The sequence below is a fragment of the Lithobates pipiens genome, unplaced genomic scaffold (genome assembly GCF_037356315.1).
Source record: "Lithobates pipiens isolate NorthernLeopardFrog02 unplaced genomic scaffold, aLitPip1_a1.2 Scaffold_10, whole genome shotgun sequence".
NCBI lineage: Eukaryota > Metazoa > Chordata > Amphibia > Anura > Ranidae > Lithobates > Lithobates pipiens.
The window spans coordinates 36,020,527-36,308,884 of record NW_027507686.1 but is presented as its reverse complement, the minus strand read 5'-3'; the positions used below and the strand labels follow the sequence as shown (position 1 = coordinate 36,308,884).

At 44.0% G+C, this 288,358-nt stretch overlaps 3 protein-coding genes and 2 long non-coding RNA genes across 11 annotated transcripts in view; 4 read left to right on the top strand and 1 right to left on the bottom strand.

Annotated features, from left to right (window-relative positions):
* Positions 1-86,979: 86,979 nt before the first annotated feature.
* On the top strand, positions 86,980-190,420 carry CDH5 (cadherin 5). 2 transcript variants are annotated; one of them, XM_077454321.1, is made up of 12 exons: positions 86,980-87,125; positions 153,416-153,619; positions 155,840-156,122; positions 159,043-159,162; positions 163,685-163,852; positions 167,743-167,930; positions 169,542-169,795; positions 174,724-174,848; positions 175,890-176,014; positions 177,886-177,994; positions 180,843-181,091; positions 183,692-190,420. In XM_077454321.1, exons 2-12 carry the CDS (start codon positions 153,434-153,436, stop codon positions 184,180-184,182), a joined length of 2,298 nt encoding a protein of 765 aa, XP_077310447.1. In that variant the 5' UTR covers positions 86,980-87,125; positions 153,416-153,433; the 3' UTR covers positions 184,183-190,420. The 2 variants fall into 2 exon arrangements, with proteins under 2 accessions (XP_077310447.1, XP_077310436.1); XM_077454310.1 differs by having other exon boundaries at positions 183,689-190,420.
* Positions 190,421-207,970: 17,550 nt separating this feature from the next.
* On the bottom strand, positions 207,971-208,806 carry LOC143941661 (uncharacterized). Its single transcript, XR_013264348.1, has 3 exons — positions 208,660-208,806; positions 208,216-208,349; positions 207,971-208,073 (listed from the first exon to the last, which is right to left on the bottom strand). It is a non-coding gene; the product is annotated as an uncharacterized LOC143941661 (long non-coding RNA).
* Positions 208,807-213,247: 4,441 nt separating this feature from the next.
* LOC143941650 (uncharacterized) lies at positions 213,248-214,033 on the top strand. The gene is made up of 3 exons (XR_013264337.1): positions 213,248-213,343; positions 213,655-213,788; positions 213,931-214,033. It is a non-coding gene; the product is annotated as an uncharacterized LOC143941650 (long non-coding RNA).
* An 11,780-nt stretch (positions 214,034-225,813) lies between these two features.
* BEAN1 (brain expressed associated with NEDD4 1) lies at positions 225,814-275,491 on the top strand. 6 transcript variants are annotated; one of them, XM_077454274.1, is made up of 5 exons: positions 225,814-225,945; positions 226,167-226,365; positions 256,053-256,259; positions 257,758-257,881; positions 269,245-275,491. In XM_077454274.1, the coding sequence occupies exons 2-5, from the start codon at positions 226,287-226,289 to the stop codon at positions 269,546-269,548; spliced, it is 714 nt and encodes a 237-aa protein (XP_077310400.1). In that variant the 5' UTR covers positions 225,814-225,945; positions 226,167-226,286; the 3' UTR covers positions 269,549-275,491. The 6 variants fall into 6 exon arrangements, 5 of the variants coding, with proteins under 5 accessions (XP_077310400.1, XP_077310391.1, XP_077310381.1 ...); XM_077454265.1 differs by having other exon boundaries at positions 225,879-225,971; XR_013262732.1 differs by lacking the exon at positions 225,814-225,945 and having other exon boundaries at positions 225,980-226,365; positions 269,245-271,693; positions 271,726-275,491.
* A 3,465-nt stretch (positions 275,492-278,956) lies between these two features.
* The window catches only part of LOC143930191 (uncharacterized), a 12,142-nt gene continuing 2,740 nt past the window's right edge, over positions 278,957-288,358 (top strand). The window contains exon 1 of the mRNA XM_077454244.1: positions 278,957-279,286. Coding sequence (XP_077310370.1) covers positions 278,984-279,286 — 303 coding nt within the window. The 5' untranslated portion in view covers positions 278,957-278,983. The remainder of the gene's footprint in view (positions 279,287-288,358) is intronic.

Here is a 288,358-nt window from a genome sequence, read left to right as displayed (position 1 = left end):
ATGCTCTATTAATTACCATCAGATGAGAAATCTTATGGGGGGGTGAAACCGAGACCTTTGGGCATGCCTCTAGGATCTTTTTCCACTGTACCTGTGTTATATTACCTATGTCTAACTCCCATTTCCCCTTCTCAACCCTCCCTTTCCTCTCACGGTTAGTCCGTTCACCCAACTGGGTATAGAGTTTAGATATTAATCCTTTAGTGGGTCCTGCTTGTGCCACTAGATGTAACAAGGGCAGTTCTTCCCATATTAATGATACATTTCCAAACTGGGTCTTTAAAGCATGCCTAACTTGTATATAAGCAAAGAATGAGTTTTGTGGTATCTTGAATTCTTTTTGTAGTTCCACAAAGGATTTGATACCCCTGCATCCATATAGATGATTCAATCTGTAAATACCACATTTTTCCCATTCTAAGATTTTTCCAACCCGCCATATTTCTAGTAGCTTCCTATTGTTCCAGAGAGGCGTATACTTTGTTATTTCCCTATATCCCATTTTTTTTTTAACTATATCCCATAGCTTCAACATCATTTTTACTGTAGGACATCTCCACTGAAATGAGTCTGCTTCTAAGGTCTCGATCAGCGTTCTATGTGGGGAGCCTGTTAAAACTAATCTCCCATTTGGGGTTCCTCCACTCACCTCTTCAATCCCCCCTAGCTGTTGTAGTTGGGACGACCAAAAATAGCACTCCGGATAGGGGACTGCAAAGCCTCCTTCCTCTACTGGTAGCTGGAGCATCCGCAGTCTCAGTCTGGCCTGTCCTCCCTTCCATATTAATTCCCTAAACAACATCTCGATCTTATTAAACCAACTTCTATTAATCCATATTGGGGTGTTATGCAATATATATAAAAGTTGGGGCATCCAGATCATTTTTATCAAATTACATCTACCCGCCACCGAGAGAGGCATTCGCTTCCAAATAGCAATTTTTTGTTTAACCACTACAATACAGGGCACTTTCACCCCCTTCCTTCCCAGCCCAATTTTCAGCTTTCAGCGCTCTAGCGCTTTCAGTGACAATTGCGCGGTCATGCTACACTGTACCCAAATGAAATTGTTATCATTTTGTTCGCACAAATAGAGCTTTATTTTGGTGTTATTTATTCACGACTCCGTTTTTTATTTTTTGCGATATAAGCGCAAAAATAGCGGAAATTTGGAAAAAAAACAATATTTTCTTTTTTCTATTTGAAAAGAAATCCAATAAAATCAAATTTTGTCATAAATTTAAGCCAAAATGTATTCTGCTACATGTTTTTGGTAAAAAAAATTCCGTTAAGTGTATAATAATTGGTTTGTGTGATCACGGACATATGTACGCAAATGATCATGTACATATGTGTGCAGGTGATCACGTACATATGTGTGCAGATAATCATTGGGACATGTGATTTTAGTGGAACATATGTGGGGGACATGTTTTTATTATTAGGGACATGTGTTTTTATTATTTGGGGACATGTGTGTTTTGGGGACATATGTGGGGACTGTGTTTGTACTGTGTGGTGTGTTGTGTGTTTACACTACACTGATGATCAGTGAGTAAAAAGCTGTAAAAAGCAGCCCATACTCACTGATCATCAGCCGGCTGCAGCGTTCTGCTCTCCTCTCCTCAGCGGTGACTTCCGTGTGAGGAGAGGAGAGCCGATTGCCTAGCAACCGGCTGTTTGTTTACATCACATGACGGCCGTGATTGGACACGGCCGTCATGTGATCAGGAGGGCCAATCACAGAGCCCTCCTGCCAATCTGAGATGTGCCGTGTCCGGGTGACACGAGCACATCGGGATCGCGCCCCTGCGCGGGTGCGCGCGCGATCCCGCTACTCCTGAATGACGTTCCTGAACGTCCTATCAGGAGTAGACGGCTCCCACCCGGCCGTATATATGCATTGGCCGGGTGGGAAGTGGTTAAACTTAACTAATAATGGAACTAAATTATAGTTTATAAATTGCTTAGGGTCCTTTGTCAGAGTTACTCCCAGATATTTCAACTTATCCACTATTGACATTTGGGGGACTCCCAGGGCCGTTTGCTGACCAGTTGGGTCCATGGGGAGACATTCCGACTTTTCCCAATTAATCTCCAGCCCTGTGAAACCTCCAAACTCCTGCACCAGTCCTATTGCTTTTGACAATGAGTGTCTCATATCCCCCAGGAATAACAGGATATCATCTGCATAGAGTGAGATTTTTTCCTCCCCAGTTTTTCTCAAAAAACCAACTATCTCCCGACTTGCTCTAATTGCACAGGCTAAGGGCTCTATAGCCAGCGCGAAGAGCAGGGGCGACAATGGGCACCCCTGCCTCGTCCCTCTCCCCAACTCTATTTTATCGGAGAGCACGTTATTAATTTTTAATCTCGCACTGGGTTTATCATATAACATCCTGATCCAACCAATAAAGGAAGGACCCATGCCAAATTTCTCCAATACTTTCCATATATATCCCCATTCTACGCTATCGAATGCTTTCATTACATCTAATGCCACGACTGCTCCCGGGGTGTCATTTTCCGTTGGAATCTGTAAATTCAGAAAGGCTCTTCTGATATTTATACTAGTTGACCTATTGGCTATGAACCCTGTTTGGTCCGTGTGCACTAATCTTGCTATAACTCGATTAAGCCTAATCGCTAATACCTTGGCCAGTATCTTTGTATCAGTACACAGGAGAGAGATTGGTCTATATGCTGCTACATCTAATGCATCCTTTCCATCTTTATACAACAGGATTATAACTGCCTCCATCATAGATGGTGGCAATTTACCCTCCCCCTTTGCTCCTCTTAACGTCTCCAGAAGCCCAGGAAGCAGTATCTCGCCAAAATTTTTATATACTTCAATCGGTAGCCCGTCTGGCCCAGGCGATTTCTGATTTGGCATGCTCGCAACTGCTTCCTGAAGTTCCTTCAAGGTTATTGGGGCTTCCAATTCTTCTCTTTCTTCTTGTTTCAAACAAGGTACCTCTAGATGACCTAAAAAAGTTTCCATCTGCTCATCCATCCCCACTTTCTGTGCAGTGTATAGTTTTTTATAGTATCCTCCAAATACTTGACATATACTCCCAGTTTCTGTTGTAACCTCTCCCTCAGTTGTCCTAATCGCCGGGATTGAAGAAGGGCCCAAGTTATTCTTCACCAGTTGTGCCAACATTTTTCCCATACTTTCCCCTTCCGCAAAAGAGGCTTGCCGTTGGAACATATGTTGTAACTCCGCTTTCTTTAGGGTTATTAGTCTGAGTTCTTCTTGTTTATCTAGCCAGATTTTTTCTTTTCCCTGAATAGGGTCACTAATATAATCTCTTTCAGCCTCTAACACTTCTCTCCCTATTCTTACCTCCTGCTCACTTGACTTTCTATTTATTTTTGCTATTGATTGAATCAGGAGTCCCCTCAGAAATGCTTTCAGAGTGTCCCATAGAATCCCTGGTGATACTGTACCCCGGTTATTTTTTAAGAATTCTTTTAGTTCCCACTGGATTCTCTCAGGGCATTCTTCTGTCTCTTTTTTTATTAGTTCCAGCCAGAGCGGGTTCAATTTCCACACCCTCTGTACCCTGCGTTCTCTCATTTTTAATGCTACTGTCACTGGAGAATGATCTGAAATCCCCCTGGGCTGATATTCAATTTTTTCCACCATTTGTAAGGCCAGGTCATTCCCCAGTATCATATCTATCCTGGATAACGTGGAATGCGAGGCCGAATGGCAGCTATACTGCCGGGCTCCCGGATTCCCCGTTCTCCATAATTCCAGTAATCCTACTTCTTCCAGGTACTGACCCATCCTCCCCTGCCCAGCTGGTTCCACCTGTATCTTTTCTGGAAATCTATCAAGTTTAATATCTAAAACCGTATTGAAATCCCCTGCTATTATAATGGGAATTCCATCTACCCCCACTACAAATTCATGTAATTTAAAGAGCACCTCCATTTTGAATGGTGGTGGAATATAAATATTTGCCAGCATACATTCTCTATTTTCAATTAGGCAATGTAAGAAAATGTATCTACCCTTTTCATCTAGGCTAACCCGCTTACATACAAAATTCACCCCCGTTCTTACCAAGACACTTACCCCTCTACTATATGACGAGTATACAGAGTGGTATTGAAATTGATATTTTCTACTCTGCAGCCGATATATTGTATCTCTATTTAAATGGGTCTCCTGCAGGCATAACAACCCTACTCCATATCCCTCCATTATAGATAACACCGCTTTGTGTTTCACCTGCGTCCCTAGGCCCCTCACATTCCAAGAGCCTATCTTAATTTTCCCATCCTGCATTAATATAAACAGATGAGGAAGAGAAATGGAGCGGGGGAGAGAGAAAACATAGCGAGCAGTTCAAAAAATACTGGAATCCATTTATCCCTCAGTACCCTCCAGCTCCCCCCTACCTTCTTTATTAATTTATACAAAACTCCCCTAGTATTAATCCCCAGTATAATAACAAATTTACTAACCATCCCCATTATTTCATATATTATGTATCTCCTCATGTGAGTTGTGCTATATACTTGTTTATTACAATTTTTCCCCGTGTAACCAAAAAGTTTTCCTTGTTTTTTACCACCCCAGTTTTTGAATCCTTTCTTTATTTGAATTACCTCCTGAGCCTCATTCATTAGTGCAAACATATTTTTTTTCCCCCTTAACCTCCCCCATATTTTTCCCTCCCACCCCATCCTACCTCCCTCCCACTCCTCCCCCACCTTCCCAGGTGTTGCCCTGGGGGCTTATTAGTGACCTTATACCACTCTTCTCACAGCCTATATACCACACACACCTTCTACACTCGCCGTGTCTTACCTCCCTCCCCCCCCCCCCCCCACACAAAAAAAAAAGAAATTGAACCATACATACATCATCCCCCAGCCCTAATGCATTAATCCATAACTTTGCGGGATATAAAAGAGCATACGACACCCTAAGCTTCTGTAGCCTACGTTTCACCTGAAAAAACTCTGCCCTTTTTCTCTGGAGTTCTGGGGAAAAATCAGAATATAATGAGATTCTAACACCCTTATACAAAATATTCCCCATTTCCCTTGCCTTCCGTAACAACACCACTTTATCTTTATAGTTGAGTAATTTCATCAGTAACGGCCTGGGACGACCCCCCTCAAGTGGGGCTCTAAAGGGTACCCTATGCGCCCTCTCTATGGAAAATGTTGTTGAAAAAGCATCCCTTCCGAACAGGTCCACCAATAGATGTTCCATAAATTCAGCAGGATTTACACCCTCGCTTTTTTCAGGAAGGCCCACTATACGCACATTGTCCCTCCGGAGCCTATTTTCCATTTCGTCCATTCTTATTCTATATCCACTAAACTGCTCCTTCAAACTTTCTACTTCTTTAATTAGGAAGGTTGTATCGTCTTCTAATCTGCTAGTCCTTATCTCGAGTTCTGTCGTCCTTTCCACCACTTTCTGTAAGTCTTGCCTTACCACCAGTAGGTCCTCCTTCACTCCTTTCATTTGGCTACAGAGTTCCTTCAGTGAAGAATTACATGCGTTTACGGCCAATAACACGTCCTTTATAGTTGGCTCTTTTTCTATCGGAGGGGAGTCACCCGTTGTGGACTCTATATTCTGTTCCCCTGCATCAGCATTTTTATTAACTGTGGATTTTGCCACTGCTCCAGCCTGTGTGTTAATATTAATATTTGACTGTCCCATGCTTTTCCTTTCTGTCATTACTCCTTGCTGCCCCTTTGACTGTCCTTTTTTAGGAGGGGTCTGAGATGACTGTACCGGGTTATGAGCAAATTGTTCTAGCTTAGCTGCTGTGATGGACTGTTGCGAACTTTTTTCCCCTCTTTCTTTCGCAGAACGCAGGTGCTGCATCTTACTTTCCTTTTTCTCGCCCCTTACTTCAGGACAACTCTGGATATATCGTATTTTAAAAAGTTTTTAACTTTTTAGCCCAACCATCCGACACACAAAAATCACTTAATGCAATATTAGCCGTATTCCAGTGTTCAGTTCTGATGTCACAAAAACTTCCTATTTCTTGGTTCCACAACGCAACAAACATTTATTTTGCGCACATTAGCTCAGGTACCGTTCAGCCTGTTGTTTTTTAACACTGACACTTATCCCCCAGTTGATCAGTTAGTGCAATACTAAGCTAGACTTATAACCAGTCCATAGGCTTTCAAAGTCAGAAATTCCTGAATTGCTGCTTACAAATGTTCGTTTTTTTTTTTTTTTTTTTTAACAAGGGGTATTTCTTTGCATATGTTGCCCAAGTTAACAGTCTCTCATCTTGAAACACACAAACGAAGCAATGCACTCCAGGAATCCAAAGTGAAAACAAATGACAAGGAGATTTAAGTCCTTCTTACCCCATCCAGCGCCCTCCTGATTAAATATTATCGGTTCTGGGGGACCACCATGTCCCGGCTTGCTCTGCCAGACCTCCACGAGAAAGCCCCACAAACTGCCAGCTTCTTCCTCCCTGCAGTCCTGCCGCTTACCTCCTTCCTCATATCGCGCCATACTGGAGAGCGGGGGAGCCTTCGGTGTCTGCTGTATGTGGCGTTCCTCCACCGGAGAGATTCGGAGAGATTCGGCGTTGGTCGTGGGTGCTCGTATCTCTTTTCGGCCGTACACGCCGGGATTCGAAACCCGGAAGTCAGCGGAGATCCCCGAGGGCTCGGCGTAGTGGTATAGTGTAGCGCCGTCACTCCTCCTCCCTTCCAACTGCGCTACTCGGCTCCGGCCTTCCTCACGCTGCACCCGGCTATGGCACTAAACGCTCCACGCTCTCATCATGGGGGCCTGGGAGGGAGTCATACACGGCGTCCTCCCATCGCTCACTCACTCCACCCTGCACATCCGGTCACACCCCCCCCCTATTTCTGTGCTTGTATTGTAATGTATTTATAGATGCAATGAGTGTAAGTGCCTGAATTATTCTAATATCAGCCTCTTGTAATCCCCATCTTGGCAGCACTATCTAGGAGAGAGAAGGGCAGTACTAGAAGCCAACCAAGCTATGCAGCATGCCCAGGGAGCTTGCTGACAGAAGGTGTGGATGACACAATTGTCTGCACAAGATTGCAAATCACCAATTTCATAAAACAGCTCACATACACAGTTATGTTTTTTAAAGTGTTACTAAACGCACAACAGTAAAATCAGTCTATGCAGTAAAGAATGCTTGTTACACTGTGGAACCTAAGGGGTTAATCTTCTGCCTGGTGATAAAAGGCTGCTTGATCTTGTATGCACAGATCCTCCTCTCCCTGCACTGGCCCCCTGGACAAGTCCAGATAAGATAGAGCCTTTGGAGTCAGGCTGCACATGCTCAGTTGGGTGTGTATTGCTAGAGAGATTTTTTTTGTTTCTTGGGAGAGTGTTTGGACAGTGTTGATTGGTCCTGTGCTGATCACACGCAGAGGGTCAGGAGCCCTGCAGCTTCATAGGACAGTTTGGCGCAGTATGAAAACTCCTACAAGTTTCACTAGGAACTAATAGAAGTCACAAGACTGCTATATACTGCTGATGAGAAAAGAAAGGTATTTAGCAGTTTATATTTATTAAAATAATTGCATTTTCATGTTCTGTGTACTGTGGGAGACCAGATATAGTGAATGTAGCCTCCTGAGTTTAGTAACTGTGTATTTATTATCTGGAGTTCAGTTATTTTTCCAGCAGTGGAGAAAACAGAGATCACCAACCTGGTTATGCTGTCTGGTACTATTATCTTTATCTCTACACTAGGGATCTCCAAACTACGGTCCTCCAGCTGTTGTGGAACTACATGTCCCATGAGGCATTGTAAAACTCAGACATTCACAGACATGACTAGGCATGATGGGAATTGTAGTTCCTGAACAACTGGAGGGCCGTAATTTGGAGACCCCTGCTCTAGACTGGCCACCATAGATGTGTTGTAGCTGTTTGCCTGGAGTTCAGCTTTACGTTACAGTTTATTTTACATTTTTCTCAAACACTACAATCATTTAAATAAATGAGGTTATTCAGAAGCATAAAATGAATTACAGTCCGAGGACGTGTTTATTATTGTTAGCAGCAGCCTCTGGTCCATACTGGGTTGCCATTTTGCTGTCTGTCGTCCGCCTTTTATATCAGTAATGGCATTATTCCATAAACAAAGAAAAAGAGGAAACGAAATGTGGAAACTGCAGCGACAACCCACGGGGACGCGTCACTTTTTTTTTTCTACTCTTTCAATCAGTGAAACATGAAGTCTGATTGATTAATACGGGTTTCTGACTATTCTATTTGGTTCTCTGAATGTTCTAAAGCTAAAAACATTACTAAGGCCCAAGATGATAATTTAGTTGCTGTTGTGTTCAATCATCTTCTGCCTCTCTGACAGCTCATAAATGACCCTTTATATTTTTCTTTCTTTTTTTTGTGTGCAAAATCTTGATTTAACAAATAAATATTTTTTATGGAGCACAGCCATGACTTTCTGGTGTTTGTTGGGTTTTCTAATAAGAAAGTGTAATGCTATCTACATGCTTGTTGGCGGCCTTTGTGCAACTGACTAATTAATATGCTTCAGTATCTTCTTGTAAAAAGTCTGGGGTAATGGGGTGTACAGCTATTGTTTTTTTTTTGCATAACAGCTACAATAAGAACCTGTAGTTATTCTGTGGGCATAGCCCTGTTGCTGACAAATGATAAATATAAAATACTTACCTTTTACAATAAAATAAAAAGTAGAAATATAATTTTAGTGGTACTGAATTGAGTTAAAGTATATGTAGCCCCAACATTTCATACTCCTGATATGTGGCTGCTACACCATGAACTTGTATGAAAAAGTATCCTGTTCTCTTTGTATTGCTTCCTTTGTGTGAAATCCCTGGTTTTCCTGCAAGTCCCTCAGCTTTCCTATTAAACACTGATCACACTCGGCATTAAAGCACAGCATGGTCAGCTTTCTGACTGTGCTAGGGGCTAATCCAATGATCAGGCTTGTGCTGACACTCCCCCCCCCCGAACAGCCACTGGCTGGCGAGATCAGTGTCCTGCTGTTTCTCCTCCCCCAGCTCTTATGCAGCTGAGTACAGAGGATATGTGTAACAAAGTCTTTAACCTCTTCCAGTCTAATGAGAACCTTTGAGGCCACAGACCGCTGACATCCTTCAATAAGTAGTAGGTTGTGAGGCATAGTGGGTACAAAGATGGTAAAAGTAATCGGGCGCCAGTTCAACAGTTCTCTTAGCTTCACTACAATGTCCACTTGTAGCTCTTCAGCCCCTTGAGCTCCTAGTCTCTCACTGGACTCTCTGACTCACTGACTGAATCCCGTGAGCTCATCAAGGCTTTTGCGGTGGTATCTCCCTCAAGCGTCACCCACACTTCCCTGCTGGGTCTCTAGCTTGGCACTCAAGATACCTTTCAAGCTTCACCCCTGCTGACTGGCTTGACACTGGCTTGATCTCAAGGCTGCTCTGCAAGCGTCACCTCCGCTGGCTGGGTCCCTGACTTCATCCCCGCCTGAAGTTTCCTGATTCTCCACAGTGCCCGTTCTCCGGTACTTTATTTTGTTACTCTCTGTGGTCCCTGGTAATAAGGTGGTTGGTCCCTTTGTGGCAACAGCTTCCCTTCTATCTCCGACCATAACAGGTTCTCCTGCGAGCAGAACCGTCTCTTTTGGTTGGACTGCGAGCCATAGTCCCAACCCTGCGCTGCCCTCTTCTGGCTAGGCCCTCACACAGCCTGGCAGCCAGATGCCCCCGAGATAGGCCCCATCTCCAGCCCAACAGCCCAGGGCAGACAACACACGTCCACCTAGATGGTAGCCTAGGTGGCACAGACTTAGATCACCTGACTCCACCCGAATATATAGGTTCTCCCAGCAGGCTAAAGGATTCAAGAAAAACCCTGCCCATTGGCTGAGATATCCCATATACCCATAGCTTGAAATGTCCTTCTCACATCTACATAGTTGCCAACTGTCCCGAATTTCCCAGGACATTCCCGGGATTAGGACCCTTGTCCCGATTTAATTTTGTCCCGGGAAATGTCCCAAGAAATTCGGTTTGTCCCGGTTAATTTTGGTGCCGGCCGCCATTTTAAAGAAGACCATAAGCTGGTCTAAAATAGAGATGCTGTGGCACCACCCCCGCTGCCAGTGTCTATGGAAGGTGGGTAGCGCCGCAGTTCAAACTCTTTCCGTGCGGCAACGCCGTTTGGAGGATCTGTTGGGGGCCAGTCAGAGTCAGTCTGGAGGATGTGGGGGCCAGTCAGAGTCTGGAGGATTTGGGGGCCAGTCAGAGTCAGTCTGGAGGATGTGGGGGCCAGTCAGAGTCTGGAGGATGTGGGGGCCAGTCAGAGTCTGGAGGATGTGGGGGCCAGTCAGAGTCTGGAGGATGTAGAGGCCAGTCAGAGTGTGGAGGGTGTGGGGGCCAGTCAGTATCTGGAGGATGTCGGGGGGCAGTCTGGATGTCAGAGGGGCACCAGATGTTAGGAGGACTGATGAGGACACCAGATGTAAGGAGGGGCTCCGCTGATGGAGACACAGATGTGAGGAAGGCTGCTCTGATGGGGCACATGATGTAAGGAGGGACTCTGCTGGGGGCACCTGATGGCATCTGGTGGCAGGCAACGTGGCTAGTGATGCGCTCATGGCTCCCACTGGTTCTGCATTATGGTGAGTTGAATGATTTCATTTTATATTACAATGTAATAATATAAATAATGCGCTTCAATCATCCTGACACCATAACAATCATGGCGCCGGGATGATTGAAGCGCTAACACCAGGTATTTGGAGTATCTTTATCTGCTGATTGTCAAACTCTGGAAAACACATATTGCTATTGTGGTGTAGGATCGGGGGCTGCTGTCCCTCCATCCCTCCCCCCCCTTTCGCTCTCCATCCCTCCCCCCCTTTCCCTCTCCATCCCGCATTCATCTCAGACTCTAACCACACCCCTTCGAGCCATGCCCATGTAAGCCACGCCCACTATTTTACAGAAACCACGCCCATATTTTGGGATAGGTTATTTTACAAGGTGAGGGTTAACATATACTTTAACATATAGCTAAAACTAGTGATGCACCAAAATTTTAGCCGCTGAAAATTATTGCCTGAAAATAGGGTTTTTCAACATTGAGCCGATAATAGCTGCTGAAAACGCCTGCGATTTTTACATCGATTTTGACTGTATTTTACCCCGCTTGCTTATGGTGTTTTCACAGGTCATGTGACTCAACGCATCAAAAATGCACCCCTGTTGCATTTTTAATGCATGTTTTGTTTCAATGCATTTTAAAGGGGAGGTGCTTTTTTGGTGCAGTTTGCCAAATATATACCAAAAATGCAGCAAGCAGGATTTTTAACATCACGTGAAAAGATGCCTATAATGGCTGACAATAAATTCATATTAATTTAAATTCATGCTAATATATTTTAAGTTTAATAAATTACAATTATTTAAATAAAAAAACGTATTTTTTTTTTAAACCACCAATTTCGATCTCAGCCAAGTGTGTCCTGAATTTTTGGTTTCGGCACTGAAAATTTTCATTTTGGTACACCACTAGCTAAAACCAAAGCAAAATAATTATTTTGTTTGCAGCTTACCAGTGATGACATCTTAGATATGGTAGATTTGTCTTTTTTTTTTTTTCTTCAGGCTAAGTACATTTTTTAAGTACAGAAAAATACTCATTGATCCTGCCAGAAATCCAGTGTTCTTGTATCTTCCTGTCACCCTAGGAAAGGATATGTGTTACTAGTAGGATCACCAGTTGAAAATTATAACCTGAAAAATAAAAAATGAGTGCAGCCACCACAGGTCTAAGGACTGGTAAACGGCAATATAATAGTGTTTTTTTTTTTTTCTTGGGTAGACTTCAATGAAAAAATAAAAATAATTTATCTTTTAGATTGTAAGCTCTAACGAGCAGGGCCCTCTAATTGTTCCTGTATTGAATTGTATTGTAACTATACTGTCTGCCCTCATGTTGTGAAGCACTGCGCAAACTGTTGGTGCTATAAAAATCCTGTATAATAATAATAATAATAATAATAATAGTAATTAAAAAATTATTAATTAATAAATTAAACTTGCAAAAATAACCTAACCAGATGGGACTTTACTGGTACCAGAAAGGAACAATTACACAATGTATATGTAAAAAATATATATATTTTATTACAAACATTTATGAAAGAATAGATAAAAACAGAGTTTACAGTGTCTGTTTTTGTCTATCCTTTTATAAATGTTTGTAATAAAAATAAAGTCACATCTCGTTCTTTTCTTTTTGCACAAATTACAAGGGATGTGGTACCGCGTAAAACAGCCATAAAACCCGTTTTTTTGTACAAAAGATAAAACATATACCTTTTTTTTAACATCTCCTGCATGTATACTTATCTGTCAAATTTCTCTCCTCTGTCTGCTATGAGACCCGAAAAACTGCAGATTTTGCGGGTGGGTCTGTTTTCCAGGGCTCGGTGGGTGGAGTCGTGATGTCAGTAGACTCCCCGCCCACCTCTACACTCCCCTTATCAACATGCATTTTCTCCTGTGTATTTCTTACACTGAACTTCTGCTATGATCACTAACATACAGTCAAAACCCAGAAATGTCCCCACATGAATTCAGCATGCCAAATAATGCTGAGGTGTGGAACATCCAATCCTTGCAGAGCTGCTGAAGAAAGGAGTGGGGTTGGGGATTAAAAAATAATGCATGTCTTAGGCTAGTGCACGAGATATGTAAATCACCTGTCAATCAGCAAGGGGGAAGAACGGACAAAGATTTCACAGTTTGTCCGTTTTATTTCACTGAAAAAAATATGAGGATTGCTCAGAGCTGGATGAACTCTTTGTGGCAAGACTGGGCACAGCTGATCTGAAATCCCATACTCTATATTGTGGCATACAAAAAAAGAAAATTTTCGGGTTTACATCCATCTCTTTACTCGCAATAATTAAAGTTATTTATTTATTTTTATTGCAGGTTACCAAATGGAAGGTGACACCCATTCATAACTGCCAACCAAATCCTAGCTTTTGTTTTTCTAACCCATGTAAGAAAGTCAAAGCTTGCAAAGCTTTCTTTGGTAGACTTGAAAATATAAAAAAATTATTAATCTTTTAGATTGTAAGCTCTAACGAGCAGGGCCTTCTGATTCTTCCTGGTATTGAATTGTAACTGTACTGTATGCCCTAAAATTGTAAAGTGTTATGCAAACTGTTGGCGCTATATAAATCCTGTATCTTAATAATAAATAAAAATAATTAATTAAAAAATAAAAAATATACATTTACTTTAACATCTCTTTACTCGCAATAATTAATGTTATTTATTTCGTTTTTATTGCAGGTTGCCAAATAGAAGATGACATCCATTCATAACAGCCAATAAAATCCCAGCTGCTATTTTTTCCATGTAAGAAAGTCAAAGCTTGCAAAGCTTTCTTGGGTAGACTTTAATTAAAATATAATAAATAATTAATCTTTTAGATTGTAAGCTCTAACGAGCAGGGCCCTCTGATTCTTCCTGGTATTGAATTGTAACTGTACTTTATGCTCTAACGTTGTAAAGTGTTGTGCAAACTGTTGCCGCTATATAAATCCTGTGTATTAACAATAAATAAAAAAGAATGAATTCAAAAATAAAATATATACATTTTCTTTAACATCTCTTTACTCTCAATAATTAATGTTATTTATTTCTTTTTATTGCAGGTTACCAAATGGAAGGTAACACCCATTCATAACAGCCAACCAAAACCTAGCTGCTCTTTTTCTAACCCATGTAAGAAAGTCAAAGCTTGCAAAGCTTTCTTGGGTAGACTTTAATTAAAATATAATAAATAATTCATCTTTTAGATTGTAAGCTCTAACGAGCAGGGCCCTCTGATTCTTCCTGGTATTGAATTATAACTGTACTGTATGCCCTAACGTTGTAAAGTGTTGTGCAAACTGTTGGTGCTATATAAATCCTGTGTATTAATAATAAATAAAAAATAATGAATTAAAAAATAAAACATATACCTTTTCTTTAACATCTCTTTACTCTCAATAATTAATGGTATTTATTTATTTTTTATTGCAGGTTATTAAATGGAAGATGACACCCATTCAAAGCGGCCAATCAAATCCCAGCTGCTCTTTTTCTAGCCCACATAGTGTAATGCCGTGTACACACGACCGGACTTTTCGACGGACTAGGTTCCCACGGAACGAATTCGATCGTGTGTGGGCTTCATTGGACCTTTGCTATCTAAAAATCAGAAGGACTTTAGATTTAAAACATGTTTCAAAGCTTTCCGACGGACTCGAAAAATCAGTTTGTCTGTATGCTAGTCCGATGGACGAAAACCAACGCTAGGGCAGCTATTGGCTATGAACTTCCTTATTCTAGTCCGTCATCACGTTCAAATCCGTCGGACTTTGGTGTGCTTGTGTGTGGCCAAGTCCGTTAGTTCGGAAAGTCCGTCGGAACTCCGCCGAAAGTCAGTCGGGAAGACCGTTGGACCTTGTCCATCGAAAAGTCCGGACGTGAGTACGCGGCATAAGAAATCCAGCGCCTGCAATGGAGTGTCCCTACTGACCATGTAGCAGTCACCTGCACGATGTAGGTTAAAAGATGAATGCAAACAGTTCATTTTCATAGCTGCCAATAAGACTGCAGCTTTCATTTTTCTGCAGCAGGTTATAAAAACAGGATACGTAATTGGCCGCAACAGACAGCCATAATATTCTTCCTTTTTTCACTTTTTTAAGATAAATGTCTTCCATTTTATTTTACGATGTCTAGAAAGGATTGCACTGTGCAGGAGCAGACTATTAAGCTGCAGCAGACATAAAAAAAAATACACATAAAAAAAGCAATAAATCAAAAGACAGCAGATTCCGATCTGTAACTGCACACGAGTACCCTTTCCTGACACCATATAACTGCTAATCGGTGGAAAATGTTCTATGTGTAAAGGTCCGCCGACTTCCTTCCTATACTAAATGCCGGTCCAGCAGCTTGCCGGGGATTGCTGACATATATAGATGCATCCGGAGCTGTATGCTAGCCTATAATAAATGTGACGCATAGAATCTCTACATGCTTACATTATCCCCTATATTACCTGTAATGCTCTTTATCTCTAACCTTAATGAGCCTGGGAGAGTACTATGATTTTATAAATGACCAATGCAGGACATACGGAGAGCGAGATGTAATGTTGCACTACCCTCTATTGTAGCACTTGGGTAACAGCAACGCTCTGTATATTCAACTGTTCTTTTTTTTTTTTTTTATCATCACCAAAAAAGTACAGGCTGAGCTTTTCTCTTTTTTTATTTATTTATTTATTTCTTGGTGTTTTTTTTGTTTGTTTTTTAATAATATTTAATTGAGACAGTTAGACTTTAAAGGGACCACCGTATATATTTCCAATAAAAATAATGAAAATAATTATTGCCCACAAATAATAGTCGACATCATGCAATTTCAATGTAAAAGGTTCTTTTTAATCAATGTATCCACCTATTTCTTACCTAAACACTCTTCGTACAGCGGAACTTCACTCTCAAAATCAATAATTGATTATTTTTAATCTGCATGCTGCTAGCATTAGTAAATTGATAGGAAAGTGTTTTGTATTTAATTGTTTAACTTTTTTTTTGTTATATTTCTTCAATTACTTCCTGGCTTCTTGCCTAGGAAAATGATGTCATAAATCCCAGAATTCTACAGGAGGGGTTTTCTCAACTAAGCACACTCTCCGACATGCATGCTTGAGCTAAGGGCAGATGGATACCAGGAAGGAAATGCTACATAATGAATATTGGGTGGGGGAACTTGTTAAAAAAAAAAAAAAGTGAAAAGTAAAATCAAAATTCAGAAAAGGGAGTATTTCCCATACCTCTCAAAATAGGGAGAGTACGAAAGATGGGGATTTTTAAGTGCCCAAAATAATTCATCAATATAGAAATGTATAAAATCAATATTTTATTTATACAAAACATTTAAAAGCAGAAGGCGTGTGAGCTCCATAAAGAGTAATGTATTCTATACATAGACATATAGTACACCCATCTGTGCTGGAATGAATCACAAAAGGTATATGGATTGTCACGTTTTGCCCAAAATAAGGGCTTCTTCAGGATCCACTTTTCAATAATATTAGAACTTATAGCTCATACAGAGGCCAAGAGCCATCAAATGTGTGCATATGTGCTTAAATACCGGTAACATATTATGGACAAAGATAGGGTATTTGGTCTGTGATGTGTGAGTAAATAAGGAGACAAAGTCACCATCATAAGTAAGCCATCATGTAGGCAGGATGCTAAGGTGAGAAGGTATATGAGACCTTAATACCATTCAATAGGAATTCCAGATAGATGATAAAATGTATATCCATACTCCAACAGCACTCAAATGAGAGGGTGGTCTATGTGATTAGAAGAGAGCCATAGAGTCAGCATGTTAATCTTGCCATGTGGAAAGACTGAAATTAAAGTAGAGTTCCACCCGTTTTTTAGTTTAATAAAAGTCAGCAGCTGCAAAAAGTGTAGCTGCTGACTTTTACTAAACTGACACTCACCTGTCCCATGGTACAGTGATGCGGCTGCCTGGAGCCTCGCTTCTCTCCCCCTCCTCTCCACTGCGCCGTCATAGCAACTGTGGGCACCCTGCCGTGACAGCTTACAGCACCATAGCCAGGGGCGCACGGTGCATGCGCACTCTGCTATTGGCCAGGCAATCTTCTGGGACTTGTGACGTGTCCCAGAAGATTGCAGGGAGGGAGGGGCCGCCTAGCGGGAGAGGGAGAGTCGCCTTGGCAGCCAAGAAGTAAAGAAGTAAAGGAGGAAGTAGGACAAGACGTCCCTATGAAAAAAAAGGTCCCCCCCCCAAAAAAAAATAAAAATAAATGTGGCATGTAAGGGGGCGAGGAGTGCTTGAAGCGGAATTTCCACTTTTGGGTGGAGCTCCGCTTTAAGCTTAAAGAAATAAAGCAATACAATTTAGTATACTGTACGTTTTTACATTGTTGAGGCTATCAAGAATGGTAAAGGCATACAGTAGTATCAAAATTAAGGGATACCAGTATAGTCCCATATCTTAATCTGGTACTACTCGCAACTGTTGAGCTATCCAGGAACATTCAGCAGTGTCAATAACCACCAGCTTTGACTCAAAAAGAAGAATGTATATAGAAAAAGAAAGGGGGGGGGGGGAACAAACGCATAAACTACAATGAAGACTGTCTGAGGCTCTATGCAGAGGAGGAAGGATGGCTTGCACCAGTCCTTCCACTGCAAGTCTGAGCCCTTGTACACACGGTCGGAGATTCAGACGAAATGTGTCCGATTGGGCTGTATTGTCGGATAATCCGACTGTGTGTGGTCTCCATCGGACTGTTTCCGTCGGAACATCCGACGGACCAAGTTTTCCAACTTGTCTATAAAATTTTCTGACAAAATGCTCCGATCGGACATACTCCGATCATGTGTAGCCTACTCCGACGGACAAAGTGCCACGCATGCTCAGATCAAATTCCTAGACCAAAGCTATTGGCTACTAGCCTGAACGTAGTCCCGTCGTAAAGAAATAACGTTATCACGTTATGTACAATCGGATTTTCCGACAACTTTGTCCGACCGTGTGAATGCAACAGTTTTGGACAAAATCCAACGGATTTGGTTGTCAGAATGTCCGACCGTGTGTACAAGGGCTAACCCTTTTCCAGGAGTTGACCAGAAGGAAGGGACTAACTCAGGGGTACAAATTTGGAGTGATTCCATCAAAATTATTATTAACAATGTAAATTTGAAGATATAACAGGTTCCATACTGTGATAAACATCCAATAGGACCAGAAGTTGGGAATATATTATCCATCATTATTATCGAGAACAATTTAGGAAAAAAGGCTCAAAAAAGTAAAAGCAGGAAAAATAAAGAAGAGAAGGGGAAGAAGGGGAACAAGAAGAAGTCCCTCCAAGGATCCAGGAGCCCAACATCATCTCGCAAAGGAGATCACCTCTAGGTATCCGGTACCTGTAAATAAGAGAGCCAGGGGTTCTATATTTTATCAAATTGCGGATGTTTATCCCTTAAGACACTCAACATCTTTTCGTGAAGCATAATCCAGGTCAGCTTAGGCCGCGTACACACGGGCGGACTGTTCGCCCAACTTTGTCCGCTGAACAGTGTTTGGGCGGACAGTCCGCTCGTGTGTGGGCTTTCAGCGGACAGTTTCAGCGGACAGTTGGACGGACAAGGTTTTTCGGAATTTCCGAAAAACTGTCCGCTGAAACCTTGTTTGAGCGAACAGTCCGCCCGTGTGTAGGCTTGTTCGTCAAACAAAGTTGCGCGCATGCTCAGAAAGGATTTTCACGCCGAAAGCTATAATGCAGTGTATAGGACGTCGTATTTTTCGTCCCGTCGTACGTGCCGTTCACGTCATCGCGCACGGTTTCAGCAAACTGTTCGTCCGTCGTGTGTGGCCATGTCCGTCCATGCTAAGTTTGAGCGGACTGTTTGTCCGTCCAACAGTTTCGGCAAAGTTGGGCGAACAGTCCGCCCGTGTGTACGCGGCCTTACACTTCAGCAAGATGAGGCCCTGATTGCCCAAACTTTCTTGTGGTCGTCAACTGCAATAGTTAGAATACTCCGGTCTACCACTATTGTGCTAGACTTAATTACTCCGGTCTACCACTATTGTGCTAGACTTAATTGTTCATGGTCTTCAGCTGTGAACCTAGTGACTGTGCTGCTGCTATAGAGAGAAGTGTCCTCAGCTTAAACTGGCACTCAAGTTCCCCATTGTTCTCCTTTTGTTCAAGTTCTACAGCAATAAACATCAAAAAGACATCCCCTAGACCAGGGATAGGCAACCTTTCAGTCAAAATTAGAAGTGGCGCCCCCCCACAGCTGTGGAATGCTGGCCGCCCGCATACCGGAAGCAGTGCGGCTGCTTTATGGGGACGCTAGACTAATTTGTCCCTCAGCCCAGTCTGCCCCATAAGACTGACGCTACACCAGGGGTCTTCAAACTATGGCCCTCCAGTTGTTCAGAAACTACAATTCCATCATGCCTACTTGTCATGTCTGTGACTGTCAGAGTTTTACAATGCCTCATGGGATGCGTAGTTCCGCAACAGCTGGAGGGCCGCAGTTTGAGGATCCCTGCGCTACACTAACAATGGGGGACTCTTTGCGTGCTGCCCCCCTGCAAAGTGCTTCCCTAGGCCCAGGCCTTGTGGGCCTAGGCCAGGATACAGCATTGGCTCAAGCCTCTCACCTTGTGACTTGCTGTAACAGCCCAAGATTACCTAAATAGTATTCAGGTCTGCAGCATTTCTATACACAAATAAAATAAAAGCGCTCCCTAAAGCAGATAATCATCATTTTAAGTCTTGTCACACTGTCAGTGCAAACCGTTTTTTTTTTTTCCTCGACAGCTAATTAGTTTTAGCTTTTGGAATTGAAATATTTGACACATCGCAATCTGCCAGAACATGTGTACATTTAACTCCTATAAAAAATATATAATTTTCTCCACCCTAGGGAAAACGCTGATCGCTTCCAACCTGTCTCCGCGGTTACAAATGACTTTGCAAGTACAGCGATCTTTCTAAATCACTGACATATCTGCATTCGGCGGGGCGCGGGGAACCCGTAAGCACCTCTGCCAATTATTCACCGGCTTTAAAATTGATCATTATTTTCCAATACATTTTTCCAATACATTAGAGAAGAAGCGTCCGTAATAGCCCGGGAACGCAGTTTGCTGACTCTGTGGCTCAATATCTGTTTGCTAAAGTTTGCACGGGTTCATTAGTATTTCATTAGATGTAGCTAACAAATGGGGAGCAGAGCACCGTAAGGTAAAGTACATAACAGGAAAAAAAAAATAAACATGCTCATTGCTTAGACAGACAAGCATTGATCTTCCCTGTGAGGGATTGCATTTTAAAGAGCTTGGTGTTAGCTGGCTGGAATTCATCAGGCCTGACAGTATAGTATGCCATCTTTATAAAAAAAAAAGGTATTTTATATTATTGCTAGAATTGCTAATTTATGGATGGTGGGTGGAGCCATGCAAATCATTTGGTTATGCCCCTGTGGCCAACACACCATGGATTATTGCTCTGTAGAATCAATAGCCATAGCTGCCAACTGTCCCTCGTGTGCAGGGACTGTCTCTAAAAGTGTTACACTAAACATTTCCTGTGACTTTTAAATCAGCCTTTCTCAAACTATTTACCCCAGGGGAACTCTTAAAAAATTTTTTTTAGGTTTCAGGGAACCCCTGTTAAAATAAACTCATTGTGGGGCAGTGGAAAGGATGCATCTCCTTACAGTGGTGGTCAGAATGCTAAATTTCCAGCTAAAAAGATCATTGGTGTTATTCCGCTGGCTCTGCCAAGTGGCACTGGACCAAAAACTATGTAGGTACCATTGGGTGGGAGGTCAAGTAGCCACAGTTCAAGGAATCCCTGGCAAACTCTAGAGGAACCCTAGGGCTCCAAGGAACCCAGGTTGAAAATGAGCTGCTACAAATTTATGGTGCCTAGATAGTCCCCTTAAGTTGCAATGTGGCAGGGGTGTGTCCTTTGCCTTCATACTCCAAAAAATTGGGCGGTAAGGATATGGCTCTGTAGAGCAGTGCCCATTTACTCAATGTGCTCCAATGCCAAACCAGGCTTATTTAACTCCTTTTCCCATGAATACCAGGATTCCTGAACATGCCAATGGAGTATAAAATCCTTAGCTTCCAGTGGCAGAGGTGTGTCTTTTGTCTACATACTCAAAAAGTTGGGAGGTAAGGATATGACCCTGTAGCATAGTGCCCATTTACTCAATGTGTTCCAATGCCAAACCAGGCTTCTTTACCTTCCTTTCCCACAACTTCCAGAATTCCTGAAAATGCCAATGGAGTATAAAATCCTCAGCTTCCAGGGGCAGAGGTATGTCCTTTGCCTACATACTCAAAAAGTTGGAAGGTAAGGATAGGGCCCTGTAGCATAGGGCTGATTTACTCAATGTGTTTCAATGCCAAACCAGGCTTCTTTAACACCCTTTCCCACATCTACCAGGATTCCTCAACATGCCAATGTGCCAATGGAGTATAAATTCCTCAGCTTCCCTGCCTCAGCAGCTCAGGGATGATGCGCCTGAAGAGGTTGAGGTAGCTGGGCAAGTGATCTGCAGCCAGGTGAGAGGCTCCTCACTGTCAAAACCAGCATGCAGGCAACCAGTCAGTAAGGCCCTGCTACTTTTGGGGAGCACCTCCCAATTGTTACCAGAGAACTACAGTTTCAGAGGGGGGTCCTCTGCCCTTGGGTCTTGGATCCCTCTGTGTTTTCAGAGCTACCCTAGGCCACTGTGACTGGCTGTGTATACTGAACCTGTTAATTTATAGCACAGAAAATTTCTAAAATAAACTGTTCTATACAGTGGTGGTTCGTGATACAAGTTTTAACAATTTCCCAATTTCCCTTTGGGATTAATAAAGTATTCTGTATCTGTATCTGTAGCCACAGGGAAATGAAGACATTTCCAGGGCTCCATTGACTATTTCAAACATAGACCTCCTTCATGTAGTATATAAATTTTTGTTAACCGGTGGTGCTCTGGGTACCCTTTGTCATACATTACATATTTAGTAAAAAAGCAAAAATAAACGAACTGTTTAAAAATGCATAACCTTAAAAACAATTTGAAAATGAAATCGGTATAAGACTCTCTAAAGCCCCCTACCCACGATCGGACTTTCCGCAAACAAAACTGTGGAATTATGTAAAAAAGGCGTTGGCTCCAACTTGTCTTGCATACACACGGTCACACAAATGTTGGCCAACAATTACGAACATAGTAACGTACTAGATGTACTACGTGGTTTTTCAGCTCTTTAGCACCACCCTTTGGGCTCCTGCTAATTTCGTGTTAGTAGAAGTTTGGTGAGCATTGATTCACGCTTTTCTTTTCGCAATTTTAATTTAGCGCTTTTCAGTTTGCGCTTTTCATTTTGTGCTTTTCAGTTCATTTGTGAACGGCCGTTTGTCAACCAGACATGTTGCGGAATCAGGGGGAGATAACAGGTTATTTATTATTGGCCTTGGAGTTATTGCTTTGACATTATTTTTTTGGTTGAATAATGATTTGATTTGGTATATTTTCTATATTTTTGGATGCATAGAATCCACTTTTTGGTTAAGTTCTATTGGCAGAAAACGTCTAATTTTACTTTTTGAATTTTTTTAATGCACAATAAAAAAAATTGTGGAGAATAATACTTGGCTATGTGTTTTACTTCAAATGACAGTTTGGGAGTAGACAGTTACATTTTAAAAAATACAATGTAAAATTAACAAGCGACACCAACATAGTTGTATCTCTGATCTTAAAAACTATGGGATAATGGTGTTGTGGTAACTTGCACAAACAATTAAAGAAAAAGCATAATAATATTATTCTTGATATCACTAGAAAAAAAAAAGCCTTTGAAAATTTGTTTGCAATAACTCCATCAGTATCTCCAGCAAAGCAGCTTCATTATTATCCCATTAAAGAAGTAGTGCATTTGGAGATTTCATAATTTGCCACATCACGAATGTTAATTATCCATTACAAACGCTAGTTTACAAGACCGACCACTTCTGCTTCCGAGCATGTGTGGCTGTACTTTGGACTTTTGTCCGATGGACTTGTGTAGCACACATTTGTTGGCGGAAAATTTGAAAACATTTTAGCCAACATTTGTTGGCGGAAAGTCCGACAACAATTGTCTGATGGATCGTACACACGGTCAAATTGTCCGCCAACAGCCTGACATCCAACATTTCCCGTCGGAAAGGCCGATCGTATGTATGGGCCTTAAGTCTCTATTGAGAACTGTGACAAAAGTGTCTGAGGGGGTGAAAAAGAAATACAGAGGTATAAAAAAAAATACGTTTTACGTAAATGTTCATTAAAATAATCCCAACGATGTTATGCACTGGCGGACTGACAACTCATGGGGCCCCCGGGTAATAGGAGATTATGGGACCCCCAGGCAATCAGAGATTATGAGGCCACACAGTATACACACACACACACACACACAGTATACAATCACACAGTATACACATACATGTACACAGTATACACAGACATGTTTCTATTGGCTGAGAAGGTACTGGAGAGGTGGGTGGGGCAGCTATGATCTCAGGATTTTTAGACCAAAGGGATGTCGGTAAGGGACATTTCAGAGATAGATGTAAAAAAACACAGATTTTTACATACTGTCCCTGGTTTTACTGAGGCTGGCAACCCTGATGGGGCCCCCTAGTGGCCCAGGGCCATCGGCAGTGCCCAAGTGGCCGAATGGTGAGTCTGCCCCTGATGTTATGTTTATTTCTGTGCATTGAACATATTGATCCAATTTTTTAATAGAATAAATAAGGCTTGTAAAAATAAACCATTTAGCTTTGTAAACTGTCACCACAATTTAATAAATAGATTCTAATCTCCTACCAAACTGTTGGCATGTATATTATTACGCTATGCGGTGTGTTACACAAGCATCTATTCCTATGATCAGACAGTGTACAGTCATAACAGAACAGTGTACATCCCTGTGACTGTGTATATCTGTCATTTTGAGCTATCCTCTGTATACGTGTCTGCAATAAAAGGTGAAAACACAACATCTGGTTGTCAACACTCTGTAATAAAAGAGCAATGCTCTCTTCCACGTGGGATGCAGAATAGTAAAGTTCAATTAATCACAAGCAGCTCTGCAACGCTCTCCAAGATAAATATTTGAATTTGGGTTCTGCTGAGACAAAGGAATACATACATTTTCACCTACAGAAATAGATTTTGGCTAGCGCCGGAGGAGACGTCTAAAGCGGCGGCGTGTTTATGATTCTAACGCAGACCTGAATTGTAGCGCTTCTATTTTCACTACATCAGCCCACCATTTTTTTTTACTTGCTGTCCACTCCATATGTTTCATTTTCATAATACACTATAGTATTATTACTTTATTTTATAAGACTTTATTATATTACGCTACACTTTATTGTACAAGTGTGAATTGCATTATAGAGGAACCTATGTTTTACAGTCCTCTGATTTGTATTTTTTACAGTTTGATTCGTTTTTTTATTGGTGCAGTTTTGGTTCCACTCATTTCCTATTTCCTGCCATTTACACTTTCCTGCTGTTTACAACATTTTACATTATCGCTCGTAAATGATACATAAAACACTGTACTGCTTATTATTAAATTATATTATAAACTGTGCATATTGCAGCTATTGGGTTTTGGATCCATTTCTACCTGGGTCATTGTCATCCTTTAGGCCCCGTTGACACTGGGGCGACGTGTGCCTTAAAGTGGAAGTAAACCCATAGATTTAAACAGTTAAAAAAAAAAAGGCATGCCGGGAATGCTAACTGCACATTGGCTGTGCTCTCAGCCAAACTATCAAACCATCCAATGGCTGGTGTCATAACGAATCACATGTGCAGCACCATAGCAGTTGAAGATTAAACAGAGGCAAAGATGGCAGCTTCCTTGGCTGAAAACGATAGGGGAGTTTACTTCCACTTTAACTTTGAGAGCACATGTCCAATGAGATGCTGCGGCCCATTTAGTGCAATGGAACCATTCTAATAGGATCTTCAGCACGACTTAGAAAAAGGTGCCTGGACTACTTTCAGTCCAACTTCGGCACCACTTGCATCGACTTCTGTTGAAATCGTGCCAAAGTCATGCTGGGATATCGACTTTTGCCCCACTTTGAAGTCGCGGCAGTGTGAACCGAGCCTTAGTCACCCAGCTTCCTACAACTCTTAAAGCTCAACTCCAGGTAAAAAAAATAAAAGATTTGCCATGCAGCGGGGCTGTGCCCGCACTGCACAGGTTAGCTGTTTATTTTTTCCAGGGTAGAGCAGAAAGCTGTATACTGAGTTGAGTTGAGTTGAGTTGAGAAGTATCTTAATATAGCGCGGTCTTACCCCGAAGGGTCCCAACACGCATGGCAGAGTTCCTGGGAAGAGAGGGACCAGGGACCAGAAGCAGCACAGAGTGGCAGAAAGGTAGAAGAGAGAGACTACACAGAAATGCCTGCGTGAAAAGCCAAGTCTTCAGTAGCCTGCAGAAGACTGGAATAGTGGGGGCCTCCTGGAGCTCGACAGGGAGGCTATTCCATAGCACCCTGGTGGGAGAAGGCCCGGCCAACACACCGGATCTTCTTGGGCACCAAGATGTAGAGGAGATCTCTACCGGTAGATCTGAGTCATCTGACAAGAGCTCATTTATGAAAACGAGAGCAGAGATAGCTTGGCCAGGCCTCTCATAATCTTAAACATAATACAACCTACCTTAAATAAGATGCGCTAGTGGACCGGCAGCCAATGCATGGCGCAGAGGATAGGGGTGATATGATCCCTCAACGGGACATCCATTAGTAACCTAGCCGCAGCATACTCACCTGATTCTCCCCTCCACCTGCAAATGGCGCTCCCTTAAGATCCAGCTGTGGACTGTTCCTGACGTCCTCATCCCCACAGTAGATCTTCAGGCATGAAGAAATCAGAGACAACGTACAAGACTGCTAGACTGGGGGGGGGGGGGGGCAGGAGCCACAGGGACCAATCTTGTGTGGCGAGGATTGGAGGATTAGGTAAATATATCTCTGTTCTCCAATCCCCTAGACCAGGGGTCTCCAAACAGCTGCTTTGGGGTCGAATGTGGCCATTTGCTTGCCCTTATCTGGCCTTTGGGCACTATTCCTTCCACTGATATGAGCGCTATTCCTCCTACCGACACCAAAGACTGGGCACTATTCCTCCCTCTGACACCAGGGATGGGGAACTAACTTTCCCACTGACACCAATGATGCAATTTTTTTTACTCCAACTAACCACCAAGGGAAGGAGCTGTGGTATTGCACTTGTTACTTCCGGTCGCGGCCGAGACCGGAAGTTCGGATTGTTACTACATCTATTCGCTGTTATCTACTGAACTGTAAGTTACTATTGTTTGTTATTAAAATCGTTTTATCTGGATACTACACATGAGAGCCCCCTTGTCCTTCTGTTCTTTACTTATGTGAGAGGTGGAGAACCTGGGAAAGAAAAAGTCAGCTGGATACTAGCCACTGGATGATTGTGGAGGAAATAGCTCTGGCTTTTAAATTGTGCTTCTTTATCAAGTATTGGAGGTGAGAGGCTGGGGGAAACAGGTGGTGCACTGGCTTGGCACTGAATTGAATCACTGGATCAGTACACACTGTGGAAGTCACTTTTATGCATGGACTTTGTTTATAGCTCACAAAGCATCTGCATGAACGGGAATTTATGAACATTTATGATTTACATATCTACTGTGTCTTTTAAAATTGTTTTTTGCACATTTTTTATGTCCTCGGATTTTGCATTTTTCTTTTTGGGCATATATATATTATATGAGCACATTTATTATCGCAGCAATTACCTGAATTGCATTTATTTAATTGCACTATTTGCACTTTGTGAGGTGATTCACACTCATTGCACTTTCTATATATATTTTTTAGTTTATTATTGATTAGATATTCTTTTATGGTGAGCGCCGCAATTTATTTATTATTTATTGCAAGCCTATGACATTGTTTACTCTCACCAATACCAGGGCATTTTCTATGCCCCCCTAAAGTTTGAATGGCAGTAAACTGGCCCTTTGTTTCAAAAGTTTGGAGACCCCTGCCCTAGACAAAAACGAGCAGTTGACCTGTGCAGTGCAGGCACAACCCCACTGTATGGGAAAAAAATAATTTTGCCCAGAGTTGGGGTTTAAAGCAAAACTCCAGCCAACAAGGACAAAATAATAATGAATAGCTCATTAAAGGTTAAATATAGAAACAGATTTTGCTGCAATATTCACCTGCTCTCTCGTACAGTGGATGTTTCCACCACTAGAGGTCCTTAGTCTGATGGCCAGCCAGCATCATTCAACCCATTTTAGCCTGTGACTGAACAATAAAAACAATAAAAAGAAATGTCATTTTGCTGCGGTACTGTTCTAAACACGAGAAAACATGCGCTATTTTACAGGCATACTATAGACACCCCCCAGGCACGACATTTAACCACTTGCAGACCGGACCATTTTGCTGGTCAAAGACCAGACCACTTTTTACGATTCGGCACTGCGTCGCTTTAACTGACAATTGCGCGGTTGTGCGACGTGGCTCCCAAACAAAATTGACGTCCTTTTTTTCCCACAAATAGAGCTTTCTTTTGGTGGTATTTGATCACCCCTGCGGTTTTTATTTTTTGCGCTATAAACAAAAATAGAGCGACAATTTTGAAAAAAACGCATTATTTTTTACTTTTTGTTATAATAAATATCCCCCAAAAATATATATAAAACATTTTTTTTCCACAGTTTAGGCCGATACGTATTCTTCTACATATTTTTGGTAAAAAAAAAATCGCAAAAAGCGATTATTGATTGGTTTGCGCAAAAGTTATAGCGTTTACAAAATAGGGATAGTTTTATAGCATTTTTATTAATAATTTTTTATTATTTTTTTTTTTACTAGTAATGGCGGCGATCTGCGATTTTTATTGTGACTGCGACATTGTGGGGGACACATCAGACATTTTTGACACATTTTTGGGACCATTGTCATTTATACAGTAATCACTGCTATATAAATGCAGTGATTCCTGTGTAAATGACACTGGCAGTGAAAGGGTTAACCAGTGGGTGGCAGTGTAGGGGTTAAGTGTTCCTAGGGGTGTGTTACTAACTGTGGGGGGTTGGGCTTTCATTTAGTGAACACTGATCTCTGCTCCAATCACATGGAGCAGAGATCAGCGTCACTAGTTGCTAGGCAGAATGGAGAAATGTTGTTTACACAGCATTTCCTCCATTCGGCCGCTCCGTGAGACGATCGCGGGGATGCCCGCGGCGATCGAGTCCGCAGGTCCCTCGACCCGACCAGCGCGGGAGTGCGCTGCTGGCGGCGCACTCCCGATGGCAGGGCGGCATCCAATATTGGACGTACCTGTACGCCAATATGCCTGCCCGTGCCATTCTGTCGACGTACATCGTCGTGCGCTGGTCGGGAAGTGGTTAAAGGAATATTTTATTTTTATTGTTTCACTTTAAACATTAATAAAATCACTGCTCCTAAAAAAACTGAAGTTTTTAAAACTTTTTTTGCATTGATACATGTCCCTTGGGGCAGGACCCAGGTCCCCAAACACTTTTTATGACAATAACTTGCATATAACCCTTTAAAATTAGCACTTTTGGTTTTTCATGTAAGTGTCCTATAGACTTTAACAAGGTTCCGCGGCTTTCGAATTTTCCACGAACACCACATATTGTTTGTTGTTCGCCAAAAGTCCGAACAACCAAAGTTCGGCCCGAACTTATGCTCGGGCCGAACCGTTCACCCATCCCTAGTGGTGACCTATCTATGAACATTGTGATTGTCAGCCATTACCATTGGAATATTTTCTCTTTTATATTAGGACTTCTCTGCAACACTACTTTGGACTTTCTAAATATTTTTTTATTCAATGATTATAGTTTATATCATTGTTATGAATATATGATGGCATTGTGTTTATATAACACTTTGGATTGTTTGCACTTTAATTGCACATGACACTTTATTATATGTAAACCCTCGGTTATTATTTTATTTTTTTATTTATTTTTTTACATTTAAATTACCATCCTATTTTTGCTCTTGCAAGGAGATTTACTTTGTCACACCAGTTTGTGATATTTGAGGATCCCTATCAGTGGGGGTCCCCATATGTGATTCTTGTCGCTTTATTAGCACTGCACATTTACGATACAATTTTTAACACAATTTATTTCTCCTTTTGTGGTGCTAGTAGCTTTTTAGTTTTACTTTGAGACTATTAGCGCAGTAATATTCTATATATACAACTGTGGCTGACCCTGGCTCCTTTCAGCCTGCCATTGAGTTGTACAGGCTGAGCGGCCACCACTGAGTGGAACACCTACTGTACAAACCCAGCCATAGGTATCTGCAGCATACCTTTTGCATCATGGCTATGTTAGGACATGCAAATAAAGTCTAGCTTTATATATGTGTAGCACTTACCCCGATAAGGACCGCTGGTTTGCCTCAGGTTCTTTTCCAAAATTTGTGCAACAGTGACTCTTCTGGCTCAGTAAACAGTCTAGGGGTTGCATTTTTCAAATTTATTGCTGAATAATTTCAGTAGGGTGCAGGGAGCCATGGGGTATTCCAGGAACACTAAATAGCAATCACAAGTCACTCTCCTCTTTATCACTACCTCTTAGAACAGTCCATCTAGCAAAGGCCCAGCAATAATAGACAGCACTTGGGACACCATCAAAAATGTCCCAGGCAAAGCAAGCATGGGATAACAGCTGCTATAGTCACCAGGATCCTACACTGAGGTCTTTACTTACAATGTCTCTGGACACTTTCCAATATCAGTCAGATATTTCTCCCATGAGCTCTCCAGACCGGATCATCGGTGAAATCCCAGTTGAGATGCAAAGATTCGCAGCAAGCAGGGCCCCCTAGCTTAGCAAAAGCTGGGACCTTGATAAGCACAAGTAGAACTTCAGCTGGTCTGCTTAGAAGGGCAGCAGCCCTTCAGGCTGGGAACTTCTCTTGACCAAGAACAGGGCTGCCTCAGACCCCAGGCTATTGCACACTACCCCAGCCACCTGCTGGGTATCTTCACCTAGGGATTGGCTAAGACAACATAAACATTCAAGGAGATGATTTGCTACCTCCCAACCCACTATATTCTGGAAATCCTCCAGAAGACAGGGGGAAACAATCAAAACCTCAGCCTGCAGAGCCCAGAGCAGCATAAAGAAATCACAAACTGCTCTACTGATTACAGTGAAGCCAAAAAGAAATCACTTTACCTAACTTTGCTAGCAATCTATCTAGGAGGGTGAAACATATGGCTGCTGTAGGGGGGTAGATGAAAGCCACATCGTTGCTGGCATCTATTCTTCTTTTTGAGATTTGGGGAAATTCTCCTAATCATTCCAAACTGGTGCTTGTTCCAGGGCATCAAGCTCCTTCGAAGCATCCTGCACACTTTTCCTGGGAGAATCTCCATTTCTTGAAGTTGGGAAAAGGCAGACTCCATGGGATTGGGATCCTGGATAATGACTGATAACTGCCGTTCTAAACAGCTGCCTTTAAAGCCTATAATATGCAATATTTAGTAAATTCTATACCTCCAGCACATATAAGACATTTTATTTATTTATTCGCCAGCGGCTGTGAGCACAGATCACTTCCCTCCTATTATATAGGCTGGGATTGCAGCTGGCGCTCTGCCGGAGCTCTGTAATAAATGGGTGCTGCAGTACATTCACATGAATATTTTAATTTTTCTCTGCGTTGTGTGTGTAGAGTGGGGATAAGCCAGTGTGACTCATTTCGAAGAGATTGCTGCTCGCTTTTCATACTTCCCCGCTCGCTTTAGAAGTTAATTATTGTGACAAAGATTCCCTAAATACCACAACTTTTCTGCTGCCATTGAGCATTCAAGTGGGGAGGCTTTGTATAAGGTTACAACAATGGTAAATGAGTCTTATAATAGAGGATGAATGGCACAGCTGAGGCTGACAGCCTGCAGGAGAGGCTGCTGTTGCCCGACTCGCAGAAGTGGTGCTGGTTCCAGAGCAAACATGTCTCTAGATGGAATTCTCAGCTCTGTAGGGTGTCCATTTGAAGAAATAAAACGCCATCCTTTGCATTGAAAGCTAGCTTTCTTGCTGTCTCCTTGAACGCTAGGTGCATGGGCTGAAACTGAACTGTCCATGCTCCAAACACACTGCAGAAAAGAGGGAAAAACCAACGTGAACAATGTTCCATAGTTACATAATAGGTGAGGTTGAGAAAAGACACCACGTCCATCAAGTCCAACCCGTGTGTGTGATTATATGTCAGTATTACATTATATATCCCTGTAGGTTGCGGTCGTTCAGGTGCTTATCTAATAGCTTCTTGAAACTATCGATGCCCCCCGCTGAGACCACCGCCTGTTGAAGGGAATTCTACATCCTTGCCGCTCTTACAGTAAAGAACCCTCTACATAGTTTAAGGTTAAACCTCTTTTCTTATAATTTTAATGAGTGGCCACGGGTCTTGTTAAGCCCCATACACACCAGATTATCTGCTGAGTTTTTCCTTCAGATTTACCAAAACCATGTAGTAGAAGGGCCTGCCTGATTGCATACACATTGAAACTCCTAAGGTTTGTCCTCAGATTTTCTGCTGAGTTTTTTCCTTCAGATTTACCAAAACCATATAATATGATACTGTGTATGGGGCTTAAAACTTCCTTCTGCGAAAAAGTTTTTTCCCTATTGTGGGGTCACCAGTACGGTATTTGTATATTGAAATCATATCCCTTCTCAAGCATCTCTTCTCCAGAGAGAATAAGTTCAGTGCTCGCAACCTTTCCTCATAACTAATATCCTCCAGACCCTTTATTAGCTTTGTTGACCTTCTTTGTACTCGCTCCATTTCCAGTACATCCTTCCTGAGGACTGGTGACCAGAACTGGACAGCATATTCTAGGTGTGGCTGGACCAGAGTCTTGTAGAGTGGTAGAATTATCGTTTTATCTCTGGAGTTGATCCTCTTTTTAATACATGCCAATATTCTGTTTGCTTTGTTAGCAGCAGCTTGGCATTGCATGCCATTGCTGAGCCTATCATCTACACCCCCAGGTCCTTTTCCATTCTAGATTCCCCCAAAGGTTCTCCCCCAGTGTATAGCTTGCATTCATATTTTTTCCACCCAAATGCATTATTTTATTTTTTTCTACATTTAACCTCATTTGCTATGTAGTTGCCCACCCCATTAATTTGTTCAGATCTTTTTGCAAGGTTTCCACATCCTGCAGAGAAGTTATTGCCCTGCTTACCAGCTTATTCCTCAAACAACCACTACATCAATGCCCACCCAGAGACCACCTCCTCTGATGCATTTCAACCAAAATGGCTTAGTCGTTATTGTGTCATAGCCGTTTCTTGGCACATAGATGAGCTGGGTTTTGGGTGGGGACTACTATTGTGCTTGTCTTTGGAATAAACTGGCAAACATCGTAATGTCATCCTTGGATCTGATTGTTGCTCTATGATGTGGCATTGTGGTCTCCAGATTGTGATATCCATTAACTGTCTAATTTGGTGCCTTTCCAGTCCCCTTCTGTGGCTTTTGCTCAGTGACTGATTCCCTATGAATTTTGTTTGGGTCTACAGTCAATTTATAACTGGGTATTATCCTCTCTTCCTCCCCCTCCATTTTTGTTTTTTTGAATACGGGTTTTCGGGGTGTGCACCGCTATACCTGCCCCTCCCAGAAACAAATCTGTGGCACCTTTTGTCTGCTGATTGTTGGCTATTGTGCCTTGAACCCCCTCTTGTCTACCGGGCTGCTTAAGAGAGTCCTGAGGTGGCTTGTTCTTGGGTCGGTCTCCACCACCATCATCATCAATTTACCTATCACACTTATTGCATTTGTTACCCCAACATTTTACATTCCTGATATGAGCCTGCTGTACCATAAAAGTATCCTGTTCTTTTGTATTACTTCCTTTGTGTGAAATCCCTGGTGTTTCTGCCAGTCCCCTTGCTTTCTTATTAAAAAACAACCACACTAAGCAGGAGAGCACACTGTGGTCAGTTCTCTAGCTATGCTGGGAACTCAGTGTGCTCTCCTCTAATGATCAGACATGTCCTTAAACACCCCTGCTGTATAGCCATTCATTGGGAATCTCAGTGTACTGCTGCTTCTTCTCCCCCCAGCTTGAATGCAGCTGAGAACCGAGGGAATGTGATCACTTATATGTAAAAAAAAATATATAAATACTTTTTTTCTATTTTTATATCTATAAAAAAACGGTTTGCAAAGGCTTTCATTTCAATTTTAAACTGAATGGCTTGTTTTACAAGGTGATTGTTTACAATCACTGTAACTCCCTGAAGAAAACTAAGCAGGTTGAAACAAGTTGGGTTCACTCTTCCATTTATGATTTGTAATGAATGGGTATTCTCAGGATAATTGATGTGACCACCATACCTATGCATTGTTTTTAATAATTTCCTGTTAAAATACACTTTGCATTTTATTCAGAATTTTTGTCTCATGGTGCCTCTAAAGTTCCATCCATAGAAAATAGTTTGTCTGTGTTACCTCATTCAGGGATATGGCACCATTCATTGGGCATTTTTAACCTACCTGACATGATGTAATTGTGACGTCATCAGTGTGTAGCTGTCCTCATCTCCTCTGCAGGATGCCAGCCATGTTGGCAGGGTCCCTTTGAATAAGCCAGAAACTTATATTTAGTAAAAATGGCAAACCCCAACCCCCCCCCCATACCTTTGAGTTCCCTCTTCTCATAGAGCACCAATTCTAAAAAAAAAGGGCCCATTGGGAGGGCGGCACCAGTGCCCCAGCTACCAACCCAGGTATATATCAGTCCACAATGTTAAAATATAAGAGGTGTGATTAAAGGAACTCTAATACCCATTAATTACTAGAGTTGGCAGAACGGTTCTCCCCATTCAGGGAACATCCAAATTTGGGAGTCTGTCCCAGCGAACGCTCCCCTGTAATGCACTGTGCGCTGCATCCCGATTGGTCAAAGCTCTGCCCAATTCTTTTTTAATAGCCGGGTGCCAGCATTTGCATCCGCGAGTCAATTTAAATGTGATTTAAAATGTAACTTTTGCTGCAGCATGTTCTATGCGTGCCATGGGGACCCCCTAGGCACTCTATTTAAAGGTTTTTTTTTTATTGTTGCACTTTAGGCATTAATAAAGTCACTGCTCCTGAAAAAAAAGTTTGCTTTTAAAAAAAAAATAGCATTGATACATGTCACCCAGGGCAGTACCCAGACCCCCATACACCTTTTAAGACCAATTAGTTGCATATAAGCCTTCAAAATGAGGACTTTTAATTTTTACCTGTTCGGCTCCCATAGACTTCAGTGGGGTTCGTTGCTCCCCTATTCGGGAGTTCTGCTGCAAATCGAACAGGGGGTATTCGGGGGTATTCAACCCATGTCTATTAGACCCTTTTCACGCTAAGACAATTTTCAGGCGTTTTAGCGCTAGAAATAGCACCTGAAAATTGCCTTACAGGCTGCCACAATGTGAAAGCCTGGGTGCTTTCACACTCGGGCGGTGAGCTTGCGGGACCACAACTGTAGGAGAGGTGCGTGTGCGCTTTGGGAGTGGTCTTGGCTGGTTGTAACTGTAAGACTGGATGTCCAGAGAACCCCAACCCACCTTACATAAGATGCCAAGAACCCCCCACCATCAGAAGTCAAACGTCCTCCGCCATCTCTTACATCACAGTGCACCCCCTTACCTTGTGCTGCTGTCAGGAAGAAACTGGTAGCAGAGCTGGGAAGCAGAAAGTGCAAGGTCTGGAGGATGACCAGAGGAGGGCTGTGCATAGCTGGACGGAGAAGCGCAGGATCTGGTGGAGGAGTTCTGTCCTCCTCTCGGCTGCTGACTGCTGAGGCAAGGTGGGGGCGGAGACAAGGGGCGTGCCACAACTGTAGGAGAGGTGCGTGGGCCACATGAAATGGACTGGAGGGCCTTGTGTTTTTGGTGTGTTCTAGAGTGAAAAGCAGATAAGGCATTTGCAGAGGGGAGTAATATACAGTGGAACCTCAAATTACGTGGTTAACGAGCGTTTCGCAATGCAAGCAATTTTTTTTTTTTTCTTAAATCCTTACTCGGTTTGCGAGTGTTGTCTCGCAAAACAAACAGGATTCAAGTCTCTACAGTGTGCAGTACTGCATTTGGCCAGTGGTGGGGGGGCGCTGGTCACACTTGGAACAGTTTGGAGACGTCCGGAAATACTCAGAAACACTCGGAAATACGTTGTTCCCGAGTGTTTCCGATCCTTTCTGAGGGTTTCCAAGTGCAGCCGAGCTGTCTCCGAGTATTTCCGAGTCTCTCCAGCGCCCCCCCCACCTCTGGCCACATGCGGTATTGCATGCAATAGAAGTTAATTCAAAACAAATTATCTTTGTTTCCATTGACTTCTATGGGGAAACTCGCTTTGATATGTGAGTGCTTTGGATTACAAGCATTCTCCTGGAATGGATTATGCTCCTAAACCAAGGTTCCACTTGGAACCTAAAAATGGTATACTTACAAATAACTTAATTTAAAAAAATCAAAAAATCACAGCCTTTACAAATAATATGTTTATTTCTTATGATTATCAGCTCTATGTAGTGGCTTGAACCACTTCAATACCGGGCATTTTCACCCCCTTTCTGCCCAGACTAATTTTAAGCTTTCAGCGCTGTCACGCTTTGAATTACAATTACGCAGTCATGTAACACTGTACCCATATGAAAAAAAATGCCAGGACAGTACAAATATCCCCCAAATTACCCCTTTTTGTAACGTAGACAGTCCAAGGTATTTAGTAGGAAGCATGCCGGGTTTTTTGATGTTGTAATTTTTTGTCACTTTTTGTTTTTTTTCACAATTTTTTTTCTTTTTACATGCTGTCACCTGTATAACTAGTGAGGCAGTGATCATGGACAATGACTGGTGGGGGGAGGGCTGCATTTTTTTCTTTTTTACAATTTTTTTTTAACACTGTGACCAGAGCAATACCTTGTTACCATAGTAACACTGTACTACTCTGGGGAATTAATCAGGATTTATTTTATTTTTTTACACATTGACTACCAGTGAATTTCATTGATACAAGCAACCATTTTTACTGAATGAAGCTGATTCTTATAGTGGGTATAGTTGTGATTAGCTGTGAGTGGCCACAGCTATTCACATGGTACAGATGGGCTGTGATTGGCCCTGTTTGTACCACGTGAGCACTGTGACCAATCACAGCTAGCATCACAATTGTACACAATGGATGGCATGAAAGGAAGCCTTTTATTGTTTACAATTGTCATATTATCTGCTGTGATTGGTTACAGTGATCACATGGTACCGGCAGCAAGCCAGTACACTGATCAGTCATTGGCTGTATTGACACAGCCGGTCAGAGCATGTTCTGGGAGGATGTCACATGACGTCCACCCGAAATGATGAATGTCCAGCCATCAACTGACAATGGGCTGGGTGGGAAGTGGTTAAAGTGGTATTTTCCTGACTGAGTTCATTCAGGAATATACCGCTTTATGGCCACTAGATGGTGCTGACGATCATAAGAAAAAAAAACATATTTGATACATTCCTGGGATTATTTGTAACTGCTGTGCTAAATTCTGATCAGATTTATCATAAATAGACCCCCTATAGTGCCTGCACTGACTAAACATATGAAAATGTGTCAGATGTTAAGTCTACTTTAAGTCAGACTTAAGAAAGACCTATATTTTTTTTTCTTTATGGCAAGAAAGACCTCTTTTTTTTTTTTTTTTTCTTTATGGCAAGAAAGGCCTCTTTTTTTTTTCTTTGCTCAAAATAATAATGTGATTTGCTACCGTTGACTTGTGCCCTTCTGATTTCTGTAAATGGTGGATTTTATTGATAGGTTTACTTTAACGTAATTTATTTTTATGAAACATCAGCTAACACTTCGACTCGAGTTAAATCAAGCAGGAAGTAAGTGGTAAATTGGCGGTTCAGAGTGACCTTGGCTTGTTAAGTCATGTTGACAGTCATGTTCTCTGTCATTCGTTCCCCATCCAGCCTTTCATTCGATGTTCTATTATGGTATATGAACAATTTATGAATGTTATATTTAACAGTATACCACTTTTTCTTTTCCTTTTTTCTGCCAAGGTACATAATTGAATAAAACATGTTTTTGCCTTGTTTAATAAAAAATGACAGTGCAGGTTTTTGATCTGTTCCCTCTTATTCATGTGTTGCCATAGGGACCCGCCATTCATTTCCCAGAATTACTCTGGAGTGATTGGGAACACAAGATCCTAGCATGGTCTGTCTCCTCGGCACGGCGTGGGATCGTTTACGTGCTGTAGGCGTTCAGTTACTTTCTTTCCTGTTCCTGCAAATAATACTAGAGACAAGGATGTCAGCCTTTCACTTTATAAATAAATAGAGCCGCTCACAAATGATAATTCGCCAATAAACTGAGCTCTGAGGCAGTGTCACTTATCCGCATTTGTTTTTTAATCCCAACTGTAATTTCAGTTTCCATCAGCTAAAGTATTCCAGGTCCATTGAATCAAAAGGTCACTGGTTAAAGTGTTACTAAACCCAGGACCCTGCATTCACTATATTTGGTCTCCCCGGGACCCTGCATTCACCATATCTAGTCTCCCCGGGACCCTGCATTCACCATATCTAGTCTCCCCGGGACCCTGCATTCACTATATCTGGTCTCCCCAGGATCCTGCATTCACTATATCTGGTCTCCCCAGGACCCTGCATTCACTATATCTGGTCTCCCCAGGATCCTGCATTCACTATATCTGGTCTCCCCAGGACCCTGCATTCACTATATCTGGTCTCCCCAGGACCCTGCATTCACTATATCTGGTCTCCCCAGGACCCTGCATTCACTATATCTGGTCTCCCCAGGACCCTGCATTCACTATATCTGGTCTCTAGAGGGCCCTGCATTCACTATATCTGGTCTCCCCGGGACCCTGCATTCACTATATCTGGTCTGCCCGGGACCCTGCATTCACTATATCTGGTCTCTCCAGGACCCTGCATTCACTATATCTGGTCTCTCCAGGACCGTGCATTCACTATATCTGGTCTCCCACACTACACAGAACATAGAAATGCAATTATTTTAGTCAATATAAACTGATATATATACCTTTTCTTGTCAGCAGTTACAGCAGTCTTCTGACTTCTATCAGTGTCTAGCCGAGCAATGGTTAAAGTTTGTAGGAGGAGTTTTCATTCTCCTCTGACTATCCTATGAGGCGGCCTGACTCCTGACTCTCTGTCAGGACAGTGCTGATTAGCCCTGTGCTGATCACATGCACTCTCTCAAAAAACAACTCTCTAGCAATACACACCAAACTGAGCATGTGCAACGTGACTCCAAGGCTCTGTTCTATCAGGAGATGGATTGTGGACTGTGAAAGAAGGGGTGAAGCAGAGAAGACAGGGTCAAACAGCCTTTTTACACAATGCAGAGGCAGTGGCGTCGGGAGGGGGGGCTGAGCGGGAGTTGGAGCCCCGAATGGATCCCTGAAAAGCCCCGGGTCTCAGGGATGCATAACTGTATTAGTAGCCCCGAGTGCCACCGAGCAGGAACCGATCTGATAGTGTGCAGCCGAGTCACATAGCGGGTCCCATCTCCTGGAATCTGCAGTGCCTATGATGGACTTCCCACTGATCCAATGGCGGGACCGTGGGTCGCATGACATCCATTATAGGCGCTGCAGGCTCCAGAAGGTGGGAATTACAATGTGGCCGCCACACCACTGAGAGATCCCTGCTTGGCTCTCCTCTCTCCGCTCCTCCTCTGGATGCCTGCTGTGATGATGGGCGCGCACCGCATATCGCACATGAAAGCTGAGCTGCTGCTGCAGGACACATGAAGTCTCCTGGTTAGGTGGAACAGTGTGTGTTACTACCGTCAGTGTATGTATGTCAGGTAGGTCACTGCGTGGAAGGTAGGTAGGTCCGTGTTTGTCAGGTAGGTAGGTGTCAGGGCTGGCTTAGCCCTTCCTCCTCTAGGCTGGCCGCTCAGCTGTCAGCTAATTGCCAGCTCTCTTCTCTTTCCACAGTTACCAGCTGTTCCCGATGATGCTCGTCTGACCTGCCTATTTAAAGCCTTCCTTCTCACTTTTCCATTTGCCTTCGCGTTGATCACATCACAAGGAACCATCTCCTGCTGTGTGTTTCAAGACTGGCTTGCTGACATCCCTCCTGGCTTCTTATCCTGCTTGCAGTTGCTCTACTTGGATCCCTGACTTCTGGCCTGGCTGATTACCCGATCTGGTTAATGAACTTTGGACTTGCTGACTACCCGATCTGGCTACTGGACTCTGGCTGCGCTTGACTACGTTTTTTTCTATTTACCTTTTATTTTTATTAATAAACAAGTGTGATTTGATTGTACTTCTGTCTCTGTCTGTTTCATGGTTCCTGACAGTAGGTCAGTATTTGTCAGGTAGGTCAGTCAGTGCGTGTCAGGTAGGTAGGTCAGTGTGTCAGGCAGGTGAGTTTAGTGGTCAGCATTGATGGGCACCGGTAAGCCAGGCAGCAACCAGCAAGTGAACTTACCCCTGCCACACAACCACACAACTCCAGCACCCAGCCAAAAAACCCTGCACCACTACCGCTGACACCGCACAAATTTTCAATGATAATGGTAAACAAGACAAATAGAGAGGGTGGATCTCCCTAACGGAGGTACAGACAGCAATAAAAAAAAAAAGTCTTAAGCCCCATACACACGATCAGAAATTCGGCCAGTAAAAGTCCAATGAGAGCTTTTGGTCAGAAACTCCGATCGTGTGTATGCTCCATCAGACTTTTGCTGGCAAAAGATTGGGAGCAGGTTCTACATTTTTCAGTTAGAAAAAGTTACGATTAGAAATTCCGATCGTCTGTACAAATTCCGAGGCGCAAAATTCCTACGCATGCTTGGAGGCATTGAACTTCATTTTCCCGGCTCGTCTTAGTGTTGTACATCACCGCGTTCAGAGAACTTTTGTGTGACCGTGTGTATATAAGCCAAGCTTGAGCGGAATTCCGTTGGAAAAACCATCCAAGTTTTTTCAGACGGAAAATCTGCTCGTGTGTACGAGGCATTACAGTGTTTTCCTTTGAAAGAAGCTACACCCTGAGTAGAAAAGGCCAACATTCTGTAGAGGAAAACCCCTGCATAGAATCAGCTGTCTCTACTCATACGTCTGACAGGCCCCCTGGTGAGTAAGGCCGCGTACACACGGGCGGATTGTCTGCCCAACTTAGTCCGCTGAACCGTGTTTCAGCGGACAATCCGCTCGTGTGTGGGCTTCAGCGGACTTTTTCAGCGGACAGTCTGACGGACTTAGTCTTTCGGAATTTCCGTAATTTTGTCCGTCCAAACTTGGTTTTGTCCGTCCAAACTTGGTTTCAGCGGACAGTCCGCTCGTGTGTAGGCAAGTTGAACGGACTAAATATGGCGCATGCTCAGAAAGGATTTACACGGCCGAAGGTTGCATTGCAGTGTATTGGATGTCGTATTTCTAGTCCCGTCGTACGTGCTGTACACGTCATCGCGCAAGTTTTCAGCGGACTGTCTGTTCATCGTGTGTGGTCAAGTCCGTTCATTCAAAAGTTGAACGGACTGTCTGTCGGATTGTCTGACGAACTTAGTTGGGCAGACAATCCGCCCGTGTGTACGCGGCCTAAGACTTTAGCTCTGCAACCAGTCAAAGCGGATCTTCAAAAGTGAAAGCTCATCCTCTTCCTACCCTCCACCATTAACAAATTAGCAAAAAAAATGTTTTCCTTGGAGAGTGGGTCTCTTTTTGTGACCGGTACCTGCTCCCACTTTCTCAGTTTCAACCTAGGCAGGAGTTCCATCAGTGTGTCCCCATCCTCAGCCTCCAGGGATACGTCACTCATCCCAGGAGACTATGGGACCATTCTAATAGGACCATTGTGCCTTGCACATGTGCGGTGGGGAGCCAGCTGTGAAACTTTGGGAAGTCTCAGCCAGCTCCCATCAGCAAGGAGATCACTGCTTCCACACACTGATTGATGACCCTTGTTGTCAGGGGACAGGCTTTTACATAGTTGGTAAAGTTGAATAAGGACATCAGTCCATCCAGTTCAACCTGTGGGGGTGTATTATGTTGTTAACTACTTCCCATACCCCTGTATATTATGTTCAATAAGATGCCCATCTAAAAAGAAATTTAAATTACCGAAATTACCAGCTGAAACCACCGATTGGGAAAGGGAGGTCCACATCCTCATCTCTCTAACAGTTAAAAAAAAAAAAAAACCCTACGCAGTTTAACCACTTCACCTCCGGAAGGAGTTATCCACTTCCTGACCAGGCCATTTTTGGCGATACGGCACTGTGTCGCTTTAACCACTTCAGCCCCGGAAGATTTGGCTGCTGAATGACTGGGCCGTTTTTTTGCGATTCAGCACTACAGTACGTCGCTTTAACTGACAATTGCGGGGTTGTGCGACGCTGCACCCAAACAAAATTTTCGTCCTTTTTTTCCCACATATAGAGCTTTCTTTTGGTGGTATTTGATCTCCTCTGCGGTTTTTACTTTTTGCGCTATAAACAAAAAAAGAAAAAAAAAGATTTTTTTTTTCAGTTTAGGCCGATATGTATTCTTCTACATATGTTTGGTAAAAAAAAATTGCAATAAGCGTATATTGATTGGTTTGCACAAAAGTTATAGTGTCTACAAAATAGGGGATAGATTTATAGCATTTTTATTATTATTTTTTTCTTTTACTAGTAATGGCGGCGATCTGTGATTTTTATCAGGACTGTGACATTATGGCGGACACATCAGACACTTTTGACACATTTTTGGGACCAGTGGCATTTATACAGCGATCGGTGCTAAAAAAAAATGACCGATTTACTGTAAAAATGTCACTGGCAGGGAAGGGGTTAACACTAGGGGGCGATCAAGGGGTTAACTTTGTTCCCTGTGTGTTTCTAACTGAAGGGTGAGGGGCAGGGTTGGACTGACAACTCATGGGGCCCTCGGGCAATAGGAGATTATGGGGCCCCCAGGAAATCAGAGATTATGGGGCCACACAGTATACACATACATGTATACACAGTATACACAGACATATTTCTATTGACTGAGAAGGTACTGGAGAGGTGGGGCAGCTATAATCTCAGGATTTTTAGACCAAAAGGATGTCGGTAAGGGATATTTCAGAGACAGATGTAAATAAAAAAAACACAGATTTTTACATACTGTCCCATGTTTTACTGAGGCTGGCAACCCTGATGGTGCCCACAGGATCGCTCGTGGCTGGCGGTCATCGCGACCGTCGGGCACAAGCATCAGCACCCCCACAGTGCAGTGGGCCTGCTATCCCGTGCTGACCTGCCGCAGTATAATCATTGGTCGGCAAGCGGTTAACTGCCATTTGCTCGGTTGTGCCAGGCTGTTCCCAAACAAAATTGACGTCTTTTTTTTTCCCCACAAATAGAGCTTTCTTTTGGTGGTATTGGATAACATCTGTGTTTTATTTTTTTATTTTTATTTTTTTGCACTATAAACAAAAAATGAGTGACCATTTTGAAAAAATAAATAAAAAAAACCTTTCTGCTATAATACATATCCAAAAATATATATTTTTTTAAAACAAATTTATACATCAGTTTAGGCCGAAATATATTCTTCTACATATTTTTGGTAGAAAAAAAAAATCGCAATAGGCGTATATTGATTGGTTTTGGTTCTTTTTTGCACTATAAACAATAAATGAGTGACCATTTTGAAAAAAAAACAAAAAAACCTTTCTGCTATAATACATATCCAAAAATATATATTTAAAAAACAAATTTATTCATCAGTTTAGGCCGAAATATATTCTTCTACATATTTTTGGTAGAAAAAAAAAATCGCAATAGGCGTATATTGATTGGTTTTGGTTCTTTTTTGCACTATAAACAATAAATGAGTGACCATTTTGAAAAAAAAAACAAAAAAACCTTTCTGCTATAATACATATGCAAAAATATATATTTAAAAAACAAATGTATTCATCGGTTTAGGCCGAAATATATTCTTCTACATATATTTGGTAGAAAAAAAAAATCGCAATAGGCGTATATTGATTGGTTTGGTTCTTTTTTGCACTATAAACAAAAAATGAGTGACCATTTTGAAAAAAAAACAAAAAAACCTTTCTGCTATAATACATATCCCAAAAAAATATTTAAAAAACGAATTTATTCATCAGTTTAAGCCGAAATATATTCTTCTACATATTTTTGGTAGAAAAAAAAAATCGCAATAGGCGTATATTGATTGGTTTTGGTTTTTTTTGCGCTATAAACAATAAATGAGTGACCATTTTGAAAAAAAAACTAAAAAAACCTTTCTGCTATAATACATATGCAAAAATATATATTTAAAAAACAAATTTATTCATCAGTTTAGGCCGAAATATATTCTTCTACATATTTTTGGTAGAAAAAAAAAAATCGCAATAGGCGTATATTGATTGCTTTGCACAAAAGATATCGCGTCTACAATAGATAGATTTTTTTACATTTTTTTATTATTAATAAATTTGCAAGGATTTCAAACAAATTTCTTTCACCTTGTCATCATGGGGGATTGTTTGTAGAATTCTTAGGAAAATAATGAATTTAATCCTTTTTGGAATAAGGCTGTAACATAAAAAAAAAATGTGGAGAAAGTGAAGAGCTGTAAATACTTTCTGAATGCACCGTATATACAGTATAGCAAATTGTATATTTTATTTCTCAACATAAAAAATAAATAAAACACTTTACATCCCCCGTTATGATGTAGAATCTTATGTTTGAGGCTGTGGATCTCTGGAATTCACATTCCTACACATCCTCTCTTTTATGCTGTAAATCTGAACTAAAAAAAAGGAAACCAATCAATTTAACAAGCTACAAGACAGTAATATGATGAAAGTATTTAAAATTGAGTTTGCAATCCCAAATACTTATGTCAATTGATCTTTTAAACCGCAGCGTTTTTACAGGGTTGATAACCCTAATTAAATATACAGGATCTTAAGAAAGTAAGAGCCGGGGAGACTGAGAAATAATGACTTGTATAGAATGTTTCACTGTTGTCCTGCAACGTTTGGAGAGGACTTGATCAGCGCTACTTGTAAGTGCAGGTAACGCTCACCGCCACAAAGCAACCTCATCATTATTTTCCTTCCCTGCCACTGGGAAATCGCCTGCTAAATTGCTGCTTCTACATTATTCAGGAAATGCCGCTTTAGTGGAAAATTAAAATATCAATTCTACATTACTTGAAAAAAAAATACAACTTTGATTGAAGGGGTCACTTATTCAGTATTTTTTAAATGTGCATATACTGCGGTTAAACCGGAATACAAACATTTATAATATTGCAGCTTACCAATTCTTACAGGTGGTAGCTGCATTATTTTGTTAGACTTTTTTTTTGCCTTTAACCACTTAAAGAGGGATTTCACAGAAAAAAAAAAAAAAAATATTAAAAGCCAGCAGCACCGTTTTCATATGCGGCGCTACTCATGTATGTGTTCGCTTCTGCACACGAGCTTGGCGGAATGGGGTGCGTTTAAAAATAGTTTTTTATTTTTCTTATTTATTTTACCTTTTATTTTTTTATTTTTACACTGTTCTTTAACCACTACAATACTGGGCACTTTCGCCCCCTTCCTTCCCAGCCCAATTTTCAGCTTTCATCGCTCTAGCGCTTTCAGTGACAATTGCGCGGTCATGCTACACTGCACCCAAATTAAATTTTTATCATTTTGTTCGCACAAATAGAGCTTTATTTTGGTGGTATTTATTCACGACTCAGTTTTTTATTTTTTGCGATATAAGCGCAAAAAAAGTGGAAATTTGGAAAAAAAAACAATATTTTCTTTTTTCTATTTTAAAAGAAATCCAATAAAATCAAATTTTGTCATAAATTTAAGCCAAAATGTATTCTGCTACATGTTTTTGGTAAAAAAAATTCCGTTAAGTGTATAATAATTGGTTTGTGTGATCACGGACATATGTACGCAAATAATCATGTACATATGTGTGCAGGTGATCAAGTATATACGTGTGCAGATAATCATTGGAACATGTGATTTTAGTGGGACATATGTGGGGGATATGTTTTTATTATTAGGGACATGTGTTTTTATTATTTGGGGACATGTATGTTTTGGGGACATGTGTGTTTTGGGGACATATGTGGGGACTGTGTTTACACTGTGTGGTGTGTGTTGTGTATTACACTAGACTGGTGATCAGTGAGTAAAAAGCTGTAAAAAACAGCTCATACTCACTGATCATCAGCCGGCTGCAGCGATCTGCTCTCCTCAGCGATGACTTCTGTGTGAGGAGAGGAGGAGCCGATTGCCTAGCAACCGGCTGTTTGTTTACATCACATGACGGCCGTGATTGGACACGGCCGTCATGTGATCAGGAGGGCCAATCAGAGAGCCCTCCTGCCGATCTGAGATGCGCCGTGTCCGGGTGACACGGGCGCATCGGGATCGCGCCGCGCGCGATCCTGCTCCTTCTGATGTACGTTCCTGAACGTCCTATCAGAAGTAGACGGCTCCCACCTGGCCGTATATGTGCATTGGCCGGGTGGGAAGTGGTTAAGAGAAAAAAAAATTGTGTCACCTTTATTCCTATTACAAGAAATGTAAACACCTAGGGCCTCTTAAATATGAGCTCTGAGGTCAAAAAGAAAAAATGCCAAAATGATATAATGATAAAAAAGATAGTATAAAACAAGAAAGAAAGAGGGGGAACATGAAAGATCCCTATATATATATATATATATATATATATATATATATATATATATATATATATATATAATATATATATATATCCCAATCTCCTAATGAAACAGTTACAAATAGTAACGATTTTCATTGGAATCAGTTAAAATTAGTTTTGTTTATTCGTTTTCTAACGAGTTCCAACTTTTCAGAACAATTAGAATTCAGATTGGTCAAAAAACGATCAACTGATTCAAATTTTGTATAAAGAACAGCTTGTTGTTATGCAGCAGGCCGGGAAGTCGGCCACCCATGTCCTTAACAACCATCTGTCAGCGGGCTTCCCCACTGACAGATAAATGTAAAGAAAAGAATGCTGGCAGATGTTTAAAAAAAATGCTGCGGGTTCCCCCCCACAGTCCATACCTGACCGTAGGTGATGTAGACAGGTGGCCCCGCCCCTTAACAATATAAGAACTGTTAAACGGAGGAGCCTGCATTAGGTGGGTGTCCTCCGTGATGGTGAGAGCATCTTTTTTTCCGGGTGCGGCAGGCGGTGTGATTGACGATGGATCTACATCGGAGGACACTGTTTATAATTTTTATTTTTTAATAAAATATTTGTCAAAAACTGTCTGAATGGGTAGGGATACTATGTACCGATAACCCGATACTCATTCACATAGGGAAGGTGGTGGAATCTGGGGGCCCCTCCCTTGAAGGGAGCTTCCAGATTCTGATAAGTCCCCTGCCCGCAGACCCCCACAACCATCCGCCACGGTTGTGGGGATGAGGTCCTTGACCCCAATAAACATGGGGACCATGTGCTTTGGGTGGGGGGGCAGAGCTCCCCCCCGACCCAGAGCACCCACCCCCCATGTTGAGGGCATATGGTTTGGTATGGTTCAGGAAGGGAGGGGCGCTCACTTGTCCTCTCCTTTCCTGACCTGCCAGGCTGCATGCTCGGATCTTGGAGGGGACCCCACGCCGTTTTTTTTTTTTAAATGTTGGCATTGGGTTCCCCTTAAAATCCATATCAGACCCGAAGGGCCTGGTATGGACTGGGGGGGGACCCCATGCCATTTTTTTAAAACTTTTTTTATTGCCAACATTCTTTATCTTTACATTCATCTGTCAGTGGGGAAGCCAGTGGACAGATTATGAGTCATGGTTGTTAAGGATGCGGGCGGCCGGTTTCCCGGCTCGCTGCTTAACCACTTTCAGACCGGACCATTTTGCTGGTAAATGACCAGAGGTCTTTTTACACTTTGGCACTGCGCTGCTTTAACTGGTAATTGCGCGGTCATGCAATGTTGTACCCAAACAAAATTTGCGTCCTTTTCTTCCCACAAATAGAGCTTTCTTTTGATGGTATTTGATTGCCTCTGCGATTTTTATTTTTTGCGATATAAACGTAAAAAGACCGCAAATTTTGAAAAAAAATGATATTTTCTACTTTTTGTTATTAGAAAAATCCAATAAACTCAATTTTAGTCATACATTTAGGCCAAAATGTATTCAGCCACATGTCTTTGGTAAAAAAAAAGTCAATAATTGTATATTTATTGGTTTGCGCAAAAGTTGTCACATCTACAAACTAAGGTACGTTTTCTGGAATTTACGCAGCTTTTAGTTTACGACTGCCTATCTCATTTCTTGAGGTGCTAAAATGGCAGGGCAGTACAAAACCCCCCCAAATGACCCCATTTTGGAAAGTAGACCCCCTAAGGAAATTGATAAGAGGCATGTTGAGCCCATTGAATATTTTATTTTTTTGCCTCAAGCGATTGAATAATGACAAAAAAAAAAATTTTTTTTTTTTTTACACAAAGTTGTCACTAAATGATATATTGCTCACACATGCTATGGGCGTATGTGAAATGACACCCCAAAATAAATTCTGCTGCTTCTCCTGAGTATGGGGATACCACATATGTGGGACTTTTTGGGAGCCTAGCCGCGTACGGGGCCCCGAAAACCAAGCACCGCCTTCAGGCTTTCTAAGGGCGTAAATTTTTGAGTTCACTTCTCACTACCTATTACAGTTTTGAAGGCCATAAAATGCCAAGATGGCACAAAACCCCCACAAATGACCCCATTTTAGAAAGTAGACACCCCAAGCTATTTGCTGAGAGGCATGTTGAGTTCATGGAATATTTTATATTTTGCCACAAGTTGCGGGAAAATTACAAACTTTTTTTTTTTTTTTTTTTTTTTAACAAAGTTGTCACTAAATGATATATTGCTCATGCATGCCATGGGCATATGTGAAATGACACCCCAAAATAAATTCTGCTGCTTCTCCTGAGTACGGGGATACCACATATGTGGGACTTTTTGGGAGCCTAGCCGCGTACGGGGCCCCGAAAACCAAGCACCGCCTTCAGGCTTTCTAAGGGCGTAATTTTTTGATTTCACTCCTCACTACCTATTACAGTTTTGAAGGCCATAAAATGCCAAGATGGCACAAAACCCCCACAAATGACCCCATTTTAGAAAGTAGACACCCCAAGCTATTTGCTGAGAGGCATGTTGAGTCCATGGAATATTTTATATTTTGCCACAAGTTGCGGGAAAATTACAAACTTTTTTTTTTTTTTTTTTTTTTTCACAAAGTTGTCACTAAATGATATATTGCTCACGCATGCCATGGGCATATGTGAAATGACACCCCAAAATAAATTCTGCTGCTTCTCCTGAGTATGGGGATACCACATATGTGGGACTTTTTGGGAGCCTAGCCGCGTACGGGGCCCCGAAAACCAAGCACCGCCTTCAGGCTTTCTAAGGGCGTTACAGTTTTGAAGGCCATAAAATGCCAAGATGGCACAAACCCCCCCCCAAATGACCCCATTTTGGAAAGTAGACACCCCTAAATTTAGGGGTACACTAGTGAGACTAGGTAATAAATGGCGGGTGCCCTGAAACTATAAAAAAATAACTAACCAACCAGCGTCACCTGTAACAGTTATATGGTGATCACTGGTGAAAGGGTTAACTAGGGGGCAATTAGGGGGCTTTATGCGGTAGTATATGGGGGTCCCTGGCGCTATAAAAAGCTGCAGCGAACCTAAATACCTACCTGCCTAACTAGCGTCACCTGTGACACTAATACAGCGATCAGAAAAACGATCGCTTATTAGGCTGGGTTCACACTGGAGTGATGCGGGAACGCCACGAATGCGCGGCGGGTTCCCGCATCGCATGCCTCCCGGCGGCAGTTCACACTGCCCTATGCGAACTGCTGGGAGTGTCAGTGAAATGTTACTGACACCCCCAGATCAGTTCGCATATCGCAGTGCGATCTGCAAACTCGGATCGCATGGTGTGAACACCCATGCGATCCGATTCTGCTGCGGGCCAAAAAAAGGGTCCCGTGCGAATTTGCGGCGGGTGCGGCGGGTGCAGCGAATGGCTGAACTCGAATCGCACAGAGATCGGATGTGATTTGCACTGCAGTGCGGTGCGAATCACATCCGTTCTCATAAACCGCTGCAATGTGAACCCAGCCTTAGTGACACTGGCGACGGGGGGTGATCACGGGGTTAAACCTTTATTGGGGGGGTTAGGGGGGTACCTTAGAACTAAAGGGGGCTAACCCTAACTGCCCTAACAGTTATTAGTCACAAATGACACCCGCCGGGTGATCAGGGGGTTAAACCTTTATTAGGTAATAAATGGCGGGTGCCCTGAAACTATAAAAAAATAACTAACCAACCAGCGTCACCTGTAACAGTTATATGGTGATCACTGGTGAAAGGGTTAACTAGGGGGCAATCAGGGGGCTTTATGCGGTAGTATATGGGGGTCCCTGGCGCTATAAAAAGCTGCGGCGAACCTAAATACCTACCTGCCTAACTAGCGTCACCTGTGACACTAATACGGCGATCAGAAAAATGATCGCTTATTAGGCTGGGTTCACACTGGAGCGATGCGGAAACGCCGCGAATCCGCGGCGGGTTCCCGCATCGCATGCCTCCCGGCGGCAGTTCACACTGCCCTATGCGAACTGCTGGGAGTGTCAGTGAAATGTTACTGACACCCCCAGATCAGTTCGCATATCGCAGTGCGATCTGCAAACTCGGATCGCATGGTGTGAACACCCATGCGATCCGATTCTGCTGCGGGCCAAAAAAAGGGTCCCGTGCGAATTTGCGGCGGGTGCGGCGGGTGTGGCGGGTGCGGCGAATGGCTGAACTCGAATCGCACAGAGATCGGATGTGATTTGCACTGCAGTGCGGTGCGAATCACATTCGTTCTCATAAACCGCTGCAATGTGAACCCAGCCTTAGTGACACTGGCGACGGGGGGTGATCACGGGGTTAAACCTTTATTGGGGGGGTTAGGGGGGTACATTAGAACTAAAGGGGGCTAACTCTAACTGCCCTAACAGTTATTACAGTCACAAATGACACCAATGCAAAAAAAAAAAAAAAAAAATGACATTGGTGTCACTGTGACTGGGGGGCAGGGGTAATTGGGGGGGTGATCGGGGGGTAAAGGGGGGGTGTGAGTGTGCCTGGCATGTTCTACTGTGTGTGTGAGTGTTGGTGCAACTTACTGATCCGCTCTCCTCCGTGTCGGAACGAAAAATACCGACACGGAGGAGAGAATACATCACTTCCTCTCCTGTGTTTACATTACAGGAGAGGAAGTGATGTCACCGGGGATTTCTATTCGTCGGGAGCGATCGCGAGGGGGTGGCCATGAATGAATGGCCGTCCCCTCGTCCGGGATCGCTCCCGTACGAATACCGACCGCCGCAGGCACCGGGCGGGGGCCCGATCGGGCCCCCGACCCGCGGGAGGCAAGGGACGTACATGTATGTCCTTATGCCTGCCCGTGCCATTGTACCGACGTACATCGGCGTGCGGCGGTCGGCAACTGGTTAACAACCAGCTATTCTTTACGCAGAATTGGTATCAGCCAATCATTTTTCAACCAATCCAAATTCTAATTGTTCTGAAAAGTTAGAAAATTAATAAACAAAACAAATTTTTATGAAAACGAACCTAAATGTAACGAAAAATACACTAAACTAAACAAATTCCGAAACTAAACTAATTCCATAATGAAACAAAATTAGTAACATAAGGAATCTATCCAAAACAAAACACATTTTCCTGTTCTGCACATGTCTAATTTGCCTATACAGCGGCTGGTAGACAGCTTATATTAAAAAGTAAGTAAAGCTAAACAACTTGGGGTAGTAAGCATGGGCATCCGCAGGTAGGGGCAAGGGGGGTCAAGTGCCCCCCCTGGAATCAGGGATCAGATCAAATTCAATTTAAATTCAGCACAGTTGCATCGCTATCAGTGTGCGGGCAGCACGCACCCGGGTACCAATCACCAGTGGGGTGACACCATCAAGCTGCTATCAAGCCCCCCATCATTGTAGTGTTATTTTGGCTCTTTTCCCTGCTCAGTCCAGCAGAGAACTCAGCAGTGCTATGATGGGAGAAAGGCGAGCTGCAGGCTGTCAGAGATTTCCCCTGCTCGCCTCCCCTTCTCCTGTCAGGGAAAAGAGACGGCAGCTCTCACCAGGTCCCCGCCCAGCTTCCTGCCCACTTCATTCATTGCCTATTGACCATAACTGGATCAGTCAAAGGATACTAGGAGAGGATATAATCATGGGACATGTAGTCCCAAAGATTGGTGGCTCCAATTTCCACAGTGAGGAGGCTACGGCTCGATCAAGAGAGAGATTGAGAGACTGCAGCCTGGAAAAAAGCTGAGGGAGAGAGTGCTACAGGACAAAGAACAAGGAGTGTGCTGGGCGGAAGCCAGAGAGAGAGCCATGCTGCCCAGTGCCACCAGAGAGAGAGCCACGCTGCTCTGCGCCACCAGAGAGAGCCACACTGCCCAGCGCCACCAGAGAGAGAAAGACTGAGCCACTACCAGGGTACAGAAATGCTATACTACTGACCAGAGTCGATCCCAGGGAACCCAGAGTGAGCAATTGTCCAGCCAGAGGGATCACTGCTGTAGTTTCTCTGGGTCTGGTAAGAGGTCCTGTTGGCCATTATCCATTACTTATCCTAGGGACTGTACTACGTCTGCAGTCTCTGACCATGATAATATGATAATGACATTGTCAAAAAGGGGCAGTGCATGGGTGACCCTAAAATGATGCCCCTCCCTGAAAAAAGTTCTGCGGACGCCCATGGTAGTAAGCTTTCCAAATTTTAATAATGTGTCAAATATATACTGTATATAGTATATTAATGTCTTGATATTCAGATAGCTGCATAAACTCTGTGACTGGTTTTCTTTAAAGCCAAGGCAGTATGGTACATCAAAGTAATAAACAAAACAGCCTCTCTAACCGGCCTCCTCTTTTACAAGTTCTCATACTGTTGGAAGATATAAGAAATTCATTTTTTCCAAGTTTTATTATTTCGAATTTCGAGGCACTTTACACATCCTTTGAAACCACAATTAATTTTGTAGCATAAGGCTGTACTTGCTGGCTGTAAATTAGTCACTATATCTGTTAGGCAACTTGTAAATAATCTACCCATAATTCCCAGACAAACAGCATATTTTATTACAAATCTAAAGAGCTGCAGAAATGTAATAACACAAAGAGGCATAGAAATTTCACACCTCTTGATGGCTTCATTTGTTATGTATTTATTGTTTATTTTTTCATTGCCTAATGGAGAATTTTGTATAAAACGCAAAATAAAATAACATGTGGGAGAAAACTCCATAATCCAAACCGGGGGGTCAGAAAGTTAGAAAGCAGGGGTCAGAAACCAAGGATGGAGGAGACAGAGAGCTAATCAAGAGCTGGCATTGTACTGTTGTAGGCTAAAATTATCCAACAAATTTATATCTTAAATTTCTAAAATGTCAACATGGTATACAGTGCTTTATAGCAGTGGTCTCCAAACTACGGCTCGGGGGCCAGATGCGGCTCTTTGCTTGCCTTTATCTGTCCCTTGGGGTACGTTTTCCCCCACTGATACCAATGATGGGGCTCCATTTCTCCCACTGACACCAATGATGGGGCACTATTCCTCCCACTGACACCAACAACAGGACACTATTGCTTCCACTGACACCAATGCTGGGGCACTATTCCTCCCACTGACACCAATGATGGGGCACTATTCCTCCCACTGATACCAATGCTGGGGCACTATTCCTCCCACTGACACCAATGATGGGGCACTATTCCTCCCACTGACACCAATGATGGGGCACTATTCCTCCCACTGACACCAATGATGGGGCTCCATTTCTCCCACTGACACCAATGATGGGGCTCCATTTCTCCCACTGACACCAATGATGGGGCACTATTCCTCCCACTGACACCAACAACAGGACACTATTGCTTCCACTGACACCAATGATGGAAAAATGGAGAAACCCTCTAGATGTGGGACTTTATAGGTACTATCATATTCACATACGTAGGAAAATATGTAAAAAAAAAATTATACAAATAAATACATAGTTACCATATCACAGAAACATATAAATAATCAAGGATGCATAACAATACACAAAAAATCATGGATAGGTGTAATGGAGTAACCCAAACCCAACGACGTGTCAGAGATGAGTCGCATTCTCCTTCATCAGGGGGTTTTTCAGGTAACACCATATATCCTAATCATTAGATAGGTACATTATAGCATCCAATACAATTTTAAAATAAATGCAGAAGAGACATCCTGACACAGGGGCCAATCCGAATCCCGTCCAACCAGATATTCTTTAAAGAGTATATAGATGGTAAAAAAAGGGGGAAATTAGAGAAGGCAAGGGAATAATATTGCATTCCCCCACTTAATCACCTATCCTATCAGCCACACTGCAGTCCAAAATATCGGACCAACAGGGGGACTACATGTGCACTGGGGCCCACAAAAAGCTGGAGAATCTTAGTCCAACAGTGATGTCGCTTACAGGCCACTAATGAACAGGAGAGGGACGCATCAGGGGCCCCGGGGTCCCAAGAAGTTGTACCCACTGCACAGACTGGCTTCAAGTCATGGCCCCACCAAGTATGGGGCACTATTCCTCCCACTCACACCAACAATGGAACACTATTCCTCCCACTCACACCAATGATGTGGCACTAATCCTCTCGCTGTCACCAACAATGGGATACTATTTCTATCACTGGCACCACCAATGGGACACTACTCCTCCCACTGACACCATTGTACTGTTGTGAGCTAAAATTATCCAATAAATGTATATCTTGAATTTCTAAAATGTCAACATGGTATACAGTGTTTTACAACAGTGGACTCCAAACTATGGCCCCAGGGTCGGATGCGGCCCTTTGCTTGCTTTTATCTTTTCCTCCCACTGATATTAGGCACTGACACCAATGATAGGGCACTATTCCTCCCACTGATATCAATATTGGGGCAATATTCCTCCCATTCATATCAATATTGGGGCAATCTTCCTCCCACTGATACCAATGATGGGGCACTATTCCTCCCACTCATATCAATATTGGGGCAATCTTCCTCCCACTGACACTAATGATGGGGCGCTATTTCTTCCACTGACACCAATGACGGGACATTGTTTACTCCCATTAATGCTAGGGCATGCTCACACTGGCCACAATCCAGTCCCACTAAAGCCCGAAAAACAGTAAACTGGCTCTTTGTTTAGAAAGTTTGGAGACCTCTAACCTACTCTCACAGTACTGCCGGGTCGGCTTAAAGGTTCTGGTACTGTGACGCTGTTCTACAATTCAGTCAAGGTAATACATTCCTGGCTGCTAAGTTTGTGAGAGAGACTTATTCAGGTATCTGCTGGCTGCTAAGTCCTGTGAGAGAGGCTTATCCAGACATCGTACTGTTAGGTCGGTGGCAGAGGCCTACTCAGCTATACAAGATACAAGAGAAAGCTGTTTTGGTCTTTATCCTGAAGAATCTGTAAGTGATCTGCTACAAAAAAGGTATCTGCAATGCTCCCTCAACCTGTCTGCTCCCAGTATACCCAGGGGGGGCGCTACATATAAAAAAATAGATACTACTCTGTGCACCTTTCAGTCATTTCCTGTGAATGATGGTAGAGGAGACAGACAGTAAAGGAGTGATGGTCAGTCCAGCCAATCACATGAGGAAGAGAGAAGGTAGACAAGCTGGTCTGGTGCTGCTGGTAAGGAGATGCTCTATATCTGAACCTCACAGTGGATATTGCAAAATGTATTCAAAAGAAGGAAACATGGACTTTAGAGGCACATCTGTAGCACTGAAGTACAAAATAAACTTTTATGTATCTTTAAAATTCATATTATTGACATAACATGTTAAAAACAAAACATGGTGTTTGGTCTAAACTACGCTCACACCACCTAACACAACCAACTATTACCACAGTGAAACAGATTGATCAATAATGATTCAAATGAGGTGATGTCAAATAGAAGGAGCAGCTGGTTGGTGGTAAAGACGTAGTGAAGAAAACTCTACATGTTACGCTCGCTTAAGCGCTTCTTCAGGAGCTTGCAGTGGTGCATAAAATATGAAAGAGTATACGCAGGAAAATCTGGCGGGATCATCCACCAATCAGCAGTTTCTCGTGCCTTAAGCAATATAAAGCTTGAAATATCCTTATAAATTGTATGGGACGGGGGTAATAACCATATACTCAATAGTCAAACTAAGGAACTTTAAAGCAGGCACTAGTACCATACACATGGAAAGGAGAAGGCCAATATGGTTATACCTATGTAAAGTACACTTTAAGTGTAGGGGGGCCAGTAGAGCTCCAACAGTGTTGAGGCCGAAGTTGGTTAATGTAATGAAGACCCACAGTCAGTATCTCTCCAAACAGAGTGAATGTGTCTCTGGTGAAAGGCTGTAACAAGAAGAAAGTACAGCAACCAGTCGATGACATGGTACCTGAATAGGTGAAAGGTTCTCCGGCAGTTAGGGGATTCGGTGTTCAGCTCCCTCCCTAGCTGTCTGTCTCCGTCAGTCACCAGGAGCAGATTAGCATTACGGAGATCTAATACCTGGTCACTTGGTACGGAACCAGAAGGGTTAAGTGGAACACGCATGACATCTGTGCTATGTGCTCGTGGGACCCCATTTTGCTACTGGGAGTGAAGTACAGAAGTACATTGACTGGTAAAGTGGGCATAGACTCTGCATGTCCCTCCTATTAGCATTAAAGGCTGGGGTGTTTTCCTTTTAAAATAACAAACATGTTATACTTACCTGCTCTGTGCAGGGGTTTTGCACAGAGTGGCCCCGACCTTCCTCTTCTCGTGTCCCCCGGTGGAACTCCTGGCCCCTCCTTTTTGCTGAGTACCCCAACAGCATGCAGCTTGCTATGGGGGCACCTGAGCCTCTACTCTGTCTCTCCATTCAGACACAGAGCGCAGCTTGGCCCTGCAGTCACTCTCTTCTTATTGGCTCACTGGCTGTGATTGACAGTAGTGGGAGCCAATATGGAGGCAGAGACCCTGGAGAGCTGCTACTCTTGTGCACATAACTGGATCGAGATGGCGCTTGGGTAAGTATTGGGGGTGGGGGGGGGGGGGTGAGCTGCACACAGAAGGATTTTAATTTTAGGGTAAAAACCTACAACCACTTTGAGGACAGGTTCACATTATAACCCGCTGTGGATCACACAGGAGCAATGGGCGTCCCTGTTTCCTGTTTCAGGGACGAATCAGGGCCGATTCTATGCCTGAAACAGAGCCAAAGGCGCACAGCGTTTTTGTGCAGTGCGCTCCGCAGCCACAATGGAGATATGTGAACCGGCTCCATAGGGAGCCAGTCATATTCTCCTGCTATGCGAATTGGATGCAGAGAATCCCGCATCCAGGGCCGTCTTTAAGGCAGGGCAAAAGGGGCAGCTGCCCAGGGCCCTGTCATTGTTGTGGGGGCCAAAGCAGCTGCCTCATACTTGCCAACTATCCCAGTTTACATTCCCTTGTCCCTTGAAGTTTTAGTCCTGTGCTGCTACTAATGCTGCCCAGCTCTGCCCTATTGTTGTGTACAGATGAATCACCTGCAGACCTGTGTTTACATGTAAATACTGGCATTCATATGTAAATAGCAGTCACATGCATATGTAAATAGCTGAGGCCAATGGCATTAATATGTAAATAAAGGCAGCATTAATAGGTTACAGCACATCTTCTCCTCACTGCAGGGGGGCATGATATACTTATCGCAACCAGTGAGCAGTATTTCTGTACAGTAATCTCTAGCAGCCAATCAACAAGCAGAAATGTGCTGTAACCTCTAGCAACTAATCAGTGAGCCTTAAGGAGTGCTGTAACCTCTAGCAACCAGTCAGTAAGCAGTAATGATATGCTGTAACCTCTGGCAACCAAACGCATTTGCTGCCTGATCTGATACAGTAAACTGATTTTAAGTCTAGCTGCTATTTATATTATGTCTCAGAGAAGGTGGAGAGCGAAATTGCATGGGGGGGGGCCCTAAGAAAATTTTTGCCCAGGGTCCAATCAATATTAAAGACGGCCCTGCCCGCATCTAATTTGGATAGGGGTGAACGGGGCCTAAAAACGTTCCCTTACAGTGGGGCTGCACCTTTTGTCTAGGGGAGAAGAGAAATAGTTTTACCTGATCCTCCCTGTCAGTTGACGCTCCCCTATGCTCTGGTGGTGGACTATCCCTCAAGGTCATCATGCCCAATGCATGCAGGTCTATAGATCCTACGTTGGTCTTGATGACATCAGGACCTTGACTGCTGGTGCGGGAGCAGTGGAGGGGAGGGTTGGGCAGAAGCTGGGGGGACTTATCCAACTGCCGGGAGGAGTAAAGGATCAGGTAGGTAAATCTTTTTCTTTTTTTTTTGTTTCCCCAGACACAAACGAGTAATTAGTCCTTGCGGTGCAGACAGAGCCCCACTGCAAGGGATCATTTTTTAGTTGCCTGAAGTTTGACTTTAAGGCTGGGTTCACACTGCTGCGGTGTACGAGATCGGATGTGATTCGCACCACACTGCAAATCACATGCGATCTCTGCGCGATGCGATTTCAGCCATACAGATATTATGGCTGAATTTGCATCGCATCCGGACCAAACTGGTACAGGACCCTTTTTTTGGTCTGCAGCAGAATCAGATCGCATGGGTGTTCACACCATGCGATCCGATTCCTGTCCGAGTTTGCAGATCGCACTGCGATGTGCGAACTGATTTGGAGGTGTCATTAACTTTTCACTGACACTCCCAGCAGTTCGCATAGGGCAGTGTGAACTGCCGCCGGGAGGCATGCGATGCGGGAACCCGCAGCAGATTCGCAGCGTTCCCGCATCGCTGCAGTGTGAACCCAGCCTAAGGAATGTCATATATTTAGGAATAAAATGTTACTAAGCGACTAGTATTTACTCGAATCGCATTTTTCTGACACCCCAGGAGCTTCGTTCCAGCCCTTGCAAGCAAACTCCTGTGCCTCAAATGTAAAGAAATTCTTCTGCTAAATAACTTCTTTTTTAAATCAAAACAATACAAAATCAATGTAGACTTCCTTCCGCGGGCCCAACACTGCTCTACAACAGAAAGGAAATCCTCCCAACCAAACACTTGGAGCTTGACTTAGGTGACCTAACTGCAGACAAAGGAAGCCCACTAAGCTATTATACATGTGTACAAAACCACATGGGAACACAACAAGGGCTGTGGTGAACGTAAAAAAAACAAAAATAAAAAAAACATAATTAAAAATTTAGGCTGCCTTAATTGCATATCTCAGAAAATAAAAAAAGGTGTTTCCCACATGTTTATACATTTTTTATCTAGATGTTTATCTTATTTTATGATTACCACTAACTAGAGATGAGCAAATCTTGGTACCCCTATGCATAACTCCCAACTGATTTGGAACAAAGTCCCTCTTTCCCCCTCATTTGTCCCTCATTTTGGTCTGATTTATATAGTTGTATAGAAAACACACCTTTTATCTTTCAGAAAGTGTTTCCCAGTGCTAAACCTTTCATCTGATTTCTAAATTTCTGCATTTGTAAGTTTCAAATATAAAGGAATAGTCCTGGTAAAAAAAAAAAAGCACTAACTAACTAACTAACTATTTAGAGTATAACTATTTAACTTTTTTTTTTGTAAAATTTGGCTCCAACCGCTTGCCGACCCGCGCACGACGATGTACGTGGGCACAATGGAACGGCTGCGCAAATAGGCGCACCTGGACGTCCCCTTTTATGCCGCGTACACACGATCGGAATTCTTGTCGGAAAAAGCTCTGTTGGTTTTCCCGTCGGAATTCCGCTCAAACTGTCTTGCGTACACACGGTTACACCAAATTCCAACTGCCAAGAACGCGTGACGAACTTCCTTTTTCTAGTCCCGTCGTACGTGTTGTACAATACCCAGTAGCCAATAGCTTCCGTCTCGTAGTTGAATCTGAGCATGCGTGAGTTTTTGCGCGTCGGAATTGCATACACACGATTGGAATTTCCGATAGAAAGTTTTTCCATCGGGAACATTGAGAACCTGCTATCAAATTTATGCTGGCCGGAATCCGGCCAACTAAATTCCGATGGAGCATACACACGTTCGCATTTTCCGGTGAAAAGCTCTCATCGGTCTTTTGCTGGTTGAAATTGCGATTGTGTGTACGTGACACGGAGCAGCAGAATGGGGAGATGCCTAGGTAAACAAAGCATTTCCCTGTTCTGCCTAGCAACATGACAGGGAGCTACTGCTCCCTGTCATTGGGAGTAGTGATCTCTGCCATGTTGTAGTGAGCCCATCCCCCCTACAGTTAGAATCAATCCCTAGGACACACTTAACCCCTTGATCGCCCCCTAGTGTTTAACCCCTTCCCTGCCATTGTCATTTACACAGTAATCAGTGCATTTTTATAGCACTTATTGCTGTATAAATGACAATGGTCCTAAAATAGTATCAAAAGCGTCCGATGTGTCGCTGTCATGTGACTTGAAGCTCACCCCCCCACAGTTAGAATCACTCCCTAGGACACACTTAACCCTTTCACTGCCCCCTAGTGGTTAACGCCTTCACTGCCAGTGTAATTTACACAGTAATCAGTACATCTTTATAGCACTTATCGTTGTATAAATGATAATGGTACCAAAATAGTATCAAAAGCATTCTGATGTGTCTGCCATAATGTCAGTCACAATAAAAAATCGCAGATCGCCGCCATTACTAATAAAAAAAATTTAAAATGCCATAAAACTATACCCTATTTTGTAGACGCTATAACCTTTGCGTAAACCAATCAATATACGCTTTACTGTGATTTTTTACCAAAAATATGTAGAAGAATACGTATCGGCCTAAACTGAGAAAGAAATTAGTTTTTTTATATATTTTTGGGGGATATTTATTATAGCAAAAAGTAAAAAATATTGCTTTTTTTTTTTTTAAAGTGTTTTGTTTATAGTGCAAAAAATAAAAACCGTAGAGGTGATCAAATACCACCAAAAGAAAGCTCTATTTGTGGGGGAAAAAAGGACGTCAATTTTGTTTGGGTGTAACTTCGCACGACCGCGCAATTGTCAGTTAAAGTGACGCAGTACCGAATAGCAAAAAGTGCGGTGGGGCTGAAGTGGTTAAAGGGGCGTCACAGGGGGTGTCCTATGCCTACATACTTTTGCTAATAGTTGCCCCTCTTTCCCATCTCTGAAAGTTAGGAGGTATGCCCATCCATATGTCCTAAGAAATTATCTTATCTGCCACACTATTGGGACGGCTTTATTCACACTTAAACTTTAATGGCATCCCGGTCTTAGTCCGTAGGGTTCAATATTGAGTTTGCCGCTATAACAGCTTTAACTCTTCTGGAAAGGCTGTCCACAAGGTTTAGGAGTGTGTCTATGGGAATTTTTGACCATTCTTCCAGAAGCACATTTGTGAGATCAGGCACTGATGTTGGATGAGAAGGCCTGGCTAGCAGTCTCCGCTCTAATTCATCCCAAAGGTGTTTCTATCGGTTTCAGGTCAGGATTCTGTGCAGGCCAGTCAAGTTCCTCCACCCCAAACTCGTTCATCAAGGTCTTTATGGACCTTGCTTTGTGCACTGGTGCGGAGCCATGTTGGAACAGGAAGGGGCCATGCCCAAACTGTTCCCACAAAGTTGAGAGCGTGAAATTACAAAATGTCTTGGTATGCTGACACCTTAATGCCCCGTACACACGAGCAGACTTTTCAACATCCAAAGTCCGAAGGACCGAGTCCGTCAGACTATCCGATCGTGTGTGGGCTGCAACGGACTTTTGATTCGCCAAAGTCTGACGGACTTTAGAAATGAAGCATGCTTCAAATTTTCCCGAAGGAACTCCGCCGGACCCGGTCCCCTTCGAAAACTCCGCTCGTGTGTGTGCTACTCCGACGGACTAAAACCGACGCTAGGGCAGCTATTGGCTACTGGCTATGAACTTCCTTATTCGAGTCGGGTCGTACGTCATCACGTTCGAATCCGTCGGAGTTTAGTGTGATTGTGTGTGGCCAAGTCCGTTCGGCCGAAAAGTCTGTCAGAACTCCGTCGGAACTCCTTTGGAAGTCTGTCGGACATAAGTCCTCTCGTGTGTACGGGGCATAAGAGTTCCCTTCATTGGCACTAAGGGGCCAAGCTCATCCCTGAAAAACAACCCCACACTATAATCCCCCCTCCACCAAATGATTTGGACCAGTGCACAAAGCAAGGTCCATAAAGACATGGATGAGCAAGTTTGGGGTGGAAGAACTTGACTGGCCTGCACAGAATCCTGACTTCAACCCGATAGAACACCTTTGGGATGAATTAGAGTGGAGACTGCTAGCCAGGCCTTCTTGTCCAACATCAGTGCCTGACCTCACAAATGCGCTTCTGGCAGAATGGTCAAACATTCCCATAGACACACTTCTAAACCTTGTGGAAAGGCTTCCCAGAAGAGTTGAAGCTGTTATAGCTGCAAAGGGTGAGCCAACTCAATATTGAACCCTACAGACTAAGACTGGGATGTCATTAAAATTCATGTGTGTGTAAAGGCAGGCGTCCCAATACTTTTGGCAATATAGTATATAGATAGACAGGTTATTTCACATGACCAGTCCAATGTCTACATGAGATTTATCATATTAAACCAAGTCTGTGATAAAACGATTGCCTGGCTCAAAAAAAACCAAAGTTACTAACCATGGCACATACAGTAAACAGTTTCAACATCCTCCCTTTCTTACCACTTCCTCCCAATAAACAGCATTAATTTTGCCTTTTCTCTAGACAATATGTCTCTATAAATATTTTTGCCGTATATTCTCGGTATATAGTTCCTGATTATATTATGCTGTGTCAGCAATTTAATGGCTTGTTCACTGGTTTCTTAAAGCAGCATGGCCCCAGGGAAAGAATGTAATATACATCTGAAACCCTGATTACCAGAAGAGCTTCTGACCCCAATGACAAGACGTGTCTCATAGACCTTGTGTATTCCCATATATCAGCACATAATCACTTTCCCACTGCCGATCTTTGCCCTTATTGAATGGATTGCATGCTCTTTCTGCATAATGATTACACATTCTGGAGAAGTTACCTGTGCCTATATTCAGATTTCTCATCTGGTATGAGGTTGGTAGCTCTGGGCGGATTCTGCTCTTAGTTGAGTTGGTTAGTTAATAGTGCAGTTGAGGTTAGAGTAGTGGTGTATTGGTACCATGGAGTGGCAGGAACTACAAGAGAGCAGGTTTATCAGCCAATAGATTTTTATTTCTATTTATCCCATACTGAGATTTACAAAGCTCTACCACACATCACAGCCCTGTCTAGCAGGGGGTGGAACTTAGTATTTTTTCTGCTACAGTTTCACTTTCACTTACAGGTCACCTCCAGTCCCCATCCCTCATTACACACTTGTAGGTGGGGCATGTGTGGGGGCAATAATTCACACAGACAGGTGCAAGGCAGAACTTGTATTGAAGTAATCCAGCAACAGTTACACCAACCCCAGGGGGCAGGTTACCTAACTAGGTGTACTCCCGGATTCCACTGATGTGGAAGGAGTAGATTCCAGCCAGAATGACAGCGTATGTCAGAATGTGACCCCGACTGGAAGGTGCCCAGAAAAGCTGTGTCCCTACACTTTCCCTTCTCGTCAGGAACCTTTCTCTAACACTGTTCCTAACAGGCAGTGTACCTGACCCTACTCTACCAACTCGAAAATTGCACACCAAACCTAGGAGCCAAGGCCTTAAATATTATTATTATTATTCAGGATTTATATAGCGCCAACAGTTTGTGCAGCGCTTTACAATATGAGGGCAGAGAGTACACTTACAATACAAATCAATACAGGAGGGATCAGAGGGCCCTGCTCGTTAGAGCTTACAATCTAGAAATAGGCTCTGCCTGACCAAAGATGGCCTCTAGAGTCATTGGGATGGCAGTGTCCAATAGAAAAGCCTAACTCAGTGACCCAGGAAACCATAGAGGAACCCTGTTCCTCTTGACTTCCTCTCCAACAACAGTGCCACTGCGGAAGACCGCCACCTGCAGTGGAGAAAGTAGACTGCACCAGCCTACACACTATATCACCCACATAAGTTTATTTTCATTGAATGACAAGACCAGACCTTTGCGGAATAAACAAAGCGGGTTTACTGGTGTTCTCCTCACGATGCTGGCACATTGGTCTCACACAATTCAGTATTTAACATCACCAGGCACAGACGTAACAGTTACGGTACAACCAGACATGTACTGGCCATCGGGACTACCGGGAGTTTCCCGGTGGGCCGATGGCTCAGTGGGCCACTCTGATGTAAGGGGGCTGGTGATGGGACACTCTGATGTAAGGGGTGCTGATGGGACACTCTGATGTAAGGGGGCTGCTGGTGGGACACTCTGATGTAAGGGGCTGCTGATGGGATACTCTGATGTAAGGGGGCTGCTGATGGGACACTCTGATGTAAGGGGCTGCTGATGGGATACTCTGATGTAAGGGGGCTGCTGGTGGGACACTCTGATGTAAGGGAGTGCTGATGGGACACTCAAAATGTAAGTGTGTCTGTCTGGATGAAGTCCGGAGCCAAATTTCTGTCCCAGTCCAGCCCTGGGTACAACTCCATGGGAAACACATTTATCATGGGTACAGTCTCTTGGGACAGCTTTGAGGCACAATAATGGATTAGCTGGTGCAACGTTTAGACTATTATAACATTTAGACTGGTGTTGCAGCTTAGACCAGTGTTTCTCAACTCCAGTCCTCAAGGCGCCCCAACAGGTCATGTTTTCAGGATTTCCCTCAGAAGAAACGGCTGTGGTAATTTCTAAGGCAGTGAAACTGATCAAATGACCTGTGCAAAATAATGGAAAGTCTGAAAACACGACCTGTTGGGGCGCCTTGAGGACTGGAGTTGAGAAACACTGGCTTAGACTAGTGGAATGGTGGGCATACTTTAGCTTGATCCACCTCCATATAAATAGATTTCAGTCTCTCACTTTTCCCTGACACCTGGCCCCATCTTGGATAAACTACACCCAATGTTTCTCTACACCGTAACATCTGTGGAGGTTCATTACTTCTCATGAATTCCCAGGACTCCAAACAATACAGTTGGCACCTCCCAATACACTGCCCCTCCTACAACTATACCCCCAAGTGCCTGCCTAGTCAGTGAAGACAGACGCAAACTCCAAGTGTGTCTGTGCCCCTGCCACTCCCTGGCAGCACAGTGGTCTCCCTGCGAGGGTAGAACCCTGAACTCTACTCAGCTCCCATACCATAAGGCTATACCTCCCAACATTTTGAGATGGGAATGAGGGGCACTAGCAAACATATGTAGGCATAGGACACGGCCCCTGCCACACCTCCTTAAAGGAGAATTAACCAAAAAAAAAGGTTAATTAAATCCACAAGAGCTTTTTTTTACCCCTACTATTCCTTTATATTGGCTTTAAAAAAACTGCAAATGCAGCAATTTAGAATTTAGATTAAAGCTTTAGCACTGGGAAACACTTCTTGAAAGATAAAAAATGCATTTTATATACAGCTATAGGACAAATGAGGAGGGAAGAGGGACAGAGGGACATTGTTCCAAATCAGGGACAGTCCCCCGAAATCAGGGACAGCTGTAAGACCTGTACACACCTGCACAATCAATAGGTGCGGGTCACCATCAAAATCTGGACCCGGGGTTAGAGGCGTCATCCCACCTAAGAGTCTACAAAGTCTCTATGCTCCAGGACCCATAAATATATATTTTTATTCCCAGAGACACCTGAAAGGCCAGTTTTCTCCTAATAAGACAGACTTCCTAGAGCCCTTCAACCTGCATGAGTGAGAACACTGGCTGTCACCAAAGCCATATAATCCCGCAGCCCTGTCAAAATGCAAAGATATTCATATTTACGTAAAATAATAAAAAATAAATCTAATAGATATTCAGAGAAAATGAAATGGAAGCTCAACAATCATAGATCTAAGCTCAGCCGGGCACAAGACAATGCTTATCAAACTTGTGACTGATTGTCAAACAAAACATAGCTCTGTAATTGTAGTCATTTTATAATAGTAAGAGATACAAAATGACTCCTTCCAGGTACAAAATGCAAATTTTAACACCCTGGTGGGTGTTACTTCCTCTTTGTTTCCCTGCAAAGGTAAAGCATAATGGACTACTATGCATCGCATAGTAGCCCATTATGTGACACTTACCTGCAGGAGAAGCCTGCGATGTCCCAGTCTTCCTCGCTAGTAGTGAGCGTCCATTCTTCACCCCTCTTCCTTCCGGGGCCACAAACTCTGGCTCTGTGACTGGCTGGAGCCGCGTGATGTCACTCCCCTTTAATGGCATGACCCGAGCTAGAAGCGGCACAGTGTGCCCTTTCTAACTGGCGTATGCGCAGAAGAAATCGCTGTATTGCGATTTGCAAATATCTCCTAGACTGTGCAGGTCTGGGAGATATTTCAAGCACCTACAGGTAAGCCTTAATCTAAAGCAACCCTGCTGCAAGGCAAATAAATCTGGGATACAAGCACCCCATAAAAGAAGATGATTAACATAACAGTCCACTACTGTATATAGATCAGACCAAAATGAAGGACAAATGAGGAGGAAATAAGCACAGAGGGACTTTGTTTACAATCAGGGACAGTTGGGAGCTATAGACTCTGGGCAGACCTAATCCGTCTGCTGCTTCTCTTTCATTATCCAGTCTGTAGGCTGGGGATGGAGAGGGCACACCATTGAATTCCTTGACTGTAAGCCCCCATTCACCCCATTTTGGTATGCTTCCCAAAACGTGAAGATTTCCATTATATTCAATGGTGCCCATGCACGCCTGAGCATTGTACTGTAACTTGTCACATGAAAAAGTACCGTAGAGGGACCTTTCGCCCAAAGTTTAGCTTTACTATTTAAAATGATTCCTTATCCCGCGTACATGCGATCGGAATTTCAGCCAGCAAAAGACCGATGAGAGCTTTTCATCGGAAAATGCGACCGTGTGTATGCTCCATCGGAATTTAGCTGGCCAAATTCCCGTCTGTAAACATTTGATAGCAGGTTCTCAATTTTCCCGATGGGAAAACTATCCTATCGGAAATTTTGATCGCGTGTATGCAATTTCGACACGCAAAAACTCACGCATGCTCAGATACAACTACGAGACGGAAGCTTGGCTACTAGGTATTGAACTTCCTTTTTCTAGTCCCGTCGTACGTGTTGTACGTCACCACGTTCTTGGTGGTCGGAATTTGGTGTGACCGTGTGTAGGCAAGACAGCTTGAGCGGAATTCCCTCGGAATTCCGATGGGAAAACCATCAGAGCTTTTTCTGACGAGAATTCCAATCGTGTGTACACGGCATAAAAAAAAAAATCAACCTTACTTCTTTCAAACAGCTTGAAATTAAAATTTCTGAGTCGCAAACATTGATGGCCTTTTTTTTACTGTTTAGAATGTGCCATTGAGATAAGAGGAGGAAATTAAACACAATAAACTTTAATAAGGCCAGCATTTCATTTACAAGCAGTGTTCACGTTACAAAGAAAACAGTAAACTGCTGAATGTGGACACAGATGACAGGACGTTGGGCCTATTCAGCCACATTGAAAAGTCTGGGACAGATAGGCATCGTCATTCCGTATCCTCACAGTCAAACGGATTACAGAGCGCTGATGATGCATTGTGACAAACATTGAAATATCTTCCTGTGCGATTCTCTGGTATTATCTGCTGCACAAAGACAGCAATGCACCCACGATTCACTGCCAATCTGCCAAAATGGAGGAAACAGACTCCAAGAGGAAATGTCTAATGACAAGACGCATGCTGATTAAACACCACTCCATGTAAACATCCCCTTTAATCTTTATATTTAGCCAAGTGATGTCTCATTTTTAAATGACATGCAGGGTACGTCACGGGCCATGGTGTAGCTGTTAGGGACACTTGTGTCCAAAAATGGATAGATAGACTTGTGCATGTTTACAAAAGTAAGTAGAAGAAAGGGAAAAATCAGAAATGACATACACTCACTTGCTACTTTATTAGGTACACCTTGCTAGTCCCAGGTTGGACCCCCTTTTGCCTTCAGAACCACCTTAATTCTTCGTGGCATAGTGTTGGAAACATTCCTCAGAGATTTTGGTCCATAGTGACATGATAGCATCACGCAGTTGCTGCAGATTTGTCAGCTGCACATCCATGATGTGAATCTCCCTTTCCACTACATCCCAAAGGTCCTATTAGATTGAGATCTGGTGAGTGTGGAGGGCATTGGAGTACAGTGACCTCATTGTCATGGTCAAGAAACCAGTGGTGAAATGATTTGAGCTTTGTGACATGGTGCATTATCCTGCTGGAAGGAGCCATCAGAAGATGGGGACACTGTAGTCATAAAGGGATGGACATGGTCAGCATCGGGTAGGCCGTGGCATTTAAACAATGCTCAATTGGTACAAAGAGGCCCAAAGTGTGCCAAGAAAATATCCTCCATTACACCACCACCACCAGCCTGAACCAATTGATACAAGGCAGGATGGATCCATGCTTCCATGTTGTTTACACCAAATTCTGACCCGACCATCTGAATGTTGCAGCTAGAATCGAGACTCAACAGATCAGGCAACATTTTTTCCAATGTTTTATTGTTCAATTTTGGTGAGCCTGTGCGAATTGTAGCCTCAGTTTCCAGTTCTTAGTTGACAGGAATGGCACCCAGTGTGGTTATCTGGTGATGTAGCCCATCTGCTTCAAGGTTCGATGTGTTGTGCTTTTAGAGATGGTATTCTGCATACCTTGGTTGTAACGAGTGGTGTTTTGAGTAAGCCCCCGTACACACGGTCGGAAATTCCGACGGAAAATGTCCGATCAGACCGTGTTGTCGGATAATCCAACCATGTGTGGGCTCCATCTGACTTTTTCCGTCGGAATGTCCGACCAACAAAGTTTGAGAGCTGGATATAAAATTTTCCGACAACATGATCCGATTGGACTTTGTCCGATCGTTTGTAGAGAATTCTGATTGGACAAAGTGCCACGCATGCTCAGATCAAATTACGAGACCAAAGCTATTGGTTACTAGCCTGAGCATAGTCCCGTCGTAACGAACGAACATCATCACGTTCCGAACGATCGGATTTTCCGACAACTTTGTCCGACCGTGTGTATGCAACACCAGTTTCGGACAAGATCCGTTGGAAAAAATCTGACGGATTTTGTGGTCGGTATGTCCAACCGTGTGTACAAGGGCTTACTGTTGCCTTTCTATCATTTGGAACCAGTCTGCCCATTCTCCTCTGACCTCTGACACCAGCAAGGCTGATTTCATCCCTGATCATATGTGCAACACCATGGCAACCGCTGATCAATGATGGCACCTTCCTCGGCTGTAAAGGATTGGAAGGTCTAGCTCCATTTTAAGTAAGTTTAAGTAGAAAAAAAAGTGTGGCCACTCTCCAAAATATTCATGGGTTAAATAATGTAATTATAATAATTATGTAATTATGCAATATTTGGTGAAAAAAAAAAAAAAAGTTTTATGGCATCATCTGTCAATACTGAAAACCAAGTACATGTTCAGGGATATGCATTCTCAGGGATACATCTTCTTATAAAATTGGCTTCTTATTCCTGCAATTCACAGACAATTATACTGTATCAGCCATTTTATTCTAAAGTGGGCTTCCCAGGGGCTACTCTTAGACTGGAAGCCAAGCCGATATCAGAAAATACCTTTCTACTGATCCTAAACAATTAACATTTTTTTAACCTTACTTACAACCTCGAACATTTACAGATCTATCGGTATATTATCCTATATTTACTCCTTTACATAATTTGTAAATCATCGTAATTCAGATATGCTGACCTATCCAACCGAAACAGATGACTTGGTCAGTAAAAATGCTAGCAGTCAGTAAACAGTTATACATTTAGGTGAAAGTAGGATAGTTTTGCATGCAAGCTGCAGCTGAAGCCTCATTAGAGGCTTAGAATCGACCTCTATAATAATGACTACAAACCAGCAGCTATTTTTACCTTTAACCTATAAAATGCTTTAAAAATGGCCATCGTCCTGGCTTCCTGAAGGGATCTAGCCATGTTTAATATAACGGCATTGTAATCATTCTCCCAGGAGATGCTTTGAATACGGTTCATTCGCTCTTTGCTCAGCCTCACTGAATATTTAAAAAGGCAATTCTACTAAAATGCTGTGGGCCAAGTGTAGAATTATGATCTGATCGTTGACATGACCTGGGTGCGGTTTAACATGTCATTATTAATTAATTGAAGGCAAATTTTTGATAAGAATGAGATTAAAGGGAAACTATTGTAAGAAAAAATGCCATTCCATTCCCTTATAAAAACGTAGCTACCAAGGGCCAAAACCAGGTTTTAATGCACAACTAACCAATGGGCTAATCCACATGGAGAGGTCTGTATTCATTATAGTCATATTTTCATTGCAAAATGCTAGACATGCCCCCCTCCCTTTCAGAAAACATGCAGAAAAATATATATTAAATCATCATCCAAAAATAAAAACCACATTTGCCGAAACCTCCTACCAAGGGCTCCAAGCCTTGGCTAGGCTACACACAGTGGAATTTCATTCATGTGTGCATTGTGTGGGGTGCACACTGGCCCTGAGGGGGGGTGGGGCCTACTAGCACACAGTTCACACATAATGCCGCCTCCACTCATAAGGGTCCCCCTTTACTGATACACCCCTACAGCACCAATCCCTTGTGGCTCCCCTGCAGCTGCTGGCTTCTCCTCCTCTCCCTTTTGCTGGTTTTGGGTGCTTTAGCAGATTTAACTGTTCAAATGGATTTCCCCCCGCTGCTCTAACCCCCCCGGGCTTGAAACCCCCCCCCCCCCTCACTGACCCCATGATCTCCCATTCCTGCAGCACTGCTGGCTGGCTTGCCGTCTTCAGCCACTGCAGGGGAGCCCCAAGGAAATCAAGCTCACCATATATCATATATCCCCCCTATTGTGCTCTGCTACCTCTGTACTGATCCCCCCCCCCCAGCATCAATTCCCCTGTTCCCTTCTCCCCCTCCCGCCAGTAGTGCAGCTGCTGTTGGGGCAGAATATCGGTGTTATGATAAAGAGGGGGGATGGGAGGAGACTGGTAGACTTGTAATGTTTACCAGCCCCTCCCTAAATGAACACAATGATAGCTCCTGTGTTCATTTATTATCACTGAAGCATTAGTAAACTGTATTGGTAGTACTGGTACTCTTACTCATGGCACAGTCAAGTACATTTTATCACTACTTCTTTATGGCAAGTTTCCCTTCTCCCCCGCCCTCCTGCTTCAGTCACTGCCTCAGGGAAATCCAGCTCTCCATAGACAGTACATTCCTCTATGCCGCTCTGCTTCCTCTGTACTGCACCCCCCCCCCCCCACAGCGCAATCTCCCGTTTCTCCCCCCTGAAGTACTGCTGGTCATCTTCCCCTCCTCCTCCTCCTGATGGCTATGCAGCTGCTGTTCATGCAGAAAATCAGTGTTAGAATAGAGAGCGGGGGGGGGGGGGTTGGGGGCTGCTAAACATTCTTTACCAGCCCTTTCCTGAATGAACACAGTGATAGCTCCTGTGTTCATTCATCACTGAAGCATAGTAAAGTATGTTGGTAGTACTGGTACTCTTACTCATAGCACAGCAATCTAAGCATATTTTATCAGTGCAACAAGGCTTTTGTTTTATTTAACTACATCCCTTAAGTCCCACCAACCATTAACACAATTACTGCTCGCCACGGCACACTAGGCACGCCGCATTACTCTTTAATTGGTTAGTCCAGGGATGTCCAAACTTTTTTCAAAGAGGGCCAGATTTGATGAACTGAACATGCCTGAGGGCCGACCATTTTGCCTGACATTCTTTGAACCATTAAAATTCGGTCTAAGTGTGTCCATCCGAGCACTAATACACTTCCCCACAAGAATTCTCTTGATTTGTGGCTGTGTGTGGTGAATAGATGAGCTCAAGTGTATTATTTGGATACACCATATTTATTGACGTATAACACGCACCTTCACTTTAAGAAAACTTCAGGAAAAAAAAACTTAAAATTTTAAATAAAGAACTGTGAAGCAAAACAAGGATCAGTGTCTATCTGCAGACCCACAATTGCTAGGAATGCAGCGCTCACCATTGCTAGGAATGCAGTGGCCACCATTGCCAGGGATGCACCCACCATTGCCAGGGAATTCACCCACCATTGCCGGGAATTCACCCACCATTGCCGGGAATTCACTCACCATTGCCGGGAATTCACTCACCATTGCTGGGAATTCACTCACCATTGCAGGGAATGCTGCCACCATTGCCAGGAATGCAGCCACCATTGCCAGGGATTCACCCGCCATTGCCAGGGATTCACTCACCATTGCCGGGAATGCAGCCACCATTGCCGGGAATGCAGCCACCATTGCCGGGAATGCAGCCACCATTGCCAGGAATGCAGCCACCATTGCCAGGAATGCAGCCACCATTGCCAGAGAATTCACTCACCATTGCCGGGAATGCAGCCACCATTGCCGGGAATGCAGCCACCATTGCCGGGAATGCAGCCACCATTGCCAGGGATTCACCTGCCATTGCCAGGGATTCATTCACCATTGCCAGGAATGCAGCCACCATTGCCGGGAATGCAGCCACCATTGCCGGGAATGCAGCCACCATTGCCAGGAATGCAGCCACCATTGCCGGGAATGCAGCCACCATTGCCAGGAATGCACCCACCATTGCCCGGAATGCACCCACCATTGCCAGGGATTCACCCGCCATTGCCAGGGATTCACTCACCATTGCCGGGAATGCAGCCACCATTGCCAGGAATGCAGGCACCATTGCCAGGAATGCACCCACCATTGATAGGAATGCACCCACCATTGCCAGGGATTCACCCGCCAATGCCAGGAATTCACTCACCATTGCCGGGAATGCTGCCACCATTGCCGGGAATGCTGCCACCATTGCCGGGAATGCTGCCACCATTGCCAGGAATGCAGCCACCAATGCCAGAAATGCAGCCACCATTGCTAGGAATGCAGCCACCATTGCCAGGAATTTCACCCACCATTGCCAGGAATGCAGCCACCATTGCTAGTAATTCACTCACCATTGCCAGGAATGCAGCTCCACAATTGCAATTGCCAGGAATATAGCCACCATTACCATCAGTGCAGCCATGGAGGGCAGGACGAGCGCCAAAGACATCTTACAGGAGAATCTCCTGTTTACACAACGGCCTCTTTAAGAGAAAGTCCCGCCTCCTTTGATGGACAGCACAGTCGTCCAATGGCAGAGACGGGACTTCCTATTACAGCTGCCGTGTAAACAGGAAGTTCTCCTCCTGTGTGCACGGCACTCGTCCCGCCTCCTCCCTCCGAGGCAGCTGGACTATACATCTTTTGTGGCCCCGGCGCTGGGAGATCGCCGGGGGCCACAAAAGATATATATGTTTAAACAACCAGGCAGGCCGTTCAAAACAGGACCGCGGGCCGGACTTTGGACATGCCTGGGTTAGTCTAATGGTGCCCCAGGTCTTTACCAATCCTAGCAAGGCCCCGGCACAAAAAAAAAATACCCACTCTTCACTGTGGCACACTAAGCACATCGCTTTTTTTATTATCAAGCAATGGGGCCTAACTTATGATTTCGTAAACAGGCCCACTGATTTCATAAAATTTCCCTGGCTGTGTATGATACTGGAACAAAAGACACAATCCACAGAGAGGAATGCCTCTTATGATTAAGCAAAGAGTAACTCCACTACTTGATAAAAAAAACCTCTAGGTGATCACTGTAGATGTAGCACCCTGGTGTTTAGGCAGGGTTGCTAGTATATTTACCTGCCAGGTATAGCTGCCTTGGCCAATTGATAGGAGATTGATTCCACCCTAATTCTGGAATTGCTGCACTTCTCTCTTCTGTCACTAGATGGCCAGGTATCTGGTGGCATTAGATAAGACAAGGGCATTGCAAGGACAGATTAGGAATAGATGGGGCAGGGATCTTCTTGGGTCCCTTGGCCTGCTGGAAGAGCCTATGTATTTGGGTGAGGTCAGGTGATCAGGGTTCTGTGCCACCTGGACGGCTGTCTGGGTGGACGTGTGTTGTGCTGACCCAGGCTGCTAGGCCAGAGTCTGGGGCCTATTCCAGGAACATCTGTCTGCTAGGCTGTCTGAGGCCCTATCCAGAAGCAAGAGCAGCTTAGGGTTGGGATTGTGGCTTGCAATCCAACCACAAGTGACGGTTCTGCCAGCCAGAGAACCTATTTTGGTCGGAGGTAGAGGGGAAGCTGTTGCCACTAAGGGCCCAACCACCTTATTACCAGGGACCACAGTGAGTAGCTGAAGCAAGTACCGTAGCAGTGTTATCACCAACCGGGGACGGTGAAGAGTTGGGAAACTTCAGCAGGTGTCAAGCCAGGGACCCAGCAGGCAGAGGTGACGCTTGCAGAGCAGCCTTGTGTGTCAAGCCAGGGACCCAGCAGGCCAGAGGGGTGATGCTTAAGGAGTATCTTTGAGTGCCAAGCTAGGGACCCAGCTGGGAAGCGGGGGTGACGCTTGAGGAAGATACTCAGTGAGAAGATTGGAAGAGCTCAGGAGATTCAGTGGCAGTGGATCAGCAAGTCTAATGAGAGAGACTGGGAGCTCACTGGAGAGAATTTCTACAAGAAGTGATTGCAGAGGAAGTACAGAAGTTCGATACAACTTGTGTTAGAAACTTACAAGACTTGTAAAAATCCATTACAAGTAATGACGGACCTGGACTGGAAATGATCAATTTATCTTCTTATGACCTTACTAATACAAACAATTGCTCTCGAAAAGTCTTAGTTTCCGCCCTCATGTCAGCATTGATCACTTCGAAGTCATCAAGGATAATAACAACTTATTGTTGAAACTAATGTATTCTAAACAAAATTCTAATGATAACATTGTTTCATCTGTAGACAATTATAGTAAAACTGACTTTCGAATGTTGAAAATGCTGAATGAATTGCTGGCAAAATGAACCACCTGACCTGATTGATACCATTGATTAAGGAGAGATCTTAGTTTTGGTGGAAAAATATACTTTTGATCCCAAAACCCATCATTCACATTTTCATATAGCTATTCACCTTATTTATTTTATCATTCCCAGCCCCCCCCCCACACACACACACTTTATTGTAATACTCAGTAGCTTATTCCCATGTAGGGTGGAATTTTTTGGGCCTATGTATATGCCCTCTTGCACAAGTTATATTGTATATTGCTTATACTTCATACACTCCCCTTTCTATCTCAATATCCTTCACAGACCACTGATATATATGGTTGTTCCATGCACTCCTTTCTTTCTTTTTACTTTTGGCACTTTGTTTTCACAATGCTTTGGCATGATTTACATGATACTGAAGGTTTGAGGTTTTATGTTTTTAGGTGTCCCTTCCTTTTTGGTTGTAAATATGTTTTTTTTTTAGTTTTTAGTGCCTGTGCTGACCTTCCATTGTGTCTTCAGGAGTTTGCACTTTAGTATGGGGTCTTCCTCTCCTTCACAACTCCCCTTTAGAACTTGTGAACCAGTGGGTGATCCTGCCCAGCTGATGTATTGATCCATATATAGAAAAACTTTACCTTCATATCTTATTCAATGATTTTACATGTGTAAAGTTTCTCAAATTGACAAGTACGTTTGGATTTTATATATATATATTGGTGCTGTGTTGGGCATTCCCCCTGCCCATTCCCTTCATCTCCTCCTCCACTCTTTTCCTCTATCCCCTCTCCCCACCACCTTGCTTTATCTCCCCCTTCCCTTTTGCCTCCCTTTCCCCAACCTCCCACCAACTCCCCCTTCCCTAAATCTCTCCCTCCTCTTTTAGTTTATTGTTCTGCTACAATCTTAATACCGTTCTTACTATTCTAGCTTTAAATGATTACTTCACACTATAGTTTTAAAACTACCATATTTACTGTACCCTTCTCCTGCTGCTTTCTAGTCAAATAGGGTACCCCATTTAGATCAACCACGGTCTCCATATTTTCTCGAATTCTCTAATGCCGCGTACACACGACCGGACTTTTCGACATCAAAAGGTCCAACGGAACGACTTTTGATTTGCAAAAATCCGACAGACTTTAGAAATGGAACATGTTTCAAATTTTTCCGCCGGACCCAGTTCCTACCAAGAAATCCGCTCATGTGTATGCTAGTCCGACGGACAAAAACCGACGCGAGGGCAGCTATTGGCTACTGGCTATGAACTTCCTTATTCTAGTCCGGTCGTCCATTATCACGTTCGAATCCGTCGGCCTTTGGTGTGATTGTGTGTGGCCAAGTCCATTAATTCGGAAAGTCCGTCAGAACTCTGTCAGAACTCCGCCGAAAGTTCGTCGGACCTAGTCCCTTAAAAAGTCCAGTCGTGTGTATGCGGCATAAGACTTCCCCTTTGTATATATACTGTCTTCTCCTTCCATATTAATTCACTAACAACTTGGGTCCATTCATTTACTAATGGGGCTTTCTTTGCCTGCCATTTCTGCGCAATAAGTTTTCGTGCTTGAAATAGGCAGCGTATAACTGCTATTGTGGTGCTTTTCTGTTCTCCTAATACCTTCCTATATCCCAGCACACAGAGTATAGGGTCCCTTTCCAACATCGTCCCAAAGATTTTATTTATAGTTTCAATAACTCCACCCCAATAACGAAACAGCTTTGGGCATCTCCATACCATGTGTACCAAGTCTCCATACCCTTGGCATCTGGGGCAATTGGCATAATTTTTGTGACAAATTAAACAGGATTGGTCCCAGCACAGAACCCCGGGGGACCCCACTACCCACCCCTGACCATTCCGAGTACTCCCCATTTATCACCACCCTCTGAAGTCACCCTTGTAGCCAGTTTTCAATCCATGTACTCAGTCACCCTATGGTCCATGCCAAGGGACCTTATTTTGTACAGTAAACGTTTATGGGGAACTGTGTCAAAGGCTTTTGCAAAATCCAGATACTTAGATTTTCGAGTATTGTGTGGAGTTCTTCATTAATTATTAAACAGCAGAATAGACATGACACAAGCCTGGGCCATTCCAGCTTCATAATGGCATGTTCAAAAAATCAGTGGATCCAGGGTTATAGGCAGCTGAAAAGCATGACTTTTCCTGTAAAAGTCAAGGTTTTGGCATGTAATTTCACGCTAAGGGTAACCTCAGATTATGCACTTTTTCCAGCATAGCTTAGCTTGAATACCCAGGTTTTTGATAGGTTAAAGCCGAAACTTCGGTTAGCTAATAAAAAAAATCTTGTTTTAATTGGCCCATTCACCCTATAAGGGCATGAAAAAGACAGAATTAGTAACCCTTTGTCCCACAGGCTTCTTCCCTGCCAGATAACCAATCCCCCAAAGCCTTTCATCTTCATCGGTCCTCCACTTTTCCTCCACTGTGTGTGGAGGGGTTTGATGGGCTCAAAGACGGGGCAGGACCACAACCTTGGAACACATAGACCTGCATTCTGCATTACCAGCTTCTTGGTTGCTAGCGTTGATGACTTGGCAGTTGAAGCACATATCCTGGGGGTAGGGGGCTTGTTGGATTTGGTCATTCCTTAGCTTCTCAATGCTAAGAAGTCATCTTCTCATATGGGTTATCTTTACAACTAGCAACTACTACTACATGTTTCATTGTTGATGGTACTCTGGTACTCTGTGAAACAAATTCTGGACTTCCTCCAGTTAGGTCTGGATCAGCATTTAGCCTGGAGCAAACTCAAGGACCAAATATCAGCCTTTGCTATCCTTTTCCAATGACCATTGGCCTTTCCTATAGTTCCCTCTAGATGCTCCCGGTGACACCGTGGGATCTCAACCTGGTTATATTGGCCCTTCAGGAGTCGCTCTCTGAACCCACACTATATTACCAAAATTATTAGGACGCCTGCCTTTACACGCATATAAACTTTAATGAAATTCCAGTCTTAGTCCGTAGGGTTCAATATTAAGTTTCTCCACCCTTTGCAGATATAACAGCTTAAACTCTTCTGGGAAGTCTGTCCACAAGGTTTAGGCGTGTGTCTATGATAATGGTTGACCATTCTTCCAGAAGCCAGGCACTGATGTGGACGAGAAAGCCTGGCACACAGTCTCTAATTCATCCCAAAGGTGTTCTATGGGGTGGAGGTCAGGACTCTGTGCAGGCCAGACAAGTTCCTCCACCCAAAACTCACTCATCCTTGTCTTTATGGACCTTGTTTGTGCACTGGTGCGCAGTGATGTTGGAACAGGAAGGGGCCATCCCCAAACTGTTCCCACAAAGTTGGGAGCATGAAATTGTCCAAAATGTCTTGATATGCTGAAGCCTTAAGAGATTCCTTCACTGGAACTAAGGGGCCAAGCCCAACCCCTGAAAACCAACTCCACACCATAATCTCCTCTCCACCAAATGATTTGGACCAGTGCACAAAGCAAGGTGTTTTAGTGTTTTCACAGGGATAAAGCTGTTCGGAGACCTCCTTTTTCCTTAGCTGTTCTCTTTGTTCCATCTTATCCAGGACACTGTCTTCCTGCTCTTTTATCCGGCTCCTTATGTGCCACTGTTTGAATGTAGTCTGTACTGTGAAGTTTTACCAAGCTTACCAAGTCTAGCTGTAGGGCCATTTAAAAGACGAGAATATTGCCAACTATAGCAGTATATGAATACTGGAGGAAAATTTTGAGACTTTCGTCAAGTTACTCATATCTCCTGTAGGTAATTCAAAGAAGATGCAAGCCTAATTATTCAAATCCTAAAAACTTTAATCTGTTGTCCATCATTTCAAATGTAATTTTTATTGTTTTCAAATTGACAGCTTTCTTCAAAATAACACCTAGTGAGCCTACCATGAAGGTCCTTGTTCAGGAACTTTTGCTAGAGGGTGACAACCCTCCCCTAGGTATGCTCCTATGTCCTTGGGTTTTTGAGACTACATGTGGCTTTTTTAGCACACAATATGCAGGCATAATCTCTTGTAGTCACCATTAGGAAACCTGTCCTGAGAAATACCATGCAGCCATCGCTAGTGGGCAAGAAAATAGGAAATTATTGCAAAGGGGCTGCAGGAGATCAATAATCCAGGTAATGTTGAGGTGCTAGACCCATATTTTCATAGGTTTTTAACACGGACAAAGTCATTACCTGAGCCTAATAGCTTGGGTTAGACAGCTCACCATAGAACAGGGATCCTATAGGAGAGGGGGTTCAAATGTCCCCATGCCCCCCCCCCCCCCCAGAACGTGTTGGATTTACTTTGTTGTTCTTGATGTCACAGTTAAAGACTTTATACTCTCAAGCTTTTCATTTATTGACCTATTACTGCAGGGAATCAGTAGTACTTAGATGCACCAAAGGATGAACAAAACGTGAAAAGTATTTTATTTAAAAAGGCAATTGTTCATGATTTATACTGCTCTAACATCTTAAATGTAATTTACATTTACTTTAAATGTGACATTTTTGTATTAGGCTGGAGTGTACCTGTTCTTTAAAAGTAATGATGCAGTGATATTACTAAAACTCTTGAAGTGAACATGGCTTGGGTGAAGCTGGCTCACCGCCAGTCAATGATTTTATACAGTTTTCCGAGCACTATAAAACATTGATGCGTTGACTACAAAATGCATTTTAAGGATAATGAATGAAGAATTTGGATAGAGAGCCGCATGGGGCACAGTCTGGAGGATTTCTGAGGCTATAATCAATTACTTTCAGATTTAAATTCTCAGGTCACCCTGCTGTAATTCAATGTACAAAGCCAACACAGAGACAATGACTTCACTGATCTGGGTCACGTCCTATGGTGAGGGTAGTCAGTGGGATACAGACATATAAGTGATTAAGATGTATCTAGGACAACATGTACTAAACAAGGCCAAGGCAGAATCTTACAAGCAATAACTCAGCACCAGACACAGATTTCGTAATACTGCTACTAACAGCCAATCAGGAGTTAAGATACTTCTGAACAACTAGTCCAGCCATTCTCAACCAGGGTTCTGTGGAACTCTGGGGTTCCTCCAGAAGTTGCTAGGGGTTCCTTGAGCTGTGGGTGATTGTCATCAAAGGGTTCCTGCATAGCTGCATGTCCATGTCACTTGGCAGAGCCAGTTGCATGACACCAGTGGGCTGTCAGTAAGGATGGCATGGTGACCACCACTATAAGGGGTCATACAGTACTTCCTATTGACCACCAATGCAAGGGGCAGCATTGTTACTGTTCCTTGTTGCATTGATTTTGGTAGGGGTTCCCATAGGCTTAAACATTATTTCAAGGAGTCCTTTGGGGTACAAAGGTTGAGGGAGGCTGAACAAGTCAATGCTGCAACTTGTATCTACCTGTGATTTGTATAGCAAGTGATATTATAGGGTCACTAGTACTAGTTATAGTACAGTGGAAGTTGCCACTAGATTGCTTCTTAAAGCGGAGGTCCACCCTAAAGGGGACCTTCCGCTCATTGGAACCCTCCCCCCCTCCGGCGCCACAATTGGCACCTTTCAGGGGGGAGGGGGTGCAGGTACCTGTACAGTACAGGTATCTGCACCCACTTACGGCGTAGATTCTGCAGAATCTACGCCCCTTTCCAAAGGTCCCCTTGCTGCCTGCTGGGAAACACACAGATCCCAGAGACAGCAGGGTCCTTCCTTATTGTGCAGCGTGACTCACGCATGCGCAGTAGGGAACTGGGAAATAAAGCCAAAAGGCTCCACTTCCTTATTCCCATACCCAAGATGGCGGCATCAGCACCCGAGAGACGATCGAGAGATCGGCTTCGGGTGCCGACATCGCGGGCGCGCTGGGCGGGTAAGTGTCATTATTTTAAAAGTCAGCAGCTGCAGTATTTGTAGCTGCTGGCTTTTTAAAAAAAAACGGCAGACTCCCGCTTTAATAGACATATGCAGAACAGAAAAATGTGTTTTATTTTTCATTTCGGATAGATTCGTTATGGTACTATTTTCATTTTATGGAATTCATTAAGTTTGGTTTCAGAATTTGTTTTGTTTTAATTAAATTTCCATTTAGTTTTTGTTCAAATTAGTTTCATTAGTTTCATTTAAAGCGTTTGTTAACCCCCCAAAAACAAAAATTAAAGATCCCGTTCCCTTAAAGCATGTTATACAGCACACTGCTTGTGCTGTGTCATTTGGACCCCTGTATCACCTGAAATACCTGGTTGATCCTGTCTAGCTATGCCCTCCCCTCTGCAAACAGACCACAATAATCATGGCTGCTGAGCCCCTGACATCATGGTCTGTGATTCCGTAAGCCGCAGCCTGCTATCTGTCTCCTGTGTCTCTGTCTGTCTCTGCTCCACCAGTGCCCGAACTGCAGGATTTTACCTGTATGAGCACCGCTCTCGTCGCTCAGCTGATTGTCTCTGTATCTCCACTCTCCCCCTCCTCCCCAGCTGACGTCAGAGGGAGGGCTGTGAGTAGGAGAGACAAGGCAGGAGAGAAATCAGCTGAGTGCCAGGAGCAGAGATTATACAGGTACAATCCTACATTTTTTTTATACAGAACACAGGCACAGGGACAATTAGTATAATGTTGCAGAGAGGATGGCAGCGTGTAACAAAAGTGGGTTAACAACCACTTTAATAATGTTCTAACATATTCCAACTTTTCAGGGCGATTAGAATTTAGATCAGTCGAAAAACATTCGACCGATCCAAATTGTGTGTGAAGAAATAGCTGGTTGTTAAGCAGCGGGCCGGGAAGCCGGCCGCCCCGTCCTTAACAACCACGAGTCATCATCTATCAGCAAGCTTCCCTACTGACAAATAAATGTAAAGATAAAGAATGTCGGCATTTCCCAGCAAAAGAAAAATGTTTAAATAAATGGCGTAGGTTTGGACACATCTCAGGAGGGATTTTTGTCCACTCTTCTTTACAGATCTTCTCTAAATCCTTAAGGTTCCTTGGCTGTCTCTTGGCAACTCGAAGTTTCAGCTCCTTCCATACATTTTCTATAGGATTATGGTCTGGAGACTGACTAGGCCACTCCAAGACCTTAATGTGCTTCTTTTTGAGCCACTTCTTTGTTGCCTTGGTGTAGGGTTTGGACATTGTCATGCTGAAAGACCTATCCATGACTCATCTTCATTGTTTTGGCTGAGGGAAGAGGGTTCTCATCCAAGATTTTACAATACATGGCCCCATCTATTGGCCCCTCAATGCTGCCTGTACCTTTTGCAGAGACACTGCCCCAAAGCATAATGTTTCCACCTCAGTGCTTTACTGTGGGGATGGTGTTCTTAGGGTCATAGTCAGCAATTTTCTTCCTCCAAACACTGTGATTCCCCCTCCTCAAGAAGGCAAATATACAATCATGTCAATGAACATCTAAATGGTTCAAAGAAGGATTGGGAGAGACCAAAATTGAGCTCTTTGGAATTAACTCAACTAACCGTGTTTGGAGGAAGAAAAATAATGACACTGACCCTAAGAACACCATCCCTACAGTCAAGCACAGTGGTGGAAACAATATGCTTTGGGGCTGTTTCTCTGCTAAAGGTACAGGCCGACTTTACTGCATTGAGGGGCCAATGGACAGGGCCCTGTATTGTAAAATCTTAGATGAGAACCTTCTTCCCTCAGCCAGAACACTGAAGATGGGTCATGGATGGGTCTTTCAGCATGACAATGTCCCAAATCATACTCCAAGGTAACAAAGGAGTATCTCAAGAAGAAACACATTAAGGTCATGAAGTGGCCTAATCAGTCTCCAGACCTTAATCCTATAGAAAATGTATGGAAGGAGCCGAAACTTTGAGTTGCCAAGAGACAGCCAAGGAACCTTAAGGATTTAGAGAAGATCTGTGTACCAATATTCCTCCTGAAATATGGGCAGCAAGACAGTAATAAATATGTAACTGCATAAACTGTATAAATTGTGGACAAAAGTCTCATTTAATGGTCATGTAATTACACATTAATTTAAACAAAAATATACAAAAAATAAAAATAAAATATGATGGGTCACACACTATCACACACAAACTAGATTAAGGTTTCTGGTTCCATTATTAAAATTCACTAGTCCGAGAAGAGGATATTGATATTGTGTCTTCATTTCCATAGGGCATTCGTGCACAATATGCATGTAGTATGTCTGGGCGCTGGTTGTCAGACGTAATTACGGAAAGGACAATTATGTGATCTATCAGCCTTTGTAAAAAATGAAGCCCTCTGTCAGGTTGTTTATCAATGTCAACACAGCATGCCATATTAACGTGGAATTTTTTAACAAGGCATTTTGGACAGGCTGAAACACTCAATAAGAAGCTGTTTGAGTTGATATTTACAGGGTTTTTTTTTTTTTTTTTTTTTTTTTTGGGTTGTGTTTGGTTTAATGTGATTTTGTTTGAATAACCTGTTTGTATTGTTTTAATGTTGTTTGCATTTAAAAATAAAAATAAAGATCTGATTTAAAAAAAAAAAAAACATAGTGTTGCGTTTTAAAGTCCTGTGGTGGGAAAGACGCCCTTTTAAAAAAAAGCAGCAAAAATAAAGAAAAACAATAAAAATACAGCAACTACAATTAACGCCTACTTTTATATAAAAAAAAAAATGTGTTTTCAAAATCTACAAAAGAGACCATACTCACATTCAACACGAAGTGTCCCATGGACAAGGCTGGATAAAGGGTGGGCATAGTCAGCACTCTTGACGAGTCCAGTGACAGGTCCAGCCGATCATATTTACCCCCAAAGCACCAGAAAAATAGGGCCGCAGGGGTTAATTCGATAGGCTGGACCTGTCATAGGCACTCAACAAAAATTCTGACCATGTCCACCCTTTCCACATCCCTCTTCCATTGATAAAAACTGTACTAAAGTTTCCATCAATGAAAAGCAATCTATGAATGAAAAGGTGGGCCTTTCATCATCCACCCGTCCTCTATCACTTTTCATTAAAGAGGAACTGCAGCCTCCTCACATAATTTGTAATAAAAACATCTTTGCCATTTTGAAGCTTCCCTCCAACCACTTTGCATATTATTTTATATATACTGTGATTCTGTACTGACCAAATATGCTGCAGAAATCTCCCTCCACTAAGTCTGGCTGCATCCATTTTAACTGTGAGCAGCTGAAGCTGCTGCTTGTTCACTTCCTGGATTTACACAGGCACACCTCCAACTCTGCAGCTCTCATTAGCCCTCTTATGACTCACCCCTCCTCCCTTCCTGGCAAACTCACCAGAGTGAGAGAGAGAGCTGTGTATGATGTCATAAGCCTAGGCTTTTTACCAGACAAGAAACAGGAAGTGGGCTGTAGAAGGTATTTACTGGCAGAAAAAGAATGTTTTACTATCCAAAGTTAAAACAACAAGGGCAAACGATTTAATAGATGGGAAAGTTGAAAAAAATGACTGAAGGTCCTCTTTATGGAAGCTATAGTACAGCTCCTATAAATGGAGGAGGTAACGGAATGGGTGGGCATAGCTAATCGTCTACAATCATCAACAGATTGTAGAACTGGCTGCCGCCAACCACCTTTAAAGGGTTTGTAAAGTCAAAATTTTTTTTTTTAAATAACAAACATGTTATACACACCTCTTATGTGCGGTGTATTTTCACAGAGAAGCCCAGATCCTCCTCTTCTCTGGTCCATCTTCGCTGCTTCGGGCCCCTCCCTCCTGTCAAATGAGCCGAGCTGTAGCTCTGTGTGTCAATATAGACACAGAGCTCCCGTTTGGCCCTGCCCCCTCTATCTACTGATTGGCCAACTGACTTTGTTTAACAGCCGTGGGAGCCAATTCCGCCACTGCTGTGTCTCAGCCAATCAGGAGGAGAGTCCCGGATGGCCAAGGGAATTTTGGACATCACTGGATAGAAAGGGGGCTCAGGTAAGCATTAGGGGGTGCTGGGGAGGCTGCTACGCACAGACAGCTTTTTATCTCAATGCATAGAAAAAACCTTCTGCATTTACAACTCCTTTAAGACGATCACCAGAACATCACTCTACAGCTGAATGCTGGCCATACACACTAAGGCTGGTCATACTATATCATTTTCTTGTACAATGTTTCCTTTAGATTTACCAAAATCACATAATATGAGGTTAAACCTAAACACTTTCAATTTGGAAGGCCCTTGCATTACATAGTTGAAGGTAAATCTAAAGGAAATGTAATCAGAAAATTGTATAATGCATGGTCAGCTTTAGGAGTGTGGTAGGCTAACATTTTCATATCATGGTCTGGTTCTTGGTGTATAGTGGTGTGAAATATAAAATGGATGCCAGTCACTTTAATATTTTTAACTTTCGTTACTCAATTCTAGGAGAGAGGACAGGTAGGACAGGTATTTTTAGACAGTGTTTGGTCCTTTAGGAACAGATAGATAAGATACAGTAGATAATTGCTGGTGCTGTGAGAGCTCCCACTGAGGGAACACAACATTTCAGGGAATCCCTGTGAGACGTCCGGTACGCAGGTATGCGCATGCCTATGCCATGGTAGTTCCTACAGAACGGTTACTAGGAGCACACATGCACGCAAGAATTTGCATGCACAAACATGCACAATTCCTTCTGGCGCCGGACGGGTTATTTAAAGATTTCTCATGCCCATGTTCTATGCTGACTGATCTTCAGCTGTTCCCAGTATCCTGCGTTTATCTTGTATGATTCCCTAATTGCTGACCCAGCTTTCTCCTTTCTTAGATTCTGCTTCTGATGTGTCGTTTATTCCTCACCTGGCTCTGTTCCTGACTTTGGCTTTGCTCATGATTTGATACCTTGCCGCCCACCTGTTGATGAACCTGGGTATTCCTGTGACCACGCTTCTGTCTCTGATCCTGGCTTCCTGACCTGTTCAAGTGCCGGTTTGGCTGTCTGCTGTACCAGCTCTTTGCACTGCTGAGTGTTTCTGTCTAAAGTCTGCTGAGAGCTCTGACAAGCCCTATGTCTTGAACCAACAGCATAAGCAGAGTGCCCCTTTAACCTGGGCTAGACTTCTAAACATTACTTCTGTTTCTGATCCATTGGTTTGCCAGCCTCCTTTGGACCGCATCTCCTGCTGCAAGTTCTCCCATCAACATTTGCAGACACTCGTGTTCCTCCTTTCCATCGGTAACCTCTTTTCCACCTTCAGTGGGGCCCAGGCTGGAGATACAAGAGAGGCCAACATCGTCATTTTAGTCTCCTATCAGGTACATGACACAACAGCTCCGTGGGAGGGATTCCCCCATCAACACAGTCAGTTTGATGGGAGCTGAACTCTTCTCACAATGTCCAGTAGAGGCCTCTAACCAACTTCTCTGCAACACTCTTCAGCTAAAAGGTTCTTTGCAAGCCCAACTACCTCCAGTAGGTAGCTTAACTTCTAGGCTTTAGTATATGCCCTCAGACTGAGGCAAGGACCAATAGGACAAACTCTAAACATACATTCTCTCCAGACAGAAGCCCAAGAGGAAGAGAACACTCTGGAAATATGCCACAAATATTTATCATCTCCCAAACCTTACCTCTGAACAAAGACCTCAGGAATTGGTTGCGTCAGATACATAGGTATTACTCAGTGATTATCATAATGGTCTCTATTCCCATTAGAGAGAATTTTTATCACTTCCTGTCCAGCTGATCCCATCTTTGTTTTATGTTGCTGACTTTTTTCCAATTAAGAAGATTTCCCTCTGATTCTTTTCCCAGAGGCTCTAATGAAAAAAATATTGTCTAGACTAATACCGCGTACACACGATCAGAATTCCGGCCAGAAAATACAGATGAGAGCTTTTCATTGGAAAATGTGACCGTGTGTATGCACCATCGGAATTTAGCTGTCTGAATTTCCATCTAGCCAAAAATTGATAGCATGTTCTCAATTTTCCCGGCGGAAAAACTTTCTATCGGTAATTCCGACACTCCAAAAATCACGCATGCTCAGATTCAACTACGAGACAGAAGCTATTGGCTACTGGCTATTGAACTTCCTTTTTCTAGTCAAGTCGTACGTGTTGTACGTCACCGCGTTAGAAATGATCGGAATTTGATGTGACCGTTTGTAGGCAAGACAGCTTGAGCCGAATTCCGTCGGGAAAACCATCAGAGCTTTTTCCGACGAGAATTCCGATCGTGTGTACGCGGCTTTAGGCTAAGGCCGCGTACACACGGGCGGACTGTCTGTCCAACTTAGTCCGCTGAAACGTGTTTCAGCGGACAGTCCGCTCGTGTGTGGGCTTCAGCGGACTTTTTCAGCGGACAGTCTGGCGGACTAAGTCTTTCGGAATTTCCATAATACAGTCCATCCAACTTTGGTTTCAGCGGACAGTCCGCTCGTGAGTAGGCAAGTTGGACGGACTAAGTATGGCGCATGCTCAGAAAGGATTTACACGGCCGAAGGTTGCATTGCAGTGTATTGGACGTCGTATTTCTAGTCCCGACGTACGTGCTGTACACGTCATCGCGCAAGCTTTCAGCGGACTGTCTGTTCATCGTGTGTGGTCAAGTCCGTTCATTCAAAAGTAGGACGGACTGTCTGTCGGATTGTCTGAGGGACTTAGTTGGCCAGACAGTCCGCCCGTGTGTACGCGGCCTAACTCAGTGATTGTCCTAATTGTCTCTATTCCCATAGGAGAGATTTTGTATCACTTCCTGTCCAACCAACCCCTGTTTTTGGGACAAGAATTGAAGGGAAATCTCCTTAATGGGGAAAGAGTCAGAAACATGAAATAGAGGCTCAAATGAAAAAAGTATTGGCTAGATTTAGGTTTTAATAGGGTTATGACCCTTCAACTTGAAAATGAAGGGCCAAGAAGACGTGATTTTGATATGGGGTCCAGTTATGTATTTTTACATCCAAGACAGAAACATTGTTGTCCTGTCAAAACAAACATTACATCCAAGACAACGAAACATTGGCTCTATGTGGCTTTTTTAGGCAGAACCTATTCAGCCCTGTAGCCCGTTTCGCCCCTACTAAAATTACTAGCTAAAGACAGCACAAACCTACAGTCATTTACTTCTGCTTTCATTATAAGCTTGTGTTTCTAGAAATAAAAAGCACACAGAAAAAAATCTGAACCGAGTTTATCTAGTTTCCTCCATGAAGTGAGCTGGTTTGAAGCCTCCATAACGGGAAGAACAATCGCAGGAAGGAAGTCTGCTGGGTGGGAGTCCAGCTCATTCCCAAACTGGAGAACAGTGGACATTCTGGAAAGCCATTACTCCTCTTCTCCGTTCTTTGCTGAGACGGCGGCTGGTGGATTATTGACTTCTTCTTTAGTTGGTGTTGGAACATTTTGTGCTTCTTTAACACAGGTAAGTGGTTACTCTATGCTGTACCCTTGTTTGGAGTGCCGTTTTGACCTCCGTAGAACAACTGGTAGTTGCACGTATCAGAAGCCTAGCGTGAGCACACTTTTTAGGCTCATTGGAACAGACAACAACAGTAATATCATTCCTCCCAGGGTTTTATTAGGCTAAACTAGTGTACATTGTTCCAATTATTTTGAAAGTGTTCTTTCCTGTCTGTGGCTGGAATGGGAATTTAACATTTTACTAAATGATTTACATTTTAATTGGGAGTGATTACCATATTCAGTTACAACAAACTTATTTGTATTTGTTTTATTTAACATGCTTTACTGTTTGAAATGCATTTTAGACAACCCTAAAACAATATTTAAAATATTTTTTTTAATTTTGTATAGAGGATTACAATTTATCCAATTTTGTATTTTTTACCTGTGTTCCCATACGGATGACTTCCCTTGACTTCTTGTCCTAGAGCAGTGATGGAGAACCTTGGCACCCCAGATGTTTTGGAACTACATTTCCCATGATGCTCAACTACACTGCAGAGTTCATGAGCATCATGGGAAAGGTAGTTCCAAAACATTTGGGGTGCCAAGGTTCCCCATCACTGTCCTAGAGACACAAGAGAATGTGAGTGGAAATATCCCCATAGGGATGGGAAAATCTCACCTTTGCCAACTGCCATAGTACCAAGTGTCCCCATTGGAAGATATGTCCTCTCTACTGGTGACAACACTCTATTTTCAATCTTCACCTCATTGAAAATGGTCACCATGACAAATAGTGAGGGTAAATCTTTGCAATATGGACCCAGACAGCAATAAAATCTTCCCCATTCTAATTCAAATCTAGGTATAAATATTTTACTGTAGTTCTTTTTAACTAGGTATTAAAAAATATATATAGTCTGGTGCCCCCCCCCCCCCCTCCGGTTTTCATTCTTTTATACTTCTTTCTCTGTTTTTCTTTACATTCTCTTTTATTAGATGTATAATGCATGTGGAGAACATTATCGCTACCCAAACCAGAAACTGTCCTTCAAATCATTATGCCTTGATAATACCTTTGTTATTTTAGAGCTGTTTGTATTTTGGCAACTATCATTGATAAAGCTACAGTTCATTTCTGCTATCAACATATAGCATCAATTTGGGTTTCCTTTTCATTTTTTTTAATATATCTAAATCAAAATTGTTTTTATTTTTTTGTTGTTTTATTTTTCAACCTGGATTGAGTAAGGTAGTTGTTAGAACCTCAGGTTCCCACACAACGCACTTCAGCACACCACAACACATACACTGTAGGGTTGATTTACTAAAATTAGAGATTAAATCTGGTGGGGCTGTGCATGGTAAACAATCAGCTTCTGCCTTAAAGTGGAGGGCCACCCTGAAAAACAAAAATACATAAAAATTTAGCAAAAAATCAGAAGAACAAAAACTGAAAAAAATTTTTTTTAAACTTATCAGAAATGCCTGTTGCTAGGCATATCGTCCTAATCTGCCTCTTCCTCCTCCGCGGTGATCTTCGGTCTTCTCTCCTCCGTGCGGCGTCTTCTGGGTAATGGGGCGCTGTGTGTTCTGGGAACTGTGTGTCCCAGAACACAGCGCGCCCCATTCACAAAGCCCTGCGTGACTTGCGCATGCGCAGTAGGAAACGGGCAGTGAAGCCGCAAGGCTCCACTGCCTGTTTCCCTTAGTTAGAATGGCGGTGCCAGGGCCCGAGAGCCGAGGGACGGGTCAGCCTCGGGCGGCCGACATCGCGGGTGCCCTGGACAGGTAAGTCTGCTTATTAAAAGTCAGCAGCTGCAGTGTTTGCAGCTGCTGACTTTAAAAAAAAATTTTTTTAAAGCTGGCTCTCCTCTTTAAAATAAACTGGAAGCCGATTGGTTTCTATGCAGAGCTACACCAGAATTTGCACTCTCCAGTTTTAGTAAATCAACTCCTATGTGTTGTGGTGTACAATGTTGTTAAAAAAATGGGTCATGCTCGGTTTTTCATCTGTTATGGTGCGTTGGTAGCCAATTCATAATGAATAGACTGCCTTAAAACAACATGTATTAAAGCATGTACATTACCACTTGAGTGGTAATTGGCTCTCTCTGTGACCCTTGTCTTTGGTATGAAAAAATAAAATTGAAAACTTTGAATTGTTGTTGCCTCAGTATTGAAATACAGGAGAAATCTTTTAATGGAGACACTTGTTCCGGTTACAGCTGTCTAAAGCCTCGTACACACGGTATGATTGTTGGCCAACCGAGAGTCTGATTTTTGTCAAAAGGGCGTGTGCCAGGAACTTGTCTTGCATACTAACGGTACACAATTGTCGTGCAACAAACACGAACGTAGTCACGTACTACGAGGAATTTCAGCGCTTGAGCACCACCCTTTAGGCCCCTTCTTCCCTTATTTGGTGAGCATTGATTGCGAGCATGCGTGTTTGTACTTTTGGCATTTGTGTACTAACCATACAAAAATCTGATGTCAAACCGTTGTCCGCCGAAAAATTTACTAGCCTGTCATCCAATATTTGTTGGTGGAAAATTGGACAACAATTGTCAAAAGAAGCATACTAACAGTAAGATTTTAGGACAACAGTCTGTCAACAGACAATCCCCTGCCAACAATTTTACCTATGGTTGCCACCTCATCCCTTTAAACCTGAACACATATTAATTACATAGGTTCTGTGGTTGATTAAGGTGGCAATTAAACTCACTTGGTGCCTTATCTGCATTTAATTAGCCTCTGAACCTGTGTAATTCAAAAGTGTTTCGGGTTTAAAGGGACGAGATGGCAACTCTAATTGTACCGTGTGTATGAGGCTTAAGAGAGTATTTCCCCCTTACTTTGGAGAAATCTTATTTTCCATTGTACCCAAAGATAGGACATGAAAGAGGAAATCTCGTACACATGATCGGATTGTTGGCCAACAGAACGTCAGACTTTTGTCTGAAGAGTGCATGCCAGGAACTTGTCCTGCATACTAACGGCACACAATTGTCGTAGTGATGCACTACGTGGAATTTCAGCTCTTGAGCGCCACTCTTTGGGCACCTTCTGCTAATGTCGTGTTTGGTGAGCATTGATTCCAAGCATGCATGTTTGTACTTTGGACATTTGTGTGATGGACTTGTGTACAGACGATACAAAAATATGACAACAGACCGTTGTCCACCATAAATGTACTAGCCTGCCATCCAACATTTGTTGGCAGAAAGTTGGACAACAATTGTCTGAAGGAGCATAAAAATGGTCGGATTAAGGCCAACAGTCTGTCATCACACAATCCCCTACCAACAATCGGATCGTGTGTACGAGGCTTAACAGAGCATAGACAAAGGAAAATTTGCCATGGATTTAATCATTCCCTACTCTATCCAAAACTAAAAGCAAAAAAGTTTTGTCTTTATATATAACTTTATTAATAGCATAGAAATAATGTGATTTGTTACTACAAGCAACACACGTGTATTCTTTTTCTGTCACTTTTAAAAGTGAGGCTTGATATGGTAGTAAAAAATCATTATAGAAACCTCCTATATACAGTGTGTGTGTGTGTGTGTGTGTGTGTGTGTGTGTGTATATATATATATATATATATATATATATATATATATAGTGTGTGTATATATAGATATATATATATATATATATATATATACGTACACTGCATCTTTTCATTTTTAAACTAAGCATAGAGATGGCCTTGCGGTTCACGGCAAACTTTGCTCATTCACTATTCGCCAAACCAGCGGATATATGGCGCTGTCCGTGGCCGCCATATTCTTTTACATTGTGAAGAACTTTGACCCATGACACATCCATCATGTGGTACAGGACAGCCAATTGAGACATTTCAGCACATGGACATACCCCCTACCTTATAAATAGACCTTATCTGGCTGCCATTTTACACTTTGTCTTTTGTCAGTGTAGGGAGAGGTTGCTGTGTGGAGCAGGGGCAGTCTGTAATCACTAGCTATTAGGTCCCCAAAAGTCCTTTTAAGGACTGGTATAGGTGTACTATTGTTTGGTGTGCAGTATATAGGGGTGTAATACACTTATAATATACTTTCAACTATAGAAAGCATATTATAGTGCATTTCTACTGTGCAGCATTGTGACTGCTGAGCGGTTCTGCAGCTCTTTTGTCAGTGTAGAGAGAGGTTGTTGTGTGTCGCAGGGACAGACTGTAGCGACACAAAATCGCTAACGAATATAGGTCCACAAAAGTCCTTTGAAGGACTGGGCTCCCTGAGTTTCTGGCTTTGTAGACCCAGTTAAAGATACTGGGCCTACCTGGAACTCCGTAGCCTCGGGCTGAAGGTGCCTGAGACCCCACAGTCAATGCTCGTATACCCCCTCGAGGGGATACACTCCTCCGGGTACAGGTCCCCGGGTATTTGCGCCCAGAACAATGGCGCCTGCCCCTTTTGTACCCTCTTCCGGCATGCACAGTGGGTAGACCACTCCCCCTGCACGGCTGCCGAGAGAGGACCCCCAATAGCCACTCCATCACCTGTGGTTCAACCCTGGGTACAAGCGTCGGCACCACCTATACACCTAAGGGAAACTGCACTCCAGGTGAAACAGCAGCAAGGCAGAGTCCACACAATTAGAAGACCCGAGCCAACTATTGCTCAGGTCACCCCTAAATTTGGGATACCTGCTACAATAACTTATAAAAAAATAAAATAAAATTATGGCAACTTTTCCAATAGCAGGATCATCTCCTGCACCCCCTTCATAGCTTGGCCTAACCTTGCCTATCCTCCATGGCCTTCATGCACTCCTGAATTGAGGAAATTTCACAGATAAAAAAAAAATGCTTGTCGTTGTCGATCGCAGATTTGCTTAATACTTCTGGTATGTCAGTGTAGGGACTGTGTGTGCATAGCTAGTAAGTATTTTGTGGCTGCAAATATGACCTGGAGGTTTTTAATGTTCACCTGCCATTAAAATGCATGGGACCCTCCGCAAACCTGCGATTCACAAACATTTGTGCGCGTTCGCGAACCGTTCCATTAGATGTTTGTCCATCACTAACAAAGGATTCAATATATCAATATTTTGCTAATTCAGCATGTACAATGGCCCTTTTTCTTATAAACATCTCTCATAACAACTGCAAGTAACACCCCACTGGGAAATATGAGCTGTAAAACGAGTGCATGAATTGCAAAATGTGGTGCAGCTGTGCATGGTAGCCAATCAGCTTCCAACTTCAGGTTGTTCAATTAAGCTTTGACAAAAAAAAAAAAAAAAAAAACTGAAAGCTGATTGGTTTCTATACACAGCTGCACCAGATTTTGCACTCGCCAACTTTTGTAAATCAACCCCACTGGGCTCAGTAGTCAATTGCTATATTGAACCTCTTCAATTTTGTGTTGCTGGCTGCTAACTTCTGAAAAAATAAAAAATAAAAAATCACCTAACATTACCCCTACCCATAAATTACAAATTGGTTTAGGTGCAGTAGTTTTAATGGAAAATATGTAAAAATATCTAAAAGCTCCAGGAAATTATCTAAATGGATATTTTTAAATAAAGGTGGAAACCATGGAGTGATATTTTCCAACACATTCCTGACTTCCTGTCCTAAGACTCTGTTGCCTTACAATGGCACTTAATACATATATCTCCGTTTTCGGGGAGATGGTGAATGGTATTAGAAACTCTTATAAAAACTAACTTTTTTGTTTTAGGTCTTTTGGCTCTTTTATTTTGAGTATTAACATACGTAAACACCTAAAGAAAAGGGAATTTGGAAACTGCCATGATTTATAAGAGGTTAGCCAAGTCCTGGATCACATCCTGCTTTTGTTTAAAAAGAAAAGGAAATGAAGTATTCAGTATAAAGGAATAAGGTCAGACCTTATTGTGCATGATCACAGTTTATTCAACTTTAAAAAAAAAACTGTGGAATTTACCGTACTTTGTTCAACCCATTGTATTTTTAACTGTTTTTTTTTTTTTTTATTTTATATGGGCATAAATTATGGAAAGTGTCTGTTTTGCCTATAGAAACCAAAATATGATGGGCTCATTGCACAATTTAAACCTCTATACATAGAACAATGCAGCACAGTGGCTTGTTGGTTAGCACCTCTGCCTTGTAGCATTAGGGACCTCAGTTCAATTCCCAGACAGGATACTATATGCATGGAGTTTGCATGTTCTCCCTGCACTTTTGTTGGCTTCCTCCTGTGTGCCAAAGACATGCCAGTAGGCTAATTGGCTGCTGTCTAAATTTGCCCTAGTATATGCATGTGAGATAGGGACCTTCGATTACAAGCAGCTCGAGGGCAGGGGCTGATGTGAATGTTCAATATGTAAAGTGTTGTGTAAGTTATCTATATTATACAAAGGCCTGTATTAACCACTTAAGCCCTGGAAGATTTGGCTACTGAATGACCCAGGCCATTTTTTGCGATTTGGCACTGCATCGCTTTAACTGACAATTGCGCGGTCGAGCGACGTTACACCCAAACAAAATTGACATTCTCTTTTTCCCACAAATAGAGATTTATTTTGGTGGTATTTGATCACCTCTGCGGTTTTTATTTTTTGCGCTATAAACAAAAAAAGAGCGACAATTTTGAAAAAATACAACATTTTGTACTTTTTGCTATAAAAAAAGCAATTTTTTCCCGATTGTAGGCCGATATGTATTCTTCTACATATGTTTGGTAAAAAAAAAAAAAAAAAAAATCGCAATAAGTTGATCGGCTTGCGCAAAACTTATAGCTTCTACAAAATAGGGGCTAGATTTATGGCATTTTTATTATATTTTTTTTATTTTTACTTGCAATGGCGGCGATTTTTATTGGGACTGCAATATTGCGGCGGACACATCGGACACTTTTTACAAATTTTTGGGACCATTGACATTTATACAGCGATCAGTGCTATAAAAATGCACTGATTGCTGTAAAAATGTCACTGGCAGGGAAGGGGTTAACACTAGGGGGCGATCAAGGGGTTAACTGTGTCCCATGTGTGTGTTCTAACTGTAGGTGGAGGGGACTGACCTAGAGGAAATGACAGATCATGGTTCCTAGCTATTAGGAACTCATGATCTGTATCTCCTCACAGGACAGGGATTGTGTGTTTACATACACATGTTCCTGCTCTGCCTCTCGTGCTCGGCGGTCATTGCGACCGTCAGCCATGAGCATCAGCACCCCCTGAGTGCAGCAGGTGCGCGCGCTTAAAGGAGCCGACGTACAGCTACGACAGCTCACGGAATCGTGCCGACCTGCCACAGTATAATGACAGTGGCTGGTCGGCAAGAGGTTAATTAAATGATAAATGCAACTTTAAGTTACTTATTGATGGAAAGTCCTTAGAAATCACTCAGCTTAAGTGTGCCCCCTTTGTTATAGCCCCATACCAACCAATCAGATGGCAGCAATAAAAAGAAATGGTAACAGAGGTGACATTTTGTACAGTGCTGGTCCACAAAGCGGTGGGGATTCAGCTGACGGAAGTGGAGATGAATGTTGATAACCTCCAAAAACTGCTCCCAAGCTCAGCCAGTGACTCCAGCAGCGGGTACAATCTTGGGGCTCCATCTCCACCCGTAAGAGCATACACAATCCAAAAAGGGGTTGTACGCTGCAATGTCTGCAACACAAACTTTATTGTTCCAAATAAGCATAGAGGACACGCCCAGATTTCTCTGATGCATTTCGCCCCTCCTATGGGATCTTAGGAGTCCACAGAGCACTGGAGAGGAGGTGGGAATGGTAGCAAGAGGTGCAACTTTTATTTTTAACTATTTAACTAAAGCATTTTTTAACTATTCAGCTGAATTAAAGTATAACTGTATTAGGTTTTTATTGCTGTCTGTATCCCTGCTAGTGGAATTCACCCTCTCTATTTGTCCTGTGAAAGTGAAAGGAAAGGAAAATCTAAATTTTTTAGTTGTCTTCAAAAAAGTAATACAGTGGAACCTCAGATTGCGAGCAGCATGGTTTACAAGCGTTTCGCAATACAAGCTATTTTTTTTTTGCAAATTAAAAATGGCTCATTTTGTAAGCGTTGCCTCACAAGACAAGCAGGATTCAAGCAGCTGGGGTGTGCAGTACCGCATTTGGCCAGAGGTGCGGGGCAGCGGTGACGCTCGGAGACACTTGATGACACTACGTTCCCGAGTGTCTCCGAGTGGTCTCCGGGTGTCTCCGGTGCCCCCCGCACCTCTGGCCACATGCGGTACTGCATAGACCAGCAGTGGCTGTGGAATGGATTATCCGAGTTTACATTATTTCCTATGGGGAAACTCGCTTTGATATATGAGTGCTTTGGATTACAAGCATACTTCTGGAACAAATTATGCTCGTAATCTAAGGTATTACTGTATAGGAAAAATCTTCCAATAGGGACACTAGTTCTGGTGACCTGGGGGGCCACAAGGGGTTCCTTTAATTAACCACTTCCCACCCGCCGGCCGTCAAATGACGGCTGGGAGGCGCAGGTCTCATTCTGGGTGGATGTCATATGACGCCCCTGCAGAAAGACCACTCTTGCGCACACCACTACACCAATCTCCGTAAAGAGCCTCTGATGGAGGCTCTTTACCACATGATCAGCCGTGTCCAATCACGGCTGATCATGATGTAAACAGGGAGAGCCGTTGATCGGCTTTTTCTCACGCGCGTCTGACAGACACGAGTAGAGGAGAGCCGATAGGCTGCTCTCCTGACGGGGAGCCCCCCCTCGGATGCCCACCCAGGGCCACCGGGATGCTGCCAGGACCACCAGGGATTGCCACCACACTGGACCACCAAGTATGCCACCCTAGACCACCAGGGAATTGCCAATTAGTGTCCAGGCAGCTGCCAATCAGTGCCCATTCCCAATGCCTGCCAGTGCCATCAATAATGCCTATCAATGCCATCTATAAGTGCCACATATCAGTGCCACCCAAAAGTACCCATCAGTGCCCAGTGTCGCCTATCAGTGCCCACCAGTGTCACCCATGAGTGCCCATCAGTGCCGCCTATCAGTGCGCATCAGTGCCACCGCATCGGTGCCGCCTTATCAGTGCCCATCATTAAAGGAGAAAACTTGCTTATTAATCCAAAATTTTATAACAAACAAAAGAAAACCTATTTGTGGGAACAAAATGATAACAATTCTGTTTGGGTACAGTGTAGCACGACCGCGCAATTGTCATTTAAATAGCGACAGCGCTGAAAGCTGAGAATTGGCTTGTCCAGGAAGGGGGTGTAAGTGCCCGGTATTGAAGTAGTTAACAGGGGTTTCCTCTAACTTCCTCCTTACCAATTTTTTTATTTTTTTTTACGTTTTTGCCTATAGTTCCACTTTAATTGTGATAAGCTGCATTTCGGAATGAGCGAACTGGGTTATAAAATTGAAAATCGGGCATTCCAATTTTGTACACATCGGCCACAAAATATGACCACGTGTGTTAAAAACCATGAATATTTTAAGGGTAAAAAAAAAATGTACCTCTTCAGAAACGGATGCATAGCTATATATGAACAGGCCAGACTGTTATGTATGGGGCTGACCAAATCGTCCATGAATTAGATTTCTCACACTTTAATGCCGCATACACACGATCAAACAATCCGGTGGAAAAGTCCGGCAAACTCAAGTCCGCCAAACAATCCCCTCGTGTGTAGCCTCCGGCATACTTTTTTGACCCGAAAGTACGGCGCACTTAGAATGCCGTGTTGCACACCAATCTTCCCGCCGGACTCGCATTTCGGCGGACAATCCGGCCGTGTGTGTGCCAGTCCGCCGTACTTTTGAAATGAGCGGACTTTTCCCGCCCGGAGAAAAGTCCGCTCATTACGAGCGGGTCTCCAGGTAGGCGGGGCCCACGAAGGAGACGTCGCTGGCCCCGCCGCCTGGTATGAACTTAAAGGGGAACCCCAACGCCCAAAAAAATCGGCGTGGAGGTCCCCCCAAGTCCACAACAGACCCTTGTCCGAGCACGCTGCCCGGCCGGCCAGGAAAGGGGGGGCGAGCTAGCGCCCCCCCCTGAGCCGTACCAGGCCGCGTGCCCTCAACATGGGGGGTGCCTTGGGGAAGGGACCAACCCATGTGACACCGCCCCTTGTCCCTATATAAGTGGCAGCGCAGCGCGTCCCTGGCATTGCGGCCAGAGAGATCGTCGAGTCAACATCTCCTGGAGGAGAAGAAGAAGAATGGAAGGCGGTGGTGGCGGCGACAGAAGACCGGGCCACCGCCTGTAAAAGAGCTATAAGAAGGCGCGGTGGCCCGGCAGAAGAACCGAAGAGGGGGACAAGACCCCCGAAGTCGGAAGAAGAGGCTGGCGGCGAGGAAGAAAGCCGGGCTCCTCCACTAGCAAAAGAGCTACAAGAAGATAGCGGAGGAGTCCGGCGAGAAGACCCCCGAAGACGGAAGACCCCCGGAGCTGTGCAATAAAGTATTTTATCTCGTGTGTTGTGTTTCTTTTGTACTTTTATTTTACAGGTGAATGGGTAGGGGTACATTGTACCACATACTCATTCACATAGGGTGGGGGGGCCGGTATCCGGGGGCCCCCTTATTAAAGGGGGCTCCCGGATTCCGATAAGCCCCCCGCCCGCAGACCCCGACATCCAACGGCCAGGGTTGTCGGGAAGAGGCCCTTGTCCTCATCAACATGGGGACAAGGTGCTTTGGGGTGGGGGGGCCGCGCGCCCCCCCCCCCTTCCCCAAGGCACCCCCATGTTCAGGGCACGCGGCCTGGTACGGCTCAGGAGGGGGGCGCTCGCTCGCCCCCCCCCTTTCCTGGCCGGCCGGGTAGCGTGCTCGGACAAGGGTTTGTTGTGGACTTGGGGGGGACCCCCACGCCGATTTCTTTCGGCGTTGGGGTTCCCCTTTAAGTCCATACCAGGCGGCGGGGCCAGCGACGTCTCCTTCGCGGGCCCCGCCTACCTGGAGACGCGCTTGAAATGAGCGGACTTTCCTCCGCGTGTGTGGACGAGTCCGTTCATTTCAAAAGTAGGGCGGATAGTACGGCGGACTTAGTACGCCGTATTAGTCCGCTCAAAAAGTGCCGTGTGTGGGCAAGTAGCCCGTTCGGAAAGTCAGACGGACAGTCTGGCGGGAAGTCTGCCAGACTAAGTACGTCGGACATACCGCTACGTGTGTACGCGGCTTAATCCAACCACAAGATGCTGCAATTCACATCCACAGACATGCCAAGTCCTCCAAGGTCATAAATGTTTCCTGTCTGTTGGTGGTAAGCAGTAACATGAACACACTATGATAGCACCAATCAGCTTATCAGATAGAACTATTACGGGCAGATACTGGCGTTGCATGCCTGCGGTAGTGAAGGAAAGGAAGAAATCTCTCTTGTGGTTTGGACTGTTTCTAAGCTGTAAAAACCAAACATATGCAATCAGTGCAATACATGCACATTCCACCATGTTTTATCACAAAAATCTGCAAGTACAGAAAATACCCGCTGATCTACCAGAATTGCAATCCACTCCTGAAAACCACTCCTGAATCTAGACATCTGCAATTCCTTTCGTTCCAAATTAGTTTTTCACAAGATTCGACATATTCATTAATGAAAACCCATTTAACAAATTTTTCCCCCAAACATTTCGGAAATTCGAAAATTCAAAAATCCAAAAATAAGAACGAAAATCCAAAAATGAGAACGAAAATCCGATAATCCAAAATAATAACTAACCAACTGACAATAATAACTATTACTAACTATTAAATTATAGGTATTGGAATTTCCTCTCAAATTTGATTGTTAGTGAACATGACGAATACTAATTTATCAGAAGTAACAAATTATCCAAAATAACGAATGCCGCATCTAAACAAATGGAATGTAACAAATTAATAACAATAATAACTTTTTTATTATTATTCATTGTTATTAACGTTATGTTCTATTTGTTTAGATGCGGCATTAATCATTTTGGATAATTCGTAACATCGGATATATCCGTATTTGTTACATTCACAGACAAATTTGAAAGGAAATTCCAATACCTATAATTTAATAGTCAGTTATTATTAGTTAGTTAATTATTTGTTTTTTTTATAAATTCTTTATTTTTTCATAGATTTCACAGTACAATTCATCACAGTCTTATACCGCGTACACACGATCGGAATTTCGGCCAGCAAAAGATCGATGAGAGCTTTTCATCGGAAAATACGACCGTGTGTATGCTCCATCAGAATTTAGCTGGCCGAATTCCCGCCAGCAAAAATTTGATAGCATGTTCTCAATTTTCCGGATGGAAAAACTTCCGATCGTGTGTATGCAATTCCGACGCGCAAAAACTCACGCATGCTCAGATTCAACTACAAGATGGAAGCTATTGGCTACTGGCTATTGAACTTCCTTTTTCTAGTCCCGTCGTACGTGTTGTACGTCACCGAGTTCTTGGCAGATGGAAATTGGTGTGACCGTGTGTAGGCAAGACAGTTTGAGCGGAATTCCGACGGGAAAACCATTACAGCTTTTTCCGACGAGAATCCTGATTGTGCGTACACGGCATTACAGCGTCTTTTTATAACATCCTAAATACTTCCATCCAACTGTGTATCTTGTATTACCATTAATGAGTTTTTTAACTGTGTGAATTCTCTTTTTCTCCCTTTAACCCCACCCCCGGTCTAATTATTATCCACCCTCCAACAAAAAACAAAAAAAGCAAGCAAAAGTAAAAGACTTATAACTCCTTTTCCCTACAACTCCCTCTCCCTCTTCCTCTCCTCAGAATACTCTACTCTTCTGTTCTCAGACATGGGCCACTTAGCAAATTTTACATGTCATTTGTTGGATTTCTACAATTATAGCAAACCACTGTGCTCTAGTTAGTTAATTATTTGGGATTTTCGTATTTATTTTTGGATTTTCTCATTTCCGAATTTCGGATTTTTTAATTTTGAATTATCGAATTTCCAAACTTTCAAATCTCCAGATTTTAGAATTTCCGAATTTCTGAATTTCAAAATTTCTGAATTTCCGAATTTTTGAATTTTGATCATAATGAATGACCCGAAAAAACAAAAACGAATGAAACTAAAACTAACAATTTTTTCAGCAGTAAACACATCTACCTGAATCCCTTTTGGGGGTAACGACACACATCATTTATGTTGACTGAGTGGTGTCAGCCCTACCCAGTATATTTTTACTAAACTATTCATCTACTCCCATTCTTAGATCTCTAAATAAAAGCTAACAATTGTGAAGTCCGAGATAACAACTAGGAGGGCTTAATACAATAATGCAGTAATGCCGGCCTAACACTGGTAGAATTTTGATCAAAGATTTTAGTTATCTTTGATTTTCATATAAAATCTGATGGATGCCACGGCTGGAGGGTGGTCGGCAGGATGGATAGAAAGGCAACCTGTGTGAAGTCACCTTTCCCCTTCATCTCCGGCACAGTAGTGACGTCACAGAAGGCGCGCTGAGAATATCAACCCTGCTCGGCTTGGTTGCTCCCTCTGGGGCCATTTACATCACACAGGTTGCCTTTCTATTTATCCTGCTGACCACCATCCAGCCATGGCATCCAACTGGAGCTGGCAGGTTTTGCCAGCAGCCAGTACGCTCCCCCTCTAGGAACTGAATTTTCTCCCCTCCATTTCCTTGGATGGTGATTGATGTTCAAACCATCTCCCGGCAAGCCTCCCGGATGATTGCTTCCCTGTTATCCACTCTGAGGTCAATGGTAAACGTTCACTACCATTTATTTTAAAGTTTGACTGTTCAACCATTTTTTAACTTTATGGAATAAATAGCATTGTTTATGCATACAGTACTAAGTTGAAATTAATTTGATTATTCCTTCAGAGCGCTGCATTTTGTGTTTTTTCTTTACTTGTGTAGGCAAGGCCTAGACCAAAGTTACCCAATCAGGGAGAAACCATACACACAGTTCTTGTTGTTGTAATTTGAATACAGATTAGCGGTAATGAATAAGGACAGTTTTAGTAGGCACTGATATAAGGCAAATAGCAGTTGTTATGTACACAATGTCACCAGGCTTGGGCTAGTATTACTAGAGGATGGCTTCCCCTGGAGGGGTGGCAGTTTGCAGTGTAATGAGACAGCACCTTAATGCTGCTGGGAGGAGCCCCATGTTACTGTTTTGGATACCGGGATGTTTCCTCAAGACAGGTATGGTCCCTGAACTGACCCTACTCGCCAGGAACCTCTCCCTATGCACTTTTCCTAGCCAGCAGAGTCTCTATCCCTGACCTACAACACGCTCCAGATGCGCCCAAATGATGCAGGAGACCCCATATATAACGTTCTTGACTAAGCCCTTGTACACATGGTTGGACATTTCGCGAACCAAATCCGTCGGATTTTGTCCGTCCGATTCTGCCTGTCGGATCTTGTCCGAAACTGTTGCATACACACGGTCGGACAAAGTTGTCGAAAAATCCGATCTTTCAGAACGTGATGACGTAATTTCGTTACGATGGGACTACGTTCAGGCTAGTAGCCAATAGCTTTGATGTAGGAATTTGATCTGAGCATGCATGGCACTTTGTCCGATCGAAATTCTCTACACATGATCGGAGTATGTCCTATCGGACCAGTTGGTCGGAAAATATTTCCAACATGTTGTAAAATTTGGTCCGTCGGATATTCCGACAGAAACAGTCCGATGCATACCACACACAGTCGGATTATCCGACAACACGGTCCGATAGGACACATTCCGACGGATTCTCCGACCGTGTGTACAAGGGCTAAGATGGACGCATGAGGTCTCCAGCGGTTGCAGCATACAATTGGACAGTTGGCTTTTCTGAGACCCCGACAAAGTCCACAATGGGGCAATTCCCCTAACAAACTCCTATTCATCTGCAATAAAGGCACAGTGCCACCTATAGGATGGAGGGGGCCCTGCACCTGCCTACAAAAGTTTGGATTTCTTATCACTTTCTATCCCAATGACAGTGTCACCAGGACCAATAGAAAGGGTAAAGCTACTCAGTGGGGACACAGACATCAAAAAGGTTCATTAAAAACTAAAAGTACAATTTTGGCTATACAGAATTCTGAGACCTCTGAAGCAGGATAAACTTTTAATTTCAAAAACAGCAAACACTGCCCACATTGCCATTTAAATTAAGTGGTTTAATTAGTTGTTACCCTCTGGAAATGAAAATACATAACATGACACATATTGTTAAAAGAAAACCTTTCTTTTCCAGAACACGGATTTTATTTCGTTTCTGTCTGCAGACTCTATTTACAACGTCACTGTTTATGCATCTCATTTCGGTGCCTGTCACGGTGATGGGTGTCATAGTATAGCTCATTGCTCATTGCATTGACTCAATCTGCGGGGATAATAATTAGCAGATCTGCTTTGTAAACAGACAGATGAGATTACAACTAGATATGTATCAAGCTGTAATTAATATTTTATAATACTGTCATATGATCATTCATAACGGCATGGGGTAGAAGTTTTATAGTCCTGACATCCAGGAAGATGTGGATCTGTGTGGAATATATATTACTTCTGTCCTTCGTTACCAAATGCCAACTTTAAGCTCGGGTGTTGGAGGATTTTTGGAAGCCCACTTTACTGATGGGCAGAGCTGTTTTTGAAAGGTTTGCCACCCTTAATCTGGGCATACGCTGGTAGATTTTCAAACATTTCTGAAAATTTTTTTTGCTTTTGACATTCGATTTGTGGAAAGAAAAGGACTTTCCTGAACAAGAACCACACACACTGTTAGAAATTAATTTGTTCAAGACTAGTGATGGACGAACTTCCGACGGGACGTTTCGCGAACGCGAAATGCGAACGGACCCAAACGTTCGCGAAACCGAACGTTCGCCGCGGGCCCCATTGACTTCAATGGGAGGCGAACTTTGCAAACCTTCATGTCGAATTTGCGGCCACGTGGTAATTATTAGGGGGTAAAACGTAGTCCCACCATCTGGACAATGACATAATACATGTATGAGGTGAATTTGGGATCGATAACTACAAGCATTTTTATTTTATTTGGGAAATTGTTCTAACAATTCAGGACTATGGAGCTAATGAAGGCAATGGAGGAGAGGGAAGGTCAGGGACCAGGGTAGGCAAAGAAGAGGGTGCAGGAGATGATCACCAGCAGCGTGACATACCGGAATGACACATGCACCGTGATAGAGGCATCTGACAGCAGCACCGTAATACAGAGCACTGACAGCAGCACCGTGACATACAGCGCTGACAGCAGCACCGTGACATACAGCGCTGACAGCAGCACCGTGACATACAGCGCTGACAGCAGCACCGTGACATACAGCGCTGACAGCAGCACCGTGACATACAGCGCTGACAGCAGCACCGTGACATACAGCGCTGACAGCAGCACCGTGACATACAGCGCTGACAGCAGCACCGTGACATACAGCGCTGACAGCAGCACCGTGACATACAGCGCTGACAGCAGCACCGTGACATACAGCACTGACAGCAGCACCGTGACATACAGCGCTGACAGCAGCACCGTGACATACAGCGCTGACAGCAGCACCGTGACATACAGCACTGACAGCAGCACCGTAAGCAGCCCCAGGAGGAAGTCAGCACAGCACAGGGATGGTGTGATCCCCTCATAATAAGAACCCCCAGGAGGAAGTCAGCACAGCACAGGGATAGTGTGATCCCTTCATAATAAGAACCCCCAGGAGGAAGTCAGCACAGCACAGGGATATCATAAGCAGCCCCAGTAGAAATATGACACCGCTCAACCTCTTCAAAGAGGAGGGTAGGGGCATATAGTACGGTGTGCTTTTTTGGGTCAAGGAAGTGAGCCAAATGAATTAAGAAGGTCTGTGTGCTTGATTAAAAAAATAGTTTATAGACATATACATGGTCTACTGGTCACATGTGTTGAATTCCTCCGAGATCCATGCCTCATTCATTTTTAGAAATGTGAGGTAGTTAACACTGTGGTGAGCTAGGCGAGTACGCTTATCGGTCACAATCCCCCCTGCTGCGCTGAACGTCCTTTCGGACAGGACACTGGATGAGGGGCAAGCCAACAGTTCGATTGCAAATTGGGCAAGCTCTGGCCAGAGGTCAAGCCTGCCCACCCAGTAGTCTAGGGGTTCATCACTCCTCAGAGCGTCCACATCGGCCGTTAACCCAATGTAGTCGGACACCTGACGGTCTAGGCGTTCCCTGATGCTGGATCCGGATGACACCTGTCGATGGGTCGGCTGAAAGAATGACCTCATATCCGAAGTCACCAACACATCTTCAAACCGGCCTCTTCTTGCAGGCGCTGTTGGATTGGTACCCGCAAATCCTTCTCTGGGAGTGGGAATTGCTCCTCTGCCAGCGCACGCAAAAGCAGAATGCAGCATTTCTCGAAGCAAGGCCTGGAAGTGCTGCATTCTGACAGCCCTCTGCGACGGCGGTAACATTTCCGCCATTTTGTGTTTGTACCGGGGGTCTAAGTACGTTGCCACCCAGTACTGGTCCTTGACCCTCATGCTTTTTATACGGGGGTCCCTATTAAAACACTGGAGCATGAAGGCCCCCATTTGCACTAAAGTGGAAGCGGTGTGGTGGCCTGGCTCCTGCTCATCATCCAGGATAATGTCGTCCTCTTCATTCTCCTCTCCCCATCCTCGCACAACAGGGATCCCAGAAAGGTTTAAAGCATGCTCTTCTTGCTCCTGCTCATCCGCCCCGGCACCATCCTCCTCTGACTCCTCATCAGACTCCTGTTGTTGACTTGTCTCAGATAGAGTAGCCCCCCCTGGGAATTCATCCAGCATTGCGACTTCCTCATCTTCCCGCTCCTGCTCCTCCACAGCCTGATCAATGACACGACGCAATGCACGCTCCAGAAAGAAGGCATAAGGTACCATGTCACTGATGGCGCCATGGCTGCGACTGACCAGTTTGGTGATCTCCTCAAATGGCCGCAGAAGTCTGCATGTGTCGCGCATGAGCAGCCACTGGCGCGGTGAAAAAAAACCCAGCTCCCCAGAACCGTTTCTTTCGCAGAGTTCATACAGGTAGACGTTAACTGCACGTTTCTGCTGGAGCAGCCTATCAAGCATATAGAAGGTTGAGTTCCATCGCGTCGGGCAATCGCAAATAAGACGTCTGACCGGCAGATGGTGTCGCCGCTGAATGTCAGCAAGGCGAGCCATGGCCGTGTAAGATCTTCTGAAATGGGCCGAGATTTTCCTTGCCTGCCGCAAGATGTCCTGGACCCCAGGGTATTTGACAAGGAATCGCTGCACGACCAAGTTTAAGACGTGTGCCATGCACGGCACGTGCGTGATTTTGCCCTGTTTCAATGCGCTAAGCAGATTGGCACCGTTGTCACACACCACTTTACCAACTGTCAAATTGAGCGGTGTTAGCCACTCATCTGCCTGTGAACGCAAAGCTGAAAGGAGTGCCGGGCCAGTGTGGCTCTTTGCTTCCAGGCACAACAGACGCAGCACGGCATGGCAACGTCTCACCTGGCATGTGGAATAGGTTCTGGGGAGCTTGGGCGGTGCAGTGGAAGAGACGCTAGCAGCGGAAAAGGAGGAGGCAGCTGAGGAGGAGAGGGAGGAGGATGGAGTAGGAGGAGGAGAAGAAGAGTCAGGCCTGCATGCAATCCGTGGCGGTAAAACCAAATCTACACGGGTGCCACGGGTTACATGCTTGACGGCCGTCAGAAGGTTCACCCAGTGGGCAGTAAAACTGATATACCTTCCCTGCCCGTGTTTGCTAGACCACGTGTCTGTGGTCAGATGTATCTTGGCACCGACACTGTGTGCCAGAGATACATTCACTTGCCGCTGAACATGGCCATATAGCTCTGGGATGCCCTTCTCTGAGAAATACTTCCTTCCTGGGACCTTCCATTGTGGTGTTCCAATGGCCACAAATTTGCGAAAGGCCTCCGAGTCCACCAGTTTATATGGCAGTAGTTGGCGGGCTATGAGTTCTGACAAGCCAGCCGCCAACCGTTGGGCAAGAGGGTTATCCGGCGTCATCATTTTTTTACGCTCAAACATTAGGCCCACGGAAGCCTGCCTTTTTGCAGAAAAATGTGAGCTTGGCGTGATGGAAGGTGGAGTGGAGGACAATTGTGAGGAGAGAGGAGAAGGAGAAGTAGAAGACGAGGCTGGACGGTGAGAGCCTGCAGTGTGGCTTTGTGTGTTCCGTTGCTCCCACTGGGCTCGGTGATGGCTGCTCATGTGCCTTCTTAAGGCGGTCGTCCCTAGGTGAGTATTGGGCTTACCGCGACTAACGCGTTGACTGCAAAGATTGCAGATGGCAACGCTATTGTCAGCAGCGGACACGTTAAAAAAAGCCCACACTGCGGAGCCATGTGCCGGTGTCCTGGGAGCGCCAGATGTGACCGTACATGGTCGATGACTCGCTCCTGATACATTTGCAGTCTGCTTTGTCCCTGCTGTGCAATGTAAGTCATTGCTGCTTCTCCTCCCTATCTGCTGGTCCATATCTCCCTCTGAACTCCCCTCCTCTTCCTCTCTTGTGGGCACCCACGTGACATCACTAGACACGTCATCATCAACGTCACCTTCCCCACCGCTATAAGTAGAGATCTCGGAGTAGGCAGCAACACCGGGGACCAACCTCCTCCTTGGGCTGATCTGGGTACTGGCGTCAGACTGCTGAGTAGCGCTTGTTGCTACCTCCTCTTCCTGATCCAATACCAAGAGTGGCTGCGCATCAGAAATGTCCTCTTGATATGGATCGGAAAATAATTCCAGTGACTCAAGCGGAAGGTATGTGGTGGTGGTGGTGGTGGTCGTGTTGTTGGTGGTAGTGTCTTTGGGGGTGCACATAGCAGAGAGTGAAGAAGAGGGTGCAGATCGAGAGGATGAGGAGGGTGCAGAAGAGTAAGGCTGAGCGAGCCACTCAACCAAGTCTGGTGCATCCTTTAAAGTAATTGAACGCACCTTCTGCAACTTCCCACTTTGGCTCAAGCCTGTTGCTCCTGCCCTACCCCTACCACCCCTGCGGAAGGGCCTGCCTCTTCCTCTGCCTGTCATTTTTTAAATGACCCTGTGACAAAACTCTTAGTCCCTATACCGCTGAAGGACTGCTGCAGTATAGGGCAGCGGTCAGCAGTGGTGCACGTCAACCCTATCTATTGTGGACCGATAGCGGTCCTTACAGAACAGCAGACTGTACCGCACTCAAGCCTATGTACCGTAGCACCCTATACCAAGTTACCAGTCCTTATAAGAACTTTTGTGGACCAAGCAGGTTGTGTATTAGTGTTTAGCAGACTGTACGTCAGTCCCTATACCGCTGAAGGACTGCTGCAGTATAGGGCAGCGGTCAGCAGTGGTGCACGTCAACCCTATCTATTGTGGACCGATAGCGGTCCTTACAGAACAGCAGACTGTACCGCACTCAAGCCTATGTACCGTAGCACCCTATACCAAGTTACCAGTCCTTATAAGAACTTTTGTGGACCAAGCAGGTTGTGTATTAGTGTTTAGCAGACTGTACGTCAGTCCCTATACCGCTGAAGGACTGCTGCAGTATAGGGCAGCGGTCAGCAGTGGTGCACGTCAACCCTATCTATTGTGGACCGATAGCGGTCCTTACAGAACAGCAGACTGTACCGCACTCAAGCCTATGTACCGTAGCACCCTATACCAAGTTACCAGTCCTTATAAGAACTTTTGTGGAACAAGCAGGTTGTGTGTTAGTGATTAGCAGACTGTACGTCAGTCCCTATACCGCTGAAGGACTGCTGCAGTATAGGTGAGCGGTCAGCAGTGGTGCACGTCAACCCTATCTATTGTGGACCGATAGCGGTCCTTACAGAACAGCAGACTGTACCGCACTCAAGCCTATGTACCGTAGCACCCTATACCAAGTTACCAGTCCTTATAAGAACTTTTGTGGACCAAGCAGGTTGTGTATTAGTGTTTAGCAGACTGTACGTCAGTCCCTATACCGCTGAAGGACTGCTGCAGTATAGGGCAGCGGTCAGCAGTGGTGCACGTCAACCCTATCTATTGTGGACCGATAGCGGTCCTTACAGAACAGCAGACTGTACCGCACTCAAGCCTATGTACCGTAGCACCCTATACCAAGTTACCAGTCCTTATAAGAACTTTTGTGGACCAAGCAGGTTGTGTATTAGTGTTTAGCAGACTGTACGTCAGTCCCTATACCGCTGAAGGACTGCTGCAGTATAGGGCAGCGGTCAGCAGTGGTGCACGTCAACCCTATCTATTGTGGACCGATAGCGGTCCTTACAGAACAGCAGACTGTACCGCACTCAAGCCTATGTACCGTAGCACCCTATACCAAGTTACCAGTCCTTATAAGAACTTTTGTGGACCAAGCAGGTTGTGTATTAGTGTTTAGCAGACTGTACGTCAGTCCCTATACCGCTGAAGGACTGCTGCAGTATAGGGCAGCGGTCAGCAGTGGTGCACGTCAACCCTATCTATTGTGGACCGATAGCGGTCCTTACAGAACAGCAGACTGTACCGCACTCAAGCCTATGTACCGTAGCACCCTATACCAAGTTACCAGTCCTTATAAGAACTTTTGTGGAACAAGCAGGTTGTGTGTTAGTGATTAGCAGACTGTACGTCAGTCCCTATACCGCTGAAGGACTGCTGCAGTATAGGTGAGCGGTCAGCAGTGGTGCACGTCAACCCTATCTATTGTGGACCGATAGCGGTCCTTACAGAACAGCAGACTGTACCGCACTCAAGCCTATGTACCGTAGCACCCTATACCAAGTTACCAGTCCTTATAAGAACTTTTGTGGACCAAGCAGGTTGTGTATTAGTGTTTAGCAGACTGTACGTCAGTCCCTATACCGCTGAAGGACTGCTGCAGTATAGGGCAGCGGTCAGCAGTGGTGCACGTCAACCCTATCTATTGTGGACCGATAGCGGTCCTTACAGAACAGCAGACTGTACCGCACTCAAGCCTATGTACCGTAGCACCCTATACCAAGTTACCAGTCCTTATAAGAACTTTTGTGGAACAAGCAGGTTGTGTGTTAGTGATTAGCAGACTGTACGTCAGTCCCTATACCGCTGAAGGACTGCTGCAGTATAGGGCAGCGGTCAGCAGTGGTGCACGTCAACCCTATCTATTGTGGACCGATAGCGGTCCTTACAGAACAGCAGACTGTACCGCACTCAAGCCTATGTACCGTAGCACCCTATACCAAGTTACCAGTCCTTATAAGAACTTTTGTGGAACAAGCAGGTTGTGTGTTAGTGATTAGCAGACTGTACGTCAGTCCCTATACCGCTGAAGGACTGCTGCAGTATAGGGCAGCGGTCAGCAGTGGTGCACGTCAACCCTATCTATTGTGGACCGATAGCGGTCCTTACAGAACAGCAGACTGTACCGCACTCAAGCCTATGTACCGTAGCACCCTATACCAAGTTACCAGTCCTTATAAGAACTTTTGTGGACCAAGCAGGTTGTGTATTAGTGTTTAGCAGACTGTACGTCAGTCCCTATACCGCTGAAGGACTGCTGCAGTATAGGGCAGCGGTCAGCAGTGGTGCACGTCAACCCTATCTATTGTGGACCGATAGCGGTCCTTACAGAACAGCAGACTGTACCGCACTCAAGCCTATGTACCGTAGCACCCTATACCAAGTTACCAGTCCTTATAAGAACTTTTGTGGAACAAGCAGGTTGTGTGTTAGTGATTAGCAGACTGTACGTCAGTCCCTATACCGCTGAAGGACTGCTGCAGTATAGGGCAGCGGTCAGCAGTGGTGCACGTCAACCCTATCTATTGTGGACCGATAGCGGTCCTTACAGAACAGCAGACTGTACCGCACTCAAGCCTATGTACCGTAGCACCCTATACCAAGTTACCAGTCCTTATAAGAACTTTTGTGGAACAAGTGAGTTGTGAATGTTTAGCAGACTGCAGCAGAAGGGCAGCAGTCAAGTATAATATCCTTTCTATATTTGGAAGAAAGAATATTATACATGTACAAGCCTATTACTGTACCACTGATACCAGTCCTGAAAAGAACCTTTGTGGAACTAATAATAACAGCAAGTCTTTAAAATTACCCTCACTGCCTGACAACACTGCTTCCTTCCTGTCCCTATACAAATTGGCAAAAAAAGAGAACGATTAGTGGTTACTGGAACAGCTCTTTTGTGGACCTTGATAGTAACAGCTAATGATGATGATGATGATGATGATGATGAAAGACTAATCTGGCTGTCCCTGTAGCATACACCGTCCTTTCCCTTTCTCTAAACTAACAAAAAACACTCAGGCTGCTGCAAGAATCAGCAGCACAGCAAACCTATCAACACCTAACACCTATACCAGTCCTGAAAAGAACTTTTGTGTACCAAATAGCTAGTGGTTTATCTCTCCCTACTCCACACAGGAACCTGTCCCTATCGTAACAGAAGAAAGAATGTAAAATGGCCACCGGATCGGGTGTATTTATAGGTTAGGGGGAATGTACAAGTGTCCATGTGCTGTCATGTCTCAAGTGGCTGTCCTGTATCACATGATAAACGTGTCACCAAAGGTTAAAGTTCTTGTATACATTAAACACGTAAGTCCGCCGCGGCGAACGACGGAAAAAGGCGTTCGAACGTGCGGACCGCGAATGTCGGAAATTCGCCGCGAAACGACCGCCGGGCGAAACGTTCGTCCATCACTATTCAAGACAAAATTTCTACCCTGCTCCTTCGAATTTTCTTGTCATTGCGGTCTAAGGCTGGATTCCCTATGCATTTTTAGTGTATTTTGCAGATTTGCACTACAGCCCATTTAACATGGTTTCCTATGGAACGCGTTCTGTAGTGCAAATCTGCAAAATGCAAAAGGCACTAAAAATGCATAGGTGTGAATCCAGCCTTAAAGTTGACTAGACCCGACCAACAATTAGAACGATAAAACAAATGTTCTTCAAATTAAATATTTCAAACAGAATTTTAATTCTATATATAGCCAATGATGCGAACAAACCTACACTGCGTGCACTGTAATGGCTTGTTGGGGGGGGTTTCATGCCTAAATCACTGGTCATCTTGTTTGTATTAAGCTACTGAGAACCTTTTAAGGTATCTGTCTCTTGAATCTGCTTGATATTTTCCAATAAAATGAGGCAAACCCAGATAAACCTGCCTGTTTTGTATCAAAGGGCGTTAAACACAATAGTAGCTGGGTGGGATCCCTGTCCAAACAGCCAATCGGCGAGGGGGGAGGGGGGTAGAGCAGAGGGGTCCTTAGCCAGTCATTATAACATAGGCTGTGGCTCTTCTTCTTCACAGGCTGTGGATCGACAAAATAGTGGTGCATGCCGGGAGAATGGCACTAGTTTTTTTTGTTGGCGCATAGTAGGATTTTAGCAACTCTCCTCGTAATCCTTACAATTGTTCTCACACAGCCCCTGTGTAACCCCCATAATAATTATCTCTGTAATCCTTAAACTAACCTTGCCTGTAACCCTAAGGCCGCGTACACACGGGCGGATTGTCTGCCCAACTTAGTCCGCTGAACCGTGTTTCAGCGGACAATCCGCTCGTGTGTGGGCTTCAGCGGACTATTTCAGCGGACAGTCTGACGGACTTTGTCTTTCGGAATTTCCGTAATTTTGTCCGTCCAAACTTGGTTTTGTCCGTCCAAACTTGGTTTCAGCGGACAGTCCGCTCGTGTGTAGGCAAGTTGGACGGACTAAGTATGGCGCATGCTCAGAAAGGATTTACACGGCCGAAGGTTGCATTGCAGTGTATTGGACGTCGTTTTTCTAGTCCCGTCGTACGTGCTGTACACGTCATTGCGCAAGTTTTCAGCGGACTGTTTGTTCATCGTGTGTGGTCAAGTCCGTTCATTCAAAAGTTGAACGGACTGTCTGTCGGATTGTCTGACGAACTTAGTTGGGCAGACAATCCGCCCGTGTGTACGCGGCCTAACACTGACCTTTACACTAACTCTATCTGTAACCCTCATACTAGCCCTTCTTGTAACCCACACATTACCCCTCCCTATAACCCCAATTCCCACACTAATACTCCCTGCAGCCCTTATGCTAACCCTCCCTGTAACCCTAACCTTTACACTATCCTTCCCTCTAACCATAAAACTAACCCTTATTGTAACCTTAACACTAACCCTCCTTGGCTCCTACACCAACCATTTCTGTAACCTTAATCCTCAAACAAGCTTTCCCTGTAATGCTAACACTAATACTTCTTGTAACCCTAAAGCTAAACCTTCCTGCAACCCCTAACACTAACCCTTCCTGTAGCTCCTACACTAGCCTTCCCTGTAAATAACACTAACCCTTCTTGTAACATTTGCATTTGCTGTGTAGCCCTAACACTAATGCCACCTACACACGACCGAACTTTGACAGACTTGGTCCGGTGGACTGGAATCCGTCAGAAAAATTTGATTGTGTGTGGGCTCCAGCGGACTTTTTCTTCCCAAAAGTCCGGCGGACCTAGAAATAAAACTTGCTTCAAATCTTTCTGATGGACTTGAGTCCGGTCGAAAAATCCGGCCGTCTGTGTGCTAGTCCGATGGACTAAAACCGACGCTAGGGAAGCTATTGGCTACTGGCTATGAACGTCCTTATTCTACGTCATCACTTTCGAATCCATCGGACTTTCGGAGTGATCAAGTCCGTCCGTTTGAAAGTCCGGCGGACCTCAGCTGCAAAGTCCGTTGTGTGTACGCGGCATAACCCGGCATAACCCTCCCTGTAATCGCAAGGCTACTTTCACACTGAGGCAGGTTTCAGGAGTTTTAGCGCTACAAATAGCGACTGTAAAGCCCCTCAAAACTGCCTCTCATGCCTCCCCAGTGTAAAAGCCAGAGTGTTTTCACACTAGGGCGGTGCGCTTGCGGGACAGGAAAAAATTCCTGTAAATAGCATCTTTGGGGGGCGGTGTAGGAGCACTCCACTGGAATGAATGAATGGGCAGGCGCCATTAACCCTTTCTTCTGCTACTAGGGGGTTAAAAGCACCCGCTAGTGTCCAAAAAGCGCTGCTAAAACAATGGTAAATCATTGCAGAACTTTACAGCTACACCAGCCTTTCCTGTAACCCTAATCCTCAAACTAGTTTTCCCTGTAATGCTAACACTAATCCTTCTTGTAACCCTAACACTAACCCTTCATGTAACTCCTACACTAACCTTCCCTGTAACCCCAATCCTCACACTAACCTTCCTTGTATTTGTAACACTAATGCCCTGTACACACAGTCAGACATTCTGACCGCAAAATCCGTCGGATTTTTTCAGACGGATTTTGACCGAAACTTGTGTTGCATACACACAGTCGCACAAAGTTGTCGGAAAATCCGATCGTTCTGAATGAGGTGATGTCCACCACGTACGTTGGGACTATAAATGGGCCAGGAGCCAATAGCTTTCATCTCTTATTTTATTCTGAGCATGTGTGGCACTTTGCCCACCGGAATTGTCTACATGTGATTGTAATTTATTGATTTTGTTGTCGGAAAAGTTTAGATCCTGCTCTTAAACTTTGTGCATCGGAAAATCCGATGGAAAAAGTCAGATGGAGCCCACACACGGTCGGATTTTCGCACAACATGATCTAATCGCACATTTTCAGTTGGAAAGTCTGACTGTGTGTACAGGGCATAACCCTTCTCGTAACACTTGCACTTGCTGTGTAAGCCTAACACTAACCCTTTTTTTAACCTTAACACTAACCCTCCCTGTAACTAGCTTTTCCTGTAAAGCAAAAAAATAACCCTTCCTGCAATCCCTACACTAACCCTCCCTGTAACTCTTAGCCCTTGTAGATGTCAGATATTTTCCAACGGATTTTGTCCGAAACTGGTGTTGCATACACACGGTCGGACAAAGTTGTCGGAAAATCCGATCGTTCAGAATGTGATGACGTTCGTTCGTTATGACGGGACTACGTTGCGGCTAGTAGCCAATAGCTTTGGTCTCGTAATTTGATCTCAGCATGCATGGCACTTTGTCCAATCGGAAATTCTCTACAAATGATTGGACAAAGTCCGATCGGATCATGTTGTCGGAAAATTTTATATCCAGCTCTCAAAATGTGTTGGTCAGACATTCCGACGGAAAAAGTCAGATGGAGGCCAGACACGGTTGGATTGTCCGACCACATGGTCTGATCGGACCTTTTCCGTCAGAATTTCCGACCGTGTGTACAGGGGCTTACACTAGCCTTCCCTGTAACCCTAACCTTCATACTAGCCTTCCCTGTTACCTAAAGCTAACCTTTCTTGTAACCTTAACACTAACATTTCCTAAAATCTTACACCAAGTCTCTCTGTAATACTCTCCCTAACCTTCACTGAAACCTTTACACCCTCTGTATATTGTAACTCTAACACAGGGGTGGGCTCTTTTGGATGGTCATGAAATTTTAGGGTCCGCTTACAGCAGCCTGTCTTTAAGAAGCACAATGCATTTTTGTTTAAAAAAAAAAAAAAAAACACTCTGGTGACAGGTTCTCTTTAAGGCAAATGAGCCAGGTTGGATCCTGAAAAGCTTCTTCGGAAACAGGCGTGAATGACTGACAGAAGTACAGACAATGTACGTTTATTGAAGCTAGAGACTGCCACTATATTTTTCCAAGTATGAGAGGTAAGTATTATACATTTGTTGACAGCAATCGCTGGCATTATGCTTTACAGACACTGAAAACTGATATTATCCCAGCAACCCAAAATGCAAAAAACATCGCTCTGATCTGATATTCTACTTATGGATGATAGGCTGTACCACCCATTGATTTCTTAAATCCGTCAGAGGCTCCAGTGGAACATTCTCCCTGCAATACTTTCTGTGGTGTCTCACTCATCTTGCTGAAGCTGGAGGAATCTTGTTTTTCTCCAGGTCACCTATATGCATGGTAAGGGAGCTTAGCAAAACTCATTGCAGAGTCTTATCTGCTACTGATACTGAAAGAGGCCCATACCTTCCACCTGTCCCTGATTTCGAGGGACTGTCCCTGATTTCGAGGGACTGTCCCTGATTTGGAGTAATGTCCCTCATTCCTCCTCATTTGTCCCTCATTTTGGTCTTATCTATATAGTTGTTTATAAAATGTACTTTTTATCTTTCAAAAAGTGTCTCCCAGTGCTGAACCTTTCATCCAATTTCTAAATTGCTGCATTTGTACATTTTAAAAGCCAATATAAAGGAATAGTAGTGGTAAAAAAAAGCACTTGTGGATTTCTTCTTTAAGGGGCTGTGGCAGGGGGCATGTCCTATGCCTACATACATTTGCTAGTAGGTGTCCCTCATTCACATCTCAAAATGTTTGGGGGTACGGAGGCCCTGCAAAGAGGATCTGTACCCCTAGATGTGTAACGCACTCCTTGTGAAGCCCTCACAAACATTTGCCGAACTAATCCTAGGTAGGGATGAGCTCAGGCAGATTCAGATTCTAGTCCAAAACCTACCTGAGCTATCCTGCCAGGAAACTGTCACTGCGATCATAAGCAGTCAAAGCAATCCCAGCCTGGCAGCCGCACATATTCAAGGGGTGTGTGAACATGTGGCTGTTGACCAGGTAATGCCTCGATCGCTTATGATTGGCCATCTGCATCAGGCAGGACTAGGATCTGAACACATCTGAGCTGATCCCTGAACATTGATGAGGATTAAGGAATTTGACCTTACAACCCAACTCCAGGCTGCTGTTGAATATACCCATGCGGTGGAGTCTCCCCACAACACTACATATGGGTTAAATGCTCACTTAGCTAGGGGAAGAATGAATAAGTACAAATACCTTATTTCTCACTTCCCTGGTAGCTTGCACTCTACTCTGCTGTCTGGCGCTCTGTTCTCCTTTACAGTGAAGGACTGCTGGTCCACCATTGTACGTGGTGACGTCAGAGACGTCTACGACTGGAAGGGCAAAGAAGTGATGTGGCTTTAGATGACATCACATGGAGAGGAGAAAGCCTGCTGGAGTGAGGAATAATGTAAACATTTGACCTTCCTCCTGTCCACCCTAGCCAACAAATAACCTATGTAGGGTAGGGGGGACCACCATTGTAAATGATGACCAACAGAGAGCTGTGACTCGACGGGGAGTGAAGTGACAAGGCTTCAGATGACTAGTTCCAAAAAGGGAGGAAGCCTGCGGAAGTGAGGAATAAGATCAATATTTCACCTTATTTCTTATCCGCCCGTAGGTGCGGCCAACTGGTGGGAACCTGTCCTGTGAAAGCACTCACTAGTGCCCAGGAACAGTCAAGGACATGCGAAGATCAACATTAGGGCAGCACCCTGTACTTTAATGTGATCAGTTCACCTAGCACAGTAACACCATAAACGTGAGGCTCGTTGTTGTGGGACTCTTCACCCATGACAATGTACAACTTACCTTCCCAATGCAGCATTGTGAGGGGGAAACTGCAGAGCCTGTGTCCCACTCCACCAGCCAAGCTATTCTGACACCTCGCTCTCAGTGGCAGAAAAGAGATCTCTCAGTGCACTGAGCGCAGCTCTCTACATGCTGTGGGGCCCATGCCTGGTACTACCTTCCCACTGGTTGGCTACAATAACATTTCCACCAGTCTTGGTTACCCATAGAAACCGCATTTTAGTCATTGGGTGTGTTCCCCAACTCCTCTGCATGGTTAACCCTTCCTTAGTGGTACTCTTACTTCTCCTCTTCATCCCCATGTGTGTGTTCAGGCCCTATTCCTTTTAATACGCCAAGTACCTTAATGAACCCCTCTCAATCACTTCAGACCAGGCATGAAACAGTTAAGAGCGACCTTCCTGAAGACTTGTGGCAGTACAGTATTTAATGCACAGTCTCTCAGAAACACAGGCACAGTCCTAATCTCAATAAGGTTGGATGCCTGATTCATAACTTGCCCAGAGATAGCAAGTCTTTATTATTACTATTATCATACTCGATTTTTTTAGTGCCAACAGTTTATGTAGCGCTTTACAACTTGAGGGTAGACAGTACAAATACAATACCCTTTAATACAGTAGGAATCAGAGGGCCCTGCTCCTTAGAGCTTACAATCTAAGAGGGAAGGTTAAGAGATACAAGGGGTAATAACTGTTGGCGATGTGCTGATTGAGAAGATAAATGTACAGTTGTTAGGTGAGGGCCAGATAGGCTTCTCTGAAGAGATGAGTTTTCAGGCATCGTCTGAAAGTAGATAAAGTAGGATAAATTCAGACAGCTTGGGGTAGAGCATTCCAGTGGATGAGAGAGGCTCTGGAGAAGTCCTGAAGGTGAGCATGGCATGAGGTGACAAGGCAGTTTCAGAGCAGGAGGTCTTGGGAGGAGCGAAGAGAATGATTAGGTTGGTATTTTGAGACTGTTAGTCATGTAGCTGGGGCCAGGTTGTGGGTGGCTTTGTAAGTTATAGTTAGTATCTTGAATTTAATTTGTTGGCTGAGTGGCAGCCAATGGAGGGATTGGCAGAGGGGTATGGTATAGCAGACACTGAGCGGTTTGTGAGGTGGATGAGCCTGGTAGCAGCGTTCATGATGGACTGAAGTGGGGATATCCTATTTAGAGGTAAGCCAATGAGGAGGGAGACGACCAGGGAGTGGATTAGAAGCTTTGTGTTGACATTGGTTAGGAAGAGACGTATCTTGGAGATGTTGCGGAGGTCGAGGCGGCAAATTTTAAATAGCGATAGGATGTGGGGCCGATTTACTGGTGGTCTCCTGCCTCCAGGTGAGCTCATGCCGGCAACCCAGTTGCAAGGAACCCACTACTCCGACCGGACTACATGGCTCAGCATTGTAAGAGATGACATCATAGAGCTGCAACTGAATGGGCAGTGAAGTGACATGGCTTTGGCTGACTGGTCACATGAAGAGGAAGAAGTTTTTGGGAGTTAGGAATAAGGGCAGTCCTTGCACTAGGCAGCACACTAGCTTAGTGGTTAGCTGTTCAACTTTGCATCACTGGGGTCTTTGGAATTATAGCCAGGACACTATCTGTGTTGACTTTGCATTCTCTGCCCGTGCTTGTGTTGGTATATGCCCACCTTCCAAAAACATACTGATAGGATAATTAGTCCTAGTATGTATAAGCATGTGTGATAGGGACCTTAGATTGTAAGCTTCTGAGGGCAGGGACTGATGCGAATGTACAGTATGTAAAATTAAAATGTTGGAAATATACATGCCTTCAATAACAGTAAACCAGAGCGGGGTTCTAAATCCCAACCCCAGTCAAAACTCTTTTTTTAGATTTATTCAGAGCAGGAAAGGATAAGAATCTGGATTTGTTTGGCTATTCCGTGTCTCCACTGGGCAGATTTCCCCTAACTTCATGTCCCCATGAGTTGGTGCCGCAGATATTGTTGGCATACAAAGAAAATGTAGACTTTTTTTTTTTTTTTTTTTTTAGGAAAATTATAGTTTTGCTTTTTTTCATGGATAGAACTGCAGCGAATGTGGTGAAATAATCCAGGAATCTTTGGGAAGCTATATTATAGAGATACAATGCTATTGTATGTATATAATGGAGCTAAACAGACAACAAAGGGGCAGGATGTGATGGAAGGTACAGGCTGGATCAGTATATCCTGTTTTTGTTCAAGAAAGGAAAATGAAAACAGGATGCAGAGAATGAGCTGTAAAGGCTAGAGCTGACAGTGACCTTATACCAGCACCTGGCGGGGGGCATATGAGATGGCAACAAAGAGCCAACTAAAAAAAAAAAATAATCATTTTGATTTGTAGGCATGTGAAAAGCCTGGGATGTAAAAAGCGATCCACAATGGCATACATAATTTATATTATCTCAAAACAGAACATCATTATGTCAGTAGATGCTTCATAAAGATGATACTACCTGAACATCAAAATAATCAGACTAATATAGGAACAGAAACTTTTTTTTGTTCTTCTTAGTTTATTATCTAGGCAATATCATCTTTATGCAGCACCCACGATTTGTATGATCTTCCATTTTGGAAAATATAAACTATGCATGCTAGTGTGGATTACTCTTTATATGTCTGTTTTTTCATGTTTGTGAAGTGTTCAATTGCAGGAGTCATGCCGGTCCTTCCCTTTTGCATTTTTAATTCACCTGTGTTGGTTAATCATGTGACCTTTTGTATATACTATTTAAGTGTTACTTATTTTGTATTTTAACAGCCATGACTAAGGACTAATGTCCGAAACGCGTAGGATGTTTTACAGCTTTGTACATGTACTTATTAAAGAAATACTATTTTGGATGTCATCCTGAGTGCCGACCATCCCTTTCCATTCTCTGATTGGTGGGGTGGAAATGTCACAGTCTCCACTTTGTCCAATCAGAGAAAGTGTTCTCTGAGTGGCTCCTGCGCCGAGTGGGCAACCTCCTGTGTTTGCTAACAGTAAGGCAGCTGCTTGGCACAGAATCAAAGAGCTATTGGAGATCACTCCATTAACTTTACCTATAACAATGATTTCCAGCATCGTTGGGGATCCCGCGGGTATGGCACATACTGTATATACTAACATAGTTAAATTGGTCCAACTGGCCCAATGAAACAATGTAAAAATTGATACACCAAAACGTCAGCTTTAAAAATATGTATAAACCTGATCAGTAAAACTTGCACTTATCATATACAGTATATACATATATTTATGTATATATACACTATATATGTATTTTTTTTATCCTTATGTGGCATTGTCAATTCACACAGTGCTTTACATATACAGTATATTCCACATTCACATCAGTCCCTTGCCTCAAGGAGCTTACAATCTAAGGTTAATAACTCACATTCAGTTATACACATACTAGGGCCAATTTAGACAGAGACAATTCATTCACAAGGTAATTGGAGTGTTGAAGAAAACCGGAGTACCCAGAGGAAACCCACGCAGGAACAGGCAGAACATGCAAACTCCGGCCGATAGTGCCATGTTTGGCATTCGAACCAGTGACTCTGGTGCTGCCGTATATACTGTAAATAATATATATATATATATATATATATATATATATATATATATATACACTGTATATAATATACTCTCTCTCTTGATATATATATATATATATATATATATATATATATATATAATTATTATTATTATTTTTTTCCAAAAGTATTGGATCATGAGGTTTAATGCACAAAAAACAGTTTATCCCCAAATGTCTATTTTTCAGTCACTACTTTTCCTTGATTTTGGCTTTTCAAAATAACAAATGCAATAATTTAATGATCTAATAAAAGGTTTAGTGTAGTATAACTCTTTTGATACATTTTTTATAGTTTTTTTTATAGAGGTCTCAGGTCTATACATCAGGGACAACTGAGTAGGAAAGAGGGCCAAAGGGTTTTGGTTACAAAAGAGGGGCATTCCCTCCCCAATGAGGGACAGTTGTAAACAATTTCTTTATTACGTTAATGTCATTAGAAAAGTCATTTTAAATCTTAAATTTGCATTTTACATTAAATGAACACCTGATCTTGCCGTGGAGGTCTTTATGCAGATGCCTTAGGTTAAAGGTTGAAAAAACCCTATCCCTGTCTCCAAACTGTGCTTCGGACATGGCAGCCAGTGGCAAGCCAGTGGAATTTTTGCAGTGATCGTGTGGCAAATGTTCACACAGGATGTAAAATCCAACTGGAAGTTTTAACTCACCTGCACCTAACAAACACTTAGCTATGAGTGAACAGACCCTCTAATATATTGTATCACAGTACAATAGATTAAAATAGTATTGGTAGAATGTCTTGCTGTGATTAGAGAAGGGAGTAGTCAGTGTTAGGTGCAGCTGATGTGAAATGTTATGTGCCCTATTCTCACATCATCTCCAGAAATAACCCGGCTTACTTCTTCCGGACCCTGTCCAGTTCTCCTCTTCCTTCTTATCTCCTGCCATTGGCTTCCCTTGAGTCATATCCTATGACTGGAATTTCTGTGATGTCAGCTTTCAAGTACTTGAATCTTACTTGCAGGAAATTGTTTCAGAAACCCCTGTGATGATATCTAACGCAACCCCCCCCCCCCCCCTATTTATTATAAAATGCCATTCTGGTGTTTGTCCACTAGAACAAATAAAACCTAAAATTAAAGGGTCGGTCCACCCATCACTTTAAACATTTTAGTTTTTTGCCCATCCTCTATAATCGAACCACCATACAGTTTCATATATTTCTCAGGGAATCTATTGGTGAGATATCTGGGCTGAGTTCCTAGGATTGTACACCTGCTGTGGCTATGACTGAGATATTGCTGATCTTCCGGCTGCCATGACCTTACCAAACTTTCCCTAGAATTACTCGTGGCCTATGGAATCGGCTGTATCAACCACCAAGTTCAATATCATGGCCATTTGTAGTAAGTTACAGCCCCCAGCCGCAATTACACTACCAAATTACCACCCGATACAGCCTGAATTCCGTAATCCCATTAGTGATGTCACTTAGTAGGGAAGGTACACCCATACCAGAAATGGGCCCAGCACATCATTCTCAAAATACTTTTTTGACCATGCCCACCTTTAAAACCCTGAGACCCCAGGCTGCTGCTATGACTCAACTGGACCCCACTTGCGTAGAGATTGCAAAAGAAACATGCACCCCAAAACTCACCAAACACCGTCAAGAAAAAAGAGGAGGGTAAACCAACCAAACCATAATGATGAGGGAAGGGAGGGCGGGTGAAGTTTCTCCACTGCAACACCTCCTCCTATCAGACCACTTATCTTCCACACCCTGCCACACCCTGTTCTTATCCAATAATGTAAGCCTCCTTCTTCTTTTAAACCAAATCATTTAACCTGCCTAACTACAGCCTAGACTGGAAACTTAGTCATGCAGGCCCTCCTCTAATGCTAGGCATATAGTTCCAGGCCTATTACTTTGTGAGGAGCTTCCACTCTGCCAGTTTGACAACAGACAGAGCATTGTAACATTACCTACTGGCACTGGAATCTAAGTGTCCTGTGATTTCAGCTCAGTGCTGCCACATTTAGTAGCAGTGGATAGTGATGGCCGAACGGTTCGCCCGGCGGTCGTTTCGCGGCGAATTTCCGACTTTCGCCGTCCGCGGGTTCGAACGCCTTTTTCCGTCGTTCGCCCCGGCGGACTTACGTGTTTAATGTATACAAGAACTTTAACCTTTCGTGACACGTTTATCATGTGTTACAGGACAACCAATTGAGACATGACAGCTCATGGACACTTGGACATTCCCCCTAACCTATAAATACACCCGATCCGGTGGCCATTTTACATTCTTTCTTCTGTCACTGTAGGGAAAGGATCCTGTGTGGAGTAGGGACAGAGAAAACGCTAGCTATTTGGTACACAAAAGTTCTTTTCAGGACTGGTATAGGTGTTAGGTCAGCAGCCTGAGTTTCTTTTGTCAGTTTAGATAAAGGGACAGAGCGCTGTATGCTGCTATTTTAGGGACAGCTCAGCCAGATTAGTCTTTCTTCATCATCATCATCATCATCATCATTAGCTGTTACTATCAGGTCCACAAAAGAGCTGTTCCAGCTAATCGTTCCAGCCTACTCTTTTTTGCCAATTTGTATAGGGACAGGCAGGAAGCAGTGTGTCAGGCAGTGAGGATAATTTTAAAGACTTGCTGTTACTATTAGTTCCACAAAGGTTCTTTTCAGGACTGGTATCAGTGGTACGGTAATAGGCTTGTACACGTATAATATTCTTTCTTCCAAATATAGAAAGAATATTATACTTGACTGCTGCCCTTCTGCTGCAGTCTGCTAATCATTCACAACTCACTTGTTCCACAAAGCTCTTTATCAGGACTGGTAACTTGGTCTGTCTAGGGTGCTACGGTACATAGGCTTGGGTGCGGTACAGTCTGCTGTTCTGTAAGGACCGCTATCGGTCCACAATACATAGGGTTGCCGTGCACTACTGCTGACCGCTGCCCTATACTGCAGCAGTCCTTCATTGGTATAGGGACTGACGTACAGTCTGCTAATCACTAACACACAACCTGCTTGGTCCACAAAAGTTCTTATAAGGACTGGTAACTTGGTATAGGGTGCTACGGTACATAGGCCTGAGTGCGTTACAGTCTGCTGTTCTGTAAGGACCGCTATCGGTCCACAATACATAGGGTTGCCGTGCACTACTGCTGACCGCTGCCCTATACTGCAGCAGTCCTTCAGCGGTATAGGGACTGACGCACAGTCTGCTAAACACTAACACACAACCTGCTTGGTCCACAAAAGTTTTTATAAGGACTGGTAACTTGGTATAGGGTGCTACGGTACATAGGCCTGAGTGCAGTACAGTCTGCTGTTCTGTAAGGACCGCTATCGGTCCACAATACATAGGGTTGCCGTGCACTACTGCTGACCGCTGCCCTATACTGCAGCAGTCCTTCATTGGTATAGGGACTGACGTACAGTCTGCTAATCACTAACACACAACCTGCTTGGTCCACAAAAGTTCTTATAAGGACTGGTAACTTGGTATAGGGTGCTACGGTACATAGGCCTGAGTGCGTTACAGTCTGCTGTTCTGTAAGGACCGCTATCGGTCCACAATACATAGGGTTGACGTGCACCACTGCTGACCGCTGCCCTATACTGCAGCAGTCCTTCAGCGGTATAGGGACTGACGTACAGTCTGCTAAACACTAATACACAACCTGCTTGGTCCACAAAAGTTCTTATAAGGACTGGTAACTTGGTATAGGGTGCTACGGTACATAGGCTTGAGTGCGGTACAGTCTGCTGTTCTGTAAGGACCGCTATCGGTCCACAATAGATAGGGTTGACGTGCACCACTGCTGACCGCTGCCCTATACTGCAGCAGTCCTTCAGCGGTATAGGGACTGACGCACAGTCTGCTAAACACTAACACACAACCTGCTTGGTCCACAAAAGTTTTTATAAGGACTGGTAACTTGGTATAGGGTGCTACGGTACATAGGCCTGAGTGCGTTACAGTCTGCTGTTCTGTAAGGACCGCTATCGGTCCACAATACATAGGGTTGACGTGCACCACTGCTGACCGCTGCCCTATACTGCAGCAGTCCTTCAGCGGTATAGGGACTGACGTACAGTCTGCTAAACACTAATACACAACCTGCTTGGTCCACAAAAGTTCTTATAAGGACTGGTAACTTGGTATAGGGTGCTACGGTACATAGGCTTGAGTGCGGTACAGTCTGCTGTTCTGTAAGGACCGCTATCGGTCCACAATAGATAGGGTTGACGTGCACCACTGCTGACCGCTGCCCTATACTGCAGCAGTCCTTCAGCGGTATAGGGACTGACGTACAGTCTGCTAAACACTAATACACAACCTGCTTGGTCCACAAAAGTTCTTATAAGGACTGGTAACTTGGTATAGGGTGCTACGGTACATAGGCTTGAGTGCGGTACAGTCTGCTGTTCTGTAAGGACCGCTATAGGTCCACAATAGATAGGGTTGACGTGCACCACTGCTGACCGCTCACCTATACTGCAGCAGTCCTTCAGCGGTATAGGGACTAAGAGTTTTGTCACAGGGTCATTTAAAAAATGACATGCAGAGGAAGAGGCAGGCCCTTCCGCAGGGGTGGTAGGGGTAGGGCAGGAGCAACAGGCTTGAGCCAAAGTGGGAAGTTGCAGAAGGTGCGTTCAATTACTTTAAAGGATGCACCAGACTTGGTTGAGTGGCTCGCTCAGCCTTACTCTTCTGCACCCTCCTCATCCTCTCGATCTGCACCCTCTTCTTCACTCTCTGCTATGTGCACCCCCAAAGACACTACCACCAACAACACGACCACCACCACCACCACCACATACCTTCCGCTTGAGTCACTGGAATTATTTTCCGATCCATATCAAGAGGACATTTCTGATGCGCAGCCACTCTTGGTATTGGATCAGGAAGAGGAGGTAGCAACAAGCGCTACTCAGCAGTCTGACGCCAGTACCCAGATCAGCCCAAGGAGGAGGTTGGTCCCCGGTGTTGCTGCCTACTCTACTTATAGCGGTGGGGAAGGTGACGTTGATGATGACGTGTCTAGTGATGTCACGTGGGTGCCCACAAGAGAGGAAGAGGAGGGGAGTTCAGAGGGAGATATGGACCAGCAGATAGGGAGGAGAAGCAGCAATGACTTACATTGCACAGCAGGGACAAAGCAGACTGCAAATGTATCAGGAGCGAGTCATCGACCATGTACGGTCACATCTGGCGCTCCCAGGACACCGGCACATGGCTCCGCAGTGTGGGCTTTTTTTAACGTGTCCGCTGCTGACAATAGCGTTGCCATCTGCAATCTTTGCAGTCAACGCGTTAGTCGCGGTAAGCCCAATACTCACCTAGGGACGACCGCCTTAAGAAGGCACATGAGCAGCCATCACCGAGCCCAGTGGGAGCAACGGAACACACAAAGCCACACTGCAGGCTCTCACCGTCCAGCCTCGTCTTCTACTTCTCCTTCTCCTCTCTCCTCACAATTGTCCTCCACTCCACCTTCCATCACGCCAAGCTCACATTTTTCTGCAAAAAGGCAGGCTTCCGTGGGCCTAATGTTTGAGCGTAAAAAAATGATGACGCCGGATAACCCTCTTGCCCAACGGTTGGCGGCTGGCTTGTCAGAACTCATAGCCCGCCAACTACTGCCATATAAACTGGTGGACTCGGAGGCCTTTCGCAAATTTGTGGCCATTGGAACACCACAATGGAAGGTCCCAGGAAGGAAGTATTTCTCAGAGAAGGGCATCCCAGAGCTATATGGCCATGTTCAGCGGCAAGTGAATGTATCTCTGGCACACAGTGTCGGTGCCAAGATACATCTGACCACAGACACGTGGTCTAGCAAACACGGGCAGGGAAGGTATATCAGTTTTACTGCCCACTGGGTGAACCTTCTGACGGCCGTCAAGCATGTAACCCGTGGCACCCGTGTAGATTTGGTTTTACCGCCACGGATTGCATGCAGGCCTGACTCTTCTTCTCCTCCTCCTACTCCATCCTCCTCCCTCTCCTCCTCAGCTGCCTCCTCCTTTTCCGCTGCTAGCGTCTCTTCCACTGCACCGCCCAAGCTCCCCAGAACCTATTCCACATGCCAGGTGAGACGTTGCCATGCCGTGCTGCGTCTGTTGTGCCTGGAAGCAAAGAGCCACACTGGCCCGGCACTCCTTTCAGCTTTGCGTTCACAGGCAGATGAGTGGCTAACACCGCTCAATTTGACAGTTGGTAAAGTGGTGTGTGACAACGGTGCCAATCTGCTTAGCGCATTGAAACAGGGCAAAATCACGCACGTGCCGTGCATGGCACACGTCTTAAACTTGGTCGTGCAGCGATTCCTTGTCAAATACCCTGGGGTCCAGGACATCTTGCGGCAGGCAAGGAAAATCTCGGCCCATTTCAGAAGATCTTACACGGCCATGGCTCGCCTTGCTGACATTCAGCGGCGACACCATCTGCCGGTCAGACGTCTTATTTGCGATTGCCCGACGCGATGGAACTCAACCTTCTATATGCTTGATAGGCTGCTCCAGCAGAAACGTGCAGTTAACGTCTACCTGTATGAACTCTGCGAAAGAAACGGTTCTGGGGAGCTGGGTTTTTTTTCACCGCGCCAGTGGCTGCTCATGCGCGACACATGCAGACTTCTGCGGCCATTTGAGGAGATCACCAAACTGGTCAGTCGCAGCCATGGCGCCATCAGTGACATGGTACCTTATGCCTTCTTTCTGGAGCGTGCATTGCGTCGTGTCATTGATCAGGCTGTGGAGGAGCAGGAGCGGGAAGATGAGGAAGTCGCAATGCTGGATGAATTCCCAGGGGGGGCTACTCTATCTGAGACAAGTCAACAACAGGAGTCTGATGAGGAGTCAGAGGAGGATGGTGCCGGGGCGGATGAGCAGGAGCAAGAAGAGCATGCTTTAAACCTTTCTGGGATCCCTGTTGTGCGAGGATGGGGAGAGGAGAATGAAGAGGACGACATTATCCTGGATGATGAGCAGGAGCCAGGCCACCACACCGCTTCCACTTTAGTGCAAATGGGGGCCTTCATGCTCCAGTGTTTTAATAGGGACCCCCGTATAAAAAGCATGAGGGTCAAGGACCAGTACTGGGTGGCAACGTACTTAGACCCCCGGTACAAACACAAAATGGCGGAAATGTTACCGCCGTCGCAGAGGGCTGTCAGAATGCAGCACTTCCAGGCCTTGCTTCGAGAAATGCTGCATTCTGCTTTTGCGTGCGCTGGCAGAGGAGCAATTCCCACTCCCAGAGAAGGATTTGCGGGTACCAATCCAACAGCGCCTGCAAGAAGAGGCCGGTTTGAAGATGTGTTGGTGACTTCGGATATGAGGTCATTCTTTCAGCCGACCCATCGACAGGTGTCATCCGGATCCAGCATCAGGGAACGCCTAGACCGTCAGGTGTCCGACTACATTGGGTTAACGGCCGATGTGGACGCTCTGAGGAGTGATGAACCCCTAGACTACTGGGTGGGCAGGCTTGACCTCTGGCCAGAGCTTGCCCAATTTGCAATCGAACTGTTGGCTTGCCCCTCATCCAGTGTCCTGTCCGAAAGGACGTTCAGCGCAGCAGGGGGGATTGTGACCGATAAGCGTACTCGCCTAGCTCACCACAGTGTTAACTACCTCACATTTCTAAAAATGAATGAGGCATGGATCTCGGAGGAATTCAACACATGTGATCAGTAGACCATGTATATGTCTATAAACAATTTTTGGAATCAAGCACACAGACCTTCTTAATTCATTTGGCTCACTTCCCTGACCCAAAAAAGCACACCGTACTATATGCCCCTACCCTCCTCTTTGAAGAGGTTGAGCGGTGTCATATTTCTACTGGGGCTGCTTATTATGAGGGGTTCCCACCATCCCTGTGCTGTGCTGACTTCCTCCTGGGTGTTCTTATTATGAGGGGCTCCCACCATCCCTGTGCTGTGCTGACTTCCTCCTGGGGGTTCTTATTATGAGGGGATCACACCATCCCTGTGCTGTGCTGACTTCCTCCTGGGGCTGCTTACGGTGCTGCTGTCAGCGCTGTATGTCACGGAGCTGCTGTCAGCGCTGTATGTCACGGAGCTGCTGTCAGCGCTGTATGTCACGGAGCTGCTGTCAGCGCTGTATGTCACGGAGCTGCTGTCAGCGCTGTATGTCACGGAGCTGCTGTCAGCGCTGTATGTCACGGAGCTGCTGTCAGCGCTGTATGTCACGGAGCTGCTGTCAGCGCTGTATGTCACGGAGCTGCTGTCAGCGCTGTATGTCACGGAGCTGCTGTCAGCGCTGTATGTCACGGAGCTGCTGTCAGCGCTGTATGTCACGGAGCTGCTGTCAGCGCTGTATGTCACGGAGCTGCTGTCAGCGCTGTATGTCACGGTGCTGCTGTCAGCGCTGTATGTCACGGAGCTGCTGTCAGCGCTGTATGTCACGGAGCTGCTGTCAGTGCTGTATGTCACGGAGCTGCTGTCAGCGCTGTATGTCACGGAGCTGCTGTCAGCGCTGTATGTCACGGAGCTGCTGTCAGCGCTGTATGTCACGGTGCTGCTGTCAGCGCTGTATGTCACGGAGCTGCTGTCAGCGCTGTATGTCACGGAGCTGCTGTCAGCGCTGTATGTCACGGAGCTGCTGTCAGCGCTGTATGTCACGGAGCTGCTGTCAGCGCTGTATGTCACGGAGCTGCTGTCAGCGCTGTATGTCACGGTGCTGCTGTCAGCGCTGTATGTCACGGAGCTGCTGTCAGCGCTGTATGTCACGGAGCTGCTGTCAGTGCTGTATGTCACGGAGCTGCTGTCAGCGCTGTATGTCACGGAGCTGCTGTCAGCGCTGTATGTCACGGAGCTGCTGTCAGCGCTGTATGTCACGGTGCTGCTGTCAGCGCTGTATGTCACGGAGCTGCTGTCAGCGCTGTATGTCACGGAGCTGCTGTCAGCGCTGTATGTCACGGAGCTGCTGTCAGCGCTGTATGTCACGGAGCTGCTGTCAGCGCTGTATGTCACGGAGCTGCTGTCAGCGCTGTATGTCACGGTGCTGATGTCAGTGCTCTGTATTACGGTGCTGCTGTCAGTGCTCTGTATCTCCTGCACCCTCTTGTTTGCCTACCCTGGTCCCTGACCTTCCCTCTCCTCCATTGCCTTCATTAGCTCCATAGTCCTGAATTGTCAGAACAATTTCCCAAATAAAAAAAAAATGCTTGTAGTTATCGATCCCAAATTCACCTCATACATGTATTATGCTATTGTCCAGGTGGTGGGACTACGTGCTACCCCCTAATAATTACCCCGTGGCCGCAAATTCGACCTAAAGGTTTGCGAAATTCGCCTCCCATTGAAGTCAATGGAGCCCGCGGCGAACGGTCGTTTTCGCGAACGTTTGTGTCCGTTCGCGTTTCGCGTTCGCGAAACGTCCCGTCGGAAGTTCGTCCATCACTAGCAGTGGATGACACATGGTTTGTATTAATATAGACTCTAAATAGAGAGTCTGTCTCTACATCCCCTACGACAGCAGTGTGTAGGAAATGACGTGGCACTGGTGTCCAGTCACTGTGACATAGCATACCAAGAATGCATACAGTATAATCTTCTAATTTAGCCAGCATAACCTTCCTTATAATACTGCAAGCTTTTCTGTCCTACTGGAAGTTATTTATGTTATTTACACAACTTATTTGTTAATAGCTAACCATTTGTGGACCCCTAAATATCATAAATATGAACTTCTTGGTGAGCTTGTTGGATATCCCATTCAAACACTGTGGCCAATAATATAGATTTATCCCACCACCGCCACTGTTGAAGCTATAATAGCATCTACCTTTCTAGGAGGGCTTTCCATAAGAATTTGGAGTGTGTCTATTGGCATTTGTCCCCACTCAGTCAAAAGGGCATTTGTAAGATCAGATACTAATGTTGAATGAGAAGACCTGGCTCACAATTTCATCTGATCCTCAATATTTTTACTCCAAGTCTGGAATCTATAAAGCTCACTCCAAACTCATCAAATCATGTCTGAATGGAGTTGGCTTTGGGCACAGAGGCACAGTCACGGTGGAACAGAAAAGAACCTTTTGCATGGATGCACAAGGTTGGATACGCAATTGTTCAAAATGTATTTGTAACCTAAAACACACAAATTCTATTATTTTGAGGGGTGTCCGTATACATCCGAACACACAGTTAATTTTATGGTTAAGTGAACACAAACCCTAGACTCTACAGTGTTTATTGATAGCAAGTCCAGATTCTGCATAGTTTACAAGTTCCTAAACCATAGACATCAGTTCCAGCCCTGGAACTCTAAGCCCTTGTACACACGGTTGGAGATTCTGACGGAATGTGTCCTATCAGACCGTTTTGTCGGATAATCCAACTGTGTGTAGTCTCCATCGGACTGTTTATGTCGGAGTATCCGACGGACCAAGTTTTCCAACTTGTCCATAAAATTTTCCGACAAAATGCTCCTATCGGACATACTCCGATCATGTGTAGCCTACTCCAACGGACAAAGTGCCACGCATGCTCAAATTCCTAGACCAAAGCTATTGGCTACTAGCCTGAACGTAGTCCCGTCGTAACTAAATAATGTCATCACGTTATGTACAATCGGATTTTCTGACAACTTTGTCCGACCGTGTGTATGCAACAGTTTCGGACAAAATCCGTCGGACAAAATCCAACGGATTTGGTTGTCAGAATGTCAGACCGTGTGTACAAGGGCTTAGACCCCACCACACTCTTGTGGGATTTTTCAACTCAGGTTCTGATACCCGAACTCTGTAAAGCTGGCCAAAGATGGATCACAATTTAGCCAGTTCAGCATGGGCCGACCAAACTTAGATTCATCTGTAGTCATTCTTGTTTGAGAGGTGTAGATCATTAGATTGACTTCTCTCAAACAGGACTGCTGATAAACCTTCATTTAAAGCGGAGCTCCACCCTAAAGTGGAGCTCCCGCTCATTGGAACCCTCCCCCCCTCCGGCGCCACAATTGGCACCTTTCAGGGGGGAGGGGGGTGCAGGTACCTGTACAGTACAGGTATCTGCACCCACTTCCGGCATAGATATCTGCAGAATCTATGCCCCTTTCCGCAGAATCTACACCCTTTTCCGCAGGTCCCCCACTGTCTGCTGGGAAACACACGGATCCCAGAGACAGCGGGGACCATCCCTTTTGCGCAGCGCGACTCGCGCATGCGCAGTAGGGAACCGGGAAATGAAGCCGCAAGGCTCCACTTCCTGATTCCCATACCCAAGATGGCGGCGGCAGCACCCGAGAGATGATCGAGAGATCGGCTTCGGGTGCCGACATCGCGGGCACGTTGGGCGGGTAAGTGTCCTTATTTTAAAAGTCAGCAGCTGCAGTATTTGTAGCTGCTGGCTTTTTAAAAAAAAAAAACGGTGGAACTCCTGCTTTAATCAGCACGTGCAGTTAATTGGCAGCAGCGCTTATCAGTGTATTCTGAAAGCAGGGAAGTCCCGCTCTCAGAATACAAAAGCTCAGTGGGGAGGATTCCTGCATCCACCTCGTATGTGTGAATGGGGGAATCCATTTTTGTTTTTCGATCAGCCCACTGGCAGATCAAAAAAACACTGATTAATGTATGGCCAGCTTTACTCGGTGATACCAAATTCAAAACATTTTATGTAGCAACACAGAAGGCCAGACAGACTCAGGAATGATGAGTAAAACATTCTGTTTATATTGGCACGCTCTCAGATTAAAGCTAGCCATACATGGATTGCAATTCTGCTGGTTCAGCAAGGCCAGAATGAATTTTGATCCATGTATAGGAGGGGTGGTTGTACAGCAGTTGATCTGCAAATTGACTTCTGTACAACTGCCCAGTTGGATTTTTGCCGTTTGATCAACACTACAGGCTATAGCCGGCAGCATTGATCAGAGTATTCTGTGTTTCCGCTGTCAGAATACAAAGGCAAAGCGGGAAGGATTCCTCTATCCACCCTTAAATACAGTATGTGGATGGAGGAATCTGTCTCTTTTTAATTTTTTATCTCAATCTCCTGATTGAACAAAAAAAAAAAATGGGCTGCCTAAGAATACAGATTGACATATGTTATATAGATTGTGTCAAGATATAAAATTGACCAAAGAGTAAAATGGTTACAGAAAGATTAGAGTTAAATGTCTTGTAATCATAAGTTCATCAAAAAGTTATAATAAGAGGATGTATATTCTTGTGGTTTAATGTTGCCCGTTAAAATAACATCTGAAGGTCATGACTACTAGGGTAGGTCAGAGGTCATCACCCAAAACTCCTAAATTATCATCCAAAACTCCACCACCCACTTAACCCCAATATTAAACTTGGCAAGAAGCGGAGTTAATTGGCCATTAGGCCTTTTATTAAACCAACATAACAATACCGTATATAACAAATTCAACATTACAGTTAAATATATATGTAGCAAAATCCTGAAACCCAATAGTGATCGCCAGAATTAAGGACAGCTGACATCCTTCAGTGTAGAGTGGGTTACAAGGCATGATAGGTGTAATGCAAGATGAACAGATGGGCGCCAGACGCTTTTTGAATGCAAAGAGCTCCCAGTCTCTCTCACTAGACTTCAGATCCACTAGCCACTGGATCCCTGAGCTCTTTTACTAAAGCACTCTGTATCTTCCTCAAGCATCACCTCCACTTCACTGCTGGGTCCCTGGCTTGGCACTCACAAATACTCCTCAAGTTTCACCCCTGCTGACACATTAGGTCCCTAGCTTGGCAATCTACAAGCATCACCTCTGATGTCCCGCTGGGTCGCTGACTTGGCACTTGCTGATATTTTCCCCTTCTTCACAGTCCCTGGTCGGCGAGAAGTCTGTTCTGGTACTGGCCTCAGCTTACTCACAGTGGTCTCCGGTAGCAAGGTGGATGGTCCCTTTGTGGCGACACCTTCCCCTCTACCTCCGACCATGACTAGTTCCACCACCAGCGGAACCGTTACTTCTGGTTGGACTACAAGCCCACAGTCCCAACCCTGCACTACTTCTGGATAGGCTCTCAAACAGCCTAACAGCCAGATGTCCCCAGGATAGGCCTTAGATTTCTGGCCTAGCAGCCTGGGGCAATACGACACACGTCCACCCAGACAGCCGTCCAGGTGGCACAAAACAGCGATCACCTGACTCCACCCAAATAAATAGGTCCTCCCAGTAGGCCAAGGGACCCAAGAAAATCCCTGCCCATTGGCTGAGACATCCCATTCATTCCTAATCTGTCCTTGCAATGCCCTTGTCTTATCTAATGTCACCAGATACCCAGCCATCTAGTGACAGAAGAGAAAAGTGCAGCAATTCCAGAATTAGGGTGAAATCAATTGACCTCCTATTAATTGGCCAAGTATCACTTGGCATATATATATATATATATATATATATATATATATATATATATATATATATATATATATATATCCATGTATATGTGCTCAGCTGCAAGACACCGTCCCTGAGACATTACCACTTGCCCACAGACCTTACTGATCTATCACTACCTGGCCTCATTATTGGACCACACCCAACCAGAGGACACCATGTCAACGGATGGGTCCCCACTTGTATCCCACAACAGCAGATTTTAACCCCATGCAAGGGGTCCTAACCACGACCCGATCACTGTAAGATCTATCCAACTCCTACCTATATAGAAAATACCAGGGAGGGATGTCCATTTAATGGCTTTTAGACACCGACTGTTGCAGTCCAACGCCTCCCTGAAGTCTAATCCCCTATGCTCATATATTTATACCTCCTACATCTCCCTTTAAAAAAGGTTAACTCTATATTGTCTGGTTCCCCTTCCACCCTGTCATACAGGCCCTATGCTCTATTCATTCCTTCTAGCTCTGGATCTTCCTTTTTCCAGGAACTTCATGCCACGGGTTCTCGACGCACAAATCATACGCTTCGATAAATTGTCAACTTTAAAAAATACCAAGAGTACTTGCAAAGGAGAAAATCAAGCTCAGATTAAATTCCTATTCCTTATTTGCCATCTCACACTAGACACTCAAGAACACTTGTAGAGTTATTTTGGTGGAAGCCAATGAAGATACCAGTATGTTTGGCCTTTGAGATAACTGATGGTGGTAATCAAACTTTACTCCACAGCGCTGCAAGGCAAGAAGGAATATATAGCACAGCTGCAACTGGAGCCTCTCAATTAAAACAAATGCTGTATCCTCACCCAATCAGGCTCGATATAAACTACATCTGCTGTTTATTAAGCATTTAGCTCACACCTTGTCAGTATAAAGCAAAACAGGCAGCTGTGTTCATAAGCATTGACAGTTCGGCTACGAATACACCTTTTCTTTGCACTGAATCATGAAGCGGTCCTGCCAGACTGCTAAGAGTGTGCAGGATCCAGCACCTGTTACCGAATACACTGCGCATACAAAGTACTATGGGATATCATCCGATTTGACCTCATTATGCAGCGGCCCTCTAATAACCGTGTATGAACATCTGTCTCCCGAGACAGATGGAAACCCTTGGGGGCCATAAAATTAGCGCTGCAACTTACCAGCCGTACCAAAGCCCCCTCATATAAAAAACAGATAGGTGCGTGCTTTTATTGGAAACCGCTGCAGCTAATTGATTCACGGGCCCAGAGAAATTAGTCGTGTTGTGCTTATTCAAGTGATTTAGAATGCTTGTCAAGCTTATTTCCCCAATACACTCATGCAAATAATAATAATCATAATAATAATGTAGCAGCGCTATCACTTACAGCAGCTGGCCCCTTTGAAACTGCTTTGTGGTTGCATTAAGCATTTGCTTTCATATAAGATTAGGTTCTCATTTTTCTCTGCCAGTATAGAATAACTAGTTATTGGTATTACAGTGTCTTTCAAAAATATTCACCCCCTTGGCTTTTTACCCATTTTGTTACATTTTAGCCTTTAGTTCAATGTTTTTTTTAAATTTGAATTACATGTGATGTTATTGGACACAATAGTTTAATTCGGTGAAGTAAAATTAGAAAAATATATACATAAAACTATTTTTCAGAAATAAAAAACTCATAATTGCCATGTGCGTATGTATTTACCTCCTTTGTTATGAAGCCCATAAAAAGCTCTGGTGCAACCAATTACCTTCAGAAGTCACATAATTAGTGAAATGATGTCCACCTGTGTGCAATCTAAGAATCAAATGATCTGTCATTACATATACACACCTTTTTGAAAGGCCCCAGAGGCTGCAACACCAAAGAAGAGCACTAACAAAATACTGCCATGAAGACCAAGGAACTCTCCAAACAAGTAAGGGACAATGTTATTGAGAAGTAAAAGTCAGGGTTAGGTTATAAAAAAATATCCAAATCTTTGATGATCCCTAGGAGCACCATCAAATCTATCATAACCAAATGAAAAGACCATGGCACAACAGAAAACCTGCCAAGAGACGGCCGCACACAAAAACTCACGGACCGGGGCAAGGAGGGTATTAATCAGAGAGGCAGCACAGAGACCCAAGGTAACCCTGGAGGAGCTGCAGAGTTCCACAGCAGAGACTGGAGTATCTGTACATAGGACGACAATAAGTCGTATGCTCCATAGAGTTGGGCTTTATGGCAGAGTGGCCAGAAGAAAGCCATTACTTTCGTTTTGAGTTTGCGAAAAAGAATGTGGGAGACTCCCAAAATGTATGGAGGAAGGTGCTCTGGTCTGATGAGACTAAAATTTAACTTTTTGGCCATCAAAGAAAAAGCTATGTCTGGCGTAAATCTAGCACATCACCCAAAGAACACCATCCCCAATGTGAAACATGGTGGTGGCAGCATCATGATGTGGGGATGTTTTTCAGCAGTCGGGACTGGGAAACTGGTCAGAGTTGAGGGAAAGATGGATGGTGCTAAATACAGGGATATTCTTGAGCAAAACCTGTACCACTCTGTGTGTGATTTGAGGCTAGGACGGTTCACCTTCCAGCAGGACAATGACCCCAAACACACTGCTAAAGCAACACTTAAATGGTTTAATGGGAAACATGTAAATGTGTTGGAATGGCCTAGACAAAGCCCAGACCTCAATCCAATGGAATATCTGAGGTCAGACTTAAAGATTGCTGTTCACAAGCGCAAACCATACAACTTGAAGGAGCTGGAGCAGTTTTGCAAGGAGGAATGGGCAAAAATCCCAGTGGTAAGATGTGGCAAGCTCATAGAGACTTATCCAAAGTGACTTGGAGCTGTAATAGCCGCAAAAGGGGGCTCTACAAATTATTGACTTTAGGGAGGGTGAATAGTTATGCACATTTACTTTTTCTGTTATTTTGTCCTATTTGTTGTTTGCGTCACAATAAAAAAAAAATAATCTTCAAAGTTGTGGGCATGTTCTGTAAATTGAATAATGCAAATCCTCAAACAATCCATGTTAATTTCAGGTTGTGAGGCAACAAAATTCAAAAAATGCCAAGGGGGGTGATTACTTTTGCAAGCAGGGCTGGATTAACGTAGGGGCTATTGGAGCTGCAGCTTAATATAAAAAGGTAAAAAATAGTGTAGCGCTTCTATAATAGTGAATGTGATCAACACATACACAAAAAATTCCAAATAAATAGTCACATGAAAAAATCCATATAAATAAAACAAAGTCCAATTGGAATGGGTATGCACTTCCGTGATGTAACTGGTGCAGAGATGGTTAAGCCGTTTCAAGGAAAGAGAAGGGTCTTGCTAAACAGATATGCCCATGTAAAACAGCTTGTCTGTAGACATTAGAAAAGTAGATAAATACTCTTACCAACTGTGTTGGACTCATACGGTCATATGACGGTTGAGTCTGTAAGGCTTGGGGTCCCAACCTAGGACCAGAGGGTGGATCGATGAGGGTCCGTCAAACTGGTGAGGAAACTCCAACCAACTGTGTGCCAAGCGATGTGTTTCACGGATGGAACATCAGGATGATTTCTTATCCAGCTCGAACGTAGCACAATCAACACCGATACCCCGGTCACCCCAAAATAGGGTGAAAGATGTTAAGGGTTTTAGGCCAAAAAAGAAAAAGGAAAAAGAGAGCTCCACATGGTGCGGGTCAGACGGTATAAAACGGCAAATTTATTTAAAAGTCAAAAAATTATATAAAATATTTTATGACTTAGTGATCACAAAGAGATTAGATAAAAATGAAAATAAAAGCAGCTTAATATAAGCCCAGCCACCCAAAAAGGACACACTGCTCATGAAAAGCAATGAGCCCCTGATGGGCCCAGCATTCCGCATGCACCGCCTGGGCAGGGTGGTGGGATTGATAATGGGCACCACATGAGCAGTCCTAACGGAAGCCTGGTGCATGCCAATACAGGGCCCTTGCAGAAATCTGGGGCTTCCATAGTGTTAGGCCTGCTCGGCTGCACTCTTTCAGCTCAGAGTGCACGCCAATGCACAGCCCTTACGGCAACCTGGCAAATCAAATGCCAGGCTTCCCTTGTTTGCATGTGCCCTTTAGAGTTTGGGCTCATGCTAACACAGACTCTTAGAAACACAGAAGGGTGCCCCCTAAAAGGCCCACCAAAATCCTCAGCACCAAACACATGATGCTCTTAATCCGGCCCTGTTTGCAAAGCACTGTATATTGCTGCTGTGTGGTAGGAAACCCACACAAGTAAGTTAGAGACAACTTTTGTTTTCTGTTAAAAAAGGTAGAGACAGTTTTATTGAGAGAAAAAAGGGGCATTTCCTTAGAAGAAGAATTTAGGCTTGATTTACATCTATGCATGTTGCTTTTGAGCGTTTCTGCCGTGCTTTCTGCATTTTTGTAACCGCGTTTTTACCACGATTTGCATTTTGCTATTTGTGTCTTTTATTATATTTATTTTTTACATTCACTGTATATAGCTGGTTCCTAAGGAGCGTGTAGGGAAGCTGGCCACCACGTCCTTAGCAATGGATGAGTCATCAGCTTCCCCGCTGACAGCTGAATGTAAAAAAAAAAAATTGCCGCCTTAAAAAATTCACAAACAAAACGGCATAGGGGCCCCCCCCCCCTCACCCAGTCTATACCAGGCCCTTCGGGACACCCCAACACCAATATATTAAAACAAATGCAAGCGAGCACCCTCCCCCTTCTAAACCATACCAGACTGCATGCCCTCAACATGGGGGGGGTGGGTGCTTTGAGCAGGGGGGCTGCGCCCCCCACCCCAAAGCACCTTGCCCCCATGTTGATGGGGACAAGGGCCTCTTCCCAACAACCCATGGGCGGTGGTTGTCGAGGTCTGCAGTGGGCTTATCGGAATCTGGAAGCCCTCTTCAACAAGGGGGCCCCCGATCCCGGCCCTCCCTATGTGAATGGGTAGCGGGTACTTAGTACCCCTACCCATTCACCAAAAACAGTGAAGTCCTTTATTTAAAAAAAAAATAGCTCTGTCTTCTCTCCAAACTGTCTTCTTGCACCACTGTCTTCTCCTGGAGCTCCCTTCTCCTGCACCGGTGACTTATTCCTCGCCGCCGGTTACCCGCTAAAAACAAAAAAAATCCTCTCTTGTCCTGATGTTGTCTTCCGCCGTTGTGACGTCCCCCGCTGTCTGACATCTCTTATGTAGCCATGGGGCCTGGTCATCCGATGACATCACCCGGAGAGCCCACTCCCTTCTGATGTCACAAGGGAGCGGGCGCTCGGGGTGACATCATCGGATTGCCAAAAACTCAGAGGAAAAAAATGCATTGATGTGAACGTGTTCCATACGAACCCATGTTTAAAAAATTCCCTGCATTTCTACAAAATGCAAAAAGCATCAAAAAACACATTAGTGTGAATCAAGCGTTAGACTAGACGTTCTCAACCAGGGTGCTACATCCCATATTTTTGCAAATGCATGGGTCATGCGCCTCCATGGTGCAGGGGGCCTGCTAAGGAATCTGGTATGAAAGTGGGGGCTGAGGATTCTTATGTGAATTGGGGGAAACTGAGGACACTGATGTGAAGGGGGAGATTGATGACTTTGATGTGAAGGAGGTACTGAGGACTCTGATGTGAAGGAAATGGTGACTGAGGGCTATGATGTGAAAGGGAGGGATTGAGGACTTTGATGTGAAAGGGAGGGAAGACTGAAGACTTTGATGTAAAGGGAGAGGAGACTGAGGACTGAGGAAATGAGGGCTCTGATGTGAAATGGAGGGATTGAGGACGTTGATGTGAAAGGGAGGGAAGACTGAAGACTTTGATGTAAAGGGAGAGGAGACTGAGGACTGAGGAAATGAGGGCTCTGATGTGTAAGGGATGGATAGAGGACTCTGCTGTGAAAGGAAGTGAAGACTGAGGACTCTGATGTGATTGGGAGACTCTGATGTAGAAGGCGGTGGGCTTCTGATGTGACAGTGGGAACCCCCACTAGTCTGGGGTGCCTTGAGATTTTGCACACTTTTAATGGGTGCCATGACTAAAGAAAGGTTTGGAAACACTGACCTAGACCTCTGGAACACCCAACCTGCGGCCCAAAGGCCACGTGCGGCCATTTGGTAGATTTTGTGTGCTCCTTGGATCCCAGCAATCAATAGTTTGAATGGGAATGGCAGTGGACTTCAGCAGGAGGTATTTCCTCTGCCCCGACCATCTAATTGTCCACAACTTGGCTTTCTATATTACCTCCTGAAGGTCACCCTGTGGCCCCAGCACACGTCCACCTATGAGAAAACTGGGGCTGTGAACCACAAATCAAGACTGAAAACTATTTAGGCAAAGAAAATGTCCTAGCCAGCGATAGTAGGTAATGGCGTCTCCTTTGAATGTCTCCAGTACAAGCGAACACATTTTCATGTCATTCCAAACGGATAATTACTGAATCAGGCGCCACTACACTGAAGCCATTTAAATCAGATGCAAATGAAAGACAATAAGAAATGATATTATGCATTTTAAAATATGCACTCCCAGTCCAAATATGAAAATTGGATGCATCTTAATCAAAGCACAAGACCCCCCCTGATTGCCCTTTTAATTACCAGGGCTTTATTTTAATTAATCTGCATGTTCCACACCTCTCATTTGCATCTTATTAGGAAGCAGGCCGCGGGATGATACACCGCAGACGTAAGAGATGAAACCCGATAGCAAGTCATTTGGCGAGGATAATTACAAGGCAGGGTATCCTAGGATATTAATACTCGTTTTATTCACTGAGAGATGATCAGACATTTATCAAATGATTTCTGGAGATATGATTAATTACGTTTTGCCAGACGTGTTCAGAGGAAAGGAGCCCTCATGAGCGAAAGTCTCTAATAAGGGCTGTATTTTTTTTATTTTATTTTTTTTGAAAACAAGAGCCCCAATCTGATTGGTTGCTGGAGTTTAATGAAGACAGTGCTTCTTTAACCACTTAAAGACCGGACCGATTTTTTCAAACGTGTTGTTTACAAGTTAAAATCTGTTTTTTTTTTTTTTTGCTAGAAAATTACTTAGAACCCAATACAACTTTGATTGAAGGGGTCACTTATTCAGTATTTTTAAATGTGCATATACTGCGGTTAAAGCGGTATTAATATAATATTGCAGCTTACATGTGGTAGCTGCATTATTTTTTTAGACTTTTTTCCCTTTAACCACTTAAGGACCAAGCCTCTTTCTGAGATTTGTTGTTTACAAGTTAAAAACATTATTTTTTTGCAAGAAAATTACTTAGACCATCCAAACATTATACATTTTTTTCTAACACCCTAGAGAATAAAATGGCAGTCGTTGCAATACTTTTTGTCAAATCTTCTCTTAGACCTTGTCACTGCAACATGTGCTCTCATTGGAAAATGTCTCCCTATGTTGCTATAGTCGGACTAATCTCGTAAGGCAACTGTCACTCCTGCCCACTGCTGACCAATCAACTGCGACCAGGGCAACTGCAACCAGAGAATGCTCTTCCCATTGGTGAATGGGTAATATGGCCACATGGCTATATTAGGTCAATCATATTGACCCATGCTCATCCCTATTGGTGACAGCTCAAAATGTTGGATTTTCCCTTACTTTTTTGAGTTAAGAATACATAATTGAATAGATATTTTTTTAAACCAAGATTTTGGGAGGCTTTAAAGAGGAAGTAAAGGCAAATTTTTTTTTAAAAAACACACCATGTAAGGCAAAGGCATAATGAGCTAGTATGCATAGCATACTAGCTCATTATGAATAACTTACCTGAGAACGAAGCCCCCGAAGCAGTCCTCCGTCTTCCTCTTTGTCACTGCCATGTATCCCGGAGCGACTTTCGGGTCTCTCTGCTCCGGCGCTGTGATTCGACGGAGCCGCGATGACGTCACTCCCCCGAATGCGCACGGGAGCCGACACTCACGGCATATGGCCGCGATCTGCAGCCTGCCCATTGCGCCTGCGAGCCGCTGTCTATGGCGCATGCGCCGTAGACAGCGGTGGCTGTCTTCGGGTAAATATCTCCTAAACCTATACAGTATATATTTCTTGGACCTACAGGTAAGCCTTAATCTAGGCTTACCTGTAGGTCAAAGTTGGTTAAAAGGGTTTACAACCACTTTAATATCCTACTCAGGCAGGTCACAGCCCTGGCCCTCTGCTCCCGCTCCCCCAGGTACCCTTTAGACAGGTGTGTTCCCATTCAATTGCAACACACAGATATAGATAATTACAGGTAGGCTCCAATCAAAAAGCAAAACTTGCTGACATGGGGAAAAAAATGTTGATTGACTCTAGTTTGCCTAATTTACATCCTAGTACTTGGTAGCTGCCTTGCTAGCTGCATGTCTATAGTTGCCAATGTACTTAGCTTGTGATTGGCCTAGAACCTGGATTTATGAACATGTCTGCAGAGTGTTCCAATCTCCTTGAACTTATGGTATCCTTACATGCATCTGAGCACATGTATGAGATTGCACAGCACAGGGTCAAGTGACATGGAGCTACAGTCCCACACCAAAGCAATGTAAGGGTCATCATGCATCTGCTCAATTATGGAAAACTCAAACTAGCTAACCCAATCACCAATAACCTTTCCCCCAATCTAGCTAACCCAAATTTGGTTGTTATGGTTCAACGCTACAAAGTGCACTCATCATTGCCCTTTGTGATAGTTCATATACTAATTCTGAAGGTCTTGCTGTATAGATGGAGGTCAAAACCACTTGGCACTTTTCTCATTTGATTGATATCCCCCCATTATGTTTAACATTTCAGGTGCAGAGCAGTAATTAAAAGGTGAATTCTATTAAGCAGAGACTGTATAATAGCGGGAAGAGATTAATTTCTTTGGAGAATTATCACCACTGTAGAAATTAGCAGTGACATAGCAGGAAATTGGCCAGGATTACCTAATGCTCACAAGAAAGTTTCACTTAGTGTAATTATAGAGAGCTGAATGTCTGCCAGCTCTCCGCCTACTCGCTCCATAGTTAATGGCGACCACCTGGGGCACTCCATATGGATATTGTAAAAAATAAACTGCTTTAAGGAGAAGAGCGTTGATCTAGCCAAAGCTTTTTATAAATTGTAAGTAGAGTATGGAAGGGTTAGAATCTCTATTAGGCTATTATTACTCCTTGTGTCCTTGATAGGGGGAACTACTGTACTTTCTGCCCCAATGGCATAGTGTCACCTGGGTTGGAAGAGATGGAAGATGTCACCAATAAGGACAAGTACAGCAATACAGCAGGGTGAACATGCTGTACAAGAGCCCCAAAGAAGATACCAAATGTGGGCCAGGTGGTTGCTAACTTCTGGGTGGGGTTCACTGTCTGACCCCAGTTGTATATTAGACCAAGGAGGAGCTCTAGGGCATCTAAAAGACAAATTTTACCTACATGCATTCACCTATCTAATTACCTATCCATACAATGTGAATAAGGGGCCATAGTTGAATGGGGGTCTCGAAATGCTTCTTGCACATTGGCCCTTTGATGACTAAATGTTAGAACCTCTGTCAGGTTGCATTGCATTATCTGTCTTGTCCTCAAGATATCCCGTTACCCTCATTTCTTGTCTTGGTGACTCAGGGCAATATAGCGGGAGGGAATATTTCAAATCTCTTGTTAACAACTATTCAGCTCATTACTTGGGGAAAAACATTCAGTATCATAGAAGGTTTTGATATGATTTGTGACCTTTTATTAGAGTACATACCTCTACGATTTCTGCTTTATCTAATTAAAGCAACCTTTACCTGTAAAGGTTGTACATCAGGAAAGAAGGACATAAGTGGAAAGTATAAAAAATAGTTTCCTCTTTCGAAAAAAAAAAAGGAATATAACAAGATTTTGTCTGGGGACTGGACTGCTGAAATACATTTCCAAATCAGAACAGAATAATCCCAATAATTCTTAAAGGAGGCTTCTAGTTGTTTCAACAATCCTGTATTTTTAAGGGCCTTTGGTCAAATGTTATCATTGCATCTTTCGTATTGTTTTTATTTTAGAAACAACAGGGGTGTATTTGCAAAAACAAATTGCATAGCAGTTCGCTCAGTGAAAGTGCATGTACATTTGTTCTGTGTGAATGGGGCAAAAAACAAATATTGTTAGGATATTTCCTGTGCTGGTTGAATGTTTTTCATTGATTTAAAATGGAAAATACCACATTTGGCCACTAGATGGTGCTAAGTATCAATTCCTATAATATTTAGCGCCATCTAGTGGTCAAATGTAGTATTTCTTTAATAAACGATAAGAAACATTTCATCAGAACAGGAAATAACCTAACAACATATTTTTGTTTTGTTTTTTGCCCCATTCCCAAAGAACACATGCACTTTCAGTGGTCATATTACTATGAAAAATGTTCATAAGTTCACTCCCAATTGTATAATGCATACTGGGTATTCCAATAGGGAAATAAGGAATTGCTGGCATGCTTGCTGGCAGCCTGTGCATAACTGACTAAGCCAGATTCCCTTATAGCTACTGATAGGGGGGGTGCCTCTCTTCAGGGTAAACAGCCTCAAGGGGTTTTTTTGTTTGTCCAAGTAGCTAAATTGAATCAGGCTGAGACAGAAATGCAGTAAAAATCACACCTTTTAATGTAATGGTAAAAATGTTCCAGAACAGAAAACGTAGTAAAAACATAAGCTAGGGATCGGAAGCCAAATCAGATAATCGGACAAGCCAGTAATCAGGAAACCAGAGATCAGCATAGTCGGAAGCAGAAGAACAGGATCAGAAACCAGAAGGGACGTCACCCGGACAGTCTTTCACAGGAACACAGCAGAGACACTCCAGATATGTTTGACCAGGTGAAAGCAGGAAAGGGATGAACAAAGCAGTTTAAATAGCCAGAAGGGGCTGGCTGTAGGCAGAACTGTCGAGCATATAATAATAACCAGATGAGCCACTGAGGAATCAATGAGTGCTGAAAATCATCCGACAGCTGAGCAGCCTGAGCACAGAGAAGAGAGCTGCTAAGAGCTCAGCCCTGACATTATTTTAATATGTGTTTCTATTTAAATAAACTGTTTGTTTTAGAAACAAACATTTATTGCAGGGTATCCCAATGATAAAAGATCACAGAGCACTAAGGGTTTTCTAACAAAAACAGCAGAAGATGTTTGCTTTTAGTCTCTCTCTCTCTCTCTTTCTGTGATTGAATCACCACAAAACCAAATTTTGTAAATAAGTCATTTTTCTCCTCCACTGTTGTGCGCTGATGAGACTGCCCTGACAGGCGCTAATAGGCTGCACTGATGAGGCCGCACTGATGGGTACTGATGAGAAGGCATTAATATGCAGCAGTGAGTACTGATAGGCGGCACTGATGAGCACTGAAAGGCATCATTGATATGCAGCACTGATGGGCTCTGATAGGCGGCACTGATGGGCATCACTGGTGGGCACTGACAGGCATTACTGATGGGGAAAATCTCCCCTTTGAGGAACGCCACTTATCGGCTCTCCTCTCCTCACGTTCTGTCAGTGTACGCAGTGTAACACTTCCTATTTACACTGTGATCGGATTCCCTTGAAAAAGTCACCTGACCAGTGACGCAACGTGTTGGGAGAAGCTGGTGACGTCACTTTCAGTGGCTCATACACTAGGAAACACGGTGAGGAGGTGAGCTCTCCAAAGGTTTTTAATGGTTCAAAAGCGATTTTACAAGATGTGCTATTTCATAAAATCGAGTATATATCAGCAATTCTGCGTTATGAATTTCTCACACTGTATTAATATTTGTTTTTTCCATGATTTTTTGCATAATATGTTTGTAACACTTTGATTATTAACATAATTGTATGAGTATTAGCATTCCTTAGGTGTACTATTTGACGTCCAGCCAGAACAATAAAGCCTTCTGCTATAGGCCAGGAAGGTGGCAAAATGTATATAAAAATAAACTCCTTATTCGCTTCCATTTGGTCTGCTAAATAAACCATTAAAAGCATTTTATTTTATCTGTTCATCCAGCCAGAAATCCTGTGAGCTAATAACATCCTGTGTTCTCTTCCCCTGGACTGTCATTAGTTAGCATTGTTCCCTGCTATCTCTGTGGCCTACAAAACACTTCCCCCTGTTAGGGAGGGGAGAGGGGGGTGGTATTTGGTCCTAACACCGTGTTAGGTAGTCTCTAACACACTATGCGGTTTATTTACTAAACTAAATCTGCAAAAGAGTGCAAAATCTGGTGCAGCTGCGCATGGTAGCCAATCAGCTTCTAACTTTTACTTATTCAGTTAAAGTGATTGCAAAAGTTATTTTAAAACAATTAAAAAATGCCTATACTTACCTGCTCTGTGAAAGGGTTGTTCACAGAACGGCCCCGATCCTCCTTTTCTGGGGTCCCCCGGTGGCGCTCCTGGCTCCTCCTCTTCATAGAGTGCCCTTACGGAGGTACCAAGGGGGCACCCATGTGGGCACGGTCCCAAGTCCAGCTGCTGCATCCATTAATACAGACAAGGACTCGGCCCCGCCGCCGGCTCCCGTGTCACTGGATTTGATTGACAGCAGTGGGAGTCAATGGCTCCTGCTGCTATCAATCTGTCCAATGTGGACCCCGAGACAGCGGCTGGAGCGGCTGGGCTTGTTTTCGTCGCTGGAACAATCGAGTTCAGGTTAGAAAAAGAGGGGCTCTGTGGGGGCAGCTGAAGCACAGAATGTTTTTCACCTTAATGCATGGGAATGCATTAAGGTGAAAAACCATAAGACTTTACAAAGATGGAAGATGATTGGTTTCTATCCATGGCTGCAGCAGACATTGCTCAGTACTTTTGTCACCTCAGGACAGGAAGTGTGTTAATTACAGAGTTACCAGGTTAAATTGAACTGCTTCGCTGACCAGCCACCGCAGTTTTACTGCGGCAGAATGACGCAGCTGGGAATGACGCAGCTGGGCGAAACAACGTTGCCTTTACGTCACTTCCACCTTTGGCCACTAGGGGCAAATGTGCGCCGCAGGAGCGACAGAGTGACAGAGCGAGAACCTGGTTCTTTCAGAGGAGTAGAGACAGATCGTGTGTTCATACTAAGTATGAACACCAGACTCCCTCTCCTCCTAGACAGTGCCATCCCCCTACAGTTAAAACACACATAGGGAACACAGTTTACGCCTTGATCGCCCCCTAGTGTTAACTCCTTCCCTGCCAGTGACATTTATCCAGTAACAGTGCATTTTTATAGCACTGATTGTTGTATAATTGTCAATGGTCCCAAAAATGTGTCAAAAGTGTCCAATTTGTCCTCCGCAACATTGCAGTCCCGATAAAAATCGCAGATCACCGCCATTACTAGTAAAAAATAAATAATAAAAATGCCATAAATCTATCCCCTATTTTGTAGACGCTATAACTTTTGTGCAAACCAATCAATATACGCTTATTGCAATTTTTTTTTTTACCAAAAATATGTAGAAGAATACTTATCAGCCTAAACTGAGGAAAAAATTAGTTTTTTGGAAAAAAAAATGTGGGATATTTATTATAGCAAAAAGTAAAAGATATTGGGGGTTATTTACGAAAGGCAAATCCACTTTGCACTACAAATGTTTTGACTGAAAGTGCAATTGGAAATTCAGTTGCTGTAGAGCCGAGGGGGACATGCAAGGAAAATGAAAAAGCATTTTAGCTTGCACATGATTGGATGATAAAATCAGCAGAGCTTCCCCTCATTTCAAATCTACCCCTCACCACATCTAAGCGCCAGTAAACTAAAACACTGTCAGTTTTTTTGGGGGGTTGAGATGTACTTTAAGCACCACCTGCTGGCTAAGTATAAGAATACAACTGTTCATATCAGGCATATATCAAAGACATATCCGGCATATATCACTACTGCAACAAAAAGCATATTTGCCTGAGAAAATTGCCTAAATGAAAATTCAGTTTAAAAAAAATATATATTTCTAATAAAAAAAAAAAAAAAAAAACAGCCCATCCAGAATAAGACTTGCTATTGCAGCAGATACAATGTATCATTTCCCTACGCAGCAGTGATCTTTGATAAGATGGGAACTCTGTACCGTTGATGGCTTGCTGTTTCTCTTGGCTGGTGGGTACAGTTAAAACTTTTTTTTTTACTTAGTAGATTAAAAGCTCACAATAAAGCACCTCCAATATCATTGCTCCCAGATCAAAGCAATTTGGATTCTTCAATCTGTAACTGTCACAGGTCTGCTGACTCATGAAGCACAACATTAATTACAGCAACACAAAGCTGACAAACCATTTGTTTATAAGGAGCAAAATCTGATTCGAGGCTGCAGTGAACCTGGATATAGCATGCTTGTGAAGATTTGTCTCTGTACTCATTGTGTTCAATCTGAGGGTATGCTTATTTAGAAACTGGGTTATTTCGTTATTTTTTTTTTTTTTTTTTTAAACAATATATATTGTAGCAGGGTGACCCCGTGCCACTGGGTAAAATGGTGGATTGCGGCAAATTTTGTAGGAAGCGAGCACGCTAATGGCACAGGTGAGTTACAGCTCAGAGTCCCACCCACCTGAGGAGGTCAGTGTGTGAAGGGAGCCGTGAGAGGGACTGGTATGCACCATACTGTCCAGGTTAGGGCAGTCCAAGGCCCGAGTCTGAGAGGGAGTTTAGGAGGGTTAGAGCAGCTAGGGGGCTGTGAAAGAAAGATGTAGAGTGGAGGTACGGTATCTGTGCATGAACACTGGGGCCTGTTTGATGGTCAGGAGGACCACTATGGTACTAATCTGAGCAGTAAAGCTGTGGCAAGAGAGCCAGGAGGCTGTATGTTATGTTTATTAAATTGTTGGTGAGAACTCTCTGCGTGAGAAAACCTTAATGAACTTTTGACGTTTCTTTTAAAAAAAAAAGTGTGCAGGAAAGCCCTGAAAATACTTCAGGGGAGTTTTGGCACTACAAAACCCCAACATGTCCATATATATATATATATATATATATATATATATATATATATATATATTGTATTTATCGGCGTATAACACGCATATAACACACACCCCAATTCAATTTAAGAGGGAAGTTTCAGGAAAAAAAACTTTAAAAAAAAGAAACCACTTGGAAACAAAATAATGGTCAGTGAGCATCAATGCAGCCTGATTAGTGCCCATCTGCAGCTTCAGTGCAGCCTGATCTGTGCCCATATGTAGTCTAATCAGTGCCCATCTGCAGCCTAATCAGTGCCCATCTGCAGTCTAATTATGACCACCTGCAGCAATGCATAGTGTCCATCTGCAGCCTTGCCAAAATATAGGCTGACACCGAGGTTAAGGGAGGGACGAGAGCTGCCGAAATAGAGCTGGATCTCCTGTGTACTCTGCTCGGCATAATGGCCAATGCTGCCCCTTGCCCCATATCCTATGATGGACATAACGCCGGTCCAATGCCGGTACGTCAATGCTAGGAGATGTGCAGGGGGCGGGACTGAGAGTGACTGCGAAATGGACACATCTGCCAATATACTATGTATATAAAAGTCCCCCCCCCCTTCCAACAAACAACAAAGCAATATGAAGCAAGTACATCACTACACCAAGCCATATCAAAAAAAGAATATTTAGTCCTCATATCAAGAAGGTAAAAACTTCTTTCATCTCAAGATTGTTGAGATTGTTGAGAGCCTAACATCCATAGAAGAGAGGTCACCACCTTGGCCTCCACTTCTCCTGATTCTTTCCAGAGCTTCTTAGTGAGGAAGTAAGGGAGGAGCTGCCTGTGCCTCTCAGACTGAGTATTGTTGGAGTTCAAGCCAAATTTTAGGGCATGTGCACTGGAGAAGGTGATTATACATCACTAATGAATTTGCAAAGCTTGCGGGTGCCAACAACACTGGGAAGTTACGCCATTTCCATAGCAGCCTTTGGCCTAGCAATCAGCTCTAAATCAGGGAAATGGAAGGATCACTGTGTAGTTTCTTCAAAATAAGTTAGGCTGAGAAACAGGAGCATAGGAGGTGATTGCTTATCTAACACCTCTCCGCCAATCACGATACCTGTTGCCTTGATATCTGATACCGATTGGCTGAAAGGTCAGGCGATCCTATTGCATGCCTAGGAGGAGAAGGGGGCGATGCAAGGCGCCATTATCCACACCACAGGAGGAGGAAGAAAGCTGCTGGACACGCTGCCCGCCTTTAACCACTTGCAGACCGGACCATTTTGCTGGTCAAAGACCAGACCACTTTTTGTGATTCGGCACTGCGTCGCTTTAACTGACAATTGCGCGGTCGTGCGACGTGGCTCCCAAACAAAACTGACGTCCTTTTTTTCCCACAAATAGAGCTTTCTTTTGGTGGTATTTGATCACCCCTGCGTTTTTTTTTTTGCGCTATAAACAAAAATAGAGCGACAATTTTGAAAAAAACGCATTATTTTTTACTTTTTGTTATAATAAATATCCCCCAAAAATATATAAAAAAACATTTTTTTCCCTCAGTTTAGGCTGATACGTATTCTTCTACATATTTTTGGTAAAAAAAATCGCAATAAGCGATTATTGATTGGTTTGCGCAAAAGTTATAGCGTTTACAAAATAGGGATAGTTTTATAGCATTTTTATTAATAATTTTTTATTATTTTTTTTTTACTAGTAATGGTGGCGATCAGCGATTTTTATTGTGACTGCGACATTGTGGGGGACCCATCGGACATTTTTGACACATTTTTGATACATTTTTGGGACCATTGTCATGTATACAGTAATCACTGCTATATAAATGCAGTGATTCCTGTGTAAATGACACTGGCAGTGAAAGGGTTAACCAGTGGGTGGCAGTGTAGGGGTTAAGTGTTCCTAGGGGTGTGTTACTAACTGTGGGGGGGTTGGGCTTTCATTTAGTGAACACTGATCTCTGCTCCAATCACATGGAGCATAGATCAGTGTCACTAGTTGCTAGGCAGAATGGAGAAATGTTGTTTACACAGCATTTCCTCTATTCGGCCGCTCCGTGAGACGATCGCGGGGATGCCCGCGGCGATCGAGTCCGCGGGTCCTGCGACCGGACTCACGGGGGTCCCGACCACCGCGCTCCCGATGGCAGGGCGGCATTGAATATTGGACGTACCTGTACGCCAATATGCCTGCCCGTGCCATTCTGTCGACGTACATCGTCGTGCGCTGGTCGGGAAGTGGTTAATATCCCGGTTGTCCTCCTAGATTGGCTGTATGCCCCCCCCCCCCCAAAGAAAAAAACACCAGCTGCCACTGATCTGCAATCTCCTCTTCTCTACATCCATTCAAAGTCCAGAATTTATAAAGCTTGTCTTAGCTGTTAGAAAAAAGGGGGGCGTAGAGGTGAAATGACACACTGCAGTTTCATGCAGCACACGGGAACAGAGCTGAGGCTGTCAGTTCCCTCCCCTGTCACCTTTTTTCTCTTTGTGTCAGAAAAACTTGTCAGAAGTGTTTAATGCTGAAAGCAGAGGAACAAAGCATCGGACAGAAATGGCACTTAGTGCTCTTAATTATGACAAGTACTCGCTATGGGGAGATATGCTTTGTTCATATGTCTGAGGTTTACAACCACTTTAGGGAACCTGAAGAATATGCAGTAAATAAGTAGCTGTGGCAGAATAAAAAAAAAAAAAAAAGCCAATGTAACCGTTGCAACTGCAATCAAGATCTAAAAAAGATAAAAAAATAAGTTCTAGGATCTCCCCTATGCAATTGTATTGCTCTGCTTGTGATATTAATAATGGTAATTTTCTCGCGCTTTTAATGTTAGGTTTTAAGCTCCCGAGGAATTACGGGAACATTTTTCTCAGCTCCGTTTCTCAGAAATGAAATAATAAACCACCATCACTATACAATGAGAAGGCGCACAGGATATACACTCCAAGCGGGGGGGAGCAAAAAAATAAATCGGAGCGCATTTCATAAATACCACAAATATTATCTTTATTTTCTCTAAAGTACCTCTGGGGAAATTGGAGGGATACAATGAAAAAAAGCCCACAGACCAAGAAAAATCTCCCGGCTTTGCGTCGGCTGCCTTGTGCGCGTTTATGAATGGGATATCCCTGATTTCACTTGTGGAAATGGCATATTTATTAATTGCCTGGTTTCCCTTAGCTTGTGCTAATATGACTAATAAAATGGTGACTGTCTGCAGCCAACGAATCCTCCCATTCACTGCAATTGCCAGTCGATACCAGAGTATGTTTAACCTTCCATTAACCTTGCGTTGAAAAATCTAGAAGCCAATACTTTTGGCGTTATGAAGATGGGTTTAGTATGAACGAGACAGGCCTGTGCGGTTTAATAGCTTCTGTGGGGAGTTGTAAATTAAACGTCTCTCCTCGGAAATTTCATGGCTGTCTCGCACATTCGTTTTCGTAAGTACGTAGAAGGCACCTCGCAAAAGGTAAATCGATGTTCTCTGCTTTGTCACAGCACATTCGGTGCGGCCATGTGTGTTTTCTTGCCTATTACGTCTGGCTTTTTCAAGAGCCACCTTTCACAGAAGTTTATTCTGCAGGAGTCACTGTAACCCCAGGATGCTTTGGTTATAGGTAAAAGAGGCAGCTGCCTAAAGACCTCAAGTCTAGGAGGCTCACCATCTCCAAGGCTGATTGTAGCCCTGGATGAGCTGCCATTAGCCCAAGACACCTGGTTCAGTAGGTCATAAAAAGTATTTGAGCCTGTAGCCCGGTGGTCTCCAAACCACAGCCCTGGGGCCAGATGCAGCCATTTGCTTGCCTTTATCTGGCCCTTGGGGCACTTTTTCTCCCACTGATATCAGGCACTATTCCTCCAACTTATACCAATGATGGGGCTATATTCTTCCCACTGACACCAACAATGGGACACTATTCCTCCCACTGACACCAATGATAGGGAAATATTCCTCCCACTGACACCAATAATAGAACAAAATTCCTCCAACTGACACCAACAATGGGGCTATATTCTTCCCACTAACACCAATGATGGGGCACTTTTCCTCTCACTAACACCAATGATGGGGCTATGTTCCTCCCACTGACGCCAACAACGGGGCGCTATTCCTCTCACTTACACCAATCATGGGGCACTATTCCTCCCACTGACAACAACAATGGGGCACTATTCCGCTCACTAGCACCAACAATGGGGCACTATTACCCCCACTGACACAATGATGGAGCATTGTTTACTCCCATTAATGCCTGGGCATACTCAGACTGGCCACAATCCAGCCCCCTAAAGTCTGAAGGACAGTAAACTGGCTGTTTGTATAGAAAGTTTGGAGACCCCTATCCCAATTCCCCAAAAATAAATCAACAAAAACACCCCTAGACTTGTAATTGGAGAAATTTGTGAGCGAGCCTGTGTGCCTGGCTGTAGGGTGAAGCTTTGGGGGAAGGCCCGGACAGTATTCCTGTGGCTCCTACGGGAATATCGCTACACTATTTATATTCTAACATTTGTATTTATACAAGCATTTAATGCACTGTGAGTCTTTGAAATAGGATTCCCAGAGAACTTTGGGATTTCCAAACACGGCTGGGTAAAACCACTGCTTTGCAAATTGGCCTCTAAGTACAAAACCCTCTTAAAATTGGCAGGCAAAGAGGAGGTCACCCCGCTACCTCTATGTAATTTTGTGTACATTTTGAATTGAGCTACTGAGCTCTGTAAACTGGCACTTTCAACAGAGGAACTAAAAATGTCCTAGAACACATTACTTTGCTTTTTTTTCATATTGCATTTATCATTTTACTTTTTTGTTTTTTGGTTGTTTTTGTAATTTTGATAAACCTCAATAAAAAATATAAATAAATTAAAAATTAAAAAACCCCAAAAAACTCCACCTTGATGGGTAAGAAAAATAAAATGTATTCTATATGTTACTTTATTTATGAAAATATTATTGAAATAAATGTTTAATTTTCCTTTTTCAGATTGTAGTTTTAAAACAACTTATACAGGATTATACCATAAAATAATTTGCCTCCGGCCATGTGTAAAAAGGACGTTATATTAATATTCAATTTTTCTTGATCTGTTACAGGTTGCTGGTGCACCAGCAATGATGAAGTTGCTGTGGCTTCATCTGCTGGTGTGCATTTATGCCCCTCGGGCATTGTGTACCAAGGAAAACCCAAGGCAGGAGAGACATCAAGTGATGCACCACAACCGCGTAAAAAGGGGCTGGATATGGAAGGAAATGTCAACTCCAGAGGGGCAAACGCGATTTCCCTACCGCATCGGAACGGTGAGATATAAAAAATTTTATATTTAAAGACTTTTTAAAGTGCCAGTTTATATTTTTTATATTTTCTACCTCTAATACTGTGTTTCTGAACCTGGGGTAAAATAAGGGTACCTTGATATGTCAGAGGGTGCCTCAGTGGCAAAAGTGGACACTCTCCAGCTTTGGCCCAGAGATTCCATCTAATCAATTTCCTCCAGGCTGTAGGAAGTTCCCTTCAGCTAAGCTTCCATTTGGCTGATACTACTCCGATCACCGAGCAGGCACAGAGGGATCTAACTGAAAGAATCAGAGAGTGATTGTGGGAAAGGAGGTCTGAACAAGGCAGATGAAGGGGTTCGATATCAGGGGATGTTGGCAAACACTAGAGAAGGACAGTACGTAACACTCTCCAAGTGTAGAGTAAACCGCTAGATAAATTTAGTTTGGCTCCCCTGTAATCAGTGGAGTAGGGGTTGATTATGTAGGACCACTCAGTGTTTCACAGGCTACTGCTGTTGCTTTCCCAAATTTTCTGCAGGATTCTAGTATCATAATAGGAGGAAGGACAGGGTATGTAGCCTGAATTTTATGAAACTCTAGCCAATCATTGGGTATGTATGCCCAATAGGTGGCTGGGGAGACCATAAATAGCCTGAGGCCTGGGTGGGCAGCAGGGTGCAGTGTTCCTGGGTCCAGTCCTGCAGACCCCTTGGTGCAGGCGCCTGGAGGAAGTCTTCAGGAAGACATAGAGGTCTCAACTAGGCTTAGCTGGGGGGCCTATTTGCAAATCCACATTGGTTCTGGAGAAGCTCATTGGAGAGATCTAGGAGGAAGTTGGTGGGGCTGTCCTATGATGGTGTCTACATGTCCCTCTCTAGGAAGAGCCTGGTGGATATCAACAGGAGGCAACCAATCCTATGGCTATGGGAGTAGATGACCCAGTGCTGAATAATAGTGACTGGGTGTAGCTTTTTAACTCTGGAAAGAGTACAGATCACCAACAGCATAAGAGATTCTGTGGGACAGTCAGTTTGCGCAGTGCTAAGTTCTGCAGTTCATTGCGGTATTCTAGGTTCCCTACCCCTATCCAAGTTCATAGTTTCCATAGTGTCCTTTGAAGCCAGTGCAAGAGTGCTGAAAATGCAGTGTGCCTGGCTGTATGTGCTTTAAGGAGGAAAGAGAACCAAATATGCTTACGGCGCCTACATGGTGAGCTACAGTAGGGTTGTAAATTAAAAATGCAGGGAGTTAGTCAGGCAGAAACAAAAAGCTAAATAAGAAAATTAAAGATCTGGACACAAATACTGCTAGATGGAGAAACATCCCCAAAAAATAAATAGAGATGACTTTAGGCGAGATCATATTGGGGTTTGGGAGAACAAAGAACAGATGCCAGCATGTGAAAAAGGATTGCGGCACAAATAAGCATACTTAGAGAAAGAGAAAAGTGCACTGCAATGAAACCCTTTAATTTTTGGAATTTTCACTTTATTTTTTGCATGAAAAAAATGAATACATTATAGTTCAAGATAACAATAAAGCTGCAATGTTTGCTTTCATCCTTGCAAACTCATCTCCGCCACTAGATGGAGCTCCTCTTCCAAGTTTAATGACAGCCTGCATCATCAAACCAGCTTCCTGGGTCCCTTGGCTGTCATGAATAACCACCTAGGGGTGCTTCATCACGGCAACATTGGCTCACCCAAATATCATTACTAAACCCTGTTCACATATTATCACTAAAAGCAACACTGTACTGAAAAATACAGAGGCTTCCTTTGCTTATGTCTGCACTGAAAACTGTATTTTCCTGCCTGTCATGTTGATCCAAGAACTTCAATACTTTAAGGCCTACGGGATGTATAAATATTTGCTGTAGGAATGTGTCAATCATCATTCGCACAGGCATAACAAATCTATAACCTTTTCTTTATATGTTGTTTGCCTAAGGTCTTTAGCACCATCTAGTGGTTATTATGCAATATTTTTTTCTGATTGAGGCGTGTCAGGAAAAAGTCCACATTATTCCCACTAGATGGTGCTACCTATCCTAGAAAATAAGTGTATTAAAACATTTATGGTGAAGAATTGTTGCACCCCTGCAAAAAACACATTTGAACTGCAAATTTTTTCATACATAGACCGCTATAAGAGTCCCGGATAATTGTTACATGGCAAATAATACCTATGCCTAGCATTTATAGTAAAATCATTTTTCAAACTTTTTTTTATGTTTTACAGCTGAGATCTGATAGGGCAAATGGCAAGTATGTCCTTCAAGGAGAATATGCCAACACCATCTTTAAGGTTGACGAGTTGTCAGGGGACATCCATGGATGGGAAACACTGGATCGTGAGAAGAAGGCAACATATAATCTAACAGCTCTGCTAGTAGACAAAAGTACAATGAAAACCCTGGAGCCTCCGGAGGTGTTTGTTATAAGAGTCCTCGATATTAATGACAATGCTCCTGTTTTCAAGCAAGAGTCATACAATGCATCAGTCCCAGAAATGTCCAGACATGGTATGTATTAACTTAGAAAGTTTAAGGGCCTATTAGCACTTTAGCATTCTGTTGCAGTGAGATAACTGTTGTCAGAGTATTGAAATAATGCTCTGGAAGCTCGTTGTTTGCAGCAATAGCTTTGCTTTTATGGAGGATTACAATGCATGTCTTTACAGCATGATAAATATAAAACAGGAACAAGGAGGATACAACTACATACACTGAGAGAGATAACACTTCCTCTGATTACATTACCATAGATACACACAACAGTGCCACCTGCTGGATAGATAGGTATAATGCATACAGTATATAGTTAACAGTATAGAAAGCTATCTGCTGTTGTTCTCCCAACAATAACAAGTGTTATGGCATGGGTTAACATGCATTGCATTAAGGCAGCCCACTCATTATCAAAGGGGTGCCAATGCACCACAATGGGAAAAGAAACATAGATGACCCTTTTTTTTAAATGCATTGAAAAAACATTCCCCTAGGGGCAGGACTTTTAAGGCACTAAACAAAAGTATTAATTAAGTAGATAAAAGATATGATTTTATTTAAACACATAGATTAAAAATGTTTACATGGAATGTACATGGCCAAAGCAACTATGAGTACACAAACTGGTAGATGAAAGATGACACAAACTGATATTCTCCATCCAACGCATTTCAGAGTTAATTACACTGCACGCTCCTTCTGAGGCTACTACATACAAATTGAATAGTATACCCTTTGAACATCAGTCATCACAAGGTTTTTTTCCTGGCCAATGGATGTATAAGTGCAGGCACTCCTCCAATTATATTTACAGTATTTCGCCTTTCAGGCTTCACTGGTTTCTGGTTCCCTCTGTTGAGTAGAGAATGTGGCGATGCTCTCTTAAAACTATGACTTCTTCATTTACTACATCATTTGTGACAGAGCGAGTAGGAGCTCTTGAGACTGTGTCTTTCTTTTATTGCAGAATGTAATGATTATATGTACACCTTTCACCACTTCAGCCCCGGAAGATTTGGCTGCTGAATGACCAGGCCATTTTGTGCGATTCGGCACTGTGTTGTTTTAACTGACAACTGCACGGTCGTGCGATGTTGCACCCAAACACAATTGAAGTCTTTTTTTCCCACAAATAAAGCTTTCTTTTGGTGGTATTTGATCGCCTCTGCAGTTTTTATCTTTTGCGCTATAAAAAAAAGAGCGACAATTTTGAAAAAAAACACAATATTTTGTACTTTTTTCTATAATAAATATCCCCATTTTTTAAAAAATTTAATTTTTTTTTCTCAGTTTAGGCTGATATCTATTCTTCTACATATTTTTGGTAAAAAAAAATTGCAGTAAGCATACAATGATTGGTTTGCGCAAGCGTCTACAAATTAGGGGATAGATTTATAGATTTTTTATTATTTTTTATTTTTTTTTGCTAGTAATGGTGGCGATCTATGATTTTTAGCATGACTGCGACATTATGGCCGATACATCTGCCAATTTTGACACATTTTTGGGACCATTGGAATTTATACAGCGATCAGTGCTATAAAAATGCACAGAATACTGTAAAAATGTCACTGGCAGTGAAGGGGTTAACACTAGGGGGCGATCAAGGGGTTAACTGTGTTCCCTGGGAGGTGATTCTAACTGAAGGGGGGGGGGGGGACTGACTAGAGGAAGTGACAGATCGTGGTTCCTAGCTAATAGGAACACATGATCTGTCACTGCTCGCAGAACAGAGCAGGGAAGTGTGTGTTCGTGCTCGCAATCGCTCGTGGGCGGCGGTCATCACGACCGTCGGCCACGAGCATCAGCGCTCCCGCTGTGCAGCAGGCACGCGCCTCTGGCGGCGCATGCTTATCTGCTATCCCGACCCCTCGAGCCTACATATAGCTACGACGGCTGGTCGGCAAGCGGTTAAAGTGGCTACATTTGATATCTCCCTTATCCCTGATGAAGGAAGTGTAATTTACTCCAAAACATGTTGGGTGGAGAATATCACTTTGTATCATCTTTCACCTACCAGTTTGTGTACTCATAGTCGCTTTGGCCGTGTACATTCCATGTAAACATTTTTAAATCTATGTGTGTTTAAATAAAATCATATCTTTTACCTATTTAACCACTTCAGCCCCGGAAGATTTGGCTGCTCAATGACCAGGCCATTTTTTGAGATACAGCACTTCATCGCTTTAACTGACAATTGCCCGGTCGTGCGACACTGTACCCAAACAAAATCGACGTTCTTTTTTTCCCCACAAATAGTTTTTTTTTTTTGGTGGTATTTGATCACCTCTGCGTTTTTTTATTTTTTGCGCTATAAAAAAAAACACAATATTTTTTACTTTTTGCTATAGTAAATATCTCAAGCTGCTTGTTTGTGTGGATGTCTCTGAGATGCCCTAGTTCACTCCCCCTGTGTGACGTCTCGCAGTCACAAGGGGAGAACCAGGAAGCGGATGGGGGAAGCCAGAGTATCGCGAGGCTCCCGTGCTGTGCCATTAACAGGGGACATGGAAATGGCAGACACAGCGTGCTGTGAATGAAACGACGGACTGAGCATGCGTTGGTAACGTCATAAACGATTGAATTTTGAAAGAATTGTGGGAAGATTTTACAAGTAAGTGAGGTTTCACAGGCACCAATCAGCAGCATTATCAGTGCAGATTACAATGACCTAAATGTGAAGTAGAGAGAAAACAGCCGCTTTAAAGTTCATATGCGTGTAAAGGCAGGTGTCCCAATACTTTTGACAATATAGTGTATGTGTGGGCTCACAAACAAAACTAGGTATCTTACCAACTAAATTCAAGTTCATAAAGGATTCAATTGTCAGGAGTGGACTGATCCTTTTAGATTCTAGCACATTGCTGTCATTACTATATATTGTTAAGCTGCCAGCATAGACGCCTTTTCTAAGTCTGATTATTACTTGTTTTAGGTACTCTTGTGACAGTGGTCACTGCAGAGGATGCTGATGACCCCACCATGTCTGGAAATGCCATTGTACAATACACAATAATTCAAGGACAAGACAAATTCTCGATCGATAAAGATAGTGGTGAGTAGACATAGAACTGTGATTGTAGATTATGTGTACTGAGTTATACAAATGACTGCAGGTACTGTACAGCCTTGTGTATACTGTTCAAGGACAGGAATAATATATACTGCACATGGAGTATATTCAGAGACTTATATAATAGGTGCAAAGAGCAATGATGTGTGGATTACTATAGCACCAACTCAGAGATTCATTTTTGTTAATTAACAGCAGACAGAGCAATGAAATATGTTTTTGGATTGGTTGTTCTAGGATGCCAAATGATACATATTAATAAAGTGAATCTATTGAAAAAAAAAATTTTGTTCTTAATTTTGGATAAATTTGAGAATTGGTAAAATCTCTGTTGGGTTTTTCTTGCTATCTGAGTCCCATTGTGGAGATTTTGTATGTCTCATATGTCACACCATAGAAACAACAGGAAATAAGGGGAAATCTCTCCAATGTGTGGGGAAATACCCACTTAGATAGTAGTTGCTAGGGGCGGGCGAACGGTTCGGCCCGAGCATAAGTTCGGGCCGAACTTTGGTTGCTCAGCTGTTTGGCGAACAACAAACATTATGCGGTGTTCGAGGCAAACATGGGGACAAGGTGTTTTGGGGGTGACTCCAAAGCATCCCCCCCATGTTGAGGGCATGTGGTATGGTACAGTTCGCGGGGGGGGGGGCGCTCTCTCGTCCTCCCCTCTTTTCCTTTTTCCTGCCACCTTCCAGGTTGCGTGCTCGGATAAGGGTCTGGTATGGATTTTGGGGGGGACCCTTACGCCTTTTTTTTATTTTTTATTTGACACAAAGTTCCCTTTAATATCCATACCAGAGCTGAGGGGTCTGGTATGGATTTTAGGGGGACCCCCACGCAATGTTTTTTTTCATCTTGGTTCGGGGGTTCCCCTTAATATTCATACCAGACCCAAAGGGCCTGGTAATGGACTGGGGGGGGGTCGTGCCATGTTTTTTCAATGAGTATTATCTATATTGCCAGGACCCGACAATATATTAAAGCCGCAATCAGTTTTAAATGGCTTTTTTTCCTTTAGAAATGTAATTTTGTTGTGGGACTGTTCTAAACACGGGAAAACTGCACCACTTTACAGGCATACTATAGACACCCCCAGGCACGATATTTAAAGGAATATTTAATTTTTATTGTTTCACTTTAAGCATTATTAAAATCACTGCTCCTGAAAAAACTGCAGTTTTTAAAACTTTTTTTTGCATTGATACATGTCCCCTGGGGCAGGACCCAGGTCTCCAAACATTTTTTATGACAATACCATGCATATAAGCCTTTAAAATGAGCACTTTTCGATTTTTCATGTTCGTGTCCCATACACTTTAACGGTATTCTTGTGTTCGTCTGAATTTTTTGCCTGTTCGCAAGTTCTGGCGCGAACCGAACCGGGGGGTGTTCAGCTCATCCTTAGTAGTCACCAGAACTAGGTCTTCATAGAATAATTTCCTTTCATGTCCTGTTCCGGTGACAACTAAAAGATTTAGAGGTTTTCATGAGCAGTGTAGATCAGATGTCCTCAACTTTCTTATGTCTGCCCAACCATTATCACTCACCCCCACCCCTTATCATTACTTAAATAAACAAGGCCAGACTTGAAATGGAGTACAAATGGCCAAAGCAGCCTTTTAATAGCCAAAAACACTTATTACCGTATATACTCGAGTATAGGCCGACCCGAGTATAAGCCGAGGCCCCCAATTTACCCCCAAAAAACTGGGAAACCTATTGACTCGTGTATAAGCCGAGGGTGAGATATGCCTGTCCATCCCTGTGTGTGTCCGTCCATCCCTCTGTGTCCGTCCATCCCTGTGTGTCCGTCCATCCCTGTGTGTGTGTCCATCCATCCATCCCTGTGTGTGTGTCCATCCATCCATCCCTGTGTGTGTGTCCATCCATCCATCCCTGTGTGTGTGTGCGTCCATCCATCCATCCATCCCTGTGTGTGTGTGTGTGTGTCCATCCATCCATCCATCCCTGTGTGTGTGTGTCCATCCATCCATCCATCCCTGTGTGTGTGTGTGTGTCCATCCATCCATCCCTGTGTGTGTGTGTGTGTGTGTGTGTGTGTGTGTGTGTCCGTGCAGCCTTGTGTGTCCAGCCTACCTGTGCCCCGAGCCTCCGTCCGGTCCCGTCCCGAGCCTCCGTGTCGTCCCATCCCGAGCCTCCGTGTCGTCCCGTCCCGAGCCTCCGTGTCGTCCCATGCCAGGATCGCCGCTCTTCGTCGGCGCCCTGGCGGCCATTCCCCTGTTCAAAAGCCGCGCCTCCGCCTCCGCCTGTGATAGGCGGAACACTCAATTTCCCAGCAGTCAGTGTTCCGCCTATCACGGACATCGGCTCATCCGAGGATGAGCCGATGTCCGTGATAGGCGGAACACTGACTGCTGGGAAATTGAGTGTTCCGCCTATCACAGGCGGAGGCGGAGGCGCGGCTTTTGAAAGGTAGAATGGCCGCTGTCTGTCTGCTCGACACGCTGTTCGGGCAGTCAGACAGCGGTGACTCGAGTATAAGCCGAGGGGGGCACTTTCAGCCTCAAAAAAGAGGCTGAAAATCTCGGCTTATACTCGAGTATATACGGTAAATTAACATTCTTTTCACATCAACATCTGAAAACAAAACTAACAGTCCTCCTCGGGCCTGTTGGTCTTTGACGGCAACCCCAAATTCCAAAACATGTTCCACTGCTACACTGCGGGACCGTTGCCATGATAGGCCTCCAGCCGTAACACACCAGATCGGAGACAACCCCACTCCCTGCAGTGCAACCATTACCCTATTCCAGTTAAACCAAGTTAACTGGAATCCACCAGAGGGTCACATACCACAGATGAGTCCCCCACACTTCCATCTCATAAGTATTTTTCTTACACCATCAAAGACCAAACTACCGCCATCCGATCAGCTGCCATGACCTCATCTGCTCATACTGCACCTGCAAATAAAGAAAAAAAATTGACAAACAACACAGAAAGGAGGGTGTGGTAAACTGCCTGCTTTTTCTCTCTTCTGACCCTCCACTGATCCCGATAGACCTGCCTCCCCCTTAAGAAAAATAAAAAAAACCCTCCCTATCCTGCTTCTCCAAGCCAATCCCATCTTTCCCCTGCTTTTCCAACTTTACTTCATAAACCTCTTGGTTGCCTCCGCTTATCACCCTGTCATGCCGGCCCTTCACTAATTTCCATTGCATTTCTATCGCTCCAGGCCTCACTTTACTTACTGTCTCACTGAAAAGGGTCACCAGGACAAATTTAGAGGGTAAATCTCAATGGGGGGTGGGCAGAAATAGCAATAGAGACATCAGAGATGCTAAACCTTCCTATTCTTTCCACAAATAAAAATATGTAAAGCTGAATTCCAGGTGCGGCAATTTTTATCAATGTAAGTATGTACCTGTGGGATTCCCATGGAAGGTGAAAATCATTGTAGTGGGCATTGATTGCCGCTGGCTTCCAAATCTTGTGTTGCCCTGCTGCTTACTGAAAACAGGCTCCATGCCAGGCTTTGAATGCAAAGTGTTCTCCGACTGGACAAGGTGGAAATTGTAAAGTCACCACCACAGCCAGATTGTGATGTCAACACCACAGCACTCCACCTTGCCCAATCGGAGAACTCTTTGCATTCATTGAGAAAATGTAAAGTGCTCCCTGAATGGCACCTGTGCCCACAGGTGACCTCCAGTGTTTAGTGAGCAGCAGATAACCTGCTCGGCAAAGGACCCAGAAGCCACTGGAGTAATGGTGCCTACCAAAGAAAATTCTCCTGCACTTGAGTGTGAGGCTTAAGGACTTGTTGGACTCTCCACATAACTGGCTTACGAATATAATGCAAAACGTCTCTCTGCTGCCCCCTCAGGACTGTGGGTATTCTTTCATGTACTAGAAAAAAAACAACAAAAGAGAAAGGGAGCACCTACCTAGCACATTACCATAATAACACACAACAGCTTTTTTGCTCTTTGCTTCCAAATGGGATTCCCGCGGTCTGGCCCATGTGATATGTGACCCCACCCCCTCCATGGGCAGCTTCATGGTCAGTGGAAGCTAAGTATAGGTTGAGGTTCTGTCATCCATACATTTAGCTTTGAGGAAGAGGGCTTGACCCTCCAAAATGCGTAAGCCATCATGGACACTTTGAGGTCTTCCCATGCTATTAGCTGCATACTGTGGACCTGGAGGTGGTCTCATTTGCATGTTTTATACGCTTGTGCTTGTAATGTGTTTGTAAGTATAATACTTATTTTAGTTATTCAATAAATGTATTATGGTTAAGCGCTAGGTAGGTGCACCCTCTCTCTTTTGCTGCTGTTTTCCAGTAATGGTACTACAGTGTTTTCTGGCTTCCACTGGTATGGCACATACACACTTACATAGGTCTAAGCTGGCCTAATGGTAACTATGTAAAACTTGCCATCATGCACAAAAGCTGCTTGTGAATATCATGGCCTGTGACACCATCCTCATGGCAGGATTCAGGTAACATCATATTGCATTTTTCCCTCATCTGTAGGGTACATTTATACAGCGGTCTCTAATCTGGACAGAGAGGAGCAAGCGACTTATGAAATCATAGTGCAAGCCAGAGACAGTCCTGGCCAAATCGGTGGTTTATCAAGTACAGCCACGGTAACCATTCATTTGAAGGACATCAATGACAACTTTCCAAGGTTCACACAAGGTATGCATATTTTTATATATATACAGTGGGTAAAATAAGTATCGAACATGTCACCCTTTTTCTAGGTAAATATATTTCTAAAGGTGCTATTGACATGAAGATTCCACCACATGTCGGTAACAACCCATGCAATCCATACATACAAAGAAACCAAAACAAATAAGTTAAGAAATTAAGTTATTTGTAATAAAATGGAATGACATAGGGAAAAATTACTAAATACATGAAGAGGTGCAGAAAGGCATGGAAAGCCAAGACACCAGATGAAATCTATCAGTAATTAGAAAGCAATCCTGCCCCTTGTCAGTACAAACTAATATCAGCTGGTTCAGTCTCAACTGATGGCCTATAAAAAGGTGTTTCAGTACCAAGATGTCACATAAGAAACATCTCACGATGGGTAAAAGCAAAGGGCTCCCTCGAGACCTTTGAAAACCTTATTGTTGCAAAATATACTGATGGCATTGGTTACAGAAGGATTTCTCAACTGTTCCAGTGAGCACTGTTGGGGCCTTCATCCGGAAATGGAAAGAACATAATTTGACCATAAACCGGCCACAACCTGGTTCCTCGCAGGATTTCTGACAGAGGAGTGAAAAGAATGATCAGAAGAGTTAGGATCACTTGTGGAGAGCTTCAGAAAGACCTGTAATTAGCAGGTTCATTTGTTTCATAGAAAACAATAAGTAATGCACTCAACCGCCATGGCCTGTATGCACGCTCACCATGCTCAAGACACCATTGATAAAGAAAAAGCTTGTTGAAGCTTGTTTAAAGTTTGCTGCACAACATTTAGACAAGCCTGTGAAATACTGGAATAAAGAATATCAGTCTAGTCAGATGAGACCAAAATTTAACTCTTTGTATGCCATAATACATACCATGTTTGGAGGTCAACTGGCACTGCACATCACCCCAAAAACACTATACCAACAGTGAAGTTTGGAGGTGGGAACATTCTGGTGTGGGGCTGTTTTTCAGCATATGGTGCTGGTAAACTTCATATCATTGAAGGAAGGATAAATGGAAAACTGTACCAAGAAATTCTTGACAAACATTTGCTGCCATCTACCAGGATGATAAAGATGAAATGAGGATGGACATTTCAGTAAGACAGTGATCCCAAACACAAAGCCATGGAAACTCTCAATGAACCTTCTGTGGGTTAGGAGTCAAAGCAGTGGAAGAGCTACCAAAGGCCACAGAGGTTGGATGGATGAGAGCCACATCCACTGTGCAAAACCCTTGTTCCTACACAGGCTTTCCATGACAGTAGCGGTTATAGAAAACATTCTCATTACAGGTACTTATATAGCACCATCAATTTACACAGCGCTTAACATACTGTATATTTTACATTCACATCAGTCCCTGTCCGCAAGGAGCGTACAATGTAAGGTCCCTACTCAAACATGTTAGATCCAATTTAGACAGCAGTCAATTAACCTACCAGAATGTCTTTGGAGTGTGGAAGGAAACCAGAGTACCCAGAGGAAACCCACCAGGCACAGACAGAACATGCAAACTCCATCCAGGTAGTGCTGTAGTTGGGATTCAAACTGTTACTGCTACTAGGTGGAAGTGCTAACCACTTAGTCACTGTTCTGCCCGTAAATGGCCTTCAGGTAGAAAATAGGACGGTCATTAGCACAATTTGGTATAGTGATAATCTTGCCCTATATTCACATAAACTAACAAGCACCACAAGCTGAGTGCTTTGAGAAAAGGACTCTGTGAGATCCTGAAATATCTAATTGTGATGTCTGTTAAAGGACAAGGTTGGCACTATACCAAGGTATGCCAGTGAATATTCTTATTCTCCTATGATTGTATGGTGGTTGCATTCACCAATTCACTATAGCTCCATGCATGAACTGCAGGCAAGCCTGTAAGGAATGCTATCAATTCCATAAAATGTCTTGGCCTTAAGGTGGGTGAACCTAGCAGCAGATCTATGTTCCATGTTAGGTGCATGTGTAAAGTTGGCTTGTGAAAGGCAAGAATTGAGCACCAGAAGCACAAGTCCCTGCCCCACTTTCTCGTCTGTTAGAATAGAAACCCTCCTGCTTGAAGTTTTAACCCTCCGCCATCTTGTGCCCACTCCATGCTAGAGGCCTCCTTCCAACTTTCCATTGACCTTTACTGTATATCCCCAAAGGAATAACATGGGGGAGGGGGCTATCTGGGTCAACGCTCAGCGCATTTCGGCCAGTTGATCGAGGAACGCCCGAAATTGACCCCATGTATGACCAGGTAAAGCCTTTTAACAGAAACTCAAGGACTGCCTTTGATTGATAAAAATATATTGCTTTTCTGAAGGAAGACACTGCTGCTGAATTTCTTAACATGTCTGGAATGTATTAATGTAGACAGGTACTGAAAATCCAACATTAACCCTACATAAGCAGTCAATGGTGAACAGAAGAAACTACACTCATAGCCCTTGTACACGCGGTCGGAGATTCCGAACAACCAAATCCGTCGGAGTAATTCCGACGGATTAATTCCGGAAGAGGTCCGGAAGTGATGTTGCACTAAACTGTCGGAAAATCCGATTGTACATAACATGATGACGTTATTTCATTACGACGGGACTACGTTCAGGCTAGTAGCCAATAGCTTTCATCTAGGAATTTGATCTGAGCATGCGTGGCACTTTGTCCGTCGGAGTAGGCTACACATGATCGGAGTATGTCCGATAGGAGCATTTTGTCGGAAACTTTTACCGGCAAGTTGGAAAACTTGGTCCGTTGGATATTCTGACGGAAACAGTCCGATGGAGACCACACACAGTCGGAATATCCGACAAAACGGTCCGATAGGACACATTCCGTCGGAATCTCTGACCGTGTGTACAAGGGCATACAGTAGCAATTATGCGTAACAAAGTCACAGGGTTGGAGGCCCACATGACCTGGCAGCTTGAATTGATTGCAACTCTTGTAATCATTACAGTACCACTGCTGGTTCTAAATGATACTGCCAAATATTACATCTGTAGCTGACGTTAAGGCAACATAGACTAACTCTGTCCAATTAATAACGTGTTACATTTAGAAACAGAGCAATCTAAGGTGACAGTAAATGGGTCAAAGGTGGGCTTCTGGTGTCCATAACCGGTCAGTAAATATAACAGTCTATATAAGTATACATAGGTGGAATGTTCGATCAATGCGAAAATGCAATTACACCATGGGAGGCATCATCCCTAAATCGAACATCAAATATTGCAAAGAGTTATTTGGGACTTATTTATACCTCCAGTAGTGAAACAAATATCGCAATAGTTTCTTAAAACTCTCTAAATTTTATTGCAGCAATCTTATATTAAAAACTGCCAATAGGCTGATAAAAATACTACTAAAAGTTCTACTAAATATAAGGCAATCCTTCAAAAATGACATAAATATTCACACTGAGGACTGTAGTCTAAATGTTTCGCAGGGTCACCCGCTTCCGGGCTCATCCGGCTTCATAAAAATATCAGACATTTTTGGCAGAAAGTACTCCACCAATGCACACACATTCCAGGAAAGGGAGGGCTACCATCGGCCCGGGGAAGGTGGGGGGGGGGTACCCAGACAGGATCATAAATCAGGAGCACAGCTAGAGCTTGAGCATATGGAAATCTCAGAGGTTAAATTTAGTTGTAGCTCACAACCCCTGGATTAAATGTTAATCCATTGATAAGCAGTCAATTCATAGCTCTGCCCCCCTACATGTCAGGTCCATACAGCAAAATGGTGAGCCTTGGAGGCATATTTAAAGTCCCAAAGAACTCTTTAATGCAATATTTGGTGTCAGTAACTGTAATATCCTCTAATTGCTCACATGGAAATTAAAGCTTTTACTTTACATATAGTGTGGAGTCAACTATTTTTTCTCCACAGAAAAGTTTGCTTTCGATGTTCCTGAAGATCTGAGAGTGGGAGATGTGATTGGAAAACTTTCAGTAATAGACATTGATGAACCTCAAAACAGGAACACAAAGTACAGTTTCTTGAAACAAATGTTTGAAGCGTGGTTTTATATAAAGCCCAACCCACAGACCAACGAAGGACTACTCATTCTAAAAAAGGTACGAAAATTTAAAAAAAAATTACCATGCTTTAAAAAGTTAGTGGCTTTTTCGCAATGACATGTGAAGTATGAATATGTTTCATTGAGTCTGTATATCTTATGACTGATAATAATCATCTTTAAAGTTGACGTGAACTCAAAAAGTGAAGATTTGTTGTGTTATATGGAATATTAAATAATGTTACCCTTAACATGCACTACCTAGGCACTCTTGTACCCTGAGCCCCATAGCTTTATATCTACAGTATGACATCATCTAAGGCATACCTCCCAAGTTTTTGAGATGGAAATAGAGGACATCTATTAGCAAAAGTATGGAGACATAAGACAAACACCCTACCACGCCCCTTAAAGGAGAATTATTTTTAGAATAAAAAGATTAGTTAAACGCTCTAATGCTTTTTTTTTACCACTACTGTTCCATTATACTGGCTTTACCAATGCAGCAATTTAGAAATTAGATGAAAGGTTTAGCACTTGGAAACACCTTTTGAAAGATAAATAGTGCATTTTCTATACAACTATATAGATAAGAACAAAATGAGGGACAATTGAGGAGGAGAGGCAGAGGGACTTTATGCAAAAATATAGAGACGCGACTCTATGTGGTTCCACATCCAAATGCTTAAAAAAAGAAGGGGAGGGGTAGGGGTATTAAGACTTTTTAAAGGTACAACTATGATCCTAAGTTGAAAAAAAGTGCTCACAATTATAGAAAAATTCACATTTTATTTAGACAAGCATATAAAAAAAATCATAATAAAAACATTATAAAGTTGTGCATGCTAACAAGATATATATCCCTCCCATATGTATGTAGAAAACACGGACAAGTTATACAGTAAAACCTGTGCAAATTGGCCCACAAATCAATCACTAGTCAAGTGAAGCATATATATAGTGGTCTTGCATATATAAAGGACCAACCACGGAGTCACTGCATTACGCCAATGGATCACTACACGTTTCGCCAACAGCTTCTTCAGGGGATCCTTTTGGCACATGGTCAGAACAGGAGGCATGGAGTGCTTATTCCACCAGACGGGAGGGGAGAAATGGATGTGCAGCCAGCTGAGAAAAGAGGCACAGTGCAATGTAGCCAAATAACAGGGGCCACCTAGGGTCAAATTTGTGAATATGAGTGCCGAAAAAAGCCCCAATATTATCAGGCCTGTCTCTAACTAGATGGATGCCTCCATCTACTATTTATCTATCTATCTATCTATCTATTCTACTAAATATAAGGCATGACCAATGGCAATCTGAATGTGCAATTGGCAAGAATCTACTTATACTTCAATTTATTCAGCTATCTTTTTTAAGTTTACTAATTTTAGTAGACTTGTCAGGCAACAAACTAAGAAGTCCTGCCCATGTTTTTCTCCACAGTCACAATCTTGATGGGTTCCAAAGTCTTCCCAGGCAGGTTTGACATGTCTTGTTTGTATAATGCTAACTTTATGATTTAAGTAACAAAAGACACCCATGGTTGAATTTCAGAGCAGATCATTTTTCACCTCTCCTGAAGTTTTTTATCTCAGCTATACAGCTTTGCCTACAAATGATGTGCATATTTTTGTAAATGTTATACGACATTCTTTTGTTTCAGCCTTTGAATTTTGAAAGTGATAATAAAGTATTCAAAATGACAGTTGATGCTACAGACTACTCAATTGACGTAGGAGCGGCACGACCAGACAAGCGCAAAAGTCTCACTGAAGTTGTTGTTAATGTCTTGGATGTGGACGAGCCGCCTGAATTTACAAAACCATTCTACCTGTTTCAAGTTAAGGAGAACAATAAAGACATCTTGGCTGGCACTGTCACTGCAAGGGACCCTGACGTAGCCCAAAGAAGTGTGAAGTAAGAACTTGTAAACTCATGTATGGCCTAAAATGAGAAGTTCCAAAAAAAGAAAAAAAAACAAACATACATACTCACCTCCATGCTGCAGCATTGCTCTCGGCCTTCCTGGACCAGAAATGGTTACTGTCAGCCACCGCTCTCTGCTCTGCCCCTCCAGCATTTACTGGAGCACCGGGGAGATGAGACGGGAGCAGCTGGCTCAGACTTTCAGACGTTGACATGCTGGGCCAGCTGACAATTGGGGATCCATGTGGATCCTGACCATAAGTTTGGGATCTGTCCAGAGCCTGGAGCAGCTAAGTGATGTCAGCCAACAGCTAGCTTTAGCCTGCTGTCGGATGAATCTGGGTCACAGGATAGCAGGATTAAGTGCACTCATGTGACCCAAAAGAGAAGTATGACCAAAAAAGCTTTGGCCCTACTTCTCTTTTAAAGCGGGAGTCCGCTGGGAGTCCGCTGTTTTTTTTTTTTTTTTTTTCTAAAAGCCAGCAGCTACAAATACTGCAGCTGCTGACTTTTAAAATAATGACACTTACCCGCCCAGCGCGCCCGCGATGTCGGCACCCGAAGCCGATCTCTCGATCGTCTCTCGGGTGCTGCCGCCGCCATCTTGGGTATGGGAATCAGGAAGTGGAGCCATTCGGCTTCATTTCCCAGTTCCCTACTGCGCATGCGTGAGTCACGCTGCGCAATAAGGATGGTGCCCGCTGTCTCCGGGATCCGTGTGTTTCCCAGCAGGCAGCAGGGGACCTTCGGAAAGGGGCGTAGATTCTGCGGAAAGGGGCGTACCTTCTGCAGAATCTACGCCGGAAGTGGGTGCAGATACCTGTACTGTACAGGTACCTGCACCCCCCTCCCCCCTGAAAAGGTGCCAATTGTGGCGCCGGAGGGGGGGAAGGTTCTAATGAGCGGAAGGTCCACTTTAGGGTGGTCCTCCACTTTAATAAGGTATATAGAAGTATGTGAGACTGAACCAGTAAATAACAGCATAACCCACACAAAAACAAATGTTTTGGGTACAATAAAAGGTTCACCCAAGAAGTTTATCCTCTTTGGCATTAGCATAACTGTTTTCACATTTTGAAGTACTTGTGGCCTGATGTAAGCTCATGTGGGCTCTTCAGTGTTAAGAACATAGCAGAATTTACTGCAGCCTTTGCTTCTTAGCCCTTGTACACACGGTCGGACATTCCAACGGAGAATGTCAGATCGGACCGTGTTGTCGGATAATCCAACTGTGTGTGGGCTCCATCGGACTGTTTCCGTCGGAATATCCGATGGACAACGTTTTAGAGCTGGGCTATAAAACTTTCCGACAACATGATCCGATCAGACTTTGTCCGATTGTGTGTAGAGAATTCCGATCGGACAAAGTGCCACGCATGCTCAGATCAAATTCCTAGACCAAAGCTATTGGCTACTAGCCTGAACGTAGTCCCGTCGTAACGAAATAACGTCATCGCGTTCTGAACGATCAGATTTTCTGACAACTTTGTCCGACTGTGTGTATGCAACAGTTTTGGACAAAATCCGTCTGACAAAATCCGACGGATTTGGTTGTCGGAATGTCCGACCGTGTGCAAGGGCATATAGACACGACCTTGGTATTCCTCAGAGGGGCCAAAATGGTGGGAGAATACAAACTATTATGGTGTCTTGCAAATGTAGCCCAAAGCAATAAATGCTTGGTTGGATCAGCATGTGAATAGACTGGTGCAAGAGAGACAGATCACCTTTTTAGCCTCTACCTACTCCCCGTTGCATGAATGTGAATAAAATGTGTAAAGATGGCTTTAGCTCCGGTTCTCCACCTGCAGGGAACTCTCCAGATGCATTTCACCCTTTTCGTGGCTTAATCATGAGGAGTTCTCTACAGGTGGAACACAGAAACTGAACCATCTTTACTTATATACACATTCATGTAACAGAGTGTTGGTGTCTGAATGTTGTCTTGCAAGACATAATCTGGTGTTGATGTAATAGGAATCAGGTGACGCTTTAAAATAAAACACCCCACCATGGTTAAGAGCCTCCCCAGTTTCCCTGCCATATGCAGCAACACTTAACTAATGAGTTATCGAAGCTCCACCTCTTCCTCACCTATTTTTTTTTTTAAAACATGCATACCTTAAGTGTCCATTCACACTAGATGCATTGGCACTTTTTTTAACATATGCCAATGCAAGGACCTGTAAAAAAAACAAGGTATGTTAATAGGAAGAGTTCATACTGTAGTGGAAGCAAAGTAGAGCAAACCCTACTTTTTTTCATGGCCACTCATCACATTTAATGTGAGTCAGGAGTGAGGAGATATGTGCATGGTAAAATGTAATGTAGTGCATCATAACACGGAATGGCGAGGTATGTCGATGCATTTGCGTTAACCCGTGTTCAATGCACACGCTAAGGGGGGAATCCAGCTGTCTTCTGACCAGTAATGTGACAAGCAGGGTCCTATCTCTGCTGCTTCAGTGTCAGTGGATTCCAGTACTCAGTGAAGCAGTGATTGGTATTCACATTATAACATTGGGCCAATGTGAAGAAACCCTTTCCCTGGGAGTATGTTCATAATGCTCTGGATCATGTTAATATTCCCATCACACGCATTCCTGGAATAGGCTCAGGAGTGGCGAGTGTTGTAGCAACATCCAGCTGGAGACTGGAAACATCACAGGTCAACATACATATTTGGCAGCATACCGTATATCATCAAATGTCCTCCAAGAAGTTTTTACTGAAGAATGATTACATCACGCGGAGCGGTGTAAAAACCCTTCATCAGGAGCCCTCCAAAAGGGTCCTGTGAGGCTCCAGAATGTTGTACCTTATTTTTTGTGTATTGATCACTCTACAATAAAACCATCTCAGACAACTTTGGATGATCCGTGGTGTACTGACAAATATTTACATTGACCCATAATGCTCTGGACCCACAGTGGGCATCATTCAACCCAGAATAGGACTGGCACTGGAGGGTGGAGCAGAGGGTCTGTTAGGAACAGCAAAACAAGGTGAAAGCTGCATTTTTTTTATTTCAACAGGTCTAGGGCAATGAAAATTTTAGTTAATTCCAAAACTTGGACTTACGCTTTAAAAATAACAATACCGGTTTTAGATCTGTTTTTAGTTTTCTTTAGTTTTGTTTTGTCATATACTGATATTTTTTTTTACCATTTTTTTTTCCAATAAATATAACATTTGTTTCTCAAATAAACATTAGGTCACACACATGACAAAGGATTCCCAGAGCACTATCTGTTTTCTAAAGAGAACAAGATTTTCCCTTTACAGTAAGAGATGGGAAAATCTCTTTAACTGAGCACCAGAGAACATTGAATAAGGACTAGAACCTCAGATTTTTAAAGTATGCCAAGCAAAAAATAAAGTTTTGACTAAATAAACACTTTAAGTATAATCCAGGGCCTACATTTCAATGATTATATGACTGTATATAGCTAACATAAGTTTTATTTATAAGTACATAAGCCCCTGAATGAAGAAGACAGTTTGGGAACAAAGCTAGTTGTATTCATTGAACAGAATGCACATTGGAGTTGGTTTACTAAAGCTGGAGAGTGCAAAATCTGGTGCAGCTCTGCATGCAAAATCAGCTTCCAGCTTTTTTTCATCAAAGCTTAAAGTGATTGTAAGGGTTTTTTTTTTTTTTTTAATAAACATGTCATACTCACCTCCACTGTGCAGCTTGTTTTTGCACCCCGACCTCGTGACCCCGAACATCTGCTTCTGGGGTCCCTCGGTGGCTCTTGCGGCTCCTCCACACATCAGATAACTCCCTAGGAGAATCGCTCTCCCGGGGAGGTTTCCTTGCGGGCGTGCTCCCGAGTCCAGCATTCGGCATCCAAGGACACGAAGGCCGGACTCAGCCCCGCCCCCCGGCACTCACTTCATTGGATTTGATTGACAGCAGCAGGAGCCAATGGCTGCACTGCTATCAATCTATACAATCAAGAGCCAGGACCCCGTGGAGAGAGGGAGAGCATGTCTCCGGCGACAAAAATACGGGGCTCAGGTAAGTAAAATGGGGGGGAGCTGGGGGGCCAGTCACTGCCAGGTGTTTTTTCACCTTAATGCATAAGGTGAAAAAACACAAGGGTTTACAGCCCCTTTAATTGAACAAGCTGAAGTTAGAAGTTGATTGGCTACAATGCACAGCTGCACCTGATTTTGCACTCTGCTGTGTTAGTAAATCACCCTCATTAGGACAATAACAAAACCAAAGAAATTTCCGAGCTCAACTTTCCAACCAGCCTGCGACCAACTGAATTGACCTGTCTAACAATATACGTTAAAAATAGGGGTTTAGTCTGCATACATTTGCAAATACATGCATAAGCTACAGACCCCGTCAAGGCACTCCATTTTCTGTAGTCCTAACTCTAACTTTTGTGAGTCTGCACAATGGAAGCACATGCATTATACTGGATAGGCAGAGAGCAGGTGAGCCTGGAAGGAGCCCACCCCTCCTTAAAGGCACAGGGGCACATTGAACGCCCAGCACATAGCACTATGGATGTAAAGGTGTCAATGGGCTGCCTGACCAATATATTAAAGATACAAACAAGTGGCCACTGCCCCCACCTATAATTGGCCTTTGTAGCAAGGAGCTCTGGAAGGGCGACGTACGTCAAACAAAACCAAAGAAATTTCCAAGCTCAACTTACCAACCAGCCTGCGACCAACTGAATTTTCCTGTCTAACAATATGCATTAAAAACAGGGGTTCAGTCTGCACACCTTTGCAAATACACGCGTAAGCTACAGGCCCCATCAAAGTATTTAATGGATAGGCAGAGGGCAGGTGAGTCTGGAAGGGGCACACTGAACGCCATCTCATTGGGAGAACACTGTATATAAAGTGCTAAGCACCAAAAACGAATATACTGTCATCCTTATTAATACCCACAGATACTTTCTCAAACCAGAGAGAGATGACATCATCATAACAAAAAGTGGAAGCATTCTTATTAAGAAGCCCTTTGACAGAGAAGCAAGCGACTGGCACAATATAACTGTGACTGCTGAGGAAATTGGTAAGCACAAACAAGGCAATAAGCAGTGCAGTACTACGGTCAGTGTACTAGAAATTGATCATTTTGGTAATTGACAGAGAAATAAACCACCTGAATATGTCTCACCGGCAGGGTTGTATTTACCATAATGGTCCTTGTGAGCCAGAGTTTAGGGCAACAGAGTTAAAAGGGACAGCATCTAACCTCAACATTTACAAATTGTGATAATCTTTTCCTTATTTTATGTTCCTCTTCTGGCCAACTCTAGATATTTGTGGCCAAATTGAGCAGGGGATGCTGAGAGGATTCATAAGACTCATGAAATTCCTGTTCCTTTCTCTTGTTTAGTGGTCCAGTTTTACTGAAATAATCTCAACACAAGGTCTGTACAAAAATCTTTCATCATTTAGGGTTGTTTACTGCAGCATAGTTTCGACCCTACTCTCAAAACTCTGTTGGTTTGATCATAGGGATGAGTTCCTGGGTGTGCACACCAGTTGTGACCATTATGGGAAGCACTCAACCTATGTCTTGAAGCTTTTGTTCAGCTAATAATAATTAGAACCCAATAGGATTAACTATACCAAGAGAAACAGCTAGGTGGACAAACAGAATATGTTAGGTAGCTTTCTCTGATGTAGTTTCCAGGATGTATATGAAGTCAGATACTGAGTCCAGCTATAACTAGACTGGCCATAACTGATAATAAATGGCTGATGCCGCCGCTTGTCATGCAAGTTCATTGGTATGTAGCACTTTCTGAAGAATGTATCCCTTTTGTCATCTGGGCTTGGGGATCTTGGCAATTCACTTTCAGACAGAAGACATACAGATGGATCTTATTACCTAGAAATTCATAGACTTATGTATTTACTAAAGGTCCGTACAGAGTCCATGCCCAAAGTACAGGGATCCATCTTTAAAGCCACTGAGAGGCATTGGATCCTAGACCCTAAGGATAGGTCTTCCTGCCTAGGTACCCAAAATGTTATGCAAAGACTTTAATATTTATATGATGCCACCTTAAATAACATAATCAATCTATTTCTTTTTTTTTTATAGACTCTCCGACAAAAAAGTCATCATCAGTCATGGTTTACATACAAGTTCTTGATTTGAATGATAATGCACCAGAGCTTACCTACCCATTCGCTCCCAGTGTGTGTGAAAATGTCATACACGAACAAGTGAGTGTGCCTGGGGTTGGGTTTGGTGATGCTGCTTTACGTACATTTGCTATATCTATATTACTCCGATCCCGCTGTGTACCTTCTCCAAGGGGTTAAGAGTAGTGATGGGCAACGTGCTAAATTCAAGGCTTCTTTAGTATTCATTGGGAGGTTTACACAGATGACAGCTATAGGTTGACATGCCCTTTTCTTAGTAGAGTATGGCCTTCTTAAAACAAGTATTTTTTTGTCTACTCGGCCATCACAAATCCTGGTGCAAACTGTAATTTTAGAACTCATTAGTCAAATCATTGCCCAGTATTGCTAAAGGACTCATAGAAGCTGAAACTGAGCTCAAAAAAATGTTCTCAGGCAATATAGTGACCTTTTATGAATCTGTTACTCCTTAATCACTCCAATAATAAATGTAAGGTACCATGCACACTGGGTGTTTAGCTGGATGGTATACTTAGAGTGGTTCTAACGCTTAGGGCAGTATGCGCGCAGAGACGAATGCTCGAGAACACATTTCTTGCATTCCAAGCATCCAATCCTAGGCGTCAGCCTCTCATAGAGTTAGCCAGGCTGCCGGCAGCGAGGCTGGGGGGAACACCTGTGTCCTTTGCCTGCAGCTAAATGCCAGAGCCTTGTGGGAAGGTGCAGCATGGTGTAATGGGCAGAAAACACTTAGAGTCCAGGTCACCAGGAACACTCACAAGATTTATTTGTTATAGGCACTTATATAGCGCTGTCAATTACACAGCACTTTACACATGTATATTGTACATTCACATCAGTCCCTTACCCTCAAGAAGCTCACAATCTAAGATCCCTAACTCACATTCATACATATGCCTACTATGGCCAATTTAGACAGGAGCCTACAAGCATGTACCGATGTATCAGGGATGTGACAGAAGATGGTAGTCTCAGGGAAGCCAACAGCATCTGTCTTGAGGAGTGGAGTACAGCCTGGCCAATCTGTACCCAAATGGGAAGGTTTCCTGGAAAATGGTGTGTCCCTGCACTTTCCTACTCTTCCCGAACCTTTCCCTGATGCTAAGCACTGTCCCATTTTCTCATACCTATTAGCTCTTGTACACACGGTCGGACATTCCGACTGGAAAATGTCCGATTGGACCGTGTTGTCGGATAATCTGACTGTGTGTGGGCTCCATCGGAATGTTTCCGTCGGAATATCCGACAGACAAAATTTTAGAGCTGGGCTATACAACTTTCCGACAACATGATCCGATCGGACTTTGTCCGATTGTGTGTAGAGATTTCCGATCGGACAAAGTGCCACGCATGCTCAGATCAAATTCCTAGACCAAAGCTATTGGCTACTAGCCTGAACGTAGTCCCGTCGTAACGAAATAATGTTGTCACGTTACGTACAATCGGATTTTCCGACAACTTTGTCCAACCGTGTGTATGCAACACAAGTTTCAGACAAGATCCGACGGATTTTGTTGTCGGAATGTCCGACCGTGTGTACAAGGGCTTAAAGAGACCTGGTCACCAGACCATTTATAGCAATGACAATCTTTCCATAAGATAATATGAGCATTTAAGGTATTTTTAGGCATGTTATTTACATGTCAAAGCATCCCTTGTGTAGAAACCATAAAGCCCCAAGATTGCTGCTCAGTGCCTGGGTGTTTTCATTCCCCTTAGCTTCTTCCCCGGCAGCTACATAAAAAATTGATGGAAAGGAAAGACAATGCAAGTACGGTAAGCATTTAAAATATTCATTGTTTGTGCTTTTACCTGACGTTTTTAGGTTGGTAAAAAAGAGTTTCTTTAAATACCCCCATTGTTTTTTTTTATTTTAGGTGCCCAAATGAAGTAAGTCTTTAACATTGCAACTTTAATTCTTCTTATCCTAGGTCATATTAAATATCTCAGCCATAGACAAGGATGCACCCTTCCCTGGAATGAAGTTTACGTTCTCTTCAGTAGGACACGAAAACAACTTTACAGTGAAAGACAATCATGGTACTCTACGCTTTTTACTACCTCAGCAATGAAGTTTTAGAATGTGTTTTTCTAAAACACATTCTGAAATCTGTTTTCTGGCTTTGAGTTTGCTGTATCATATAGTCAATATAATCTCAATGGGGAGGCTGGGAAGCTGCTGACTTCTGTCCCAGCGTGATACAGCAGGCATTTCTCGCTGTTACACATAACGCCAGCCAAGAAAAAGTATAGTTTAACTTTCAAAAGGCATAGCAACCGTCATATGAGTGTAGATATAGCTAATATTCTATCTCCGCAGAAGATCAGGTCAACAGAATAAATATTGCCAGTGCACCCTTTAGGGTTCAAGTAAGAGGGGGGGAAGTTGAGTTGACTCTTTCACCTTGGCCATTAAGGGCAAAGTGACAGGGTCTCTTTAAAAGCCACACTCTGATGTTCCAATCCTAACCTTCACAGCACTCTCCAACTTTCTCTTCCTCCATCTTCAAACCACCCAGCGGGTAAAGGGGGATCATGTGACCTTCTTCCATAATGAAGTGATTGTGCTTTACCAACTCAGCCCCGGAAAACTTTCCCCCTTAATGACCAGGCCATTTTTCGCGATACATCACCGTGTCGCTTTAACTGACAATTGCGCGATCATGCAAAACTTAAGCCCCGGAAGATTTTCCCCGTTAATGACCAGGCCATTTTTTGCGATACGGCACTGCATCGCTTTAACTGAAAATTGCACGGTCGTGCGACGCTGTACCCAAACAAAATTTATTTTGGTGGTATTAGATCACCACTGCATTTTTTATTTATTTTTTTGCGCTATAAACAAAAAAAGACTGTCAATTTGGAAAAAAAAAACAATATTTTTTACTTTTTGCTATAATAAATATCCCCCAAGAAAAACAAAAAAACGAATTTCTTCATCAGTTTAGGCCGATATGTATTCTTCTACATATTTTTGGTAAAAAAAAAATCGCAATAAGTGTATATTTATTGGTTTGCGCAAAAGTTATAGCGTCTACAAAATAGGAGATAGATTTATGGCATTTTTTATTATTCATTTTTTTTTTTTACTATTAATGGCGGTGATCAGGGATTTATAGCAGGACTTCGACATCGCAGCAGACAGATCGGACACTTTTGGACACTTTTTTGGGACCAAGGACATTTTCACAGCGATCAGTGCTATAAAAATGCACTGATTACTGTATAAATGACACTGGCAGGAAAGGGGTTAACACTAGGGAGCGATCAAGGTGTTAAATGTGTTCCCTGGGAGGCGTTTCTAACTGTGGGTGGAGGGGACTGCCTGGGAGTACAGAGAGATCACTGTTCCTAATCACTAAGAACAGACGATCACTCTGTACTTCCCTGTCAGAACGGGGATCTGTTTGTTTACATTGACAGATCCCCATTCTGGCTCACTGTGCAATGATCACAGGTGGCCGACGGACATCGCAGCCACTAGCCACACGCATCAGCTCCCCCACCGTGCAGCGGGTGTGTGCGTGCCTCTGATGGCTCAGGGGCTCTTGCTATGGCTATTAAAGGTAGAGACTTACAGCTATGGTGATTCGCAGGAACGAGCCAGCCTGCCACAGTATAATGATGGTGGCTGGTCGGCAAGCGGTTAATGAGCAATTTTTGGCCTGAACACTTTCACATGATAGAGAAGTGATATCGCCCATAGGCTCTGAACCAGCCATCACCAGGTACTTTGCAATGGCTGAAACAGATGAGAGAGTGGTAGGGGGGAGCACTTGTTACGCATTACATATGCCTCTCATTATTCTTCCATCAATAATTTCAGGAAATTCCCCATAATGGGTCAAGCTGTAACTTAGGTGTACTGGTTCTTTACAATATATAGTATGTGACCCCCTCTCCAGATTATTGTGTTGACGTATTTCCAGGACCGAGCACACCAGTTCTGAACACGGGGCCGGGGAGGAGAGGAGAGCATATTTATGATATAACACAGACACACGGGAACCTATTGTTCGAATACAGAGGGGATGGGTGCTTTTAAGGTTAAGTATGAGAGCAGCAGGAGTGGGGGGGGGGGGGGTGCGCATGGAAACGAGCAGACAGTCAGAGAGGAGAGGGAGGAGATGACAGAGGAGAGGACACAGACAGAGAGAGACAGAGAGCAGGGCTGCGGCTGCTGGAGGCATGTACGCTGACAACGGTGTCAGGGCTCAGCTGCCCTGATATATTGTGGTCAACGTACAGTGGAAGGGCATAGCCAGGCAGGATCAAACGGGTATTACAGGTGATACAGGGAGCCAAATGACACAGCACAAGCACTGTATAACATATTTTAAGGGAACAAGATTTTTTTTGGGGGGGTTTACAAAAGCTTTCATGTTACAGCATATAAAGACATTTAGGACTACTGTGCACATCCAACCTTGTGGTTTAGAGAAGGTCCTTTTCTATTTTGGCATGACTCTTCCCCTGTGCACAAAATCAGCTCCACAAAGACATGGTTTGACCATTTTGGTATGGAGGAACTGGAGTGGCCTGTACATATTCCTGACCTCAACCTTACTCAACATCTTGGGAACAAATTAGAATTCCAGTTGCAAGCCAAAAGAGTCAAGACTGTTCTATCCCAAAATGGTGGGATGGGGCAATTCATATTAATGCCTATGGTTTTGGAATGGGAAGGCCAACAAGTTCATATAGATGCAATAGTCAAGAGTCCACAAACTTTGGCCATATAGTGTATTAAACAATAAGAGGTACATAAAAAATGATATAAAACTATAGTAATGAAAAGTGTGGCCATAATAAAGAGCCTGTTACCATATATATTGTAAAATCAGTTACAGCACTCTATTCCTAATAGTCTCTGTGACTTTCTTTGCAGATAATACAGCCAGTATCAAAGTGAAGAATGGAGTATTTAATCGCAATGAGGCCAAGTTTTATTACCTTCCTATTATAATTTCTGACAATGGCATCCCATCACAGACTAGCACCAACACCTTGACTATCACTGTCTGTAAGTGTAATGAGAAAGGGGAATTCACCTACTGCGAGGAAGCTGGAAAACTTGCCGCTGTTTCCGTCTCCACCATCATCATTGTTCTGGTTGCCATATTGCTAATACTTCTGGGTAAGTGCCTTCAGATCTGGTGGCTTAAAGTGTTCTTTGCTGTAACATTATTTCTGTTTGAGAGATTGCATAGAGTCCATATACAAAGAGAGAATTTTGCCTTTCTGCCTTTACTCTTTGGATGCTGACTATAGTGTCCCACATACAGTATGTACAGTATCTCACAAAAGTGAGTACACCCCTCACATTTTTGTAAATATTTTATTATATCTTTTCATGTGACAACACTAGAAGAAATTATACATTGCTACAATGTAAAGTAGTGAGAGTACAGCTTGTATAAATTTGCTGTCCCCTCAAAATAACTCAACACATAGCCATTAATGTCTAAACCGCTGGCAACAAAAGTGAGTACACCCCTAAGTGAAAATGTCCAAATTGGGCCCAATTAGTCATTTTCCCTTCACCGGTGTCATGTGACTCGTTAGTGTTACAAGGTCTCAGCTGTGAATGGGGAGCAGGTGTGTTAAATTTGGTGTTATCACTCTCAATCGCATACTGGTCACTGGAATTTCAACATGGCACCTCATGGCAAAGAACTCTCTGAGGATCTGAAAAAAAGAATTGTTGCTCTACATAAAGATGTCCTAAGCTTTAAGAAGATTGCCAAGACCCTGCAGCTGAGGGATGGGGGGTCAGCCTGTCAGTACTCAGACTATACGCCGCACACTGCATAAAACTGGTCTGCATGGCTGTCATCCCAGAAGGAAGCCTCTTCTAAAGATGATGCACAAGAAAGCCTGCAAAAAGGACATAGATTACTGGAACCATGTCCTGTAGTCTGACGAGACCAAGATAAACGTATTTGGTTCAGATGGTGTCAAGCATGTGTGGCGCAAACAGGTGAGGAGTACAAAGGCAAGTGTGTCTTGCCTACAGTCAGGCATGGTGGTGGGAGTGTCATGGTCTGGGGCTGTATGAGTTCTGCTGGCATTGGAGAGCTACAGTTCATTGAGGGAACCATGAATGCCAACATCTACTGTGACATACTGAAGCAGTGCATGATCCCCTCCCATTGGAGACTGGGCAGCAGGGCAGTATTCCAACATGATAACGACCCCAAACACACCTCTAAGGCCGCGTACACACGGGCGGACTGTTCGCCCAACTTTGTCCGCTGAACAGTGTTTCAGCGGACAGTCCGCTCGTGTGTGGGCTTCAGCGGACTGTTTCAGCGGACAGTCTGACGAACAAAGTTTTTCGGAATTTCCGTAAGACTGTCCGCCCAAACTTGGTTTCAGCGGACAGTCCACTCGTGTGTAGGCTCGTTCGACAGACTAAGTTTCGCGCATGCTCAGAAAGGATTTACACGGCGAAGGTTGCATTGCAGTGTATAGGACGTCGTTTTTCTAGTCCCGTCGTACGTGCCGTTCACGTCATCGCGCACGCTTTCAGCGGACTGTTCGTTCATCGTGTGTGGTCAAGTCCGTTCATGCAAATTTTGAGCGGACTGTTTGTCGGATTGTCTGACAAACTTAGTTGGGCGAACAGTCCGCCCGTGTGTACGCGGCCTCAGATGACCACTGCCTTGCTAAGGAAGCTGAGGGTAAAGGTGATGGACTGGCCAAGCAGGTCTCCAGACCTAAACCATATCGAGCATCTGTGGGGCATCCTCAAACAGAAGGTGGAGGAGCGCAAGGTCTCTAAAATCCACCAGCTCTGTGATGTCACCATGGAGGAGGGGAAGAGCACTCCAGTGGCAACCTGTGATGCGCTGTTGAACCCCATGCCCAAGAGGGTTAAGGCAGAGCTGGAAAATAATAGTGGTAACACAAAATATTGACACTTTGGGCCCAATTTGGACATTTTCACTTGGAGGTTTACTCACTTTTGTTGTCAGCGGTTTAGACATTAGTGGTTGTGTTGAGTTATTTTGAGGGGACAGCAAATATACACTGTTATACAAGCTGTACACTCACTACTTTACATTGTAGCAAAGTGTCATTTCTTCAATGTTGTCACATGAAAAGGTATAATAAACATTTACAAAAATGTGAGGGGTGTACTCACTTTTGTGAGATACTGTATATGCCCTATTTCCATGATACCAGCAGTAAGAACATAAGCAGACCTTACATAAAGATTCCACTTACAGCCTCCCTCTTAATAAAAATGGAAGCTGAAAGCAATAAAACAGGGAAAGATTGGATGAACATGTAAACAATACTCAGCTTACACCTCAGTTGTCAACCACTTCTAGTAGGCATTGGTAATGTCAATGGGCCTCACTGTAGCCTCCTGGGAAAGCTGAGGATCCCAAATCTCATGAAAAGGTGTAGGGTGAGTGTTTTTTTTTTTTTTTGTTTTTTTTATATTTTAGTTTTTTGTGACACCTTTCACTGAGAATTTTAGGGAGTGGGGTGCTGCCAGAAAAGGGGTCCTTTAATTTTAAAGTAAGGTCCACTTTAATCTGCATCAGAAATCTGCAGTGCCAATATTTCGGTACCTTGCAAGGGGTTGTGTCTTGTTAAACAACAATAAAATACTTTTCAGCGTAAATGCAACTGTTCCAAGATGCTCAACTGCTCTAGAGCCAAATTATTTATGAGTTCCAAAGAAAAGTTAAAATTTTTACTGTTCTGTTATCCTTCATCTAGCAGTGATCCTGGCAGTGCTATTTGTAAGAAGAATGCAGAGCACAAGCCCCCTTATTTTGGGAAAGAACCCTGCAGAGATACACGAGCAGTTGGTCACCTACGATGAAGAAGGCGGTGGAGAGATGGACACCAACAGCTACGATGTCTCTGTACTCAACTCAGTGCGAAGAAATGTGGTGATGCCTAAGTATGAAATGGACGCTGGTCCTGCCCTATATGCTCACGTCCAGAAACCAAACAGAACTGGCGATATGTTCTCGATGGTCGAAGCAAAAAAGGATGAAGCAGACAATGATGGCGAAGAGCTACCATATGACACTCTCCATATATTTGGCTACGAAGGGTCGGAATCCATTGTAGAGTCTCTCAGCTCTCTAGAGTCTGGATCTTCAGATTCTGAAATTGACTATGATGTATTAAATGAATGGGGTCCCAGATTTAAAATGCTGGCTGATCTGTATGGGCTGGAACACCTTGAAGAGTTTCCTTATTAACAAAACTTACTTTGGAACCCTATTGGCTTATTGAATGCATCAAAGATCCAGTACCCAAATCAGAATCTATTCTTGTTAGATCTGACTGCAATAAACTGAGATCTGATTGGTCCCTGTGGGTTTGAACACATAATCTAGCTCTTCGCAGCCCCCTATTAAATAAGCCAATAATAGAAATTAATAATTTTCTGATTTTCTGGATTCACAGGATACCTTGTAATAGTCCTTGTTTTTGAAAGATTTTTTTAATATTCTTAGAGACCATATTTCGACGTGCTGTGTAGCATAAATTAATTGACAGCTCTAGTCCTAAATTACCTAAATTAGATCTACACCCAAACACTAAATTCTCACGTAAGCTTTAATATTTTAAGGTAATTTAAAAAGCCATCTTCAATCTTTTTAAATCTGCAGCTTTCAATAAAATAATACATGGTGATTCTGCCATGAAGGTCTTTTTTTAGGCACTTCCTGTTATATGGTGACAGCTGTCTCACATTTGGGCTTCTCTGTTGATACCCTTTTCCATGCCATGTGGTGGAGACTGCGCAGGTGTACCAATAGCACCCACTGTGCAGATTGTCCACAGTAGTCACTATCAGGAAGCAAGTCCAGAGCAATGATGCCCAGCCGATGCTGGAGTACATGTAGATAGGAACTGACTAAAAGAGGCTGGAGGAGATCGGCAGTAAGTTCATGCAACGAGGATGAAAAAAAGATGATTATCGGCAATTGCTTATAATGCACCATGCTTTCGAATATTTACCATCACCCAGCTAGGGTTTAGATCTACTTTGAATGTTTTTATACTTTAAAAATAAAAAATACTGCCTAAAAGCGTTATTTAGTTGGCATTTCACACTTTTACGTGCGTGCCCTACCATAGTTGTAGTTTAGCCCCTACAAGCAGATAATCTGACCTTTATAAGTTTCCCTAAGCCCTTGTACACACGGTCGGAAGATTCCGACGGAATGTGTCCGATCGGACTGTTTTGTCGGATATTCCGACTGTGTGTGGTCTACATCGGACTGTTTCCGTCGGAGTATCCGACAGACAAAGTTTTCCAACTTGTTGGTAAAATTTTCAGACAAAATGCTCCGATCGGACATACTCCGATCATGTGTAGAGAATTCCGATCGGACAAAGTGCCACGCATGCTCAGATCAAATTCCTACACCAAAGCTATTGGCTACTAGCGTGAACGTAGTCCCGTCGTAACTAAATAATGTCATCACGTCGGATTTTCCGACAACTTTGTCCAGCCGTGTGTATACAACAGTTTTGGACAAAATCCGACGGATTTGGTTGTCGGAATCTCCGCAGCTACACAAGTATTGTACTGTTTTAAATGAGTTGGCAAACTTTTTTTGTTTTGTTAGAAAAAATTGTAAAATACATCCATTGTGCAGCACTGAAAAGCAATAAGCAGATGCTGTCTGGGTAGGGAATGAACAAATATGTCTGCCTCCTTGTACATCTATAATTATAATTTATATATAGAAACAACAGTTTTAAAACCGTAACGGTTTTAATGTTTAACATGTTTATATAAAAATCATTGAAACTATATGTCTTCTTTAAAATTTCCAGTTTGAAAAATGTAAGCAATTTATTTCCTTCAACCAAGCCTAGAAACTAAGCAACCCACCCAAAAAACACAACCATTTAACAAAATTTTATCTTTTAGAAAGGTTGAAAATCTGAGAATGTTTCTAAACAAGTAAGGTTGTGTGTGATCTGGGCTAATTTTCGCTTTGTTAAATCCAATGCAGCCTACAAAACAATATGCGTCTATACAAGCCTAAACAATTGACCAAACTGGAAGCTTCCAAAATCTGGAAAAGAGTTCCTAAAAACCAAGATCTTTCCCAGTGCTGACTTTCTTCCACTAATATTGAAGTCAGCCTGAAATGACTGCTCAAAGGAACCATTATAATGTAAATACAATGCCCACTATCTATGTTCAAACAAGAGAACTTTAGAGTTTTATTGTTGAACTTCACTAGTAGTTGTAACTTGGAACAAAGACTGTGAAATAGCCAGTGAGGAAAAGGGCTAGTGTTTAAATGCTCAACCAGATTTTTTGCCTAAATTGAAAACTCTATGTAATATAATATAATCCTGTCTGTATAAGCATCTATATATACAGCATGTGCACTATTTATATATAATCTATGAGAAAAAAAAAAACTCAGCACAATGACGTTGTATGCACCAAACACCTCAATTAAAATAAAAATGCTGAGAAGATATTACATTTCCATATTCCATAACAGTGAAAAATTAACTTTTTTCAACTGTCTCAGACACCCAACCAACCACAAAATGGCTTGATGATAAAATTACCCTTAGCTATGTGGAATTTATTATTAAACTTCAGTAAAGCTCACAATAAAAAAAAAAGAAAAACATGTTAGCCTAATATTACATAAATTAAATAATATTTTCATCCTAGACTGTCGTTTCCTGTAAGTCCTCAAATATTTTTGGTTTAGGAACACCTTAATATAATGTCTTCAAATCTAAAGAGTACCTTTCACCCATGCATAGCAGAGAGAACCCTTTTGGGCATAGAACTTTTAGACTTGGTTATAGTTCATGACATCACTGGGATGTCAAAAGTTTAAAGTGAAATTCAACTGCGTTGCCTGTTTTATTGATCCGGGACACAAAATGGTCTCCAATACTATGAATGAACAATAGGTACACTTTAATGATCTGTAGCATCTACTTTGTCAAAAGTAGAAGACAACTGCCGGAGGGGTGAAAACATCTTATCACTCTTGGTCCAATTTAGTAGCACAACAATGTGTAGTGATGTTCTGTAAGCTGTACTGGCTACACAAGCCATGCAACAAACCTGAACATTATTTTCAATGTGTCTGGCAGTGTAGGGGTGTCCTGGCAAGGTTGAAGTGGTTTTTAGGTTCTCCAGCGTGTTGGAAATATCCTCAAACTACTGAGAAATGTTACCTTTTTTCCTCTGATGTCTCTACTATAGAATTAGGGGTCACTAATGGCGCGTTCACACAATCCCAAAAGCGGACGACAGATCGGCAGTTTTTTTTATGTATGCTAGTTGCATATCAAAAATTAAGAGTTTACTAAAGTTAGGAAAATTCCCGTACGACAGACCAAAAAAATTGGAGTGATGTCATGTGTAGTAATGTATTTCTATTGTGTTTTCTATAACTATACTGATTAAACAAAAAACATACGATCTGGTATCATATAAGAAACATTGTTTTCGTGCCTGTGCCATAGGATAATATTGGATGAACTGTCGTGATCGGCTCTCAAAAGCTCTGTACTAACGATCCGATTATCGTACGATCGGGTCGAAAGTGGTATTTTTCGTCTGATTTTTGGATCGTGTGTATGGGCCATAAGGCTAGCCATAGACTGGTAGAGGTCTCCTAGAATACAGCAGGAAAGAAATCTACAGAAGATCAGCTGATTATTTATCTGATGCACAAAAGCAGCACATACGAAGGGTTGATTTACTAAAACTGGAGAGCGTAAAACCTGGTGCAGCTCTGCATAGAAACTAATCAGCTTCCATTTTTTTGTCAAAGCTTAATTAAACAAACTGAAGTTAAAAGCTGATTGGCTACCATGAATAGCTGCACCGGATTTTGCACTCTCTAGTTTTAGTAAATCAACCCCATGGTCTTAATATAGAACACATTATTTTAACGGACAATTTCCCTTTTAATTTCCCTTTTAATTTAAAGTGACCTTGTTACCACAGGGTTCTTTTTACTCAATAGTCCACCTGCAAAATAAGAGGTAATATCATAGGCGTGCCCAGGAGGTGTGCCAGGTTTTCTGGGCACACCCTAATTACTCTGTGCCCTACTGCCCGGGCTCCCCCCCCCCTGTGTTGCCCCTCTGCTGTGCTGCAGGTTTCCCTCCTCTTCTCTCATTTCCCCTTGGCTGCTGCTGCAGGGGATGTTTCAGGATGGTGAACATTGGTGAGCAGTCAATAGTCCATATGTAATTTACTGGCCCCCTGCCATTTACTGACCTCTTCCTTTTCTAAATGAACACAGTGAACACACTCACTCTCTGTGTTCATTCATAACTGAAGCACAGTAAACTGTGTTTATTGTGCTTCAGTTTGTGGATGAACTGGAAGCCGCTTAGCTCAGAGCGCTCCCCATTCACTGTCTAGTGCAGCTGAAGCTGTATAGAAAGGTACGTGTGTTTGAGTTTTGGGGTGCACACCCTAATGCAATAGGCTGCACACACCTATGGGTAATATACTTACCTTTCCAGGGGCCCATGCGTCAAAAAGCTTCCAGTTCTCTGCTCCCCAGCTTCTGCAAGTATAGTAAAACCCTGGATTGTGAGCATAATTTGTTCCAGAAACGTGCTTGTAATCCAAAGCTCTCGTATATAAAATGTCCCCATAGGAGTCAATGGAACGTGACGTGACGTTGTGACGTGATGCTACTTGTATTGCAAGACCTCGCTTGTTTATCAAGTTAAAATTTATTAAAAAAAAAAATCTTGTCTTTATAAAACACTTGCAGACTTAAGTTACTCACAATACAAGGTTTTACTGTATTGGACTGATGGTTTAGGTTGAATATTGATCCCCAGTTTCACACCGTGACTCGTTCCACCGACTCATACATACATTTGAGAGGGAGTAATTATTCTACACAACCACAAGTGTTAAATACATGGAGTGTAGGGAGTAGAGTAATAGTGTCCTATGTGTATGAACATTCCACCCACATCATAGAGAAGGAAAGTAAAGCAGCAACCTATATTTCCGAACATATTTTGTATACATGCTTTCATACATTAATGCATCATTAAAGGCTCTGTTTACCTAAAATTGGTATTTCAGTGTTTGATAGTCATTGGAAAATGAAAACCATCAGAAAATGTCTTACTTCGCTCGAGGACACTTTTGGTAAGATCTCTGTGTTTGAGGTCCAGGCTCTGTATACTTGCCGTGGCCAATATGAGGGGTTCCCACTCTGATGCTATAATTTGTATTTATTTTATATTAGAAAGAACATAATGTGGTGCCAGAACAGAGACAGGTAGGCAGGAACACCCAAAACTTCCAGGTGAACAGGAACAGATTTATAGCAACTAGATCTAGATGTTGGAGCATCCAATGCATTTAAACCATTGCCCTTTAGGCTTCTGCACACCTGGTCTGGCCATAATGAGGGGTTCCCACTCTCCATGCTAGAATTTTTATTTATTTTGTATTACAGAAAATGTAAGGAGGAGCCAAAATACAGAAAGGTAGGCAGGAACACCCAAAACTCCCAAGTGGAATGGGACGAATTCTAAATTATATCAGATGGACAGTAGACTGAGATGAACCCAACCCTTTTCACACCTCACAGGCCAGCCTGTATCCTCCTCAATTAACTGCAAATAACCAGGTGCCAAGACCGTCGTGCCTACTCTAGCTCCATTGTAACCCGCCGCCCAAATAGTGGGCTCCACATCAAAGTCATTCAACTCCAGCTAAGGTTTATTGCAATGAAAGCAAACCCCCTCACTCCCATCCAAAGCCATACTCCCAACATTTTTCGCCAATAACAGATCTTAATTATGGGGATCCTAACCCTAACCCTAATCATGAGACTGTTGGGGGGCATTGCTTTGGGTGGAAATGATCGGTGTGCTGTCATTGCAATAAACCTTGGTTGGAGTTAAACATCTACGGTGAGCGAGCAGCCTGTTATTTGGATGGCGGTAGACCTGGATGTTGGAGCATCCAAGACTAAATCGTTGCCCTTTGGTCTTTTATTAAAAACAACATACTGTATATACTCACCTTTTTTCCTCAGGGACACTTACATGAATACTTGAATATAGCTACTGATTAATCAGATCCCCCTGGCCCTGACGTTTGCAAGAATATTGACAATCATCTGCTATTTCATTCTGTATTAAGTGTACCATAGAAAGACGTTATCTTGCACTATCCTGAAAACAGCCTTTTTCTCTTTATTATTGATATTCTTTCCAACCACAAATTAGCCAGCAGGATTTTATCACCATATATTATTTACTTACACTTGTGGTAGACTAACAACAATTATGTTTTTTTTTTATTATAATTTTATTTCTATTGTCAGTATTTTTTGTATGTGTTTTGTATTACAACATTTTCTAAAAGTACTATATATTTGTACAGGAAGATGATGTCCATTTTGCCATTTTGATGTTTTTGTATTAAAATAATAAAATACTTTACACCGACTGAGTTGAGGATCTTTATGAACATTCCGGTTTCCTTCTGCCTTCAAAGAAAGAACTTGGACCTGACAAAGTCCAGCTTCAGCTACTCACTGTTTTCCAATGATGGCTGTTTGTCCTTGGCCCCTTGCAAATATATTGCAGCCCAGCAAAGTCCCTCTACACTCCATGGATATTATCCCAACTTCATCTTGTGATCTTTGCAAGGCATTTATGTGGAATTAGCATGCAGTAGGTGAAGTCTTGAACACACAAACCACCCCAGTCTTGCATAGCTGTTGAAGGTCCAAGTTCCATGGGAAAGTGTGCTCTTTGCATGAGAAAATTTCACCACCTGGATGTGTTTTATTGTTTTTAGACTTAATAAAAGATAAATATAGTCGATGAGTGATATGTTATGAGGGCCCTGGAGCTTGGTGTAATTGGATTGCTGTATTTAGGTAGTGGTGCAGCCAGAATTAGGAATACAGAACTAATTGTCCCCTCGTTGCCCCATTCAGATGGAGCTAATGTAACTCCAAGTGGCTGTGGTCGGTGCTTACACATGGCTAAGGACGCTATCCCAACCCTCACAGGACAGTGACCTGGCAAATGACCAATTGGACTCTGAATATTGATTCATTAAAGTGATAGTAGTGCAGTTAGATTGGCAAAGGACAGTTATACAGACAGGTGAGGATAAGCTGCAATGAAAGGGTAAGTGACCATGTTGCTTTGCACTGCGTGAGCAAAGCACAGGTTCACTTTAAGGGCTGTTATCCTGAGTGTGACATCACAGCTGCTTTGTTTCTGACCTTGAACAAGAACACAGAATGAGAGTTTAGACTTTTCATGATTCACTGGCTGCATGATGTTTCTAGGTTGATAACTCGCTATTATGAAATCTGATGTAAATTGTTTTGTAAAGATGTGAGCTTCCTGATCCTGGCTTCACTAAGGTCGGCCACAGGGGTGGACTGACCATTGGGCCATTCGGGCACTGCCCAAGGGCCCCATGCCACTAGGGGGCCCCATCAGTGTTGCCAGCCTCAGTAAAACCAGGGACAGTATGTAAAAATTTGTGTTGGTTTTTTTACATCTGTCTCTGAAATGTCACTTATCGACATCCTTTTGGTCTAAAAATCCAGAGATAATAGCTGCCCCACCTCTCCAGTCCTTTCTTAGCCAATAGAAACATGCCTGTGTATACTGTTTGTGTGTGTTTGTGTATACTGTGTGGCACCATAATCTCTGATTGCCTGGGGGCCCCATAATCTCCTATTGCCCAGGGGCCCCTTGAGTTGTCAGTCCGCCCCTGGTCGGCCATATGCCATTCGAATCTCGACCGGTTCAGCAGGAACCAGACGGGATTCAACCTGTTAATGAGCAGGCTGAATGTGCCAAGTTGATTGACCAAATTGGCTACAACCAGTCTGCCGGTATTTTCTTGTTATTATTATCACTGTCTTGTCCAACCCCCCCCCCCAAGCCGACACTGCCTGTGTTAATGGGGGATTCATGCAAATTTCTTTGCACAGGTAGCAGGAAAGACATTTGCACCGTATATGGCTGGCCGGCGCTGGAGGGCTCTGTTTCAAGGTAAGTCTTTCATAATCTGCTGGTATGCAATGCATATTAGCACATCATGCCTTTACCTTATAGAAAGAGGTTTGTTTTTTCTCTCAATGTTTACTACTGATTAAAAAAAAAAAAAAAGTTAGCAAAGGCAGTTCCTGAGTCTCTAGCTTGACATAGTTACATAGTCGGTAAAGTTAAAAGAAGATACCAGTTCATCCATTTCAACCTGTGGTTTGTGCGTGTGTATGTGTTTATGTCAATAGTAAATCGAAAAATTGGTGTAGAAGGCTTGGACTTTTTAGGCACGAGCACATGGGTAGTTAATACGTAAACAGTTTATTAAACATAGAAATTACATTAAAAAATATTGACATTAGAAAAAGTCAGTATAATAAGGTTGAATAATTAATACTGTACATAGCCAGAGGCAATTAGCATAAAAAAACTTGGAGGTGAAGGGCCACTCATTCCACAGTCAAGTTTAAATTCCAATTTCCAAACATAGGCTGTGTAACAGATATTGATGATAATAATATCCTGATCTCTACATGTTACGCGCCCATGCGCTTCTTCAGGAGCATCAACAGACTTTACTAAAAAATGAGATCAAATATACAATAAAACTCAAAACAACATTAAAATATTGATGTGGCGCTGTGCTTGTGAAATACCCTCACGAAAGGAGGCTGCCTGGTCACATAAGAAGGGTAAGGCACCAAAAATCTGTAAACTATGGTGGGGAGGTATGTAACATGATAACTAGAATAGTTCAAATTTATTATAGACACAAATTATTTGGGGAGTTTTTTTACATACTAAATTCAGCGTATAGAAAAGGTATAGCAACAACGATTGGAAAAGGAGGGGGGAAAGGGAGAAGAAGAAAGCGATGAGAAAGTGAAAACATCCATAAAATAAAATAACATAAATTAAACAAGGAGACAAATAAAAAGAAAACGGGGAGGGGGGAATGGGAGGGGTAAGGATTGGGGAAGATGAGAAAAGAAAAGAAAAATTTAAAGAAACAAACAAATGAACTTGGACCTAATTATAATGATTTTTTATTTATTTTTTTGAAAGCCCATGGCGTGTGAAACACACTCAAAAACTTGCCAAAAAAATGTGCATACACATCAAGAGGTGACACAAAAAAGTGCAATGGGTACACAAGCCATCTAAAATCAGAGGGCCTTGCCCTGAATCCCCCGGGGTGTTAGGGTCCTGACGAGGACAAGGGTACTTACACTTGGTCCATCTGGCCGAAACCAGACGGACTCCTTTCTCTGTAGGGTCTGCGAAACAGAGGCACCCATGTAATCGGTGGAGCTCCCCCGAAGGGAGACCCCATGAGGGAGGGTGAACTAAGCCAAAAGGCCATGTCCACCCCCTCCCAAGACTTGCAGGGCAGGCCTGAGGACCTGCACCCTACCAGTCACACAGTGCAACAAACTGCGTACAAACAAAAAAAGACAAAAACGTGACACACAAAGCAAATAGATCAAAGAAAGTGGGGGAGAAGGAAGTAGAAAAGAGTAAAAAGGTGGCCTCCGGCTAGGAATACAATATTCCTATGGTCCCAGCCAAAAGGCCGGCCCAGGAGGCAGGTGCTAAAAAAGTGTGTATATGGTGCAGTGACCGTGGTGCCATAAATCAAAGTGACATTCACTCACAGTGATTGTACTGCACCCCTGGACTGCCACTCCAGGGGCACATACACCATAGGCTTTCAGTACCAACCCTGACCAATGACCCAGACCACAGCAGCCAGCACCCCAGGCAAGAAGACCTGAAGTTCTGAGAGCTGGGTGAGAGCCCTTCACCGTCGCTCCCATCACTCCTACCTAATTACATTTGGGAAGTACTAACCCCCCCACAAAAGGAGGTGCCGGGGTTCTCTCCTGAAAAACTGTCCAGAACTAGAACTACCACAATCTAGGCCAGAAGGCCGGGGACCTAATTATAATGAATAGCTCAAGAATTGTAGCCTCAAATATATGTAAAAATATAAAAGATTAACTATATTGTTCGCACATATGGACCATAATGTGGATAAGTATACTTATGTAGGCTTAGCGACATTACACAAACAGTAGAGGCCGTGTTAACTACAACAGAGTAAAATTGGACGAATAAACAGGAGGTAATTGGTGATCCTGATGACACAGAGTGTCTAGAAAGTGAAAAGGTAACTATGATTGCTTGATAGTTATCAAAAGGATCTAGATAGATATTGAACTGCAGAAAAGGGGTATATAATCGAAATGCTGCCACTCACCAGGAAGAATTGCACATTGAGGTAGCTGATATGTATGAAAGGGACTGTCAGGGTACTAGAAGCAGTCCCTAGAAGCTAATACAGCACTAAAAAGATTCGCTAGACAACAAAGTCTCCAGCAGGGGGATAAATTCCCAAAGCTTTAACAGAGGGTTTTGAAGAATAACTAGTGCTGATAATCCGAAGATATGTGAGCAATTCATAAACCTAGTGGATACAAGGACAAGGAAAGAAGGGACTCAGATTAGTAAGGTGTAATAGGAATCCTGGTAGAACAGTAGTAAGAAAGAGAAGGACTATTGCGCTATACCTTAATATCACCATGTAAGGAGGAACCCTCGCCGCTCTGGTATAAACAGCTGTTGCAGATAGTCAAATGAAGGACGCAGAAAAGTGTCCTTAAATATACACTTCCCGCCTGTAGTCAACCAATCGGCATGGCCGATGTGACGCCATCCAGACTGGCTGCTCATCGCAAACTGCGCATGCGCCTGATATGATCACACCGGCGTTGAATAATTCCGGCCGAAGAGAGGGGAGCAGCAGAAGCGAACAAGAACCCGGCAGAGGAACACGCCCTCTGTCTGGTCCAGCATGCGCCAACACCCCACAATGAATTGCAGAGTGTGGCGCTGGGCGGTCGCATAGTACTGGAAAATTGGGCCCGATCCAACAGTAACCAGACAGCATTCACCAGAGGAAAGGCAAATGAGATAACCATGACAACACACAAGAAACAGTGCATTTACACTACAACATCAGTGAAATAAACAAGATAATATATATAAAAAAAATACATAACATATATAATAGTATATCCCTGTATGTTGTGATCGTTAAGATGCCCAGGACACTTTTACCCCTTCCCGCCTAGACCAATTTCCAGCTTTCAGTGCTCTCACACTTTAGCCCCATACACACTATCAGATTTTCTGCTGATTTTTGTCTTCATATTTACCAAAACCATGTAGTGCAAGGGCCTGCCTGATTCTATACAAACTGAAACTCCTAAGGTTTGACCTCATATGATATGGTTTTGGTAAATTTGAAGGAAAAAATCAGCAGAAAATCTGATAGTGTGTATGGGGCTTTAGAATGACAATTAATTAGTCATGCTACACTGTACCCCAAACAAACATTTTAATCTTCTTTTTTTTTTTTTCACACAAATAGAACTTTCTTTTGGTGGTATTTAATCACCGCTGGACTTTTTATTTTTTGCGTTATAAGCTAAAAAAGAGCGAAAATTTTTAAAAACAAACATTATTTATTGTAAAATTTAGCAAATAAGTAATTTTTCTTCATAAATTTGGGCCAAAATGTATACTGTTACATATTTTTGGTAAAAAATAGCCCAAATTTGTGTATATTATTTAGTTTGTGTGAAAGTTATAGAGTCTACAAGCTATGGTGCTAATCCTTGAAAATTGATCACACTGGATCACACCTGATGTACTGACGGCCTATCTCATTTCTTGAGATACTAACAAGCCAGGAAAGTTGTAATTGAAGTTGTAATTTTTTCCTACAATTCTTGGGAAAATTAAGAAATCTTTTTATTTTTTTTTTATTTTTTTTTAGACAAACTTGTCATATTAACAAGTTATTTCTTACACACAGCATATGCATACTTGCAATTACACCCCAAAATACATTCTGCTACTCCTCTTGAATATGGCGATACCACATATGTGAGAATTTTACACAGCCTGGCCGCATGCAGGGAGCGCCATCAGGCATTCTAGAAGCATAAATTACACATCTAATTTCACAACGACCTATCACAATTTGAAGGCCCTGGAGCACCAGGACAATGGAAACGCCCACAAAATGACCCCATTTTGAAAAGCAAACACCCCAACGTATATTCTATGAGGCATTATGAGTCTTTTGAACAGTTCATTTTTTTCCACAAGTTTTCGGAAGACGTAGAAAGAAAATTAAAACTTTTTTTATACAAAGTTGTCAATTTCTAACAAATTTCTAACACATAGCATGTACATAGCAAAAATGATACCCCAAAATACATTCTGCTACTCCTCCTGGGTATGGCAATACCACATGTGTGAGACTTTTACAGAGCCTGACCACCTATAGAGGCCCAACATCCAAGTAGCACTTCCAGGCATTCCAGGAGCATAAGTTACACATATATTTTTTTCAGTTTTAACCCGTACCTGGTCCTCTTACTTGGAATATATTGTTTGAACTGCAGCCAGCCAGTAAAGTGGATAAGGGATTTGTCCACACAAATATTTTGGTCTGGGACAGACACTTCAGCAAATCGTTTGGAAAAAGAATTTATTAGGGGGCATTGTACAATTTGTCGTGCATGGGGTAATCTTGAGGAATTGCAAATTGTCATTAAAATGTAGGAAATGCATAATCATGTCATAGCGTGTCCTGGACATAACAGCAAAATATATCAGCATGTGGTGGATAGGGTGCCCACGTATCCCGGATTGCCCGGGATTGTCCCTTAATTATGATCTTTGTCCCATATCCCAGGCACCTTCATTTCGGGACAATACAGTGTCCCGGATTGAAAAAAAAAAAACTGGTCTGCCTCCGCCACTCTGATATAGTTACACTGAATACACTCATCTGCAGAACTGGTTATTACGCTAGGGCCGCCCCTCGTCTAGCAACCAGTGATGTCGGCTTACACATGGGCAGTGCACCCTATGGCTGAGCAGCACACCTCCGACTCAGAGACGAGTCCACCCACCTCCTCTCTCCTTCTCCACCTCCGGCCAGCAGCAGAGAGAGAGAGAGACCAGCCAGGTACACCAGAGCGACGATTCACCAGGATCCAGCCTGTTCCCACTGCCCAGTCAGTGCCAGTGAGTCCCGGGGCCGCTGTTGACTAGGGGAGATAGAGACAAGTCTGTATGTGTAAGTGTCCCCCTGTCCATCCCACGGTCCCCCTGTCCATCCCCCTGTCCATCCCATTGTCTGACTGTCCATTCCTCTGTCCCCCTGTCCATCCCACGGTCCCCCTGTCCATCCCACGGTCCCCTTGTCCATCTGACTACACTGCAGCTCCCCTGACCACTCTGGAGGGGGATGTAAGGGGGTTTAGTTCCACTTTAAGAAAACTGCTGTTACTGGCAGGATCTCCAGGTAAGAAAATCGACAAAAAGATTCACACAAAAGGATTTGCTTAATCCGTTGCTGCCCGGCCTCTGGCAGAATGACGCCGGGGAGCCCAGTATTTTTTGCTCCGGGTGGACATCATATGACGTGGGGCCGTGGGGCTGTGCTGCAGTGCGATCTGTTACCGACTGTCTCTACCAGACACAGCTGATGACTGATCACTGTACCGGTCTGCTGTCAGTACCATGTGACTGCTGTAACCAATCACAGCAGGTCACATGACAGTTGATGGATGGCTTTCTTTCAAGCCATACATTGTGTACAATTGTGTTGTTAGCTGAGATTGGTCACAGTGATCACATGGAATAGACTGGGGCCAATCACAACAAAATAAACTAAATGAATCCATTTCATTCTTGCATTCAGTAAACTCTTGCTTAAAAACGTAAGCCCCGGACCATTTTGCTGGTCAGACCAGACCACTTTTTGCGATTCGGCACTGCGTCACTGTAACTGACAATTGCGCGGTCGTGCGACGTGGCTCCCAAACAAAATTGACATACTTTTTTCCCCACAAATAGAGCGTTCTTTTGGTGGTATTTGATCACCCCTGTGGTTTTTATTTTTTGCGCTATAAACAAAAATAGAGCGACAATTTTGAAAAAAACGCATTATTTTTTACTTTTTGTTATAATAAATATCCCCCAAAAATATAAATAAAAACATTTTTTTCCCTCATTTTAGGCCGATACGTATTCTTCTACATATTTTTGGTTAAAAAAATCTGAATAAGCGATTATTGATTGGTTTGCGCAAAAGTTATAGCATTTACAATATAGGGGATAGTTTTATGGCATTTTTATTAATATTTTTTTTTTTACTAGTAATGGCGGCGATCAGCGATTTTTATTGTGACTGTGACATTATGGCGGACACATCAGACATTTTTGACACATTTTTGGGACCATTGTCATTTATACAGCAATCACTGCTATATAAATGCAGTGATTCCTGTGTAAATGGCACTGGCAGTGAAGGGGTTAACCAGTGGGTGGCAGTGTAGGGGTTAAGTGTTCCTAGGGGTGTGTTACTAACTGTGGGGGGCTGGGCTTTCATTTAGTGAACACTGATCTCTGCTCCAATCACATGGAGCAGAGATCAGCGTCACTAGTTGCTAGGCAGAATGGGGAAATGCTGTTTACAATGGCATCTCCCCGTTCAGCCGCCCCGTGAGACGATCGTGGGTGGGTGGGCTCGTGACATCACTTCCCCTCAGCGCAGTCAGTCATCTGGGACACGTGCAGTGGGTGCTCGGCTGTAAAGCCACAGCCGGGTGCCCACAGTAAGAATGCCGGCACCGCCGAGCGGAGCAGGGCTTCGTTTCCCCGCTTCGCTGGACCCTGGGACAGGTAAGTGTCCGATTATTAAAAGTCAGCAGCTGCAGTATTTGTAGCTGTTGACTTTTAATTGTTTTTTTTTAAGCGGCACCCCACTTTAAGTAGTTAAAGTTGACTTTGCTTTAAAACAGTAGAAAAGATTCTGTAAAAAAAAAAATTTAAAAAAAGCCACGTTTGCTACCACTTTATCATCTTGTAAGTCCCAGTACAGTGTAATAACTTAGAATGAGAATAGGAGGAGCATCACTATAAGCCAATCAGGTGTGCTGAATGCAAATATACCGATAAAGAACATGTGATAGGAGGAGGGAGCAGTCTGCTAAGCTTATCAATCCGTTGCTGATCCTTTACTGTCCAATCACATGTTGGGAGCAAAGAATGTGACCAAGCTGTATGGCTTAACTGCAATTGAAAAAAGTTAGGTCAGGGCTGTGCAAATCTGAGGACCGGATGGACAAAATATAAAATATTTAACAGGTAAAACAATATCTTGTATATATGTATTTTACTGTGGGTTTAGCTGCTCTCCTGGAGTTCAGCTTTAAAGAAAAACCTTTTTTAGCTTTGGATAAAGTGGGGAAGTGTTAGACCCTTTGTCAAGTTGTTGCTGTTGTCTGGGAAGATTGACCCTCCTTTTTGTACTGGTGACCACTGTCTCCGAGAAAGAAATTATGGGAAATTTTTGAATTGTCCACGGAACAAAAGTTATGGGGAAATCTTCCAGTGGGGACACTTCTTCCTGGGACAACTTCCTAAGAGGGGAATTCCCGTCACTTTAGGAAATCTCCTCTTACTATCTGTTGTGTCTCTTTGACAGGAAGTGAAGGGACATTTTCTCAGTGGTACACAGATAGCATCCAATAAACTGGCATCCAATTTGTTTCTTATTTTATCTAAAACTAAAAAAAAAAACCCTAAGGTTTTGGCTATACGTACACTTTAAAGCCCATCTCCAAGAATTAGACATATTCTACCCTTGCAGTAGGCCAGATCCCCAGCACTGCAAATGTTAACTGTTTGTTCAGATTAGGGGTGCAGGAATAAGGAGTAATGCCACATACACAGGATCAGACTGTCCGGCGGACTTAGCCCGACGGTCAAACCGCTGGACTTTGAAGCGGAGGTCTACCGGACTTTCCGAACGAGCGGACCTGCCCACACACAACCAGACTTTTCTGGCGGACTAAGTCCGCCGTACTTTTGAAAATGAACGGACTTGCCCACACACGGAGGAAAGTCCGTTCATTTTGAAAGCGGCTCCAGGTAGCCAGGACTAGTGAAGGAGGTCAATGTCGCCCCGTCATCTGGTATGAACTTAAAGGGGAAGGCCTACGCCGAAAAAACGGCATGGGGTCCCCCCCAAGGTCCATATAAGACCCTTATCCAAGCATGCAACCCAGCCGGTCAGGAAAAGGGGTGGGGACAAGCCGTACCAGGTTGCGTGCCCTCAACATGGGGGGTGCTTTGGGGAAGGTGGCGACATTGACCTCCTGCGCTAGTCCCGTCTACCTGGAGCCGCGTTCAAAATGAATGGACTTTTCTCCGTTTTTGGGGAAAAAAGTTTTTTGGGGAAAAAAAGTCCGCCGGAGCCCACACACAGGCGGATTGTCCAGCGGACTCTGGTCCGCCGGACCAAGTCCACCGGATAGTTTGATTGTGTGTACGCAGCATAATACTTACTCTTCCTTGCACTGGGGGGCCTTGCAGAGCAACCAGTTCCAGTCCCAGTCCCACAAAGCCATCTCTCAAAGACGTTCCAGGCCATGGTTGCACTCCTTCCTCCATGAACATCGCAGGGTTCACTTGGGCGTGAGAAACTCGCAGGGAGAACAAGCACATGGTTGTGTCACCTGCTGCTTTTTTCACAGTGTGTAGGTAGGTGCAGTCTACTTTCTCCCCTGTAGGTGCCGATTAACTGTAATGACATTGCAATGGGAGAGGAAGTCAAGAGGAACATGTTCACTCTATGGCTTCCGGGGTCAGTAGGGAAGCTATCTGGTTGGATGCTGCCACCCCATGTGACTCTGGTGGCCAACTTGGGTCAGACAATGTCTATTTAAAACCCTGGGTTCCGGGCTTGGTGTACATTTCGCATTTGGGTAGTGTAGGGATGGGTCACCCAGCTGTCAGGGACACTGCATGGCGGTAGGGAGAGGTTCCAGATGATTAGGGAAAGGATAGGGACATACCACCCTTGCTGGAAGCCTCCCCATTTGGGTTTGGACCAGCCAGGCCGCATTCCACCCCTCAAGACAGTTGCTGTCAGCACAAATGAGCCCTGCACTGTTACACATCATTGTTATATCCTGTAGGTATTCCTGGTCTGGTGCCTTTTAGTCAGGTTTGTGTGAACTTTAATACAAGTTCTAGAACCTTAATACAAGTTCTATTTCTATAACTGGACTTTTTACTGCCACCACGCCCTATATGCACCTCTTGGGCTAGGCCTTTTGGCTAAGGTCTAGGCAATGTTTGTTACCAAGCCGCAAGGCTTAGCCAATGCACTTGCAATGGCACTTATTTAAAAAAAATAAAAATTGTCCTCCAGGATGTTGTCACTATGCACTTTTGTTTGTATTTCTTCTCACTTGGATGGAAGTGTGGGTCCTCGGGCCTACCCTGAAGTCTAGGGGGAGGAAGTGCGGCCATTAGGCTCCTTCCTCCCCTGAACCGGGGGGCTCTCGTTTCGGGAGATCCCTTCACCTAGTACGTGGTGGTCGACCATGAGGAGGGGGGTTCATTAGACCTTTTTGGCTAGGTGGACCACAAGTGAGCCATGTCCTGACCATTGGGCCACTCGGCACTGCCCGAGGGCCCCATGCCACTAGGGGGCCCATCAGGGTTGCCAGCCTCAGTAAAACCAGGGACAGTATGTAAAAATTTGTGTTTTTTTTACATCCGTCTCTGAAGTGTCCCTTACTGACATCCTTTTGGTCTAAAAATCCCAAGATTATAGCTGCCCCACCTCTCCAGTACCTTCTCAGCCAATAGAAACATGTCTGTGTATACTGTGTGATTGTATACTGTGTGTGTGTGTTTGTGTATACTGTGTTGCCCCATAATCTCTGCCTGGGGGCCCCATAATCTAATATTGCCCGGGGCCCTATGAGTTGTCAGTCCGCCCCTGGCCATGCCCCTGTCAGGAGCCTTGTACCCCGGGGGGGAGGGGTCAGGGTAGAGTCCTACTTCTTCTGGAGGTGGACCAGAGATACGCCTTTAAGTCCACTTTTTGTGTTTGTTTTTCAAGTGCACCCTTTGTTCACTTACAGTTGTTCTAATTTTGCGCTCAAAAATTTTGCAGGGTTACTATTCCTGTATCATACATGATGACGCTGCAGAGCTGCCAACAGCCCAGAGAGCTGGATGTAAAGAGGGAGGGTGCCACAGCTAGCTGGAGCAGGGGTAAAGTCAGTAATGAAGCCTCTTCAGCCCCCCCCCCCCGACCTAACAAGCACCTAACCCTTGCAGTGTGGAGGGGGCTTACTGCAGGGGCAGATTTTGTATAATTCCTGGAGTTTGTCTTTAGGATCCATATTTTATTGAAAGAGTTGTGACAGAAAACCTCATTGCAGCAACCAAAGTTCATATTCCCACACCTTTCTTGAGCTAAATAGATTTGGTTGGCTGCTCAAAGCCACAGCTCTTTGCCTAGCTGTTTGCACAACTTTAAGATCTAATCAGAAAATGTACCTATTTATCAGTTTCAGCTTCAACATTTTATTTAGCTTGCCTTTGTTAGATATAAAACAACAGAAAAATCTTTTTTATTTATTTATTTTTTATTGCATAATACAGACAGGGCATTCACTCAAGATAAAGCAATTAACATATGCTGCAATTTCACACATCTAATTACCCCTCCCTGTGTGCGCAAAATGCAGCCCACATTTCTGGGTCTGTCGCTTTATAATGTCATGCCCATAAATCAGCACTGGGTGGCAGTGTGCTCACTTCTTCCTGTGACATTGATGCTCCCAGTTTAATTGGAAGTTCATTGAAATACATAACATTTGTTCTGATTGACATAACAAAATAAGTATGGAAAAAATGAATATTGAAAGTTTTGAAAATATAGTTTACTAAATATATAAATAAATGCGCACACAAAATAATAACTGTGCTCAAAATGGAAGGGATGCAATGGTATAGTCAATAATAGTACAGTAAAACCTTGGTCTGAGAGCGTTTTGCAAGACAAGCAACATTTTTAAGTAAATTTTGACTTGATAAACAAGCAATGTCTTGATATACAAGTAGTGTCATGTTACAACCGAGTATAAAAGAGGAGAGAGGCACCTCTAAGTGTAATAATATGGTTACATATAATGAAGGTACAACATTTAGCAACTCACATGGTTGATGATTAAAAGAGGCACATCTACATCTAAGTATGCAGGCATCCGGGGTAAAGTTGTCCACATAGACCGTCCTCCTCACCACCACCAACGTCATCCCTTCCATGCTGCGCTTCACGAGCGCTTCAAGCCTCGCTTTCAAATCGCTCTACTGCAGGGTAGTCTTCCCGGTCGCGATTGCAGACTGACAGCAGTGAGAGCCGGTGGTGTGGAGGACGGTCTATATGGACAGCTTTACCCCGGATACCTGCATAGTTAGGTGTGTCTGTTTTAATTATCAACCATGTGAGTTGCTAAATGTTGTACCTTCATTAAATGTAACCATATTGCTACACTTAGAGGTGCCTCTCTTATCTTTTATGCCCCGTATACACGATGGGAATTTTGATCGGAAAAAGCCCTGATGGTTTTCCCCATGGGATTTCGCTTAAGCTGTCTTGCATATACACGGGCACCCCAAATTCCGACCGTCAAAAACACGGCGACGTACAACGGGACTAGAAAAATGAAGTTCAATAGCCAGTAGCCAATAGCTTCTGTCTCGTAGTTGAATTTGAGCATGCGTGAGTTTTTGCGCTTCGGAATAGCATACACAAAATCTGAATTTCCGATAGAAAGTTTTTCCATCGGAAAAAATTGAGAACCCACTCTCAATCTTTTGCTGGCGGAAATTCGGCCAGCAAAATTTCCGAAGGAGCATACACACGGTCGCATTTTCCGCCGAAAAGCTCTCATCTGTCTTTTGCTGGCCTAAATTCCGACCGTGTGTACACGGTATTATACTCTGTAGCTCCTGCTGGATTTTATTATTATTACAAAGGATTTATATAGCGCCGACAGTTTATGCATCGCTTTACAACATTAGGGCAGACATTACAATACAATACAATTCAAGACAGGGGGAATCAAAGGGCCCTGCTCATTAGAGCTTACAATCTAGGAGGGAGGGTCAAGTTATACAAAAGGGTAATAGCTGTGGGGGGTGAGCTCATGGAGAAAATAGTGCAGTTGTTAGATGGAGGAAAGTTTTCAGGGATCGCCTAAAAGTGGATAAATTTGGAGACATTCTGACAGATTGGGGTAGTGAATTCCAGAGGATGGGCGAGGCTCGGGAGAAGTCCTGGAAGCAGATATGGGAGGAGGTGATGAGGGAGCTAGAGAGCAAGAGGTCTTGGGAGGAATGAAAAGGGCGAATAGGTTGGCATTTTGAGACTAGGCTAGTGATGTAGCTGGGGGCAGAATTGTGGATCGCTTTGTAAGTAAGTGTTAGTATTTTGAATTTAATTCGTTGGGCAAGTGGCAGCCAATGGAGGGATTGGCAGAGAGGGGTAGCAGACACTGTGCGGTTTGTAAGGTGGATGAGTCTGGCAGCAGCATTCATGATGGACTTAAGGGGAGATAGTCTATTTTTTGCTTTTTGGATTTTGCTTCTAAACCCCTTGTGGAGGCTTCCATTTGTGGATGGACATTTTGTGGTCACATTGTTATAATCTTTTTATGTGGACTATAAACGAAAATACCTATGAATAAATGGCTGTGGAACGAATCATCTGAGTTTCCATTATTTGTTATGGGGAAATTGGATTTGATATACAATTGCTTTGGATTACAAGCATGTTTCCCGAACCAATTATGCTCACAATTCAAGGTTTTATTGTATTCAGGATTCACTCTAAAATGTCTCGCTCAAAGAAGCTGAATACAAATTGGGACCACAACCTCGCAGCTCTCTCCAAACTGGGAAATTCTTTGTATGTGCTGTGCAAGGTCTTGTGTAAGGTCCTCAAAAATACTTGAATTTATTATTCACAAACAAATTTGGTATAAAATGCATGTCACAAATCATCCAAAACATCTCCAACCAACAGTGTCTAATTGCCAACATAAGCACCGACTCGGTAATGCATCCTGACTTATGAGTTTTAGGGAGGGGGGAAACCTTTTCATCCAAGCTCTGATGGATGATTTGTGACATTGAGGATGGATAATTGGTGACATGTGTATATACCAAGTTCTTTTCTGAGTGCAATTCAATAATAAATGAAAGTGTTATTGAGGAACTTACACAATGCTGGTGTTCTCTCTTTTTATTTCACAGTACATTTAAATAACACTGTTTTTATTATAATGCTTTAACTGCTTGCCGGCCCGTGAGCACTAGATGTGCTCCCCCAGGCGCTGGTTTAGAGGCACAGATGCGCGCTGCAATAAACAAAAAGGGGTCGTATAGGGGGAAGGCCCCATGAAGAACCAATCACATTCAAGCATTATGTTAATACAATATACAATTAATATTAACCTAAAAGATATTCATAGAATATTCTGCCTAGAGACATACTCAATGTCACAATGTTTGACCGTATCACCTTGGCTTGAGGCCAATGTTCTCAAAACACAATATATGTTCTTAACGTCCAGCAACTAAATGTCAACCGCAGACGCATCCTGCTTCACACTTCACCTTAGCACTTCTTGCACAAGCTAGCATGAGATGAAATTTTTTTCTAAAACATTATAGATTTAAAGAGTAACTCTACATTTCCTTACAATATCTAAAGAATAACTCTACATTTCCTTACACGCGCACCCCCTGCTAACTTGTACCATCAGTGTCAGCTAGCCAGTTAGTGTCCCTCCCAGCCAGTGTCAGTCAGTGCCAGATTGCTTGCACGCTATCACAGTTAGCCCTTGTACACACGGTCGGAGTTTCCGACAACCAAATCCGTCGGATTTTGTCTGACGGATTTTGTCCGAAACTGTTGCATACACACAGTCGGACAAAGTTGTCGGAAAATCCAATCTTTCAGAACGTGATGAAGCAATTTCATTATGATGGGACTACGTTCAGGCTAGTAGCCAATAGCTTTGATGTAGGAATTTGATCTGAGCATGCATGGCACTTTGTCCGATCGGAATTCTCTACACATGATCGGAGTATGTCCAATTGGAGCAGTTTGGCGGAAAATATTTCCAGTAAGTTGGAAAATTTGGTCCGACGGATATTCCGACGGAAACAGTCCGATGCATACCACACACAGTCGGAATATCCGACAAAACAGTCCGATAGGACACATCCCAATGGAATCTCCGACCGTGTGTACAAGGGCTTACACTATCACTGATCACCGCTATTACAAGTATAGTGTCTGTACGGATCAATATCTTGATCATGATCAGAACTATACTAGTGTACCCAATAGTATAGTATCCCCATAAGCACAATTTGTTTTGTTTTTTAGCAAAGACATGTAGCAGAATACATTTTGGCCTAGATTTATAAAGAAGTTTGATTTTATTCGATATGTTTTATAATAGAAAGTAGAAAATATTATTTTTTTTCCCCAAATTTAGTCTTTTTTCATTTATATAATAAAAAATAAAAAACCTAGTGGTGATCAAATACCACCAAAGGAAAGCTATATTTGTGTGAAAAAAATGATATAAACTTAATTTGGGTACAATACTGCATGGCCGAGCAATTACCAGTTAAGTAAAGCCATCCTGAACAGCAAAAAATGCCCTGGTCATGAAGGGGATAAAACCTTCCGGAGGTCAAGTGGTTAAAAACACTCACCCACCCATGCATAGTGCAATCCTAGCTGCAGTGCATTATTTTTGATGAGATGTGGTCAGATAATGAGCTGGATGATATGTGGGTAAGTGCATTTTGGATGGTTGTAGTATACCTTTAAAGGGTAGCACTTTGGGCTGGCAAGGGGGTCCTGACCTTTGCCACCTGATCTGCAGCACCCACTGCTGCCTTTCCTCAGTTGAGAGGACTTTTCCTCATCATTATCTCCCATTGGATGCTCTCCAGGTCCTGGTCAATGGTGAATAAACATTGCTCAAGCCTTCTGTCAATCTTGTAAGAGGTAGCTACTGTAGATAGTTGATAGAGATCTATTGATTTCTCCTGTTGTACTGTTCTCTTCTGCCACTAGGTGGCCGGGCACTTGGTGTCATTAGATGTGAGAAGGATATTTCAAGGTCAAGTTATGGGTATATGGAATATCTCAGCCAATGGGTAGGGGTTTTCTTGAATACCTTAGCCTGCTGGGAGAACCTATATACAGGTATTCGGGTGGAGTCAGATAATCTATGTTCTATGCCACCCAGACTGCCATCTGGGTGGACGTGTGTTGTCTGCCCTGGGCGGCTAGGCCGGAGACTGGGCCTATCTCAGGGGCATCTGGCTGCCAGCCTGTGTGAGGGCCTTTCCAGGAGTAAGAGGGTAGCGCAGGGTTGGGGCTGCGACTTGCAGTCCAACCAAAAGTGATGGTTCTGCCGGCCAGAGAACCTGTCGTGGTCGGATGTAGAAGGGGGGGTGTCATCACTAAAGGGACCAATCAACTTATTACAAGGGACCACAGTGAGCAACTGAAGCAAGTAACGGGGTGACATTCTCACCGAACGGGCACTGTGGAGAATCGGGAAACTTCAGGCGGTGATTAAGTCAGGGACCCAACCAGCAGAGGTGACGCTTGCAGAGCAGCCTTGTGTGTCAAGCCAGGGACCGAGCCGGTCAACAGAGGTGAAGCTTGAAAGTTATCTGGTGTGCCAAGCTAGGGACCCAGCAGGGAAGTACCACCGCAAAAGCCTTGAGAAGCTCATTGCATTCAGAGTCAGTGAATCAGAGATTCCAGTGAGAGACTAGGAGCTCAAGGGTCTGAAGAACTCTTGAACTTTGTATTAAGAACTGCAAATATTGTATCCAAAAGTAGGAAAAAAGGGGAGCAGGGGATTTTTATGCGGTACACTTTATAAAGAGACAGAGATTTCTTATAAAAGAATTCATGGCTTTAATATTTAGAAATATATTAAAAATATTTTGTAAAGACAAAAATAGAAAATACACTATTTATACAAAACAGTACATGACATAAGGCATAGGGGATCCTGAAAATGTTAGTTGCTGAGAATGATCGTATTTCCTCCCGACATGTTTCGCGTTTTTGCTTCTTCAGGGGAGTATGCAACTAACATGAACATAAACACAAAGAAAAAGTTTAAGAATACATAATGTACATCTATGCCGTACAATTAAGTACACATACAATTCAGAACATTAAATATGAAATTGGTCTCAATGTGCTTAGTCCGAGGAGGTACAATGCTTACCCAGGTATAGTCATTCCCAACATCGCAACACACAAGCCAATAGATGGTGGAATAGGTGGCAGAAATTATGGGACAGGATCAAGTGCTAAAAACAACCCAGCCCCATGCAGGGCATAGATGGAGGTAGACAAGCGCTAAAAAGATCAAAAACAAAATCCAGAGATAAGTGCTGAGTTTACAAATCCAGCACAGACATTGAAAAGTGTTACTTTGTAACAGAAAGGGTAAACGATAACATTCCCTCAATTATAAGAGGGAATTGGGGCTGAAGAGCATGCCTCCATATTAAGACAAGAAATACTGATTATCAGAGGAGTGAAACAATTGATTGTAATTATAATTGGGGTTACGTCTAATTAGTATATAGGTCATAAAAGGTAACTGTTTAGGATATATAACTTGTATGCTGTTAAAAATAATAAAGAGAAATAAAAATTTTTTTACCTGCAGTTATAGTCAAAGATGAAAAAATTAGTTCCATGTGATAATATTGATGCAGTACAGGTGCAACAGGTCACAATGAAAAAATCAATCGATTCATTGTAGTGTTTTGTAAATTACAGAGTGCAGCGCTATGCTGCCACTCTAAGCTTGCTGAACCTACAAGCAGATAAGGGGAAGGATGAAATAGATATAGGTATGTATGAGTAGGAAAAGATGTTACAGCAGTATAGAGTTCAACTGAAAAAATATATTTACCAAACAGAAAGGGTCAGCGTGGCGGCAGTGTCTGTGCTGAACCTGCACTACAGGTGAGATAACAGCGCTGCCTTTTAAATCCCCCATCCATCGAGCCGGCGTCTGACGTCACCGGCTCGATGCGGACAGCCATAGGTGGAAGCAGTGAGCATGTGCAAAGCCTTTCGAATCGGCATTTGAACTACCAACCCCATAATGCCTCAGTGCTGACACGAGGTTTGTTTGGATAGATGCTGATGGAGATGGGGCTGCGCTGGCTCTCCGCCCTTAAAGGGGCGGGAAGACAAAGGCCAGCATAAGGGGCAGATAAAGCGGCGATTGTCATGGCTTCTAACCCAAAAACGGATTACATGTCCCCGTCCACCTCAAATCGGGAGCCACCTGGGGAAATAACCCAGCAGCGCCCTTGGGTGTCCATATGCCCTTACATACTTGGAGCCAGGGGAGAAAAAAACAAAGGATCCAGTCCCAAACCACAGGATAGTAAGGCTTAGGAATGCGGTGTAGGGAAGAAGGGAGAGAGCAAAGCTCCTCAATGTGGACGGGACTCATAGAGAGCAACAGAGATCCCTAAGTGTGCAGACCATGAAACCCATCTTGGGCCAAGCACAGCGAGACATCAAGAAGCATATAGTGCATGTAAAACAATAATAGTAATTAGAAATGACATTTGTTGATATAAAGAAGTATTTTTAAATATGACATAGACATGGCAATAAAGAAAATAAAAATAAGAATTGAAAAAATAATAATTGACACAAAATAAATTGGGAAGGGGGTAAGGGAAGGGAACAGACAAGGGGAAGGGGGGGGGGGGGGGAAAAGGATGAACAAAAAGGGAAAAAGGGGGATGTCACTTCTCTCTCTCCATGCCAGGTTCCACGGGGGCTCACAGCTGAGGCAGGAGGGTCCATGAAACAGACAAGCAAAAATTAGCTATAAAAAAGATCTGTAGCTTATATTTTCATTGAAACCAGGATATTTTGTGGCTTTTAGGGTAAAGATCCACTTGGCTTTAGTTTGTAAAAGAAGCTTATCCACTGAGCCACCTCTTGAGTTTAGAGGTATATGGGCCAGGGCTGAGAATCGGATCCAGTTGGGGTCGAAGGCATGATGCATGCCAATATGCCTGCTTATGGCTGTAATTATTTTTTTTATTGAGAATAGGTTTGATGTGGTCTTTTATGCGGATAGAAAATAGTCTTTTGGTTTTGCCAACGTAAAATCCTCCACAACGGCATTGGGCTAAATATACAACGCCTGGAGTGGAACATGTGACGTGAAATTTCGGAACAAACAGACTGCCATTTGGCAGTCTGATCTTTCGAGAATTGTGTATATAGGGACACATGTCGCATTGCCCGCATGAATAAGTACCAAGCTGTTTAAGTTTAGTTTCCCCTGAAGGGTCCTGAAAGTGACTTCTAACTAAGCTATCCTTGAGTGATTGAGGTCTCATATAGGTGATTGATGGTACATCATTTATATACTGGTTGACAATGGGGTCAGCTTTTAGAAGAGGCCAAAACTTTTGAATTATAGCACGGAAAGAATGATGTTGGTTAGAGTATTTTGTAATGATACGTACTTTATTATCCAAATTTTTTTGAGTATTGGAGAAGAGAAGGGAAGTCCTATCTTTATTTTTTACTCTATTATATGATTTTTTCAGAGATACATGACTGTATCCACGTGCTCTAAGTCTTTTGTATAAATCATTGGCTGCGATCTTGAAGTCCGAGTCAGTACTACAATTGCGTTTGGCCCTTAAATATTGGCTATAAGGGATGCTCTTAAGGAGAGGTTTTGGATGAAAGCTTGTCGCATGCAAGACCGTGTTGCCAGCAGTGGGCTTTCTGTATAAGGCAGAATATAAATGTCCAGTGGCATCGATTTTAATAGTTAGGTCCAAAAATTCTATAGAGTTTTGACTGTAATTTAACGTAAACTTTAAATTGAATGAATTCACTGAGAGTAAATTAAAGAAAAGCAACAAATCTGATTCTGATCCTGACCAAAAAAATAAAATATCATCAATATACCTGTACCAGGCTGTGATGTTGTTTAGAAAAGGGACAAGGTCTTCACGCGCGAAGGTATCTTTTTCCCACCCCCCCAGGTACAGGTTGGCATACGATGGGGCGCATTTGGTCCCCATCGCAACCCCCTGTACCTGGAGGTAGTGGGATTGGTTAAATTGAAACACATTGTGCTTCAAAATAAAATCCAATAGCTTCATAACAAATTCGTTATAAGCAAAGAAATTTGAGCCTCTTTCTTGCAGATAGGAGCGTATTATTTGTAAACCTTTGGTATGTGGTATAGCATTATACAAACATTCCACGTCGATGGAGACCAGCCAGGACTGTGCCGGTAGGCTGATACCCTCGAGTAACTTTAGAAGATCGATAGTGTCCTTCACATAAGAAAAAAGGGAAATGACGTGCGGTGTAAGATGTTTATCTACAAGACTGCTCGCATTTTCTGTCAAACTATCACAGCTGGAAATGATGGGGCGTCCCGGAGGGTCAGTTAGGGATTTGTGCACCTTAGGAAGGGCGTAGAAAGTAGCAACTTTTGGATCTTTGGTATTTAAGAAGTTCCATGTGCCTTTATCTATAATACCTGATTTGTATGCACTGAAGATAATCGAACGATATTGTGTGTCAAAATGAGAAATTAAGGACACAGAAATTGGTCGATACCAATCAGAATTTTGAAGAATCTTATTACACATAGTGAGATATTGTGAAATATTCATGATTACGATGTTTCCACCTTTATCCGCAGGTTTTATGACTATATTTGGATTAGTTTTGAGTTGTTTTAATGCCGTCAATTGGTTATGCGTTAGATTGTGTTTATTGGTCGATGGAAAATGAATCTGTTCAATTGCCTGGCAAACTTGTTGGGTAAAAGCCCAAATATTTGGATTTGTGTTTAGAAGTGGAAAATTTTTTGACTTGGGTTTAAACGTTTCTAGAGGGGGAAAAGAAGCTGACTGTGCCGACAAGCCAGTGGGAGAGATAATCATCTCATCATCAGGGGGTACTTGGCCCTCTTCCCATAAGTCCATCAAATTAGAAAGGGCTTGTTGATCAGCACTATTTGCCTCATTGATGGATTTTGTTGTATTCATTTGTACAATAGATTGATTGGGCTTATGGAAGAGGGTTCTGAATATCAATTTTCGTGCGAATAAATGTATATCCTTTATCAGAGAAAATTTGTCCGAGCTTGAATCAGGACAGAAGGTCAGTCCTAGTTTCAGAACATCAAGTTCATGACTAGTAAGGACATAAGACGATAAATTGACAATAGACAGTTCAATCCCTGAGCTAGATTCTGGGTTAGTAGAGGGAGATTGAGTTAGATATTGGGTGGTTGGGGAGATTCTTTCCCTTAAAAAATAGGGGCGATTCGGAGGTCCGCCGGTAGGGGGGCACCACTAGGTGAAATAATAATATCGTTAGTGTTAGTGATGGGTAGGGATGATATAAGAGGGGCTGATTTGGTGAAAGAGGACGTGAGGGTGGTAGACATAGAGGTGTTACTGGAAGTAGAAGTGGACAGAGATGTGTTAATGGGAGTGGGGGTGATGAGTGGTGGGGGTGGTGGTGGGTGATGGAACATCGTTAGGGGACGAACAGGAACTTGTTTGGGAATGGAATAAGTGCGGGATGGTAAAGGGGTACTAAGGTGTTGATTGGGTGCTGCCATAGCGGCGCCCTCCGAGTCGCTTTTTCTCCTCTTTGGGAGTCTGTCTCCAGATAAATCCCGATAAATTGTGGAATGATTGGAGGGAAAAGAGGTTGATGAAGCACTGGATCTGGTTTCATCGTCGTTGTAGTCCCTCCTATTAGAGGGACGTGATGCTCTAAAAAACCTATTTTAATTTTTTCCATCTGCTGGCCATTTGTATGCCGAACCATTCGAGTAGGAATTACTGTCACGTGTGAGTTTATTTTGTTTTAGACGAATAATCTCTAGAGTATAATTCTCAATGTGTTCGGATAATTCAGATTCCTTACGTTTAAATTTAGGAGTAGAGGTTATTTTGGCGTATTCATCGTACCATTTTTTAATGGAATTATCTATCAAATCGATATCATGCGAATATTGGATGGCTAATAAAGTCATCATTGCTATTGAACATGTTTGCAAGTTTTCTTCCCATTTTTGCTTGATGAGATTATCAATTTTATTTATATTGGGGAATATTTGTATTCTAAGGCCAAAAGGCACAATTTGTTGATCAATATATTTATGAAAGAACTTTCTGTGCCAAAAAATTCTAACCTTACGTTCCAAAAGGCGTTACAAAACACTACAATGAATCGATTGATTTTTTCATTGTGACCTGTTGCACCTGTACTGCATCAATATTATCACATGGAACTAATTTTTTCATCTTTGACTATAACTGCAGGTAAAAACAATTTTTATTTCTCTTTATTATTTTTAACAGCATACAAGTTATATATCCTAAACAGTTACCTTTTATGACCTATATACTAATTAGACGTAACCCCAATTATAATTACAATCAATTGTTTCACTCCTCTGATAATCAGTATTTCTTGTCTTAATATGGAGGCATGCTCTTCAGCCCCAATTCCCTCTTATAATTGAGGGAATGTTATCGTTTACCCTTTCTGTTACAAAGTAACACTTTTCAATGTCTGTGCTGGATTTGTAAACTCAGCACTTATCTCTGGATTTTGTTTTTGATCTTTTTAGCGCTTGTCTACCTCCATCTATGCCCTGCATGGGGCTGGGTTGTTTTTAGCACTTGATCCTGTCCCATAATTTCTGCCACCTATTCCACCATCTATTGGCTTGTGTGTTGCGATGTTGGGAATGACTATACCTGGGTAAGCATTGTACCTCCTCGGACTAAGCACATTGAGACCAATTTCATATTTAATGTCCTGAATTGTATGTGTACTTAATTGTACGGCATAGATGTACATTATGTATTCTTAAACTTTTTCTTTGTGTTTATGTTCATGTTAGTTGCATACTCCCCTGAAGAAGCAAAAACGCGAAACATGTCGGGAGGAAATACGATCATTCTCAGCAACTAACATTTTCAGGATCCCCTATGCCTTATGTCATGTACTGTTTTGTATAAATAGTGTATTTTCTATTTTTGTCTTTACAAAATATTTTTAATATATTTCTAAATATTAAAGCCATGAATTATTTTATAAGAAATCTCTGTCTCTTTATAAAGTGTACCGCATAAAAATCCCCTGCTCCCCTTTTTTCCTACTTTTGGATACAATATTTGCAGAATTATTAGGGGATGAGGTACCTATAACAGTAATGTGTTTCTGGGATAGTGTGGACCAATTTATTTCTATTGTATTAAGAACTGTTTGATACTGTTACCTTAGGAGACATCAAACCTGCACATGCAGAAGTGCCACCTTGCTGGGGCCTTTCCCTGTGCAGCTGTCTTACTATTGAAGTCTCAGAGTCTGCATATTGAAAATGCAACCACTTAAGGGTGTCCTGGCCCTAACCCTCTTTCCCTTGCAAAATATAAAAAGGACCGTTAAAAGAAATAAAACTTCTTTTGTATCCAAGACATGTCTGGCGCCCAATGACTTTCACAATCTTTGCACCCACTATACCTCACAACCCACTACGTATTGAAGGATGTCAGCAGTCTATGGCCTCAAAGGTTCTTATTAGACTGGAAGAGGTTAGAGATTCTGCTACAATTGGTATTGGTGGGAGGAATAGTGCGCTATCATTGTGATTGGTGGCAAGAATAGTGTCCCATCCTTGGTGTCAGTGGGAGGAATAATGCCCCATCCTTGGTGTCAGTGGGAGGAATAGTGCCCCATCGTTTGTGTGAGTGGGAGGAATTATACCCCATTGTTGGTGTCAGTAAAAGAAATGGCACTTCATTAATGGTGTCAGTGGGAGGAATAGTGCCTTGTACTGGTAAGAGTGCCCCAACCCCAAGGGCCAGAAAAAGTCAAGCAAAGGGCAGCAAATGCCCAAGGGTCACAGTTTGGAGATCACTGACGTAAGGAATAACACTGACATACAGTATCTCACAAAAAAAGTAAGTACACCCCTCACATTTTTATAAATATTTTATTATATCTTTTCATGTGACAGCACTGAAGAAATGGCACTTTGCTACAATGTAAAGTAGTGAGTGTATAGATTGTATAACAGTGTAAATTTGCTGTCCCCTCAAAATAACTCAACACATTAATCCATTAATATCTAAACCGCTGGCAAGAAAAGTGAGTACACCCCTGAGTGAAAATGTCCAAATTGGGCGCAATTAGCCATTTTCCCTCCCCGGTGTCATGTGACTCATTAGCGTTACAAGGTCTCAAGTGTGAATGGGGAGCAGTTAAATTTGGTGTTATCGCTCTCACTCTCTTATACTGGAAGATCAACATGGCACCTCATGGCAAAGAACACTGAGGATCTGAAAAAAAATAATTGTTGTTCTACATAAAGATGCCCTGGGCTATAAAAAGATTGGCAAGACCCTGAAACTGAGATGCAGCACGGTGGCGATACAGCAGTTTAAGAGGACAAGTTCCACTCAGAATAGGCCTCATTATGGTCGACCAAAGAAGTTGAGTGCATGTGCTCAGCATCATATGTCTTTGGAAAATAGACGTATGAGTACTGCCAGCATTGCTGCAGAGGTTGAAGGGGTGGGGGGGGTCAGCCTGTCAGTACTCAGACCATGCGACACACACTGCATCAATTTGGTCTGCATGGCTTTCATCCCAGAAGGAAGTCTCATGTAAAGATGATGCACAAGAAAGCCCGCAAATAGTTTGCGGAAGACAGGATTTTGAGCCGCTGCGCGCATCACGGCGATCGTTGCTGCGGGGTGTCAGTTTGACACCTCGCAACTACAATCTCGGTAAAGAGTCCAATCACGGCTGATCACAGTGTAAATAGGAAGAGACGGTGATTGGCTTTTCCTCACTTGCGTCTGTCAGACGCGAGTAGAGGAGAGCCGATCAGCTGCTCCTCTGACAGGGGGGTCTGTGTTGATCGATTATCAGCACAGTGCCCCCCCGCTCCGGAGGATGCCCACACTGGACCACCAGGGACGCCACCAGACCACCAGGGATGCCCAGCACCAGGTAGGTATGCCACCCTAGACCACCCTGGATGCCAGTTAGTGCCCACAATGGATGCCAATCAGTGCCCACAATGGATGCCAATCAGTGCCCACAATGGGCATCACTGATTGGCATGCATTATTGTTTGGCACTGATTGGCATCCATCAGTACAATACAATGCCGTCTATAAGTGCCCATCCGTGTCACCTATCAGTGCCCATCTATGCCCATCTGTGCCGCCTATCCATGCCAATCTGTGCCAGCTATCAGTGCCAATTTCTGCCACCTATCAGTGTCCATCTGTGTCACCCATCAGTGCCGCCTATCAGTGCCACATATCATCAGTGCCCATCAATGCCACCTCATCAGTCCCACTTCATTGGTGCCACCTCATCAGTGCCCATCAGTGCCTGTCAGTGCCGCCCCATCAGTGCCCATCAGTGAAGGAGAAAGCGTACTTATTTAATTTATTTAAGTTTTGAAACTGAAACCAAAAAAAAAAAACATTTTTTTTTTCAAACAATCATTTGTTTAGCAAAAAATAAAAACCGTAGAGGCGATCAAATACCACCAAAAGAAAGCTCTATTTGTGGGAAAAAATTTCATTTGGGTACAGTGTTGCCTGACCACGCAATTGTTATTCAAAGTGCGACAGCGCTGAAAGCTCAAAATTGGTCTGGGCAGGAAGGTGTTTAAAGCGGGAGTCCGCCGTTTTTTTTTTTTTTAAAAGCCAGCAGCTACAAATACTGCAGCTCAGAGGCGGCTCTAGGCTTTGTGAGGCCTTAGGCAAAATTTAGACACGAGGCCCCACTCACGCCCATAATGTATAAAAAAAAAAATTCAAGCAAGTAAAAATGGCTGCAGAAAGATGCGTGGATCTAGCACACAGGCGATCAGCACCACCTCCGGGGGACCCTCCTCAGACATATGCAGCCAATACAACATCTGGGACAGGTGACAAGCCCTCTAGGATTTCCTCCTTTGCCTTGGGAGAATGGGAAGGGGGTGTCACTGAATCATTCCACATCCACAGAGGAAGCAGAGTGGGGGGATACCAGCACAGTGAGGGAGGGTGACAGGGAGGGAAAGAGAGTGAGGGAGCGGGGGAGAGAAAGAGAGGGGGGAGGGGAAGAGAGGGAGCGAGAGAGGGAGAGTGAGGAAGAGAGAGGGGGAGAGAGAGAGAGGGAGAAGGGAGGGGGAGAGAGAGGGGGGGAAAGGGGAGAGAGAGGGGGAGGGGAAGAGAGGGAGAGGGAGGAGGAGAGGGAGAGGGGAGGGGGAGAGAGAGGGGGGAGAAAGGGAGGAAGAGAGAGGGGGAGGGGAAGAGAGGGAGGGGGGAAGAGAGAGAGGGGAGAGAGAGAGGGGGGGAGAGAGAGGAAGGGGGAGAGAGAGATCTCTAGCCCCGTTCCTGTCTGCAGCCCCTCCTGTGTACCATGTCCCAGTCTACAGTGCCAGTCTATGGGAAGCTGTGTGTGATGCTCGGTACTGTACCTTCCATGCCAGCAGGATGTTCATGACGGCCAGCAGCAGGCAGGGTCCATTCTCATTCTGGGTGGGGACAGTGTCCTGCTCTTTCCAGAGGATCTGGTTGCTGTGAGATGGAGTGGTCCCTGGTCACCTTTACCTTCCACCCGTCCTCGTTTTCTGGCTCCAGTCAGCCTGTCCTCCAGTACTGGGAGGTCTTTAGAGCTTGTCTCCAGGACTACCGATCCTTGCAAGTCTCGCTGCTCAACTTGCCCACCAGGCTCAGACTGGGGAAAAAATTGACCGAGCAGCCCATGATAGCGGTCCCTTCCCCGCTCCCCAGCCTGAGAGACCCCTGCAGCAGCCTAAGTGGAAAGAGGGGAAACCTAGCAGAGCTGCCCGTGGGTGAGGGGGCCAGAAAGAGAACAGGGGTGGCGGAGAGCATTGGAGTGAGGCTGAGCTGCCCGTGGGTGAGGGGGCCAGAAAGAGAACAGGGGTGGCGGAGAGCATTGGAGTGAGGCTGAAAGCAGCAGGGGGGGCAAGAGTGTGGGGGGCATGAGCACTGGGGGAGTGGAGAGCAGGGGGGAAGAGAGCACTGGGGGAGCTGGGGCACTGGGGGGGTGCACTGGCGGGAGTGGGGAGCCTGGCAGGGGCAGAGAGCATAGGGGCCAGAGAGACCTGGGGAAGGGGCAGAAGAGCATAGGGAGGGTGGGGGGTGGAGAGCACTGGGGGAGCTGGATAGCACAGTGTGGTGGAGAGCATGGGGGGAGCCAGGGAGCATGGGAAGGTGGGGGGAGTTGGAAAGTACTGGGGGGAGCTAGATAGCATAGTGGGGTGGAGCGCATGGGGGAAGCCAGGGAGAATAGTGGGGACTGGAAAGCACAAAGGGGAGCTGGAGAGCACTGTGGGGGGAGCTGGAGAGCACGGGGGTAAGTTGAAAGCACAGCGGGAGCCAGGGAGCATTAGGGGCAGAGAGCACGGGGGGGGGGGTCTGGACAGCACAGGGGGCAGAGAGCACTGGGGAAGCAGTTAGAACTGGGAGGGGTTTGGGAGCACGGGTGAGCAGAGAGCTCTGGGGGGCTGGAGAGCACTGTTGGGGGGAGCCAGGGAGCACGGGGTGGTCGGAGAGCACTGGGGGGAGTGTATGGGGGGAGACAGGGAGGACCAGAGAGCACTGTGGGGGGAGGGGGAATCAGTGGGGGGGAGCCAGGGAGCACAGAGCACTGGGGGAGAGGTGCAGAGTAGTGGGGAGCGACTGAACATGACAGCGGGGGGGAAAGCATGGGGGAGCCAGGGAGCACAGAGCACTGTGGGGACCAGAGAGCACTGTGGGGGGAGCACTGTAAGGGAGTCAGGGAGTACAGGAATGGGGGGACTGGACAGCACAGTGGGGGGGAGAGCATGGGGGGAGCAGTGGGGGGGGGGGCTGGACAGCACAGTGGGGGAGCACGGAGGACCAGAGAGCACTGGGGGGAGCCAGGGAGCAGAGGGGGTATGCAGGGAGAACGGTGAGGAACCAGGGAGCATGGGGGCAGTAAAAGAGTTGGATAGGAGGAGCTCCGGTGGTCCTATCCCAGCGCTTGCTGCAGCCTGGCCAACCCCCGCCAGAGATCGTGAGTGCCCGGCCGTGCCGCCCTCCTGTGTGCCTGAATAGGAGGAGCAGCGGGGACAGCTGCATATGAAGGAATTGAGCTTTCCATATTCTTTCTGCAGCCAGTGAATGCCCGCAGAAGAAGCGGTCATTCAGCGGCTGCAGGAGGAATATGGAAAGCTCAATTCCTCCATATGCAGCTGTGCCGCTCCTCCTATTCAGGCACACAGGAGGGCGGCACGGCCGGGCACTCACAATCTCTGGGGGTAGTCGGCCAGACTGCAGCAGGCGCTGGGATGGGATCCATCCACCGGAGCTCCTCCTTCCCCTTCACAGTCATAGGGCAGGGATAGTTTCCGCAACCTGGCCCGACTCCCGACCCCAATAGGCAGCCGGCCAGACGTGGAGAGGCCAGGAGGGAGAGTGCAGGAGCAGCTCAGCTGCTTTAGGGCCCCACATGGACTTGCGGCCTTCCCAGTGTGCCCTATGGCTGCCCGCACGGCTTTTACAGATGGCACCTGGAGCCTGTTGTTTAGTCCAGTGATCGAGCAGAGGTAAATTAGGCGGCCACGAGGCCCCTGTGAGGGCGAGGCCTTAGGCGGCTGCCTAATTTGCCTAATTAGAGAGCCGCCTCTGCTGCAGCTGCTGACTTTTAAAATAATGACACTTACCCGCCCAGCGCGCCTGCGATGTCGGCACCCGAAGCCAATCTCTCGATCGTGTCTCGGGTGCTGCCGCCGCCATCTTGGGTATGGGAATCAGGAAGTGGAGCCTTTCAGCTTCATTTCCCGGGTTCCCTACTGCGCATGCGCGAGTCACGCTGCGCAATAAGGATGGTCCCCGCTGTCTCTGGGATCCGTGTGTTTCCCAGCAGGCAGCGGGGGACCTTCGGAAAGGGACGTAGATTCTGCGGAAAGGGGCGTACCTTCTGCAGAATCTACACCGGAAGTGGGTGCAGATACCTGTACTGTACAGGTACCCGCACCCCCTCCCCCCTGAAAGGTGCCAATTGTGGCGCCGGAGGGGGGGAGGGTTCCAATGAGCGGAAGGTCCACTTTAGGGTGGACCTCCGCTTTAAGTGCCCGGTATTGAGGTGGTTAAAGTTATTAGTATGCCATTCGATTTAGCAACATTTGATTTGGTGAGCATTAACCATCAGCCTCTCCATGTGATACATAAAGAAAACGCAGGCAGATATGGATGGACAAATGACATTTGTGACAAAAGTCAGTAATAATTTACTGAATGAACTGCCTATCAAAGTGGTTGTTAACTCTCCCCCACAACTTTGTCCCATGTAAATCGGTATAAAAAACCCTAATGAACACTGCTTGTAGATATCTCCTTACTTGCTTAGTATTGTTGTAATCCTTTTTGTTCTTTAGAATGAAGTCACTGAGCATGCCCAGATCTCCCCTGATTTACGGCACACTCTGTGTACTTTATCTATTATACCCTCCCTTCTAGATTGTAAGCTATAACGAGCAGGGCCCTCTTATCCCTCCTGTATTGATTTGTATTGTAAGTGTACTGTCTGCCCTCATATTGTAAAGCGCTGCGCAAACTGTTGGCGCTATATAAATCCTGAATAATAATAATAATATTATCAGGACTTCCTACGGCGCACCACTGAAACCCCAGGAGACTGCAGAATCATTCAGAGCTTCCTCCTACACCCCATGTGACCATGTGACATCACATGCAGTGTAAACCTGGGCATCAGACAGCATTGCTGTAGTCTTATCAGCTGAAGCTGATAAGACTGACAAAGGCAAACACTAGATAATCGGCACAAGTAACTACTTTGAAAAAAAAAAAACAGCTATGAACAGGGAAGCAGGGTTGCCATAGAAACGTTGGATTGAGAAGGAGGCTTGGTTAAGAGTACAGGAAGTGCTCAATGTAAGGGCGGAAATACACTCCACTTAAGATGGCGCTGCCTAACCCCTGGAAACAAGTTTTTTAAAGTTTCTTTAAACAGTAAGTAATATGCGATTTGGGCTGGATTACAGTGGCTATAGTTTGATAATTACTTATTATAATGCACTAAATGAAAAGAAGCATCAGAGTGGGAGAGTTTACTTCCTATTTCAATCTTACATAAATAGTCCCCTAACTGGATAAGTTGTACATATAACTGCTGATAACATCTAACCAACAGTAGGTGGCAGTGCATTACAATGAAGTTTCCATGCACAGTATGCGATAAGCGTTTCATGTCATAGTCTATGAGAATACTGAAAATACAAACTAAACCTTTAAAGCGGGAGTCCGCCGGGACTCCGCGTTTTTTTTTTTTTTTTAAAAGCCAGCAGCTACAAATACTGCAGCTGCTGACTTTTAAAATAGTGACACTTACCTGTCCAGCGCGCCCGCGATGTCGGCACCCGAAGCCGATCTCTAGATCGTCTCTCGGGTCCTGCCGCCACCATCTTGGGTATGGGAATCAGGAAATGGAGCCTTTCGGCTTCATTTCCCGGTTCCCTACTGCGCATGCGCGAGTTGCGCTGCGCAATAAGGACGGTCCCCGCTGCCTCTGGGATCTGTGTGTTTCCCAGCAGGCAGCGGGGCACTTGCGGAAAGGGGCGGGCACTTGCGGAAAGGGGCGTAATCTACGCCCCTTTCAACAGAGAGCTATCCCGGAAGTGGGTGAAAATACCTGTACTGTACAGGTATCTGCACCCCCCTCCCCCCTGAAAGGTGCCAATTGTGGCGCCGGAGGGGGGGAGGGTTCCGATGAGCGGAAGGTCCACTTTAGGGTGGACCTCCGCTTTAATTTAATGGGTAAAGTAACTTTCTCACCAAGTTTCCTTACCCTTGCATGTCACTCTTAGTTTCTTAGAATTTTTTAATTTACAAATTGAAATTTTTGAGGTTAAGGTAACTTTCTCAGAATGTTTCCTTACCCTACTGCCCCCACACCCCTACGAAGGTGTAGCTCACCCTCCTCCCACAAAACTTGCTATACTTACCTAGATCCCGCTCCAAGGCCCATGATACTATTTACAGTATTCCTACTATTTTAAACTTTCCACATTTTGGCATGTTACAACCAAAAACATAAATGTATTTTATTGGGATTTTATGTGATAGACCAACACATAATTGTGAAGTGGAAGGAAAATGGTAAATGGTTTTAAATTTTTACAAAAAAATGTCTGAAAAGTGTGGCGTGCATATGTATTCAGCCCCCTTTACTCTGATACCCCTAACTAAAATCGAGTGGAACCAATTGCCTTCAGATGTCACCTAATTAATAAATAGAGTCCACCGGTCTGTAATTTAATCTCAGTATAAATACAGCTGTTCTGTGTAACCCCCAGAGGTTTATTAGAGAACGTTAGTGAACCAACAGCATCATGAAGACCAAGGAACACACCAGACAGGTCAGGGACAAAGTTGTGGAGAAGTTTAAAGCAGGGTTAGGTTATAAAAAAAAATCCCAAGCTTTGAACATCTCACGGGGCACGGTTCAATCCATCTGAAAATGGAAAGGGTATGGCAAAACTGCAAACCTACCAAGACATGGCCGTCCATCTAAACTGACAGGCCAGGGCATTCATCAGAGAAGCAGCCAAGGGGTCCAAGGTAACTCTGGAGGAACTGCAGAGATCCACAGCTCAGGTGGGAGAATCTGTCAACAGGACAACTATTAGTCGTGCACTCCACAAATCTGACCTTTATGGAAGAGTGGCAAGAAGAAAGCCATTGTTGAGAGAAAGCCATAAGAAGTCCTGTTTTCAGTTGGCGGGAAGCCATGTGGGGGACACAGCAAACATGTGGAAGAAGGTTCTCTGGTCAGATGAGACCAAAATGTAGCTTTTTGGCCTAAAAGAAAAACGCTATGTGTGGCGGAAAAATAACACTGCACATCACCCTGAACACACCATCCCCACTGTGAAACATGGTGGTGGCAGCATCATGTTGTGGGGATGCTTTTCTTCAGCAGGGACAGGGAAACTGGTCAAAGTTGATGGGAAGATGGATGGAGCCGAATATAGGCCAATCTTAGAAGAAAACCTGTTAGCTCTTGTACACATGGTCGGAAATTCCGACAACAAAATCCGTCCCCCTGCCAGCCCAGCATCCTGCACAGGCAGACCCATGTTCTCTGTATGGAAGCAGTAGTCTCTCCGCAGAGGTGTGACACACCCCCCTGTCAAATCATACCTAAAGCGCTGGAATCATCAAAGCTTAAAGTGATACTAAAGTCTCATTTTTGTTTTGTTTAAAATAGCAAACATGTTATACTTACCTTACCTGCTCTATTGCAGGAGTTTTGCACAAAGCAGCCTGGATCCTCCTCTTCTTGGGTCCCTCTTCTGTGATCCTGGCCCCTCCCTTCTGTTGAGTGCCCCCCCCCCCCCCCCCCACAGCTTGCTATGGGGCACCCAAGTCAATAATAAGATATTTATTTTTATTTATTACTTTTATTACTTTTGCACGGTCATATGGGACATGATCACTGTTAGCAGTTATCTAGATAGAAGTCAGTATATTTTTATGGTAGCTCGCAATATTTTTTGTTATTTTGATACCTGTAGCTACATGGTCAGCTTTCTTGTAATAACAACCAATGCGGCTAAGCAGCCAATTGGCTGTTATTACAAGGAGCGGGAGTGGATGCCCCCCCCCCCCTCCTGAGTCACCAGCCACCTCCCCTGGCTGGCTGAAGTCTCGAACAAAGCCGCATTCGGCTTTGATCGGGTCTCCGATGAAGAACCCGGGAGGTGACGTTGCAATGTCAATTCCGGCTTACTTGACAGTAATGCTGGTTTTGCCATTTTTAATACTTTTAACTGCAGAGGAGGGGTTTGGGGTCTTTTAGACCCCCAGATCCCTCCATAAAGAGTACCTGACACTGCCTGTTACTGTCACAAGGGATGTTTATATCCCTTGTGACAGCAATAAAAGTGATCAGGGACAGTATAGAAAAAGTAAAAAATTAATAAGAAAAAAAATACATTTTAAAGCGCCCCATCCCTCCGTGCTCACGTACCAAAGAAAACGCATACTTAAGTCGCGTCCGCAAATGTAAACAGTGTTCAAACCACACAGGTGAGGTATTGCCATGATCGCTAGAGCGAGAGCAAATATCCTAGCGCAAGACCTCCTCTATAACTCTAAACAGGTAACTGAGAATTTTTTTTTAAAGCATGGCCTATGGAGGTTTTTAAGTACTGTATTTCATTGCCATTCCACGAGCGTGCGCCATTTTAAGGCATGACATGTTAGGTATCTGATGTTACTCCAAGTAAATAGCTTTCACATCATACAAACATATTGGGCTAACTTTACTTTTTTTTTTTTTTTTATTCATTGAATTGTATTTTTTCCCAAAAAAGAAAGCTGTGCTAATACAGAGTGACATAAAATATTGCAACAACCGCCATTTTATTCTCTAGGGTCTCTGCTAAAAATAATATATAATGTTTGGAGGTTCTAAGTAATTTTCTAGCAAAAAATGCTGATTTTAATAAACAACAAATGTCAGAAATAGGCTTGGTCTTGAAGTTGTTAAAATAAGACCTAGTCATCCGGTCATGAAGGTCCTTGTGTGGGAACTTCCTTTGATAAGGAGACAACCTCTGTCAATTGTGCTCCTGGGTTGTCACCCTGTCACACCTCTGTCAATTGTGCTCCTGGGTTGTCACCCTGTCACACCTCTGTCAATTGTGCTCCTGGGTTGTCACCCTGTCATACCTCTGTCAATTGTGCTCCTGGGTTGTCACCCTGTCACACAAGCTTTTCATATTCATATTTCAAATTTCAAGTAGTTGTTTCAACACAGGCATGATTCAGTGTTGTCAGGGTCGGGACAAGGGGTGAGCAGGAGGGACGGCTGCCCTGGGCACTGTGGTATCGTGAGGTGGGGGGGGGGGGGGGCACCACAAGGAAATTTGGGGAGGGGATTTGTGTTGGAAAGGGGGGTTTGGGGGGCAGCAGGGAGTAAGTATTGTTCTAGGAGGGGAAATTTGGGGAGTATGCTAAAAATTTAGGGGGAGAAGGAATGGGGAAGAAGATTTGTGCTAGGAGGGATGATTGGGGCACTTTGTGCTGGAAGGGGGGATTTGTAGTAAGGTTATTAGGAGTGGCAATTTTTGGGGTAGATAATTTGTGCTAGGAGGAGTGATTTTTTTTGGTGGGGGCACTTGAATTGGGGGGATTTGGGGGGTGGGGAGTTAAGATTTGTGCTCGGAGGGGGGGGTTTCAGCAGGGGAACAGATTTGCACTGGGAGGAGGGGGAATTTATGCTTAGGGGGGGCGAAAAAGATCAGTGCTCAGTTTTTTTTGGGGGGGGGGATTTTTGATGACACATAATGCTCATACACCTTGGGGCGGGGGGCGCAGTTTGGCATGTTTGCCCTGGGCTCTGGATGACCTTGTCCCGGCACTGAGTGTTGTCACCATCAGAAAACCTTGGTCTGACAAATGCTATACAGTCATCACAGTGCATGTAGAGAGGACATGGCTGCAAAAAGGCTGCAAGAGATAAGCAGCATGGAAAAGAAAAATATAAAAATAAGTAAATACAAGTTTCTTTTTTTTATGCAAATTTTTAATGATGCACAGTGCTTTAACAAGCTAAATGTCATTTAGGTTGAGTTTACACTCACTGTAAAATAAATTACATGTTAATTTTTTTTTTAGGCTTCCCTTTAATTTGGATATCTTTGTCCAAAGAACAGGTGTACTTTAAATACGCTCCAATTCCAGTTTTAGATTTTTAAATCTCCTTTGTGCTTTCTCCTAGGCAGCCAGCATCCGTCGCTGTGATGAATATTGAATGATTCATCCATATAACAGCTCCCCTCTCTATTAAGTCATCAGGCATCTCTCGGCCTGCTTTGAAGAAGAGAAGCCAGGTGACAGATCTCATTGATTATATATGGTGCGAATGCTTTGATCTGTATGCTTCCCATTGATTTCATCTGTAAAGAGGTGTTTTACAGAGATCGGCTGTCGCAGCCCCCCCCTCTCTCGTTATCATTCCCAGCACATAAAGCTCACAGTCAGCATGAATCTATCCGCTCTGCTCTATTCTCACCTACAATACAGGGTTCTGATGGTTTTTTCTGTGATCTAGTGCTGGCTTCAAGGGAGAGATCCATCCATATTGAATGTGAGAGTCTCGAGATAACCTAATCCTGGATTTTCACGCAAAGAACAGGCCAACCCCTTCTGTCCGTCACTGTCATTGATTCCTATGGCAAATGCAGCTTCTTCCATCCACAACGTCCGACTAAGCTACATGGGGACATCAACTACGGAGCTGGATATCATTGGTAAGCCTACGTGTTTTATTTTTGTTTGGATGTATCCACATTGTGCTGACTTTCAGGGCCTTGTGTTCATTGTCTAAGGCAGCCATTCTCAATCGGGGCGCCATGAAAGCCTAGGGTTCCTCCCGAGGTTGCTCGGGGGTACCTTGAGTGGTGGCTGATTGACCTTCCATTTCATGGTGCTTGCATAGTTTTTGGGCCAACGCCACTTGGCAGGGGAAGCGGCATGACAACTATTAACTTTTTAGCAATCTATAAGCATTATTGACAACCACTGTAAGGTTTGCAGTCTTCCCAATAACCACCAATAAATTGGTTTTAACAGGGGTACCTTGAGACCTGAAAATTATTCCAAGCGTTCCTCTAGGCCAGTGGACTCCAAACTGCAGCTGGCCTTTGTCCAACCCTTGGGGCACTATTCTTCCTGCTGGCACCAACATTGGGGGTGTAATTCCTGCCACTGACACCAACAATAGGGGGAACTATTCCTGCCACTGACACCAACAATGCCGCACTATTATTATTTAAGGTACATATAGCATCGTCAATTTATACATTGTACATTCACATCAGTCCCTACCCTCAAGGAGCTTACAAATCTGAGGTCCCTAACTCACATTCATATACTAAGGCCAGTTTAGACAGAAGCCAATTAACCTACCGGCATGTCTTTGGAGTGTGGGAGGAAACCAGAGTACCCAGAGGAAACCCACACAGGCACAGGGAGAACATGCAAACTCCAGGCAGAGTGTTGTGGTATGGTTGGGATTTGAAACAGCGACCCTTTTTACTGCTAGGCAAGACTGCTACCCACTACACCACTGTGCTGCCCAACTATTCCTCCCACTGACACCAACACTGGGGCATAATTCCTGCCACTGATAGCAACAATGATACTGTTCCTTCTACTTGCACCAACAATGGGGCACTATTCCTCCCACTGACACCACTAGGGCATTTTTTACGCTGACTTATCCCAGAATGTTTTCTGCTCCCACTGGCCACACTCTAGCCCAGTGATTCTCAACCAGGGTTGCTCCAGAGGTTGCTAGGGGTTCCTTCAGCATTGGGCAATTTCTGCCTCTCAGATAAGTTCCCAATGACACCATTGATCTTTTTAGCTATCTAAGGAGGTAATTCTTACCAATGACCACAAGTGTAAGGACCATTCTTCCACTGACCATCACACCAATGTATCATGAGTTGTAGATTTATAATTTTATTAGGGGTTCCTTGAGACTAGAGAACTATTTCAAGGGTTCCTCTGTGTTGAAAAGGTTGAGAAAAGCTGCTCTAGCCCCTCAAGTCTGAAGGACAGTAAACAGGCCCATTATTTAGAAAGTTTGGAAACCTCAGGGCAAAATTTCCATTCATCCCCATTTCCCGGGGACAGTGCTTGTTGTCACGGGTCTGTCCCTGGTATCGTCCCTGTGAGCCAGGCAGCACAGAGTAAACATTGAGGTGCGCAAGCGCCAACTCAAGTCACACTGTGCCAAGGTTAATTCAAAATGGCGTCACTGGAGTGTGGCAATTCATGGTGCCAAGTCTTTTCCCTTCTCATAGTGCCCAAGGTATTTTGTCCTCGGACCTTGAATGTCTGCCCCTTGTTCCAAAAGTCTATTTTCAGAGTGTGAAAAATGGACGCTTGGTTTTGTGGACATGGTTAAAAGTGGGTGTGGTTAGTAGGGTGTCCCTAGATTTAATTTTGAAAATCTGGTGACCTTACTCTACAATAAAAAAGGTTGACAAAGGCTGGCCTAAGGATTTAAATAAGAACTGCTTTTTTCCCACAAATAGAACTCAGGGGCGGATCCAGAGTCTAGTCTCGGGAGGGGCACTGCCAGAAAATACGTTTTTTTTTTGCGGGCAATTTATCGGGGACATGGCTGGTGCTAGCGTTTCAATCATGACGGCACCATGGTTAATATGGTGTCAGGATGTTGGAAGCGCATTATTTTTATTATTACATTGTTATATAGAATGTTATATAAAATGAAATGGTTCAACTCACCATAATGCAGAATCAGTGAGAGCCCAGAGTGTGTCACCTGTCACCAGTTGCAGATCGTCACTTGCCATGCCACACGTTGCGGACTGTCACTTGCCACGCCACCTGCCACCAGATGCGGATTGTCACTTGCCACGTCACCTGCCACACGTTGCAGATTGTCACTTGCCACCAGATACGGATTTCCATGTCACCTGCCACACATTGCGGACTGTCACTTGCCACGTTACCTGTCACACGTTGCAGATTGTCACTTGGCACGTCACCTGCCACACGTTGCAGATTGTCACTTGCCACACCATCTGCCACCAGATACAGATTTCCACGTCACCTGCCACATGTTGCGGACTGTCAATTGCCACGTCACCTGCCACATGTTGCAGATTGTCACTTGCCATGTCACCTGCCACACTTTGCAGATTGTCACTTGCCACGTCATCTGCCACCAGATACGGATTGCCACTTGCCATGTCACCTGCCACACATTGCAGACTGCCACATCATCTGCCACATGTTGCAGATTGTCACTTTCCACGTCATCTGCCACCAGATACGGATTTCCACATCACCTGCCACACATTGCGGACTGTCACTTGCCACGTTACCTGCCACATGTTGCAGATTGCCACGTCACCTGCTACACGTTGCGGATTGTCACTTGCCACGTCACCTGCCACCAGATACAGATTGCCACTTGCCATGTCACCTGTCATTTGTTGCCAATTGTCACTTGCCACGTCACTTCCCTGCTGTCGGGGCGGAGGGAGTGATTGTGATGAGTATGGACAAGATGGAGGGATGAGGTGATGCAGGTAGGAGGGGCCAGCACACTCAACAAACTCAGGGGCGGACGCATAAAGGGAAGATTGCTGGCGCTCTGCCTCTGTCACACAGTGCCCCTATAGTGTCATATTTTGCTCCCCATCACAGAATGCTCCGGAAGTGATGTTGCAGCCAGAAATTTAGCACTGCGCATGCACGATGCGTTCCAAACACTTGCGCCATGCGTTTCAAATGATTTGCAACAATGCAGACCAGTGAAACAGTCAGATAATGTCAGAGAAGTGAGGGGAGGTAATCCCCTCCCTGAGCCACAGTTACCTGCTCTCTCTTCGCCGCTCTGTCTAAAGTTAATGTCACGATTACCTCCCCTCACTTCCGTGACATTATCTGACGGTTTCACTGACCTACATTGTCGGAAACCCTCTGAAACGCATGTGCAAGCATTTGGAACGCATCGCGCATGCGCAGTGCTAAATTTCTGGCCGCAACGTCACTTCGGGAGCATTCTATGATGGGGAGCAAAATATGACACTACACCGCTCCTCCAGGCAGCTCCTGTCACGTGACGTCGGCTCTGAGTCTGAGACTCCGAGTCTGACGTGAGTCACGTGACTGTCTCAATGACATCACTCGTTGCTAGACGCCAGGCGGGCAGGCGCTAGCAACGAGTGCAGGGTTGCCAAGCCAACGGCTCAGCTCCACCCACCTCCTAGCTCCTCCTGGTCCAGTCCCGCTGTGTAATACACCAGAGTCTCTCTCTCTCTCTGCGCCGCTGATCGCTGATGAGACAGAGAGAGAGACTTGGGCATAGCAGCGCTGCAGCCTGCAAGTCAGTCGGTGACAGTGTGATATTTTCGGGGGGGGCAATTGTCCTGTTGCCCCCCCCCTGGATCCGCCCCTGATAGAACTTTCTTTTGGTGGTATTTGATCACCTCTGCAGTTTTTATTTTTTGTGCTATAAACAAAAAAAGAGCGACAATTTTGAAAAAAAAACAATATTTTTAACTTTCTGCTATGAAACACATCCAATAAAATTTCTTCATAAAGTTAGGTCAATATTTATTCTGCTACATATTTTTGGTAAAACAAATCCCAATAAGCGTATATTGATTGGTTTGCACAAAAGTTATAGCGTCTACAAACTATGGGATATATTTATGGATTATTATTTTTTCCCAGTAATAGCAGCGATCACCGCCTTATAGCGGGACTGCGACATTGCAGCGGACAAATCTGACACGAAAGGCGATGATTTACTAAAGGCAAATAGATTATGCACTTTGCAAAGTGCAATTGCACTCTGCAAGTGCAGTTGCTCCAGAGCTTAGTAAATCAGGTAAAGCTTTACATTGCAAAGAATACCCAATCATGTGCAATGAAAATTAAAAAAACAGCCTTTTTGCTTGTGTATGATTGGATGATGGAATTCAGCAGAGCCTTTCCTTGTTTACTAAGCTCTGGAGCAGCTGCTCTCGCAGAGTGCACAGTCTATTTTCCTTTAGTAAATCAACCTCTAAGTGACCCTTTTGACACACTTTTTGGGAACCAGTGACACTAATACAGTGATCAGAGCTAAAAATATACACTGTCACTGCACTAATGACACGGGCAAGGAAAGAGTTAACATCAAGGGCGAGCATAGGGTTAAATGTGTTCCTAGAGAGTGCTTTCTAACTATGGGGGAGGTTCATTTACTGTGGGAAGGCAGAGATCTGTGTCCCTGCTTAGCAAAAACACAGGATATCTACCTGTCCTACTAACAGAACAGCGATCTGCCTTGTTTACATAGGCAGACCGCCATTCTGTCTCTCTCGGGAACAGTCAGTGGGTCCCGGTGGACATCGAGTCTGTCGGACCTGCTGATTGGCTATGGGTTTTCTATAAAGGCAGCATAGCAACTACTTTTTCATTGCACATTGTACGTTATGTAATTACGTGTGGTAATTAATAAATGTTCGGAAACAGGCATGTGGCGTTTATACTCATTTTTAGGAGCCCACTTTTACAGAGAAATAAAAAAGAGAGGGGAAAGAGGGATGAATTACTTCTTTCTCATTCAGCTGTATGTGTAATTTAAGCTTCAGCTGTTGAGCTCTGTTAACAATGTTTTTTTTATGTCAGTAAAGCAGTTAATGTTAGCCTGGTGAACGTGAAGTAGCCTAAAGGTCCACCTGCTGGCTGTAAACTATAAATTGTTCATATAAAATAGGGTTAATTTACTAAAACTGGAGTGCAAAATCTGGTGCAGCTCTACATGGTAGCCAATCAGCGTCTAACTTCAGCTTGTTCAGTTAACCATTGACAAAAAAAAACCTGGAAGCTGATTGATTTCTATGAAGAGCTGCACCTGATTTTGCACTCTCCAAATTTAGTAAATCAACCCCAATATTTTGTAGTAATTAAGGTAACTAAGGTGGTTTATAAGGTAACAAGAGTGTTAAATCTCGGCTTCAATTAGCTTTGTCCTCAAATCAATTCCTATGTTCCATAAAGGCCGATTAGATTTTAGCCCTAGACTGTACATGCCAGATGTGAGAGCCTCTACTGCTCAGTGAGGTTCTCTCATTTGACTTTGGATTGTAGGGGTGAAGCTCATTCCTGGGAGGGTAGGGCTTATCCTTGACTTTGAGAAAAGTCGAGGCCCCATGTACACCTTGGGCCTAGGACCCCAGAGTCCTTTGCAGGGACATGATTGATTGAATGATTTAAAGTCTTAGGCCGCGTACACACGGGCGGACTGTTTGCCCAACTAAGTTTGTCAAACAATCCGACAAACAGTCCGCTCAAAATTTGCATGAACGGACTTGACCATACTTGGCGATACTTAGTCCGTCCAACTTGCCTACACACGAGCGGACTGTCCGCTGAAACCAAGTTTGGATGGACAAAACCAAGTTTCAGCGGACTGTCTTACGGAAATTCCGAAAAACTTTGTTCGTCAGACTGTCCGCTGAAACAGTCCGTTCAGCGGACAAAGTTGGGCGAACAGTCCGCCCGTGTGTACGCGGCCTTACACAAGTATTTTCTGGCACCACAAGGTAACACAGGTGGGCTGACCTATACAACGTGTTCTGCACCCCTAGAAAACATGTACAAAGTATAGGAAAAGCTTCATTTTTATTACAAAAGAATGAAATCCTGTCTTATTTACAGTGCTCTACCAAACAAAGTGTGTATGGCCAACATGTTTTGTTTTGGATGGAGAAGGGATTTTTTTACTTTCTGTGACCATTTGTGTGTAACAACGAGCCAATTAATCACCGAGCCCAGATGCAGGTGCAGCCCCTCTAACCCCATTTCCCACAATTCCCTGCGTTTCTGGAGTATAAATTCCTCAACTTCCCTCTCTTAACAGCTCAGAGAGGCCACACCTAATGAGGCAGAGGCAAGTGCCAGGTGAGGGGCCCTCCACTGTCTAAACTGGTGCAGGGTCAGACCCTAATAGCATATAACTATGTCCGAAGACTCAGCCACCTCCACAGCTGTTACCAGAATACTCCAGTTGGGTGCCCCCTTGTGTCTTTTTAGCCTGGGATCCATTGAACTGGTCCCCTGTGTTGCCAGAGCTACACTGGGGCGATCAAAGGGTTAACTGTGTGCCTGACTAGTACTTTACTTCTGTGGAGGAGGTGCTTTTACTAGTGGAAGGCATGGATCGGAGTTTCTGTTTTACAGAAACACAGGATCCATGTCTTCTGTACTGACAGAATAACAATTTGCCTTGTTTACAGACAGACTGGCATTCTGTCAGTGTACCGAACGATCAACAGGGCCCCAATAGACATCAGTTACGCTGAGCTACTGGTGGCGTTCTATCTATCTATCTATCTATATATATATATATATAGATAGATATATATACACAGGGCTTTTTTTCAGTGGGAACGTGGGGGAACGCAGTTCCGGCACCTTCAGCACTGAATGTATGTAATGACAAGGGGTGCTGGATTGTGTTACAGTGTCTATTGATGCTGGCTGCTGGGGGATCTATTGTTACTGGAGGTGCTATTTTTGCAGGAGTTTATTGTTGCTGGGGAGGTCTATTGTTGCTGCTGGGGGCCTATTGTCTCTGAAAGCAGTCTATTTTTGCAGAGGAGGGTCTGTTGTTGCTGGTGGGGGATCTATTGTTACTGGCAGGGGAGCTATTGTTCAGGGGGGGGGTTTACTGTTGAGGGAGCAGTCTATTGTAACTGGCTGCTGGAGGGTCTATTGATGGAGCCAAGAGGGGGGGATCAGTTGTTGCTGACGGGGGTCTATTGTTGCTGGGGGGGAGAAGGGGGTCTATTGGTGGCTGCAGGGGATCTTTTTTTTACTGCTTTTCTTGTTATCATTAACAAATTCCATACACATTACTTAGTACCACAAATGTTACTTGGTTCTGTATTTTCTAAAAGGGGTAGTATTGGAAGGTGGATAGGGGGTGGAACCAAGTAACGGTGCTCGGAGGTGGGTAGGATCAGAGACAAGGGCTAACTCTGAAAAGCGGAGGGAGTTCCCGCACCTATTCTCTGAGAAGAAAAGCCCTGTGTATATATATATCCTTAAATAGCCTGACTTAGTATTGAGGGATTGACCTCAAAAGACCTACTAGTGGCCAGATACTGACAACCGAAACACACTAACACGGTTAAAGTGATACTAAAGTCTCTTTTTTGTGTTTAAATAGAACAAACATGTTATACTTACCTGCTCTGTGCAGTGGTTTTGCACAGAGCAGCCCAGTTCCTCCTCTTCTCGGGTCCCTCTTCGCCACTCCTGGCCCCTCCCATCTGCCGAGTGCCCCCACAGCAAGCAGCTTGCTATGGGGTCACCTGAGCTGAGCCGCAGCTCTGTGTGTCCATTCAGGCATGGAGCCGCGGCTAAGTCCCAACCCCTCTCTCTTCTCATTGGCTTAACTTTAATTGACAGCAGTGGGGGCCAAAAACCTTCTGCCTTTAGAACCACTTTAAGGCTTGACATGTTTGGTACTGTATCTATTTACTCAACAACATGTTTCGGAGGGCGTAGCCTCCTTTGTCAAGTCCAATCAGCACCATTGTAAGCATCCTTAAATAGCCTGACTTGGTATTAAGGGATTACACATCACAGACCCGCTAGTGGCCAGATACTGACAACCAAAAATATTGAGGGATTAACACAGTTAATAAAGCAGAACTTCAGTCATTTTTTCAACTTTCTATCTATTAAATCTTCTGCCCTTGTTGTTTTAACTTTGGATAGTAAAACTTTTTTTCTGCCAGTAAATACTTTCTACAGACTACTTCCCGTTTCTTGTCTGGTAAAAAGCCTAAGCTTTTGACATCATACACAGCCCTCTCTCTCACTCTCATGAGTTTGCCAGGAAGGGAGGGGGGAGGAGTCATAAGAGGGCTAATGAGAGCTGCAGAGCTGCAGAGTTGGAGGTGTGCCTCTGTGTGTCTGTGTAAATTCGAGAAGTGAACAGGCAGCAGCTTCAGCTGCCCACAGTTAAAATGGATGCATTCGGACTCAGTGGAGGGAGATTTCTGCAGCATATTTGGAAAGTACAGAATCACAGTATATATAAAATAATATGCAAAGTCATACCTACCAACATTTTGAGATGGGAATGAGGGACACCTGCTAGCAAACATATGTAGGCATAGGACACTCCCCCCCCCCCGCCACACCCCCTTAAAGAAGAATTAATAAAAAAAAAAAAAAAGGTTCATTGTGTAGCGGTGGCTCCTGAAGAGCACGCGCTATGCGTTTTTCTAAAGTTAAAGTTGCCTAAACTGCAGTTTGGTTTGGGTACAATTATCTAAATTGGGCCTCAGCATCAGTCTGACTGGACTGTGAGATGTTCAGCCTGGCCACAGGGGGCACTGTCTCTTCTGGCAGGCATGGAACTATGGTCTGGTCAGGTGCTTTAGTTATTCTCTCTCGGAGCCCGCCCAGTGGGAGTGGCACTCTCGCTGTGCTTTCTGGGAGAGGGTATTTAAGATGCGGACGTCACGTGGTTCGGGGTTCCGGTCCAGAATGATGTGCTGACTTCATGGTCCTGGTCCTCCTGACCAGCCCCCAGGAAGGCTATGGCCTGGAGTGTGGATCCACCCGACTCTAATGTCTCGGGGCTGGCTAGCCCGAGGCAAGGAAACTAAAGGAGGATTCTGAGGTGGTTGGGTGCCGTCTCCGGTTCGGGAGAGACCCAGTGACTTCAAGCATTCCAGGGGAGGACTCTTCAGAAGAACAACACGGGTTGGTTTTCTTAGCAAGAGCCTGGAAGGACTGAAGTAACCGAGAGAATCCGGTCTTGTGGATATCGCCAAGCAGGCTGAGAGATCCAGGTATCCCACAAGTGTTCTCAAGCTTAGTTTTCCTACGGGTTCTACAACAATGTCTGTGGCAGAGACTTGTTCCTGAGTAAGCACCAAGTTGGCTGCTAGGCCTTGTAAGAGAAGGACTGTGCAACCTGAGTGATCATCCAGCTGCGAATGGCTATTCTCTGGATGCAGTCAAAGTAAGCAAGTTCCTTAACGTTTTTGACTTTGACACTAGGAGTACCTGAACTCCCTTTTCCAACCCTCTGATCCCAAGTTAAAAGACTGTTCAATTGTCTGAGTTTTGCAAATAAAATCCATTCAAGTGGATCTATTGTCAGTCTCAAGTTACTGGGCCATTTATCCCGGGACATCCCCTAGACATGCAACAAGGAGAACGGAGGGTAACGGTAAGCCCAAAAATAACCAGCAGCTACTTCGGGGGTTAGTGCTACAATTAAATCAACAAGGGCTTTTTTTTTTTACCACTGCTATTACTTTATATTGGCTTTTATCATTTACAAATGCAGCAATTTAGTAACTGGATGAAAGGTTTAGCACTGGGAAACACTTTTGAAAGATAAAAAGTGCATTTTATATACAACTATATAGATCAGACCAAAATGAGGGACCAATGAGGAGGGACATTGCTCCAAATAAGAGACAGTCCCTCAAAATCAGGGACAGTTGGGAGCTATGTGCAAAGTGGTTGGAGGGAAGCTTCAGAATGGCAAAGATGTTTTTATTACAAATGATGTGCGCAGACTGCAGTTCCTCTTTAAGGCTTGACATGTTTGGTATCTATTGACTCGACACAACCTCATTCTTGATATTTTACAAAAAAAAAAAATGGGTTACTTATTGTGTTTGTGTGCCCTGAAATTAACTTTAGTGTATTTTTTAGTGAAAATTTGGTTTGGCAAACAGTAATGCCCCATACACACGGTCGGACATTCCGACCACAAAATCCGTCTGATTTTTTTTTTTCCGACGGACTTTGGGCCAAACTTGTCTTGCATACACACGGTCGCACAAAGTTGTCGGAAAATCCAATCGTTCGGAACGTGGTGACGTCAAACACGTACGATGGGAGTATAAACGGGCCAGTAGCCAATAGCTTTCATCTCTTAGTTTATTCTGAGCATGCGTGGCACTTTGTCCGTCAGAATTGTCTACACATGATCAGAATTTAAACGATTGTATTTTGTTGTCGGAAAATTTTAGATCCAGTGCTCAAACTATGTGCGTCGGAAAATCTGACGGAAAAAGTCTGCACGCGATCTGATTAATCCAATCAGACTTTTTTTTCGTCTGAATTTCCTACGGTGTGTACGGGGCATTACTCTGATATTGTGTGACATCAACAAATTGCGACTGACATTTTATTGATCAGGGTCTCTTCTTTCAGAAAATATATTTTGATTAAGGGGTATTATGTAATCTTCTGGTCTAAAACATTTGTATGAAAAACTGTCTCTGACAGTGTAAGGGTCAACAATAGCTCTGTATGATGACGTTACTCTCCTGCCTTATCATTAGATTTGTCAAAAGAATCGAGCCGTCCTCATTATAAATATGATTTAGTGGAGGAAGCACATATGGGTTTTTTTTTGTTGTTCAGATCCGCTCTGTCCAAACATTCCATGAAATATTTATCTTGATCTGACCCCCGTCTCCCTGGAACTGACTAGGTGCCATTTCTGTAAATGAGTTTGTTTGTTGTATGCAGGGAGCTGTAATGACATTTGGAATAGACAGGCAGAATATTCCAACAGTCTAATGTAATTGTCCTTTCAAATCAAGGCTTTGTCTATCTGTGGAGCCAGACATGCAGCTCATTATCTCATGCTTAGAGAGTGAAATGGAAAATGAACATCATGCTAGGGAGTATATTATACCCAGCGGGCAGCTGGCTCAGGCGGGCGGGCATGCAGTAGATTCATTAATTTTTTTTCCTTTCTCTTTCGAATTGCTTGCCGAAACCACTCAGCGTGATATTTTGAAGGGGGTGATAACCCATTATAATATTTGTGTAAGGAGACTGGGCGGAGCTGGGAATTCAGGTGCATTGATCTCACTGCTTGAGTCCCTAATAACATAGCTCCCAACTGTCCCTGATTTCGAGGGACTGTCCCTGATTTGGAGCAATGTCCCTCTTCCCCCCCTCATTTGTCCCTCATTTTGGTCTGATCTATATAGTCGTATATAAAAAGCACTTTTTATTGGGGGCTGTGGAAATTAAAGATGAATTCCTCGATTAATCGATTTATTTTTTTGATTGATCAAATTTCTTTTGATCGGTACTCACCTCTCCACCAACTTCCAGGTCTTCAGGGAGTTCTGTCGGAGATCCGGTGACGTCACAGACATCGACGTCACTGGACTCCTCCCCCTTCACCAAGTGCCTCCATCTGCTAAGGAAGGGAAGGGGGGAGGAGTCCGGTGACGTCAAAGTTCTGATTGAACGTAACGCGTACGGGAGAGAAGCTACCATGACGTCACCCGCTGCTGCCCTACGGAACTAACACCATTGTCGGCATTACATGCTGTGTTTTTATCATCTTTACGTGAGTAGTTTGTGTTTGAACACAAAAATTAAATCTTATACTTAAGCGGTGAGCACTTAGATCTTTTCTTTCTACCCGTGACCTGGCGTCCTTGCTGAGATCTAAGGAGACGTGAGAGAAGTTTATGGTCCGTGTTAACCCTTTTGATACCCGCTTGCATGACCACCTGTTTGCACAGGGGTCCATGCCATAAGGTGAGAGTGATTAGTTAGACCGGAGGTGGAGGGATTGTCACGCTACTGTGTAAAAAAAATGACTTGCGTCAGTGCTACAGTTTGACTTTAAAACGTATTTGTGTGAACTGTGAAGTTAAGTCATGGATTGTGGAAACTAACTAGCGTCGGGTGATTGTATATAGTGTATACCACATTTACCACTCACTAATGCAGAGTTGCAATGCAAGGAGATCAGCTAAAAGTAGTTGGATCTGTATGTGCGTTATAATTAATTGAAATTAGTCGATTAATCGATTTAAAAAAATGTTTAATCGAACACGAAAATTTTAATCAGTAACAGCCCTACTTTTTATCTTTCAAAAGGTGTTTCCCCAGTGCTAAACCTTTAATCTAAATTCTAAATATGCTACCTTTGTAATTTTTAAAACCCAATATAAAGGGATAGTAGTGGTTAAAAAAAAAGCCCTTGTGGATTTAATTAACCTTTTGTTTTTTGGTTAATTCTCCTTTAAGGGGGTGTGGCAGGGGGGTGTCCTATGCCTACATACGTTTGCTAGTAGGTGTCCCTCCTTCCCTTCTCAAAATGTTGGGAGGTATGCCTAATAATGTTGTCCTTACACCTGTAGAATCTTGTTCAACCATTTAGACGAGAAGGTTTAAGCCCTTGTACACACGGTCGGAGATTGACAACCAAATTCCGGAAGTGGTCCGGAAGTGATGTTGCATACACACGGTCGGACTAAGTTGTCGGAAAATCCGATTGTACATAACGTGATGACGTTATTTCGTTACGACGGGACAACGTTCAGGCTAGTAGCCAATAGCTTTGGTCTAGGAATTTGATCTGAGCATGCGTGGCACTTTGTCCGTCGGAGTAGGCTACACATGATCAGAGTATGTCCGATAGGAGCATTTTGTTCGGAAAATTTTACCGGCAAGTTGGAAAAATTGATCCGTCGGATATTCCGACGGAAACAGTCCGATGCAGACCACACACAGTCAGAATATCCGACAAAACGGTCCGATAGGAAACATTCCGACGAAATCTCCGACCGTGTGTACAATGGCTAACAATTGCTAGTACATTTGATGGTGCCTTCATGGACTCAACTCATTTTGCACGACTTTCCATTCGAATGCCATGTCAACATCTTGATTTTTATAGAATAAAGGCTCTACTTCCAGAACAAGTTTGACAAGTGCATGGGCCTAAAACTAGTTAAGATTTTTTCAAATTCAATTGTTGAAAAATTTGAACATTCCCATTAAAGTGATTGTATAGGTTGTGATAAAAAAAAAGGTTGTATACTTACCTGCTCCGTGCAATGTTTTTGCACAGAGCAGCCCTGATCCTCTTCTTTTTGGGTCCCCAATGGGCGGTACTGGCTTCTCCCCCCAGCTGAATGCCCCCGATAGCAAACCTGTTGCTATGGAGGCACTCGAGCAGGCTCACTCCCGGAACACACTCCTGTGAAAGGACATTGTCCATTAAAACACTGAGTGTGGCTCAGCCCCGACCTTGCTCTCTCCTTATTGGCTCACTGGCTGTGATTGACAGCAGCAGAAGTCAATGGCTCCCTCTGCTGTGTGAGCCAATGAGGAGAAAGAGAGACCGGGCAGAGCCAATGCTCTCATGCACAATGCTGGATCGAGATCGGCCTCAAGAAAGTATAAGGGGGGAGGGGGTGCTGCGCCCAGAAGGTTTCTTACCTTGAAGCATAGAATGCATTAAGGTAAAAAACCTTCTGCCTTTAGAACCACTTTCAACAAAAAATTTACATCCTCATACTTCGATTTTTCTTTTGCTCACTTTAGTCTAAACCAATTGTCAAATTGGTTTAATCAAACTTACATTCTGAAAACTACACTTTTCTAATGAAATTCTGCAGGTGTAAGACCAGCTTTAGACACCATGGCAGACATAATTTTGAGCCAAACCCTCCTCCCCATTGAACTATTGGCCAAGTAAAAACACTTGTTCACTGTGTATGGATTGACAGCTGGATAGAATTGAAACATTGTCTAGGGCTACATGACAGTGAGAGAGGAGACCCCATCCAGCCCACATCTGATATAATTTGGCCTCTAAATCATAAAGGCCCCTGTGAAGCTGTACAGTCTGCACAAATGATATATCTACTCAGTTTTGGATTAATGCATTTTCAAGGTAAAACTGGCCATAGACTGATCACATCTTCCAGGTTTGGAATACCTGGCCTCAGTATTCACAGTAATCAGAATCAAGTGTACTGCCCCCTACTGTCTCAATTTGTAAATATTGTATGTATGCACTTCCTGTCCTGGGTCGTTGGCTTTGAAATCATGGATGGAGGAAGTTGAGAGAAAGTTCAGTAGGAGTGGAATTGTGCACATACATACTTGGGAATATATAATTATTAATAGCGATACCTCTAGATGAATGTTGCAGCAAAGTCCAGTTGCAGGGGCCACTGGGGATTATAAAGTGTTTTTTTTTGTGTCGGAGACCTGAAGACGAAATCCAACCAGCCTGGAATGGAACTTCTCACCAACAGGAACTCTGGTGCAGCACTGGAACTCAGAGTCAGCCCCATCTACTCTGCACTTTAGTCCCTGTCTAGTATTGTCTTGAATAAAAAGAGGGTTATATAAACGCTATTGCAATAAACAGGCTCATTTACTAATATATAGCAAAGTGACCACTACATACATCCAGTAGCACAGACCTAGCTATCTGGCACTGGGGGTGTGAAATAATACGTTTCTATGTACAGTACATTAGCGTTTAGGAGCTTTTGGCATTTTTTTGCCAATGCTCCTAAACTCAATTCCATAAAAGCCTATGTGTTAATGTACATACAGGCTTTTAGCAGAGTTTAGAAGCTGTTGCGGTTAGGTGAGGTTCAACCTCCCTCTCCTAAATGCGAAGAATCACGTTCAGGTTAGGAAAGTTTTGACCACTGGCCACAGAAAAACGCAAAAGGCCGCAAAATCGGCCGTGATATTGCTTCTATTTTGACCAGGGGCGGACTGACAACTCATGGGGCACCCGGGCAATAGGAGATTATGAGGCTCCCAGGCAATCAGACAGGTAGGTACTGGAGAGGTGGGGTAGCTATAATCTAAGGATTTTTAGACCAAAAGGATGTTGGTAAGGGACATTTCAGAGACAGATGTAAAAAAACCACAGATTTTTACATACTGTCCCTGGGTTTACTGAGGCTGGCAACCCTGATGGGGCCCCCTAGTGACACGGGGCCCTCGGGCAGTGCCCGAGTGGCCCAATGGTCAGCCTGCCCCTGATTTTGACACATATTGGAGTTTGCCAGCAGCCGCAGTAAATGACCACCAAGCGTACATGAAGCCTAACAAAGACAGGGAAGAGATACTCTATCACAAAAAAGATTTAGATATACACTCAGCAGCTGCAGTTGGACTATTAGATCATATTAGAATATTAGTTCCTTTAGGTCTGGATTTAGCAGCATGGACAGGACATGTAGCTGAGACATTCACTCTCTCCCCCCTTCCTCCTTCCAGGGTTTTAAAGCCAACAACCCAGGGGCAGGAAGTGCATACATAAAATAATTACAGGTATTTGCAAATCCAAACAGTAGAGGGCAGCAGATTCCCTACACAAATGTTCTCAGAACTCCAGGTTACTTGCAACAAGGCACATTGTGGTGTGATCTAGGGAACCACAGCCATGTCTTGTAAAAAAATGAATTCTTGGACAGGTATGACGTGTTACTTGTAAGTAATTAAAAAATCTATATTCAGTTTGGTGGCCTATACCAAGAAGAAGTGCGCTCAAAGGTCAGTTTTAGATGGGGTCCAGCAAATGTGGCCACCCATGGGCTTCTTTAAAGTCTCTATGACCAGCCAGGAGATTTCTGCTTATGCAGTATACCTCTCTCAGCTTGTGGCTGAGCGTCGTGATCCTTTATTTGGCTCTATGAAGGATCCTTTAAAAGAGCAGTTCCAGGCAACAAATGATAGCATTCAGTGAATGTCCTCCAGCGAACTCTGCAACTGTGTTAAAGGAATTAAAGGGCAATTGTACTTTTGTTGCCCCCCTGTTTTTTGTTTAATTTTGCTTTACTGAGTTACCCCCATTTTGCTGCTGCCCACTAGATGTTATTGCCCCCCAAGTAAATACAACTGTCTTCTTATTTATCACGTGCTGTCAGTTTTCTGTTTTTTTAGCTCATCTCCGGAGCAGAGAAAGCCAACTCCTCAGAAAGGAAGTGACGTTTATAGCCCAGCCTCAGGCATTGAATGACTTCTTGCTCTCGGGTCCCCTGGACAGATTACATGTCCATCAAAGTCACATGCACAAGTAAGTCTGATTCTCTGAAAATAGGTGGTCTGAGTCTGAGGTACTGCTGGGAGTGGGGAGCAGGGGGCGCGGACTCACTGCTGGGAGGAGGGTGTAGGTTGAGCTGACCTGCTGAGTCACTTCTGGGAGGGGGAGCATGGAGAGCTTAACCCCTTGGAGCTGACACCTTCCAACCCTTTAAGGGGTTTAGGATTAGGGTTGCCATCTGTCCAGGATTCACCCGAAAAGTTCAGGTTTTGAATCATGTGTCTGGGTTTCAGACTGCCTGAAACCCGTATACATTATTCAGACTGGACTATGGCTCCCCAGCAGGGTTGCTGGCTGCAGTTGTCTAAACTTATGTCCCGTACACATGATCGGACTATCTGGCGGACTTGGTCCGGCGGACTCCGCCGGAAAATCCGCCCGTGTGTGGGCTCCGGGAGAAAACCCCCCAAGATGGAAGAAGACCCCCGGAGTTGTGCAATAAATTATTTTAAAACCTTGCGTTGTTTTTTATTTACATTTTTTCACCAGGTGAATGGGTAGGGGTACCCCATACTCATTCACATAGGGTGGGGGGGCCGGTATCTAGGGGCCCCCTTATTAAAGGGGGCTCCCAGATTCCGATAAGCCCCCCGCCCGCAGACCCCGACAACCAACGGCCAGGGTTGTCGGGAAGAGGCCCTTGTCCTCATCAACATGGGGACAAGGTGCTTTGGGGTGGGGGGCCGCAGGGCCCCCCTTCCCCAAAGCACCCCCCCATGTTGAGGGCACGTGGCCTGGTACGGCTCAGGAGGGGGGGTGCTCGCTCGTCCCCACCCCCTTTCCTGACCGGCCAGGCTGTGTGCTCGGATAAGGGTCTGATATGGACCTTGGGGGAGACCCCCACGCCGTTTTTTCGGTGTAGGGCTTCCCCTTTAGGTCCATACCAGGTGACGGGGCCAGCGAGGTGTCAATCTCACCGATGGAGGTGGTGACATTGACCTCCTTCGCTAGTCCCATCTACCTGGAGCCCCATTCAAAATGAACGGACTTTGCTCAGTGTGTGGGCAAGTCCATTCATTTCAAAAGTCCGGCCATAGTCCGGCGGTTTGTCCGCCGGAAAAGTCCGGTCGTGAATGGGCAGGTCTGCTTGTTTTGAAGTCTAGCGGACCTCTGCTTCAAAGTCTGGAGGTTTGTCCACCGGACTAAGTCCACCAGATAGTCCGATCTCGTGTACGCGGCATTAGAGTGTCTGTTATGCCACGTACACACGAGTGGACTTTTTGACAGCAAAGGTCTGACAGAACGAATCCGTCTGACAATTCGATCATGTGTGGGCTCCTTCGGACCTTTGCTGTCCAAAAATCTGACGGACTTTAGAAACTGAACATGTTTCAAATTTTTCCAACGGACTCGAGTCCGGTCGAAAAATCCGTTCGTCTGTGTGCTAGTCCGACGGACGAAAACCGACGCTAGCGTAGCTATTGGCTACTGGCTATGAACTTCCTTATTCTAGTCCGGTCCTACTTCATCACGTTCAAATCCATCGGACTTTGGTGTGATTGTGATTGTGTGTGGCCAAGTCTGTTCATTCGGAAAGTCCATCGGAAGTCCGTCGGAAATCCGCCGAAAGTCCGGGATAACCGTTGGACCGTTAGTCCGTCGAAAAGTCCAGTCGCGTGTACACTGCATTGCACTTCCTTTCATACTGCCCAAAGCCAGCACTAACAACCCCCCCTCCCCCCGACAGATGGGAGAGAAGAGAGGGCTCGATCTGCACCTCTTCCTCCTACCCCTACCCCTCTGTGTCTGCCCACACTCCAATCCAAGTGCGGGCTGGAAATTTGAAAAAGTCCAGCAGCCTCAGATACACCTGGATGAGAGGTGCTGACTGCCAAGGGGTGAGTGAGCTCACCATCCACCCCTGTCTGTGACTGAAGTCTCCCTCCCTCTATCTCCTGCCTCTGAGTGGGTACACTAAGGGAAATCAGGGTTCTCAGAGCACCCCTTACATCAGAGTTCCCCTTTACACCAGAGGCTGCAGTGTTGCCCCTTCAATCAGAGTCCTCTCCGTACATCAGAGTTCTCAATTTTCCCCCTTAAATCAGGGTTCCCAGAGCATCTCTTACGTTAGAGTCCCCAGAGTTCTCCAGTGTAAGGGAACTCTGTGCACTCTGATGTAAAGGGGGACTCTTGTTATTAACTTCATATGATTAGAAATGTTATTTATTAGCAAAATATATGTATAAAACAATTTCTGTACGTCACTAAAGTGTTCGGGTTTGACTTGAAGAAAAGGTAGCAGCCCTATTTAGGATGCCGGGAGATGAGCGGGGTTTATGATCATGTGACTGCCGTGATTGGCTGTCAGCCCAGCTGTATTCACACTAATTCACGCAAATATGCAGCCGCTCGGTGCCAAGGCCCACCCGACAAGAGGCTACATATTTGCGTGTGGCTGGCGCCAAGGGGTTAATTAACTGCTTGGATTGTGAAGAAGGTGGAGATAATGGGGTTTATATACTTACGGCAGTTGCACTCTGCAAGAGCCGTTGCTCCAGAGCTTAGTAAATGAGGTGAAGCTCTTCTGACTTCCATCCAATCATATGCAAGCAAAAATGCTGTTGTTTTTGTTTTTTTTCCTTCCATGTGATTGGGTAGTCTTTACAAAGTAAAGCTTTACCTCATTTACTAAGCTCTGGAGCAACTGCACTTGCAGAGTGAAAATGCACTTTGCGAAGTGCACAGTCTAGTTCCCTTTCGTAAATCAACCCCAATTAACACTGCTGATAGTAGGAAGCTGAGCTTGCTCATCACTGGGTGGGGTGTGCAGGGTGAGCTGAGCTGCTGAGTCCCTGCTGGGAGGAGGGAGCAGGATGAGCTGAGCTGTTGAGATAAAGACTTCGGAACTTCTGTGAACTTTGAAGATTAATTGCTCCATAGTGCCTGCAGCTACGGTGGTCAGTCAGAACATGTTTTATAGCTTATTTACTGATTGTTTTGTATATGTAAATACCTGACTAGCCTGACTACAGGATCACTTTAAAGCCATTACACTGCCGTTATTGAGGTCATGAAGTCACTAAAGGTCCCATTCATTAGGGGTTAACAATAATGACGTGTTTTATGACACTAGGCTAACACAAAAACCTAATACATTTTGTTTAATCCCAGACATTGCATGTCCGCCATACTTTCCCTTCTCTCAGCACCATTTTCTGCTAAAACTTCTTTTTAGTGCCTAATGTGATATTTCACAGGGAGAAGAAGACAGCAAAAACCAGCAGATGCCAGCTGATCCCTCCGAGTATTCCTAGCAAGAAAAGCTATTTTTTCATGTAATTAGTAGGGTAATTTTATAATGGAATTAATTAATTGCAGTACTTAGCAGCTAGCAAAAAATTACAAGTGCAAGGATTTGTTTTATCTGTGGCTTGTAATGTCCAAATGGGCTTATAAAAGGGAAACAAATTGCTTTACAAGAAAAATAATTGCAGGCACATCCTCATCAAAGGGGAAAAGGCGTATGTATAAAGGGGCAGAATAAAATCTCCAGGCATAAAATGTGTTTCCCAGTTTGCAGATTCTGATCATAGGAAGCTGTGCTGTAGATGTAAAAGGTAGGCTGGCCATAGATATGCAGATGTCTGCCCAGCAATTACAGACAGAAGACATCTGCCAGTCCCGGAAGGCTCAGGGACCAACCAAACTCCACCTTGAGACTTAGCCAACAGTAGCCAGACATTGAAATAAGAATAGGGAAGAATATGCTCTGATAAGCAGAGATATTTTTAACAAGTTGGAAGTCATGTGATTCAGTTGGGTGAATTTTTGTGAATGACTAGCGCTATTTATCCCCCTTCCAATATACTAATAAGGCCCAGGATCTCCCTTAAAGCGGAGTTCCGCCGTTTTTAACATCGTGCTTGCATTCACATGTCCATTCACAGCGCATTTCTAAACTGCTAGATTTTTTTTAATGTCTAAATACCTTATTTTGATGTATTTATGCAGCACTTCTGGTCCAGCCACTTAGGCGATGTCGTCATAAGATGACTCCCTTGGACTCCTGGGATATCGGCATCATCTATCCCAGGAGTCCATGGGAATCACCTAATACTGAAATCTTGTGTTATTTGAAGACAGGAAATGACTGGGTTGTCCTCTGATTGACAAGTTGGCATAACAATGGGGCAGGAACTTCTGCCGATGCTGCCATTGCTGCAACAGGAGGTGCATGGTGGGTAGTCAGCTGCACTGAATCCTGGAAATAAGGACAACCGGGCTCAATGGCTCCTGCTTGGTTCTGAGATCAGGTTCAATTTTATTGATTTTTAAAGAAATAAGAAAGAACCCATTAGTAATATATAATATTTTTTTAATTATTATGGGGACTGCAGCTACACTTTTAGCTGGTCATACTCATTTAGAATTAAACTTTTGTAGAAAAAAATGGCAGAACATTTTTTCTTGCCATCATTGAGTCAAACAATTCCATTTAAAAGCCCTTCAAATTTTGTCTAGTCTTGCTATTTGAATGGCATCCTAGATGTATTAAACAGGTTTCATCACAATATGTGCAATATTCCTGAATGAAAACCACATACAGTTTCATCCTGCTCCTTCAAATTTTCCTGTCACTATGGTCAGAATGGCTCATGTAGCATTTTTATATGCTATATAATTTTATATGCTATATTTATTTAAACAAAAGTGGAATTTCCTTTAGTGATAGGCACTGCCTTATTTCCGCTAAGCTGCACTACATTAATCCAGATTGTGCTGACTCATGCCCCTTGAAATTCCGACGGAAAATGTTCGATGGGAGGTTTTTGTCGGAAATTCTGACCTGACCACAATTCTGATGTGTAGGCTCCATCGGACATTTGCCATCGGAATTTCCGACACATAATTTGAGATCTGGATCTCAAATTTTCCAACAACAAAATCCGTTGTCGGAAATTCTGATAGTGTGTACACAATTCAGAAGCACAAATTTCAACGCATGCGTGAAATCAAGCAGAAGAGCCACACTGGCTATTGAACTTTCTCAGCTCGTCGTACGTCACCACATTCTTTACGTTTGGAATTTCCAACAAAATTGTGTGACCGTGTGTATGCAAGACAAGTTTGAGCCAACATCCGTCTGAAAAAATCCCATGGATTTTGTTGTCAGAATTTCCCATCGTGTGTACGTGGCACAAGGCAGAACTTTGCACCTATACTTTATACAATCCAGTCTCATTGACTCTCTGTCATTTGCCCCCTTTCTGCTTTCACAACCTCATTAGTTCTTGTTGACCACTTCCTACCCATGGCACACACACACACACACACACACCCTTGCACACAATTAAATCACACTATTCTTTACCATTAGCTTGTGTCCTCACACCCCTTACCATCAGCTCCTGTTTTTCCATCATCAGCTTTTTTTCCCCAATCTACCATCAACCCTTACACCTGTGGGTAGGGTGCAGCATGGTGCACCGGCAGCAAGAATACACTCAGAGGCCAAGGAGGATGAAAAAAGTATATTGTGAGAGCCCCAACAACATACAAACAGTCCAGGCAGGTGGGCACAACCAACCGAAGCCGCTTACAAATAGTAGCAGAGGATCAAGGTCCCGGAATGATACTGACAGCTTCTGCAGTGAGGAGCAGGAAAGCGGCCTGGTCAGACCACACCCAAACAGTAGGCTTCCCAAAAGGAGGTAGCATGCTCTCTGTACTTTCCCTACTCCTCAGGAACCTTTCTCTGCTTCTAAGCACTGTCCCTGCCAGACGGGGAACCTCTCCCTACACTAACCACTCTCATAAAGCATCAAACCCGGGAGCCAGGGTCTTAAAGTGGAACTATACTCAAAAGGGGAGGTTCCACTCTCTCTCTTACTACCCCCCTCCCCTTCTTCCTTTACATTTGGCACATTTTTTTGGGGGGGGGGGGTGGAGAGGGAGTATCTGATTTTGATAGGTATCCATTCCCACACTTCAAGCCAGATTACAGCAGTGATTTGAACTGAATTTTGGCCCCCTTCCTTCCTCTGCAGCCTTCTGGTACACATCACAGGCCCCAGAAGACTGTGGGACCAATCACAAAGCACAGCGTGGCTCACACATGCGCAGTTGGAATCCGGCTGTGAAGCTGCAAGGCTTTACTACCAGGTTCCCTTAGTTAAAAAGACAGCACCTGCACCTGAAGCTGGTTGAAGAATCAGCTTTGGGGCAGGTAAGTAACTTATATTTCATTTTTTGGGGGGAGACTGCTCCTCTTTAAGCAGACTCTGCTTGACCCAATATGGCTGACAAGGTTGTGGAAAGTGACAGTGTCCAATTGGACAGCTGTCTCTCTGTGACTGCAGGAAGTCATAGAGAAACCTCCTCGGAAGTTCTTTTCAGCTGTGGCTTCCAATTTTAATGACTACCATCATGCTATCGATGATGTGATATCAAAATAGGATGACACCATCCAACGTCTTTTTTTTAGGATCTAGGACTTGAGTTGCCTCATCAAATAACACTTTCTACGGTTCCATTTCTGGTGGCAGCCATTGATAAATCATCGATTGGAAGGCAGAACTTAAGAAACCTCCTTGCGGGAACTCCAAATAGATATAAGATGCGGGTGATTCCATCCAATCTGATGTATAACTAAAAGCCATAAGGCCTTATCTCATAATGTAGGTAAGCCTATAATAAGGCTTACTTATGGGTAAAAAAAATATCTCCTAAACCTGTACGGTTTAGGAGATATTCCCCTCGCAATAAGCCGCTGACTGCAGCTGCGCATGCGCACAGGGGATTCGCGGCTGAAAGTCCGGCAGACGCCGGACCCTGCCGGAAAGAAATCTCCCGCATGCATGCGCGGGGGTGACGATATCGTGGCTCCGGCCACTCACAGCTGGAGCCGCGATACCCGGAAGACACTCAGAGGAAACATGTCAGCTTCCTCTGCGTGGATCGGGCCAGATGTCGGGGCCTCATTCTAAGGTAAGTAATTCATAATGAGCTAGTATGCGGTGCATACTAGCTCATTATGCCTTTTCCTTTGCAGGTCAAAAAAAAAAAACTTCAGCAGGTTTACTCCCGCTTTAAAGATCTCACTTTAGGGTGTGCTGTTAAAAAAGGTGATTTCCAGATCGATGATAATCCAGAAAAGCACCATAGAAGGACCACACCGCTGAAGTCTAACAATCCCTGCAATATTTTGTTTTGGCTGTTTGTGTAGACCAGGAGTCTCCAAACTATGGCACACAGGCCCAAAGCAGCCCACTACAAGGTTCTATCTGGCCCACAGCTGATTTGCATTATCAGTCTCTGTTTACCCTACCCCAACAGTTAGGGGGAACGCTGATGTAATGGGGACACTGATGTATGGAAGACTCTTCCTGAAAGAAAGACGGACTCTGACGGAAATCCAGATGTAAGGGGGGCTCTGATGGAATCCAGATGTGAGATGGGGCTCTGATGGAATCCAGATGGGAGATGGGGCTCTGATGGAATCCAGGGGTGAGGGGGAGCTCTGATATGGACTGATGTTAGGAGGAACTCTGATGGGGACCCTGATGTAAGGGGGGACCCCAGTGAGGACAATAATGCAAGTACAGTTCCTTGAAAAATAATTCATACACATTTTCCACATTTTTTCATGTTACAACCAAAAACGTTATATGTATTTTATTGGGATTTTATGCGATAAACCAACACAAAGTGGCACATAATTGTGAAGTGGAAGGAAAATGATAAACGGTTTTCAAAATGTTTTACAAATAAATTTGTGAAAAGTGTGGCTTTCATTTGTATTCAGCCCCCCTAAGTCAATACTTTGTAGAACCCCCTTTCGCTGAAATTACATCTGCAAGTTGTTTTGGGGATGTCTCTAGCAGCTTTGCACATCTAGAGAGTGACATTTTTGCTCATTCTTCTTTGCAAAATATCTCAAGCTCTATCAGATTGGATGGAGAGTGTCTGTGAACAGCAATTTTCAAGTCTTGACACAGATTCTCAACTGGATTTAAGTCCAGACTTTGACTGGCCCATTCTAAAACATGAATATGCTTTCTCATCAACTCTGACCAGCTTCCCTGTTCCTGCTGAAGAAAAGCATCCCCACAACATGATGCTGCCACCACCATGTTTCACGGTGGGGATGGTGTATTCGGGGTGATGTGCAGTGTAAGTTTTTCGCCACACATAGCGTTTTGCTTTCAGGCCAAAAAGTTCAATTTTGGTTTCATCTGACCAGAGCACCTTCTTCCACATGTTTGCTGTGTCTCTTACATGGCTCCTCACAAACTGCAAACAGCATTCCTTATGGCTTTCTTTCAACAATAGCTTTCTTCTTGCCACTCTTCCATAAAGGCCAGATTTGTGTAGAGCACGACTAATAGTTGTCCTGTGGACAGATTCTCCCACCTGAGCTGTGGATCTCTGCAGCTCCTCCAGAGTTACCATGGGCCACTTGGCTGCTTCTCTGATTAATGCTCTCCTTGCCTGGCCTGTCTGTTTAGATGGACAGCCATGTCTTGGTTGGTTTGCAGTTGTGCCATACTCGATTTTCGGATGATGGATTGAACAGTCCTCCATGAGATGTTCAAAGCTTGGGATTTTTTTTATAACCTAATCCTGCTTTAAACTTCTCCACAACTTTATCCCTGACATGTCTGGTGTGTTTCTTGGCCTACATGATGCTGTTTGTTCACTAAGATTCTCTAACAAATCTCTGATGGCTTCACAGAACAGCTGTATTTATACTGATGCTTATACTTAAATTACACACAGGTGGACTCTATTTACTAATTAGGTGACTTCTAAATGCAATTGGTTCCACTAGTTAGGGGTATCAGAGTAAAGGGGGCTGAATACAAATACACTCCACACTTTTCACATATTTATTTGTAAAAAAAAAAATTCCTTCCACTTCACAATTATGTACCACTTTGTGTTGGTCTATCACATAAAATCCCAATAAAATACATTTACGTTTTTGGTTGTAACATGACAAAATGTGGAAAGTTTCAGGGGGTATGAATACTGTTTCAAGGCACTGTAGGACACAATTATGGAGACGACAATGTAAACAGGTTCTCTGATGGGAACCTTGATATAAAAGGGGATACTGATGAAGACTCTAATGTAAGGGAGACTCTGATGATTATCCCAATGAAAGGAGGGTCTTCGGCGGGCATGCATCTTATGAAAAAGGTGCAGACTGAATTTATTTTTGTTGGACCTTTATTAATGACTCAAATTTCTTTGCTTTGTTTTATTGAATTTCTTTCTTTATTGTTCCGAATCATATCATGTTGATTAAAAAAAACACATTAATTAAATTGTATTCTATTCACACCATGAATATTTGTAAAATATACAATGTGGCCCTGGTGCTGAGAAGTTTGGAGGCACCTGGTGTAGACCCACTGCTGTATTTAAAACAGAACTGGGAAGTACATGCAGGGGAAGTTAAGAGTAGTCAGAAGACTCACTTTAAGTGCAATCTCAGTCCTCCAGTACCCCCAACAGGTCCAGTTTTCTGTATTTCCTTCATCAAGTACTGGTGCTTTAAATTAATATCGGTGGCTTGGTATTTACGACAGCTATTTTATTTATGGGAAATACATTTAGAATTTAGAGTTTATCGAGTTTAGACCCTTGATATTTTACCAAAGCCTCCCAATGGTACTCCAAAAAAAAAAAAAAAAAAACGAAAAAAGAATATTGTAAAAAATTGTAAAGTATATAAAAAAAAAAATTTAATAATTAAAATTAAAAATTACTGACGCCGCCCACTGCACTTCTGACACCATCCTTCGTCATACGAGGGAGGGGTGCCAAACTGTGTCTTTGCCCTGGGTGGAATAATTCCTAGCTTTGTCACTGTCTGCAAGAAGAACATACAAACTCAATGCAGAAAATATGCTTGATGGGGTACATTGAACTCAGTACCCCAGTTCTATAAGGTACTGTACTATACATTAAGCAGTCACACTGCCAAAATATATAATCACTCCCAATGATTATTAAATGTTTTGGTTCTGGTTGCCTTGAAATAGAGCCAAAAAGTGTTCAGCAATGCTAGCTCTTTGAATAAAAAGCAGAGAAAGGACATGAGGGTTATCACAATGCCAACGGGAACAATTAAATATTTCCAATGCCTTACACAATAACCTCCAATCTAATCTGAACGCACAGAGTTCCTTGTAATCTCAGAGAGCCTGTCAGTCAAGAGTCTGACAGATATGTTTTGTAGCTCAGATGGCACAATCGTTACACTCATACGGCCATTATACAACGAACGCTTTAGAAGTGTATCACAGACTTGACATACGCAAAGGTGGCTCGTAATTCTGCTGCTGGCATTTTCTTTCTTTTTTTTTTTTTTTTGTCATTTTAAGCTAGAGTAGAGTAGAGTATAGACATTGCATCCCTGGTGCCCAATAAACTTGTAAAAGTTCATATTAAATATAGAAAGTAGGATGATAAATTTACAACTATACCTAATTTATCTACTGAATGAAGGTATGAGTAGTATAATCTAAATCAGGGGTCTCCAAACATTTAAAGCAAAGGGCCAGTTTACTGCCCTTCAAATATTATTGCGGCCAGACTGCGACCAGTGGGGGCAGAAAATACCCTCGCATGGGGGGGGGGGGATTAAAAAATGCCATAGACCTGGTGGTCAGGGTCAAGTAAACAGATACTTGCGGTTGGCAGACACACAGAGTGGTTCAATGATAGTCCAAGTAAAAGGCAGGTAGAGTTCAGAGAATAGTCCTTATCTGGTCTGAGGTCATACACAGAGAAATCCAATCTAGCACAGCAGGACAGACAGGGAATTTGATCAGATATTACACACATTATCACACTCTATCAGAAGCATGAGACTGAAGGTTTGGCTGGCATAAATCAGGTCTTGTCTCTGCCCATAGTCTGGAAACAGTCACCTTGCAGGTGGAAAGACAGACAAGGAGAATGCCATAGCCAAAACCAGGATGTTGGAACCAGCAGCTATGATGGAGCAGTAGTGCACAGGCTCCTGACAGTGGGAGGAATAGTGCCCATCATTGATATTGGTTGGGAAGAATAGCGCCCAATCATTGTCAACAGTGTGGGGTATAGTGACCCATTGTTGATGTCAGTGGGAGGAAGAGTGCCCTGTTTTTGGTGTCAGTGGGGAGGAATAGTGCCTAATATCAGTGGAAGGAATGGTGCCCCAAGGGCTAGATAAAGGCAAGCACAGGGCCACGTTTGGCCCCCGGGCCGCAGTTTGGAGACCCCTGGTCTAAATATGCGCACATCAGTCTGAGGAATTAAAGCTGACCATACACAAGTAGAATTTTGTTTGAAAATGTTAGTTTTCAGATGTTCATTTATTTTGTAATTTTTCGACCCCCGTGATGAGAAAATTTGAAGGAGTGGGATGACATTTTTTTTTTTGCACAAATTTCTAACTGTGAATGTGGCTTTTGTCTGGTAAAAAAATGTACATTTTGTGATGAAATACATGTAATTTTTGTTAATGTTGTTATATACATCTGGGATTCCATTCAGATAGCAGATTTGGATGACATTTTATGGGCTTTAGAATAAAATTAGTTGACTCAATGATGGTGAGAGAAAGTTCTCACAAACTATTTTTCTGTGTAGGTTGCAACAAAAATCAAACTGTGGGTCGCAAGCTTAAAACTGTTAATGAATCTCTGACAGGTTCCTGTAGACTTGTGACTATGGATAAAAGTAATAAACAATCACCTCACACGCCATCAAAAGCATCCTCCAGACTTGGTGATTGCAAATCAATAGGGAAGGAGAAGTCATTCAACATTGGGACACCACATGGTCTGTGATCATTACTGATTTTCTGGTGATCAGTAGGAATATATTTAATCTCTCACAAGATCCAAACTAAGTTGTTGGGAGATGTATGAATTTTGAGGTGTATGCAGATAATGGTATGCCCTGACGTTATAGAGCCACATAGGGCCTGACTGAAGTCGTATATGAAACCTGCTCATGGCAGACATGTTGTGATTGGACTCACTATGACTGGGATGGTGCACTAGTGTCAGAATTATTAACTGTGACCCAGCCATCAGAACCAGCTGGTTCATATAACCTACGGCCACTTTAGAGGCAAGAACTTTACTCACAACTGATTCGGTACTACTTCCAAAGGTGACTGGCCAAGAGGGAAGAGTCAGGCTTTTATTGCTACCTTTACAATTAAAGATTTCTTTGTGTGTGTGATCTTTCTGTGCCCGCACTGCATTAGTTAACTGCTTGTTTTTGTCTAGGGGATTTCAGAGCAGAGACATACTTACCTAATGCGCCATTTCACTGAGCACAAGACCAGACCCCCGCCGTTCCTGCCACCCCACGCGCTAGCAGTCTTGTGAATGAACTGGTCCGGATGTCATCATGCCCATAGACCGGCTCTGGACGTGAGGATTGCAGGAACAGTCCACAGCTTGACGTGGGGGAGTGCAGTTTTCTGGAGGATTGAAGGATCGGGTAAGTATTGCCTTTTCGGTGCGTCCTTGAACAAAACGAGCAGTTAACCCGTGCAGTGCAGGCACAGAACCACTGCATGGGAGAAAAATAATAAATGGGGTTCTACTTTAAGTGATATGGAAATGAACATTGAGGGAAATTGAAAAAAACTGGAGCAGTGTGCATGGCAACCAATTAGCTTCTATTTTCAGCTTTTTCAGTTAGACTTTGAAAATGAAAGATAGACGTTGATTGGTTGCCATGCACAGCTGCTCAACATTTTTCATGCTGGCCTAGTACTCTTTTATGACTCTGTGCTTCCCTCCACTAGAAGAGTTTTTTAAATACGAAAAGAGAAGTTCCCAGTGTCCAAAGTGATGGTACACTTTATGCAAAGATATCAATCATTTATTGAAAATTAAAAAAATAGATCCAATGCGCTTCTTCAGAGCTATTGGTACTTATCAAAGGAGAAGGGTGGGCTCCATGGTGATACCTGTGTCTCTGTATAGAGCCTTGTACTGACAGATGATGGCTGGAATGGTAAAAAGACAGCAAGTACCACCACGGAGCCCAAAGATCTCTGTTAATACCAATAGCGTTGACGAAATGTGTTGGCACGATTTGTTTATTCTTGATTCTCAATAAATGATTGATATCCTTGCATCAAATTTGGCATAACTTCGGACACCTGGCACTCCTTTTTTCTTATTTGAAAATCCCTTATACTTAAGCAACATCAGAGGGGAGTCACAAACCTCAATTTATCCACAGAACCATTTAATACAGACTAAAATAATCCAATCTGTCCAGCACGGTCCCTAGCTCAAACCAACCACTTCCCTCCACTGGATAAGTCTTGTAGAAACACGTGGCAACCAATCAGAAATGAAATTTCGGTATGTTTAAATAGCATTTTGGATTGGTTTCTGATTGGATAGTGTGGTATACTACACTACACTACCTGCATTTTGTGGTACTCAAATTTTACATCGTGATAAACATTAGTAAATATAACGCTATAGCTGCCAAATCTAACTCAATATTTGTGTTTTTTTTTTTCCTTTTAGTAATTGTTGTAGTTATACTTTCCAATCTGTTTTACAGAGATTTACCTAAACCAGAGTAACCCACTTCCTGAGTATTTTGGTTACATGAGAAGTAGCCATGATTCCACATTGCTGGTGTCCCCACTGGTCGTGGCAGGAATTGTAATTGGACTGGTTCTCTTTCTTTCATGTGTCACCATCATTATTGGGAGCCTGAGGAAGGATGGAAGGGAAAGAGACTGGCGCCTTCAAAATCCAAGCTATGGTATGAACTGACACTGCTCTATTATTCTTGGACATAAAGGACATACTGTATGTATAAGTGACTGCATCAGACCTTATGACTGTTAGCCCTTGTACACACAGTTGGACATTTCGACAACCAAATCTGTCGGATTTTGTCCGAAACTGTTGCATACACACAGACGGACAAAGTTGTCAGAAAATCCGATCGTACTTAACGTGATGACGTTTTTTCATTACGATGGGACTACGTTCAGGCTAGTAGCCAATAGCTTTGGTCTAGGAATTTGATCTGAGCATGCGTTTCACTTTGTCCGATCAGAATTCTCTACACATGATCGGACAAAGTCCGATCAGAGCATGTTGTCAGAAAATTTTATAGACAAGTTGGAAAACTTAGTCCGTCGGATACTCCGATGGAAACAGTCCCATGAAGCCCACACACAGTCGGATTATCCGACAACACGGTCCTATCGGACATTGTCCATCAGAATATCCGACCGTGTGTACAAGGGCTAAGATGTTTCAGTTGCATAAGGAGCCCAGTTCACTGGGAATAACATGTCTCAGAAGTTCATAAAACCTTGGTTCAATCAACTTATAGGGTGAGCTCAGGCGTGTTCAGATCCTAGTCCCAACCCACCTAAGCAATCCCACCAGGAAGCCGTCACTGCACACCACCAATCTTAAGCAACTGGGGCATTGCCTGGCCTGCAGCTGCACATACACACGCCCCCCCTTGTATATGTGTGCCTACAGGCCAAGGAATGACTAGACTGCTCCTAATTGGAGGTGTGCAATGACGACTTCGTAGTGGGATTGCTCAGGTGGGTTGGGACTAGGATCCAAACATGCCTGACTGAGATCATTCCTACTTCTCAAGCTACTTATTCCATTGCCCTCCCGTCTCCATCCTGCAGATGACAGGATATAACGAGCAGTGGAGACATGGCTTTGGCAATTCAGGAATGAACACTTAACTTTGTTCCCTATTAGGGATGAGCTCAGGCGTGTTCACATGGAACACGTGCAGAGCCCGCCAGGAAGTCGGCGCAGCGCTGCGCTAATCACAGGCAGTGAGACATTGCTCCGATGTGTGGCTGCAGAGATCGGGCAATGTCTCACTGCCTGTGATTAGCGCAGCGCTGCGCTGACTTCCTGGCGGGCTCTGCACATGTTCCATGCGAACACGCCTGAGCTCATCCCTTTTCCCTATCTACTCTCTTTCAGAAAAAAACACTGAGTTGCAGGAGAAAGTAGACTTTGTGTGCTTGGGTTGGGAACAAAAACTGAGCTGTTCATGAGTTGCTGGGGTTGGATTTTTAGAACCATTTAGAAATGAATAGTGTTTCATGGGGTTCATTTTCATTAAAATGAAGGTAGGGAGCCAGCTAACTTTATTTTCAATAATCCCATAAAATAACCCTACCACATTAGTCCCACAATGGCAGCTACTACAGAACAAACAGGCTGGAAGGACCACCATTACTCTAAAGTGATATATTGTTATCTGTTCACAGATGGAATATCCTATGCACCTTCTTTCGGAGATCTGAGTTCCGTCTGTACAGGGGATATGTCTCCAGCCTTAGATTTTGCATCATATCTAGGCCTTAGCGTTTCCTATCCAGATTTTCCACCATGGTAAGAACTGAATTTGATGCATTTCAACATAGATTAGACTGCATGTGCATATTTAGTAGTTCAATCATGCTATCAACAGGAATTAATCAGTTTTGACTGTTTTTTTTGTGTCACATTAAAAATAATACAAATCATGTCCAATTGAAAAATATTTGATTTCATGTGTAAACAAATTTAAATCTAATTTAAATTCAATTTAATCTGATTTAAAAGGATTTGTAACAGAAACATAATTAAGGCTCTGTTAACACTAGTGTGATTTCAGGTTTGACTTTAGTCGCCCAGACACAAAAATATGTCACCAGCACGCCAAGGATCTCCAGAATAGATCCAAAGCTTTGTTCAGCCACCATGTCATAGTTACAGTTTTAGTCATGCCTGATGAAGGGGTGATGCGAGGCTTGGAAACATTGCTTTTGTAACTATGATGCGATCACTGAATAAAGCTTTGGAACCGTTTTGGAGAGCCTTGGTGTGCTGGTATTTCTCGCCTTGAATGTCTTCAGTTTCCAGCTTATGGTTCACTCCTTTCTCCACTTTAGCTTTGGGAATGTTCAGTCGCACAGAATCGTATGACAATGGAAATCACATTATTTTCAATGGTGCCCATTCACGTCAATGCAACATGACTACAATGCCATTTTAAAAGGTCCCTGCACCACTTTGGCGTGACTGCAATATGATTTTGGCCCCACAAACTTTAATGGAGTGGCACCAAAAATGCATTGTATATACTGTACATTTTTTTTGTTTTTTTGCCTGTGATTTGTAATGGTTGTTAGGAGCCAGCACCCTCCGGTGTCCTAACAACCAGTGACTCATCTCTGCTGTCAATCAGGGGATTCCCAGCTAAACAAATGAGCTGCCAGTGAAAAATAATTAAAAAAAAGATGTGGGGGTCCCCCCCAATCCAAGCCAGGCCCTTAATGTTATTTTCTATATTTTAAATAGCTTTCACTAAAATAATACTTGGTAATCCTACCATGAAGGTCCTTATTCAGGCACTTCCTGTTATAGAGTAACAGTGCTCCTGCATTGTCACACAGGCATCTGGTTAAGACTACAAGTGGCAATTTCAACTTAAAGTGGTTGTAAACCCTTACAACACACTTTGACCTACAGGTAAGCCTAGATTAAGGCTTACCTGTAGGTCCAAGAAATATCTCCTAAACCGTATAGGTTTAGGAGATATTTGCCCGAAGACAGGCACCGCTGTCTAAGGCGCATGCACCGTAGACAGCGGCGCGCAGGCGCACTAAGCGCTGCATCTTCAACAACGGAGATGGCGCGCGTGTCGGCTCCCGTGCGCATGCGCGGGAGTGACGTCATCGCCGCTTCACCGAATGACAGCGGCGGAGCTGCGAGACCCCACCAAGAAGATGGATGCGCCGGACTACAGGGGACAGCGGTGACTTCGCTGGCTCCTGTGTCAGGTAAGTGACACATAATGGACTACTATGCGATGCATAGTAGTCCATTATGCTTTGCCTTTGCAGGGAATGAAAGAGGAAGTAAACCCATTAGGGTTTACTTCCTCTTTAAGCCAGCCATACATGGATTGAAATTTGGCCAGTTCAGCAGGGACCTGACAAATTATGATCCATGTATGGACTAACTTGTTGTACACAAGTCAATCTATTGATTAACTTGGGCACAACCAGCTTGCTAGGTTTTTCCCGAACGATCAGTGCCATTGGCTATTTATGAGATTTTATTGAGTAGGTTAACTTTAAACATGGGTAGAAGGAAAAAAATAGCTTGATTCCCTGAACAACACAGTCACTATTAATGAGGGAATCCCTCCCGCAGCGCTATTGCTGGCAGCAAGCACAGTGAGCCTTCCCTGTCGGCAGAACACAATAATTAGTGTTGCTGGCAATTGAAGGCGGCACTAATCATTGGGGAAAAACTCAGCAGGCTGGTTGTACATAAATAGATCAATGGATTGACTTGTGTACAACCAGGGTGCGCATAAATGGATTGAAATTTGGATGGTCCCTGCTGAACTGGCCGAATTTCGATCCCTATTTGGTCGGCTTAAGGCATTTGTTATAAATATTTAAAGTCAATTGTATTGAGGATGGGGGTGATGAGGGTCTAAACCAACCTTTCTTAACCTTTTTATTATGAAAGACCCCTTGAAATAATGTTTAGGTCTCGAGGAATGTCTGCTAAAAAAACTAATTATATATAATCTGCAGATCACTGCACTTTAGCTAAACCACGTTGGTAGTCAATAAGAGAAAGGCCACCTTATGCCGCGTACACACGACCGGACTTTTCGGCAAACTAGATCCAACGCTCTTCACAACAGACTTTCGGCAGAGTTCCGATGGACTTGGCCACACACGAATGGACTTGGCCACACACGAACGGACTATGTCCGTTCGAAAGTCCGTTCGTTTTGAACGTGATCACGTAAACGGGACTTTCAATAGCCAGTAGCCAATAGCTGCCCTTGCGTCGTATTTGGTCCGTTGGACCAGCATACAGACGAGCAGTTTCCCCGATTTGAGTCTGTCGGAATTGAGTCCGCCGGATAGATTTGAAACATGTTCTATTTCTAGGTCCGCTGGATTTTATTCCCGAAAAATGAACAGATTAGCCCACACACGATCGGATTGTCCAATGGACTAATCCCATCGGACTTAGTTTGCTGGAAAGTCTGGTCGTGTTACACTTGTGGTCAGTGAAAAGAATGCTCAATTTAGCGGTGGTCGGTGTAATGCCCCAATACATGGGTGGTCGCTTGGAAAAATGCTTCTTACGACACTTAACATGATCATTAGTGTCAATGGTGTCTGAGATATGAAAGGAGAGGCTTCACAGGTGCAATTCCGATAGCTCTGCCAAGTGACCCTGGTGAGAGAACTATACAGGCTCCATTTGGAGCAGATCAGTCCATGACTGCTCAAAGAACCTTGACCAACCATGTAATCTTGGTTAAGAAAGGCTGGTCTAAACTGCACAGGATCATGGGGTTTAGTTGTAAATAAAATAAGCACAAAAACAGCCAATAAACTAACAAGCACCCTCTAGCCGTTCTCTGCACAAGATATGTCTCCACAATAAGACATTGATTGGTGGTAGGTTCTAGGACACTAATCATTTAATTGACTTAACCTCTACTCAATTTGCTGGCCACTGAGTTTGTCCATTTTTTATTTTACCATGTTTCAAATTAGATTTGGAATAAATACTGCATTAACTTCTTTTTTTCTCTTTGAGTCAGTGAAGGGACGATTTACGTAAATCATAGTTGACAGGCGGGATAAATGGCCATCATGCTAATATGTCCTATTAGGAGAATGAATGAAATAACGGTGTGGTTGATATCATAGAGGCTCATCTGCTTTATTTGATGTGAAATGGAGAGGGAAAGATTAGAGGCTCAGACAGAAGACTTCTTGCTGCCCTTCACGGTGAATTTAGTTTAAATTAAGCAGTGGCAGAATTTAATAGATGAACTGTTTTGATCGCTCGGTATGATGGTGACATTAACCGAATGTCAGTGTGAACAGTTCCTAAGAGGAATTAGGGGCTACGGTGATATTAAGTTAAAGGTACACTTCAGTCAAAATTGAAAATGACATCCTGAGGAGCAACCAGGGAGCATATCCAACCTGCTGAGTAGTGGAGCTTTTCAGTAAGGAATGGTTGCAGTGCACCAGTCAACCCTACTCCCTTTGTAGCACCCTCTAGTGTGCAACTAGAGTAGGTAAATGTATTTTGTTGACTTGTGGCAGCTGTGTGTGTCTGTTATTGGGTCAGGTTACTCTAGGTCAGGCTGTAGGGCTCTGCAGGGCAGGTGTCTAGTACCTCCCCCTCGTTCTAGAAGCTTGTAGAAGCTTCTGGAAGTTAGTGGGTGGAGGGTAGGAAGCCTTGATCTGCATACTTGAGGTAATCTGCCAATCCCCAGGCAGAAGGCCTGGCAGGGTGTCTGGGTCAGCTCTTAACGCAGGTCTTCTGTGTTTCAAGCATAATGCCGCGTACACATGACCGGACTTTTTGACAGCAAAGGTCCGACGGAACGAGTCCGTCCGACAATTCGATCTTGTGTGGGCTCCATCGGACCTTTGCTTGCCAAAAATCCGGCAGACTTTAGAAATAGAACATGTTTTAAATTTTTCGACCAGAAATCCGCCGGACCGAGAAATCTGTTTGTGTGTATGCTAGTCCGACGGACAAAAACCAACGCTAGGGCAGCTATTGGCTACTGGCTATGAACTTCCTTATTCTAGTCCAGTCGTACGTCATCACATTTGAATCCGTCTGACTTTGGTGTGATTGTGTGTGGCCAAGTCCGTTCATTCGGAAAGTCAGTCGAAACTCCACCGAAAGTCCGCGGACCTAGTCCCTCGAAAAGTCCGGTCGTGTGTACGCGGCATTAGTCTCTAAATGCATAGAGCCTTAAACGCGAGTACCACCTGTTACAGCGCTCAGCCCCATACAGTATCAGCCTGCTACAGACTGTGCTATGAGGTCCCACACTGGTTCCAGCATATTATATCCGGCTTCCTTAGAGTGCCAGTCTGTGGCTGGCCAGTCTGGGACGATGTCACTTCCATGCATGCACAGGAGTCATTTATCCTGGCACACTAGTACTGTTCTGGAAATGTAAACCGAGCTGCGCATTCATGTCTCTTCTGAAATAAGGAGCCTGCTGTTGGCAAAAAATAAAAATTGCCCTTAGTTTTGCTTTAAAGGATCAATTCACACTAGTATGATGTCAGAGATCGGATGTGATTCACACCGCACTGCAGTGAAAAAATAACATGCAATCTCTGTGCGATGCGATTTCAGCTGCTTCATCCCAATTGCATACCTCCCAGCTGTCCCTGATTTCGAGGGACTGTGCCAGATTTGGAGTCCCTTAGTCCCTCTTTCCCCCTCATTTGTCCCTCATTGTGGTCTGATCTATATAGTTGTATATAAAATGCACTATTTATCGTTCAAAAAGTGTTTCCCAGTGCTAATCCTTTTATCCAATTTCTAAATTGCTGCATTTGTAAATTTTAAAAGCCAATGTAAAGGAATAGTAGTGGCAAAGAAATACCCTTGTGGATTTAATTAACCTTTTTTTTGGTTAATTCTCCTTTAAGGAGGTGTGGCGGAGGGGGCGTGTCCTATGCCTACATACTTTTGCTAGTAGGTATCCTATGGCTACATACCTTTTGCTAGTAGGTGTCCCTCATTCCCATCTCAAAATGTTGGGAGGTATGCAATTGATATGAATAGGACTGCATGCACGGTGATGCACGGAACACCTGTGCATCTCCGTGCGGGCGAATACGGCCCTTGCACAAACATACGCTTAGGTATGGCCATGTAAATGAGGCCTTAAGTAAACTTTTCCACCAAAAACAAAAATCTCTCACTGCATTCAACTCTGTTTGCTATTCTCAAGTAAGTTCTGAAAAATAGATTTAGTTGGGAAAGCTACCAGTTCCTTCTAGGAAGACTGTTCATAAAAATGTGATATCTTGTGAAATATTTGGGAAAATGTATTCCCCCCACCCCGATGACTGTTCCCCTAAAGAACTGAATGCATAGAATCTTCCTGTGTATCATCAGAGGAGAGGCAAAAAGTTACGAGATGTAAAGTGAGAGAGAGGATCCTGTGCCCTTACTGCGAATGGCTGCTGGGGACAATCTCCAAGCTATTGAGGGAAGCCAAAACCTTGAGTTAAAAGTAAATATATGTTTTATCTTTGCCCTTTTAAATTTCTAATGGTGCCTTTTTTTTTATTTGAATGATTGGAGAGAAGATCTAAGTCAGGGTTTCTCAACCAGTGTTCTATGGTACCCTAGGGTTCCTCTAGAGCAGGGGTGTCCAAACTTTTTTCAAAGAGGGCCAGATTTGATGAAGTGAACATGCGTGAGGGCCGACCATTTTGCCTGACAATTAAACCATTAAAATTCGGTCTAAGTGTGTTCGTTCGAGCACTAATACACTGCCTAACAAGAATTATTTTGCGTTTGTGGCTGTGTGTGAGTAAAGAGATGAGCTTGGGCATGTTATTTGGATATACCGTCTTTATTGGCGAATAGCACGCACCTTCACTTTAAGAGGGAAGTTTCAGGAAAAAATGTACAATTTTAAATAAAGAACTGTGAAGCAAAATAAGGGTCAGTGCCCATCTGCAGAACTCCAATTGCAAGGAATACAGCGCCCACCATTGCTAGGAATGCAGCGCCCACCATTGCTAGGAATGCACCCGCCATTGCCAGGATTTCACTCACTATTGCCAGGAATTCACCCACTATTGCCATGAATGCACCCACCACTGCCAGGATTTCACTCACCATTGCCAGGAATGCACCCACCATTAGCCAAGAATGCACCCACCATTGCCATCAGTGCAGCCTTGGAGGGGACATGGAGGGGGCAGGACGAGCGCCAAAGATATCCTACAGGAGAATCTCCTGTTTACACAGCGGCCTCTTTAAGAGAAAGTCCCGCCTCCTTTGATGGACAGAACAGTCGTCCAATGGCGGAGATGGGACTTCCTATTACAGAGGCTGCCGTGTAAACAGGAAATACTCCTGTGTGCATGGCACTCTTACCACCTCCTATACCCGAGGCAGCCAGACTGAGCCTATATATCTTTGGTGGACCCGGCGCTGGGAGATCGTCGGGGGCCACAAAAGACTTTGGACATGCCTGCTCTAGAGGTTGCTAGGGGGTTCCTTGAGCAATGAGCAATTTCTGCATTTCAGAGAAGTTCCCACTTACATCATTGAACATTTTAGCTATCTGTAAGGGGGTGATTGTTCCCAATGACCACAAATGTAAGGGGCATTCTTCCCACTGACCATTACATATAGAGTATCATGAGTTGTAGATCATAGTAACTTTTAGCAGGGGTTCCCTGAGACTGAGAAGTTGTTTCGAGGGTTCCTAAGTGTTGAACAGGTTGAGAAAGGCTGGTCTAAGTTAAGGCTGGCTAAGGGAGCAATCTACCCCCCAAAATACGACATGATTATATAGAAAATTGCGGTGTGAGAAAGCCATCTGCCACCTTCCATAGAGTCTCTAAGATTCTGCAATCACCTGCATTCTATCAGTTTAATGTGATCTGTTGTGTATTCAGAAGAGAATTATTCCCGAAGGAGAGAAGTCTTTATTTGTTTTACAGGATCTATGGAGCATCTGCTGCCATGAAGTAATCATCCCTCCGTATTATCCAGCAGCATATTTCAGACTCACAACGTTGTAATTGCTTTCAGATTCCTCTCAGATCTGAATTTACCGACCATCTGCTTTAGGCTGCAGACAGAGCAGCTTAAAAACATTGTGGGCAGAAACTCATTGGTGTAGAAGAGCGGTGGTCAATGAGTTGGATGTAGATGACCTTGTCTTACTGGGGAGAAGAAGGCTATTCATGGACACTTTTTCAACCTCTTATGCCCATTAGTGCTCATGCACACGGACGTTTTAAAAAACTGGCTGCAAAGCTAGCTCAACACCTGGAAAAATCGGCGTTAAAAACGTTTTTACCGCGTTTTGCATTGGCGGTTTTGCGCGTTTTTAGCGTTGGCGTTAAGTAGCATTTTTTAAAGAAACACATCTCTTGGCTATAGCACTCCCAAATTTCCCACAATGCCACAGAAAACAAAGAAAATATGTTACGCTTTTATGCGCGTTTTTCCGCGATTCACATTTTTACAGCTCTAGCTCCGCGCCACGGAAAGCACTGATCCTGGGTTTTTTTTACAGCTTAAAAACGCCTATGCCATTTGCAGCTCAAAAACGCCTAGGTGGGCATGAAGCCATAGACTAACATGGCCAGCCGTTTTTAAGCTGCAAAAAAATCTCAAAAAGCGGCTGTAAAAACGTCCGTGTGCAATGAGGCCTCATATGCATACAGCTCTGGGGCTGGGAATGCTTTCTGGTGGGCTTGCTCGGGTAGCTTTGGATAAGGACTCGAACATGGCTGAGCTCATCCCTACTGGTCAATAGAATAAGGGGAAAGTTCCTTTAAGTTCTTGTCAGTAGAAACATAGCTCCTTAAAGAGGGATTCCACCAAAAAAAAAAATATTAAAAGCCAGCAGCTATAAATACTACAGCTGCTGACTTTTAATAAATGGACACTCACCTGTCCCGGGTTCCAGCGATGCCGGCAGCCGAGGCCGATCGATCGCTCGGCTCTCGGCTGCTGTCGCCACCATTCTAGGTGAGGGAATCAGGAAGTGAAGCGAATCGGCTTCACTTCCCGGTTCCCTACTGCGCATGCGCGAGCCGCGCCGCGCAATAGGAAATCTCCGTGCTGTCACTGGGACCCGTGTGTGTCCCAGCAGACAGCGCGGCAGGGCAGGAGATGGCGTAGACTCCCACGGGAGTCTATGCCTGGAAGTGGGTGAAAATACCTGTCTTTGACAGGTATCTCCACCCCCCTCCCCCCTGAAAGGTGTCAATTGTGACACCGGAGGGGGGGAGGGATCCGATCAGCGGAGGTTCCACTTTAGGGTGGAATCCCGCTTTAAGGCCACTTTACACATTACAATCTGACTATACATTCTTTGTACAATCAGCTTTAGATGTATAAAATGTAATGTGAGGTCGTAACTAAACTATCCAATTAATTTGTGTCCAATCAGGAAGACCCTTACATTGTCAAACAGGCAGCTGGGTGGATCCCAACAATATGGTTGGCATTCTTTCAAAGCCTGGAGCGGTTCTGTGACGTCAACTGGCTCTGGGTCACACAAGAGCAAAAGTAAGTGCACTCCAGTGACCCACAAAAGAAGTATGGCCAAAAAAATCCTTGGCTATACTTCTCTTTTAAGAAACCTCTATCGATCTCTGGAGAAAGCCAAGGGTTCCACAGAACCCTGGTTGAGAATGGTTGCATTAGATCAGGGGTGCCAATCAACCAGGATAATTATTCCTGGTAAGTAAATTTGTGAGGAACAACCCTGCCTAAACTCCAGGGTGCTTCATTAATATGGTGCTGTCGATAGCCGATTCCGGTTTTTCGTCAGACAAAAGCTGGATGTGCAGACTATAAAATTTTTGTCGGATATGAACTCAACATTAAATTTTCGTTTTAATTAGTAAGGTTTTCGTACGAAAAAAATCGTAAGAGCAAGACTACACATGCTCAGGAACGAAAGAATATATACGAAACTATTCAACACCAGATATCGGGGAACTGGAGAAAGTGCAGAGAAGGGCAACCAAACTGATAAGAGGCATGGAGGAACTCAGCTATGAGGAAAGATTAGAGGAACTGAATTTATTCACTCTTGATAAGAGGAGATTAAGGGAGGATATGATCAACATGTACAAATATGTAAGGGGTCCATATAGTGTCGAGTTATTCACTTTACAGTCAACAAAGAGGACAAGGGGGCACTCTTTACGTCTAGAGGAAAAGAGATTTCATCTCCAAATACGGAAAGGTTTCTTCACAGTAAGAGCTGTGAAAATGTGGAATAGACTCCCTGCAGAGGTGGTTATGGCCAGCTCAGTGGATTGCTTTAAGAAGGGCCTGGATTATTTCCTAAGTGTACATAATATAACTGGGTACTAACATTTATAGGTAAAGTTGATCCGGGGAAAATCCAATTGTCTCTCGGGGGATCAGGAAGGAATTTTTTGCTCTGCTTTAGCAAATTGGATCATGCTCTGCTGTTTTTTTTTTGCCTTCCTCTGGATCAACTGTGGGTATAGAATTGGGTATATGGGATTGTATGATATTATTAATATATATTTAGTTTTTTTGTGGTTGAACTGGATGAACTTGTGTCTTTTTTCAACTTGACTAACTATGTAACACACTTCTGAAGCTGTATTCTGTCATACGAAAATTTTCATATAGTGAGTAACCTCTTCACTTTCAACACGAGACTAGCATGCAACAAAAAAAACGGATGAATGTCCATTCGAAATTTGATCGTGTGGACGAGGCTTAAGATAGCTTCGGATCAAATCCATCAGATCTTAAAGGGGTCTAAAGGATCGTTAGCTAGAGGTGCCACAATGAATCCAGGTACAAGAAAGAACCACCCATTGTATACAATCATTTGATTTCCTTAATTTTTTTTCTGATGCAGGGCAAAGCAACAAGTGTAATAGCTGGTACTTCTCAGTATAGAGGATGTCCATGTGTCTCTCCCTTTCCTCCAATGATGCACTGCTCAATATCTGAGCAGCCAATCTTTAGGCCTGAGTGTTTGCAAATGGTGAAGAAGGAAAGCCTCTAGCCTTGTGTAAGCTCTGACCAGATTAAATTGCAGTTTACGGTATATGGTGCTTTTTCACTTTGCTTCAGCAGATGAACAGCAAAGTAGTGAATGCTACTTCCATGGGGCATTCCACCTACACTATATTGCCAAAAGTATTGGAACGCCTGCCTTTTCACACATTCATTTTAATGGCATCCCAGTCTTAGTCTGTAGGGTTCAATATTGCGTTGGCCCACCCTTTGCAGCTATAACAGCTTCAACTCATCTGGGAAGGCCGTCCACAAGGTTTAGGAGTGTGTCTATGGGAATGTTTGACCATTCTTCCAGAAGCACATTTGAGAGGTCTGGCACTGATGTTGGACGAGATGGTAATTCATCCCAAAGGTGTTATATCAGGTTTAGGTCAGGACTCTTGCAGGCCAGTCAAGTTCCTCCAATTGAAACTCGCTCATCCATGTCTTTATGGGCCTTGCTTTGTGCACTGGTCCAAATCATTTGGTGGAGGGGGATTATGGTGTGGGGTTGTTTTTTAGGGCTTGGGCTTAGCTACTTAGTTCCAGTGAAGGGAACTGTTAAGGCGTCAGCATACCAAGACATTTTGGACAATTTCATGCTCCCAACTTTCTTTGTGAGAACAGTTTAGGGACGGCCCCTTCCTGTTCCAAAATGACTGCGCTGCAGTGCACAAAGCAAGGTCCATAAAGACATGAATGAGCGAGTTTTGGGTGGATAATACTGACCGATTTACACAGAGTCCTGACCTCAACCCAACAGAACACCTTTGGGATGAATTAGAGCAGAGACTGCAAGCCAGACCTTCTCGCCCAACATCAGTGCCTGACCTCACAAATGCGCTTCTGGAAGACTGGTCAAACATTCCCATAGACACACTCCTAAACCTTGTGGACGGCTTTCCCAGAAGAGTTGAAGCTGTTATAGCTGCAAAGGGTGGGCCAACTCAATATTGAACCCTATGGGCTAAGACGGGGATGGCATTAAAGTTCATGTGCTTGTAAAGGCAGGTGCCCCAATACTTTTGCCAATATAGGGAAAGTGGTTTCTATTACATTATTAGGTCAAAATTCTTTTTTTCAGTAATGAAGGATCATTTCTGGTTGGCTGATATGATTATTAAGGCCTATGTGAGTAACCTTGATGTCTGTTTTTCTAGCTATGAAGAGTGTGTGGTTCCAGGAAGCTCGGGATCTTACCTCCCCACTGATGAGCCTCCGCCGTACTCCTTGGAAGACCCACAACAGCTTCAACGTGATCTGACATTCAGCGACAACACAGAAGAGATTGCTCTGAGATTACATGAAAACACAGAAAATAACCTGATCCCGGCTTCGCTGTCTGCTGCTGATCTCCGTGATGTTTCACCAAGTAGAACCACAAGCAAGACAAGCCTACACCTTCCTATTATACCAATGGACATCCAAAAACACATGGCATCACCGACTACTCTAGTTCTATAGGAAACTTCTCAACTCCATCCAAATTGTTTTGTTTTGGTTAGAGTGAGGATGGGTAGGTACCTCTGTCTGGTTTTATCTGTCATCTGTTGGAGAGATTTCACCTCACTTCCTCTTTTAGTGACCACATGGGAACTGAGGAGATCTTCAAGACACCAAAAAAAAAAAAAAAAAACTGACAAAAGGTCTTGCCCTTCCCTGCAATACTTTGTTTTATTACTATGTGCCACGGCTGGAGAGATTTTGCTCGCTTTCTGCTTCAGAGAACACACAGGATGTGGGGGGAAATCTACCCAAGAGCTATCCCAGAGTATCAGTGTTGCGGGTGGAGCCATCGGTAGAGGAAGCAAGCGGCTGCAGAGGGAGCAGAGCCGCATAAGCCAATGCTTCCTCTATAGCGCCGGCTCCTGTCCCAGGCAAGAGTGATAATAAATGCACTCTGTCTGGGACTAGGGTTGGTACCTGTCTGGGATTCACCCGGACAATTTCGGGTTTCGAATCATGTGTCCGGGTTTCAAACTGTCTGAAACCTGGACACATTATTCAGACTGGACTATGGTCTCCCAGCAGGGTTGCTGGCTACAGTTGTCTAAGCTGAGAGTGTCTGTTACACACTCTTTCATGCTGCCCAAAGCCAACACTAACAATCCCTCCCCCCCCCCCATCCCCGCCACACACACAGACAGGAGAGGAGAGAGGGCTCAATGTGCTCCTCTTCCTCCCGCCCCTACCAGTTTGTGTCTACCCACACTCCAATCCTTGGCGCTGTGCCTCAGAAAAGGAAAGTGGGGGCTGGAAATTTGAAGTCCAGCAACTTCAGATACATCTGGATGAGAGTCGCCAAGGGGTGGGTGAGCTCACCATCCATCCCTGTCTGTGACTGAAGTCTCCCCCCCATTCTCTCTTCTGCCTCTGAGTGAGTACACTAAGGAAAATCAGGGTTCTCAGAGGACCCCTTACATCACAGTTTACACCAGAGGCCACAGTGTTCCCCCTTACATCAGAGTCCTCTCCGTAAATCAGAGTTCTCAGTGTTCCCCCTTACATCAGAGTCCTCTCCGTACATCAGAGTTCCCAGTGTTCCCCCTTACATCAGAGTCCTCTCCGTACATCAGAGTTCCCAGTATTCCCCTTTACATCAGGGTTCCCAGAGCATCCCTTACGTTAGAGTCCCCAGAGTTCTCCAGTGTAAGGGAACTCTGTGGACTCTGATGTAAAGGGGGACTCTTGTTATTAACTTCATATGATTAGAAATGTTATTTATTAGCAAAATATATGTATAAAAAAAATTCTGTGTCGCTAAAGTGTTCGGGTTTGAATTGAGGAAAAGGTGGCAACCCTATTTAGGATGCCGGGAGGCAGGCGTGATTGGCTGTCAGCCCAGCTGTATTCACACTAATTCACGCAAATATGCAGCCACTCGGCGCCAAAGCCCACCCGAGGAGAGGCTACATATTTGCGTGTGGCTGGCGCCAAGGGGTTAATTAACTGCTTGGATTGTGAAGAAGGGGGAGTCTTTTCCATACATCAGAGTTCTCAGTGTTCCCCCTTAAATCAGGGTTCCCAGAGCACCCCTTATGTCAAAATCCCCCGAGTTCTCCCTTACATCAGAATCTACAGAGTCCCCCCTTACAGTGTAGGGGAACTTTGCAGGTTCAGACGTAAATTGGGAACTTCATATGATTAGAGGGGAGTTTCCAGGCAGAAAAAATAAAAGCTCAAAAGCCTGTAGGAGAAGCTTCCTTGAGCTCCTTTGAGGTGCAGTGTGCATGAGCCCTTAGCCCTCTTTCACACAATCGGCCTGATCGGGTCCCCCTGTCTGTTTTCAGGCAGACCCAATCGGACCCTCCATTCACCTTTATGGAGCGGCAGATGTAAATAGACTTCTGTCCATTTACACCTGCCTACCGCCAATCCAATCCGTCTGGGCAGATCGGATCAGAAGGCCCATAGAGCAGAGCAAGCTGTGTCCGTGTCCGCTCTGCATATGGGGAGTGGACACAGAACTCGCATCTGCCCACTTCATCCTGCTCAATGGGGGATCAGTGGACAGATTCTCAGCTGGGCAAGCAGGTTTTGCCCCATGTGAAAGGGGCCTTATGGGGGCTCAGGACAGTAAGGGCTCGTTTAGATTGGGACCTGTGACCGGTTACCAAATCACTTAAGTGGCCTCTTCAAAGGTTGAGCACCCTTGGGCTAGAGAAAAAGCAATGAACACCTGACAGAGGTTCTAATCTTCTCACATTCTGTTCCAAACTAAAAAAAATATGGCTGCAATGGCTATTTAAAGGATAAGGGCACTTTAAATTAAAGTGCACTTATCGTTCATGCCTTGTTCCCCTGACCAAACCTAACCCACACTTCCCCCCAAAATGGCTGCAATTCTGTTGTTTGTTTACATCCAGCAGTGCAAGTCTTCACTGTTCTGGCTACAACTGCCATTGCAACCATATAGACATCTATGGGACGGTTTCCGGTCTCCAGACTCCGCCCAACCCCATAGACATCTATGGGACCACTTCTAGTCTCCAGACTCCGCCCAATACCGTAGACATCTATGGGACCGTTTTCAGTCTCCAGGCTCCGCCCAACCCCGTAGACATCTATGGAGCGGTTTCCGGTCTCCAGACTCCGCCCAACCCCATAGACACCTATGGGACCGTTTCCAGTCTGCAGACTCCACCCAACCCCATAGACACCTATGGGACCGTTTCCGGTCTCCAGACTCCACCCAGCCCCTTAGATTTATATGGGGCACTAATGCATAGGTGCAGCCAGGTTAGTGAGGACTTGCCCCACTGAATGTAAGCAGAAACATTGCCTGATGTAGGTAAATATGTATCTATGGAAGGGGACGGTAGGTTAGGTTGGATCAGGAAAGAAGCAAAATGATAAATGCATTTTATTTAAAGTGCACTTACCTTTTAAAGAGTTTCATTAGACACTACAGCAGCATAGGCATGTGCAGGAGTGTGCCTGTGCGAGTTGCCAATTACCCCTTGTGCCCGGGCATCCCCTTCCCCATGTTGCACTCCCCCACTGCAGTGCTGCTAGCTTCCATCCTCTCCTCTACCCCCACCCCACCCCCCCGCTTGTGTGGGGGGGGGGGGGATTTCATAATGGAGAGTGGGGGAAGGGGCTAATCAGTATGTCATTTTCCAGCCCCTTCCTTTTCTAAATGAACAAGCTCACTCACTGTGTTCAATCATAAGTCAAGCATAGTAACTGTGTTTACTATGCTTCCGTTTATGAATGAACAGGAAGCCACTCAGCACAGAGCACTTTTCATTCATTCACTGTCCAGTGCAGCTGAGGCCGCAGAGAAAGATGTGTTTGAGCTTTGGGGTGCACACCCTAATGCAAAAGTCTGCACACACCTTTGCATAGCAGCTAGGTGGTTTGCAGGACGTGGTCTGGGTTATATTTCTCGCTGAGGCACTATCTGCATGTAGTTTATATTTCCTATCTGTGTTTTCGTCAGTATCCCCTTGTTGCTCTTGCATCCTCCCCCTAAAGAAAAAAATAGTAAAAGTTTAAATTCCTATCATAGATAAAATACTTAGCATGGGAAGGGGGGGGGGGGTGCACACTTTAGATCAGTGCCGCAGCTTCACGTCTGGTTTGACAGCAACACATAACACAATTGGCAATTTTGGTAAATCTAAGGCCGCGTACACACGGGCGGATTGTCTGGCCAACTAAGTTCGTCAGACAATCCGACAGACAGTCCGTTCAAAATTTGAATGAATGGACTTGACCACACACGATGAACAGACAGTCCGCCGAAAACTTGCGCGATGACGTGTACAGCACGTACGACGGGACGAGAAATTCGACGTCCAATACACTGCAATGCAACCTTCGCCGTGTAAATCCTTTCTGAGCATGCGCCAAACTTAGTCTGTCGAACTTGCCTACACACGAGCGGACTGTCCGCTGAAACCAAGTTTGGACGGACTGTCTTACGGAAATTCCGTAAGACTTTGTTCGTCAGACAATCCGCTGAAAAAGTCAGCTGAAGCCCACACACGAGCGGATTGTCCGCTGAAACACGGTTCAGCGGACTAAGTTGGGCAGACAATCCGCCCGTGTGTACGCGGCCTAAGGGTTGCCAAACAAGTGACAATCTGGCCATACAATCAGCAAAACGATATAATATCCTGTATTGTATTCAATCAGGCAGGCCCTTGTACTATATGCAATATATTATCAGAAATATTGGGACGCCTGCCTTTACACAAATGTGAACTTTAATGGTATCCCAGTCTTAGTCTGTAGGGTTCAATAGTGAGTTGGCCCACCCTTTGCAGCTATAACAGCTTCAACTCTTCTGGGAAGGCCGACTACAAGGTTTAGGAGTGTGTCTATGGGAATGTTTGACCATTCTTCCAGAAGCGCATTTGTGAGGTCAGGCGCTGATGTTGGATGGGAAAGCCTGGCTCGCAGTCTCTGCTCTAATTCCTTACAAAGGTTTTCTGTGGGGTGGAGGTCTGGACTCTGTTCAGGCCAGTCAAATTCCTCCACCCCAAACTCGCTCATCCATGTCTTTATGGACCTTGCTTTGTGCACTGGTCCGAATCATTTGGTGAAGGGAGGATAATGATGTGGGGTTGATTTTTCAGGGGTTGGGCTTGGCGCCTTAGTTCCATTAAAGGGAACTCTTAAGGCGTTAGCGAACCAAGACATTTTGGACAATTTCATGCTCCCAACTTTGTGGGAACAGTTTGGGGATAGACCCTTCCAGTTCCAGCATGACTGCGCATCAGTGCACAAAGCAAGGTCCATAAAGACATGGATGAGTGAGTTTTAGGTGGAGGAACCTGACTGGCCTGCACAGAGTCCTAACTTAAACCCAATAGAAAACCTTTGGGCCATCCATGTCTTTATTGGCCTTGCTTTGTGCACTGGGCCAAATTATTTGGTGGAGGGGGGATTATGGTGTGGGGTTGTTTTTCAGGGGTTGGGCTTCACCCCTTAGTCCCAGTGAAGGGAACTCTTAAGGCGTTAGCGAACCAAGACATTTTGGACAATTTCATGCTTACAACTTTCTGGGAACAGTTTGGGGATGGCCCTTTCCTGTTCCAACATGATTGCACACCAGTGCACAAAGCAAGGTCTAGTAAGACATGGATGAGCGAGTTTGGGGTAGAGGAATTTGACTGGCCTGCACAAAGTCCTGACCTAAACCCGATAGAACACCTTTTGGATTAATTAGAGTGGAGACTAGGCCTTCTTGTCCAACATCAGTGCCTGGCCTCACAAATGCACTTCTGGAATAGTTGAAGCTGTTATAGCTGCAAAGTGTGGGCCAACTTAATATTGAACCCTATGGACTAAGACTGGGATGCCATTAAAGTTCATGTGCGTGTGAAGGCAGGCGTCCCAACACTTTTGACAATATAGTGTAGTCGGTGATAGATCTAAACAAGATCATACAATCAGATTGTATTGTGTGTGTGATGAGTTTAAAGTTGATTGTGCAATGATTGAATGTTCAGATTGTAAGGTGCATGGTGACCTTTACACAATATCATTGTCAACGATTACAGAAAGCCATGTAATCACAGATTTTAAAAACACATCTGAGCAAAAGCCACTGTTCTGGCCACAGTATTAGCCCTTAGTAAGTTCTAATGTCACACTATTGTGCCTGTATAACCATTTCTAGTGATATGACTAGGTACCTTTTAGAAACCAGTATAACCGGTCTTTGGTTTTACTTGGTTATCTGCAGAATTCCCACTCCCCCCACAATGTATGTTTGTGTAACACCAACAATTTCAATGTTCAGAATAAGAAGTGCAATTAGTTTATATCTAGCAATAATTGCAATAGATTTTCTATGATGTCTACCAGTAATAAAAATGGCTACCGCCTCTCAGAACATCATCTATCCTCTATGGAAAATAATAGGTTATCAAATAAAGCAATAAAATGCTAAACTGACTTAACTTTGTAAATGTCTTTTTTATATCTATTTGTGTTATACTGATTAATGTGCATGCAAATCATAGCATAGAACTTCTCTTAACCACTTCAATACCGGGCATTTTTACCCCCTTCCTTCCAAGCCAATTTTCAGCTTTCAGCGCTGCCGCACTTCGAATGAAAATTGCGTGGTCATGCAACACTGTACCCAAACTACATTTTTATTCTTTTGTTCACACAAATAGAGCTTTATTTTGGTGGTATTTATTCACCACAATTTTTTTTTGTTTTCATTTGCATAGATTTCCTTTCACTTCCTGTTTGGCTATGGAGCAGGAAGTGAAGGGAAATCTCTGCAATGGGACAGGGATGGTAAAAAAAGAAACTGACAGGGGCTATAACCCTCCCTTATTCTATCCAAAATCAAAAAAGATGCCCCCTCAGAGTCAGCATTGATGGGCACAGACTGAGGGGCTCAGAGTCCACATTGATGAGCACAGACTGAGGGTCTCAGAATTGATGGGCACAGGCTGAGGGGCTCAGAGTCCGCATTTATGAGCACAGACTGAGGGTCTCAGTCCATGCCCATCAATGCTGACTCTGAGCCCCTCAGTCTGTGCCCATCAATGCTGACTCTGAGCCCCTGAGGGGCTCAGAGTCAGAATTGATGGGCACGGACTGAGGGGCTCAGTCTGTGCCCATCAATCCTGAGACCCTCAGTCTCTGCTCATAAATGCTGACTCTGACCCTTCAGTCTGTGCTCATCAATGCTGACTCTGAGCCCCTCAGTCTGTGCCCATCAATCCCGAGCCCCTCAGTCTGTGCTCATCAATGTGGACTCTGAACCCCTCAGTCTGTGCCCATCAATCCTGAGACCCTCAGTCTGTGCTCATCAATGCTTTCTCTGAGCCCCTCAGTCTGTGCTCAATGCAGACTCACCAATGCCTGGTTCACACAGCGGGTGTCTCCTGCTGTGTCACGGAGCTGGTGTTTGAAGATTCAATGAAGCAGCTAAAAACATACGATCACCACAAGTGGACATTTAGGCCGGGTTCACACCACAGCGATGCGGGAACGCCGCGAATCTGCAGCGTTTTCCCGCATCGCATTACTCCCGCCGGCAGTTCACACTGCCCTATGCGGACGGCTGGGAGTGTCAATGATATGTTAATGACACCCCTAGATCCGTCCGCATATCGCAGTGCGATCTGCCGACTCGCACAGGAATCGGATCGCATGGTGTGAACCCCCCATGCCATCCGATTCTGTTGCGGACCAAAAAAAGGGTCCCGTGCGAGTTTGCTGCGGGAGCGATGCGAATTCAGCCATACTATCTGTATGGCTGAACTCGCATCGCTACGGAGATCGGATGTGATTTGCGGTGCGAATCACATCCGGATCTCCCCCCGCAGCAGTGTGAACCCAGCCTTACGGTCAAAAGCTCCGCCCATAGGCTATAAAAGAATTCTAATGTTGTTTGACTACAACATTAGAATTTTACTATAGCTTGTGAGCGGAGCATTAGACTGGAAATGTATGATTGTGGCGTTTAGCTGCTTCGTCATATCTTCTTAGAACATCCGACAGACACCATAAGCCCTCAATTGACAGATTTGATCTTAATTAATTCAGATTTTCGTATGAATATATTGACACTTTGGGCCCAATTTGGATATTTTCACTTAGGGGTGTACTCACTTTTGTAGCCAGCGGTTTAGACTGGAAGTTAGAAGTTAAAAACACATTTCTTTTGCTATAAAATTACTTAGAATCCCCCAAACATTCTAAAAATTTTTTTAACATTCTAGAGAATAACATGACAGTCATTGCAATATTTTTTGTCACACCATATTTGAGCAGCGGTCTTACAAGCGCGCTTTTTTTGGAAAAAAATCACTTTTTTGAATGAATAAATAAGACAACAGTAAAGTTAGGCCAATTTTTTTTATAATGTGAAAGATAAAGTTACGCCGAGTAAATTGACACCCAACATGTCAAGCTTCAAAATTGCGCCCACTACTGGAATGGCGTCAAACTTTTACCATTAAAAATCTCCATAGGCGGCGTTTAAAAAATTCTACAGGTTGCATGTTTTGAGTTACAGAGGAGGTCTTGGGCTAGAATTTTTGCTCTCGCTCTACTGATTGCGGCGTGTGTTGTTTGACCACCGTTTTCATATGCGGGCACTACTCACGTATGTGTTCGCTTCTGCATGTGATTTCGTCAGAACAGGGCGGTTTAAAAAAAACGAATTCTTATTTATTTTACTGATTTTAAAACAGTTTTTTTTTAATTGGGTCACTTTTATTCCTATTACAAGGAATGTAAACATCCCTTGTAACAGAAAAAAAGCAAGACATGTCCTCTTAAATATGAGCTGTGGGGTCAAAAATTCCTCAGATCTCATATTTGGACTTAAATGCAATAAAAAATAAATAAATTGTCATTTGAAAAAATTACAACAAAAAAATGGCCCTTTAAGACGTATGGGCAGAAGTGAAGTTTTGGAGGAATGTACAGATGTGGGCACATTTATTCAGTCAGTGAGTGTTGTTCCTGAGGAGGAATGTACAGGTGTGGGCACATTTATTCAGCCAGTGAGTGGTGTTCCTGAGGAGGAATGTACAGGTGTGGGCACATTTATTCAGCCAGTGAGTGGTGTTCCTGAGGAGGAATGTACAGATGTGGGCACATTTATTAAGCCAGTGAGTGGTGTTTCTGAGGAGGGATGTACAGGTGTGGGCACATTTATTCCGTCAGTGAGTGGTATTCCTGAGGAGGAATGTACAGATGTGGGCACATTTATTCAGCCAGTGAGTGGTGTTCCTGAGGAGGAATGTACAGGTGTGGGCACATTTATTCAGCCAGTGAGTGGTGTTCCTGAGGAGGAATGTACAGATGTGGGCACATTTATTAAGCCAGTGAGTGGTGTTTCTGAGGAGGGATGTACAGGTGTGGGCACATTTATTCCGTCAGTGAGTGGTATTCCTGAGGAGGAATGTACAGGTGTGGGCACATTTATTCCATCAGTGAGTGGTATTCCTGAGGAGGAATGTACAGGTGTGGGCACATTTATTCAGTCAGTGAGTGTTGTTCCTGAGGAGGGATGTACAGGTGTGGGCACATTTATTCAGTCAGTGAGTGGTATTCCTGAGGAGGAATGTACAGGTGTGGGCACATTTATTCAGTCAGTGAGTGTTGCTCCTGAGGAGGGATGTACAGGTGTGGGCACATTTATTCAGTCAGTGATTGATCTTCCTGAGGAGGCATGTACAGGTGTTCCTGAGGAGGATGCTCTGCTCTCTTCCTGTACACATTACAATGGATAGGCTCACATCGCTTTCACTTTGTCTTCCTGACTTCCTGAACTCAGGGCGGAGCAGGCTGTCTGCCTGACACCCACTCCGACCAATAGGAGGCCTCGCCGTGCGCCGTCCGACCAATAGGAGACGCTGTGTGTGCCGAGCCGACCAATCGGACGGCGGGAGCGGCTCGGTCGGGAACTTCCTGATGCCGAAGTCGGGCAGAGGGAAGCCGGGCTGGGCAGACATGAAGGGGAGCCTCTTCCAGGACTTTATCCTCCACTATGAGGCCGGGAGCCGGGAGGGCAGCGCCGTGCTGTACGGGAGAGGGGCGGGCGGGTCGGCCCCGGGGCTCCTCTACACTCAGCTGATCAAAGACAACTTTGTGAGGAGGAAGCGGCAGGACGGGGCTGACATCATCGCACACATGATGAAAGGATTCGCCGTGCTGGAGCTCATCTGTGTCAACCTGTTCCTGTACCCCTGGAGGAAGGAGATCCGGACCCTGAAGGTAGCCAGCAGAGGAAGGGACATTTCTCGTTGCCCGTGACAACCAATCAGCTTCCAGAAGGGAGTAAGAAAGCTGGTTGCTACGGGCATCAGCAAATGAGTTTGTGCTTCATGATTGGCTGATGAGTGCTGGGTGGAACATTTCTTGTTCCCCCGAGCAACCAATCAGCTTCTGGAGTGGCTGGTTTCTATGGACAAAGAGAAAGGGGCTTGCTGACATGCTTTTCATGCATGGTAATAGGTGCAGTATATTTCCTGATACCCAACGCAACCAATCTGCTTCCAGAGATGAAACTAATGCTGGCTGGTTGTTAAGGGCAACAAGACAGTGACTCGCTGGCATAGTTTGGGTGCTAGGTGGAACAATTCTTGTTGCCCGTTGCAACCAATCAGCATCCAGAGTGGAACAAGGATGCTAGTTGCTATTGACAACAAGCAGGGGGGCTTGCTGGCACACTTTTCATACATGGTGATAGGTGCACAACATTTCCTGCTGTCTGAAGCACCCAATCACCACGTATGAAAAGTGTGCCAGCAAGCCCCCTTGTTGTCAATAGCAACCAGCATCTTTGTTCCACCCTGGAAGCTGATTGGTTGCAACAAGAATTGTTCCACCCAGCAAACGGCATGCATCTAACGTATGCCAGCAAGTCACTCTCTCGTTACCCTGAGCAACCAGCCAGCATTGTTTTAATCTCTGGTAGCTTATTGGTTGCCTCAGACTGCAGGAAATGTCCGGCACCCAGCTACCAGAGATTAAAACGATGCTGGTTGCTAAAGGCAATACGAAAGTCTGATGAGTGCCAGTAATGCTTGTTGCCCCAAGAAACCAGCAAGTATGTTGATTGCTGCAGGCAATAAGAAAGGAGCTTGCTTTTTTTATACATGGCTGATGGGTGGAACATTTCTTGTTGCCCATGGCAACCAATCAGCTTCTGGATTCAGACTAGGATGCTAGTTGCTACTGACAACAAAAAGGGTTTGGGTTTTTTTTTTGTTTGTTTGTTTTTTTGGATGCTTTAGGCCCCTTTCACACTGGTGATCCGACCAGGTCCACCTGTCAGTTTTTTGGGCGGACCTGATTGGAAACTCCAGTCTCCTCTAAAGAGTGATGGATGTCAGTGGTCACATGTTCGCTGACACTCAACTCCATCCAATCCCATTCTGTCCGCCATAAACAGACGGATGGGGTACCTCAAAAAGGGTCTTTTTTTTTTTTTGGGCCAGTTCACACCAGATGCAGTTCCGTTTTTTTTTTTTTTTTTTCTGCACCAATACAGTCATTTACAGTCAGTTTCTGCACCAGAACCCAACCGGAAACTGACCAGAAACTGACTGCATGGTGTGAACTAGAGCCATTGGAATACATGGAAAACGCTGTGCAGAAAAAAAAGCACACAGAATTGAACAGAACTGCATCTGGTGTGAACGGGCCCTTAGGCTTTTTATCTCCCCCTTTTTTTTTTTTCAACTGGTGATCTGGCAAGTAACACACCATCTAGCACTGAACTAGATGGACTTGTATCCTTTTTTTTTTTTTTCAACCTAACTATGTAGCCTCATATATTCAAGTGCTTCCACTCTGGATGGAGCACAGGAGGCACAGCAGCATTGTCAGTCTGGGGGTGAAGGGAATGTTAGAAGTACTAGCAGGTTTAAATATAGCAACTAACTGTGTTTTTGACTGCATGTTTACATGCATTTGAAGCACCGGACATTTGACGTGTGCTTGAGTGCGTTTTGCGCTGCGTTTGCAGTGCTTTTTTCTATACGTTTTTAGGCTTGGCTTACTGGGGCGCGGTGTGTTTGGAGGGTGTTCTCTGCATTTGCAGTGTGAAAAACTGCAACATGTTTTTTTTTTGTTTTTTCATCTGCACTGAAATGATGTGAACTATGCCCATAAGATTATCTTGATTATGGGCTGTCTATGCAGTTGGAGTGAAGTTCAAAACAAATCCCAACTGTATTCTATATGAAAGAACCCTTAGGGCCCTTTCACACGGACATGTATGGGCTCCGCTTTGCTCAGCAGGGATCGCTCCGTCGATCTCCGCTGAGCAGGCAGATGACAGATCGGTCTCTGCACACCGAGCGTCGCCCTCCCCTATGGGGGATCGGATGAAGACGGGCCGTAGAGTCCATTTTCATCCGATCCGCCAGATGGATGGAAAAATAGGGTTTCCATCCGTCACACTTTAGCGGACCGGGTCGGATGTCAGCGGACATATTGCCACTCACATCTGTCGTTCCATAGACCTGTATGGACACTGACAGGGCCCTTACTCCCTTTTTTTTTTTTTTTTTTTTTTAATTGGTTACAGCAAGTGTTTTTTTTTTTCCCTTTTGGGATAAAGGTTTTGCATAAATAAAAGCTGATCATCATCACCCCTGCCAGTGTTAAAGCGGGAGTCCGCCGGGACTCCTTTTTTTTTTTTTTTTTTTTTTTTTTTAAAGCCAGCAGCTACAAATACTGCAGCTGCTGACTTTTAAAATAGTGACACTTACCTGTCCAGCGTGCCCGCGATGTCGGCACCCGAAGCCGATCTGTAGATCGTCTCTCGGGTGCTGCCGCTGCCATCTTGGGTATGGGAATCAGGAAATGGAGCCTTTCGGCTTCATTTCCCGGTTCCCTACTGCACATGCGCGAGCCGCGCTGCACAATAAGGACGGTCCCCGCTGCCTCTGGGATCTGTGTGTTTTCCCAGCAGGCAGCGGGGCACTTGCGGAAAGGGACGGGCACTTGCGGAAAGGGGCGTAATCTACGCCCCTTTCCGCAGAGAGCTATCCCGGAAGTGGGTGCAGATACCTGTACTGCACAGGTATCTGCACCCCCCTGAAAGGTGCCAATTGTGGTGCCGGAGGGGGGGAGGGTTCCGATGAGCGGAAGGTCCACTTTAGGGTGGACCTCCGTTTTAAGTTGTTTTTCTCATCCCTGTAAACTGATGCATTCTGCTGGAGAGCTTTTATAAAACCACATACTTACTGGCCAGATCACCAGATGAAGAAAGAAAGAAAACAAATGCAGCCATTACATCTAAGAATTGCTAAGCTGCAATATAACAAGTGGGTGTTTTGAGTTTAATACTACTTTAAAAACAAATGAACACGGGGGAGTGAAGTTCCTCTTTAATGTATGGAATCTCTAACAATGAACTTCTCATTTTGCTCCATTTTTAGTTTGTTAAATAAACCAGAGAAAGTGTTTTGTTGTATCTGTTCTATAAGGACAAAAACTAGCAGTTGATCCTACCAGAAATCCAGTCACTTCAACCCTCCTAATTTCCAGCAGTGAGATAACAACTCTGAACTGACATCCTAAATAATGTTATCAGTCCTGTGGACTACACAACTCTCCCCTGTTCTTATTTCATGGAGATATGGAGAGGAGGGGCTTTATGTAGTCCTAACACACTTCCTTTCCTAGGGTGACAGCATTGCCTCAGATAATCAGTACAGTGACTGAGCGTTGTCACCCTAGGACAGGACGTTACAGGAAGGTTCACCCGCTGAAAAGAAAAGGAAAAAAAAAAGCTGAAATTTAGAAGACAAATCCCCCCCCCATATCTAATGATCACTGTCTGATTGATCAGGAACTTTTGCTCCTGCTGTTTTTAGTTCTGGTTCACACCTAATGGTTTTTTTTTTTTTTTTTTTTGCAGAATTTCACTACAGTCTATTTAACATGGTTTTCTACAGGACACATTCACATCTATGCTTTTTTTCAGCCGCTGTGTTTTCGGAAAGGGTCAGGGACCTTTTTTAAATGCAGAACAGTGCTTATGCCAAAGCATAAAAAATTAGACGCAAGTTTTAACTAAAATCGCATGTGCAAAAATGATCAAAAGCAAACTGTGTTGGTGTAAACCTAAAGCAGCAATCTCCTGCTACAACTGCTGCACCACAGGTTTCCTGTTTAGACCCCTTTCACACCACCCCGCTCATAGTGTTGGAGGTAAAACGCTGCATTTCGGCCGTTAGCTTTTATCCCCCGTTGGTGTCCGAGAAAGGGTTTAAACCGCCAGCAATACGCCGCAATAGCAGCGTTTTGCTGGCGGTATTACAGTGCTGCCCCATTGCCCGCCCTTCCTCCCACCCGCCCTTCCTCCCTTCCACCCTTCCACCCTTCCTCCCTTCCACCCTTCCTCCCTTCCTTCCTCCCTTCCTTCCTCCCTTCCTTCCTCCCTTCCTTCCTCCCTTCCTTCCTCCCTTCCTTCCTCCCTTCCTTCCTCCCTTCCTTCCTCCCTTCCTTCCTCCCTTCCTTCCTCCCTTCCTTCCTCCCTTCCTTCCTCCCTTCCTTCCTCCCTTCCTTCCTCCCTTCCTTCCTCCCTTCCTTCCTCCCTTCCTTCCTTCCTTCCTTCCTCCCTCCCTCCCTCCCTTCCGCCCTTCCTCCCTTCCTTCCTTCCTTCCTTCCTCCCTTCCTTATCCAAGCTAACAGACTGACTCCAGTCTTAACTGTAAACTGTTAACGCTTTCATGTAAAGGCTGAACTTTCAGGAGAGCAGCACTGAGAAAACAGGATCTAGCAGCATGGAGAGTTGTAAACTGCAAGCGCTAAAAACAACCCAAAACTATTTTTCCTGACAATGGCAGCAATACTACGTGTATATATTATTTGATTTTTGTTCCTGTAGCAGGGCCCAGAAACAATACAGGTGGTCCCCGGGTTACAAACAAGATAGGGACTGTAGGTTTGTTCTTAAGTTGAATCTGTTTGTCAGAACAGGTACAGTGTAGTTCCAGCCGAAAGAAACATTTATTTTTTTAAGCTTTTTTGATAACCTAGGGAAGGGTTAACACCCCTGTAACATTTGTTTTGCTGTCTGTGCCCCTGTTCAGAATATTTCACCTCGCTTTCTGGCCCATTGACAATTGGATGGGTAGATTTCCTCTCGCTTCCTGTTGTCTCCCTCCGCTTGTAAGTAGGAGTCGTTTGTAACTAGGGGACCACCTGTACTGCGCTTTTTTTTAACCTAACACACTGGCCCTGGGCATACTCTTTGCCCCTGACATAGCAAAATCATGGTTTGATCTATTTTGTTAATTTTTTTGGCTTAGATCTTCTCCTCTAAGTGCCGGTTCACACTACAGCGACCTGAAAGTCCGCACGACTTTGCCAGGCAAATTCGAGGCAACTTCAGGGAATTCCTGAGTAATCTTCTTCTAATGTTGGATCCAAATCACATCAATTAGGATAAGGATCCGACTTGGAGGCAACTTCCATTGAAATCTATGGGTACAAGTCGGCTAGAAGTCTTGCGATAGTACAGGAACCTTTTCTGAAATCGGAGTGACTTTAGTAGTGTACATTAAGACGGCTCTCATTCACTTCAATGGAATTTCTTGTGTCCAGCGATTAGGTCTGACAAGTTGGATCCCAAGTCGCTGTAGTGTGAACCGGAACTAACAGGGAGAAAGTTATACAATATATCTTTTTTTTTTTTTTTTTTTTTTTTTCATTCAGTAGGAGAAATAGTACAGGGTGTACAGTTACTGTGAGAGCCAATCACTGGCTATCGCTACGATCATGTGATTGAGAGCCAGTTTTGACGTGCCCGCTCCCAATTATACTTGCATCACCTATGGGTGCTCAGCCTGTGGCCCTCCAGCTGTTGAACAAGAAGTCCCATGAGGCATTGCAAGGCTGACGGTTCCTCCCAAAGACAGAGGCATGCTGGGACTTGGAGTTCCACAACAGCTGGAGGGCCACAGGTTGAAGTGATTGTAAATAACAGAAAAGCTGGCCAAGCTGTGGGGAAACGGGGTGCACAGGGGGCCCTGGAAAGCAGGGGGGTACGGATCCTAGAATTGATCCCTCTGCAGCACAGCTGGAGGGAGCAGAAGAGAAGCTGACAGCGCTGCAGGGGAAGGCAGATGAGGATCAGTGTCTGCAGTAATGTAGTACAGCTGGCCCTCCTGCTCAGCAGGTGCCTAGGCCCCCCTATTTGAACTGATGGAGCCCGGGCCCAGTGTAGAGGGGCTGGATGTTCTGCCTAATCAGAGGCCCTATGCCACCAGTGTAGCAGTTCATACACGGCAATACACAGCCCCAGAATAAGTATCTATCATAATGCTCACTTTGGAGAAGTACTTCTTTCTCCTGGGACACTTTACCAGAATAATCCTTAGATATGCTTCCTCGCCAAAAAAAAAAAAATTACAAAAAAAATAAACAAGTGTCAGGTGGCATGTGATTTGTAGTGTATAGTACCACCTATAATGTCATCTCATCATTAGTAATGTTCTTATTTATGTCATCCGATGCCTTATCTGTAATGACGTTTTGCAAAAGGCTTAACATACAATTGTGAAAAGCGGTGATGTCATCGCTGAACCGAGATAAGGAGTAGTGCCTTCTGTGACTCACTGCAATTCACTTAGTCAGTGTAAGTCAAACAGATGTGGATATAAGGATCAGCAGATACACGGAACGCTTCCTGTTTTAATAGGAAATTCTGGTAAGGCGTGGAAACCTTTCCCTTCATTTGCTGTCATGGTAGCATAACCAGATTAATAGAATCTTAACAGCAACAAAACCCGGCAAAGGTTCCGACCCATCTTCACCCTACTAATTATTGGCTTTTTATTGTTGTGTTCCTGTTGGAGGAAATTCCTGTTCGTGTGACACAGGAAGAAGTAAATGCAAATCTCCCTGGCCCTAACCCTTGTTTTCTTTCTCCATGGCTGGAGTTATGCCTTAAAGTAATACTAAAGGTAATTATTTTGTTTTCAATTACAAACCTGGTATACCGATCTTCTCTGTGCAATGGTTTTGTAGAGAGCCTCCCCAATCCTTCTTTCTCTGGTCTCCTATCAGCCCTCCTGGCTCCCCCACCCCCATAGCAAGCTGCTTGCTATGGGGGCACTCGTGCGTGCTCGCGCCCTCCCTCCTCCAGTTACACACATCTGGTCATAGGAAGACTATGCTCACTTACCGTAATGTATGTCTGGAGGAGCAGCCTTGCCACACTATTACAAGACTACAGGACCCTTACCCTCTTCTCCACAACATGGGGGAAGGTGTTTTGTAGTCTTCGCATAGATGGCTGGGAAGAACGTAATTGATAACTTTCTGCGTGCTCATTTGCACGTTTAGGAGATATTCACTGTACTTACAGGTAAGCCTTATAGACTTAACTATAGATAAAAATAAACCAAAGTTGTTTGCTCCCACTTTAATGATGTAATAATGACAAAAAACAGAAGGGTGCAAACCCCTAGTGCAGCGGTAGGCAACCTCGGCCCTCCAGCTGTTTTGAAACTACAAGTCCCATGAGACATTGCAAGACCCTGACAAGCACAGGCATGACTCCTAGCCCTTGTACACACAGTCGGACATTCCGACAACCAAATCCGTCGGATTTTGTCTGAAACTGTTGCATACACACAGTCGGACAAAGTTGTCAGAAAATCCGATCGTACTTAACGTGATGACGTTATTTCGTTACAATGGGACTACGTTCAGGCAATAGCTTTGGTCTAGGAATTTGATCTGATACTCCGACGGAAACAGTCCGATGGAGCCCACACACTGTCGGATTATCCAACAACATTGTCCTTCGGAATGTCCGACCGTGTGTACAAGGGCTTAGAGGCATGATGGGATTTGTAGTTTCACCACAGCTGGAGGGCCGAGGTTGCCTAACCCTGATCTAGTGCATTATCTTAAGCACTTTATTAACCACTTGGCACTTAAACCCCCTTCCTAACCAGACCAATTTTAAACTTTTGGTGCTCTCACACTTTGAATGACAATTACTCAGTCATGCAACACTGTACCTATATGAAATGTTTGTCCTTATTTTCAAACAAATAGAGCTTTCTTTTGGTGGTATTTAATCAGCGCTGGGTTTTTTATTTTTTGCGCTATGAATCAAAGACTGAAAATTTGGTAAAAATAAATAAAAAGTCCTAGTTTCTGTTAAAATTTCTTGGCAGAGTATTGCACAGTGTTGCAGAGTATTGGCAGATTATTGGCCAGTATGGGCAGAGTACTGCAGATTGTCACTGAGCAGCGCTGTGGGCTCTACACCTCCAGCCCATGGCACTGCTGCAATCTCTCCCCTCGCTCTGTACCAATTGGTACATAGAGGAGAGGGAGGAACCGGCGTCATGATGCTGGTTTGTTTACAAGTTATTTGAGGAAGCGATCACGTGGTAAACGACTGCTAGCGGCGTCCGTTTACCGTGATGCACCGGGTCTTCCGGACCCTGCGATCACGGGTGTTTGTGGGGGGTGCGCGAGAGCAAGATTCTGGACGTCCACCCAGAAAAACCCGACCGCGCTGTAGCCGTCTTTTGGCTATGGCCCAGTCAGCAAGTGGAAATAGAATGGTAGTGTATCAAGATATAGAGTCCAGCAGTCCGCCTTCCAACCTCATGGTAGTATCAATATTCCCATCGCACAATTTCCAGGATATGTCTTCTATGATGTGATCATTCTTCAATAAAGATATGGATGTATTTGGTGATCCGTGGTGTGCTGGTGAATATGCGCATTTGATCTCCAACCTCATGGGACACGTGAATGGTGGAATTAACTGACACGTTTTGGGGGATTGCCCCCCTTCTTCAGAGCAATGACCATTCTCCCAACGACCAGTCACTTTGTTTTTGAACTGCACATATTCACCAGCACACCACAGATCACCAAATGCATCCAGATCATTATTGAAGAATGATCACATCATAGAAGACATACTGTGGATAACAGGCGGGACTTTTCAAGTTAAAGGTGAGTGATTTGTTTGCTGGGACCACCCCACTGCTTGGCAGCCAATCGCCCGCTTCTTAACTTAAAAAGTCCTGCCCTTTGTGCAGAGCGTCCGCGCATCTCATCTTGTGTAAATAAGACAGGCGGAGGGCGGGGGCAGTGCAGTGATCCGATACCGAAGGGACGGACAAACCTGTACGAGAAGCTTCCCATAGAGCAGGCATCACTCAGTTCCGGCCCCAGTAGCCATACTACCCAGACCGCAGCCTCGCCAAATAGTTGCCTGTGTGTCCCACTCCTCTCCCCGCCGCTGGCTCGCCTGCCATTCGAATGGCAGGCGAGCCAGCGGCGGGGAGAGGAGTG

Bases quoted from the DNA above. Each gene is read 5' to 3' on its own strand.
- CDH5 (XM_077454310.1), top strand. From the start codon at position 153,434: ATGATGAAGTTGCTGTGGCTTCATCTGCTGGTGTGCATTTATGCCCCT. The intron at 176,015-177,885 runs GTGAGTGTGCCT...TTCTTATCCTAG, and splicing joins AAAATGTCATACACGAACAA to GTCATATTAAATATCTCAGC. The intron at 181,092-183,688 runs GTAAGTGCCTTC...TCCTTCATCTAG, and splicing joins CATATTGCTAATACTTCTGG to CAGTGATCCTGGCAGTGCTA.
- BEAN1 (XM_077454274.1), top strand. From the start codon at position 226,287: ATGGCAAATGCAGCTTCTTCCATCCACAACGTCCGACTAAGCTACATG. The intron at 256,260-257,757 runs GTATGAACTGAC...ATCTGTTCACAG, and splicing joins CCTTCAAAATCCAAGCTATG to ATGGAATATCCTATGCACCT. The intron at 257,882-269,244 runs GTAAGAACTGAA...CTGTTTTTCTAG, and splicing joins TATCCAGATTTTCCACCATG to CTATGAAGAGTGTGTGGTTC.